Raw genomic sequence first — 288358 nt, forward strand, 5'->3', positions numbered from 1 at the left:
TCATTAGGGATGTCATCACTGCATCAGTGTACCAGGCTCTTAAAAAATTCATCCACCAGGCTAATACTTCAACAAGAATATGAAGATGAGTCCTCAATTATTCAGTGGTCATCTCTATTTGTTGTGTGGGCTCATTTCCAAAGCAGTGCTTTAATCCAAGAGAGGGGGAACTGGAGTCTTGAAACGAACTATGTCTGAAGACATGTAATGTGTCTGAATGTGATACACCTAGCCATTATTGTAATTTTACTCTTAAAATTATAAACTCTTTATTTTCGATTATCTATGATACAGTAGCATTTAGTCTTACAGTCCTAGACTGGAATTAGGGTGCCATTTGGGACACAGACCTAATATTTTCCATCTCGCTGGAAGTATAATTACTGCCCATGGAAAGGCAAGGAGCAGAGTGCCTCTTTACTTATTAATGGTAAGCCTCGTGCTCGAGCAGCACACATGAAAACAGGGTTAAGTGTCCCCGTGGCTTAGCGATAAGGGCCCTGAGTGAGGTGCATGAAGGGAGAGAGAGGCTGAAATGAATCATAGGGGTGTCACAAAATCCTTCCCTCCCTTCCGCCCCTCCTTGTCTCCTGTGTCCATAGGTCTGAGTGGCAGTCAGTCTGTGTAAAAGCGATTGGGTTTCTCTCCCACACAGACAGGCTCATGTATGATTCACAGACTGGCCTGGACTCTGCAGATTGCTCTGAGCCAGCAGAATCGAAGAACTGGGTTGAATCCAAGAACTGTGTTGAATCCCAAATGGCACCCTATTCTATAAGCCCTGGTCAAAAGTAGTGCACTATATAGAGAATAGGGTGCCATTTGGGATGCAACCGTGGCCGGTAAACTAACTAACGATCATATTCATGAAAATCATCATACTGCTATGTGTGACTGGTGTAGTAGTACTTTGTTTGACACAATGTTGTTTTGCACAATTTCAGTACTGCATGATTTTTGTGTTATATGGTATGCTACCATCGTTAAACCTAAATGTGTCTTGTAATGATCAATAGATCAATCAAATGAGCAGTTACCATGGTCATGATTTCTCACTGGTTGTTTGAGCTACTAACCACATGACCTGCATTACAATACCTGACCACACAACTTCTATCACTGCACGGGGAAACCGTGATTCAGAGACTATGCATATTAGTGTAATTACCTGTAATTTTCTCCTTTGTGTGTTTTGCAGTGTGCTTTTATTTGATGTTTATCACCAGGATTTGTTTTCTTGTTTTTATCAAAAGCCCAGTTTAATTTTGTATGTATTTTGGCGTACGCTGTCTGTAATCATTGGGCTGACCCCTGACCCCCTGTCTTTATATAGTTGGGACATGCATATTCAAAAGCCAGGACCATAGAACTGAACTATCAGTACAACATAATAGAACATCATAAGAACATAATAGCAACGCCCCCGGCCCATACATGGACCCTAATTACACCCACCTGACAGCACAGCCTCTGATTAGATGATTGGATGGATCTAGCTACTTACTTTCATTGCTGGGTTTTGTTTTGACCAAACATAGCCAATCAATTTAGGCCAATTGCTATAATTCCATTATCTTGATTGTACAAAAAAAGCTAACGTAAATAAGAGAAGAAAAGGGAGAGCTTGTGAACATCAGGGGCTGATTTGATAAAAATGTGATTTTTTGATCAGGTAGACCAGTTGAGAACAAGTTCTCATTTACAACTGCGACCTGGCCAAGATAAAGCGAAGCAGTGCGACACAAACAACAACAGAGTTACACATGGAATAAACAAATGTACAGTCAATAACACAATAGAAAAAGTCTATATACAGTGTGTGCAAATGGCGTGAGGAGGTAAGGCAATAAAAAGGCAATAGTAGTGAAGTAATTACAATTGAGCAAATTAACACTGGAGTGATAGATGTGCAGATAATGACGTGCAAGTAGAAATACTGGTGTGCAAAAGAGCAAGATAAGAGCTGAGATAAGGTGGAGCATTACCTAGCAAAGACTTATAGGTGACCTGGAGCCAGTTGGTCTGACGACGAATATGTAGCGAGGGCCAGCCGACGAGAGCATACAGGTCGCAGTGATGGGGACAAAACGGATGGTACTGTGATATAGACTGTGAGTGAAGTAGGCTTTGTTGTGAAATAGTAAGCCGATTCTAGATTTAATTTTAGATTGGAGATGTTTAATATAAGTCTGTAAGAAGAGTTGTCAGTCTCGCCATATACCTAGGTTTTTGTAGTTGACCACATATTCTAAGTCAGTTTGTGGGCAGCGATCGTTTGAAAAGTATGCATTTAGTTTTACTAGCGTTTAAGAGCAGTTAGAGGCCACGGAAGGAGTGTTGTAATGGCATTGAAGCTCGTTAGGTTTGTTAACAGTGTCCAAAAAAAGGCCGGATGTATACAAAATAGTGTCATCTTGCATAGAGGTGGAGTCGAAAGCCTTGGCCAGGTCAATGAAGACGGTTGCACAGTACTGTCTTTTATCGATGGCGGTTATGATATTGTTTAGTACCTTGAGCGTGGCTGAGGTGCACCCGTGACTAGCTCGGAAACTGGATTGCACAGCGGAGAAGGTACAGTGGGATTCGAAATGGTCAGCGGTCTGTTTGTTAACTTGGCTTTCAAAGACTTTAGAAAGGCAGGGCAGGATGGACATAGGTCTGTAACAGTTTGGGTCTAGAGTGTCTCCCCCTTTGAAGAGGGGAATGACCGTGGCAGCTTTCCAATCTTTAGGGATCTCGGACGATACGAAAGAGATTTTGAACAGACTGGTAATAGGGGTTGCAACAATGGAGGCGGATCATGTTAGAAAGAGAGGGACCAGATTTGTCTAGCACATCTGATTTGTACGGGTCCAGGTTTTGCAGCTCTTTCAGAACATCTGTTATCTGGATTTGGGTGAAAGAGAAGCTGGGGAGGCTTGGGCAAGTAGCTGCGGGGGGTGCAGAGCTGTTGGCCGGGGTTAGGGTAGCCAGGAGGAAAGCATGGCCAGCCATAGAGAAATGCTTATTGGAATTCTCGATTATCGTGGATTTATCGGTTGTGACCGTGTTTCCTAGCCTCAGTGTTTCCTAGCCTCCTAGCCTCAGTTCTACATTTGTTGAAAGGGGCATGCTTATTTAACGACCAGGCATCCTCTACTGACGGGCTGAGGTCAATATCCTTCCAGGATACCCGGGCCAGGTCGATTAGAAAGGCCTGCTCACAGAAGTGTTTTAGGGAGCGCTTGACAGTGATGAGGGGTGGTCGTTTGACCGAGGACCCATAGCGGACGCAGGCAATGAGGCAGTGATCGCTGAGATCCTGATTGAAAACAGCAGAGGTGTATTTGGAGGGCAAGTTGGTCAGGATAATATCTATGAGGGTGCCCATGTTTACAGATTTAGGGTTGTACCTGGTTGGTTCCTTGATAATTTGTGTGAGATTGAGGGCATCTATCTTAGATTGTAGGACTTCTGGGGTCTTAAGCATGGGGGAAAATCAATTCACATATGGTTTCCAGGGCACAGCTGGGAGCTGAAGGGGGTCTATAACAGGCAGCAACAGTGAGAGACTTATTTCTGGAGAGATACATTTTTTAAATTAGAAGCTCGAACTGTTTGGGCATAGGAAAGTTTGACAGAACTTTGCAGGCTATCTCTGCAGTAGATTGCAACTCCTCCCCCTTTGGCAGTTCTATCTTGACGGAAAATGTTGTAGTTGGGGATGGAAATTTCAGAATTTATGGTGGCCTTCCTAAGCCAGGATTCAGACACGGCAAGGACATCAACGTTGATGGAGTGTGCTAAAGCAGTGAGTAAAACAAACTTAGGGAGGAGGCTTCTGATAACATGCATGACACCAAGGCTTTTACAGAAGTCAACAAATGAGAGCGCCTGGGGACACGCAGGGCCTGAGTTAACCTCCACATCACCCGAGGAACAGAGGAGGAATAGGATAAGGGTACGGCTAAAGGCTATCAAAACTGGTTGTCTAGTCCGTTGGGGACAGAGTAGCAGATTTCTGGGGGTGGTAGGATAGATTCAGGGCATAATGTACAGACGGGTATGGTAGGGTGCGGGTACAGTGGTGGTAAACCTAGGCATTGAGTGACGATAACAGAGATTGCATCTCTGGAGGTACTAGTTATGCTGGGTGAGGTCACTGCATGTGTGGGATGTGGGACAAAAGAGGTATCTGAGGTATGTTGATTGGGACTAAGGGCTCCGCAGTGAACTAAAACAATGATAACTATCCTAAACAACAGTATACAAGGCATATTGACATTAGAGAGAGACAAAGCGAGGCATAAAGCAATCACAGGTGTTGATTGGGAGAGCTAGCTAAGACAACAACAGCTAATCAGCTAAGACAACAACAACAGGTAAAATGGTGTTGACTGGGCAGAGAGGGTCAGTTAACTACACAAAGGGCCTGAATTAGAGACTGGGGGCGAGAGATAAACAAAATGGAGTACTGTGGTAAATGAACAATCCAGCAGGCATTAGCTATGTAGCCAAGTGAACATAGGGTCCAGTGAACAGCAATAGATGAAACAAGGAAGCCGTTAGGTAGTCGTTACTACACTAGCAAGCGGGAGACACAGCGTTAAAAAAAAGTTTGCCTGCCGGGTCTAGTAGAAGTGTTTGCTCCGACGTCCGGCAAAGGCCGGTTGAGGGCACAACGGATGGAATTACATTGGCAGACCAGTCGTGATGGAACGGCGCAGCTCTGTGTCGACAAAGCGCCCAGGCCAGTGGCAAAAGAGGTATTGTAGCTGGAGTCATTTTGTTTGCTAGATGCGCCTGGCTTGCGGCTAACTGGTGCTAGCTTCGGGACAAGGGTGTTTGCTACTATAGCCACTCGGTAGCAGCTAGCTAGCAGTGATGATCCGATGCAAACGTCCAGAGCCTACGGCAGGAATCCGGTGGTGAGGTGGATTCTAGTCGTGTTAGTGAAGAATCCGGGAGGCATCAGCTGTGTAGCCGAGTGATTATAGGGTCCACTGAGCAGGCCGGGAGATGGGCCTGGCTCAAGGCTAGCTTCGAGGCTGGGCCACTCGGTGGCAGCTAGCTAGCTGCGAAGATCTGGAGTAATGGTCCAGGGCTTTACGGCAGGAATCCAGTGTTGTAGTGGAGAAAAACTGTCCGATATCCAGACTGGAAAGTATTATCCAGGCTAAAAGCGGCTGGTGTCTGTGCTAAAGGTAAAGGCTGCTAGCAGTGGCTAACAATGACTAAAAAGCTAGCAGCTAATTAGCTGGTTAGCTACTGATGGCTAGCTTCTGATGGAGGTTCCGTATCACATTGGGTGAGGTGGGTTACCGGAAGGTATATTTAATTTTAAAAATGGAAAAATAGATTAAAAATAGATTGAAATATTTACAAAAAAACTATGAAGAATACAAAATTTCAGGAGAAAGACAAACAACGTCTGCACTGCTACGCCATCTTGGAACAGGGCAGCGAGCTACCATTTATATTCACTCAATATCCAACCTTTGCAATTGCCACACAAGTGATGAACAACACTTTAGGTAGACTGGTCCCAGATCTGGCTGTGGTCTTGTCTACTTCATTGCTGTCATTGTCTAGCCAAACTTATAATGAACAAAAATATTAACACCACATGCAACAAAGATTTAACTGCGTTACATTTCATATATGTCACGTTCGTTCGTAGAAACGGACCAAGGCGCAGCGTACATGAGTTCCACATATTTATTAGACAGTGAAACTTAGAAAAAACAAAACAACAAACAATAAACGAAACATAAACAATTTCCCATAACCCACTGGTGGAAAAATGCAAAAATGTATGATCCCCAATTAGAGACAATGATTACCAGCTGCCTCTAATTGGGAATCATACACAAACACCAACATAGAAAAACAAACCTAGGACCCCACGTAAACTAGACTAAAACCCCTAGTCACGCCCTGACCTACTCTACCATAGAAAATACAGACTTTCTATGGTCAGGATATGACAATATAAGGAAATCAGTTCATTTAAATTGTCATGTCTACTCCCGCTCCTCCCCTCTGGGGTTCAACGTTGCCGGTATACTATCCATCATTATGCACACCTGGCATCAATCATTACATGCACCTGCACATCAGACACACCTGGTCTCCATTACCTCACGTATTACCTTCCCTATATCTGGCACTCCCTTAGGGTCTTTCCCCAGTCAGTATAGTTTATGTGTTTCATGTCTATATGCCACTCGGGTTTGTTGTATTGGTTGATGGTCCGGTTATTATTAAACTCACCACCTGCAATTGCTTTCTGACTCCCAGTGTATATGTTACAGAAATGAATTAATTAGGCCCTTATCTATGGATTTCACATGACTGGGAATACAGATATGTATCTGTTGGTCACAGCTACTGTACCTTTAAAATAAAGTTAGGGCCGTGGATCAGAAAACCATTCAGCATCTGGTGTGACCACCATTTAGCCTAATGCAGCATGACACATCTCCTTCGCATAGAGTCGATCAGGCATGTTATCCCACTCCTCTTTAATAGCTATGAGAAGTTGCTGGATATTGGTGGGAACTGGAACATGCTGTTGTAAACATCAATCCAGAGCATGCATTGCTTGCTGTTTGGGGTTTTAGTCTGGTTTTCTGTACAGCACTTTTGTCACGCCCTGGTCCAAGTATTTTGTGTTTTCTTTATTATTTTGGTCAGGCCAGGGTGTGACATGGGTTATTTATGTGGTGTGTTTTGTCTTGGGGTTTTTGTAGGTTATGGGATTGTGGTATAGTAGAGTTGTCTAGGTAAGTCTATGGTTGCGAGTCTAGAGTGGTTCTCAATCAGAGGCAGGTGTTTATCGTTGTCTCTGATTGGGAACCATATTTAGGCAGCCATATTCGTTGAGTGTTTCGTGGGTGATTGTTCCTCTCTCTGTGTTTATTTGCACCAGATAAAGCTGTTTAGGTTTTTACGTTTATTGTTTTGTATTGTTTCTCATCATCTTTATTAAAGATGTTTAATAATAACCACGCTGCAAGAAGAAAACCTTAACAACTTTGAGATATCAGTTGATGTAAGAAGGGCTTTATAAATAAATTTGATATGATTTGATCACCTGGCAACAGCTCTGGTGGACATTCCTGCAGTCAGCATGCCAATTGCATGCTCCCTTATCTTGAGATATCTGTGGCATTGTGTTGTGACAGTACTGCACATTTTAGTGGCCTTTTGTTGTTCCCAACTTAAGGTGCACCTGTGTAATGATCATGCTGTTTAATCAGCTTCTTGATATGCCACACCTGTCAGGTGGATGGATTATATTGGCAAAGGAGAAATGCTCACTAACAGGGACAAATTGTGCATAACATTTGAGAAAAATATGATTTTTGTACATATGGAACTTTTCTGGGATCTTTTATTTCAGCTCATGAAACATGGGACCAACACTACATGTTGCTTTTATATTTTCGCTCAGTGTAGTTTATCAAACATTGTCAAGCCAAAGGAGTTTGCATAGCATAAAAATACTGGCAGGTGGATTGTATTTATCATCATTAGTCATTTAGGTCAACATTGAATCATTCAGAGATCCTCACTGAACTTCTAGAGAGAGTTTGCTGCACTGAAAGTAAAGGGGCTGAATAATTTTGCACGTCCAATTTTTCCGTTTTTGATTTGTTAAAAAGTTTGAAATATCCAATAAATGTCGTTCCACTTCATGATTGTGTCCCACTTGTTGTTGATTCTTCACAAAAAAATACAGTATAAAAATATACAATACTTTATGTTTGAAGCCTCAAATGTGGCAAAAGGTCGCAAAGTTCAAGGGGGCCGAATACTTTCGCAAGGCACTGTATATAACCTTTATTTGACTAGGCAAGTCAGTTAAGAACAAATTCAAATTTACAATGACGGCCTACCAAAAGGCAAAGGCCTCCTGCAGGGATGGGGGCTGGGATTAAATATACAAATATAAGACAAAACATGCATCACGACACTACATAAAGGTAACAGCATTGCATGGCAGCAACACATGACAACACAGCATGGTAGCAACACCACATGACAACAACATGGTAGCAACACAACATGGTAGGCACACAACATGGTAGCAACACAAAACATGGTACAAATATTATTGGGCATAGACAACAGCACAAAGGCATGATGGTAGAGACAACAATACATCATGCGAAGCAGCCACAAATGTCAGTAAGAGTGTCAATGATTGAGTTTTTGAATGAAGAATGCCCCATTTTTTGCAGCTCGTTCCAGTTGCTAGCTGCAGCAAACTGAAAAGAGGAGCGACCCAGGGATTTGTGTGCTTTGGGGAATTTTAACAGGATGTGACTGGCAAAACCAATGTTGTATGTGGAGGATGAGGGCTGCAGTTGGTATCTCAGATAGGAGGCATCAACCAGTGTCTCTTGAAACGGGTATACAGAGATGACCAGTTTACAGAAGAGTATAGAGTGCAGTAATATGTCCTATAAGGAGCATCGGTGGCAAATCTGATGGCCGAATGGTAAAGAACATCTAGCCGCTCGAGAGCACCCTTAACCCTTAACTGCCGATCTTTCCGTTAGGTCTCCATCTCAGGCCGGTGCTGATGGTGGACGATTACACCCAGCAACGGTCAACAAAGAATGTTTAATGCTTAAAACCAGCAAATCAAATTGTTTGGAGACAGACTTGGTGGAGACAACCGAGCACTGAAGGTGTTCCTTGGTGGAGATTGCCACTCCACCAACTTTCGGAGATATGTCTTGCTGAAAAAGGTTATAACCAGAAAGGTTAAGATCAGTGTTCAAAACAGTCTTTCTTAACCACGTCTCAGTAATGACCAACACATCTGGATTGGAGTTGTGAACCCACACTTCCAAATGATCTATTTTAGGTACTAAACTTCTAGTGTTAACGTGCAGAAAACCCAGGCTTTTACGAGAGCAGAAATCAGTGAAACAGATATCAGAGCACAAGTCAGAATTGAGGCTAGCAACAGTAGATGGGCTAGGGTGTACATGCACATTTCCAGATATCATCAGCAGTAATACAATCAGGGCACGGGAGAGGACAGGGAGAAATCTGCAGTGTTGATTTTTTTATGACATTTGAATGTGCATCAGATGGCAACAAGATCATATTGTACAGCAATTTCATCAGGTAACATGAATACACAGCTGGCGAGAGGTGGTTAGAATAGGATGGGAGGCCAAGATTCCATTTAACCAATAAAGAGTCAGAGTCCCTAGTGTGGGGAAGAAAACATAGTCTGTCCCAAGGTTGGGTTAACAAGCAAGTTCATAATCAACAAAGCACGCAGGAGTCACGAGGCAAATAGCATAAAGCACAACAAAAAATATAACAACTTGGGGCTAGCCACGAACAACTAGGCCACGAACATTCAATGTCGTCTTGGTAAGCAACTCTAGTGTAGATTTGGCCTTGTGTTTAGGGTATTGTCCTGCTGAAAGGTGAATTCATCTTCCAGTGTCTGGTGGAAAGCAAACTGAACCAGGTTTTCCTCTAGGATTTTGCCTGTGTTTAGCTCTAATTCCATTCATTTTTATCCCATACCATAACATGATGCAGCCACCACCATGCTTGAAAATATGAAGAGTGGTACTCGTGATATGTTGTGTTGGAATTTCCCAAAACATAACGCTTTGAATTCAGGACTTATAGTTAATTTCTTTGCCTCATTTTTTTGCGGTTTTACTTCAGTGCCTAATTGCAAATAGGATGCATGTTTTGGAATATTTTTTATTCAGTACAGGCTTCCTTTTTTTCACTCTGTCGTTTAGGTTAGTATTGTGGAGTAACTACACTGTTGATCCATCCTCAGTTTAGTTTTTTCCTATCACAGCCATTCAACTGTTAATAAGAAGGACGCCTGTACCTTTGTAGTGGCTGGATGTATTGATACACCATCCAAAGTGTAATTAATAACTTCACTATGCTCAAAGGGATATTCAAAGTCCGATTTTTAAATGTTTTACTGTTCTTTGTGGTTGAATCTGTTTGAATCTGTTTTTGAAATTTACCTCTCGACTAAGGGACCTTGCAGATCATTGTACGTGTTTGGTACGGAGATGAAGTAGTCAATCAAAAATCATGTTAAACACTGTTATTTCACACAAGAAAGGGGTTGAATACTTATTAACTTATGACGTTTCAGCTTTTCATTTTTTAAATAATTTGTAAACATTTCTAAAAACATAATTCCACTTTGACATCATTGGGTATTGTGTATAGGCCAGTGACACAACATCTCAATTTAATAAATGTTCAATTCTGTCTGTAACACAACAAAATGTGGAAGAAGTCAAGGGGTCTGAATACTTTCTAAAGGCACCCTATCTTATAGGCATAAACCTACATGTAATAGCCTAGCTCATTACAGCATTGTAATTCAACTCAGCATTGTTTAGGCTATCCTACCTTTTCTTCCTTCCTCCAATACTTGAGCTGCATGGCTGAAAAACAAACGAAATGTATATTTTAAATTAAATGGTTATGCTGGAAGATGCCTGCAAATGTTATTAAATAGATGATGCGTTTACTGCGCTATCCTACCATTTTACTTTGGATTGCACAAAAATTGCTTTGGAGCGTTTGTGTGTCATCGTCCCACTGGGAATCGGTTTGATTATTTGATTTGTCATCAACTCAAATTAATTAAATATGATTTGTTGGTTGCAAGTCCAATAGCCTGAGTTAAAATAACGTGGAGGCAGCTTCAGCTTGTGTCCATGATGTTGCCAACATTCTAGAATATCTGATACCATAGTGGTAGTAAGATTAGAAACTACCCATTTTGACCTGTCGGTCTGTTTCAAGAAAAATTGTTGCCTACAACAAAAAACAATCCTTTACAAGTGGCGTGAATTCATGAATGCCAAGGGAAGCCAGGCTTCCCCCAAAAAAATGTGCCAAGAAAAAAAATAAGAATTTTCCTTCAATTGGCAAGAGGCTGAATGTATCTCACCAGAGAAAGCATTCCAGCGAGCGGAAACAACGCCCCTCTGTCTCTACATGTAGGCCGTCAATCTGATACTGTCTGGTCCAAACGAGTATGACATTGTTGCCGCCAGTAGAATTGAATGGAATGCAAGGGAGGCCAACGAGAATTTGGCCTCCCTTGAGCAAAAATTGTCAATCAGCATTGAGCTAAACTGAGCGAGCTCAAAAAGTGTCAAGGTCCTTGCAAACCTCCAAAAAATTGTCAAGGGAAGCCAGCGTCACTCCTATCAAAAAGCATTGAGAGCACTAGCATACATCATTGACAGAAACAACTTAAATTGTTGTGTCTCATTGTGTTCTTGTTGTCCTCCGGTGGCTAGCTAGCTACCTAAAGTTGGCTCTTTTCTAAATTACCCATGGATGAAGATAGATATTTGTTTTTTTAGCAGACGCTCTTATCCAGAGCGACTTAATGATTATAAAGGCGATTCTGATCCAGCCATTAATTCATACATTTTAGTGCCCCTGGCCTGAGAGGATGGAAGATCAATATGTAGCTAGTAGAATGCTAATGTATGTTACATGCCATATGCTTTGTGGACTGAACCGGACAGAGGCTGCTTTCCGGTTTCGTGAATTTATTCTGACGCTGTGACTACTTATCGTCTCGGCCTTTAGGCCCATATATCATGGTCGCAAGGCATATGAATTAACAGGTTATAGAGCAAACAACGCAATGATATACAACCAAATAGGTTGTAATATGGCTTTTTTTCGTGCTCCCCGGTGATTTTACCTACGCACACATCTACTGTCTCTCATCTGTTAATGGCTGGGACAATGCAATTAAAGATCCGTGCACCTTTCTCACGTTGGATGAGAAAATAGCCTATATACTGAACAAAAAAATATAAACGCAACATTCAACAATTTTACTGAGTTACAGTTAGTATAAAGAAATCAGTCAATTTAAATAAATCAATTAGACCAAAGGAGGCCGAAATGCAAAAATAATATAATTAACTTAATCAATGCTCATAAGAATAAAAAAAAACGGAAAGTGCAAGGTGCTGATAAAAAAAATTAACTGAGCATACTTTCGGCCTTATGCCTTCTTCAAGTCATGTAGCAGATAGTTAATTTGATCCTGGCGAATAGGGAGTCAACGCATAAGAATATATAAAATAATAGTTTAAAAAACGAAGATTCACGTCATATATAATTAGGGAAGAGACAATAGTCTGGGCTACATAGCAATATCAGAAGAAGTAGATATGAAATACTTGTGTATCCTAAAAAGGTCGGGAGGCGACTTTTTAAACTATTAATGAACGTGAGTGATCACCATGTCTTTTTTGTTCCATATTTATTATCCACAATGGGACCCAACCAATCTGTGACAACCAACCTGTTGTGAGCGATATCACATGAGCATGTGTCTACTTTGCTTGTGCACGTGCTGCAATGTGTAAACGTGTACTGTTTCGTTTGGTTCTGGTGGCTGCAGTCTCTCTGGTAACAGATAAATGAACCTGATGTCATCCGACCTAAACCCATCAAAACCTATAGTAGCCTAATAGAACCTTCTCGTCCATTTATGACACCTTTTTATTGAGGCGTTTCATTAAATAAAAGACAGCAACTATAACGCGTCTGCAGGTTGTTTTTCCACCCTATATTAATAGTTTATATTTGTTGACTATTAGTAATGAATATTATAGGTGTTGTGGGTGGTGGGAAGGAGATACACATCATATGCCCCAGGGTACAATTGTAATCTGCCTCATGATCATATTCACACAATGGTCTAGCCTTCCTTTTAATTCAAGACAACAGGTTATTATAGTTTACCTGCTTTGCTGAAATATTCGGACCAAGAATTTCACCTCCTTGTCCATTGTTCATTCCGCAGCATGCTTTCCTGAAACATGACACCCCGCGCCAATTAATAAAACATTGCTGATGGCTGATCACCCGAGCCCTTTCGGCTGTATAAGTGGTGAAAGGCGACATAATCGTCTTTGCACAAGATCTAGATTGAGATTGAGAGACTCAGACAGAGACTGGCAGAGAGCTAGTACAGGCAGCATGTTAAAACCGCAGCAAAGCGAGCTCCTCTTGCACGAGTCGCGGTTGTATGGGAAGCCGTGGTTCTGGCAGCGGAATTCCAGCACCATGGAGAGCAGCCGGAGCCTCGCACAGGTGATCATGGAGATGCGCAACGAAATCAAGAAGCTCGAGACCGAGAACAGTGTGCTTAGGGGGGAAATCAGTCAGCCGACGATTGGGACTGAGCAAGGGGAACCGAATCCCTATTCACCGGCAGGACAGCCCAGGACCGGGGCTGACGACAACCCATCCCACATGAACCTGAGACGAAATGCGTCCGCGCCCGCACTCGAGCGGCAATACAAGGGTAAAGTCGCACTATTAAGCTATTATGTTGTAACGGCATTTTTTCGTTTTTAGCAGCAAGGTAACGCAAACAATTGTAATATATCAACATTGTTTGAAATTGGGCTATTTAAAGATAGGCCTAGTTTGAACAAAATAATCTGATCAATTTGGTTTATTGATTTCACAGAGAACATTGTAATGACTGTCCGGAGATACTCAATCGCCTCCAACATGCCAAGTGTGATCAGGAAGAGTGAGAGCGAAGATAGAGTGTCGAAGAATAGAGATGTTGCGAAAGGAAGTAACTCAAGTTGGGGTCGACTTCACGAGGAAGTCCACGGAAGGGCCCCATCCGTCTTCGGGAATTCCACGCGAGACGAGTTCAGCACCACTGCAAATAAGTTAACCAACAGGTTATTTCTCCAAGAATATGTGCACAAAAACAGGTGAGTGGCCCAGTGGGCCTTCTTATCCAACCTAACCAGAACTTTTAGATAACCAAATTTAAAACTACATGTAGAATATCGCTTAGGTTGCTATTAATTCCCTCTTATTTTGCAGGACCAAAGTAAAGACGGTCACATTTCTTCTGCCCGTGGATAACATCTACACCAACCGACCAGTTCTGGCCAACCATCTGACAGATCTGGATGCGATTGCGGAGACGGATTCGTAAAGTGAAGATGGATGGCGACAGGTGGCGGGACAATATTTAATCTATAGCCCATAAATATGTGAAGAGCAGGGAGTTAGGCCTACATAAATGGGCCTGTCACACAAACAGTATCTAGGGCAGAGTGTCAGCTACATAGTTTTTTTAGGTCAGCCAGAAGATTGATTTTATCACACCTGACCTGAACTCCACACACGGAGTCTCCGGTTTCAGGTGTTGTTTCCATACGGCCGAGGTGATCAAACGCCCGGTCGTCAGTGATGAGCCGCCAGCCCTCCCTCTGTTGAAACACCATCACAACACTCCCTCCACGGATCAGATGTCCGGGCCTGCAGCCCATCGTGTCAATCGGAACCTTGAGAACGCTGCAGGTGACGATCGTAGTGACAGTATAGTCTCTTTTTTTTCCCAGAGCAATGGGCATGCAGCCTCTTGGTGAATTTCAGGGTCATCACTTGTCTTTCTTAACTATGTAATGTAGGGTGGCTATGAGAAAAAAAATCAATTGGAATATCAATATTTTGCATTGGGTCAAGACAGAGAGAACACTAATTCATTAGAACCAGGGTGTTCCTTATTACAGATTTTATTTTAGTCTCTCAAAATTAATATTGTCCCTTCTTTACCTTGGTATTCATGTACAGTAAATGAAGTAAATTAATTCCCAGCGCAAGTTATTTTATCTGCTTTGGTTCTGCTGAAAGGAAAAGTAGGCCTATATCATACAGTATATCATTTGTAAATAGTCAATAAGTACTTAATTATTTTGTCTTACTTTAAATATAATGTTGTCTTTATTAAATATTTCAGTCTTATTATAAATGTTAAGGTTTGTTCATTCTTTTTCTAGATATAATATTTACACACACGATTGACTTTTTCATAATATAAAATTATATCTTATTGCTTGGGTATTTTAATATTTTATGCTTAAAAATAGTCTTCAACCATTTAAAAAAAACAATAATAGGAGGCTACATTTATTTTTTAACTCATTAAAACTTCATAGACAATATAATATTGGCACAGGACTGTCAAATACCTTATCAGGAAATAAAAATTATATGTATGTAAATGGACAACCTTAGTATGTCTATTACTCATATATACAGTACGAGTCAAAAGTTTGGACACACCTACTCATTCAAAGGTTTTCTTTATTTTTACTATTTTCTACACGGTATAATAATAGTGAAGACATCAAACTATGAAATTACACATATGGAATCATGTAGTAACCCAAAAAGTGTTAAACAAATCAAAATAGATTTTAGATTCTTCAAAGTAGCCACCCTTTGCCACCCTTATAGTATTGCATTTTTTGGCCAAATCAGCTACTTCTAATTGAAGTATTTGAAAGTATTTTCAAATAACTTCCTAGAAATAGGGGCTCCCGAGTGGCGCAGCGGTCTAAGGGACTAAACAGTCCTGGGTTCAAATGCAATGATTTGAATATTTGTGTATTTGAATATTTTTCAAGTATTTCCATATGAATTCCAATATTCAACTACTTGTATTTAAAAGTAAAATAAATTAATAAAGCCTTACTTTGAAATGTCTTTGAAAGTAATTGAAATGCCTTAAATATTATTTGAACACAGGTCGTTCACCCTGCAGTCTGGTAGCTCTGGTCCCATCACACAATGACAACGAGTTACCTATGCACACTATTTTTTTTTATTAACATTTTTTATTTCACCTTTATTTAACCAGGTAGGCCAGTTGAGAACAAGTTCTCATTTACAACTGTGACCTGGCCAAGATAAAGCAAAGCAATGTGACACAAACAACAACACAGAGTTACACGTGGGATAAACAAGAGTACAGTCAAGAACACAATAGAAAAATCTGTATACAGTGTGTGCAAATGAAGTAAGGAGGTAAGGCAATAAATAGGCCAATAGTGGCAAAGTCATTACAATTTAGCAATTTACACTGGAGTGATATATGTGCAGATGAGGATGTGCAAGTAGAAATACTGGTGTGCAAAAGATCAGAAAAACATAAACAAATATGGGGATGAGGTAGGTAGTTGGTTGGATGGGCTATTTACAGATGGGCTGTGAGCAGCTGCAGCGATTGGTAAACTGCTTTGACAGCTGACGCTTAAAGTTAGCGAGGGTGATATGTCTACAACTTCAGTGATTTTTGCAATTCGTTCCAGTCATTGGCAGCAGAGAAATGGAAGGAAAGGCGGCCAAAGTAGGTGTTGGCTTTGGGGATGACCAGTGAAATATACCTGCTGGAGCACATGCTACGGGTGGTTGTTGCTATGGTGACCAGTGAGCTGAGATAAGGCAGCACTTTACATAGCAAAGACTTATAGATGACCTGGAGCCATTGGGTTTGGCCACGAATATGTAGCGAGGACCAGCCAACGAGAGCATACAGGTAGCAGTGGTGGGTAGTATATGGGGCTTTGGTGACAAAACGGATGGCACTGTGATAGACTGCTTCCAATTTGCTGAGTAGAGTGTTGGAGGCTATTTTGTAAATGACATTGCCGAAGTCAAGGATCGGGAGGATGGTCAGTTTTACGAGGGTATGTTTGGCAGCATGAGTGAAGAAGGCTTTGTTGCGAAATAGAAATCCAATTCTAGATTTAACTTTGGATTGGAGATGCTTAATGTGAGTCTGGAAGGAGAGTATGTGAATATGTGGACAACTATAAATGTGAATATGTGGACAATATAATATAATAATGATGATAAATACCTAGGTGTCTAGCCAGACAAGTCAGAACCGTCCAGAGACGCTAGTCGGGATGATGGAGGTTCCAGTTATAAGGTCTAAAAAGTAGCAGATCCGTACCACATTGGGTGAGGCGGGTTGCAAGAAGGTATATTTAATTTGAAAATGGAAAAAAGAGATTGAAATATAATGAAATGTATAAAACAAAAAAAAACAAAAAAAAACATGGGAAGGAAACAAACACGTCTTACTGCTCCGCCATCTTGGTTCATAGTGCCCTGGACCAGAGGTACAAGTCTGGTTACAGTTGACTTCTATATATCACATAGATAGCAGGGCTCTGGGGGAGAGATCACATAAAATGAAACATTATCAAGATGACCATAGACACTGTAATTTCAATATTCATAAAACACTGTAGTCTCAGAGTATAGGCTCATCAGCAGAGATAGTCCAATTTAATTGAATGTCCTATATTCCAGCAGTTGTGGGTGGGTCACTTAAGCTCAGTTTATACCTGGTGCTAACATGCGTCCTTTGCCTGATCTTGTTCACATTCAAATTGTGTCCACCTTTTTAGACAGGTGTAGACGATTAGAATATGTATTGTGATCTCATGTTCCTGACAACCTCTGGAGGTAGTTAGGGAAGCATTGTGTCTGAATATCTTAGGCGGATCTGGACAGTAAAACTTGTTAAATCATCATTATCCCTCCCTCTAAAATCATTGATAGTTGGCACCATTGACTTATCAATATGTGCCTAAAATTATTGTATTGCATACTTGGAGGTACCAGGAAATCTGGTCACAAGGATAAGAGACACATTTTAATATTTCATAGCAACGGCTAAAATGTGGCCACAATCAGAATGATGACAAGATCAGGATCAAGGACATATGTGTTAGCAACAGGGATAAACGGGGCTACAGTGACTAGTCTGGATAGTACTACAACAGCTCAGAGGACCACACAGAAACTGGTCCGGATGTGTTTGGTGGAATGAGGAGCCTCAGCCTCTATGGGAGTGGGACTCTGGGACAAGGTTGCTCTGGTCAGCTGGTGGTCTGGTTTGGGGAGACCTCCCTCCACTGACTTGTTGTCACTGTGGAGACTGCTGTAGCTCTCTGAGTCCCGAGGTTTTCCTGTGAAACACACACACCTCCCGTGTGTCACCACTGCAGGTAGAGTGGAAGGCAATGGAGGTAACGAATAGGAGAAATGTAAAAGAAATGTAGGAGCAGTCTTTTACCTGTGACTTAAAGATCATCTTAGAATAAGATAAAGAATACAAGATACTACGAATATAATACTTAAATAAAATGTACATATTAAAGAATATAATTCAATAAAAAGAAAGAGAACGAATTATCGAATAAAAGAAAGAGGAGGAGGCACCTTTGAGGCTCTTGGCTCTGACTTGTGGCTGGGGTTCAGTGAGCTGGACTGAGGGCGGCGGGTCGGCCAGGCTGTCTCCATACTCCATGGGCACTACAGGATTCCTGTCCTCACTCTGCACCCTCTGGATGGCTGTGGGATCATAGATTACAACAAAGAGGTCTAGCTTTAGAGTGAGGCATTAACAATATTCCACAGCCATGAAAGGGAAGCTAGAATGGGGTTAGTGTTTTTCTCTGTGGTGATTATGACTAAATGCGCCATAAATATCGGGGAACAGAAAACCTGTTGAGATAATGGCATACTGAGGCTGAGCTACCTCAAATTAGACACACAAATAAGGTGCAACATGGTTAGACACACATCTAAGACATTTTCTCAGGTGTACTATATATTTATAAAGGTGTGTATTTTTAGTAGTTGAGTAGTTGAGAGGCAGACAGACAGGAGAACCTTGTTTACCCGGTCTGTACAGGGCTGCCTCTGTGTTGCAGTCCCGTGCCGACTGTACAGACGCACGGCCCGAGTCGGCCTCCTTAACTGAACGGCCCATGATCTCGTGCTCCGTGGCGGTCAGGTTCCCTTCCAAGAAGTAGGTGGACATCCTGCCCTTCCCCTTCACATCGATCTCCCCTCGCTCCTGGATCATGAAGCCCTTGTCTTTCAGAACCCTGGAGGAGGAAGACACATAAAAACAAAGCCTGCTTCCCAAATGGAACCCTTTCCCTTATATAGTGCACTACTTTTGAACAGAGCCCTATGGGCTCAACCAACCAAGCACTCAATTAATAAATCAATAAATCAGTCCATCATCCAACCAATCATCAAGCACTTTTGACAACATTTGATGTAAAAAGGGCTTTCTAAATAAATTGCTGGCTTGCTTTCTTGATCGATTGCTTGATTGATTTAATTTCCTGCAGTTCAGTCATGTGACATGAGCTGAGGTCTTACAGGTAAACACTGGGGCTGAGGTGGATCTTGTTGGGGAGGCCGTGGCTCTCCATGCGAGACGCCGTGTTTACTGTGTCTCCGAACAGGCAGTACCGAGGCATCTTCTCCCCCACCACACCAGCTAGAACTGGCCCGCTGTGTACACCCACCCGGATCTACAGCAGAGAGGTATTGTTTGTTTTTTACATATATTTTGTGGGATATTTTTACTTTATTGAGACAGAAATAGGTGGAAATGAGCATTGACTAGTGGAAGGATTCTTATCCACAATGGGGGTTGACCTTTATGTGCTGCTGGCGGCTGCGTTGCCCACTAGACCAGCCTCAGACACAGAGAAAGGTATTGTATTGTGATAATAAACTAGCAGGAGAACTGAGAATGATCAGCTCAAAAAGAAAGACAAGGGCAGGGAAATTACAACCCTTTGGATTTGGATCAATAGAACAGAGATGTTACAAAAATATTGTGAAAAATCTATCCAGCATTCAAACACACCAGCCATCTGTGGGTCTCACCTGGATAGCCCCCCCTGTGATGGGGTTGATGACCTCCCTAGCTGCTATGACCATGCCCAGGGCGAAGTTGGCCACCCTCTCAGCATGGCTGGACACTGGGATGGGCACGCCACCTACCACCATGTAGGCATCACCTATGGTCTCCACCTGATGCAGACACAACCACAGGCAGATTGATATCGATGAGTTAAGTACTGGAATGGCTATTCCAGGCTGCCTGGTCTAAATGAATGAATAGATGGATATGTAGAATAATTCACAAGATGTTTCAATTATGAATGATAAATGTTTAGCCTACCTGACAAATATAATATTTTGTTACCTTGTAAACTGTGTGTACTGTGGTGAGCCGGTCGAACTTGAGGTACATGGAGTTAAGCATGTTGACGATCTGGATGGGCTCACACTCCGAGCAGATGTTGGTGAAGGTGACCACATCACTGAAGAGGATGGTGCACTCCTTGAACTCTCCTTTAGAGCAAACATAACCACAACCACCACCGACCATATGGCCATTTCCATTAATATACCACTGTTTCAGTCCTTTTACAATGTCGAGAACAATAGTGAAAACTAGTTATTCTGCTTAATACTTATCCACATGTAGCTGACCTGTTGCTTCATATCAATACATTTTGTGTGTGCCCATGTGTGTGTACTGTTCATGCATGAGTTTGTCTGTTTGCATCTCTGTCTGTTTTCATCTCTGTATGTCTGTCTGTCTGTCTTTCTAGCTGTCTGTGTCCGTCGGTCTGCGCCTATGTTTGTTTGTCTGTCTGTCTGTGTACTGTGCTTCAAAGACAGATGTGTCTGGGAGCCGCTGGCTGTGTCGTGGTGCTGTTTCAATCTGTAATTCATGCATTCATTAAATATGTGATACACTGCAGCAAGGCATGGAAATATCCTTCAAAAATCCCCCCAATTCCACTCTGTACATCTCTACTGATCTTAGCAATTTCTTCTTAGCTAGCTACATAGCCGTCCTTGTATCAGAGATAATTGCATAATTATCGTATTTCGTTGCCCTAACGTAGCCTTCACTGCTATTCGCCCAGCAGCTAGCATACGCTAGCAAACGCCCACAGTTTAGCATCACTGTAGTGCTATTCACTCAACTGAACGACTTGATTAGTTTAGTGTTAGCTAGCTACATAGCTGTCTTTGTTTCCAAGATAATTGTGTAGTTTAGAGTGTGTAGTCTTGGAGTGATTATCTTAATTTACCGAGGTTCGCTAGCCAGCTATTTGTCGTCCTTAACGTAGGAGACTCTGCTAGCTAGCCAACAGCTAACAGCTAACAGCTAGCCAACGTCTACTGAATCGAATTCAACAACCCGGTCGCAGTCACAGGTAGTACCACATTTTCATTTCATTTCATTACAGTACAACGGTTTGATTTGTTTGATCGTAGCTAGCTACATAGCTAGCTACATAGCCGTCTTTGTTTCAAAGATAATTGTGTAGTCTAGAGCGATTTTCTAGGTTAGCTAGCCAGCTATTGTCGTTCTTTTAACGCAACGTAACGTAAACAACACTGCTAGCTAGCCAGCTAGCCCCCGAATAGTAGCACTGTAGAAACTATTACACTCAACGGAACGACTTGATTAGTGTAGTGTCAACAACGCAGCTACTGCCAGCTAGCCTACTTCAGCAGTACTGTATCATTTTAATCATTTTAGTCAATAAGATTCTTGCTACGTAAGCTTAACTTTCTGAACATTCGAGACGTGTAGTCCACTTGTCATTCCAATCTCCTTGCATTAGCGTAGCCTCTTCTGTAGCCTGTCAACTATGTGTCTGTCTATCCCTGTTCTCTCCTCTCTGCACAGACCATACAAACGCTCCACACCGCGTGGCCGCGGCCACCCTAATCTGGTGGTCCCAGCGCGTACGACCCACGTGGAGTTCCAGGTCTCCGGTAGCCTCTGGAACTGCCGATCTGCGGCCAACAAGGCAGAGTTCATCTCAGCCTATGCCTCCCTCCAGTCCCTCGACTTCTTGGCACTGACGGAAACATGGATCACCACAGATAACACTGCTACTCCTACTGCTCTCTCCTCGTCCGCCCACGTGTTCTCGCACACCCCGAGAGCTTCTGGTCAGCGGGGTGGTGGCACCGGGATCCTCATCTCTCCCAAGTGGTCTTTCTCTCTTTCTCCCCTTACCCATCTGTCTATCGCCTCCTTTGAATTCCATGCTGTCACAGTTACCAGCCCTTTCAAGCTTAACATCCTTATCATTTATCGCCCTCCAGGTTCCCTTGGAGAGTTCATCAATGAGCTTGATGCCTTGATAAGCTCCTTTCCTGAGGACGGCTCACCTCTCACAGTTCTGGGCGACTTTAACCTCCCCACGTCTACCTTTGACTCATTCCTCTCTGCCTCCTTCTTTCCACTCCTCTCCTCTTTTGACCTCACCCTCTCACCTTCCCCCCCTACTCACAAGGCAGGCAATAATTTGCCACCTTCTCCTCCCTCCTGAATCACCCCCCCCCCTCCTCCCTCTCTGCAGATGACTTCGTCAACCATTTTGAAAAGAAGGTCGACGACATCCGATCCTCGTTTGCTAAGTCAAACGGCACCGCTGGTTCTGCTCACACTGCCCTACCCTGTGCTCTGACCTCTTTCTCCCCTCTCTCTCCAGATGAAATCTCGCGTCTTGTGACGGCCGGCCGCCCAACAACCTGCCCGCTTGACCCTATCCCCTCCTCTCTTCTCCAGACCATTTCCGGAGACCTTCTCCCTTACCTCCCTTGCCATCCGTTTTGTCACTAAAGCACCTTATACCACCCACCACTGCGACTTGTATGCTCTAGTCGGCTGGCCCTCACTACATATTCGTCGCCAGACCCACTGGCTCCAGGTCATTTACAAGTCCATGCTAGGTAAAGCTCCGCCTTATCTCAGTTCACTGGTCACGATGGCAACACCCATCCGTAGCACGCGCTCCAGCAGGTGTATCTCACTGATCATCCCTAAAGCCAACACCTCATTTGGCCGCCTTTCGTTCCAGTACTCTGCTGCCTGTGACTGGAACGAATTGCAAAAATCGCTGAAGTTGGAGACTTTTATCTCCCTCACCAACTTCAAACATCAGCTATCCGAGCAGCTAACCGATCGCTGCAGCTGTACATAGTCTATAGGTAAATAGCTCACCCTTTTTCACCTACCTCATTCCCATACTGTTTTTATACTGTTTTTATTTATTTACTTTTCTGCTCTTTTGCACACCAATATCTCTACCTGTACATGCCCATCTGATCATTTATCACTCCAGTGTTAATCTGCAAAATTGTATTATTCGCCTACCTCCTCATGCCTTTTGCACACATTGTAATATAGACTGCCCATTTTTTTCTACTGTGTTATTGACTTGCTAATTGTTTACTCCATGTGTAACTCTGTGTTGTCTGTTCACACTGCTATGCTTTATCTTGGCCAGGTCGCAGTTGCAAATGAGAACTTGTTCTCAACTAGCCTACCTGGTTAAATAAAGGTGAAATAAAAAATAAAATAAATAAACCTCACCTCGCTCATCAACTCATCCCTGACCGCTGGCTACGTCCCTTCCGTCTTCAAGAGAGCGAGAGTTGCACCCCTTCTGAAAAAACCTACACTCGATCCCTCCGATGTCAACAACTACAGACCAGTATCCCTTCTCTCTTTTCTCTCCAAAACTCTTGAGCGTGCCGTCCTTGGCCAGCTCTACCGCTATCTCTCTCAGAATGACCTTCTTGATCCAAATCAGTCAGGTTTCAAGACTAGTCATTCAACTGAGACTGCTCTTCTCTGTATCACGGAGGCGCTCCGCACTGCTAAAGCTAACTCTCTCTCCTCTGCTCTCATCCTTCTAGACCTATCGGCTGCCTTCGATACTGTGAACCATCAGATCCTCCTCTCCACCCTCTCCGAGTTGGGCATCTCCGGCGCGGCCCACGCTTGGATTGCGTCCTACCTGACAGGTCGCTCCTACCAGGTGGCGTGGCGAGAATCTGTCTCCTCACCACGCGCTCTCACCACTGGTGTCCCCCAGGGCTCTGTTCTAGGCCCTCTCTTATTCTCGCTATACACCAAGTCACTTGGCTCTGTCATAACCTCACATGGTCTCTCCTATCATTGCTATGCAGACGACACACAATTAATCTTCTCCTTTCCCCCTTCTGATGACCAGGTGGCGAATCGCATCTCTGCATGTCTGGCAGACATATCAGTGTGGATGACGGATCACCACCTCAAGCTGAACCTCGGCAAGACGGAGCTGCTCTTCCTCCCGGGGAAGGACTGCCCGTTCCATGATCTCGCCATCACGGTTGACAACTCCATTGTGTCCTCCTCCCAGAGCGCTAAAAACCTTGCCGTGATCCTGGACAACACCCTGTCGTTCTCAACTAACATCAAGGCGGTGTCCCGTTCCTGTAGGTTCATGCTCTACAACATCCGCAGAGTACGACCCTGCCTCACACAGGAAGCGGCGCAGGTCCTAATCCAGGCACTTGTCATCTCCCGTCTTGATTACTGCAACTCGCTGTTGGCTGGGCTCCCTGCCTGTGCCATTAAACCCCTACAACTCATCCAGAACGCCGCAGCCCGTCTGGTGTTCAACCTTCCCAAGTTCTCTCACGTCACCCCGCTCCTCCGCTCCCTCCACTGGCTTCCAGTTGAAGCTCGCATCCGCTACAAGACCATGGTGCTTGCCTACGGAGCTGTGAGGGGAACGGCACCTCAGTACCTCCAGGCTCTGATCAGGCCCTACACCCAAACAAGGGCACTGCGTTCATCCACCTCTGGCCTGCTCGCCTCCCTACCACTGAGGAAGTACAGTTCCCGCTCAGCCCAGTCAAAACTGTTCGCTGCTCTGGCCCCCAATGGTGGAACAAACTCCCTCACGACGCCAGGACAGCGGAGTCAATCACCACCTTCCGGAGACACCTGAAACCCCACCTCTTCAAGGAATACCTAGGATAGGGTAAGTAATCCTTCTCACCCCCCTAAAAAGATTTAGATGCACTATAGTAAAGTGGCTGTTCCACTGGATGTCATAAGGTGTATGCACCAATTTGTAAGTCGCTCTGGATAAGAGCGTCTGCTAAATGACTTAAATGTAAAATGTAATGTACTGTCTGTTGTGTGTCAGAGCAAGGGAGGCATAGGCTACTGTGTACAGGTTTTGGCAAAGGAGTGTTTGGCCCTACTAGGGCATTTCACACACCACCAATCCTCTCACCAATTATTTTCTCACCAATGATCTTTTTTACTCTCATCTTCTCTACTTTCTTCCCTTCTCTCCTTTCCTCACATGTTCTCCCCTACTCTCCTATCCTCTCCCCACATCTCCTCTCTACTTATTCCCTCTCCTTTCCTCTTCTCTCCTCAACTCGCTTCTCTGCATCTTTCCTCTCCTCTATTCTACTCTCCCCATCTCTCCTCTCCCTGTGTCATTCACCTGCTTCCACTCTCTTCCCCTCCTTCAGCTGGTTGGCCACATGTTTGGGCAGCATGGCGTACAGCAGGTTCTCCGTCTTGGTCCTCTCCTCCTCCAGATGCTGGGACAGGTGTCGGAGCTCCTCCTTCTTCCTCTCCAGCTGGTTGGAGAGCTCCATCTCGGCCAGCCGCTGCTGGTTGAGCAGGATGAGGTCCCGCGTGACGTCGTGAGGGGCGATGTCAGAGATGTGCATGCTCCGCTCCTCCAGCTCGTGGAGGCTCCGCAGCAAAGGGGAGGCCTGGTACAGCATGCACTGCAGAGACTCCATCCACAACATCTGACCTGGGAACAGGGGAGTGAGGGGTGGACATAAAGAGAGGTGAAATTAAATGGAGGGGGGATGTGTGTGTTTCTGTTAAATGGTTATGGTGGGATAGGTTGCATAAGTGGCATGACTCAATAACAAATAATCATTCATGTATTTCTTCCTTCTATTATCCATCCATGCATTCATCCATCCAGTTTTTCATTACTTCATCTGTTCATTCATCCATTCATTCATTCCACCTCTGAGCTCCAGCATGGGTCTATCCCTCCAGGCCTCGGGCATCATGTCCCGTCGCGTCTGCAGGACAAAGTGGCTGTTGATGAACTTCCTGATGCTGGAGATGGTGAAGGTGACCTCGGGGTGGACGATACTGAAGTACTGATCCAGGTGAATGCTCATGGTCTGCAGCCCGGGGACGATCTTCTGGACGTTCACCCCCGCCTGTCTCACCATCAGCTGCAGGGGTTGGACCAGAGAGCAGAGATTCAGACTGGGTCCCAAATGTCACCCTATTCCCTATACACTGACTGCAGTGCACTACTTTTAACGAGGGTCAATAGGGCTCTGGTCAAAAGCATTGCACTTCAGCAGCCTTACTCCAGGTATTAAGATTACAATTCATATCTACATAAAGGGCCCGTTTCTGGACACATTTTAAGCCCAGTCCTAAGGACTAAGGACTAAGAAGCACTTCTAATTGAGATTCCTCATTGAGAATGCTTTTTAGACTAGGCCTAATCTGTGTCCGGGAAACCATCCCAGTGATTACCTGGCATTACTAAACCACGCTGTAAAAAGTGGGACGGCACTGTTGTTCATCTGAAGTGCTTTTTCTGATTGACATGATCCAAAATTGAGCTTTGGTTCAATCAACCTATTCTATTCAATTTGGATGAATCAAATAAAGAATTTGAAAGATCATGTGATGTTTTTAATTGAATGAAAGCTTATAAATTGCTTTCAACACCACATAGCGGTAGGCTGCCACCGCTACATTGCACCCATCAGAAGATTTGTAAGCATGGCCTACAGGGGGCGTGGCTTTCATTTTGTTATTTTTGGCCACCTGTGAGAGTGAATGTCATTCTAAGTAATGTGTTGTTGTTTTTTTTAATGATTATATGTTCACTGCCAGCACTGAATCTTAAAGGGGGAAAAAAATGTACTTCATATTCATCATCTCCAGCAACACCCCAACATCAACTATGTGAAAATGGCACATTTCTATGTTTTGAAGTAAAAAAGATAGAAGAAGGTAAGTGTTTCCAATGACATCATCAACCAATTAGTAGACAATTAACAGGCAATAAGTAGGCAATGCCTCCTCATGATTGGTTCAAATCCCATGATGCACACCAATGACGTTATTGGAACACTTAAATTCCTATGTCTTTTTTTACTACAAAATATAAAAACGTGCCGTTTTCACATGTTGGGGTGGTGCTGGAGATGATGAATATGAAGTTGAACAATTTTGACATTTCTCTTTCTATGATATCTCTGTAAGTACTGTGACTCTAAAGAGCCTGGAAAGGATTCAATTGATGAGACGGTCACCATTTGGTTACAATATTGGTAACCAGTTCATGTGAAATTCTTATGGAAAGAAAGCATTTGGAGTCATTATTTCATGTAATGGAATTAATATCTTGATTAACAGGAAACTGATTTAATTGCTTGTAACCCAATTGAAGAAATTTGGATAGGTAACTCCAAAGTGAAAAATCAACTTGGTACAACATAAACAATGTGGTGTAGCTATTTAGTTTTGTATTTATGTCATCTATTCGGCTTAACCAATGGGGAAAAGTTTGTAACTGTTGGCACTGAATGATATATTTGGTTTCAACAAATGTCCATTTTTTTTCAATTGAGAAAACCAAACAAATTTACTAACACATTTTTTTTTCAGGTATATAAATGTACAGTGCCTGTACTCAATACCAAGAGGGAATCTGGGAGATAATGATACTTTTGTACCTCCTTGTCGAACACTATATGGAAGGGAAAGGCATTGCAAAATGTCTTCAGGTCGATGCAAAGGTTCTTCGGGTAGACTGGCTCAAATCCTCTCAAGAGTTTGCCTAAGATTGAAGTAAACATCTATTAATGATAGTAAGGATATCAAGATTAGAGATATATTGACAAGCAAGATGGAATAGACAGGCTTTATCGATATCTGAGGTGGACTGAGCCAATCCATTAGAAAAGGAATGATGAGATATTTGGTCTTTACCCTTCCCAAGCTGGACCAACCCCCTCACAGTCTCCCAGTGGTTCCGACACATGGAAAATCCCTGAGATTGGAGTTTCCTCTGCAATGATTTCTGTATGTCCTGATAGATGGGGGGGAGGGACACATTGGAGGAAATTTGTGTTATGGTTAAATTGCATAAAAAGGTTCACTTTTAAACCATATAGAAAATTGGCTGTGTTGGGTTGGGTTATTGAGATAGTTTTGGGACAATTCTTTGGAGATCCTCAGAGATGGCATCTGCTTGTTTCTGTAGCCTATGTATGCATCGCAAATATCACCCTATTACCTATGAGCCCTGGTCAAAAGTGGTGTACTATCAAGAGAATAGGGTGCCATTTAGGATGCAAGCCAATGATTTGTGGGTCATCTGTTGTCCTGACCCAGATTTTACCTCCTTGTTTGGGTTCCAGTGCATTGCGTTGCGCCTGGGGCCTCTTGGCAAACATGGCGGTGTCTGTGAGAGCTTGTTACTGCACATTACATTCGAAAATGTTGGTTTCTGAGTGACAAGGAATACTACATGCTCCTTCTTTCCTGTCCTCTCTAGTTCCTCTATTTGGTTGACGATTTCCATCGTTATCTCGCTGTTGAAGAAATCTTTTGCTACAGCTTCAATGATACCTGTGGAAATGGGAAACAGTCGTTTCACTTTTACGCACAAAGCCACTACTTTTACGCACGCTAAAATCTCACAATATTGAGTGTATTAAGTTGTTTAACACATTTGTTCTTAACGTCAATAATTTAATCTATCAGCATTCAGCATAATTACCGGGTACAATTTGGCATAGGCCTCGGCGGTCGGAGTAATAGTGAAGAAACATCGTGCCGTCACCGTTCCTCTCCGCTCGAAATGATGGCGCGTTCATCTCCTGCAAGCATATTTCCAAATCATTTGACACAGTTTTTTTCTGTCCAAAATATGACGTGTGTCCATTGTCCACTATTTATAGATCGATTATCACATATATACCTATATCAATAGAGTAGGCTATACACACACACACACACACACATTATACCTTGTAAGAAAGGGCGAGGTAGCTGTGCAGTGCATCCAGATTCTCGATAAACTCGAACAGGTTCCCTCCCAGAGTCCGTAACATGTGGTCGTATCCAGATCGTTTACAAAAGTCAAAAAAGTATTCCCCAAATTGTCTCAACACCACCTCTGGTTTAACATCTTCGAATAGAAAATGAAGTAGGCCTAATGAATATATAGGTTAATACCAACATGTACGCCTTTACTTAAACATCACATAAAACACATTTTGTTCTATCATGTAATATTTATAATATGTATTTGTATCATCATCTTGAGTCATGTATTTTGCCTGTCAGCAATAGAGTTTCGATTTCATTTAAAATCAAGCCATGCAGTGCAAGAAATTCACTATTATAAAATGATTCCTATTTTTTTTGTAGCTTTTTCTCAATCCATGATTTGAATTATAATTCATAATCTGGAAGTAACCGTGATTGGCATGGAAATGTACGCTTTTATAACACCTATATATATTATATTATATATATATATTAGCTCCAGATCGTTACTTGTCCAGAGCTACATTGATATGATGTGGCAGGTTATTCATCAAATAATGATAAATTAGCCTACCAAGTAGCTTGCAGGCCGCAGCCACCAGTTGCATGGTGATGTCGTCTTTGTACACTTCATATGTCAAGAATGTATCTTGAACCCCGGCCTCATCTCTGCATATAATTATGATGATGAGATCATTTCAGCAGGTTACACATCCCATTGATGACCAATAAACAGAAAGCAGTGAATGAATCCATCAATTAGCTAGCATATAGGTCCACGCTGAGGGGCCATGCTCAAAGCTAGCCTTTAACGCCACCTTCTGGAATTACGCAACATATTATTACAATTAATCAATTATCAAGAGATATTCACGTTGTCTAATATGATGTTAGTATTAATTAATAACATTGTTACCTGAGCTTCATCCATGTCTCCTCGCCAAACTTGTCAACAACCAGCGACTTCAAACAGGTATTGATAAATCCATACTGCAGAGAGAACATTGCAAATTTAGCAGCATTTTTTATTTTGATGCCATTCATAAAATATAGGCTATATTTATATAGGTAAAAGTGACATAGCCTATTGAATCGTCCATGTAGCCTAATAAGACTAAGGCCTACAGGCTGGAAACACATTGAGTCATGATTTTCGAACAGTTCAGTCCAGTAACCTATACAACATATGCTTGCCTATACTGTAACATATCAGTTTAGACTATCTATCACTATGAGTTAATTTATGGGTCGACACACATAACTTACCATCTCTTTTGGTTTGGATTCTGCCAATACTTTGTTTAAAAACCTTAATTCCCAATGTATCCTTGCACGAACACGACCTCAAGTTGACCACATACTCTAACGCACAACATTATCTACGTCGACAGCCTACCTGAATATATTTAATTAAAGTGATATGCCTAGGCCTATATCCTGTATATACACAAAAGCTTCAGCTCCTTATTCCGTCACTTCTGCCGCTGCGCATCGAACAGTGACTGAAGAAAGCCGTTCACCCATCTCCAGCTGTTGGCGAGAGCGTTGGTGCGCGATGCGGTCAAAGGCGATAGATGTGCTGATCTCAACTCCGTAAACGCAGTGGCATCTAGGTGCAGAAGTTCTAATTCGCATTAGGCTACCAACGTGACGTTCAACAAATGGTTTAGATGAAATATTTGAAATAAAACGACTCATTTATTTATTTAACAGGGACAATATTATTAATTAACATTTCTGTAAATGTGATGGATTTAGCCAGTTGGCTAGTTTTAATCTGTAGTCCCTAGGCAGATAGATGAAAACATTTAGCATCACAAGCTTTTCACACAAAAATGCAAGAATAATTATAATAACAAATAGTAATGGTTAAAAAAATCAATAAATACAAACAACCAAATACACTGAACAATAATATAAAACAAAACATGCAAAAATGTCAAAGATTTTACTGAGTTACAGTTCATAATAAGGAAATCAGTCAATTGAAATAAATTCATTAGGCCATAATCTATGGATTTCACATGACTGTGAATACACATATGCATTGTTCACAGATACCTTAAAAAAAGGTAGGGGCGTGGATCAGAAAACCATTCAGTATCTGGTAAGACCACCATTTGCTTCATGCAGCGTGACACATCTCCTTCACATAGAGTTGTTCAGGCTGTTGATTGTGTCCTCTGGAATGTTGTCCCAATCCTCTTAAATGGCTGTGCGAAGTTGCTGGATATTGACGGGAACTGGAACAGACTGTCGTACTCGTCGATCCAGAGCATCAGAAACATGCTCAATGGTTGACATGTCTGGTGAGTATGCAGGCCATGGAATCAAATCAAATCAAATTTATTTATATAGCCCTTCGTACATCAGCTGATATCTCAAAGTGCTGTACAGAAACCCAGCCTAAAACCCCAAACAGCAAACAATGCAGGTGTAAAAGCACGGTGGCTAGGAAAAACTCCCTAGAAAGGCCAAAACCTAGGAAGAAACCTAGAGAGGAACCGGGCTATGTGGGGTGGCCAGTCCTCTTCTGGCTGTGCCGGGTAGAGATTATAACAGAACATGACCAAGATGTTCAAATGTTCATAAATGACCAGCATGGTCGAATAAGAAGAACTGGGAAATGTTCAGCTTCCAGAAATTGAGTACAGATCCTTGCGACATGGGGTTGTGCATTGTCTTGCTGAAACATGAGGTGATGCCGGAAGATGAATGGCACGACAATGGGCCTCAGGATCTCGTCACGGTATCTCTGTGCATTCAAATTGCCATCGATAAAATGGAATTGTATTCATTGTCCATAGCTTATGCCTGCCCATTCCATAACCCCACCACCACCATGGGGCACTCTGTTCACAACGTTGACATCACCAAACTGCTCGCCCACACAACGCCATACAAGTTGTATGCCATCAGCCTGGTACAGTTGAAACAGGGATGCATCCTTGAAGAGCACACTTCTACAATGTGCCAGTGGTCATCGAAAGTGAGCATTTGCCCACTTTAGTTGGTTGCAACGCCGAACTGCAGTCAGGTCAAGACCCTGGTGAGGACGATAAGCACGCAAATAACTTTCTCTGAGACGGTTTCTGACAGTTTGTGCAGAAATTCTTTGGTTGTGCAAACCCACAGTTTTATCAGCTGGTTTCAGACGATCCTGCAGGTGTAGAAGCCGGATGTCCTGGGCTGGCGTGGTTACACGTGGTCTGCAGTTGTGATGCCGGTTGGATGCACTGCAAAATTCTTCAATATGATGTTGGAGGCAGCTTTTGGAAGATAAATTAACATTAAATTCTCTGGGAACAGCTCTGGTTAACGTTCTTGCAGTCAGCAAGCCAATTTTATGCTCCCTCAAAACTTGAGACATCTGTTGCATTTTGTTTTGTGACAAAACTGCACATTTTACTGTCCCCAGCACAAGGTGCACCTGTGTAATGCTGTTTAATAAGCTTATTCATATGCCTCACATGTCATGCTCACCAACAGCACACACACACACAGAGAATAACAAAATGACGTGTTTTATACTGTTTATATTACACTATGAGATTGGAATAAATCTGTGAAATTGTTCAATTATGATAATGACCTTTTATTGTAAGAGCTGTTTGAAAAGACCACCTGAAATTTCAGCCTGTTTTGGTGGGATGGAATTTTGGCCTGCCTGGTGACATTACCAGGCCTAAATTCGTTTTAATAGAGAGATTAAATAGATTTCCAAACCTCTCTATCGATAACAGCCAGTTTTCCTCTACCTACTCAGACCACTCCCAGACAGTCCTAGCTAGCAAAATTCTTGCTTGAGAAATTGCTCTTGCTAAGAAGCTATTTTATTTGTTTATAATGGATTAGTAAATATTTTATTTATCATTACTCCATTCATAAAATGTTTAATATAGGTCCCTATAAACTATTTACTTATCATTAGATAAGTCTTTTTGCGTGGACTCATCTAAGGTGTGGGCTATTTATACTTTAGAAATGTTTTGAGTGACCAGTGTGTTTTTTAACAAAAGGATGGACATGCCATTGGTAGACATTCCAGCAGTAGGCCTGATGCTCCTTAAGGTCTCAAAATATCTTACAAAAAATATTACAAACAAACAAAATTCCACTTTGACATGTGTAGATCAGTGACACAAAATCTCAATTGAATCCATTTTAAATTCAGACTGTAACAACAAAATGTCACACAAAGTCATACAGGTAGCCTAGTCAAATAATTAACATCCAATCACATTAACCGTTACTCTATTGCGGGAAACCTTCACTCTTGCGCAGACATTTAGAAACGAAACAGTCCAATTTTTTTTAAAGACGACTTTCAGCTAGTAAGACATGTATAAAAACAACAGATACCATTAATAAGAACGGGCTAGAAGCATCTTATATGGTGAGTTCCCGAGTGGCTAGGACAGGCAAGACCCATACTATTGTGGAGGACTAAATTCTTTCTGCTGCTTGCGGATATGGGTTGGACAATGCTGGGGGGAAAGGTCAAATGCCTTCATCACCACGCATCAGTGACATGGCAGGAGATGTTTTGAAACAATCACTGCTTCGCATACAAGCCAGTGAATTCTATGCGTTACAGCTGGATGAGTCAACAGACTTGGCGGGCCTGGCACAGCTTCTGGTTTATGTCCGTTGCATTTATTGGGGGGCTATTAAGGAGGACATCAACTTCTGCAAACCACTGGAAACCAGGACAACAGGCAGGATATTTTTAAAGTACTGTACAGCTTTGTGACATCAAATGGACTTTGGTGGTCAAGATGTGTTTGTATCTGTACTGATGGCGCAAACGCCATGACAGGGAGACATAGTGGAGTGGTAATGCGCGTGCAAGCAATTGCTCCCGACGCCACCTGGATACACGGCAGCATCCACCAAGAGGCTCTTGCTGCCAAGGGAATGTCTGACAGCTTGAAAGACGTTTTGGACACTACAGTGAAAATAGTTAACTTTGTTAAAGCAAATCCCCTGAACTCCTGTGTATTTTCCGCATTATGCAACGATATGGGCAGCGACCATGTAACTCTTTTACAACATACAGAAGTGCGCTGGTTATCAAGGGGCAAAGTATTGACACGTTTTTTTAAAATTGAGAGACAAGCTTAAAAGTTCTTTACTAACCATACTTTTCACTTGTCTGACAGCTTGCATGATGACGAGTTTCTCACACGACTGGCCTACCTGGGTGATGTTTTTTCTCACTTCAATTATCTGAATCTTCGATTACAGGGACTCTTAGCAACTATATTCAATGTGCGGGACAAAATTGAGGCCACGATTAAGAAGTTGGAGCTCTTCTCAGTCTGCATTAACAATGACAACACACAAGTCTTTCCGTCACTGTATGATTTTTAGTGGGCAAATGAACTCAAGCTTACGGACAATGTCAAATGTGATATAGTAAAGCACCTGAGTGGGCTGGGTGCACAATTTATGCAGGTACTTTCCTGAAACAGACGACACAAACAACTGGATTCGTTATCCCTTTCATGCCCTGCCAAGAGAGCCTCATCGAAATTGCAGCAAGCGGTTCTGTGAAACTGTAATTTAATCTGAAGCCTCTGCCAGATTTCTGGATTGGGCTGCGCTCAGAGTATCCTGCCTTGGCAAATCGTGCTGCTAAGACACTGATGGCCTTTGCAACCACGTACCTATGTGAGAGTGGATTCTCAGCCCTCACTAGCGTGAAAACTAAATACAGACACAGACTGTGTGTGGAAAATGATTTAAGACTGAGACTCTCTCCAATACAACCCAACATTGCAGAGTTATGTGCATCCTTTCAAGCACACACCCCTCTCATTAACCTGTGGTGAGTTATTCAAAAATTTTTGATGAACAAATAAGGTTTTATATGTAAGATGGCTAAATAAAAAGCCAAATTATTGATTATTATTATTTGTGCCCTGGTCCTATAAGAGTTCTTAGTCACTTCCCATGAGCCGGGTTGTGACAAAAACTCAAACTCATTCTTATGTTTAATAAATGTATCGTATAGTGTGTGTGTGGCAGGCTTACAATTATGGCAAAAAACAACATTTGAGAGTGCTAGAGGGGGTAAGCAGCTGGAGGTTGAATGTTTGAATGGGTACGGGACTATAAAATGTTTGGAACCACTGATCTACATGAATGCAGCTGTCACTTCATTAAAGACATTAGATGCAGTTTACCATAGTGCACTTTGTTCTATCAGGGGTGAGAGGTTTTGCACTCATCACTGCTTGCTCTATCAGAAAGTAGGATGGCCCTCTTTGACCTCATGTCGAAACACTGCATTTTATTCATTTTTAAAGCCCTTTTGCAAAAACTCCCACATTAGTTTTTTTGCAAAAATTCCCACACTACCTGACATCTTTACTTACCCATAGATGCACGAGTTACCATACCCATCACAGGGATGGATAACTGGAAATTCCTTGTTGCTACAGAAAAAGGAATAACGGCTTTTAGTTTCTTCAGTGTTCCCTACAAGTGGATGTATGGGTGCCTTTCAGGCAGTTCAGAGTGCTGATTGAGGACCTTTTCGCTGAGGAATCTGATTGTTTTTCATGCGTGTTACCTTTTCTTTTTTTTTGGAATCTCTTTTGTATTTCTTTATTTTCTATGTGTAATTTGTTGTTTAAATTGTAAGATGCAGGGCTACCCTGCAGAAGACAATTAAACAGCAGAAGAAAGTTCAACTTTATTTTTCTCTCCGATGTAAGCAGATAGGACATCACAAAAGTAGGCTACATTATATGTACCTCCTAATAATGGCTGACTGTAGTTAAAATCTCATGTCAGGTGATCAAAAGTTGACAAACTAAGCTTGCTATCTTTATATTTGGATAGAACTCTGGCGTGGTATAGTCTGCATTTGACTAATAATATATTGAGAGGGTGGTGGTACATGAAGGCCGAGTGATATCCAATGCAGACATTCAAGGGCAGAAACCGGTGGAGGCTTGACTTCAGTGCAGGACAGGATTTGACTGTGAGGACAAAAAAACAATAACACAACACACTACACAGTTAGACAAGAGAGCTAAGAATGAGTTAGTCCAAGCAAGGAGTAAAATCATTGATGTGTAATAATGTGATTGTGTATGTGATTGACTCTACATACAGTAATGAGAGAAAAATGATAGGGGTACTCAGAGTGCTTGGAGAGGAAACATTAAATGTAACAGTGGATGAGCGGGCACGTGAGACGTGGCTTCAGTTCATGTCAGGAGAGAGTTGACAATTGCAGTGGAGTGGAGTGGTCACTTCTTAAATCAGGGAACAGGAGGGGACAGCTGGAAATACAAATAGCAGATACATTCCATTAGAGCTGCGCTGATGTAGGTTTGAATAACAAGTTTGTCCATGAAGTTAAACAAAGTCTGCGCATCTTACCCACTTGACACATAAAAGTAGCCCAAGAAACGTTCCTGAATAAGCCCTGAACGGCAAGCAGGCTGGTGGCAACCAGTTGGGGACAATTTTTACCCCCTTGGGGCCTGGCGTTTTTCCTTATCTGTTAACCTAACCAGGAAAACTCTGACCCCTATACGGGCCCTATACGGGGGTCAGCAATCGTATTAATTATTAATTCGTAGTAATTATATTTATTTAGACTAGAGTAGGTGGAGGATTTCCTCTACCTAGACAGATACAACAACTGATAGAGACAATAGAACTCACAGGGCTGAGCTTGCTTTATGCATCATGCAGGCCTATGCAACTGCAGGCCTTTAAAAAATGTACTTACATCTGTCATCACTATTATGTTGATTGATTCATTCCAGTTAATCATTTTGGATTGAAATCGTATAGGCAGCCTAGCCAGCCCAATTGAAATATAAACCAAATTTGATCACATTCACATTTTCTCCTGACAAACAAATGGACAATAAATACATAACGCTACCAATTAATTACCCTGGCCAAATGGAGAGCGCCCATAGTAGGCTGTATGCATCTGCTCTTATTAGTAGCCTACAGTTGATCAGACTGTAGACTGACAAAAATGGTCTCGTTTTCATCCCATACAGCAAGTCAAATCACGAATGTTTAGGTGTAGCCTAGGCTACTGCAACATTTAGTTCATTCGTTTTTGCTTGTCTCTGTCCGGAGTGATTATGTGTTATCGTCTTTACTAAATAAATACCGGAGGAAAGGGGAAAGCCTACTTGAGCGCGCTGCGTCAACCTCTCTCTTTAATCTAACTTTTAATGGATGATGCGAGGGAAGCTATCAAACCATTCTGAATGATCCCAGAAAAGACTGAAAGTTCCATATGTTCAGCAAATAAAGCATCGTAACGTGCAATTACTGCCACAAGCTCCTTGTGGTTGCACTTGTTATTTCGCAGAACATTCCCTCTCGTTGTGCCCTCTAAATGCCCATTTTTGCATGCCCAAAAACGCAGTGGTGTTGATAAACCGCTTGAGAACATCCCTGTTTCTTCTTACTTTCTCGTTGTGTTGCGCATTTTGAATAGGCAGACCTTCGACACGGTCGATGCGGCTTTTTCCCAGAAGCTTGAATCTTATAACGTTATGCTCTCTGCTTTTGTTTTGCCGTTTAGCTGAACGATCAATGTTCTTCAGATCACTATACTCCTCTTCGGCCAAAGCGCTGACTTTCCAAAAAGCAGGCAATGCCAGCAATACAGGCGGATTGATGAAAGGCGGGAGCCTTAACCAGCTATACTTTTGATACCATTTGGTATGGAACGCCGTCACCTTTTCATCTTTCTTCATGAAACTGATCTCAGGTTGTCGACCTCGGCTTTTAATTCGCACCTTTTCTGTGTACCCCAGAGGATGAAAGGGGTTCAACAAAAAATAAACAACATGTGCGGTAGTGTTGGCGGCGAAATAAATTGCAGTATCTGGACACAAACATAAAGTTATAAAACCAAGAAACAATGTATAATCCAACCTCCTCCGTCTCCTGTAATTTGAATAATACAAGTGATAGTTGATGGATGTCCCTCCACTGAATCCTCAATGATCCCCTATAGTAGCTCTTGATAACCCTTCTCTCCATAGGGTTTCCAGCAGTTAGCTTCGCCCACTGCTGGCTCCATGTGAACTACAATTCCGAATCCGTGTTTTAAAGTTTAGAAACATAAATAATCAACAGTATTGCTTCCATCCCTCTCCTCTCCCCGAACCAGGGACCCTCTACACACATCAACAACTGACACCCAAGAAGCATCATTACCCATTATTCCACAAAAGCCTTCGGCCCTTTTTCTCCACAATTTCGTGGTATCCAATTGATAGTTGGTCTTGTCCATCGCTGCAACTCCCATACGGTCCAGTACATCCAGTACATCCCTGCCAGCCAAACCCTCCCCCCCAAAATATTTGTTATAAAACCAAGAAAACAATGTATAATCAACCTCCTCCATCTCCTGTAACTTGAATAAACTAATTTGAATTGAGTAATATCAAAAACATGCTAAACTATCACTTTTCAATCTCTATCCAATGGAGCTTCTCAACACATAGAACCCCTCATAATACTCTGCAGCACAACCCCAAAACAAAGCACTCGGTTCGTTCTCTGATCCTAATCATATGATTGGATGGGCAACATGTCAGTTCATACTGAAAAATGCTTTTATTGGTTGGAGGAAGTCCTCCGGAAGTGGTCATAATTACCTCCTAGGTTTTCTATTGAAGTCAATGGATCCAAAGCTGTCATCAGGCCACACCATGGTGCTGACCCATTGAGTGCTGTTGAAGTTACTATAGATGTTCATTGCAAAATAGTGTGTTTCAAACAATTATTTGGTGACGTGAATATATTTAGTATAGTTTTATCTAAAAATGAAAACGTTTTTAGTTGTTTTACTATTTATATTTTTATGAAATTTCACTGAGGATGGTCCTCCCCTTCCTCCTCTGAGGAGCCTCCACTGGCTGCGATGCAGTGCCTTTAGACCACTGTGCCACTCGGGAGGCCGTACTATTGTTTTTTCATTGAGATTCAAAGACATACAGTTTACTATATTACCATTTTAGTTCAAAACATTTAGCATATTTCATATGTTGATACATATCTTCTCCCCATTATATCAAGTCTCTAAGGATTATCACCTCTAATTGTGGTATTGGGTTCCTCATACAGAACAATGGGATGAAAACATGAGACACTATATATTAAGGTATGCGGTGGCCTGTGGCCAGAATACGTGTGTGCTGGCACTGTGTGATGATGGGAACCAGATGTCTGTCTGACCTGAATATCTTCACAGCACAACTATATTGTATCTGACCAACAACCTTCCTACATATTTCTACCCATTCTGGTCTGGGTGTACGGCCGAGGAAACTGCTTTAGAAACCTTGTTTTTTCTTAGGTTGCATCACAAATGGCACCCTATTCCCTATGGCAACACCCATCCGTAGCACGCGCTCCAGCAGGTGTATCTCACTGATCATCCCTAAAGCCAACACCTCATTTGGTCGCCTTTCGTTTCAGTTCTCTGCTGCATGTGACTGGAACGAATTGCAAAAATCGCTGAAGTTGGAGACTTTTATCTCCCTCTCCAACTTCAAACATCTGCTATCTGAGCAGCTAACCGATCGCTGCAGCTGTACATAGTCTATCGGTAAATAGCCCACCCATTTTTACCTACCTCATCCCCATACTGTTTTTATTTATTTACTTTTCTGCTCTTTTGCACACCAATATCTCTACCTGTACATGACCATCTGATCATTTATCACTCCAGTGTTAATCTGCAAAATTGTAATTATTCGCCTACCTCCTCATGCCTTTTGCACACAATGTATATAGACGCCCCTTTTTTTTTCCTACTGTGTTATTGACTTGTTAATTGTTTACTCCATGTGTAACTTAGTGTTGTCTGTTCACACTGCTATGCTTTATCTTGGCCAGGTCGCAGTTGCAAATGAGAACTTGTTCTCAACTAGCCTACCTGGTGAAAAAAAAAAAAAAATGTAGGTTGCATCACAAATGGCACCCTATTCCCTATGTAGATTGCATCACAAATGGCACCCTATTCCCTATGTAGTGCATTACTTTTGACCAGGACCCACATAGGGCACTGGTCAAAAGTAGTCCACTATTCAGGGAGCCATTTGAGACGGAACCTTCATCTTAGTGATAATGTCATGTCACAGTGTATGAGATTTTGCAGTAGACTTGGCTACATGAGTCTGTAATCTAGCAGTTGTTATATGTTTTAAATGATTTGTGTAGAGACTGACCCAGGTATACAGTATGTTTAGATTAGACACAGTAGTAGCATCGATCTCAGCAAAGAATCTCTGTTATATTCTTCCTGCCAGGTGTAATTTTTCGTCAGCTTTTCCTCTGATCTCAGCAAAGAATCTCTGTTATATTCTTCCTGCCAGGTGTCATTTTTCGTCAGCTTTTCCTCTGATCTCAGCAAAGAATCTCTGTTATATTCTTCCTGCCAGGTGTCATTTTTCATCAGCTTTTCCTCCTCTCCTTGGTGATGCTGATATCATCCACTGCAAAGACAAATGTTTGCTCAGCCTGTTTGCAAACAAAATGAGAGTGTGATGTCCAGAGCCTTATCATAGGATGCTGCTTTGTGTTTCGTTTTACATCCTTTTGCAGTAGCCACATGTCTTCCTTAATTCCTTTCAAAGAAAATTACATTCTCAACGTTTACCAGTAAAACAACCAGAATTTTGGTATCTTTCAAAGATTTTATGTAATCGATCATAAGACCACTAGTGGCCCTTTAGGTGTCTAATTATCTCGGGCCCTCTCTGGTCTTATCACATGTAAAATATATGTGAATTGAAACAATTCAATACGATTATTTAAAAATTAAAAATAGAATGCAAAGCTGTAAAACATTATCCTAAATATGAACCATCAACTTATTGAATACCATTAGTGTTTAATATGAGGGTTTCAGCATGAAATACTGTATCATTTGAAAAATGTTTTGCACACAATGTTTTGCACTTTTATTTTACTATGTTAATTTGTTGTCAAAGGTTTGGTGTCAAACTAGTGGCAGTTGTGAAAAAAGTCAATAATCGGACAAGTTGCAGAGGTAATTGAAAATAATACCATTGTTGATTAGATGCTTTTTACATTAATTAGGCTATTTTGTCTTGAACTATAAGGTCTATCTATTAGAAACTAATAAACAATATAGACACATAACAAATTAATACTATATATGAATACATTTTTGTTTTGTTATTCAAGTACACAGTGCCTTCAGAAAGTATTCAGACCCCTTGACTTTTTCTACATTTTGTTACGTTACAGCCTCACTCTACAATTTATGAAATTGTTTTTTTCCCCACATCAATCTACACACAATACCCCATAGTAACAAAGCAAAAGCAGGTTTAGAAATGTTTGCAAATTAATATTTTTAAAAACTGAAATATCACATTTACATAAATATTCAGACCCTTTACTCAGTACTTTGTTGAAGCCCCTTTGGCAGTGACTACAGCCTCGAGTCTTCTTGGGTATGACACTATAAGCTTGACACACCTGTATCTGGGGAGTTTCTCAGATTCTTCTCTGCAGATCTTATAAAACTCTGTCCGGTTGGATGGGGAGTGTTTCTGCACAGCTATTTTCAGGTCTCTCCAGAGATGATAGATCAGGTTCAAGTCCAGGCTCTGGCTAGGCCACTCAAGGATATTCAGAGACTTGTCCCGAAGCCACTCCTGCGCTGTCTTGGTTGTGTGCTTAGGGTCGTTGTCCTGTTGGAAGGTGAACCTTCGCCCCAGTCTGAGGTACTGAGCACTCTGGAGCAAGTTTTCATCAAGGATCAAGGAAGCCAGCCGCACTAATGTGTCGGAGGAAACACCTTACACCTGACGACCGTGTCAGCGTGCATTGTGCCTGGCCCTCCACAGGAATCGCTAGAGCACGATGGGACAAGAACATCCCTGCCGCCAAAACCCTCCCCTAATCCGGACGACACTGTTGCGGCCGGCTGCACAGCTAGCACTGCGATGCAGACAGGGCCTCCCGTGGGGTGCAGGGGTCTAAGGCACTGCATCGCAGTGCTAGCTGTGCCACTAGAGATCCTGGTTTGAGTCCAGGCTCTGTGGGTCTCCCAGCAACCGGGAGACCCATGAGGCAGTGCGCAATTTGCCCAGCGTTGTCCGGATTAGGGGGGGGGGGTTGGCCGGCAGGGATGTTCTTGTCCCATCGCACCCTAGCGATTCCTGTGGAGGCCGGGCGCAATGCACACTGACGTCGGGTGTAAGGTGTTTCCTCCGACACATTGGTGCGGCTGGCTTCCGAGTTAAATGGGCATTGTGTCAAGAAGCAGTGTAGCTTGGCAGTGTTGTGTTTCGGAGGATGCATGGCTCTCGTCCTTTGCCTCTCCCGAGTCCGTATGGAAGTTGCAGCAATGAGACAAGACTGTAACTACTAACTGGATACCACAAAAAGGGTTATAAAAAAGGATCTCTGTGCTTTGCTCTGTTCATGTTTGCCTCGATCCTGACTAGTCTCCCAGTCCCTGCCGCTGAAAAACATCCCCACAGCATGATACAGCCTCCATCATGCTTTACCGTAAGGATGGTGCCAGGTTTCCTCCAGACGTGACGCTTGGCATTCAGGCCAAATAGTTCAATCTTGGTTTCATCAGACCAGAGAATCTTGTTTCTCATGGTCTGAGAGTCTTTAGGTACCTTTTGGCAAACTCCAAGCGGGCTGTTATGTGGCTCTTACTGAGGAGTGGCTTCCGTCTGGCCACTCTACCATAAAGGTCTGATTGTGTGTAGATTGCTGATGAAATGTTTAATTTAGTCAATTTTAGAGTAAGGCTGTAAGGTAACAACATTTGTAAAAAGTCAAGGGGCCTTTACGAAGGCACGGTACATTACCAAAGTTATGATAGATTGATTTTCTGTTAATTACCTAAATTCCTGAAGATTCCAGTAACTTTGCAACCCTTTCTCCAGTACACAGCAACTGGTTTGGATTCCTCATATTTTTTAGGGGAAAACATTACATAGGAGAATTCATTTATCAAGTATCAACCAACATTTGTCCCATAGAAGTAAATGAATCTGTAAAACAATATTTGGCCTAACATTAATTTATATTCACAAGGTAGTTCATTATAATCAGTGGCCATTTACCTGATATGAACTCAGCAGAAAAAGAAACATCCTCACTGTCAACTGCTTTTATTTTCAGCAAACTTAACATATGTTCATTCAAATATTTACACAAGAGTCAATAACTGAGACATAACCGGAACAAGTTCCACAGACATGTGACTAACAGAAATTGAATAATGTGTCCCTGAACAAAGGGGGGGGGGGTCAAAATCAAAAGTAACAGTCAGTATCTGGTGTGGCCACCAGCAGCATTTAAGTACTGCAGTGCTTCTCCTCATGGACTGCACCAGATTTGCCAGTTCTTGCTGTGAGATGTTACCCCACTCCTCCACCAAGGCACCTGCAAGTTCCTGGACATTTCTGGGGGGAATGGCCCTAGCCCTCACCCTCCGATCCAACAGGTCCCAGATGTGCTCAATGGAATTGATATCCGGGCTCTTCGCTGGCCACTGACATTCCTGTCTTGCATGAAATCAGTTATTTGGATTTTTACAAATTATCTTTGATAATTATCTTTGATAGGGTCCTGAAAAAGGGACGTTTCTTTTTCTGCTGAGTTTAGATTGTGGAAGCAACACTTGTAAGAGTTTAGATGACCGACAAAACATTATCTTGGAGGATGCCATGGAACGCTCATACATCAACATCACAGTGCCTATCGCTTATCACCCCATTACTTAAAATCTTCTCTCCCATTCCATATGGTCTCATTCTCTTATCTGATCCCTGAGCAAACACTTTTTTTTTTGGTAGGGGGATAACAGGTACAATATTTAAAGTAATTTCATATCACATTTTCCATTCATTATGTCACACATATAGATTATTTTTGTACCCGTGGGCTGCCACTCAGAAGAATAAATTAAAACTTAAAAAAAAGGTACATAACTACAAATTATTGGTCATATTACAGAGTATATTGCAGAGTTTGGTAAATGGCCAATATACCACGGCTAAGGGCTGTATTCAGGCACTTCGCGTTACGTCGCACTTAAGAACAGCCCTTAGCCGTGGTATATTGGCCCTATACCACACCCCCCTTATCGCTTAAATGTAACATTGTCATGTATTCTTATCTAGTCTTTCTTTGTGTGTTCAGACCAGAACCACACAGTGTTGGTGTTCCGGGCCAGTGCGTACTGGACGGGGTGGGCTCAGGGGAACGTGAGCGTGGCTCTCCTTCTCCAGCAGCGCTGGCCCCACCTCCCACTGGCCATCGAGGCAGAGGCCTTAACCCCGCTGGAAAGCAAGTGATACTTCTTCAAAAGGTAAAGTAATCTCCTTAAATTCACTTTAGTCAGTGAAAGATCTGGGACCAGGCCTTTTCACATGATCAGTGTGCTTCAGCCAACTCTCCTGACTGTGGCTGCATGACAATGAATTCAACACAGCAGAGGACTTTGCTAAAGAACAAACAGGCTAAAGTACCTCAGTGAGTAATTAGTGTTGTTGATTGTGCGGAATTGTCTCGCTCCCTACCCCTCCCTCTCGAGGTAAGCGTACGGTGTTGCTTGGGCCGTGCCCTGGACCCTGGCTTCCCCGGGAGGAGCAGCCAGGCTGGCCTCCCCCACCACCCAGACTGTGCCTTCTACTATGTCCCCCTGCGACAAATGGTCCTCTTTAAGGGCTCCCTCTACTAAAATGCTCAACCTGCACATGCCGAGGTCTGACCCTTCCTTACTGGCTGACTGGACAGGGATGCCTCAGGTAACCAACAGTGCGCTGACACATCCCGACAGGCACCTCTATCTTCAGGGAGCAGCAGTACAAGAGGTTTGACCCGGTGAAGGTGCGCATGACCAGAGAGGGCCAGTGAGCTCCAGACCTGGAATGGATAGGCTGCAGGAACAGGACTCACCAGGGCAATGACATCCTGTGACAAACAATGGGGAGCTACAGCCCTCACATCAAAGTTGATGAGCCAAAAGGCTGAAACATTAGCTTGGGTACAAATCTGTTTCTGCTAATATTCCAGTCCCTGTACTCCATATCATATGCCAAACAGTTTTGAATGACAAGGAGTGGAATGATGGCGAAACAGACTGGTGGCCAGGCTACCAAAACATATAAAAGGCCATAATGTCTGTGCAATCTAAATATGGAAGACGTGGCTGGAGCCGGCCAGCGTCATTGACCTAAAACTCAGTCATCAGTGCCATTGAACCGGACTTTTTGGTAAGACTCATGACACAATAAAACTGGCACTTTAGTCATGAACATTGTTGAGCTCGTTACACCTGTGCCGGGCCAGGCATGTTGAAGAGCACTGTCAACAATTCGTATTTTAAAGCTAATGTTCCAACATTTGTGAAGATCGCATTCATGGTAAATGCTGCAGATATTGGCTCAATAGGAAATGATCTTCACAGACAAACGCTCTACAACGTGCCTCTGATTGAATCCCGGCCCTAGTGACAAATACTTGCAGTGGTAAATCAACAAATCCATGGAAAATGCTTTTGAATATCATATACAGTGCATTCAGAAAGTATTCAGATGCCTTGACTTTTTTTCACATTTTAGCCTCATCTTAAAATTAATTAAATAGTTTCCCCCCTCTTCAATCTACACACAATACCCCATAATGACAAAGCAAAAACAGGTAAAGAAATGCTTGCAAATGTATAAAATCTGAAATATTACATTTACATAAGTATTCAGACCTTTTACTCATTACTTTGCTGAAGCACCTTTGGCAGCCTCAAATCTTCTTGGTTATGAGGCTACAAGCTTGGCACACCTGTATTTGGGGAGTTCCTCCCATTCTTCTCTGCAGATCCTCTAAAGCGCAGTCAGGTTGGATGGATAGCGGCGCTGCATAGCTATTTTCAGGTCTCTCCAGAGATGTTAGATCAGGTTCAAGTTCTGGCTATGGCTGGGACACTCAAGGTCATTGTTCTGTTGGAAGGTGAACCCAATGTTTGAGGTTCTGAGCACTCTGGAGCAGATTTTCTTCATCAAGGATCTCTCTGTAACCTGCTCCGTTCATCTTAACCTTGATTCTGACCAGTCTCCCAGTCACTGCCGCTGAAAAACATCCCCATGCTTCACCGTAGGGATGGTGCCAGGTTTTCTCCAGACGTGGCGCTTGGCATTCAGGCCAGAACTCAATCTTGATTTCATCAGTCCTTTAGGTGCCTTCAAAACAATTGAATCCATTGTAGAAGAATAACGTAACAAAATGTGGAAAAAAAATGTGGAATGCACTGTACGTTTAAGCTTTGACTTCTTAAAGATTTCTTAAGAATGTTTATGCTTTGGTATTGCACTTGTACATTTAAGATATTCAACAAAACCAACAATGTGTAATTCACTTTGAGACAAAGTAAATAAAATCGCGTGTGATAACTTCTTTGGAACACTGCCGCCTTCCAGTGGTTAAATTATTTTATTACAGACTTATAAAATGTAGAGTACTGTATAAGACATTTTGTCTACTGAAACTGACCTAATCCAAATGTATACTTATCCAGCAGCGTTGCTGATACTAAACAAAGAATATTCCTAGTTTAAGTGTCCAATATATATAAATATACCTTTTTTGAGAAAGGGCATCGGCAAGATTAGAACCTGTGACCTTCTGTGCCAGTAAGGGGGAGAGCATCCTAACACCATTTTATTTTTTAAAGGTCAGTAAGTTAGTTATTTCCTATATCAGTAGATTATAAAGTTGCATTGGGATTTATCAATTACCCTAATCTGGTGGTCCCAGCGCGCACGACCCACGTGGAGTTCCAGGTCTCCGGTAGCCTCTGGAACTGCCGATCTGCAGCCAACAAGGCAGAGTTCATCTCAGCCTATGCCTCCCTCCAGTCCCTCGACTTCTTGGCACTGACGGAAACATGGATCACCACAGATAACACTGCTACTCCTACTGCGCTCTCTTCGTCCGCCCACGTGTTCTCGCACACCCCGAGAGCTTCTGGTCAGCGGGGTGGTGGCACCGGGATCCTCATCTCTCCCAAGTGGTCATTTCTCTTTCTCCCTTACCCATCTGTCTATCGCCTCCTTTGAATTTCATGCTGTCACAGTTACCAGCCCTTTCAAGCTTAACATCCTTATCATTTATCGCCCTCCAGGTCCCCTCGGAGAGTTCATCAATGAGCTTGATGCCTTGATAAGCTCCTTTCCTGAGGACGGCTCACCTCTCACAGTTCTGGGCGACTTTAACCTCCCCACGTCTACCTTTGACTCATTCCTCTCTGCCTCCTTCTTTCCACTCCTCTCCTCTTTTGACCTCACCCTCTCACAAGGCAGGCAATACGCTCGACCTCATCTTTACTAGATGCTGTTCTTCCACTAACCTCATTGCAACTCCCCTCCAAGTCTCCGACCACTACCTTGTATCCTTTTCCCTCTCGCTCTCATCCAACACTTCCCACACTGCCCCTACTCGGATGGTATCGCGCCGTCCCAACCTTCGCTCTCTCTCCCCCGCTACTCTCTCCTCTTCCATCCTATCATCTCTTCCCTCTGCTCAAACCTTCTCCAACCTCTCTCCTGATTCTGCCTCCTCAACCCTCCTCTCCTCCCTTTCTGCATCCTTTGACTCTCTATGTCCCCTATCCTCCAGGCCGGCTCGGTCCTCCCCTCCCGCTCCGTGGCTCGACGACTCATTGCGAGCTCACAGAACAGGGCTCCGGGCAGCCGAGCGGAAATGGAGGAAAACTCGCCTCCCTGCGGACCTGGCATCCTTTCACTCCCTCCTCTCTACATTTTCCTCCTCTGTTTCTGCTGCTAAAGCCACTTTCTACCAGTCTAAATTCCAAGCATCTGCCTCTAACCCTAGGAAGCTCTTTGCCACCTTCTCCTCCCTCCTGAATCCTCCTCCTCCCCCTCCCCCCCCTCTGCAGATGACTTAGTCAACCATTTTGAAAAGAAGGTCGACGACATCCGATCCTCGTTTGCTAAGTCAAACGACACCGCTGGTTCTGCTCACACTGCCCTACCCTGTGCTCTGACCTCTTTCTCCCCTCTCTCCAGATGAAATCTTGCGTCTTGTGACGGCCGGCCGCCCAACAACCTGCCCGCTTGACCCTATCCCCTCCTCTCTTCTCCAGACCATTTCCGGAGACCTTCTCCCTTACCTCACCTCGCTCATCAACTCATCCCTGACCGCTGGCTACGTCCCTTCCATCTTCAAGAGAGCGAGAGTTGCACCCCTTCTGAAAAAACCTACACTCGATCCCTCCGATGTCAACAACTACAGACCAGTATCCCTTCTTTCTTTTCTCTCCAAAACTCTTGAACGTGCCGTCCTTGGCCAGCTCTCCCGCTATCTCTCTCAGAATGACCTTCTTGATCCAAATCAGTCAGGTTTCAAGACAAGTCATTCAACTGAGACTGCTCTTCTCTGTATCACGGAGGCGCTCCGCACCGCTAAAGCTAACTCTCTCTCCTCTGCTCTCATCCTTCTAGACCTATCGGCTGCCTTCGATACTGTGAACCATCAGATCCTCCTCTCCACCCTCTCCGAGTTGGGCATCTCCGGCGCGGCCCACGCTTGGATTGCGTCCTACCTGACAGGTCGCTCCTACCAGGTGGCGTGGCGAGAATCTGTCTCCTCACCACGCGCTCTCACCACTGGTGTCCCCCAGGGCTCTGTTCTAGGCCCTCTCCTATTCTCGCTATACACCAAGTCACTTGGATCTGTCATAACCTCACATGGTCTCTCCTATCATTGCTATGCAGACGACACACAATTAATCTTCTCCTTTCCCCTTCTGATGACCAGGTGGCGAATCGCATCTCTGCATGTCTGGCAGACATATCAGTGTGGATGACGGATCACCACCTCAAGCTGAACCTCGGCAAGACGGAGCTGCTCTTCCTCCCGGGAAGGACTGCCCGTTCCATGATCTCGCCATCACGGTTGACAACTCCATTGTGTCCTCCTCCCAGAGCGCTAAGAACCTTGGCGTGATCCTGGACAACACCCTGTCGTTCTCAACTAACATCAAGGCGGTGGCCCGTTCCTGTAGGTTCATGCTCTACAACATCCGCAGAGTATGACCCTGCCTCACACAGGAAGCGGCGCAGGTCCTAATCCAGGCACTTGTCATCTCCCGTCTGGATTACTGCAACTCGCTGTTGACTGGGCTCCCTGCCTGTGCCATTAAACCCCTACAACTCATCCAGAACGCCGCAGCCCGTCTGATGTTCAACCTTCCCAAGTTCTCTCACGTCACCCCGCTCCTCCGCTCTCTCCACTGGCTTCCAGTTGAAGCTCGCATCCGCTACAAGACCATGGTGCTTGCCTACGGAGCTGTGAGGGGAACGGCACCTCAGTACCTCCAGGCTCCGATCAGGCCCTACACCCAAACAAGGGCACTGCGTTCATCCACCTCTGGCCTGCTCGCCTCCCTACCACTGAGGAAGTACAGTTCCCGCTCAGCCCAGTCAAAACTGTTCGCTGCTCTGGTGGAACAAACTCCCTCACGACGCCAGGACAGCGGAGTCAATCACCACCTTCCGGAGACACCTGAAACCCCACCTCTTTAAGGAATACCTAGGATAGGATAAAGTAATCCTTCTCACCCCCCCCCCTTAAAAGATTTAGATGCACTATTGTAAAGTGGCTGTTCCACTGGATGTCATAAGGTGAATGCACCAATTTGTAAGTCGCTCTGGATAAGAGCGTCTGCTAAATGACTTAAATGTAAATGTAATCAAGAGCGAACAACACTTTAACATGTAAAAACTCCTAAGGGGTGGATTAAATCTGTATCGCGGAAGATCAGCGTTAAAATGTAAAGGCAAGTTCTGATTGAGCCAAAAATATGCAGCATTTACCGTGAATGCAGTCGCCGTGAACGCAGGAATATCGCCTTTAAATTGAGCTATAACCTGGATATTCCGTAATACTTCTGCGATACAGATTGACTCCAGCCAGCCCTAAGTCATTTCTTCACGTGCTTGACATAGGCCTACATCACTTTGTTCTGAGCCAACTTCATCACGTCTTAAAAACAATCTGAAACAAATGACAGTATATTCCCAAATTAGTGGGAATAGTCAATAATAATTTAGTGATGCATAATGCTGGTTCATAATTGTTTTTAGGTACATGATTAAACAACAACCATCCTATTTCACAACTCACGTCTTTAAATTCATTAAATTATTAAGGGATGGTTTCCGGGACACAGATTACGCATAGTTCTGGACTAAAAGGCACGCTCAATGGAGATTCTCCATTGAAAAGCACTTTTTATTCCAAGTTTAGGCTAATTGGTCTAAGAAATCGGCCTCTAGACGATCAGTTTGGTAAACAGTTATAGACAGCCTTGCAAGGCCTCATGGTAATGTCAGCCAACACTTTGTTAATAATGTATAGAGTATCATCTCAGACAAGCAGTATCTCTTAGCTCTCTAGTCTTTCGTTATATTCTAGTCTTCAATCCATCTATGAAAACACAGATTACAAAAATACGTAGCCTAAACACAGTCCTTGAAACAAGCAGCTTTACGAATATATGAATTATCAGCATTTAATGTCTTATCAAAATATGTCCTTTCAACACAGTGGTTTGGCAAGGTCTACTCAATACAACCAATGGTTTAGTATTGTATTAGAAGATACAACATTCATTCATTGGTGAAATACAATGTGTTAATTCTAGAAAATAGGATAATGATACTGTACAATACTAACCTCTGACCCAGGAGTCAGACCTAATAGACAGTGCATTCTTGGGGTAAGGATTTAGTTCACTCAGATACGCTACCATTCCGATGCCACACAGATCAGCTTTCACAGTGCACAGACAACCACATGCATCTACCCACTCACGGCACATATTTGTATCCATTTCTACTTCCACTGGTAATAAAATGCATAGTAGCCTAGTTAGTTATACAATAATTGTGCATCTGAAATCCCTGGGCATAACATTGTTTCATTTACTATAGGCTTTACCCGTACTAGCCTAGCTAGTTTGCGTCCAAAAGGGCCCCCTATTCCCTACTGCGCACTACTTTTGACTAGAGCCCGCCAGCCCTACATAGGGGATAGGGTGACATTTTGGATGCAAACCTAGACTGGCATGAAGGTCTGAGCACCAGGAAGTTAGGTCCTTTGTGTCTCCATGGTTTCAATGAGCTTCCCAGTCTCCCTCTGGAGGCAACATCAAGTTACATTATGTTAGATAGTGACAAAATGTCCTACAACTGCCTGCCTGCTTACACTGCAGAAAGGAGTCAGATGAAGAACTCATCTATTGGGTCTATATTGTGTGTGGGTGACAGAGCCTTTGCTGCTGGCTTAGCAGGAGTCTGTGGCCCCACAGGCCCTCTGGAGTAGCTCTCACCCGGCGATGCCCAGCTGATAACTCCGCTATCCCAGGCTTGTGACCCTGCCTTGCACCCGGGACTGGCAGCTTTGGTAGAGCTGCTCACAACCCAAGTCCTGTGGTGGGGTGGAGGTGTGTGAGCTTCCGGTAGACAGGCATTCAGCTCCCTTGCCAGACTCTCCAGGGAAGAGGCTCCCACAGCGGCTGGTCTCTCGGAACGCGGCGTCACCGAGACGCCTGTGTCCCTCGAGCTGGTCGCCATGGTGAAGTCTGTGTCCGAGCGCGGGGTCGTTGTCACAGGGACACCCGTGTCCACGTTGGTCTCCGGCTCTTCCTCCTCCTCCAGCAGTAGATGGGAGATGGACAGGGAGGGCCGCACCGGGGAGGCGGAGCATGGGAGAGGGGAGGATTCGTGAGGGTGGTTAACAGATAGCGTGGCGGGGCTGCTACGCTGAGATGAGTAGCAGGAGCTGCCTGGAGGGGTGCTATAGCAGCTGTCTGAGCCCATGCTCTCCAGCCCTCCCCCACACCGTAGACCCCCGGGTAAAACAGGCCTATCCAGGCTTGGGTCGGTGCGCGGCCTGTTCCCTGGACGGGTCACTGGGGTCATCTGGCCGCAGGGCTGCAGGGCGTGGGCTGCTGGCGGGGTGGACACGACGCTCCTCAAATGCCCTCTGGGCGAGACGCTGGGGCAGGTCAGAGGGAAGGCACAGGTCAGGGGTCGCTGAGGCTGCTCTGGGGCTTTCACCTGGGGGACAGAGATTGACAGTCTTAACTTTCTCTGGAAGACTTGAGGTGAAAGGAATGGACAGTTCAACAATTATGGAGCCCACAGAGACAGGAAAAACAAACCTAAGTTCCAATTAAAGATGCACTATGCAGAAATCGCCCCGCCATTTCCTGGTTGCTAAAATTCTAATAGTTTGCCTAATTTCAGTTTCTGTGACAAAACAAGCAAGTACAGTGTACTACCTATACCGCTGTGAAATAGATTTTCCATAACCAAAAATATTGTATTTGCAGTGATCTACAGTGCAGTGATATACAGTGAGCTCCAAAAGTATTGAGACTGACACGTTTTTGTTGTTTAGGCTCTGTACTGCAGAACTTTGGATTTGAAATTATACAATACCTATGAGGTTAAAGTGCAGATTGTCAGCTTTAATTTGAGGGTATTTTCAGCCATATCGGGTGAACCTTTTTGAAAGTATAGCACTTTTTGTACATCATCCCCCCATTTTAGGGAACCAAATGTATTGGGGACAAATTCACTTTTATGTATTAAAGTAGTCAAAAATGTAGTATTTAGTCCCATATTCATAGCACGCAATGATTACATCAAGCTTGTGACTCCAAACTTGTTGGATGCATTTGCTGTTTGTTTTGATTATTAATATTGATTATTGCCTGAATCAGTTTGTGATTTCATGCCTGTATTTAAACCTGCTAATTGATGATTGGTTAATAATGGTACGGTCCATATTGAGGGTAGGGTATTTAAGCCTGGCCCCCTCCCTAGGCCAGGGAGGGGACAGGTGATATAGAGACCTGGGTTGTTTGAGCGCAACCTTTTATTTGGTTCAACCCCAGTTTATGTTCCTCTTGCAACTTCGTTTGTTACTTCCTTTTGTAAAGTGTTCTATTGGCCGCAAAATAATCTGAAACCCAACCAAAACCAAGAGCATCCAACAAATTTGTAGTCACAAGCTTGATGTAATCATTGCGCACTCTGAATATGGAACCAAATACTACACTTTTGACTAATTTAATAAACATAAGTCTCCTAAAATGGGGGAACCATGTTCAAAAAGTTCTGTAATTTCTAAACGGTTCATCCGAATATGGATGAAAATATCCTAGTCATTGTATCATTTCAAATCCAAAGTGCTGGAGTACAGAGCCAAAACAACAACAAATGTGTCACTGTCCCAATACTCTTGGAGCTTGCTGCATCTCTGTGCTGCACACACAGACTGCATTTACATTATTTAGCTCTTTATCCTGATGCTTTTACAAGACAATCAGCCTGAATGCAGAACAGTAGTCTCACAGTAACTAAAATATAATCATAGTGTAACTTCATCCAGCATTACATGTTTTCAAGAGGAGGCTAGTGGGAGGAAATATAGGAGGGGCTCATTGTAAAGGCTGGAATTTTATCAACGAAACGGAGTCAAACACATTGTTTCCATTGGTTTGATACCATTCCAGGCGGTCCTCATAGCTCCTCCCACCAGCCGCCTCTGGTGTTTTCACAGCCATAGAGAATTGCTTCAAATCGCTCCTCAGGGGGCAGAAACCACAGAGGTTTCACATAGCAGCTAAACATTTACCACAACTCTAAACCCAAACATATTTCCATCTCGAGAAGCAACTGGGCTTCACACGTCTCATAATTTAAACGTAGGGAAAGAAATGCAGCAAGACAACGCAGAGTGGCGAAGGTAAGACAAAAGGCATATCATAAAATACACGGTAGCTTATTTACATCTATATATTACTGGCACCATCTCTGACCACAGATCCGCACAGGAGTCGGAATAAAAGTATTGTAGTGCAATATAGGAAATAGTGTCATGTCAATTAAAATACCTGGAAGAGTATCTTGTTCCCGTCCAGGTCTTCGGTCTGCCAGCGTGTGGCGCTGATGGGCGTGCACGGATTGGGCAGCAGGGGCACGAGCTGACCCATCTCCTCTACCCTGAACTGCAGCACAGCTGAGTTGCAGGCCTCCACCCTGACCCCTGGGGAGAGCTGTTTGAGAGCCAGCTGCAGACACAGCCCCGGTTCCGTGTAGAGTGTAAACCAACAGAACCCAGTCTTCTGCTCCTCCACCTGCCTCTGCAGCACTGTCTCATAAAGCCGCACCGCGTCGTCAAAGTTATCGTAGCTGCTGTAGAGCGTCACCCGCAGCATCTCCCCGCCGCAGTGCACCGGGCGCACCCCCCACACAGGCATCCCCGTGCCCAGGCTGTAGAAGTCTCGGCTGGGCAGGAGGTAGGGCCGGAGCAGGGCATTGGCCGGGGAGGTGGAGGAGGTAATGTGGACGCCCCCGGTCCTCCCACCGCAGCTCTCCGTGTGGTGGTACTGCCAGGGTGGGCGCTGCAGGAAGTCCAGCACCCGGAGGATGCGCTCCTCGCCATAGGCCTCATGGAGGAAGACAGTCACAGCCAGGGAGGGGTACCCGGCCACGGGGCACAAGCGGGAGCGGGCATAGTCGCGGAGGGGGCAGGCCCGTTCAGAGACATGGAAGAGGCGCAGGCTGGGGCACACCCAGCGGAGGAGGCGGTCCAGGGTGTGCTGCAGCAGGAGAGAGTCCCCAGGGTTGGCCAGCAGGTGCATGCTCATCATCAGGGGCTCCTGGACCCGACTGGCCAGTAGCTCACCTGACAACACAGCCACAGAGGAACAAGGTTAGGGAGGTATGAACCAAGACATGAGGATCACAGTGAAACTGAGGGAAAACCCTTCCACTGACATTACAGAATAAGACCGTCAGTTTGAACAGAATATTGTCTGTATCAGAAGAGACACCAACAAAGTACATGTGCAAATGAAATATAAATACTTACTGCTTGATGTCATCTTACTGCAATCAGATCTAGAAAATAAGTGAGTGGCAGACAATTATAAAGACAATTCCAAAAACACACAATGGAAAAACAAAATCAATAAGCCATTGTTTTAGCACACGCTAAAAATACATCTTTGTACCATAATCTGTTCAGAAGTAAATTATCTAGGAGCCAACTACCCCTCATGCTTGAAATCAAATGTAGGCACCATGGCAGCTAGGAGCATGCAGAGAAGAGTCACAATAGTCAGGAAGTAAAGCCGCACTGGATTTTGTTGTTGCATTAAAACACGATTTTAAATGTATTTTCGGAAGGGCTCTTCTCACTACATACATCTCTTGGTAGTCAGGAGCCATTTTATATATATTTTTTCATTGGTCCATTATCTTCCCCATTTACATCTTATAGCAAACCTATATTCTTGGCAGCCCTAGTGTGATGGAGAGGAATGGCAGAGCAGACAATCATATAACCCTAAATAATTTGATGTGCAACTTGTAATTACAATTAATATAGCAGAAAAAAAATTCAGAACAATATGAAGTGAGAACAATCCATTCTTTCAAGTTTCGGAGTGTATGTTCAGAACGTTTGCATTAAAATAACATGTATAGGCCTCCCGGGTGGCGCAGTGGTCTAAGGCACAATTGGCCTAGCGTCGTCCGGGTTAGGCATGTAGGGATATCCTTGTCTCATCGTGAACTAGCGACTCCTGTGGCGGCCTGGGCGCAGTGCGCGCTAACCAGTTCGCCAGGTGCGCGGTGTTTCCTCCGACACATTGGTGCGGCTGGCTTCCGGGTTGGATGCGTGCTGTGTTGGTTGGGTTGTGTTTCGGAGGACGCGTGGCTTTCGACCTTTCGTCTCTCCCGAGCCCGTACGGGAGTTGTAGCGATGAGACAAGATAGTAACTACTAACAATTGGATACCATGAAATTGGGGAGAAAAGGGGGTACATTTTTTTTAATAATGTATAGTCTATTACATAACACTGGAGTAGCCTATAGGCCTTTTTTTCACAGAATCTAAACTGATTGGATCCCCTTCACGTACTGAAAAAATGCGCTATACAGCGCAAAGTTCGCCACGATTACAAGCCCAGACCACCACTGCTTTGATCTCCCATCAGGTCATTGAAATTAGACAATAAATGGCGCAGTGTTTTCTGTTTTGTTTAGGCCTATGTGATGTTTGAGAAATGCTAAGATTTCCTCTTGTACGACAAACATAAATCGGAAGTTTTCCCTTTTCCATTATATGATCATCAAAATCAAATTATTTCTTTTGTCAAGTCGGTTAGGACATCTACTTTGTGCATGACAAGTCATTTTTCCAACAATTGTTTACAGAGATTATTTCACTGTATCACAATTCCAGTAGGTCAGAAGTTTACATACTCTTTTACACACCAACCTGTAGATTACCATCTGATCATTTATCACTCCAGTGTTAATCTGCAAACTTGTAATTATTCGCCTACCTCCTCATGCCTTTTGCACACAATGTATATAGACTCCCCCTTTTTTTCCCCCCCTACTGTGTTATTAACTTGTTTATTGTGTACTCCATGTGTAACTCTGTGTTGTCTGTTCACACTGCTATGCTTTATCTTGGCCAGGTCGCAGTTGCAAATGAGAACTTGTTCTCAACTAGCCACCTGGTTAAATAAAAGGTTAAATAAAAAAATAAATGTAGGTTGCATCACAAATGGCACCCTATTCCCTATGTAGTGCATTACTTTTGACCAGGACCCACATAGGGTCTCACATAGGGCACTGGTCAAAAGTAGTGCACTATTCAGGGAGCCATTTGGGACGAAGCCTTCATCTTAGTGATAATGTCATGTCACAGTGTATGAGATTTTGCAGTAGACTTGGCTACATGAGTCTGTAATCTAGCAGTTGTTATACGTTTTAAATGATTTGTGTAGAGACTGACCCAAGTATACAGTATGTTTAGATTAGACACAGTAGTAGCAGCGATCTCAGCACTAAGTGGACTGTGCCTTTAAACAGCTTGGAAAATTCCAGAATATTATGTCATGGCTTTAGAAGCTTCTGATAGGCTAATTGACATCATTTGAGTCAATTGGGAGGTGTACCTGTGGATGTATTTCAAGGCCTACCTTCAAACACAGTGCCTCTTTGCTTGACATCATGGGAAAATCAAAAGAAAATCAGCAGACCTCAGAAAATAAATTGTAGACCCCCACAAGTCTGGTTCCTCCTTGGGAGTAATTTCCAAATGCCTGAAGGTACCACGTTCATCTGTACAAACAATAGTACGCAAGTATAAACACCATGGGACGACGCAGCCATCCTACCGCTCAGGAAAGAGACGTGTTCTGTCTACTAGCATATATTACTAGCGATGAATGTACTTTGTTGCAAAAAGTGCAAATCAATCTCAGAACAACAGCAAAGGAGCTTGTGAAGATGCTGGAGGAAGCAGGTACAAAATTATATATAGCCACAGTAAAACAAGTCCTATATCAACATAACCTGAAAGGCAACTCAGCAAGGAAGAAGACACTGCTCCAAAACAGCCATAAAAAAAGCCAGTTTGCAACTACACATGGGGACAAAGATCATACTTTTTGGAGAAATGTCTTCTGGTCCGATGAAACAAAAATAGAACTGTTTGGCCATAATGACCATCATTATGTTTGGAGGAAAAAGGGGGAGGCATGCAAGCCGAAGAACACCATCCCAACCGTGAAGCACGGGGGTGGCAGCATCATGTTGTGGGGGTGCTTTGCTGCAGGAGGGACTGGTGCACTTCTCAAAATAGATGGCATCATGAGGACGGAAAATTATGTTGATATATTGAAGCAACATCTCAAGATATCAGTCAGGAAGTTAAAGCTTGGTCGTAAATGGGTCTTCCAAATGGACAATGACCCCAAGCATACTTCCAAAATTGTAGCAAAATGGCTTAAGGACAACAAAGTCAGGGTATTGGAGCGGCCATCACAAAGCCCTGACCTCAATCCTATACAACATTTGTGGGAAGAACTGAAAAAGTGTGTGCGAGCAAGGAGGCCTTTACAAACCTGACTCGGTTACACCAGCTCTGTCAGGAGGAATGGGCCAAAATTCACCCAACTTAATGTGGGAAGCTACCCGAAATATTTGACCCAAGTTAAACAATTTAAAGGCAATGCTACTAAATACTAATTGAGTGTATACAAACTTCTGACCCACTGGGAATGTGATGAGAGAAATAAAAGCTGAAATAAATCACTAATATTATTCTGTCATTTCACATTCTTAAAATAAAGTGGTGATCCTAATTCACCTAAAACAGGGATTTTTTATTAGGATTAAATGCCACGAATTGTGAAAATCTGAGTTTAAATGTATTTAACTAAGGTGTATGTAAAACTTCCAACTTCAACTGTATATACAGGGGTCCGGATTCGAGTCAATGTGCGTTGGTACAGGCTAGTCAAGGTAATATGTCGGTAAGGCTAAAGTGACTGCGCATAGATAATAAACCGCGAGTAGCACGGGGGGGGGGGCATGCAAATAGTCTGTGAAGCCATTTGATTAGCTGTTTAGCAGTCTTATGGGCTTAGGGGTGGAAGATGTTAATAATCCTCTACAGGATGGGTGTCCCCATATCGGGACGGTTGAGCTAACATGCGCTAAGGTGATTAGCATGACAGTCTCAAAGTCAACAGTGAAGAGGCGATTCCGGGATGCTGGCCTTCTCGGCAGAGTTCCTCTGTCCAGTGTGTTCGGTTTCCCATCTTAAATGTATTTTTATTGGCCAGTCTAGCCATTTTGAGCCTGTAATCAAACCGACAAATGCTGATGCTCCAGATACTCATCTAGTCCAAAGAAGGCAAGTTTTATTGCTTCTTTTAAAATCAGCACAACAGCTTTCAGCTGTGCTAACAGCAAAAAGGTTTTCTAATGATCAATTAGCCTTTTCAAATGATAAACTTGGATTAGCTAACACAACGTTCCATTGGAACACAGGAGTGATGGTTGCTGATAATTCCATTTAAAAAATCTGCCGTTTCCAGTTACAACATTAACAATTTTTTCTTTCAAAAACAAGGACATTTCTTAGTGACCCCAAACTTTTGAACGGTAGTATATACTTACATCCTGAGGGTCCAGGAGATAAAATGTAGCATAGTTTTGTTTGATCAAATCCATTTTTATATTCAAAATGTAGGAGTTGGGTTCTACAGATTGAACCCCTGCTGTCTCTGGCTCCACACACACGCCTGGCCATCTAGATGTGTGAAAAGGTAGCTTATGCACTAATGATCCATCATGTTTGACATTCCTGGGAGTGTGTAAACCTAAATTGTGTATTACCATATAATTTTTACATACATACATACATACATACATACATACATACATACATACATTACATTACATATATACATTACATACATACATTACATACTTACATTACATTCATACTTTTTAAATTGACCAATTCGGCACATTTGGGTAGAATTTATATAAAATATTGTCCAGTATTGCCATGCTTCCCTGGATCAATCTGAAACTTTGCACACACTGTGTGGCCAAAATCAAAATAGCGGCTAAACTGCAATAATACATTATGGCCTTTCTGGACGACGCATTTCTTTTGTTTGAATAATCTTTTACCAGATCTAATATGTTATATTCTCCTACATTAATTTCACACACCATTTGAAAGGAAACAACACTTTGAAGTATCAAGAATGTGCATATACTTGCTTCAGGTCCTGAGATACAGGCAGTTAGATTTAGGTATGTCATTTTAGGCGAAAATTGAAAAAAAAAAAGGGTACGATCCTTAAGAGGTTGAAGCCTTTTGTAACTGTAACCCCTTGCCGTGCAGTAGCAGAGAGAACAGTCTATGACTGGGGTGGCTGGAGTCTTTTTAGGGCCTTCTGACACCGCCTGGTATAGAGGTCATGGATGGCAGGAAGCTTGGCCATTCCTGAGGGGAATAGGCCCTCTTCACAACTGTCTTGTTGTGTTTGGACCATGTTAGTTTGTTGGTGATGTGGACACCAAGGAACATGAAGCTCTCAAACTGCTCCACTTCAGCCCCATCAATGAGAATGGGGGCTTGCTCGGCCCTGCTTTTCCTGTAGTCCATGATAATCTCCTTTGTCTTAATCACGTTGAGGGAGAGGTTGTTGTCCTGGCACAACACTGCCAGGTCCCTGACCACCTCCCTACAAGCGGTCTCATCGTTGTAGGTGATCAGGCCTACCACTGTTGTGTCGTCGGCAAACTTGATGGTATTGGAGTCATGCTTGGCCATGTAGTCATGGCCCCCTGTGTTGAGGATCAGCGTGGAAGATGTCTTGTTGCCTACCCTTACCACCTGGGGAAGGCCCGTCAGGAAGGAGCCAAATGTAGAGGGACGTCTAGTCCCAGGGTCCTTAGCTTGTACACCTGGCGACTGTGTCAGCGTGCATTGCGCCTGGCCCGCCACAGGAGTCACTCGAGCGCGATGGGACAAAAACATCCCTGCCAAACCCTCTCACTAACCCGGGCGACGCTGGGCCAATTGTTCCCCATGGGTCTCCCGGTCGCGGCCGGCTGAGACAGAGCCTCGACTTGAACCAGAATCTCTGGTGGCACAGCGATGCAGTGCCTTAGATCACTATGCCACTCGGGAGGCCATCAATGAACAGCATTCTCACGTATGTGTTATTTTTGTCCAGGTGGGAAAAGGCAGTGTGGAGTGCAATAGAGATTGCGTCATCTGTGGATCTGTTGAGGCGATATGCAAACTGGAGTAGGTCTAAGGTTTCTGGGATGATGGTGTTGATGTGAGCCATGACCAGCCTTTCAAAGCACTTCATGGCTACACGTGCACTCCTTAAAATAGGCCTACCTCCTTTCTGCAGCGGGACTCGGGCCTCATGTCCAGGGTGAAAAATCTACTTTTGAAAAGTAGCATGCTCCGATTCTCAGACAATTCTTGGTAAACTGCGATTTTTGTTGCAAACAAGACACACTAGTTTGGCATTAGAGAAATAAAGTAAGATTGATATATTTTAATAGAGTAGGTAGGCCTATTAATTAGGGATGCACCAACATATCCACAGTCTCTATTGCACTCCACACTGCACTTTCCCACCTGGACAAAAATAACACCTACGTGAGAATGCTGTGGACTGTTCCCAAGAGAGCAAAGGTAACTGAACTAAATGACTATTGCCCTGTAGCAGTCACTTCTGTCATTATGAAGTGCTTTGAGAGACTAGTCAAGGATCATCTCCATCCTACCTTTTCCATCTGGACAAGAGGAATACCTATGTAAGAATGCTGTTCATTGACTACAGCTCAGCATTCAACACCATAGTTCCCTCCAAGCTCATCATTGAGCTTGAGGCACTGGGTCTCGAACCCCACCCTGTGCAACTGCGTACTGGACTTTGACGGGCTGCCCCCAGGTGGTGAAGGTAGGAAACAACATCTCCACTCCGCTGCTCCTCAACCCTGGGGCCCCAGAGGGGGGTGCTTTCTCAGCCCTCTCCTGTGCTCCCTGTTCACCCATGACTGCGTGGCCATGCACGCCTCCAACTCAATCATCAAGTTTGCAGACAACACTATAATGGTAGGCTTGATTACCAAAAACAACAAAAACAGCCTACATGGAGGAGGTGGGGGCCCTCGGAGTGTGATGTCAGGAAAAAAAACTCACTCAATATCAACAAAACAAAGGAGATGATTGTGGACTTCGGGAAACAGCAGAGGGAGCACCCCCCTATCCACATTGACGGGACAGTAGTGAAGGCTAGTGGTTAGAGCGTTGGACTAGTAACCGGAAGGTTGCGAGTTCAAACCCCCGAGCTGACAAGGTACAAATCTGTCGTTCTGCCCCTGAACAGGCAGTTAACCCACTGTTCCCAGGCCGTCATTGAAAATAAGAATATGTTCTTAACTGACTTGCCTGGTTAAATAAAGGTAAAATAAAAATAAAATAAAAAAGGTGGAAAGTTAAGTTCCTCTGTGTAAACATCACGGACAAACTGAAATGGTCCACCCACACATACAGCGTGGTAAAGGAGGCTGAAGAAGTTTGGCTTGTCACCTAAAACTTCTACAGATACACAATCGAGAGCATCCTGTCGAGCTGTATCACAGCCTGGTACGGCAACTGCACCACCTTCAACCGCAAGACTCTCCAGAAGGTAGTGCGGTCTGCACAATGCATCACCGGGGGTAAACTACCTGCCCTCCAGGACAACTACAGCACCCGATGCCACAGGAAGGCCAAGAAGATCATCAAGGACAACAACCACCCGAGCCACTGCCTGTTCACCCCGCTATCATCCAGAAGGACAGGTCAGTACAGGTGCATCAAAGATGGGACCGAGAGACTGAAAAACAGCTTCTATCTTACATCAATCACAAACAGAGGCTGCTTCAAACATACATACTCATATCACTGACCACTTTAATAAATGGTATCACTAGTCACTTTAAATAATGGTACTTTAATAATGTTTACATATCCTACATTACTCATCTCATATGTATAAACTGTATTTTATACCATCTATTGCATCTTGCCTGTGCCGCACGGCCATCACACATCCATATATGTACATATTCTTATTCAATCCCCTTACATTGTGTGTAAGGTAGTCATTGTGAATTTGTTAGATATTACTGCACTGCCGGAACTAGAAGCAGAAGCATTTCGTTACACTCGCATTAACATATGCTAACAATGTGTATGTGACAGATACAATATTTTATTTGAATTTGACTGTGCTCTGAAGCTATGCAGCACAAGATGCTAGCAGAGAAGGATCTAACATTCAGAAAGGCATGTGAGATTGCATTGTCAATGGTGTTAACTCCCTGGTGTTCTTGGAATATTCAGGGAAAGCAAGAGAGGTTCAAATCATGTAAATGCAGTGAATACAGTTTACACTACTTCCAATGGGAAGAATTTGGATGGGTTAGGGTTAACAATTTTGGACATGCAGTTAGACAGGGGCCGCTGTTTCTCTGGTCTCAGAAGTGTGTTACCATTGCTCTGTCTCACCTGTAGTTAAAGAAACCTGTAACTGCGTTGACTACCTAATCAGGTGAGAAAATTCATTCGCTAGGGTATGTTAAAGAGCCAGTGTAGTATGAAAAACAAAATGCGACTTTGCCATTAGTAATTGTCAAAAGGAGACAGACCTGCACTGATGGGCCGTAACTGGCTCGAGAAAAGCTGAATTGGCAGAACATGTTTTCAGTGGAGAAGGCTGTGACAGCCAGACCCGGCATTCAAAGCTGTACTACAGAGCCACCAGGTAGTTTTCAGAAGGGCCAAATTTCTAAGATATCAAAACAAAAAGGTTATGACGCATCCTGACACTCAGCCCATTTTCCAGAAGGCAAAATCGGTGCCATACTCATTGAAGGAAGTAGTGGACAAGGTGTTGGATAAGCTTGAGGAGACAAAGATCAAAGTCGAAAGGAGTTACTGGCCCGCACCAATTGTAATCATTCCAAAGAGTGACAAATCTACTCAGATATGTGGCAATTATAAGGTCACTAACCAGAGCGTGAGACTTACCCCTTACCAAACATTGAGGACTTATTCGCTGCACTAGCTGGAGGGACATCGTTCAGCAAATTAGATATCTGGCACGCCTACCAGCAGCTCTAGTTGGACACAGAGAAATATCTCAAAATCAACACTCACAGTGGGCTGTACAGGTATGTATACACCTCAGCTACGGTGTCTCAAGTGCTCCTTCAATGTTTCAGTCGGTCATGGACCAGATCTTACAAGCAATCGAACATGTCACCTGTTCCCTGGATGACATCCTCATCCCGGATGGTTCTAAAGAAGAACATCTGGATGAAGTGCTCAAATGTCTGTAAATGTACAGAGTACGAATGAAACTCTCAACGTGCAAGTTTTTACAAAGCAGCGTGGAATACTTGGGCCATAAAATTGATACGGACTGCATTCCACAGATAAAAAAAAAAGTTTTAGCCATCAAAGCACCCAAGCCAACCAACATATCAGAACTGAAGTCGTTCTTAGGCCTGCTAAAGTATTATGACTGATTACTATCGGACCAGTCAACCTTGCTCCAGCTGTTGCACAACCTGTTAAGAATAGAAGAACCATGGAGTTGGACTGCCGCATGCGATGCAGTGTTTGAGAAAAGCAAACAACTGCTTCTAAAGAGTAATGTCCTGGTGCACTACGACACCAAACGACACCTCAAGCTTGCCTGTGAGGCATCACCATATGGTGTGGGCGCCGGGATCTCCCACATCATGGACAATTGAGAAGAAAAACCCATTGTTTTTATTTTGCAGACCCTATTTTAAAAAAAAAATATTTTTTTAACCTTTATTTAACCATGCAAGTCAGTTAAGAACATATTCTTATTTTCAATGACTGCCTGGGAACAGTGGGTTCAGGGGCAGAACGACAGATTTGTACCTTGTCAGCTCGGGGGTTTGAACTCGCAACCTTCTGGTTACTAGTCCAACGCTCTAACCACTTAGGCTACGCTAACCACTAGGCTACGCTGCTATCAGACGCAGAAAATAAAAAGAAGGACCTGTCAATCATCTTCGGAGTCATGAAGTTTCATAAGTACCTATACGGATGAAAGTTTACATTAATCACTGGTTGCAAGCCTTTGCTGGCTTGCAACCAAGGTTATGGTTCCAATTTTAGCAGCATTGAGAATGCAAAGATGGGCACTCCTACTCCTGGCGTACAACTACGACATTGAATACCGAAAGTCAACTGATCACAGTAATGCAGACGGCGTTGTCAAGACTACCAAGAGAAGAGAAAGACAAAGTACAAGAAATGATCCGCTACTCAGCAAGGTTTGGAGTTACACTGTAAATGGGTGGCCAAGATAGGTGACGGATGAAGTACTGAAACCATACTTCATGTGAAGACACAAGTTGTCTGAAGATCAAGGCTGTGTACACTGGGGTTTGTGAGTGATCATACCCCCAGCATAGACAGAGACTGTTGGAGGACTATCACCACAAACATCCTGGCCTCTCTCAGATGGAGGCCTTAACCCGTAGCTACATCTGGTGGCCAGGGTTGGACCGTGACAGAGAAGAAAGTGTAGAGTTGACAAATCTGCCAAACAATACAGAAGATGCCAGCTGTCGCACCACTTCATGTTTGGAAATGGCCCGAGAGGGTGTGGCAGAGAACTCACATCACCTTTGCTGAAAAGGAAAAGCAGAACGTTTTAGTGCTCATCGACAGCCATTCAAAGTGGTCTTCAATGACATCAACGAACCTCATCGAAAAGGTACGAAGCCTGTTCACAGCCTAGATTGTGCGAAGAAATGGTCTCAGATAACGGACCCCAACTGGTCCGATTTCAAACAATTCCTAAAAAAAAAAGTGAGAATCAAGCAGACCCTTGTTCATGCCTACCATCCTGCCTCGAATGGTGCAGCAGAAAGGTCAGTCCAGATATTCAAGTGAGCTCTGATGAAAAACAGTCTGTTATCCTCCCAAGATATCTTCTGTCTTGCTCAAGCATCACTTCGCCAACTTTCAGCCCCTGTACCACAGTACCCCTCACACAGTCAAAGGTCGGACCCAGTCGAGCTCTTCCTGAATTGCCAGGTCTGAACACCCTTCAACCAACTCCGATCTGACTTCGCTAAAACAGTGGAAGAAAAACAAGGCAAACAAAAGAAACACCATGACCATGGTGGACTACACCTTCGAGTTTTCCAGGAGGAAGACAGTTCAGGCGACAATAATCCAGAGACTGGGACCTGTGACTTACCTCATTCAGGACAGACAAACACACTGTTCACATGTTGCTATGGAGAGGTGGCAAAAGGGACAACTTTTTTTATCCCTTATTCTCCCCAATTTTGTGGTATCCAAGTGGTAGTTACAGTCTTGTCTCATCGCTGCAACTCCTGTACGGACTCGGGAGAGGCGAAGATCGAGAGCTGTGCATCCCCCGAAACATAATCCAGCCAAGCTGCACTGCTTCTTGACAACGCCCGCTTAACCCGGAAGCCAGCCGCACCAATGTGTCGGAGGAAACACAGTACACCTGGCGACAGGGTCAGCGTGCATTGCGAATCACTAGAGCGCAATGGGACAAGAACATCCCTGCCGGCCAAACCCTCCCCTAACCTGGACGACACTGGTCCAATTGTGCACCGCCCCATAGGTCTCCCGGTCGCGGCCGGCTGCGACAGAGCCTGGACTCGAACCAGGATCTCTAGCGGCACAGCTAGCACTGCAATGCAGTGCCTTAGACAAACGGGACTACTTAACGGAGGACAGAGAGCTGTCAACCCTAGAGGACATGCCCCGATATCTCACAGACAGCTCCAGTTCTGACTGATATCTAATAGACAGCTAAAGTTCTGACCGCTCACCAACGTTCCTGGACAGCAACCTCAGCCCAAGTCAAGTTGCCTAGCCAACACTGGAAACTTACCAACTCCAGCAAGCTCAAGGAGTCCCACAAAAGAAATGAGGAACGTAGGTATCCTGAAAGGATCTGTAATGTTCCGAAAACACTTTAACAAAAACAAGACTGTTCAGCTCAAAGATTATTGAATTCAAAGACTGAAAAAACAAAATGGGGCTTAGTTTACAATTGTGGTAATGCTTAAAATGTATGTGAGATGTTACGGTGTAAACGAGTGTAATATATTGGTCTATTAACATGGTAATCTGCCTAGATAAGATTATCACTTACTTGATTGGTTAATACTGTGACCTCTTAATTTTGATACGTTAAGAAAACGTGCTGCCTCGAACATGCCCCTGTGTTGTACTACCATGGTTTGGATTAGTAAAGTTTCCCAACGAACCTCTTCTCTTCTGTCCAGTTATTCTATAGGTTTATCAAACCAAAAACACTACAAATAGAACAGGAGAGAAATGCTGGTTAATGAGGAAGGCTTTATAAAATAATTGCCTCTGTTTCTACGGATGCAAGGCTACTTTGAAGCAAGGTACGGCTTATTATTTGAAGTAAAATATTCAGGTTTCAAACCATTATACTGCCTCAAACTCACACTGCAATGTGGTGGGTGAAATGCTGATAGTACTTTAATTACGAGTTAAATTGAGAAATAAAAATAGCTCCTTTTAAATCGTGGCCACAAGTTAACAATTCTAAATGTAATCACGTGTTATTTGTTGCACAATGACTGGTCTTACAAAAGTAGGTTTCACTCCAGTAGCCTACAGACTTTTTGAGGAGCTACTCTCGGGCTGTCTGACAGGTGGTAGGCTATTCCGCTTCCCAAACTAGGCTCCGTTTGCTGTGATAAATAATATGCATGATGACTAGGGATGCATGATATATCGGTAAGCATATTGGAATCGGATGATATTAGCTAAAAATGCCAACTTCGGCCCGATGTCTAGTTTAATGCTGATGTGCAAAACCGATGTCAAAGCTGTCGTGCATACCTATATAACATAGGTAGATAACGTAATGACGGCATGAAAAATACAGCGCTATATGGAACAAAAGCAGAAAAATACCAAGAGCACACTTCCAAGAACTAAACAAGTTAAGTCGAGCAGTCATTTCAAAGAATAAGAACATTTCAGCGAGACAACTCAAAAGGTGAAATGGAATTCATTGACTATCAACCGATCTCGTCGTGGATGATGTTGGCTTTCGCCGACTGGTCGAGCACCGGTACACACTACTAAGTACACAACATTTTTCAGATGTTGCTCTACCGAAGTTACACAGTATTGTTGAAACGCACATCTATGAGCTACTTGCTATGGGTGTCACTACTATTAGCTTCACGACTGACATTTGGACCAGTGATGTCAGCTCCATGATCATGCGGAGTCTGGCAGCACAGTGGGTTGACGAGGATTTCGTACTGAGGAATGCTGTATTGCATGTTGAAGATGGTGGCTGGTTCTCATACCGCTGCTGCCATTTCAATGGCATTTGAGAACATGTTTGAAACATGAACACACTCCTAGCTCCATTTGAACAACTGACTCGAGAAATAAGTCTGCAGCAAAAGTGATACCCTCTGTCATGGCATTAAAACGCCTGCTTAGCAAAATTGCCGACACATACCATGGGGTTAAAACTTGCAAAAGTACTCAAGAGGCTGTGAACAAGCGATTTGGTGGTATTCTCTGAGCCTCTTTACTATGTCGCCACCATGCTCGATACAAGGACCGCTACTTCGATGCAGACAAGAAATAGGCTTTACGTGAAACGTTAGACACAGCTGGACAAGATGGAAACGGACACAGTGACAGTGCGCACCGAGGAAGAGGTCACGGACAGAGCTGAAACTTCACTGCTTGACATGCATGATGAAATCCTGGTTGAGACTGAACAACGAAACAGCACAGGAAGTAAGTGAGAGGAATGTTTTGATTATGTTTTACTGGTAATGTGGGGGAAAAAGTAAATGCCAACAAAATAACATTTTGGTCAGTATGTGTGTTACAACTATTTAACTGTACTAGAATGCTTCAAAGGCCGCAGAAAATTGTAATAGCACCAATTTAATTCCACAAAAGTATGCAAATGTCCTATAGACCGATAAGCATAAGCATGACCGACCGGTCAAATGTATTTTCAGCAGCTAACCGATTAACGGTTAACATATGTCCTATTTAATAGACATAGGTGATTTTACCACTAATCAGAAAGAAATTATTAGTAATCGAATTGATTTGCCCAATAACCAAGTTAAATGTGTAGTGTAGGGCTATGAATTGGGCAGCTAGTAACCTATTTGCTAATAGGCTAATTATATTCTGGCCACCGACAAGCTCAGGAACAAATTGGCTGGAGGTCAAACCTAGTTGCCAAACCCTGTTGTATATTTAAGCAATAACGAGGTGGTGTGAATTCACATTATAAACTGGGTGGTTCGACCCCTGAATGCTGATTGTCTGACAGCCGTGGTATATCAGGGGTATGACAAAATATGTATTTTTACATGGGTAACAAGTTTATAATAGCAATACGGCACCTCGTGGGTTTGTGGTAAATGGCCAATATACCATGGCTAAGGGCTGTTCTTATGCTCGATGCAATGCGGAGTGCTTGGATACAGACCTTAGCCATGATTTAACCTGTGTTTAACTAGGCAAGTCAGTTAAGAACAAATTCTAATTTACAATGATGGCCTTCCAAAAGACCTCCTGCGGGGACAGGGGCTGGGATTAAGAATACATTAAATAAAAATATAGGACAAAACAGACATAAGAGACAACAGGACATAGTGAGACACATGACAACAACATGGTGGCAAACATCGCAGCAGCATAAAACACGGTACAAACATTATTGGGCACAGACAGATGTATATATTTAATGCATTACATGAATGGTGACCACAACCCTCCCTAAAATACATTTACATAGTGTATTAATGCGACCTTTTACACCTTGCTTAATGTATTCAATTTCAAATGTGGCTCCCAGTGCGACTTTACTTCCAGACTATTATCTGGCAGCTCCTTCTCTGTACGTTCCTAGCCCAGTGTCATCTCGCCGTGGAAACATGCATCTTTCGTTACTATGACAACGGCTATGTGGTGAGTTAGAAGCCCAGCTGGTAACTAAACAGCAACAATCAAGCAAATAGTAAAACAAAAATGCTAGCTAGTTAAGGTTAGTAAACCACATTAAGTTATCTTACTTGTAAGTCGACACAATAAGATTATAAGTGTAACTGTAGCTACCTAGCTAATTTAGACCAGAAAGAGGTTGACCATTTACAATTGCCTGTTTGGGCTGATGTTGCATGCAAAAACGTTCGGCAAGCTATATTTAGCTATTGTAGCTAGCTAGTGATTCCCACCCACTAAGTTATATGTGACTCGTTTTAAATTACTAACGTTAGCTAATCACACCGCCTGTAACGTTGATAGAAAACACTGAAGTAGATTTAGCTGGGGAGCTTATAGTGCACAAACGGAAATGGTAATGATTCACATCTTGCCAGTACTTGGATACCGCAAACAAATGCTAGCTAGCTAACTAGCTTAAGGAACTTACTCGGCAGTCTCAGCTCCCGAATCCACGTTTTCATCAACGGTTCCGTTGAATAGAATCGATCTTCGTAGCATTGTCCGATAATGCCACCGGACTTCAATCGAGTCCTATGGAGAGAAGCACATTTTTTTGTAGTGGCCTTAACTTCTAGACTGATGACAAGAATTGGCACCGTTCAGTCAGCCCGTTAGCAAAGTCTTTTTTTTCACGAGCATCGTTCTAGCTGGGACACTGACGTCATCTGCTGTACTGGTACCTTTAGACATAGCTATTTTATACAGGGAGTAGAATGTCATTTAGGATGTCTGTAAAAAAAAAAAAGGATGAATAGAAAAGTCGTGTCTACTCACCAGCACATGAATAAATACGTGCAGAGTTGACCAGGATAAATGAAAAATGGGAGAAAGGGCTTAGTCTACTCTAAATGAGGAAAATAATATGCAGAATAGCGCCAGATGGCAGTCGTCTCACCGTCACGTATGAGCAGACAAAGGATAGTCCAGACGGGTTAACTAGACTTTGAGGGGCAAAGGAGGTAATACCACTTCCGTAATGTAAATGAGAATGGAATCCTGAGAAAATTAGGCCATCATCTGTCACATTTCTGTTAAAGAGCATTAACAACCCTGGCACCTATGCCCCATTTTAGACCTTGTTACATTGCCACATGCTTGATGTGTTCTAGCTTGTGATTTGTTTGTAGACATAGGAAATATAATGATTCTAGTTCTGTGGTAGCCATTCTGGAACATTGGAGACTATAATTGGCATCGTCTGTTGGCCACAAATGTCTCATTAATAAATAATTTTTCTAATAATCAACATTAACTTGTCATAGCAGCTGTCTGTATTATTTGTGAGATGCACATTTATCCCATGTCATGTGGCCTCAAACAAATTAATTGCACACTGAGAAATAACATCCACTTTAGGGGATTCAGTAAGAAACATTGCAGTTCTAAAGCACGTGCAGACTCAAAGTTGGCTGAAAGCAATACAAATGGTTATGTTGAATTCCTCTTCATGGCTGTGTAACAGTTTGACTGTGGTTCCCGTTATGCATTAGGCTTAAATTATGGTCAGAAGAGCAGATATTTCACAGTAAAGACAATTTTAGTGTGGCTTTCTCTGCTCTCAGAGAGGAGTACACAAGGCAGTTGTGAAACAGGTAGGAGGCAAAATTCCCTTCGTTGTACAATTTATTTTTCTACACTTAATATGATAAACTAGGCCCTGTACAGTCCACTTTAGCGAGTACAATTATTTACAATTTATACACATTAAAACATGGTGATAAATTGGTTCCAATTGAAATGCAATAAGAAAAAAATGAACTTCCCTTTGTGATCTGCATTGGGAAGAACCTACAATTCCAAGGAGAGAAATATTTCTGGGCTGACGATCCAATTTTACAATAGGCCCCATTGAAAAATAAAAAAACATACACCTTGTATAGAGCACTCCATAAGATAAAGCATGCTATCAAGCAACTGCTCCTGTTCTCTGCAAACCAGCAACAACATCCATGTCCTCTTCTCTTTGATTAAAGTCCTGGAGGGAAAAAAAGGCCAATAGTGTCTGACAACCTGTACAACCAGCATGGTGCCACAAAAAAACACAAACACATTTACATCAACATTTAAAACGGGAGAAATAACTAATATTTTCTTGGTCTGTGTAGCCAACCCACAGTCGCTTGGTATATGTTTTGTTTATGCTAGTTTTCTTTTCCTTTGTTTATTGGGCAGTACTTTTCCTTTGTTTATAAATGCAGTACATTTGATGCATTTCCCACTCTCCGCCCAAATTTTCCCCAAGGCCACATAAGGAACATGAAACTCTAACAAAACTATATCCAATCCCTCCATTTAGCTAAAATATATTTTAAAAACCTTGTCTTTTTTTTCCAATGAAAGAAAGGTAAGCTTCCCAGTATCAGACAAACTTCCAAGTTCATACACATAACACAAGACCCCCCAAAAAAAAAAAAGTATGGTTTATTTTTGTGTCAAGTTTGATTGAATTCACGCCCTTATGCTACATAAGTGTACACTTTGCGATCCTCCGGTGTCCGTGCCAAATATTCCCGCTCAATGAGTCCTTCAATGCGCTTCTTGATGACTACAGGACTGGGGAGGAATCGCGATCGCAATTGCTGGGTGACCTGGAGAGATGGTACAAACACAGACACAATCAGAACCGGATCTTACATCTAATTACTGAGAGGTACAGACAGAAGTACCCCGAAACGCCTCAATGTTCATACACTGTATTCCACTGACCTCTGCTACCAACACGTTATGCTGCATCTTCTTTCTAGACTTCATGATGCGGACGATGGCCGCCTCGATCTCGTGCTTCCTATCATCGTCCACTTTCTGCCGAGTCTCCTTCCTCTCCGGGTCAGTCTCTCCTTGCTTAGCGGCGACTAGCGACCAACACAAGGAAACCAGTTTCAGCCAGGCACCTCATATGACAGCTACACGCACAGGACTATATCATTGGGCTCCCAAGTGGCGCAGCGGTCTAAGGCACTGCATCTAAGTACAAGAGGCATCACTACAGTCCCTGATTCGTATCCAGGCTGTATCACATCCGGCCGTGATTGGGAGTCCCATAGGGCGGCACCCAATTGCCCAGCGTCATCCGGGTTAGGCCGACATTGTAAATAAGACTTTGTTCTTAACCAACTTGCTTAGTTAAATAAAAATAAATTCACGCTACACAGGTAAATCTTTGGCTGGGCTGTCCAGACGAGTGGAGATCAGTTGTGTTTTCACTAAATCTATCTGAGGTAGAATCAGAGAAATAGAATCTCATTATAATTCTGTGGTTAGAATGACCCTAGAAGGTTGGTATGCATATAGTTCAACGCCATGCTTCAGAAACCAATGTTGAAACAAAATAAATCCTGGTTGTTTTTGTGCCATTTTGGTTTTGCATGCCATAGATCTTTAAATCTGTGTTCTACAAGACCGGTCTGTATGGCTAACTGGGTTTGTCTACCTGTCTGGATCTTGACGCGGTGCAGCTTGGAGGTGAACTGGTCGTTGACGGTGAACACATGACCGTTCTCGATCTCCTTGGACTTGGGCTCCTTGGTGAGGACCCGCTGGGTGGGCTTCCCGCAGGCCAGCGACTGCAGCGCTCTCACTAGCTCCCTCTCTGGGATGTCTGTCTCCTGCTGGATCTCCTACACAGCAGAGAGTGAGAGATGGGGACAAAGAGGAGAGATGGAGATGAGGCAGAGGGATCCATGACTGCACTATGCTGAAACCAAATAATACATTATTTTTTAGAGAAACAAGAGTGTCTAACTTTTTCAGTTCAATATAACTTTATTCACTCCCTCAGGGAAAGACATTGCCAGACCACAAACTTGAACATCCTGCACATATAATAAAGATATCACTTTGCCCAAATACATCCCTCCTTACAAACTTTACTTTATTCTGTGATGTGCTACGCATTCAATTAGCAGCTGTACCTCAAACATGGACTTCTCCCGGTTGTTGAAGATCATGAGTATTGTCATCTGGAAGGTGGACACCTGCAGTATGTGCTTCCTGGTGTTGGAGCCTGTTACTTGGGCACCGCCCACCCCCACCTCCAAGCCGTCCTCCTGGGAGGAGAGGAGAGGTCACAACCGGCCGGCCGCCTTCAGGTAACTCAGTCACACAGGAGTAATCAATGTAGCCTCTGTTCAATCACTGACTATGTCATGCTTATATATACACATACAGTTGAAGTCGGAAGTTTACATACATACATACATACATACATACATACATACATACATACATACATACATACATACAAGTAAGATCTTTGTCCCCAGGTGCAGTTGCAAACCGTAGTCTGGCTTTTTTATGGAGGTTTTGGAGCAGTGGTTTCTTCATTGCTGAGCGGCCTTTCAGGTTATGTCGATATAGGACTCGTTTTACTGTGGATATAGATACTTTTGTACCCGTTTCCTCCAGCATCTCCACAAGGTCCTTTGTTGTTGTTCTGGGATTGATTTGCACTTTTCACACCAAAGTATATTAATCTCTAGGAGACAGAACGCATCTCCTTCCTGAGTGGTATGATGGCTCTGTGGGCCCATGGGGTTTATACTTGCGTACTATTGTTTGTACAGATGAACATGGTACCTTCAGGAGTTTGGAAATTGTTCCCAAGCATGAACCAGACTTGTCGAGGTCTACCATTTTTGTTCTGAGGTCTTGGCTGATTTCTTTTGATTTTCCCATGATGTCAAGCAAAGAGGCACTGAGTTTGAAGGTAGGCCTTGAAATACATCCACAGGTACATCTCCAATTGACTCAAATGATGTGAATTAGCCTATCAGAAGCTTCTAAAGCCATGACATCATTTTCTGGAATTTTCTTAGTGTATGTAAACCTTTGACCCACTGGAATTGTGATACAGTGAATTATAAGTGAAATAATCTGTCTGTAAACAATTGTTGGAAAAATTACTTGTGTCATGCACAAAGTAGATGTCCTCACCAACTTGCCAAAACTATAGTTTGTTAGCAAGAAATGTGTGGAGTGGTTGAATAACTAGTTTTAATGACTCCAACCTAAGTGTATGTAAACTTCTGACTTCAACTGTAGCCCCCCCACACATCAATGTTCATGCCATATTCAAAGGCAAGTACAGCCTTCATACACCTGCTGTTATCAAGGCCTGATGTTGACATTAGTGGTGTGTGTGTGTGCGTGCATCAGTCTGTATACCTGCCAGCCAGTCAAAGGCTGTCCCCTGCATACCTTTTTGATTGGCCCGTAGAAGGTGGCATTGAGGTCTGCAGAGCCCATGTGATGCTGCAATGTAAGCTGCCTGCCGCTGTGTTTTGCCAGATAAAATCTATGGCCACAAAATCAGAAGACAGTCACACACTACAGCATTAAAGACAAACACAGACAAAGGACAGCGCCCCGCTTCCACAACCTGCAGCAGAGAATTACATGGCCTCTGCTATGCAAAGTAAATGAGATACAGTGAAGGACAGAGGAGATAGACAAACCTTCTAAAGACTTCAAATGCATGTCGAGGAGAAGGGGGGATATTACATTTGGGCGTGGCGGACTGCGTTGGCCAGTAACCTGTCGTCAAAACCCTCACTGTGAGATCGACTCCACCCAACGACACCTGGGGATGGAAGTTAGATCTACGTCTTTCACGGAGGTTCCCAATTGTCAGAATGACCATCAAAAGCTCCATAAGATGTGCTCTTCGCTTTGAGAGAGCTAGGTTAAATAGAGAGCAATAGTAATGGCTTCTTTGGACAAAGCCTATGGGAAAATGAATGGAGTTTTTGATAAATGCCAAAATTATGGTCTGTAGTAAAGACAGGCTTAGGTGATCTTATATGTTTTGTCCCTAAACCCTATTCTTTCCCCATAGGAATGGCTGAACGAACCAGAGGTAACTAATTTATATTTTTTTAGGACTACAAGCTGGCAAGCTCTATGTTCCCCAGAACCAACACTGGACTGGTTCTGTGAGTGGGTGTCTCACCGCCGTTGATTGTAGATGTTGGCGGAACTCGTCCATGGTTGTGTTTGAGATGCTCATGTCTCGGAACATGCCTTCTAGTTTGGAGGTGAACTGGCAACCACACTCCGTCTGGCCAGGGGAACCAGAGAAAGAGGAAGAGAAAGAGATATACGGGATGATACAGATCTATTAAACAACACTTCACTCGCACTATCGTTTCTGTCACACTGACTCTTCACTCAGCTGAGCTGTAGTTCAACATACAGTTTGTACAGTTCAAAATGTGTAAAGTACTTAAGTAGTACTTGAAAGTATGTTTTACTTAAGTCTTTTTTGGGATATCTGTACTTCACTATTTCTATTTTTGACAACTTTTAATTTTACTTCACTACATTCCTAAAATAAATAATGTACTTTTCACTCCATACATTTTCCCTGAACCCCAAAAGTACTTTGTACATTTCAAATGCTTAGCAGCACAGAAAAATTGTGCAATTCACGCACTTATCAAGAGACCATCCCTGGTCATCCCTACTGCCTCTGACCTGGCGGACTCACGAAACACAAATGCTTTATTTCTGAATGATGTCCGAGTGTGCCCCTGGCTATCCGTAAATGGTTTGCTTAATCTAAGGAATTCTAAATTATTTGTACTTCTACTTTTGATACTTAAGTATATTTAAAGCCAAATACTTTTACTCAAGTAGTATTTTACTGAGTGACATACTTTTACTTTAGTTATTTTCTATTAAGGTATCTTTACTTTTACTCAAGTATAACAATTGGGTACTTTTTCCACCACTGGTGCAGTTCAAGTTAAAAATATATTGCATTGTGTAAAGTACTAGAACTGGGATCAAAATACAATTTAATAATAATTTAAAATATTTTAGCTTTGCAATTGAACCAAATCAAAATAACCAAAAGTGCAAACCCCGCCCACATGGCACCCCAAGCAGGCTAACGCAAATACTCAAAGTATTTGACCATAGGTCTGGCATATGCTTATATTGCAAATCTTAAGGTTGCACTTATTAGGTATTGAAGGTGCTACAATACAATGCAGTCGGAAAGTATTCAGACCCCTCGACTTTTTCCACATTTTGTTACGTTAAAGCCTTATTCTAAAATTGATTTTCTCATCAGCCTACACACAATACCTCATAATGATAAGGAGAAAACAGGTTTTTAGAAATTGTTGCAAATGGATTAATTCTAAGAAAACAGATACCTTATTTCCATAAGTATTCAGACCCTTTGCAATGAGACTCGAAATTGAGCTCAGGTGCATCCTGTTTCCATTGATCCTCCATGAGATGTTTCTACAACTTGATTGGAGACCACCTGTAGTAAATTCAATTGATTGGACATGATTTCGAAAGACACCCACCTGTCTATATAAGGTCTCATAGTTGACAGTGCACGTCAGAGCAAAAACCAAGCCACGAGGTCGAAGGAATTGTCCGTAGAGCTACGAAACAGGATTGTGTCGAGGCACAGATCTGGGGAAGTTTACCAAAAAAATGCATTTAAGGTTCCCAAGAACACAGTGGCCTCCATCATTCTTAAAATGGAATAAGTTTGGAACCACCAAGACTCTTCCTCAAGCTGGCCGCCGGGCAATCGGTGGAGAAGGGCCTTGGTCAGGGAGGTGACCAAGAACCCAATGGTCACTGACAACCATCTCTGTAGTACTCCAGCAATCAGGCCTTTGTGGTAGAGTAGCCAGACAGAAGCTACTCCTCATCAATTTTAACCATCTTCCCTGTCCCTGCTGAAGAAAAGCAGGCCCAAACCATGATGCTGCCACCACCATGTTTGACAGTGGGGATGGTGTGTTCAGGGTGATGAGCTGTGTTGCTTTTACGCCAAACATAACGTTTTGCATTGTTGCCAAAAAGTTCAATTTTGGTTTCATCTGACCAGAGCACCTTCTTCCACATGTTTGGTGTGTCTCCCAGGTGGCTTGTGGCAAACTTTAAAAAACACTTTTTTATGGATATCTTTAAGAAATGGCTTTCTTCTTGCCACTCTTCCATAAAGGCCAGATTTGTGCAATATACGACTGATTGTTGTCCTATGGACAGAGTCTCCCACCTCAGCTGTAGATCTCTGCAGTTCATCCAGAGTGATCATGGGCCTCTTGGCTGCATCTCTGATCAGTCTTCTCCTTGTATGAGCTGAAAGTTTAGAGGGACGGCCAGGTCTTGGTAGATTTTCAGTGGTCTGATACTCCTTCCATTTCAATATTATCGCTTGCACAGTGCTCCTTGGGATGTTTAAAGCTTGGGAAATCTTTTTGTATCCAAATCCGGCTTTAAACTTCTTCACAACAGTATCTTGGACCTGCCTGGTGTGTTCCTTGTTCTTCATGATGCTCTCTGCGCTTTTAACGGACCTCTGAGACTATCACAGTGCAGGTGCATTCATACGGAGACTTGATTACACACAGGTGGATTGTATTTATCATCATTAGTCATTTAGGTCAACATTGGATCATTCAGAGATCCTCACTGAACTTCTGGAGAGAGTTTGCTGCACTGAAAGTAAAGGGGCTGAATAATTTTGCACGCCCAATTTTTCAGTTTTTGATTTGTTAAAAGATTTGTTAAAAAAGTTTGAAATATCCAATAAATGTCGTTCCACTTCATGATTGTGTCCCACTTGTTGTTGATTCTTCACAAAAAAAATACAGTTTTATATCTTTATGTTTGAAGCCTGAAATGTGGCAAAAGGTCAAAGTTCAAGGGGGCCGAATACTTTCGCAAGGCACTGTATATGTGATATTTCTGTTTTTTATTTGTAATAAATTGTAAAAAATGACTTCCATTCCTTTTAGAATAAGACTAATGTCACAAGGTCACTGAAACAAACAGTTGATGAATCTGTTAATGGATGGAAGATCTTAAGATACTGCTCTTCCTCATCCTGTTTCCTCACCTTGAGTTTAGAGATCATGTTCTTCTCCGAGTCGTCCGAGACGCTCTTGTTGGTGAGCAGCCTCCTGGCCAGGTGCTGTTTGTAGTACCTCTCAAACACATCCTTCTCCTGCATGAACCTGAAGAGCACCATGGCCTTGTCCAGGATTGACTCCACCTCCTGCTCCGTCAACTACACACACACAGAACGAGAGGACAGCGAGTGTTACACGACCACACATACACACTTTAAATGATTACATTTGAAACACTGATTTAATCAAATATATTGAACTCCTTATATAGTGAGCTCCAAAAGTAAAGGGACAGTTACCCGTGTGTGGTTGTTTTTGCTCTGTAATCCAACACTTTGAATTTGAAATGATACAATGACTTAAAGTGGAGTCCATCAACTTCAATTTGAGGTCATTTTCATCCATATCAGGTGAACCGTTAAGAAATTACATCACTTTTTGTGCATTTTAGGCGACCAGAAGTATTGGGACAAATTCACTTATGTGTATTAAAGTAGTAAAAAGTGTAGTATTCGGTCCCATATTCATTGCATGCAATGACTACATCAAGCGTGTTACTCTACAAATGTGTTGGATGCATTTTCTGTTATATTTGGTTGTGTTTCAGGTTATTTTGTGCCCAATAGAAATTAATGGTAAATAATGTATTGTCATATTTGTGCGTATAACCTTCTCACTCATAATTATTCACAATTCATTCCAGATTAATGGTAATCATGGTAGCATCCAAATTAATGTAGAAGTGTTTAGAAATATATTATATTCTTATTTACCAATAAAAGTGACTCAAATGACACAATATATTATTTACCATTCATTTCTACTGGGCACAAAATAATCAGAAACACAACCAAATATGTCACAATCAACTGGCACCTATTCCTTATATTGGGCCCTGGTGAAAAGTAGGGCACTATGTAGTGAATATGGTGCCATCGGGCTCTGGTTAAAAGTAGAGCACTGTATAGAGAATATGGTGTCATTAGGGACGCAGCCTGTGTGCCCTGAGGAGAGGAACCTTCCTCCCCATTACATCAGAAAACGACTCACTCCTTTTACGCCTTTCTTCAGCTTGTCGTCGATGAACAAGGAGAGGTACTCGGGGGAGCGCGAGTTGAGGTTGAGGAAGTATTCAAAGTCCCCTGCGATGGTCTGCTTGAAGAGCCGGTCGTTGTTGAACGACTCTAGAAGGAAGCGGTCGAAACGAGACTTCAGATCCAACAGACCCTGCAGAGAACAAAAACCAGAGGAAGGAAGAACACATGACATTATTGGAAAGCAATGGCACTTACTACATGCTCGTGTATCTGCCATCTAGTGGCAATATGGAGTATAACAACATAAATTGCATCCCTACAGTGGATTTAAAAGCATTGAATCGGTATAAGCATTCACTGGAGTTTCCCCTATTGTTAAATCCATGACCAGGGAGTGTGGAAATGCACACTTTGGGAGAATGGGAAGGAATGGGAATGTAGCCAGAGATAATTTTTTTGTGGACCCCCTGCCAATGATGTCACTTCCGGTGTAAATTACCTGGATGTAATCCACAGGGTTTTTGCCCTCGCCCTCCTCTGACACCAGCGCCTTGCCCTGCTCGCGGAGGTAGGAGCTCATGCACTCACACATGGTCTTCAGTCCATTTGGCACTCTGCTAAAGAGCTTATACATACACGCCAGGTCTGTGTTCACGCATACACGCACGCACACGGGCACACACATCAGTACAAACACATTAGTATCCAAAGACCACCCACCAATATCTTTCACCATAAATATAGAATTGCTGACATTGATATCAAAACAATGGCACGGGTGGTGCCAAGTATGCACACGATAACAACACATTCACACAATTATTCTGCTCTGCAAAAGACCTCAAGATGTATGCAAATGTCTGACACTAACATCGGGGTAAAATATCCCTTTCATGAAAAAAGAAAAAGTCTGGTGTCCCAAATGGCACCCTATGCCCTATATAGTGCACTACTTTTGACCAGAGCCCTATCGGCCCTGTCAAAGGTATTTCACTGCATAGGAAATAAGGTGCCATTTGGGATGCAAAGTATAGCTGGGACTGGAGTAGTACTAGTGTGGCAAACTGACCCTCTGTCTTTCCGTTCTTGAGCATGTGGACGAGGCCCGAGTTCTCCATTTCCACGATGGTCTTCATGTGCTTGGAGATGAGCTCCCGCTCCACCACCTTCACAATGGGCTCTTCTGTCGTCTTGTCTAGGCAGTGCAGCACACGCTCGATCTCCTCGTTTATCCGCGCCTCCACTTTCTTTATGTACACGCTTGCGCTGTTCTCCGCCAAAAACTTTTGACTTTCCATCTGGGAGGGCAAACAAACGCAGGGTTAGGAGCGCCTTGGGTGACAGAGGGCATACACATGATGTACATAATATGATAATAGTAGGCAAACAACAAATATCAATGCAAGTCAGCGTACATGACATATAGCATTGATGCGAATGAAATGTATGAATAGATGTGGTGGGGAGAGGATTCTTACAAACCTGGAAGAACTCTGCAGACATTTCTAAAAACGGGGCCTCAAAGTCCTCTTCGTAAACCGACCTCCCTTCGAGGCCTAAGATCATTAACATCTGGCAGGCATTTCTGATCGCCCCCCTGAGGGAGAGCGAGAGAGACAGAGACAGACAGGGTCAGGTTAACTTGACAACTGTGGGAAGCATTGGGGTCAACATGAGCCAGCCATCTCTGTGGAACACTTTCAACACCTTGAAGAGTCCATGCCCCGATGAATTGAGGCTGTTCTGAGAGAAACGGGGGGTGCAACTCCTAATGTTTAGTACGCTCAGTGTATAAGATATCATTTAGGTCTGGGTCAGCTCAAAGACTATCAGATACTTTTTCAATTCAACAAAGAGCACAATGAAATAATCATGAATTACGGTTGTGGGTTTCTTCATCGGGAAAAACACTGCTTCCTTCAGCTCAGAAACTGTGGCTCTGTTTGAATTCCTTCAAAGTGCATCCTTCCCTCCTCCCTTCAAACAGTCGATGCTTAGACATGACTGGACAGATGAACACAAGCTTTCCGCCGCATGGCTTCCAGTCATTTCCAGTGATGACACTTGTCAAATCATTTCAGTGATCCCTTCAACGAAGCTAGGAGTTTGTACACTTTTAAAGAAGTCGAACGGGGCCTGTGTATAGACGGGTCATATTATTATACCTGTCCACCACTTCGCCCTTCCTCTCTCGTGCGATCATGTCCAGGAGGGTCTGTCGGAGGTGGTCTCGGATGCAGCCGTAGCGCACCACCTGGTCTCTGAAGATGATCAGGCCCAGGTTATAGACGTTCTCCACATTGTTCTGCTGCACGTACACCCGGTCCTGGGAAACAAGAGAAAGAGAGGGTGAAGCTTTGCCATTCAAGGCTGATCTTGGGCAAGTTTTGCATTTCCCCCACTAATGGTTATGTTTAGGATTAGTGGATGGGAAGCTGATCTCAGATCTGTACCTCACCCCGGAGCGCGTTTGAGACCTGCAGCCAGGAAGCAATGCATTACCAGTCCAAGGGAGGGTTACGAGATGACACTGTATTGAGAAATACAGTCAAATCCTAATAACTAAGAAGTGTGCACGTCTGATAAGCACAAATTGTGCATGTCAGCAGTTACGTTTTCTAAAAGTGTTATGATGCAAAACACAATGATGCAAAATGGAGCATCACTTTTAAATTTTGCTGTATCTTGAAAACGTATCTGCTGACTGGAACAACATGAATGAACAAAATACTAAAAACATGTTTGTTTTTTGTAAAACATCCCTGGTTTACGACTGCACCTTGTAGCTGTCAGAGCCATGTATTTAGAGAGTTTGGACATTGAGGTTTCTGCATAATGATGCATTTACATGACCCTATGGCAGCCATGTTAGCACCCCATTAATTTAAAATAGGGAATATTAAAATAATGCTATGTATGTCTAGAATTAAAACATAACTCTCTAAATACATGGCTCTGGTAGCTGGTGGTGCCACTCACCATGTACATGAGGATGTCTCTGATCATGACCATGGCTGTCTGGTGGTCGTTCCAGGCTTGGTTTAGTGTTTGGAGGAAGTTGTTGTTTAGTGAGTTGAGGACATCTTCCCGTACCTATGGGGAAGCAGTAGAACAGTCAGGCAGAGAGGCATTCGTTTGAAACTACAACACCACACTGATGACTTGGCACACTGAGCCCATCTCGCTTTCTCTGCATGACACACTCTCTGTCCGTGAGTCTCTCCCTCCACAAGCTCCTCTCTCTGAGTTTCCTCTCTCTGTATGGGACTCTAAAGAACACTGTGCTCATCAACTTCAGGCAGAGAAACAATCAAACAACAACAATTTAGTGAAACAGTTCCCAGCATACTATCTCAATGGAAAGTGAACCCCTCTCAGCTCACTATAATCACCTACTGATGAATCTGTTGTACTTACACAGTGCATTCGGAAAGTATTCAGACCCCTTGACATTTTCCACATTTTGTTATGTTACAGCCTTATTATAAAATTGATTAAATACAAAACAATCCTCAGCAATCTACACACAATAACCCATAGTGACAAAGCGATAACAGGTGTATAATTTTTTTGCAAATGTATTATAAATAAAAAACAATTTATTCACGTAGGTATTCAGACACTTTGCTAAGAGTCTCGAAATTAAGCTCAGGTGCATCCTGTTTCCATTGATTGTCCTTGACATGTTTCTACAACTTTATTGGAGTCCACATGTGCTAAATTCAATTGATTGGACATGATTTGGAAAGGCACACACGTCTATATAAAGTTACCACAGTTGACAGTGCATGTCAGAGCAAAAACCAAGCCACGAGGTCGAAGGAATTGTTCGTAGAGCTATGAGACAGGATTGTGTCGAGGCACATATCTGGGGAAGGCTATGAAAAAAATGGACGTGGCATTGAATGTCTCCAAGAACACAGTCGCCTCCATCATTCTTAAATGGAAGAAGTTTGGAATATCTGAAAACTTAAATGGCCATTTCATTCCTATTACATTTTAGTAGATGCTCTTATCCAGAGCAACTTACAGTAGTGAGTGCATACATTTTCATACTGGTCCCCCGTGGGAATCGAACCCACAGCCCTAGCATTGCAAGTGCCATGCTCTACCAACTGAGCCACATCATCACAAACCACTTGATGTCTCAATTAGAGGTCAGACGATTAATTAGGGCCGATTTCAAGTTTTCATAATTGGTAATAGGCCTTTTTGGACGCCGGTTACATAGCAATCCACGAGGAAACTGCGCGGCAGGCTGACCTCCTGTTACCCGAGTGCAGCATCAAAAGGACCTTGTGGCTGCAAGGAGCCACGGTAAGTTGCTTGCAAATATTAAACTTAGCTTATAAAAAACAATCAATCTTCACATAATTACTAGTTGACTACACATGGTTGATGATATTACTAGGTTAACTAGCTTGTCCTGCGTTGCATATAATCAATATAGTGGCTGTTAATTTATCATCGAATCACAGCCTACTTTGCCAAACGGCTGATGATTTAACAAAAGCGCATTTGCGAAAAAAATCACAATCGTTGCACGAATGTACCTAACCATAAACATCCATGCCTTTCTTAAAATCAATACACAGAAGTATATGTTTTTTAAACCTGCATATTTAGTTAAAAGAAATTCATGTTAGCGGGCAATATTAACTAGGGAAATTGTGTCACTTATCTTGCGTTCAGTGCAAGCAGAGTATTAAACTTATTCAACAGGTTGGGCAGCCTGGCTCGTTGCAAATTAATTTGCCATAATTTTACATAATTATGACATAACATTAAAGATTGTGCAATGTAACAGCAAAATTTAGACTTTGGGTTGTCACCCGTCCGAAAGAATATGGAACGGTTCCGTATTTCACTGAAAGAATAAACATTTTGTTTTCGAAATTATAGTTTCCGGATTTGACCATATTAATGACCAAAGGCTGGTAATTTCTGTGTTTATTAAATTATAATTAAGTCTATGATTTGATAGAGCAGTCTGACTGAGCGGTGATAGGCAGGAGCAGGCTCGTAAGCATTCATTCAAACAGCACTTTACTGCGTTTGCCAGCAGCTCTTAGCAATGCTTGACTCACAGCGCTGTTGATGACTTCAAGCCTATCAACTCCCGAGATTAAGCTGGCAATACTAAAGTGCCTATAAGAACATCGAATAGTCAAAGGTGTATGAAATACAAATGGTATAGAGAGAAATAGTCGACATGTCAGAATTCCTATAATAACTACAACCTAAAACTTCTTAACTGGGAATATTTAACCACCAGCTTTCATATGTTCTCATGTTCTGAGCAAGGACCTTAAATGTTAGCTTAGCTTTTTGGACCCGAATGCCAAAACATTCAAGGAGGGGACGGTATTGAAAATCATACCGTCTGTATTTCAAAATACCACCGGTAAATGGTATATCGCCCAAGACCAATGGTGTAAATTGCAGTGGTCTGAAATAATTAATAGAATGGACCTATCCTATTGCGATGATTGAAATGACACCCACCCTTTATTTAAGAGTATGATGTGTCTCAACTGATGGCAGGCACAACACAAAAACCTCAGATTATATGAAATAGGGTCTAAGCTACAACTTATGCAAATATGAGTTCATGGACTTTTTGATAATTGATAAGGCAATAAAGGTTCAAAAAAGGAACATTTAAATTAAAAAAAGGTCCTCAATAAACAATCACATAGTTTGACAACACTGTAAGCTTTTAAATGATATCAAATTCAACTGTTTATATTTTCCAGTGATAAAGACATGGATGTCTCATTGTATGGTAGGGTGTGCAAAATGGGTAAACTTTGAGCACCTTTATTTTTTATTTTTTATTCAACCTTCATTTAACTAGGCAAGCCAGTTAAGAACTAATTCTTATTTACAATGACAGCCTATGTAAAGGCCTCCTGCAGGGATGGGTGCTCAGATTAAAAAGAAAAATACAGGACAAAACACACATCACGACATTAGAGACAACACCACATAAAGAGAGATCTAAGACGACAACATACCATGACAGCAACACATGACCACATGGTAGCAACACAACATGGCAGCAGCACAACAAGGTAGTTGCACAAAACAGGGTACAAACATTGTTGGGCACAGACAACAGCACAAAGGACAAGAAGGTTTGACAACAATACATCAAACAAAGCAGCCACAACTGTCAGCAAGAGTGTCCGTGATTGAGACTTTGAATGAAGAGATTGAGATAAAACTGGTGTTGTATGTGGAGGATGAGGGCTGCAGTATATCATAGATAACCATCTTAGAAGGGAGTGAGGGCCCTTCTACATAAGGAACAACCAGTGGGTCTTGCGACGTGTATACAGAGATGACCAGTTTACAGAGGTGTATAGAGTGCAGTGATGTGTCCTATAAGGAGCTTTGGTGGCAAATCTGATGACCGAATGCTAAAGAACATCTAGCCGCTAGAGAGCACCCTTACCTGCCGAACACAAAATCCGGGGAGGGGCCAGTTGGGTATAAGACTATCATCTGAATATAAATGGAGAGAGAGAGCTTCCTACTGCCTGATCTATGTTGTTGATGATCCTAGGCGTGCAGCCTAGGATCGACCCTTGGGATACACCCTTGGTGACAGGCAGTAGCTGAGACAGAAGATGTTCTGACTTTATACACTGCACTCTGAGGTAGTTAGAAAACCAGGCCAAAGACCCTTCAGAGACACCAATACTCCTTAGCCGGCCCACAAGGATGGATGGTCTACTGTATCAAAAGCTTTGGCCAAGTCAATAGAAAATAGCAGCACAACATTGCTTAGAATCAAGGGCAATGGTGACATCATTGAGGACCTTTAAGGTTGCAGTGACACATCCATAACCAGAGCGGAAACCAGATTGCATACCAGAGAGTTTTTCCAATACAATAGAAATGGGCCTATAACAGATAAGATCAGCTTGATCACCCCCTTTAAATTAAGGACTAACCGTGGCTGCTTTACAAGCAATGGGATGCTCCCCAGAGAGGAGAGACAGGTTAACAAGGTCAGAGATTGGCCTAAAATTGTTTGAATTATGTCTGTAAGTATAACAGAACTCATATGGCAGGCGAAAACCTGAGAAAAATCCAACCAGGAAGTGGGACATCTGAGGTTGGTAGTTTTTCAAAGCTTTGCCTACCGAGTACACATTGAGATATGGATGAGGTTACACTTCCTAGGGCTTCCACTAGATGTCTTTTGAAACTTGAATGAGGATTCTACTATAAAGGAGGGGCTCATGAGACCTGTTTGAGTCAGTGGTCTGGCATTGTGCCTTGGTCTCATGGCGCGCGCTCCCGACAGAGTTCTCTCGTTCCAGTGCCTTTTCTGAAGACAAAGGAACTCTCCGGTTGGAACATTATTGATGTTTTATGTTAAAAACACCCTAAAGATTGATTCCATACATCGTTTGACATGTTTCTAAAGGACTGTAACAGACTGTAACTGGCTATTTGGACATGAATTATGGAACTTTATGGAACAAATCAGTCATTTATTGTCGAACTGGGATTCCTGGGAGTGCCTTCTGACGAAGATCATCAACGGCAAGTAAATATTTATGGTGTTGTTTATAACTTTGTTGATTCCAAATTGGCGACTATTCCTCTGGCTGTTTTGGGTTCTGAGAGCCGTTCTCAGATTATGGTCTTTCTGTAAATCTGACACAGAAGTTGCATTAAGGAGAAGTCTCTCTTTAATTCTGTGAATAACACTAGTATCTTTTTATCAATGTTTATTATGAGTATTTCTGCTAAAATCACCAGATGTTTTGGAATCAAAACATTAATGCACGTAAGGCACCAATGTAAACTGAGATTTTTGGATATAAATATGCACATTATCGAACAAAACATACATGTATTGTGTAACATGATGTCCTCTGAGTGTCATCTGATGAAGATCATCAAAGATTAGTAATTAATTTGATCTATATTTCTGCTTTTTGTGACTCCAATATTTGGCTGGAAAAAATGGCTGTGTGTTTTTTTGACTTGGCGGTGATCTAACATAATCATATGTTGTGCTTTAGCTGTAAAGCATTTTTTAAATCGGACACGATGGGTAGATTAACAAGATGTTTATCTTTCATTTGCTGTATTGGACTTAATGTGTGAAAGTCACATATTTCAAAAGAATATTTTTGAATTTCGCACGCTGCCTTTTCAGCGGAATGTTGTCGAGGTGTTCTGCTAGCGGAACACCTGCGCGAGAATGGTTAAACCATCTGACTCAAATTTAAGGAGCTCTCGGACCTCGGACTCAGTGACCGCCTGCAGGGAGAAACTTTGTAGTGGGGCAGGGGAAAAAGAGGGAGGAGCTTTAGGGCCAGTCACATGAGAAGGGGTGGGAAATTAGGAAATGTTGGACAGGCAAGGAGGCATGGCTAAGTCAAATAGGAATCCTGACTTAATGAAGTGGTGATTAAAGAGCTCAGCCATGTGCTCCTTGTTAGTAAAAACCACATCAACAACATTAAGTGGAGGAGGGTTTATTCTCCAGGTCTTTAACCATTTTCCAGAACTTTTTGTGTTTAAACCCTGAGAAAGAGCGAGAACTGCTCCTTATTAACTTCTTAGGGATATGAAGTATCTAACTTTGGCCTTCCGGATAGCCTGAGTGCACTTATTTCTCATATACCTGAATGAGAGCCAGTCAGCCTGAGTATGCGTGTGCCGAGCCTTTCGCCAAATGCAATTCTTGATGTGGAGTAACTATGCAAGATCACGGTCAAAGCAGGGTCTGAACCGGTTTTAATTCAAATGTTCTTTATGGGGGCGTGTTTGTTAACAATATCACTGAAGATATCAAAAAAGAAAGTCCAAGCTTCTTCGACAGACAGGATCAATTTGATTCTATACCAATTAGAGGTCGACCGATTGTGATTTTTCAATGCCGATACCGATTATTGGAGGACCAAAAATAGCCGATAGGGATTAATAGGCCGACTTTTTAAAAAAGTATTTGTAATAATGACAATTACAACAATACTGAATTAACACTTATTTTAACTTAATATAATACATCAATCAAATCAATTTAGCCTCAAATAAAATGAAACATGTTCAATTTGGTTTAAATAATGCAAAAACAAAGTGTTGGAGAAGAAAGTAAAAGTGCAATATGTGCCATGTAAAAAAGCTAACGTTTAAGTTCCTTGCTCAAAACATGAGAACAAATGAAAGCTGGTGGTTCCTTTTAACAGGAGTCTTCAATATTGCCAGGTAAGAAGTTTTAGGTTGTAGTAATTATAGGACAATTTCTCTCTATACGATTTGTATTTCATATACCTTTGACTATTGGATGTTCTTATAGGCACTTTAGTATTGCCAGTGTAACAGTATAGCTTCCGTCCCTCTCCTCGCCCCTACCTGGGCTCTAACCAGGAACACATCGACAACAGACACCCTCGAAGCAGCGTTACCCATCGCTCCACAAAAGCCGCAACCCTTGCAGGGCAAGGGGAACAACCACTCCAAGTCTCAGAGCGAGTGACGTTTGAAACGCTATTAGCACGCACCTCGCTAACTAGCTAGCCATTTCACATCAGTTACACCAGCCTAATCTCGGGAGTTAATAGGCTGGAAGTCATAAATAGCTCAATGCTTGAAGCACAGCAACAACCTGCTGGCAAAACGCACGAAAGTGCTGTTTGAATGAATGCTTACGAGCCTGCTGGTCCCTACCATCGCTCAGTCAGACTGCTCTATCAAGTCATAGACTTAGTTATAAAATAAAAACACACAGAAATACGAGCCTTAGGTCATTAACCTCTTGCTCCTACCTGACAAGCAGGCGTCCCATCTAGACATCTGGAAATGCAAATGCGCTACGCTAAATGCTAATAGCACTCGTTAAAACTCAAACGTTCATTAAAATACACATGCAGGGTATTGAATTAAAGCTACATCCGTTGTGAACCCAGGCAAAAGGTCAGATTTTTAAAATGCTTTTCGGCGAAAGCATGAGAAGCTATTATCTGATAGCATGTAACACCCCAAAAGACCCGCAGGGGACGTAAACAAAATAATTAGCATAGTCGGCGCTACACAAAACGCAAAATAAAATATAAAACATTAATTACCTTTGACCATCTTCTTTGTTGGCACTTCTAGATGTCCCATAAACACAATTGGGTCTTTTTTTCGATTAAATCGGTCTATATATAGCCTAGATATCGATCTATGAAGACTGTGTGATCAACGAAAAAAATAGTGTTTTATAACGTAACGTCATTTTTTTTTATTAAAAAGGTCGACGATAAACTTTCACAAAACACTTCGAAATACTTTTGTAATGCAACTTTAGGTATTAGTAAACTTTAATAAGCGATCAAATTGATCACGAGGCGATGTATATTCTATAGCTGTACGTCTGGAAATAATGTCCGGGTAAATCTCAACCAAAATATCCGGTTGGAGACCTGAAGAAATGGGCTGTCTCTTGTTCGTTTGACCAAGAAACAAAGCCTAGGCAAATGACAAGACTGTTGACATCGTGTGGAAGCTGTAGGTATTGCAACCTCGGCCCCATTTAATGTGGTTCACCTTTATCAATCGGTTGAAGTGGCGCATGGATATATTTTTCCATTTTCAGTGATCAGATTTTCCTGCACTTTTCGATGAAACGCACATTCTGTTATCGTCACAGCCGTGATTTAACCAGTTTTATAAACGTCTGAGTGTTTTCTATCCACACATACTAATCATATGCATATACTATATTCCTGGCATGAGTAGCAGGGTGCTGAAATGTTGCGCGATTTTTAACAGAATGTTCGAAAAAGTAGGGGGTAGGAGTAACAGGTTAATATGGTCGAATCCGGAAACTATCATCTCGAAGACGAGACGTTTATTCTTTCAGTGAAATACAGAACCATTCCGTATTTTATCTAACGGGTGGCATCCATAAATCTAAATATTAATGTTACATTGTACAACCTTCAATGTTATGTCATAATTACGTTGGATGGGCTATTTCAGATGGGCTATGTACAGGTGCAGTGATCTGTGAGCTGCTCTGACAGCTGGTGCTTAAAGCTAGTGAGGGAGATATGAGTCTCCAGCTTCAGTGATTTTTGCCACTTTATGACCAGTTCTTCCATAGCAAAACATGTTTGGAAAGTTTTGTTTAAATCAAACTGGATGCTGTCAAAAAAGGGATTGAATTCAAATGGATTTACCCTATTACTCTGATTGCAAATGTGGGGGACAAGAACAGAATGTCAATGGGAGAGTATTTGTTTTAATTCTGAGATGCCAATTGGGTGGTGTTTTTTTAAGGCCACTGCTGAAATATTGACATCTAGACTGATGATTGATAATCTGAAAAGGTAGGCATGCCAACCTACATAGGCCTATGGTGACCGTAATACAGCCACACTGGCAGTCAGGAGTCATGACCACAGTCATCTGATGCCTCTGATTGTCATTAGTAGCCTAGCAAACTTGCTAACGGCCGGTACTCAGCACTCTATTGTCCCTCTAATCACTCTGACATCAATACAAATGAAATCTAAAAGTAAATACTTCATGAGAGCCCTGGCATTCAGAGTTTGAGCAGAATAGGATCGATCACCTTCTGCGCAGGGAGAGACAGCTTCTCATAGCTGGTTGATGCATGGAATGAAAGTGTTCCTGTTGCATTTCTATAGGCTATGCTATGCAATCTGTTAAAAAGAGGAGAATCCCATCAGCTTTCTATAGGCTAGGCTATATGTACGTCTCAGCTTTCCAAATATTAAGCAAATTGCTTTACTTTTCAACCAAAGTTGCCTAACTGGCTTGCATGAAAATGAACCGCGGGAAAAGCGTATCCATTTGCGATTCTAGTGCATATAGAAGACTTATTTTTTTTACCCTGCCCCTGTTCCGACAGGTGCATGATAATCACCCATTCTCACATTATTTAGTATATGTAAAGACAAGATTAAATTGAGAATAGTCTGAATGATGAAAATATTATCAGTTGTGAATGATTCACAGTCCATGCATTTTTTTGCAAATTTTTCAAATCATAGCTGCATGCATTATGTAACCTAGTCGATAGGCCTATATGCTTTGCTAAGGTTTGTATCACAACTGAAGTGGCCAAATAAATCCAAAACATAGCCTATATGCTCAAGACCCCTAGAACATGGTTGGAGAGCCCATAGCCTACACAGCCTGGTGAAACGTGTTCTGACTGAGTTTTGACTGGCTACTATTTAATAAAAGTGTATCCCAGCTTTCTCGTGCTGCTATATTTAAATTAGGCACATTAATCTGCTTTACAAACAGTGTAGCCTACCTGGCATATTAAAAAAGTAAACTGCACATAACCTCCATTCGCTATTCGAGTGCAGGCTATGGATGATTTTCATTTTTTGAGGGCCCTTCTAAATAAAAAATAATTCCACACATATGTAAAGACCAGATTAAATGGAGAATACTGCGTGAGGATATTATCAAGTGCATGTCAAATTCTGAATGTGAGACTAATGAGGTGTGTGTGTGTAGCCTGCGCAAGAAAAAGAGCAGAGCACTTCCCTTTCATGCAACTTTTTTCAAAGCATCAAATCATCATTATTTGCTTCATGCAGCCTTAATGTATTAGAAATCAAAACATATAACCTAACGTTTCTATCACAACTAAAGTTGAATAAATAACTGCGCACTCCATCGAAAATCATTTGGGAGAAAAATACCAAATTTTATTCAGTTATGTTCAATTGTATTGCTCTTACTATAAAATAATGCCACCGGAATTATATGCAAATATTGCCTGGTAAATGAACTCGTGTACCCAACTGCCATATGGCACAGCCAGATCAGGGCCTACCAAAGGAATATGCTATTCTGTTCTTCTGGAATAGGCTACATTTTCTTCATGCCTAAAAAAAAAAAAGATTTATTGTGATGTGCTGGATATATATTAAATGTATTTATTAGATGTTTTAAAATGTAGATGTTCCAAAGGTCCGCATCAGTGGCTATAAGTGGAAACCGGAGATGCAAACCATCTTTATGTTAATTAAATGGTCAATTACCGTGAGACCGGCAGTTATTTAAATGACAATCAACCAGCTGAAAAAATGTAATGACCGCCAAAGCCCTAGCCCTGCATAGATATTTAATTGGCCCAGTAATGTCATTGTTTCCAAATTGTTTGCAGACCCCATAGAAACCTGTCACAGCTTTAAGATAATCTGATGCTGCTTCCTGCTGCTACTCATTCAGTGGAATATGTTGACCTACATGGAGTGTGTGGTTTAAACATGAACATTATAGGGATCATGTGATAGGATAGTTTGTGGAACTAAATCACACAAACGCTTTCCCAAGGTCAAAGGCTATCACAACCACTGATTCATAGATCAGGACTGTGTGCGTTTACTGAAAGAGAGCTTTCAAATCTCCAGTCGGATGCCTATGGGCCCTAGTGGAGCTGGGCCTTCTGATAGCCCCATTCCTCAAACTTAACTCATTTAAATTCCAACCACTAAATATAAGGCTTCTGAATGAATGGAAGCAACTCTTGTTTTCCGGATAGTTTGCTTTCTTTTGCAAGTTCGCCGCATCCAGCCATAGTCAGACAGATTCTCTGAGCTTTCCACAGTAATTGGTTTAATATGAGCACTCCACTTCATCACGCTGTCAGCACACCAAACAGGCCCAACACTGAACAGGGCAATTGGCCTGTAATTTAATATCGCCTGGATTCGATTGACAGACAAGGTTTGTTTCCTTGCTTTTCAACAATGAAACTGTTATTATGGTCAAGGTGAGTAACATCTTGTGGTCAAGCTCAGTGACTATTCTACCACTGTAGAGATCCTGTAAGACGGAAAATACTCTGCCAGTGATTTTACAACTGTGATTACTGCCATACACAAATCCAGCAAAGGGATGTTAATCCAGACCAGGGCAGTGTTCATGAAAAGTCAAACCAAAGAAAACTGGCTGAAACAAGGAAGGACTAGCTGGACTGGTCCAATAAGAAACACTTGTTTTCATTGTCTGTTGTAAAACGTTTTAACATTATTCCATCACATGCCCTAATGAACAGCACCCAGTACTGAATCAACTCCCCGACTTGCGCTGGGATGAGCACGAGTCTACCACCCTGCGTTCATTGGCCTTACTTTGTTGATGAGGTGCTCTGTGACCACCTCCCGGAGGCCTGTGTAGAGCTTCTCGCCGTGTTTGTGCAGCACCATGGTGTAGGCGTTCCTGTAGAGCTCCTCGAAGCTCAGCCCGCTGTTGTTCTTCCTCTGGATCTCCTGGATGGCGTTCTTCAGGAGGTCCCAGATGTTGTTGACATACTTCTCATCCATTGTCATCTGCAGTGGAGAAAGGGAATGAGAGGCGAGCAGACAAATAGACTGACAGGCCAAAGTTTCGGGGATCTTTGGCTCCCTCGTTTGAGGGAGAACTGGAGCAAAGCAAGCTTGATAGACACCATATGCATAGCCTCCATTTTTATCAGTCTCCTGCTAGGCTAGCCTACTTCTTTTAGGTCAGCAACCTGCGAGAGAGACGAAACAAGTCAACACTTGCTACACTTCTGCAACCCCAAAACCCCTACTTATTTAAAGAGTGCCTATATTATATTGCAATATCTAACAGTTTGAATGTAACATTGATAAAAGAATGCTCCTCCTGAAAATTAATGATTTAAAGTATATTAAAACAAATCACTGTAAAGGAAACAGAGGTGTGTCCCTATTTGTGTTCCTTGTGATGAACTAAGAGTGCAGGACTGCAATATCATGACAATATTCCCAATAAGGTTCCATCCAGTCCATAGCATGAATGAAAGCATTTTATATTTTCCATATCACATTGCTCACAGCCACCTCTAACTGTGCCTCGTAACATTTGCCTTTCCCCCAAATTCTCATTTTAACTGGACAAATAGTAACGGCACTGTAGCCAACCATCACACTCGGATAAACATGGCCATATTCACAGCTTGATATAAATCCCTTGTCACCTTTGGCTGTCACACTCAACCATAGCCTGTTAAACCTGGAGGCTCTCCAAAGTGAGGCTGGCCAAAAGCTGCATACAAGGTGTCTGGATATGGCACCATCCAAACACAAGCATATTTCACAGGAAGTATCGGTGTGATTGGACAGGGTTCACAAGGATCCGGGAGGTAACATAGCAGGACAATCCATGACCCCACTCGAGAACAATTATGCAATTTTGGTATTTGGATTTCTTATTGGAGTGAGGGACGGGGATCCCGGGGATCCCGTTGAAGTGAAACCCTCTGCAACTAATAGGCCTTTTATTCACAAGTCATTTTTATAAAACCTAGAAACTTACCACAATAAATTAACTGTCTTGTATCCCATTAATAATCCAGGTACAGGGCCTGAACCTTTTTCGGACCATGATTGCACAGTTTTGTTTCGCTCTGGTCAACGTTAGTAGAGGAAGTGCACTAACACCCTGGACCAGAACTACACAAAACAGTCCTATTTTCTGTGGTACTCAACATCATTTTAGTCTGTGGCCTGACTAATTTCTGATTCTGAGGACATCTCTGAATGTCTGAAATGGACCCTAGGAAGTCCCAGCCAAGACATAAAACAAGAATTTTAAAGATCTATTCTACACCATCTCTCTGCATATCAAAAGTGTGTTCCAAAGTGGCTTCAGCCACTTCACATGGGTTAGTGTGACACTCAGTAGATGGCAAACTGGATAGAATCTGAGGAGCACTCATATCCTTCCCATCCCTTTCATGATAAAATTTAAAGTTTTGTCATATGGAGATCTGAACAGCAAGGGGAGGTAACATGATCTGATGGCAGTGAACTTTCAACTAAACACTGGGCTAAGCACATGATCCTTTCATTTAAGGCCTAAGGTAATTTGACATTTATGATGAGTCACTGCCTTGGTGAAGATTAAACTAACAAAACTGGCAAAACTAGCTACCGGATGTCACAATAATTAATTTAGCCCATTCATAGACGCTAACTACCTTAAGCCCGATGCTTGCTCTAAACGTTAATGCGAAAGTGGTACGGTTTTGGAAACACAAGTAATGTATCTCTCTTATCAGGGAGAAATAATTTTATAAAAACAAAATGTTAAATTACTACACACATTAATAGGGTTAGTGTTCCCACATGGCCATATTTCCACATTACCGCACTTGTTTACAGAAGACAGACAAGAGAAGACCAACTGTGCCAATTAGCTGTCTAGCCTGTTCCGAACACCCCTGTAAGCATAACTGGGAGGAAGTGTAGTTCATCAACTGGAGGCACACATTTATACACTTATACAGTAAGTGAATAATTGTTTTTATTTCAAATGTATTTTTTTCGGGCCTCCTGCGTGTTGCAGAGGTCTAAGAAACTGCATCACAGTGCTCGTTGTGCCACTAGAGATCCTGGTTCAAGTCTAAGCTCTGTCGCTGCCGGCGGTGAACTGGAGACCCAGGAAGCGCACAATTGGCCCAGCGTCGTCCGGGTTTGGCCGGCAGGGAAGTTCTTGTCCCATCGCGCACTAGCGACTCCTGGGCCGGGCGCAATGCAAGCTGACACGGTTGCCAGGTGTACGGCGTTTCCTCCAACACGTTGGTGCGGCTGGCTTCCGGGTTAAGCGGGCACCGTATCAAGAAGCAGTGCGGCTTGGCTGGGTTGTGTTTCGGAGGACGCATAGCTCTCGACCTTCGCCTTTCCCGAGTCCGTACGGGATTTGCAGCGATGGGACAAGACCAACTACCAATTGGATACCACGAAATTGTGGAGAAGAGGGAACAAAATATATATATAAAACATTTTAAAAATAGATTATTTGACTGATATGAAAGGGCCATTTGTTTCGAAAACCTTTTCGCAAGCAATTATTATTTACGTTTCTAAACTTTAAAACACGGAGTCGGAATTGTAGTTCACATGGAGCCAGCAGTGGGCAAAGCTAACTGATGGAAACCCTATGGAGAGAAGGGTTATCGAGAGCTACTATAGGGGATCATTGAGGATTCAGTGGAGGGACATCCGTCATAACTGAATACTGATCTTCTGAAAACTGATGTCACAACCAATAGCTTACTCCCATTAGCTTTTGTCCATTAGTTTTAGCAAACTGTTTACAAATTAAACTTAGGCTAACGTTAGCTACTTCAATCTTGAAAGACAAAGTATCTAACGTTACATTAACTAGGTGTAACAGTCGATGCTAAAGTTTGCTATATATCTATCCAACAGTTAAAAGTTAGTCGGGGTATCGAAATGTTTTATTGGCATGTAACTAAAATAACGTGTTTTTTTTATTAACTAAAAGAACGTGATTCAGCAAACCATGTCATGCATAATAACAACAATTCTCTCCAGTCCAACCCACCAGTTTCTGATTTGACCTAACGTTAAATAAAACAGTCGTTCAGCCACAAACAAAGCTACGACCCCAAATATTTAGTTAACTAGCTAGAAACCATGTTTTTCTCCGGGTAAAATGACAGTTGGTCGTTCGCTAGCTAATAATTGTCTGACAACAGTAACGTTACTAGCTACTGTATCGAACAGTAGGTAGCTAGCAAGCAGCTATCCATAACCTCTTGTAGGGGGTAGCTAGCTATCTACTTGTTTTTACTGAAAGATCGGCCTTGCAAACTGCATTCCCAGCTAGCTAGTTACTCGAACCTCGGTGGTCCAGTCACCGCCTGCTGCTGGCAGGGACAGGTCCTATTAGCGGTGTGTACTTACAGGAAAAGCTCGTATCCTCATCTTGGTGTCCTTTTTTGTGCCGCCTTTGCTGAGATTGGACATGGTTACCTCGTCTGTGTGTTCTGTATTTTCATGAAAATATTATCTGGTTAGGTACAGGGAAGTATACTTGTGGAGCTTCCACTCGACCCTCACCAGTCCGTAGTTGGTTGTTGACAACCAAACGGCAATGTTTCTCTAACGTAGTGTTTCTCCCACACTCAGCAATGGCGGAAAACCTAGCTACAGTTCTCACTGCGCAGAGCTCACACGTGCAACTCACGCGAGACTAAGGGTACTGGGCTGGGAAGGGGGTAATTTTCTCATGAATAAAATTAAATGTTTTGATCAATAAATTCCATTGGGCTTTGCCAAACACTTAAATAATAATATAATAATATATAATATATGACATTTAGCAGACGCTTTTATCCAAAATGACACATGACAAATCCAAATGCTTAAATGTTTTTATAGCATTTACCACCCACTCCATTCCAGTTTATTAGGAATTATTTGGGCTCTGTCTCTGCCAGTGGAGGCTCCTCAGAGGAGGAAGGGGAGGACCATCCTCGGTGAAATTTCATACAAATAAAAATAGTGAAACACAAAAACATTTTTGCTTTTTAGATAAAACTATATACTAAATATATTCATATGTCACCAAATAATTGATTAAAACACACTATTTTGCAATGAAGGTCTATAGTAACTTCAAAAGCACTATCTTGGTCAGCACAAAGGTGTAGCGGGAGGACAGCTAGCTTCTGTCCTCCTCTGGATCCATTGACTTCAATGCAAAACCTAGGAGGCTCATAGACCTCACCCCCTTCCATATAGACCTACATGGTAATTATGACCAATTCTAGAAGACCTCCTCCAAAAAAATCTAAGCTTTTTCAGTATAAACTGACATGTTGTCCATCCAATCATACGATTGGGATCAGAGAAGGAACCTAGTGCGTTGTATTGCGGTTGTGCTGTGGAGCATTATTGGGTGGGATCTATGTGTTGAGAAGCTTGGTGAAATTATTGGATAGAGATTGAAAATATTTATGTGACCATTTTTTAAATTATTCAATTCAAATTAGATTATTCAAATTACAGGAGATGGAGGAGGTTAATTATACATTGTTTTCTTGGTTTTATAACTTTTTGTATCCAGTTAAGTGCAGTTTATTTCAATGTTCCATGATAACAAGCTAGCTACCAGTTCGAGTGTGCACCTTTCGCCGCCAACGCTATCTCAAATTGTTTTTACTTTTTGTTGAACCCTTTTCATTCTCTGGGGCACACGGAAAAGGTGCGAATTAAAACCGATGTCGACTGCCTGAGATCAGTTTCATGAAGAAAGATGAAAAGGTGATGGCGTTCAATACCAATTGCTATCAAAAGTATAGCTGGTTAACAGGGAGCCTTTCATCAAACCGTCTGTATTTTTGCTTTTTGGGAATTCTGAGCCTTGGGCGATAGCAGGGTACAGTGCCCTGAAGAACATTGATCATTCAGCTAAATGGCAAAACAAAAGCAGAGAGCATAACGTTATAAGATTCAAGCTTCTGGGAAAAAGCCGCATCGATCATGACGAAGATCTGCGTATTCAGAATGCGCAACACAACTAGAAAGTAAGAAGAAACAGGGATATTCTCAAGCGGTTTATCAACACCACTGCGTTTTTGTGCATGCAAAAATTGGGAGGGCACAACGAGAGGGAATGTTCCGCTAACTAACAAGTGTAACCACAAGGAGCTTTTTGCAGTAATTGCACGTTTCGATGCTTTACTTGCTGAACATATGGAACTTTCAGTCTTTTCTGGGATCATTCAGAGAGAGGTTGACGCAGGGCGCTCAAGTAGGTGTTCCACTTTCCTCCGGTATTTATTTAGCAAAGATGATAAAACATCACTCCGGGCAAAGACAAGCAAAAACGTATTAAACAAACGTTGTAGCAGCCTAGGCCACACCTAAACATTCGAGATTTGACTTGCTGTATGGGATGAAAACGAGACCATTTTCAGTCTGATCAGCTGTAGGCTACTAATAAGAGCAGATGCATACAGCCTACTATGTGCGCTCTCCATTTGGCCAGGGTAATTCATTGGTAGCGTTATGTATTTACAGTCCATTTATGTGTCAGGAGAAAATGTGAATGTGATCAAATTTGGTTTATATTTCAATTGGGCTGGCTAGGCTGCCTATACGATTTCAATCCAAAATGATTAACTGGAATGAATCAATCAACATAATAGTGATGACAGATGTAAGTACATTTTTAAAGGCCTGCAGTTGCATAGGCCTGCATGATGCATAAAGCAAGCTCAGCCCTGTGAGTTCTATTGTCTCTATCAGTTGTTGTCTCTGTCTAGGTAGAGGAAATCTCCCACCTACTCTCCTCTAAATATAATTCATATGAACAAGTATATGGTTGCTCGCCCCCCACATGTGACCTGATTTAGGGACCTTAAGGTCCAGAGTTTTCCTGGTTAGGTTAACAGATAAGGAAATACTGCAGGCCCCAGTGGGTAAAAATTGCCCCCCAACTCTGTTTGCCTCCAGTCTGCTTGCTGTTGTCAGTTATTGTCAGGTATGTAGATGATCAGGGCTTTATTCAGGAACGTTTCTTAGGCTACTTTGATGTGTCAAGTGGGCGAGATGCGCAGTCTTTGTTTAACTTCATGGACAAACGTGTTATTCAAACCTACGATGGCGCAGCTGTAATGGAATGTATCTGCTATTTGTAGACTCTTCCTGTTCCCTGATTTAAGAAGTGACCACTCCACTGCGATTGTCAACTCTCTCCTGACATGAACTGAAGCCACATCTCATCTCATAATACCTAGGATAGGGTAAGTAAGGGTAAGTAATCCTTCTCACCCCCCTTCCCCCAACAAGATTTAGATGCAAGTGGCTGTTCCACTGGTTGTCATAAGGTGTATGCACCAATTTGTAAGTCGCTCTGGATAAGAGCATCTGCTAAATGACTTAAATGTAAATGTTAAATGTAAATGTTCCCACTCATCCACTGTTACATTTAATGATTCTTCTCCAACCACTGTGAGTACCCCTATCAATTTTCTCTCATTACTGTATGTATACTCAATCGCATTACACATAAATGATTTTACTCCTTGCTTGGACTAACTCATTCTTAGCTCGTTTGTCTTAACTGTGTAGTGTGTTGTGTTATTGTTTTTTGTCTTCCCAGTCAAATCCTGTCCCGCACAGAAGTCAAGTCACTGAAAACCTCAATTCATGCCCTATACCCTCATTCAATCACTGCTGTGATCCCTTCCCAAAACTCATTCTCATTCCCCATAATATTGTACAATAAATGTCTTTACTAAATTCTTTAGGTTAAAACAATTACTCTGGCGATTCTTGAAACACGCTTTGACGTCTCCGTGTGTCTATGACGTGGGTTTCCTCTGTTTTTCAAGTCTCCAGCCTCCACTGATCACAGTGGTAGCTGTGCCACTAGATATCCTTGTTCGAGTCCAGGCTCAGTCGAAAAAGGACTAAGAAAATACAATAGTTTCCAGAGGGGTGGGGTTGATTCTCCTCCACAAATCAAACAGAGAAAGGTATCTAGAATTAGCATGCCAACAAGACTACATTTTGTTGGATCCAGGTAGGACTGTATCATAGCCACAGAGACATTCCTGCATAAATGCCTGCAGGAGGATGGATGGGACTCCTCATACAACAGCAACATCAACCTGTGGAAACCTATCTTACACATGCCAGGAGGGAGCAAAAACCTCCAGTGCAAACAGCTACTCAATTTGTTCTACATAAAAACATGCACTGTAGGCTATGCATGCAGAGTAGGGTTGATTATTTTTCCCGGTATTTTACAAATGTTCCATCCCGAGAATAAATCACTTTTTAACCAGGGAACCTGGTGTAATTCAAAAGCATATAATTAGGCCTATGTCTGGATTTGATTAGAGCTTTGATCTAACATTCAAGCCTGATGCTACCTGAGCCTGATGAGCCATACATTAAATACATTTTATGACCACAACATTAAAGACATTTAATGAGCCCAAGCCCAAAGAAGCCCAAATTATTGTGCCATTATTCAATACATACAGTGCATTTGGAAAGTATTCAGACTCTTTGACTTTTAACACATTTTGTTAAAGTACAGCCTTATTCTAAAATGGATTAAATCATTTTTTTCCCTCATCAAGCTACACACAAAACCCCATAATGACAAAGCAAAATCTGGTTTTTAGAAATGTTTGCTGATATGACAGTGTTGGTATTGCTGCTGTAAAATAATATATATTGTAATGTCAATCTACGTAACATAATAAAAAAGTCCCCATCAAAATCCATAAATTTAATCCAGTTTAATATTTTTGCATATTTGCTACGGGGAAGGATGGCCAGCCAAACAGGAGGGTGATTTTTTACTAAGGAGGAAAAGGAGGCCGTGCTGACCGAGATGCATGTTGGCCATTTCGGAGTGAAGAGCATGATTGCCAAAATCAACCTACGCTTCTTCTGACGGGGAATTGTCAAGGAGGTGGACAGCTGTGCAAGTGATAAACAAAAGGTTATTTCAATCACATTCTATTATATCTGAAATTATTATGATTTCAATGAATGTCATATCAGAGAGCACACAATGTTTAAATGAGTTACTTTTAGCTTTAAAAAGGTCGGTATCCTGTCTAGCCTGACAGAAGTTTGAGAGGGCAAAGACTGTGGCGCCGGAGTTGAAGCCCATCAAAGTAGTTTCACCATGGCACATGATCAGTAAGTGTCCCAATTCAAATTTTGCAGATTTCAGTCAAATCAAAGTTTATTTGTCACGCACGCCGAAAACAACAGGTTACAGGTTACAGTTCACCTTACAGTGAAATGCTTACTTACAGGCTCTAACCAATAGTGCAATTAAAATAAAAAAAGGTGTTAGGTAAGTAAAGAAATAAAAACGACTGAAAAATAACAGTAGCGATGCTATATACAGGCACCGGTTAGTCGAGCTGATTGAGGTAGTATGTACATGTAGATATGGTTAAAGTGACTATGCATATATGATAAACAGCGAGTAGCAGCAGCGTAAAAGAGGGGCACACAAATGCAAATAGTCTGGGCTATATTATTATAGTGTGTGTGTGTCAGTGTCCTAACAAATATGAAAATCTGCATACTTTCAGCCCTTTCCAGCTTCATGCAAGTCAACAATTCTTAATCTTAGGTCTTCTGAGATCTTTGGTCGAAGAATGGTTCAGATCAGGCAATGCTTCTTGTGAATAGCAAACTCAAATTTTGAGTGTTTTTTTTTATTTTATAGGGCAAGGCAGCTCTAACCAACATCTCTAATCTTGTCTCATTGATTGGACTCCACTCATTGATTGGACTCCAGGTTAGTCATTAGCCCGGGGGTTAATACTTTTTCCAACCTGCACTGAATGTTTCAATTATGTATTCAATGTAGAGAAGAAAAATACAATCATTTGTGTGTTATTAGTGTAAGCAGACTGTTTGAACCCCCCAGGCTAATGACTAACCTGTCTCTGTCTCCTACCCTGTTTCCTTTAACTCTGCTCCTGTTGTTGTGACTTAGATGAAGATCAGATAAAATTTGATGACCAATTTATGCAGAGATCCAGGTAATTTCAAAGGGTTCACTTACTTTTTCTTGCCACTATCTCCCATTTATAACAATGCACTAATCCATCAAATTTTCTCATAGTAAGTGTAACCTGTGTATGTGCTTGTTTATGTCTCTGTCTCCTCCCCTGTTCCCTTTAACTCTGCTCCTGTTCTCCAGGACCTAGAGGTTCTGCCCAACACCCAGACGTGGATCCACCTGATGTCCTCCATTACCAACCACCCTCCAACTTTTCATTACATCATCTACAGCTACTGTTGTTCTCATGTTGTCATTATCTGCTAAGAAAGTTTTCTTTCTCGATCATACCGAGCACATATTGTGAGATACACAGATTAACTTAACAAGAGCACTGCAAACATTCAGAACACCTTCTTTGCCCGCTTTGAGGAGACTACAGTGCCACCGACGCGGCCCACTACCAAGAACTGTGTTGCTCCCCCTCTCCTTCTCTGTGGCCGATGTGAGTAAGACATTTTAAATGTTTTTACGGGCATATTCAATCTCTCCCTATCCCAGTCTGCTGTCCCCACATGCTTCAAGATGGCCACCATTGTTCCTGTACCCAAGAAGGCAAAGATAACTGAACTAAATGACTATCGTCCCGTAGCACTCACTTCTGTCATCATCAAGTGCTTTGAGAGACTAGTCAAGGATCATATCACCTCCACCTTACCTGCCTCCCTAGACCCACTTCAATTTGCATACCGCCTCAATAGGTCCAAAGATGATGCAATCACACTGCCCTATCCCATCTGTACAAGTGGATGTACAGCGTGTAAGAATGCTGTTCATTGACTACAGCTCATTATTCAACACCATAGTTCCCTCCAAGCTCATCATTAAGTTTGAAGCCCTGGGTCTCAACCCCACCCTTTGCAATCGGGTCCTGGACTTTCTGATGGGCCGCCCCCAGGTGGTGAAGGTAGGAAACAACATCTCCACTTCGCTGGTCCTCAACACCGGGGCCCCACAAGGGTACGTGCTCAGCCCCCTCCTGTACTCCCTGTTCACCCATGACTGCGTGGCCATGCACGCCTCCATCTCAATCATCAAGTTTGCAGACAACACAACAGTAGTTGGCTTGATTACCAACAACGACAAGACATCCTACAGGGAGAAGGTAAGGGTACTCTAAGTGTGTGGTGTCAGGAAAAAAACTCACTCAACATCAACAAAACAAAGGAAATGATTGTGGACTTCAGGAAACATCAGAGGGAGCACCCCCCCCTATCCACATTGACGGGACAGCAGTGGAGAAGTTTCCTCTGCGTACACATCACGGACAAACTGAAATTATCCACACAGGCAGTGTGGTAAAAAAGGCACAACAGCTCTTCTTCAACCTTAGGAGGCTGACGAAATTTGGCTTTCGCCACCTAAAATCCTCAAACTTTTACAGATGCACAATTGAGAGGATCCTGTCGGGCTGTATCACCACCCGGTAAGTCAACTGCACCGCACACAACCGCAAGGCTCTCCAGAGGGTGGTGCGGTCTACACAACGCATCACCAGGGGCCAACCATCTGACCTACAGCAACCGATGTCACAGGCAGGCCAACAACAAAAAAAGCGAGGTCAGTACAGGTGCATCAAAGCTGGGACCGAGAAGCTGTTTTTCCAGTCTATCTCAAGGCCATCAGACTGTTAAACAGCCATCACTAACAGAGAGGCTGCTGCCTACTTACAGACTCGAAATCATTGGCCACTTTAATAAATTCATCAGTCACTTTAATAATGCCACTTTAATAATGTTTACGTATCTGACATTACTCATCTCATATGTGTATATACTGTATTTTATGACATCTATTGCATCTTGCCTATGCCGCTAAGTCATCGTTCATCCATATACAGTTGAAGTCGGAAGTTTACATACACCTTAGCCAAATACATTTAAACTCAGTTTTTCACAATTCCTGACATTTAATCCAAGTAAATAATTCCCTGTCTTATGTCAGTTAGGATCACCACTTTATTTTAAGAATGTGAAATGTCAGAATAGTAGTAGAGAGAATGATTTATTTCAGTTTAATTTTTTCCATCACATTCACAGTGGGTCAGGAGATTACATACACTCAATTAGTATTTGGTAGCATTGCCTTTAAATTGTTTAACTTGGGTCAAATGTTTTGGGTAGCCTTCCACAAGCTTCCCACAATAAGTTGGGTGAATCTTGCCCATTCCTCCTGACAGAGCTGCTGTAACTGAGTCAGGTTTGTATAGGCCTCCTTGTTTGCACACGCTTTTTCAGTTCTGCCCACACATTTTCTATAGGATTTGAGGTCGGTGCTTTGTGATGGCCACTCCAATACCTTGACTTTGTTGTCCTGAAGCCATTTTGCCAAAACTCTGGAAGTATGCTTGTGGTCCTTGTCCATTTGGATGACCCATTTGCGACCAAGCTTTAACTTACTGACGTCTTGATGTTGCTTCATTGTTCCCTTGGCTTGCAAGCCTCCCCCTTTTTCTTCGATCTTTGTCCCAATGTGCAGTTGCAAACTGTAGTCTTGCTTTTTTTAATGGTTGTTTTGGAGCAGTGGCTTCTTCCTTGCTGAGCGGCCTTTCAGGTTATGTCGATATAGGACTCGTTTTACTGTGGCTATATATACTTTTGTACCTGTTTCCTCAAGCATTTTCACAAGGTCCTTTGCTGTTCTGAGATTGATTTGCACTTTTTGCACCATAGTACGTTCATCGCTAGTAGACATAACCGCTCCTTCCTGAGCGGTAGGATGGCTGCGTGGTCCCATGGTGTTTATACTTGCGTACTATTGTTTGTAAAGGTGAACGTGGTACCTTCAGGCATTTGGAAATTGCTCCCAAGGAGGAACCAGACTTGTGGGGTCTACAATTTATTTTCTGAGGTCTTTGCTGATTTCTTTTGATTTTCCCATGATGTCAAGCAAAGAGACACTGAGTTTGAAGGTAGGCCTTGAAATACATCCACAGGTACACCTCCAATTGACTCAAATTATGTGAATTAGCCTATCAGAAGCTTCTAAAGCCATGACATAATTTTCTGGAATTTTTCAAGCTGTTTAAAGGCACAGTCAACTTAGTGTATGTAAACTTCTGACCCACTGGAATTGTGATACAGTTTGAAATAATCTGTCCGTAAACAATTGTTTGAAAAATGACTTGTTTCATGCACAAATTAGATGTCCGAACTGACTTGCCAAAACTATAGTTTGTTAACAAGACATTTGTGGAGTGGTTGAAAAACTAGTTTTAATGTCTCCAACCTAAGTGTATGTAAACTTCTGACTTCAACTGTATTTATATGTACATTTTCTTATTCCATCCCTTTAGATTTGTGTGTATTAGGTAGTAGTTGTGGAATTGTTCGATTACTTGTTATATATTACTGTACTGTTGGAACTAGAAGCACAAGAATTTCGCTACACTCACATTAACATCTGCTAACCATGTGTATGTGACCAATCAGCTGTGATTTTAACAAAGAGCAGCAGTGCCTGGACTTTGCAGTCTCCCTCTTCAAGTCCCCCTTCTGAGACTGGCTGTCTGTTGAGAACAGGCAGAACCTCGCAACCACCTCTATATTCCAAACACCAGAATGCAGTTTTTTAGTCTATGATGGCCATGTGAGTGGTCAAAAAATCGTAGAAAATAAATGAATCATACAATTGTACCAAAAACTATTAAAGTTTATGTATTAAAATCTTAATATTGCCAGGTTGGTTTTCACAGCTGTTTCACAAGGTATTAGTTGTAAATTACCCTTAGATCGTAGTTATTTACTCCACGTTATTGTTGTATTTATTCTAGGACCGACAATAGATACAACCACAAGGGTGTACTAATGAGCTATGCGAGTTAGAAAAAAATAATTGTGGGACTACTAAAATTATATTATTTCAGTGTAGATAAGGGAAGGGCAGGTAAAAATGAAAACATGATAGCTAGACAAGCCAGTCTATTAATCAAACGAATTTGCATATAAATGGAGTGTAAATTAGCTGACTTTGTAATCTGTCAAGCAGATTACACGTTCTTTGCCTTTTCCTGAAACGTAGCAATGTTGAAGTCATAGAACATGAAATCTAACGTTAACAAGGTACCCAATAGTAGTTCGAATTATTTTTTTCATTATATTAGCTTACAGCTTGTTAAAACAGCGAAATTGTCGCGGAAATCAGGCGACGTTGAAAATGGTCATTTAGGCCTTAATGATCATCACAGCGTTGATAAAACAACGGACGGTAATATTTGGCATGACAGAGCCTAAATGAGTGTAAATTGGGATGGAGCCTGTCAAAGATCAGCCACAGAGATGTGATTGGGAGGTCTCGCCAGAGCTGTAGTGAATGCAGTGCACACTTGATTCATCTCGATCATGGTCACAGATTTCTTGGTAATCTGGAAATGAAGATGAATTAAAAACTAAAACTGGTGAATTTGTAATTGTTTTCAAGAGTGCGATCTAGCAGGCGTATTCTTTAAATCTGTGTCCTTGAAATACGCGAGCATGGTTTTACGCGCAGCAAGCAATTATAACACACTGACCTGAGCTAAATTACATAAAGATGAACCACATTCGTGGCAGCCAGAATATAATGAGAGGAAATACAAGTATGTGGTTTTGTTCCTTGGGTTAGTACGAATCCGAATATTACGCAACATATTCTAGGACTATTATGGATTCCTAGTCATTATGACGCAGCTGTCACAAATCGTTGAAGAATCAGGAGGGATTCATTTCGTCAGTTGCTGTCAACTTCGAGCATTACCTGCGTCTTACCAGTGTATTTTACTTAATTGTTTCCTTATCCGTGTCTTCTCGTGATATTGAAAATTCATTAGCTAGGCTACTTGTTTCTTTTCAAGCAATTATTATTGAACAAGTGTCTTTCTTTTATTGGGTGATCAAAGATATCTGCATCCATAAATTCAGCTTGTCATGGATGGAAGCTCAAGTTGTGGATGGCCATGTGCAGGCGATAGTTCACCACAGCCCCCCTCCCCTCCTGAGGCCCTCCTGGTGAAGATGCAAAAGCTCCGCCAAGAGCTTGGCGAGTTGACTGCATTAATGCAGCCTCTCCTGGACCAAAGCAGCAACGCTATGGAGGCTTCACCACAGCGCCCCCCCACACCTGGATCTGTCCTGCGCCAACAAGGGGTTGCTGAACCTGTCCTGCTGGATCAAAGCCCAGTGCACACTTCAACACAGATATGGACACGGCCCCTCTCCCCTGAAGCCCTCCTAACACAGATGCAGCTGCTCCGCCAAGAGGTTGTGGAGCTGAGTGCTTCAATCAGCCAAGTTCTGGATGAACCCGAGACGACCTATTTGGACGCACCGACACCACCTCTCCCGAAAGCCGCCTGGGCCTCCAAGGGTGAGCCTCAGAGGGCCCTGAGCCGGTCCTCCATCTCCAAGAGTGGGGGCATGTCATGGCCGTACTCCATCTACCCTCACTGTGACCTCATCGGCAAACCAGTTCCTGAGGAGAAGCCTGTGGCAATGGTTGACAAGGCTTCCTCAAATCCCAATAAGATGTCTTTCTGGAGGAGGCTGGCATGTTGTTTTGGGAAGAGGAACAAGACTGGATCCACTAAGAACAACAAGGTCAAGAAGAAGACCAAGGCAAAGGGGGAGAAGACCAAGGTGGAGAAGGTGAGATGAACACTGGCTCATTAGTCATAAGTATTATTATTGTGCCAGTGTACCATGACATCTCCTCTAAAGTCTTGTTTCTGTTCTCTGCTTATAGGACACTGCCATGACCAGGGGATATTTCTCCACGTATTTAAACCTCATAAAACGACTCAAAGTAATACAACAAACGGGTGAAGAACTGAACTAGGATTTTTATCAAATTATTTTTCCTATAGATTCAGCTGTTAACCTGGTTGCCTGATCCAAAGACAAACACATCCTATCCATCAGGATATCCCGAATGGGAGAGATCATAACATACTTATCAAGGCTGGGATGGTTAATGTTGTTAATCATGTTTTCAATTAAGTTTTTTAAATGATCTACAGATTCTACGTGACTTTCATATGATGATAACTTTAGGGTTCTGACATGAGAAAAAAGACTCAACATCAAACACAATGTGGTGATCTGGTAATAAAAATTGTGGGTTACAAATCTGGAGAAGTTCAAGCTCCTTTTTAAAACACTATCATTCAGCACCCTAATGTTGATATGGGGTCTTATCAATCAAAGAGAAGGCTGTTGATAAAATAAGACTTCCCACCACCAGACTCATTTAAAAGCAGTTTAATTAAAACAATGGTAAAACAATACAAATGTAGGGTCAAGTTCCAGTAAGTATATTCAGGCAAATGATCTTGGAGGACAAATGATCTTGCAGTGGGCAGCAGCCTTGAGTCATTGCCTTGTGCAGCAATATCTAACAAGTGAACTAACAATTCCACAACAAATACCTAATACACACAAACCTTTACTTAGATTTGTGTTTATTAGGTAGTTGTTGTGGAATAGTTTTTATATATATATAAAAATTGTATTGAATATTTAAAACGTACAATATACTTGCTGTGAAGCCGCTCAAATTCATCACATTAGTCATCTAACAGACACCCATCCGGAGAAACACACAGAGGCAACCAACATCATGCTCAAGGGCACGTCGACAGATCTCCCACACGGTCAAAAACGGGGACCGAAACCAGCAATCCATCAGCCACCGGCCCAAGCTCCCAACCGCCAGGCCACCAGCCCTCCAAGACCCCCCCACAGTCCCCCAGGTTAGTCAGCTACCCTGGAGTCCAATCAATGAGACGAGATTGGAGATGTTGGTTAGAACTGCCTTGCCCTGTAAAAAAACCTCACAAAATGTTTGTTTGCTTTTCACAAGAAGTATTGCCTGATGTGAACCATGCCTCGAACAAAATAGTTCTCAGAAGACCTAAGATTAAGAATGGTTGACTTGCATAAAGCTGGAAAGGGTTACAAAAGTATCTCTAAATACCTTGATGTTAATCAGTCCATGTTAAGACAAATTGTCTCTAAATGGAGAAAGTTCAGCACTGTTGCTACTCTCCCTTGGATGGGCCGTCCTGCAAAGATGACTGCCAAGAGCACAGCGCAGAATGCTCAATGAGGTTAAGAAGAATCCTAGTGTCAGCTAAAGACTGACAGAACTCTCTGGAACATGCTAACATCTTTGTTGACGATATGTCTACGATATGTAAAAACACTAAACAAACAAAAAAACATTGGCATGTCTGAAGTTTGCAAAAGTGCAACTGGATGTTTTGCAGCGCTACTGGCAAAATATTCTGTAGGCAGATTAAACTACAGTTGAGTTGTTTGGAAGAAAAAAAAGGCACAGCACACAGCATCAAAACCTCATCCCAACTGTAAAGTATGGTGGAGGGAGCCTCATGGGCTATGGCTGCTTTGCTGCCTCAGGGCCTGGACAGCTTGCTATCATCAATGGAAAAAATGAATTCCCAAGTTTATCAATACATTTTGCAGGAGAATGTAAGGCTATCTGTACGCCAATTGAAGCGCAACAGAAGTTTGGTGATGCAAAAGGACAATGACCCAAAACACAGAAGTAAATCAACAATAGAAAGGCTTCAACAGAAGAAAATACACCTTCTGGAGTGGCCCAGTCAGTCCTGACCTCAACCAGATGGAAATGCTGTGGCATGACCTCAAGAGAGCAGTTCACACCGGACATCCCAAGAATATTGCTGAACTGAAACAGTTTTGTAAAGAGGAATGGTACAAATTTCCTCCTGACCGTTGTGTGGGTCTGATCCACAACTACAGAAAACGTTTGGTTGAGGTTATTGCTGCCAAAGGAGGGTCAACCAGTTATTAAATCTAAGGGTTCACATACTTTTCCCACCCTGCACTGTGAATGTTTACACTAGAGGTCGACCGATTAATCGGAATGGCCAATTTAATTTGGGCCGATTTTTAAAGTTGTAACAATCGGTAATCTGCATTTTTGGACACGATCATGGCCGATTACATTGCACTCCACGAGGAGACGGCATGGCAGGCTGGCTACCTGTTATGCGAGTGCAGCAAGGAGCCAAGGTAAGGTGCTAGCTAGCATTAAACGTATCTTATAAAAAAAACAATCAATCTTAACATAATCACTAGTTAACTACACATGGTTGATGATATTACTAGTTTATCTAGCTTGTCCTGCGTTGCATATAATCGATGCGGTGGCTGTTAATTTATCATTGAATCACAGCCTACTACGCCAAACAGGTGATTTAACAAGCGCAATCGCGAAAAAAGCACTGTCGTTGCACCAATGTGTACCTAACCATAAACATCAACGCCTTTCTTAAAATCAATTCACTAGTATATATTTTTAAATCTGCATATTTAGTTAATATTGCCTGCTGACATTCATTTATTTTAACTAGGGAAATTGTGTCGCTTCTCTTGCGTTCTGTGCAACAGAGTCAGGGTATATGCAGCAGTGTGGGCCGCCTGGCTCGTTCCGAACATTGTGAAGACCATTTCTTCCTAACAAAGACAGCCAACTTTGCCAAACGGGGGATGATTTAACAAGCGCATTTGCACTTAATCGTATAACATTTGGCACATAATCGTTGCACAAATGTGTACCTAACCATAAACATCTTACTTTTATTTGGGCTGCAACTTTTGTTAACTCGAATGAACCTTTGCGTCAGAGGTCTTCCTTTCCTGTGGCGGTCCTCATGAGAGCCAATTTTATCATAGAGCTTGATGGTTTTTGTGACTGCCCTTGAAGAAACGTTCAAACTTCTTACATTTCTGTATTGACTGACCTTCATGTCTTAAAGTAATAATGGACTGTCAGTTCTCTTTGCTTATTTGAGCTGTTCTTGCCATAATATGGACTTGGTCTTTTACCAAATAGGTCTATCTTCTGTATACCAACCCTACCTTGTCACAACACAACTAAATGGCTCAAACGCATTAAGAAGGAAAGAAATTCCACCAATTAACTTTTAACACGTGTTAATTGAAATGCATTCCACATGACTACCTCATGAAGCTGGTTGAGAGAATGCCAAGAGTGTACAAAGCTGTCAAAGGCAAAGGCTGGCTACTTGGAAGAATCTCAAAAAATATATATTTTGATTTGTTTAACACTTTTGGTTACTACATGATTCCATATGTGTTATTTAATCTTTTTGATGTCTTCACTATTATTCTACAATGTAGAAAATAATAAAAAGAAAAACCCTGCAATGAGTAGGTGTGTCCAAACCTTTGACTGGTACTGTATGTGTAAAAAAAAATTGATACCCATTCACACCTCAAACCAGAGAGAAAGCATGTGGTCAGTCAGGGGCATGTAGCCTCTGTAAATATCAGTGGGAACCTGCTTTAGATTTCCATAGCTAGTCTTCCTGGATAAGAGCTAGATGTGCTTGTTATTCCTGGGAGGCACAGTAGTAGCACCTCCTTTTCTCTGTGAAACAACAATGGAAAAATCTAAACAATTCGATCCAAGTAATTTATCAGTTTTATGTCATCAAAACCATGTACAAACTATGGTTTAAAACACGTACAGTGAGCTCCAAAAGTATTGGGACTGTGACACATGTTGTTTTGGATCTGTACTCCAGCACTTTGGATTTTAAATTATACAATGACTTGTTAAAGTGACTCGTTAAAGTGTAGACTGTCAGCTTTAATTTGAGGGTATTTTCATCCATATCAGGCAAACCGTTCAGATATTACAGCGCTTTTTGTACATAGTTCAATTTAGGAGATCGAAAGTATTGGAACAATTTCACTTGTGTGTATCAAAGTAGTAAAAAGTAAAGTATTTGGTCCCATATTCATAGCACACAATGACTACATCAAGCTTGTGACTCTACAAATTTGTTGGATGCAATTGCTGTTCGTTTTGGCTGTGTATCAAATTATTTTGTGCCCAATAGAAATAATGTAGTGTCATTTTGGAGTGACTTTTATTGTAAATAAGAATGTTTCTAAACACTTATACATTCATGTGGATGCTTCCACAATTACAGGTAATCCTGAAAGAACTGTGAATAATGAATGAGAAAGTTAGATACACCCCAAAAAATGCTAACCTCCCCTGTTATTGTAAGAGAGGTTAAGAGATGTCTTGGGGGTATGATATTTGTGCATCTAACCTTTTCACTAATCATTATTCACAACTCATTCAGGATTATCTGTAGTCATGGTAGCATCCACATTAACTTAGATGTGTTCATTACATTATATAAAAAGGTACAAGTTGAAACATCAGGGACGTGTTCATGTGGGCACATTCAAATGATTTGAAAAGGAAAAACCAAACATTTTTGTTTATTTTTGGAATCCAGGTAGTCCCTCTCCTTTTAAGTTTTTCTTCTGTTTGATGCCCAATGAACCTGACCCTAGGCTTACCTGAGGGACACCTGATGCCTGTTGTAGTCGTAACTTTCACGTTTCGCTTAATAACACTCCTGCTTGTCGTATGAGTCATTTTTCTGAGACTGTGATGACAAAGACAGTGGCTCAGGTCTCAAAACAACAGAGATCTGTTATTTACCCAGCTAGCGAACAGAGGACAGGCCTCGTCAGGTACTGACATGGAAGTGGGAGAGACTGTCCGATGCCATTACATTCCCAGAGTATTAGCCAATCCCCTCAGTGACAGGGAGGAATGTTCAAAGTTCAGACTAGGGGGAGGAACACGAGGGAGGCTGTTAAAGTTACTGTAAAGAGAGACCAGATACTGTAACAACCAGTAGACACAAGCAGAGGATCTGTGCAGGGTCAAAACATCTCAAGAGGCCAAGTATAAGAGTCAACCGCTACATGAATTGGGAGTTGCACTGGTGTTGGTGTCAAATTGTAGTATGATTTGAACTATCAACCATACCTTCCTAGGAGGGAAAAAAAGGAGACATTACTGCATTGACTGAAACGTTACCCTTACGGATAACCAAAATCCAGAATATGTGTTCTAATCCAGTAGGGTATGTATGGTACAATGAATGCGCAGTGAATATGCTAATAAGAGGCAGCAGCAGAGGGGTTGTTCTGGCCGAATCGTGGGACATCAGACGCTCTTCTATGTCTTAATTACAGCCCTCGGTGCTATTATAATAATAATAATAATAAATGCCATTTAGCAGACGCTTTTATCCAAAGCGACTTACAGTCATGTGTGCATACATTCTACGTATGGGTGGTCCCGGGGATCGAACCCACTACCATGGGCTTTATGATGGGAGACCCACCCAGACCAGTGTGCATGCTTTTTGAGCTCTGGAGCTACCACAGCCACAGACTACAAGCAAATCTAAACAAAATATAATTTTATGTCACCAAATACAGCAGGTGTAGACTTCACCGTGAAATGCTTACTTACTCTGCATTGTTGGGAAAGGGATTGTAAGAACATTTAAAAATACAAATAGAAAATAGTAACATAACAAGAACGAGTGCTCAGTCCCCTCCTGTAGACCTCCACCTGTGGTAGATTCAATTGACATGACATGATATAGAAAGGCACACACCTGTCTGTATAAGGTCCCACAGTTGACAGTGCATTTCAGAGCAAAAACCAAGCCATGAGGTCAAAGGAATTGTTCGTAGAGCTCCGAGACATAATTGTGTCGAGGCACAGATCTGGGGAAGGGTAGCAATCAATGTCTTCAGCATTGAAGGTCCCCAAGAACACAGTGGCCTCCATCATTATTTAATGGAAGAAGTTCGGAACCACCAAAACTCTTCCTAGAGCTGGCCACCTGGCCAAACTGAGCAATCGGGGAGAAGGGCCTTGGTCAGGAAGGTGACCAAGAACCCGATGGTGACTCTGACAGTGCTCCTCTGTGGAGATGGGCGAATCTTCCAAAAGGACAACCATCTCTGCAGCACCCAATCATGCCTTTATGGTAGAGTGGTCAAATGGAAGCTACTCCTCAGTAAAAAGGCATATGACAGCCCGCTTGGAGTTTGCCAATAAGCACCTAAAGGAGTATTAGACCATGAGTAACAAGATTCTCTGGTCTGATGAAACCAAGATTGAACTTGTTTGCCTGAATGCCAAGCGTCATGTCTGGAGGAAACCTGGCACCATCCCTACGGTGAAGCATGGTGGTTGCAGCATCATGCTGTGGGAATCTTTTTCAGCGACATGGACATTAGTCAGGATTGAGGTAAATATGAGCGGAGCAAGGTACAGAGAGATCCTTGATGAAAACCTGCTCCAGAGCGCTCAGGACCTCAGACTGGGGCAAAGGTTCACCTATCAACAGGAAAACAACCCTAAGCACACAGCCAAGACAACGCAGGAGTGGCTTCAGGACAAGTCTCTGAATTTCCTTGAGTGGCCCAGCCAGAGCCCGGACTTGAGCCCGATCGAACATCTCTGGAGAGACCTGTAAATAGCTGTGCAGCGACGCTCCACATCCAACCTGACAGAGCTGGAGAGGATCCGCAGAGAAGAATGGGATAAACTCCCCAAATACAGATGTGCCAAGCTTGTAGCATCATACCCAAGAGGACTCGAGGATGAAATCGCTGTCTAAAATGCTTCAACAAACTACTGAGTAAAGAGTCTGAATACTTATGTAAATGTGATGTTTTTTTTATATACATTTGCAAACAATTCTAAAAACCAGTTTTTGCTTTGTCATTATGGGGTATTGTGTGTAGATTGATGAGGAAGAAAGGGTGAAGGGTACATCTGTAATGTAACAAAATGTGGAAAAGGTCAAGGGGTCTGAATACTTTCTGAATGCACTGTATTATACACTCACCAGCCAGTTTAGTAGGTATAACCAACTAGTACCGGTTCGGTCCCCCCTTTGCCTCCAGAATAGCCTTATTTCTTCAGTACATTCTACAAGGTGTCGGAAATGTTTCACAGGGATGTTGGTCCATGCTGACCCGATGTCATCAAGCAGTTGTTGCAGACTGGACAGCAGTACGTTCATGCTGCGAACAGCCTGTTCCAGCTCATCCCAAAGATGCTCTATTGGGTTGAAGTCTGGGGACTGTGCAGGCCATTGAAGTGAACTGAACTCGCTGTCATGTTTCAGGCAATGTTTTTTCACTCCTCAATTGTCCAGCATTGCCCAATGGAGCCACTTCTTGTTTTTAGGTGATAGGAGTGGAACCCGGTGTGGTCGTCTGCTGCAATAGCCCAACCGTAATGAGGATCGCCGAGTTGTTCGTTCCGAGATGCCGTTCTGAACACCACTGTTGAATGCGCCATCATTTGTCTTTTGTGGCCCACCTGTTAGCTTGCACAATTCTTGCCATTGTCCTTGGTCAGTGTCCTGTTGTAATGTAAATCTTGGCCCTTTAGGTAGTTTGCACTCGGAAGCAGGTTCTCATCAAGGATGTGCCTGTATTTGGCTGGCTTCATTGTTCCCTCTATCCTTACCATCTCCCGGTCCCTTTCACTGAAATGCATCTCCATAGCATGATGCTGCCAGCACCATACTTCATAGTATGGATTGTGTTAGACAGGCGATGAGCTGTGCCTGGTTTACTCCAGCCAAAACACTTTGTATTCAGACCAAATGATCCCAATGATGGAGACTACTGTGCTCTTGATAGCGTTCAACACTCTATAAATTGTTTTATCCCCTTCATGCCTCATCACAATTCTATCTCAGCGATCTATGTCCAGTTCGTTGGACTTCATGGTATAGTTTCTGCTCTGACATGCACTGTCAACTGTGGGACCTTATATACAGTTGTGTTTCCTTCTAAATCATGTGCAAACAATTGAATTGGGCACAGGAGGACTCCAATCATGTTGAAGCGACGTCACAGATGATCAAATGAAATTGGATGCACCTGAGCTCAATTTGGAGTGTCATAAGGGTGTGTGAATACTTACAGTACCAGTCAAAAGTTTGGACACACCTACTCATTCAAGGGTTTTTCTTTATTTGTACTATTTTCTACATTGTAGAATAATAGTGAAGATATCAAACTATGAAATAACACTTATGCTACTATACAACTATGTAGTAACCAAAAGTGTTAAACAAATCAAAATATATTTTAGATTTTAGATTCTCCAAAGTAGCCACCCTTTGCCTAGATGACAGCTTGGCACAAGCTTGGCATTCTCTCAACCAGCTTCACCTGGAATGCTTTTCCAACAGTCTTGAGGGAGTTCCCACATATGCTGAGCACTTGTTGGCTGCTTTTCCTTCACCCTGCGGTCTAACTCATCCCAAACCATCTCAATTGGGTTGAGGTTGGGTGATTGTGGAGGCCAGGATATCTGATGAAACACTCCATCACTCTCCTTCTTGGTCAAATAGCCCTATCAAATCAAATGTCAAAATCAAATCAAATTTATAAAGCCCTTCTTACATCAGCTGATATCTCAAAGTGCTATACAGAAACCCGGCTTAAAACACCAAACAGCAAGCAATGCAGGTGTAGAAGCACAGTGGCTAGGAAAAACTCCCTAGAAAGGCCAGAACCTAGGAAGAAACCTAGAGAAGACCCAGGCTATAAGGGGTGGCCAGGCCTCTTCTGGCTGTGCCGGTTGGAGATTATAACAGAACATGGCCAAGATGTTCAAATGTTCATAGTTGACCAGCAGGGTCAAATAATAATTATCACAGTGGATGTCGAGGGTGCAACAGGTCAGCACCTCAGGAGTAAATGTCAGTTGGCTTTTCATATCCGATCATTCAGAGTATCTCTACCTCTCCGGCGGTCACTAGAGAATTGAAAACAGCAGGTCTGGGACAGGTAGCACGTCCGGTGAACATGTCAGGGTTCCATAGCTGCAGGCAGAACAGTTGAAACTGGACCAGCAGCACGGCCAGGTGGACTGGGGACAGCAAGGAGTCATCATGCCAGGTAGTCCTGAGGCATGGTCCTAGGGCTCAGGTCCTCCAAGAGAGAGAAAGAAAGAAAGAGAATTAGAGAAAGCATACTTAAATTCACACAGGACACCGGATAAGACAGGAGAAATACTCCAGCCCCCTGACACATAAACTAAACTTTTATCTGCAGCATAAATACTGGAGGCTGAGACAGGAGGGGTCGGGAGACACAGCCTATCACAGCCTGGAGGTGTGTTGGGTCATTGGGTAGTCATGCTGGTTGAGTGTGTGTCAAATTCTATATAAATCACTGACAGTGTCACCAGCAAAGCACCCCCACACCTCCTCATACATGCTTCACGGTGGGAACCACACATGTGGAGATCATGCGTCTCACAAAGACACGGTGGTTGGAACCAAAAATCTCACATTTGGACTCATCAGACCAAAAGATAGATTCCCACCGGTATAATGTTCATTGCTCGTGTTTCTTGGCCGAAGCAAGTCTCTTCTTATTGGTGTCCTTTAGTATTGGTTTCTTTGCAGCAATTCGACCATGAAGCCCTAATTCACGCAGTCTCCTCTGAACAGTTGATGTTGAGATGTGTCTGTTACTTGAACTATGTGAATCCTTTATCTGGGCTGCAATTTCTGATGCTGGTAACTCTAATGAACTTATCCTCTGCAGCAGAGGTAACTCTGGGTCTTCCTTTCCTGTGGCGGTCCTCATGAGATCCACATTCATCATAGCGCTCTATGGTTTTTGTGACTACACTTGAAAAAACTTTCAAAGTTCTTGAAATGTTCCACGTTGACTGACCTTCATGTCTTAAAGTAAGGATGGACTGTCGTTTCTATTTGCTAATATAAGCTGTTCTTGCCATAATATGGAGTTAGCCCTATTTGTTAAAAGACCATCTTATATATACCACACCTGCCACACTGATTGGCTGAAACTCATTAAGGCTCAAACAAGGCACACCTGTTAATTGAAACGCATTCCATGTGTACCTTGTGAAGCTGGTTGAGAGATTGCCAAGAGTGTACAAATCTGTCATCAAGGCAAAGGGTGGCAACTTTGAAGAATCTGAAATCTAAAATATATTTAGATTTGTTTAACACTTTTTTGGTTACTTACATGATTCCAAATGTGTGTTATTTTATCGTTTTGATGTCTTCACTAGTATTCTACAATGTAGAAAATAGTAAAAATAAAGAAAAACCCTTGAATAGGTGTGTCCAAACATTTGACTGGTACTGTATGTAAATGAGATATTTCTTTATTTCATTTTTAATAAATGTGCAACATTTTCCATGTTTTATTTGATTCATTACGATCCCCTGTAGCCAACACCAATGGTGACAGCTAGTCTTACTGGGATTCAACACAAAATGAAAAATGCCAAATACTTTACAATTTACATAGATGCACACACACTCTAATGTTTTTAAATCTATCAGTTACACATACAGTACATGTCAGTACATACAACAAGTAGGTCACATGGGGGAGAGGCATTGTGCCCCAAAACAAGGTTTACTGTTCACTTGCGCAATGCACTCATGGCTCTGTATAATACTGTACATTTCCTTGAATTTGATCTGGACCTGGGGACTGTGAAAAGACCCCTGGTGGCATGTCTGGTGGGGTAAGTATGCATGTCAGTGCCCTGTGTAATTCCCAACATATTGTTTCTTATACAAACAAAAAGGGACACAGTCTTTCCTCAACTCTTAGCCAAGAGAGACTGGCATGCATAGTTATAATATTAGCCATCTGACTACAATGAAGAGCAAGACGCTCTGCTCTGATCTGGGCCAGCGCCAGCTTAACTAGGTCTTTCTTTGCAGCACTTGACCATTTGACTGGACAATAATCAAGATAAGATACAACTAGAGCTGAAGGACTTACTTTGTGGAGTCAAAGAAGCAGAGCAACTCTTTATTACAGACAGACCTGTCCCCACCTTTACAACCATTGAATCTAAATGTTTTGACAATTGCAGTTTACAATCTAAGGTAACAGAGTCATTTAGTCTCCTCCACTTGTTCAACAGCCACACCATTCATTACCAGATTCAGCTGAGGTCTAGAACTTAGAGAATCATTTGTACCAAATACAATGCTTTTACTTTTAGAGATGTTCAGGACCAGTTTATTTCTGGCCACCCATTCCAAAACAGACTGCGACTCTTTGTTAAGAGTTACAGTGACTTCATTAGCTGTGGTTGCTGATGTGTATATGGTTGAATCATCAGCATACATGGACACACATACTTTGTTTATTGCCAGATCATTGTTAAAAAAAAATAGAAAAGAGTAGAGGGCCTAGAAAGCTGCCCTTGCGGCACACCGCACTTAACATGTTTGACACTAGAGAAGCTTCCATTACAGAAAACCATCTGAGTTCTATTAAATAGATAGCTCTGAATCCACGATATGGCAGAGGTTGAAAAGCTATAACACACACGTTTTCTCAACAGGTTATGGTCAATAACATCAAAGGCTCCACTGAAATCTAACAGTACAACTCCCACAATCTTCTTATTAATTTCAAAATTCTAACTTACAATGCTTTTCTTTCATTGTGTTTTTTTAAACACGAGTACATTGGCTCACTGTTCGTTATTGGCATTGTCTGACGATGTTTTTCCACTTTGCCAATGAAGTAATCATTGAAATAATTGGCAACATCAACTGGTTTTGTGATGAATAAGCCATCTGATTTGATGAAAGAAAAAAATTAACTTTCTGCCCAAAATTTCATCATACATTACATCATTGACCTTGGCTTCATAATACAGTTTCTTCTTCCTTTTGTTGAGTTTAGTCACATAATTTCTCAATTTGCAGAAAGCCAGACTTATTAGCCACTCCTTTTGCCCCATCTCTTCCAACCATACAATTGTTCAATTCCTCATCAATCCATGGAGCCGAACAGTTCTAACAGTCTATTTCTTAAAAGGTGCATGTTTATCAATAATTGGAATGAGCAATTTCAAATGTATCAAGTGCAGTGTCTGGATGCTCCTTATTAATCACATCAGACCAACAAATATTTTAAACATCATCCACATAAGTCACATCAAAATATTTTGTATGATCTCTTATACACCATTTTAAGCCCAGCTTGTGGAACTTTGGCTTTCCTGGATATAGCCAATATATTGTGATATATATTGTAATCACAGCATCCAATGGGTACGGAAACATGTTTGCACACTGTCGTTGTGGGGTATTATGTGTAGATGGCTGAGGAAAAAAAATCTATCCATTTTGAATTCAGGCTGTAACACCACACAACCTGACTCAGATACCAGGCTAATAGCCTAGAACTGACTCTTATCAGCCAACAGCGATCTTGATAAGTGTATATTCCAATGTAAGTAATTAGATTACGACTTGAGTCTTTGGGCCAACATAAATATTCTGCTCCACTGAGCAAACAGGCTCTCTGAGGAAAAAGACTACTCCATGCCCCCCTGGTCGAATTGAGATCAGAGGGTTAGGCTGTGAAGTACAGTGTGAGAGAGACAGAGTGGCAACGTCAGCCAGTAGAGAATGTAAGGGGACATAGAGAAAAAAACCATAAGATAGACGAACAGTACCTTGTGGGACACAGTACGGTATTGAGTGAAGAAGATGGAGACAATTCAAAAGAATGACAGTTATTTGAGTGACAGTAGTACCGTACCAGACTGCTGTTTTGACCTCTGCGGCATTGTGTATGTGATTGTCCTGGTGCAGGTAGCCATATTTCTCCAGGAAACCCTGCAATAAATGTCACATAATTTTTCATGAGACTCCCACACTTACTCAGTATTTAAACATTATGAAATCAGACACTAATTTAACTCAGCCTTGTAAACTTCAACTTTTTCCTTAGGGCCCCTCTTCATTGTCTTTAAAAAGCCATCTGGATATTATGATTTTTTTTTTTTGCATTTCATGTTATAGTCACTGTCAAGTAGCAGTATGGTAACTTCCCCCTCATCCTTCTGGGTGACTGAGGAGAGAGGTGCTTTTTTAATCAACAGATGACAACTCTGTTCAGAGGTGCTAAACACAGCTGCCGAACGGTAGGCAAACCTGTGTGTCCGACTTCTTACACACAGGGAATGTGGAGAGAAAAGTTCCATTGTCCTTAACATCTTGGCAGAATCAAACCACAATTTTATTATACTTGGATCCACTTTTAGCTTTTGCCTGTCTAATACAATATCAGTTGTCTTCTGAATCAATACTTTGTCTCGTTTAATTGCACAACACAGCAATTTAGCAGTTTATGAAACCAGTTACCACATATGGTTTCATACACCTATTTTGCCTCAGTACTACGCAATTAAATTACAATGAGCAAAACTATAAAACGCAACATGTAAAGTGTTGGTCCCATGTTTCATCAGGTGAAATAAAAGACCCCAGAAATGTTCCATACTCACAAAAAGCTTATTTCTCTCAAATGTTGTGTACAAATTCCTTTACATCCCCGTTAGTGAGCATTTCTCCTTTGCCAAGATAAATTATAAATGTGCAGTTTTGTCACACAGCACAATGCACCAGATATTTCAAGTTTAGGGAGAATGAAATTGGCATGTTGACTGCAGGAATGTCCACCAGAGCTGCTGCCAGAGATTGAATGTTCATTTCTCTACCATAAGCCACCTAATCTTTTCAGAGAATTTGGCGGTATGTCCAACTGTCTTCACAACCGCAGACCATGTGTAACCATACCAGCCCAGGACCCCCACATCCAGCTTCTTCACCTGCAGGAGTCTGAGACTTCACATAGTCATTGGAGAGTGGAACACTCCTCAACAATCTACTATATGCAGAGATGTGTTGCACTGCATGAGGCAAATGGTCACACCAGATACTGACTGCTTTTCTGACCCACACCAATGTCATTTTTTATGGTATCTGTGACCAACCAATACATGTCTGTATTCCCAGTCATGTGAAATCCACAGATTAGGGCCTAATTATTTTACTTCAATTGATTTGATTCCCTTTATGAACAAACTCAGTAAAATCTTTGAAATGGTTGCAATTATATTTTTTGTTCAGTGTGTATAGAAATACTCACAGTATAACAAATTGAGTTGGGCTATAATACTGAACAAGAACTGTAATGAAGGTGTTGTGGGACGTCAGTGTAACCACAGTAGAATAGGATGCTAATTTTCATTTGGGTAGCGTACTGATCCAGCAAAAAACAACCACTCTAAATGGAGTTGCTGTGCACATATATCTAACTCAATTTAAGTGAGTCAAATACTAAGTGAAGCATATACTAACTTTATCCTCACTAATTGGTCTTTTGACCAATCAGATCAACTCTGAAAAAGACCAGAATTGGTCTGCCTGTATAAATGCAGCCAGTGTTACAATATCTTATAACAAAAATAGGATAGTTCTAAAGTGGTAAACCTGAAAAGCTCAAAATACAAAAACGTACCTCTGCCTCAGAGGTCTCGACCCGCCAGTCCGTTGGCAGCGTTCAAACCGTTGACTTGGATTATAACTGTGCTGGTACTCGTGCCAATATTCCAAAAGTTATTCTAGTCCGAAGAGTCAAACTCATTGTATGACACTTGTAATATTCTTAGACTAACCCCACAGATATCACCATACATTTAAATCCAAATAAGTTATATCCAAGTACTGCTTGTCTAATGTGCAACAGCCAGGGCAATATTAATGTTAGTGATCTGAGTGTTATGAAGGCAACACCAGCACACGAGCCACTCATGTCCTAGTCATTTTGCTCACATAGGGGAGGGACAGTACCACCCATAGCTCAAGGGCTAGAATGTCAAAACTTCCCTTGGCTATATATATATATTTACCTCAATATTGTTCAAATTAATTGACCTAAACATATTTAGAAAGCTGACCACAAGTTTAATTAGTGCTGGAGTATTATGTTGCTTGTGTTTTGACTACTTAGCAATTACTACCGAAGCACTCAGTATTTTTATAATTTAACTAGAAATAAAACATACATGAAGACTCTAAGATCAGAACAGTTTAATATCATTTGGAAAAAAGAGAAACCCAAATAAAACTGTTCATTTAAATTGGACAAAACAATGACACGAAGTCTACCTCACGATGCCTGGACCTAGTAGAATCAGGGAAATGGAAAAAAAAAAAAAAAAAAATGACATTTGACCCTGCCCCCTTCTACACCTACAACCCTGCTTATCAGCACAAAAGTCCTTTCACAGTAGTTGCACATATTTCCCTGACCTCTCGATAAGACAGATCAGAAGCAATACATGTGATGCATTGGTAATGAAAGGTATGCAAATTAAAGTGTAGATCAATCCCCCCCACTCCCTTCCCGCTAACCCAACCCCTGGGCATTCTGGAATGGTGTCCATGTGAATCCTTAGTATGGCCGGTCTCTTCTGTCTTCTCTATGGTCACCTCTGAGGGAAAAGGGGAAATAGATCCATAGTAAATTATACTGTACCATGAAGCTAGCTTAATATAGAAATATCTTACCATTGGAAAAAAATCTGACAAAAAAAGTAACCCTAATTCAATATTCTAGTTCTTTCATGTCTCAGGTATGCCCTCTCCTGGTCAAACATCTAACTGCATGGGAGGGAATTTAAGTCGTGATCAATTTACCTTCCTCCCATCTTGTAGCCCCTGTCACCACCATATCCACCTCCGCCATAACCACCGCGGTCACCTCCACGGAATCCCCCACGGCCCCTGTACCCGCCGCCCCTGTCACCACCATACCCTCGGCCTCCACCACCACGATCTGCAAACACAAACCAGCCATTAGAGCAAGTTCTCCAACAGACCAGTAAGTTTATAGTATGTGGTTAAATTACTCAACTTCCCCAACAGTGTACCCGACACCAGTTCTCTACAACAAGCGCCGAGCCATTCTGACATACCTCCTCCGCTGTCTCCTGGTTTTGGTGTGCCACACTTGTTGCATTCGTACCTACGCGCAAAGTTCATGTTGCCACAAGAACTGGAAAAGGATAGGTGAACAATTGTCATTCAAAGATGTAGCCATTCCATATGAGAACAGAGTTCAGTGACACATACAATGTGCGATGGATGACCCATCAAATTGTTTTACCTGCATCTGTCATGCTTCAAATAAAATAATGCAAAAAAATACCTGTTAGGACATGGCCAGTCCCCTCCCTTGATGTCAAAGTTGGGTCCACCACCACCACCACCTCCTCCTCCTCCAAACCCACGTCCACGACCACGGCCGCCAAAACCTAGAGAGCGAGAAACACCACTTAACTAAGCGCAAGGGACAAAGGACCTCTGAAGGCCTAGCTACAATAAAGTGGTTCCAAAAATATAAATTAATTGTTTAAAAAGTATAAGATATCAAAGGTGTATACAAGCAACTCAAACCTGATCTGTCTACACGTTTTCAAGTTTGACCAGCGTATGTAGCTTAAACAGTGTTAGAGTTGCATGCTAAAGACTAACTTAAACTCAGCAAAAAAGAAACGTCCATTTCTCAGGACCCTGTCTTTCAAAGATAATTCATAAAAATCTAAATAACTACACGGATCTTCATTGCAAAAGGGTTTAAAACACTGTTTCCCATGCTTGTTCAATGAACCATAAACAATTAATGAACGTGCACCTGTGAAACAGTCATTAAGACACTAAGAGCTTAGACGGTAGGCAATTAAGGTCAGAGTTATGACAACTTAGGACACTAGAGGCCTTTCTACAGACTCTGAAAAACAAAAGAAAGATGCCCAGGGTCCCTGCTCAACTGCATGAGCGTGCCTTAGGCATGCTGCAAGGAGGCATGATGACTGCAGATGTGGCCAGGGCAATAAATTATAATGTCCGTACTGTGAGACACCTAAGACAGCGCTACAGGGAGACAGGACGGACAGCTGATCGTCCTCGCAGTGGCAGACCATGTGTAACACATGCACAGGATTGGTACATCCGAATATCACACCTGTGGGACAGGTACAGGATGGCTACTGCCCGAGTTGCACCAGAAATCCCGCCATCGGTGCTCAGATTGTCAGCAATAGACAGAGAGGCTGGACTGAGGGCTTGTAGGCATGTTGTAAGGCAGGTCCTTACCAGACACCACCAGCGTCGGCTATGGGCACAAACCCACCGTCGCTGGACCAGACAGGACTGGCAAAAAGTGCTCTTCACTGACGAGTTGCGGTTTAGTCTCAAATTCACATTTATCGTAGAAGGACTGAGGCCTGTACTCTGGAGCGGGATGGATTTTGAGGTAGAGGGGCCGTCTTGGTTTGGGGCGGTTGTGCATCATCGGACTGAGCTTGTCATTGCAGGCAATCTCAACACTGTGTGTTACAGGGAAGACATCCTCCTCCCTTATGTGGTACCCTTCTTGCAGGCTCATCCTGACATGACCCGCTAGCGCGACAAAGCCACCAGCCATACTGCTCGTTCTGTGCTTGATTTTCTGCAGGACAGGAATGTCAGTGTTCTGCCAGGGCCAGTGAAGAGCCCGGGCTCTCAATCCCACTGAGCACATCTGGGACCTGTTGGATTGGAGGGTGAGGGCTAGTGTCATTCCCCCCAGAAATGTCCGGGAACTTGCAGGTGTCTTGGTAGAAGAGTGGGGTAACATCTCACAGCAAGAACTGGCGAATCTGGTGCAGTCCATGAGGAGGAGATGCACTGCAGTACTTAAATGCAGCTGGTGGCCACACCAGATACAGACTTACTTTTGACCCCCCTTTGTTCAGGGACACATTATTCCATTTCAGTTAGTGACATGTCTGTAGAACCTGTTTGGTTTGTCTCAGTTGTTGAATCTCGTTATGTTCATACAAATAATTACGTTAAGTTTGATAAAAATAAATGCAGTTGACAGTGAGTTTATTTTTTTGCTGAGTTTATAATAAGAAATATGTTGAAGATTAAAAAGTGGGGACTCTTGCTTCGCAAGCTCAAATAATAACTAGAAGTCAGCTTTTGCAAGCCACAATTACTTGTTTCTGTGAAATTACTCCTAAAGAAAGATTTGTCCATCTTAATTGACTTTTGTGGGACTTTTTTCAGCATTCTCTGTTAACGCAATAATGCAACTTGGCACAAATCAGCTACTTTCACAAAATCTTCCTCTACTGCTCTCCTATTTAAATCGAAACAAGAATTTATACCAATCAAACAATACAGCTATTTTACAAACCACATCAACATTTCCTCAAACATTTTTTATAAACTGAAATTGACCACTTCCCCAAAAAGTTAAGAGCGTATGAAAATCTTCATCTACTTTGCTGTTATTCTAATCCGAACAAAAATACCTGCTATCAAAATAGTTTTAGTAACCGCATTACATTTGAAATCGACAAGTCAAAGGACTTTAGACTTAAACTTACAGGGTATGATATATTGGTCTACTGCACTATTCAAATCAAGAATAGAATTATCTACTACCAATCAAGTTACTGCTGTTTGCCGGTATTGAGTGACAAAAAGCAGCTAGCTAACATCAGCAAACAGCTCCCATGTCTCGTCATTGAGCAGGACAAACCGAGCCATTGATACTCATAGGCAGAGGAGCACATGGGGCAGCACAGGAAAAATTATGAGGGTGAAAAGGGCGCTTGAATTTAGAAGAGAGTAATGATCAAGGGGCCGGAACCCTATTATATATATATATATATACACATATATTTTTTTACATCTTTGGAGCCCTACAGATTTCAAACCTGGCAGGATGGTGTAAAATGATGCACAGATACATTAGCGCAACCATGAGTCCACCTTGGACTTCAAAAGGTTAGTCCCGCCTCATAGTTCAACCTAGTCTTGGAATTTGGCACATGGGTTCCTCTACCCGAAGAACAAATTTGCCATCTGGACCAATGTCACCATAATGGATCAGCCACCATTTTGAAAATGGTATATATATGTAACTTTAAAAAATAAACAAATAAATTTAATAATAAATATATATATATATATATATATTTTTAAGTTACATAATCTTATGACACCACTAAACAGATTTCTCTAAAACTGTGTACAATATTTATAGACCAATATCTTTATATGTATTCTAAAAACAGAGGTTGGAAACGGTTCGAGAAACAAAAATACATTTACGGAACCTGGAACAAAAGTGAACCATACTGATCCGGAAGAGAACCGTTATTTTCCGCTGCAGACATTTGTTTGTACTTATTCCCACAACAAAATGCAACAAAGCTACTATGGAAAGCCCTATGTCACTCAGAAACCTATTCATGTCTGCCTGCAAGTTGAAAACCTTAGCCAGTGCGTGTGGCCGGCATACTCTGACATATCACCCATTGAACATGTTTGGGATCTCTGGATCAATGTGTTCCAGTCCCTGCCAATAGAGTAACTTCGCAGGGCCATTGAAGAGTGGGACAACATTCCACAGGCCACAATCAAACAGCCTAATCAACTAGGTGAAGGAGATGCGTCGCACTGCATGAGGCAAATGGTCACACCAGATACTGACTAGTTCTGATCCATGCCCCTACCTTTCATCTGTGACTAACCAATGCATATCTGTATTCCCAGTCATGTGAAATCCATAGATTAGGGCCTAATGAATTTATTTAAATTGACAGATTTTTTTTTTTAGAATACATGCATTCAAATCTGTCGTCAATTGGATGAAAACCAAGCTAGTGACCCTTCTTGTTGTTTTGGTTCAGTACACCAGCACTTTAGATTTGTTAAGCAGCAGCACGGCTTGGGGGGAGGGATCATGTTTCAGAGGAAGCATGACTTGACCTTTGCCTCACCAGGGCCCGTTGGGGAGTTGCAGCGATGAGACAAGATCACAATTGAATATCTGAAAAGGGGGGAAATAATCCACACTTTTTTTTTTACTGATACATTGACCATGAGGTTAAAATGCAGACTCATCTTTAATTTGAGGGTATTTTCATCCCATCGGGTGAACAGTTTAAAAATGAGAGCACTTTTGTACATTAGTCCCTGCATTTTAGGGGACCAAAAGTATTGGACCAAATTCACATTTTAAAGTAGTAAAAAGTTCAGTAGTTGGTCCCTTATTCATAGCATGCAATAACTACACCCATCAAATTCATGGGATGCTCTTTATTTTAAGATGGTCATATCAAGGATAATTTACCTATTTGATTTCAATTGTGTGCCTTCCTTCTAGTAGCCCATATAAATTGCATTGAATGACATTCATACATGGAAAAATAAATAAAAAGAAGAGCACTGTCAACTGCATTTATTTTCAGCTAACTTAACATGTGTAAATATTTGTATGAACATAAGATTCAGATATAAACTAAACAGGTTCCACAGATGTGACTAACAGAAATGGAATAATGTGTCCCTGAACAGGGGGGGGGGGTCAAAATCAAAGTATCAGTCAGTATCTGGTGTGGCCACCAGCAGCATTTAACCTCTTCAACCTATGGGGGCGCTAATGTCATTATTGGATTAAAAAACGTGCCCGTTTTAAGCGCAATATTTCATCACGAAAAGATGCTCGACTATGCATATAATTGGCAGCTTTGGAAAGAAACCACTGACGTTTTCAAAACGGCAAAGATATTATCTGTGAGTGCCCCAGAACTGACCCTACAGGCGAAACCAAGATGAAACTTCAAACAGGAAATGAGCAGGATTTTTGAATCCGTTTTTCATTGTCTCCTTATATGGCTGTGAAAGCGCCACAAATTAGCCTGCCCTTTCTATTGTTTCTCCAAGTTGTCTGCAGCATTGTGACGTATTTGTAGGCATATCATTGGAAGATTGTGGCCATAAGAGACTACATTTACCAGGGGTCCGCCCGGTGTCCTTTGTTGAAATTTTTGCGTAATCTCCAAGCTGCTCGCATTCATCCATGTGATTGAGACAGAGAGGAGACTTCCAGAAATGATATATCATGAAGAGATATGTGAAAAACACCTTGAGGATAGATTCTAAACAACATTTACCATGTTTCAGTCGATATTATGGAGTTAATGTGGAAGAAAGTTTGCCGTTTGGATGAATGAATGTTCGTTTTTTTTTGGTAGCCAAACATGACGCAGAAAACGGACCGATTTCTCCTGCACAAATAATCTTTCAGGAAAAACTGAACATTTGCTATCTAACTGAGAGTCTCATTGAAAAAATCCGAAGTTCTTCAAAGGTAAATGATTTTATTTGAATGGTTTTCTGGTTTTTGTGAAAATGTTGCCTGCTGAATGCTAACTCTTAATGCTATGCTAACACTAAATGCTGTTACACAAATGCTTGTTTTGCTATTGTTGAGAAGCATATTTTTGAAAATCTGAGATGACAGTTAACAAAAGGCTAAGCTTGAGAGCTAGCATATTTATTTAATTTCATTTGCGATTTTCATGAATAGTTAACGTTGTGTTATGGTAATGGTCTTGAGGCTGTATTCACGATCCCGGGTGGCTCGACGCAAGAAGTTAAGTACTGCAGTGCATCTCCTCCTCATGGACTGCCCCAGATTTGACAGTTCTTGCTGTGAGATGTTACCCCACTTTTCCACCAAGGCACCTGCAAGTTCCTGGACATTTCTGGGGGGAATGGCCCTAGCCTTCACCCTCCAATTCAACCGGTCCCAGGCGTGCTCGGTGGGATTGAGATCCAGGCTCGTCGCTGGCCATGGTAGAACATGGATATTCCTGTCTTGCAGGAAATCACGCACAGAACGAGCAGTATGGCTGGTGACATTGTCATGCTGAAGGGTCACGTCAGGATGAGCTTTCAGGAAGTGTACCACATGAGGGAGGAGGATGTCTTCCCTGTAATGCACAGTGTTGAGATTGAATGGAATGACAACAAGCTCAGTCCGATGATGCTGTGACACACCGCTCCAGACGATGGACCCTTCACCTCCAAATCGATCCCACTCCAGACTACAGGCCTCGGTGTAACGCTAATTTCTTCGACGATAAACGCGAATCCGACCATCACCCCTGGGGAGACAAAACCCGTCAGTGGACTAGTCCTGCCTGGTCCAGCGACGGTGGGCGACGGTGGGTTTGTGCCCATAGGCGACGTTGTTGCCGGTGATGTCTGGTGAGGGCCTGCCTTTACAACAGGCCTACAAGCCCTCAGTCCAGCCTCTCTCACCCCATTGAGGACAGTCTGAGCACTATTGTGCGTTCCTGGTGTAACATAAGAGGTTGTTGTTGCCATCCTGTACCTGCCCCACAGGTGTGATGTTCGGATGTACCGATCCTGTGCAGGTGCTGCTACAGGTGGTCTGTCACTGCGAGGACGATCAGCTGTCCGTCCGGTCTCCCTGTAGCGCTGTCTTAGGCTTCTCACAGTACAGACATTGCAATTTATTGTCCTGGCCACATCTGCAGTCCTCATGCCTCCTTGCAGCATGCCAAAGGCACGTTCACGCAGATGAACAGGGGCCGTGGGCATTTCTTTTGGGGTTTTTCCAGTCAGTGGAAAGGCATCTTTAGTGTCCTAAATTTTATTAACTGACCTTAATTGCCTACCATTAGTGGCTTAACGACCGTTCCACAGGTGCATGTTCATTAAATGTTTATGGTTCATTGAACAAGCATGGGAAACCGTGATTAAACCCTTTATAGTGAATATTATTTGGATTTTTACGAATTCTCTTTGAAAGGGCCGTTTACATGCATACATACAGATATACACTGAGTATATCAAACATTAAGAACATATTCCTAATATTGAGTTGTGCGCACCCCCCAGGGGCATGGATTCTACAAGGTGGCGAAAGTGTTCCACAGGGATGCTGGCCCTTGTTGACTCCAACAGCCATGTCAAGAAGGCTGGATATCCTTTGGGAGGTGGACCATCCTTGATACACATGGGAAACTTGAGCACCAACTGGTGCGCCCGGCACCTACTACCATACCCTGTTCAAAGGCATTTCAAATATTTTGTCTTAACCAATCACCCTTGAATGGCACAAATAATGTCTCAAATCCTTATTTAACACCCCCCTCATATTCCGTCGACCTCTAGACTCCAGGTTAGCCGACTCCTGGATCCAATTAGCTTTTGGAAACGTCATTGGCCTAGGGGTTCACGTACTTTTCCCAACCTACACTGAATGTTTAAATGTATTTTTCTTGTCTATATTGAATACAATCATTTGTGTGTTATTAGTTTAAGCACACCGTTTGTCTATCGTTGTGAATAAGATTAAGATCAGATCAAATTTTATGACAAATATATGCAGAAATCCAGGTAATTCCAAAGGGTGCACATACTTTCTTCTTGCCACCGGAGCTGAGCCATAGTGGAGACTGGGCATCTACCACACCCCATAATGGGGTGGTGATAATGTATGCTTTATGACCCCCCCTTATGATCTGCACTCACAGTCATCCACTAATTATCTTGTCATTTTTGCAAATAAGTGTTTGAGTTAGTTATGTATCAATATCTACATTTAAAATTTAGCTTTTTTCGGGGAGGTTCTCTTCTCCTCCGGGCCGAGTAAACCATGTTGTGCGGCTCGTAAAAGTGACAGCATACAGGGACAGCATTTATCAACTTTACTATGTAAATCTAAAAATGATTATGGTGACACTTATCATTTAAAGCAAAACATTTTTTTTTTTTTTAAAACACCAAAATTATTGCTGATGGGAAACCTGAACAAATGTTTGAGCACAGCCCTGGTTGTCACTCAACTAATAAAGCGCAATCTATTTCTACAAGCATTTAAACTGCTGAAGATGTGCAAAAATCTGGAATAGACCCATCACCCCTTGGAGTTTTACTGCCCGATTCATGTTACATTTGGGGTCCCTACGGACTGATGCACTCATATCGTAAACCAGAATCTATTTTTTAAATTGGTGAATTGTTATACCCAATGGATTTTAAAGGGCATTTTTAGCACAAAGATAATCTTGTGTTTTTGGCAAACTCACCCACAGGCAGTTGCAGCAACATTTGAATGCTTGTCAACCAAAAGTGAATGAAACATACCGCCTCCTCCTCTACCTCCTCCTCCTGCTGCACCGCCACCCCTCTGCGTGAACTCGGCTCTTCGGGTGGCAAAAGACACTTTGAGGGGTTTCCCTTGAAATTCTTTGCCTAGAAGAAAATGGACAGATTAGAATGGAACAGAAGAACTGTAGACAGCATACGTGCACAGGAAGAGAGAGTACATCTTTACCGTCAAACCACTCAATGGCCGCTTTGGCAGAAGGTGGATCATCAAATGAGACAGTGGCCTCTCCCTTCAGTCTTCCAGTAGCCTTGTCAGAGTACAGGTTGATCATGGGCAAGCCAGTCTTCTTGTTCAACTACCAAACAGGACACAAAGATTAACACGGTGACACAAATCTGGGTAGACATTATGACTGGGAATTGCCAGGGACCTCACAATAAATTATCACGATACTTAGGCGCCAATACATTATGTATTGCAATTCTCACAATTCTATATGTACAGTGGGGCAAAAAAAAGTATTTAGTCAGCCACCAATTGTGCAAGCCTGTACTTTTCATAGGTACACTTCAACTATGACAGACGAAATGAGAAGGAAAAAAATCCAGAAAATCACATTGTAGGATTTTATGATTTTATTTGCAAATTATGGTGGAAAATAAGTATTTGGTCACCTACAAACAAGCAAGATTTCTGGCTCTCACATACCTGTAACTTTTTCTATAAGAGGCTCCTCTGTCCTCCACTCATTACCTGTATTAATGGCACCCCTCTGAACTTGTTATCAGTATAAAAGACACCTGTCCACAACTCAAACAGTCACACTCCAAACTCCACTATGGCCAAGACCAAAGAGCTGTCAAAGGACACCAGAAACAAAATTGTAGACCTGCACCAGGCTGGGAAGACAATCTGCAACAGGTAAGCAGCTTGGTTTGAAGAAATCAACTGTGGGAGCAATTATTAGGAAATGGAAGACATACAAGACCACTGATAATCTCCCTCGATCTGGGGTTCCACGCAAGACCTCACCCCGTGGGGTCAAAATAATCACATGAACGGTGAACAAAAATCCCAGAACCACACAGGGGGACCTAGTGAATGACCTGCAGACAGCTGGGACCAAAGTAACAAAGCCTACCATCAGTAACACACTACGCCGCCAGGGACTCAAAAATCCTGCAGTGCCAGACGTGTCCCCCTGCTTAAGCCAGTACATGTCCAGGCCCATCTGAAGTTTGCTAGAGAGCATTTGGATGATCCAGAAGAAGATTGGGAGAATGTCATATGGTCAGAAGAAACCAAAATATAACTTTTTGGTAGAAACTCAACTCGTCGTGTTTGGAGGACAAAGAATGCCGAGTTGCATCCAAAGAACACCATACCTACTGTGAAGCATGGCGGTGGAAACATCATGCTTTGGGGCTGTTTTTCTGCAAAGGGACCAGTACGACTGATCCGTGTAAAGGGAAGAATGAGTGGGGCCATGTATCGAGAGATTGAGTGAACACCCCCTTCCACCAGCAAGGGCATTGAAGATGAAACGCGGCTGGGTCTTTCAGCATGACAATGATCCCAAACACACAGCCCAGGCAACGAAGGAATGGCTTCGTAAGAAGCATTTCAAGGTCCTGGAGTAGCCTAGCCAGTCTCCAGATCTCAACACCATAGAAAATCTTTGGAGGGTGTTGAGAGTCCGTGTTGCCCAGCAACAGCCCCAAAACATCAAATCAAATCAAATCAAATTTATTTATATAGCCCTTCGTACATCAGCTGATATCTCAAAGTGCTGTACAGAAACCCAGCCTAAAACCCCAAACAGCAAACAATGCAGGTGTAAAAGCACGGTGGCTAGGAAAAACTCCCTAGAAAGGCCAAAACCTAGGAAGAAACCTAGAGAGGAACCGGGCTATGTGGGGTGGCCAGTCCTCTTCTGGCTGTGCCGGGTAGAGATTATAACAGAACATGACCAAGATGTTCAAATGTTCATAAATGACCAGCATGGTCGAATAATAATAAGGCAGAACAGTTGAAACTGGAGCAGCAGCAGTCAGGTGGAATGGGGACAGCAAGGAGCCATCATGGAGCCAACATCACTGCCCTAGAGGAGATCTGCATGGAGGAATGGGCCAAAATACCAGCAACAGTGTGTGAAAAACTTGTGAAGAATTACAGAAAACGTTTGACCTCTGTCATTGCCAACAAAGGGTATATAACAAAGTAAAGAACTTTTGTTATTGACCAAATACTTATTTTTCCACCATAATTTGCAAATAAATTCATTAAAAATCCTACAATGTGATATTCTGGATTTTTTCCCCCTCATTTTGTCTGTCATAGTTGAAGTGTACCTATGATGAAAATTACAGGCCTCATCTTTTTAAGTGTTTAACTTTTTTGCCCCACTGTATTGCGGTTTGATACTGTGATTTTATTGCGAGTAAGGAAATGTATTGTTAAAAACGGATTGTTACAAAAAAAAAAAAGAGCCGATTACTCCTATTGACGAGATGATTTAATTACTGTAAACCATTGGAGCAGTTTCAAATTTGGATCACAATATCCTTAAAATGCTAATATTATCTTTAGGTAATCTTAGGAAGCCATGGCAGGTGCAGATATCAGATGAGTTGGGGGAATGTATGGAAATGACTATATAAAGCCACAAGTAACCAAACAAGGGAGTTTCAATTCAAAGTACTACATAGTTTTTTTATGAGCCCTGATAAACTTAATAAAATGAAGGAATGTCCGCTACGTGTTGGAGGCAGTGTGGACAAATGGGTACTTCATCACATGTTTTGGCAATGTCAAAAAATCCAGCCCTTTTGGTTTGAAATTCCCCATGTTATACAGGACATCACAGGTATTATTCAACCAGACCCGTGTCATCTCCTAGGTATTGTTCCTGTGAACATACTCCAATCCTCTGCACTTAAATTGATAGATTATCTTTTAGTAGCAGCAAGGAAATGTGAAACAAAATGCTGGAAAAATTAACATGCACCCGAATCGATACGAGTCAAAATATCGATATAACACTACAGACCTGTCAACCTTGAATTTGTATGAATACCAGGTCAGCGATGTAGCGCACATACGACACCCACACCGCTCAAATTATAGGCAAACGCACTGCCTAATAATGATGTTGGCATTAGACTGATTCAGTAGGAATTGTAAGCTTATGACTTATGGGTACTTGGTAATTGGCTGCTATTCAGTAGCTCACTAGCTCCCCCTCAGGAAACTTGGGGCATTTTTAAAAAACCTATAACTGGCATTTCCTGAAACCTTGTCTTAAACCATGTAGCCAACACTGAAGTCTTGTTCTGCCCTAAATGAAAGTGTTCTCAATTACTAATTTTTCTAGATAAATGTAGATGTAATAACTGATTCATTAACATAGGCTTACTAATCTACAGTAACAACTTTATGTAAAGGACGGTATTAGCAGAACAGCTCTAAATCTTGCTCTGCCATGTCCATTTCCATTGATGCAGCGACGTGCACTACTGAACTACTGCACGTTTCCTTGCTCGTCAATGTGCTCACGTCTACTACCTTTGTTGACTAAAATCTGTCGCTAACTACCTTTGTCGTAATGACACCTTAACTAAGGAGCCAACTTCACACAGTGGAGTCAAAAACCACAATGTGCCAATAGTAGCCCATTTCAGGGGCGTTTTTATGTACCAGTGTACTTGTGTGCATGGTACTCAAAATGTCTGCAGGTTGGCAGGTCTGATACAGTCCAAAATAGTGCGATATTTAACTTAGTTAAATATTTAACCCCCCTAGTACCCATGCAAGTGAATAGGGAGAAGCAGTCCCATCCAGAAACAATCACTCAATCCATACCTTAATGATCCCAATCTGTTTGAAGTAGTTGCCCACTTCATCACTTGTGACATCTTCTCCCAGTCCCTGGACAAAGATGGTGTTGTTGTCAGAGTTGTCCTGTTCCCCACCGCTGCCGCTACCTTGGCTACCACCGCTACCTCCAGCTGGGGACAAACATCGAGGTACTACTCAGCAGATGCATCACTTGAACCAGCCTGTTCTGTGGAATTTGCTTGTGAGAGACTGGAGGTCTGTGTTAGTCTGGCATGATTGCAGGATGAGTCAAACCCTAGATTGAATTTCAGGGCAGCAAGAAGCAAACAAGCATGTGCAACTCACTTGGTTCATCCCTTGAGCCGTAGTCTCGAGGACCTGAAACACAAATGGGAAAGGTGGGGAAAGCCATGAGAATCTGCACTTCGTACACAACAAATGCATTCAACATCCATTCAAACAAGAATGTCAACTCTCTACCAATAGTGTATGCATGAGGCTACTTTAAAACATTTTGAATAAGGCAGTTTACAGCTTTCTGCTGCAGTGTTGAGACAGTTGCATCATATATATCTCAACACCTTCCAACACGGGCAGAACTGTTTTGAGTTTAGAAGAAATAAAAAAAATCTCTCCCGTTTCTAGCCAGTTTCCTTCTTCGCCACAGCACACATCTCATCTTCTGTCATTTACATTCAACATTGTCCTCATGCAACAATACCATTATGTATAAACTTCAGGTTCCATGTGCTAAAAGACCTAAAGAGCATATATGAGAAAACCCCATCCCTAAGAACAATAGGTGGAGGCCCTTGAGGTTTGGACAAGAAAATGGTGGCATTCAGTTTGTTTTGCTTTCTTTCTCACTCACTCCCGTTTTTATCTTTGCTAATCAACCTTTTTCCTCCCCAACCGAGACAGTTCTGATGCTCGTCACTTACCACCGTAATTTTTGTAGCCACCACGGTCACCACCTCTGCAGAGGAAAAATTGTAGATATGATGGGTTTCCTTTGTCCCAACAGAGCTCAAAGCTCCCCTACATCCCCATCAGTATGCACTCCTGCCATGGTGTGCGACTATCGTGGAAATGTCTTCCCACTCACATGGGAAAGTGTTATTCTTGGACGTTTTAAAATCAAATGGACAAAACTTAGCAGAACTCCCACTATGTACAAGTAGGTTCTGATGAGTGAAGAGGCTCTGATGGCTAATGTGTAAATTTAGATTGCTACAAGACCAGATTAGTTCCAGCATTCAGTTGGCTAACATTTTTTTAATAAAAGTTACTGATAGGTCGAAATGGTTTGAATAGTTGCGGCACTCGACAAGACGAGTGTTCTTCCATTGAGTGCTTATATGAGCTCCATTAGCTGAGGTCCAAGTTTTATTTCATTCACTGAAACCTGTAGTATAAAATGTAGATCCAAAGTTAACACAATACAAATGTCTCCATGTCAAATATACAACACTTCAATGAAACCTGTTTATGTACAGCAGCTTACAATGTTCCTTGGGTTTAACTTGTGAAAATCAGGTCACTTCAAGAACAGATCACTCTGGGGCATTGTTTAAACCGTTCATGGGGCGGTTCTCAAAGCAACATGGGGAGGGGGGCAAAAACAATCCTCATTCCTAGAGACCAGCTAGACTAGTCTTAACTGTGCACAAAAACAGCCAATGAATGGTTTTAATTAGGTAATAGCGCTCATAACAGCCAGCAGGCATCGTAGCAGATAGATCTTAGATTGACACCACATTTGATATACATGTATTGAAGCATTCCAACCTGCCTCTGATGTCTATTACTTGTCAGGGACCATGTAAAATGAAATCTAGATTGTCAGCAATTTTTAGAATGTGACAGTACTGTGGCAGACCTACTGTACATGTTACTCAATGCCATTACTAAAGCTACCAGTTTCAAATAATGTCTCAATTTCAAATGATAGCCACAGAAATTATAAGTCTTCTTGCCAAAATACTGGGTTAGGCTAAAAGGTCCTCTGCACTGAAAGCTACTTGGCCAAGATCTATACTTGCTTGTTTTTTCAGAACTGACCCCTGTAGAGATTGCAAGGTGAACCGATATCTGGCAGGCAAATGTCCTGACTATGTTCAACAGCCTTGTTAATGAATATGTAAAAAAGCTGGGGTCTACAGGATCCTTGGATGGTGAAGTGACTTAATCCTCAAAAACCCTATGTAGTTCATAAAGGGGGTCGGGTGAAGCGTCCACTTAACTCTTTGCACCACAGGTGTCAGTAGCAGACACCCCACCATGTCATCTGTCCCACAAGCCTTTTGAGCTTCTCATTTATTGCCATTTGCTAGCAAGGCCATAATCAGCTAGAATATTGCATGCATATTTATGATTGAGAATGAATACAAGTAATTGCCTCACAGGTCATTGAAACCATAGAAATATAATTCAAATTGTATGAGTGAACCCTCAAGGTGAAACATAGCACATCTAGGGCTGGGCGATATAGACTTAAGTTTTAATGCAACATTCCAAATGACTGTATAGCTAAATTCAAGGTTTACATTTTTTGTTAGTTTTTGAGCGTTCTGTGTCTTTTTTTGTCTCGCCTCCGGTCATAGACACCAGAAAACGTACATTAATTTTACTGTAATAGACAAGAAGTTATCTTTTTATGTCTCAACTCCCAAAATGTAGAACAGACCCTATTAAAATGAGAGTATGAATGAACATGTTGTGGAAAATAAATGCTCAGTTTGTCATGCATGGCATTGCAGTACCGCTAGCATTATTTTAGCCACAGTCATGTGTTGCTGTCTGGTCTGTTTCATAAATGTGCAATGAGCATAAAAATACATGTATAAAGGAATTGGCAACTTGTTTTCATTGAGCAATAAGTATCTTATTATTTCCACTTGACATCAATATCTAAACAAAGTGAACAGACAGGGTGTTCCAACAGTTGGAGATGGACAGTTAGATCTAAACTTGAAATATAAAATATCAGTTGGCTACTCACTAGCACTTGTGCTTGAGAGACTGTGCTTATTTTCTATAATACCTGTTACAAGAAGTTGGTCATTATTAGTAGATGTGCATGGTTATTGTTCAATTTGTAACAGAAGTTGCATTTTTCATAGACAGTCTTTAAAGCCAGATCTGTGTTCATTGCGCAAAAAGCAGGTTCAACTATTTTGATAAAATAATTAAATGATTAGTGGGTCTTGTGGTTATAGTGGGTCCAGGTCATCTATAAGTCTTCGCTAGGTAAAGCCCTGCCTCATCTCAGCTCACTGGTCACCATAGCAACACCCACCCGTAGCACACGCTCCAGCAGGCATATTTCACTGGTCATCCCCTAAGCCAACACCTCATTTGGTCGCCTTTACTTCTAGTTATCTGCTGCCAATGACCACCGAATTGCAAAAATCAGCGAAGCTGGAGACATATCTCCCTCACTAAATTTAAGCATCAGCTGTCAGAGCAGCTTTCTGATCACTGTACACAACCCATCTGTAAATAGCACACCCAACTACCTCGCCCCAATATTGTTACTTATTTTTGCACCCCAATATCTTTACTTGCACATATATCACTCCAGTGTTAATGCCACTATGGCCGTACCTCCCTAACCTTACATTTGCACATCAATTGTTCTACTGTGTTATTGACTGTACGTCTGTTTATCCCATGTTTAACTCTGTTTTAGTCACACTGCTTTGCTTTATCTTGGCCAGGTCGCAGTTGTAAATGAGAACTTGTTCTCAACTGGCCTATCTGGTTAAATAAAGGTGACAAATAAATAAAAATGGTTGTGGAAGGCTTATATTAAGCCTAGGTATAATTTTACAAGCCCCGAAATCATTAGATTGTTTGAAATGCAGTGTATTGCCCTTTAATTGCACAACAAAGCTTATTTAGACAACTTTTCAAAAATAAAGATGAAATATTGTGACTCAACCAGCTGGGAAAAAAATTTAAATATGATTTTTAGGCCATATCGCCCAGCCCTAAACACATCCCAGGTGAAAATAGCAGGGTGGGGTGGGAGGTGAGGTGGTATTAGTCCATGTGGATGAGGTATGGGGTGATGGACCAGAATGGTGAGGTGGTATCATGCATTGCGTTGGAAGGAACATCTACCTGGCATGGGTGTTGCAGAAGTACCTTGCGGGTGGTCACGCTCTGGAACTTACCCCATACCAGATGGAGGGCCGCCTCTTCCACCCCTGTCGTATCCCCCACGCTCGTACCCACCACGCCCTCGGCCTCTATACCCGTCAGAAGAGCCCCTGTCTGAGCCCCCATCATCTCCACCATACCTCCTGCCCTGACCGCCTTCACCTGGGGCAAAACACAGGCACACAAGCCCTTTGAGTTGTGGCGTTGACTTTCTTTGAACACGTTTTATTTCCTGTTTTATATGGCACTTTGTTTTATATGTACGAGATCCTTCTGCAACGAAAAGTTATTTATTATTTTTATTAGAGGCATTCAGCCATAGTTAAACAGGCCAGTCTTGCCCAAAGATGGCTATGGATCGCTGATCCTCCATCTCAAATAAACAGCAAAAAAGGTATGCAGAGATTTGCAGGCCAACTGGACAATTGATCAATAAAAATTAGTGCCATGTAATATATAAATGAATACAAATAACTAACCTTCACTTCGACCTCTGTAGCCGCCTTGAGCTTGTCCATAAGAGCCGCCACCAGCGGCGCCACCGTAGGAACTCGGCTGACTGTATGATGACTTGTCAGCGCCACCATACCTTGAGAAGTTCTCACAACAATTATTCTCTTGAGACACCAACAAAGAGTTGAATAATTAACAAAAATGTAACATTTGCAATGATATTACACCACTAGAAAGGCAAAGTATGTAACTGCAAGAAATACTCATTTAATGTAGTGCCAGTGGCCTTACCCAGCAGCAGAATCAGAGCCTTGTTGCCCAAAGCCATCATAAGGCTGGCCATAACTTGCCGCCTGTGTTGTTTGGCCATAACTTTCTGCTAGAAAAACAAAAAAACTAATGTTATGTATTACAATCAGCAACTTCTAGAACTCAAATAATTTCCCATGACTCTATATAAGTATAACATACCAGACTGTCCATAGCCAGCGTAACTCTGTCCACCATACGAGCCACTTCCATTTCCTTGACCGTAGGCCTGTAATAAGCATTGAACAGTTATATGAACAAAACTGTGATGAAATAACATAGAAAATAGTTTCAAACAATTCTCAGTGAGAAATTGAGGGGCCACACATACCTGCCCACTCTGCTGAGCAGGAGGATACGTTCCATAGCTGTGAGGGAGAGGTAAAGTTAGATATCTTAAAGACATTCTCCGGTACTTTTGTATACTTTTTAGCCAGTAGTTTTGAAAGTAGCACCCGAGTCAAAAGTGATAACCGAAAATGTACGTACTACGTCACATATGTGCCCCACGACATTGCTCCCCCCATTCTGCTGTCTCCAATGAGCCGCTGGGCCCGCCCGGCAACCTCATAGGAAACGCTGGGCAGGCCTCTTGCTAGCTGCCACTCAAATGACAAGGGCTGAAGCTTATTGGCTAGAACTAGAATTGCTAAGGGGCTGGCTCACTTGGGGGGGTAGGAAATGGAGCAGCGTAGCTTCAAGAAAAACACCTTTTCAAACTAGGGATTTTGTGGCTAATTGAGGTAAGACAATTATTCTGCTCATAGATCATGCAAGTATGAACTACACATTGACGCATCCATCCCAAAGCGGGAGATTTATATATAAAAAATAAAATATAAAAAATGTTTTTAGTCACCGGAATGTAACGTTAACACCCCCAACAACTGATTTGGAAGTTTATTTCTAAAGCACAACGTCAGAGATGCCAACTTGTGGTTAAATTGATTAAACGTCCTAGCAACAAACTCGACCATAACTTAACTTTGGGACACATCGTGAGTCTATTTGTTGGACTCCCGGAGTTGTGCATCATTCTGGTGGCTGGCCATGGAAAATAACCCTCCCACAATATAGCTAGGTTCACAAAAAAAAAAAACATACCCACTCAACCATGGCATATGTATAATCTCTAGGAACTCTACTTACCAGATGTCAAGTGAAATGTGTTCCTCGATATCAAATAAAAGTTCACCCAACTACTGTCCGAACAGCACCATATTCCTGTAGATTTAGACAGCGGGCTGCCATTTGACCACACACTTCACCCAAAACTTCCTACCACTATCTAGACAGCAGGAATATGGTGGGGTTCATCTGGTAAGTAGAGTTCCTAGATATTATACATATGCCTTTGTTGACAGGAAACCGTTTTTTGTGTAGCAAGCTATATTTTGGTAGTCCCCCCACCAACACGATTCACAGAAATCCGATGTGCGCTGAAGCCAGGATAACGGTGGATATGCCTACAATCTATTAGTTAACCCGTCAAAACCATAACAATACATTTGACGGGAATCAAGCATTGTGTGGCCAATTGGATAGTTTATAAATGTATAAATGTATAATCGCTAGAGAGTGGTAGCTAAATAGATACGTTTCATGGCAACTTGAAAGCAATATTGAGTAGCTAACGTATTCATTGTCACTTTACCTTGGAGCGCCAGGCTGACCGTAACCCGAATCTGTGAACGAGAAGGATATGGGTGATTGGGTGGCAAAATTGCTACAACTAACGTTAGCTATCTGTTAGTTAGCCATTGTACAAGTCACATAATACGAATGTTAGCAAAGATTTTCGTATCAACCCGGACGTAAACCTGTAGTTAATTTATCTGGCTAGATTACTTTAGATTATATCGATAGCAAGTAAACTTTAGCTAGCATGGTAAGATGTACCAACGTTGGATGGAAACATTACGTTATCATAAAGAACGCAGTGCAAGTCAATATGAAATGTATATAAATACGCCGTGCAAATAGGCCTTGGGTAGCTAGCTAACGTTGCCTAGCTAGCTAACTACCGTAGCCAATAATATACATGATTCTCGTTAACTAGCTAACAACGTTAGTACCGTGCTAACTAGCAAGCTAAAAAGGACCACGCTGCGCGACAAAAATGGCGGTCAATTCTCATCCACAAGACAAACGAAACAGTAAGAAATATGGTTGAGCGAGTCAAAATAATTAAGTACGTTTACAGAAAGCGGCATACGTTATAATAATACAAAAAGGAGGTAATAAACTAGCCAACAAACTATGGCTAGTGTTTATTCTGATGGTCGCCCCTGAAAGCTTGCTAAACTAACGTTAGCTCGCTGAGACCATCCGTCTCAGCGGTTTCATTTAACATTATATAACAAATGTGACACAAAAACATGATATTGAACAAGTCACGTACACTTAGTTCACACTAAACTTACCGGAGGCCATTCTCTTTTCTAAAAAAAATTCGATGAATCACTTTTCAACAAATTAAAATCCCAGTAACATCAGCGCACAGCCGCACACACTGCGGCAATTATGAACTCTGACCTGCCGCTGGGTTGAACCAACTTCTGTGTAATAAATAATTTGCGCATAATAATTTGAAACCAAGTAACTTTCAAAACATGTGAGTTGAATATAGCTATGTTCGTATTGAATACACGTGTCAAACATCTAGTGTCACGACACATTAACAGTAGTTAGATTTTTTTTTTTTTTAAATACCCCTATTGTTAGATAATGGTATGTTTCATGTTGCTCCGTTTTCTTCTTTCCCTTTGATTTCATCTTCATCAGCCGGGGCATGGAAACGATCGACTTGGAAGGAGCTAGCCCAGAGGGGTATTGCAATCAAGCAGGATCAAGGAGTTGGCTAGCTAACTTGTCAAAATATTCTGAAATAACTTTGTATTTAAAAAAGATGAACTTGAAATGGCCCCATTGTCTTTTTGACTCAACTACCAAAAAGACATGCGTTTTGCTTGCTTAAACGGGAAGTTCAGCCATTTTTACTCTTTATGTGCTTGTAGTTGATCCTCCAAACATGTCATATTTTGAGAGAAAATTTGTCACAAAACAATTCCAATTACATCAGAATCTCATTCTTGAGGTCTCTGCACTCAACCATTTATTTATTTTCCCACTGTGCCATACAACCATGTTTAAATTATTATTTTTACAACAAAATTATGGATTTATGGGACAGTGGAACATTCTTTTAAAAAATGTAGTACAGAGGCATTATCCAGAATGAGATTCTGATGTAATATGAGTTGGTTTGTAGTGTTTTATAACATGCTTAGACACATTTTCATAATGCATTGTAGTGTATGGCAAGGGATGCACAGAAAGAGTGTATATATGGCCACATTTAAAAACGTCCCCTTTAAAAAAACAAAATCTATAGATATTTTTGGTTATCAAAGTAAGCTGATGGATCCTGCTTTGTAGTATACCCCCTTGGTGGCCTGTTGTGTGTGATATACTTAAGTTGAGACTACTTAAGTTATTATGCCTGTTCATCTCTGGTAAAGGGTAGATGGCAGCAACGTAGGGCCTCCATTCATCACCCAACCAGTCACTCTGGGCTCCCGAGTGGCACAGCGGTGTAAGGCACTGCATTTCAGTGCTAGAGGCGTCACTACAGACCCTGGCTCGATTCCAGGCTGTATCACAACCGGCCGTGATTGGGAGTCCCATTGGGCAGCGCACAATTGGTCCAGCCGGCATTGTAAATAAGTAATTGTTAACTGAATTGCCTAGTTAAATAAAGGTTAGGGTTGCAAAGGGTCGGAAAACTTTCTGGTACATTTCTAGAATTTTTACTTAACTTCCAAGGAAAATGTAAGCCTGGGAATTTTGCTTTAAATTCATCAAAAAGTTCTTATAACAGGGAACCTTTTCTGTGGGATACACAAGGCAATTCTAGGTCTTGTGGCATATTTTGGTTAAACTATCCCCAATTCAATGGAATTGCAACCCTCTGCATGTGCAGTGCACTCTTCCATCACATGTACAGCTGATTCTCAAGAACTTGCACACTAATGAGATGCTATTGAGCCCACACTACTACACTATCTGAGCCAAGGACTACATGCTTTCTGGTAAGTTTTGATTAAAATACTTGATGGGGTGAATAGATTTTATGACGTACATTATTTTTTGTTAACTAGGAAATAGTAGCCTACAGCAAAGTGACGTTTAAATTATTTCTAATTTAACTATTTCTGCTAGTTAGTTTTTGCCACCATCTGGGTTTTAGCCTGCTTGAGCCTGCTAACTTAGGAGTGTTAATTCAAATGTTCCCATACATGTTTCATTTTAAAACACATCTTACAAAGGAGTTGTTTAATCTAACTGCTTATCTGTACATGGAATTATATATATTTAACTAATTGTCTTCCTAATCTTTACAGGAAAATGCCACGGGCACTATCTGACATGTAGAGACATTTCACTGTAGCTAATGTAGAAGGAAAAGCTGTGTACATTTTCAAATATGGTGCCAAACCATATGTGGAGAATGCAACAAAGATGCAGAATCATCTGGCCAAGCGCATAAAGTTCTCTCAGCCCTCACAACCTCTAACAAAAGTCCCTCTACTTCTATTAGAGGTGAAAATTATGAATCAGACATCTTATCGATAGCAACAGCTCATGGTCCTCCTAGAATCAGAAGTTTTCTTGACTCAATTGAGGAACGTAGTCAGAGAAATGACGATGAATGTCTTGCTCGAGCTGTATATGCAACTGGTTCACCTCTGTTGCTCACAGGCAATGTGTATTGGAAGAGATTTCTGAATGTTCTTCGCCGAGCATACACCCCTCCACCCAGCCATGCTTTATCTACTCATTTGCTAGATGCAGAGTTTTAGCAAATCATAGAGAAAGCAGACTGTATAGCAATCACCTCTGATGGGTGGGCAAGGAATAATTAACTACAGCGCCACCCCTCAACCAGTATTCTACAAGAGCACAGACACAGACATACTGGTCTCTACATTGCAGATGAGCTGAAGGCAGTCATCAATGACCTTGGACCACAGAAGGTATTTGCACTGGTGACAGACAATGCTGCAAACATGAAGGCGGTTTGGTCTAAAGTGGAGCAGTTCTATCCTCACATCACACCCATTGGCTGTGCTGCTCATGCATTGAATCTGCTCCTCAAGGACATCATGTCACTGAAAACAATGGATAAGAGAGCTATTGAAATGTAAGTAAAGGGTCAAGTTGTAGATTGCTGTGCTGCTATCTCACCAAGCAAAGTGAGAAGAATAAGAGCATCACATCCAAAGCTGCCAGCAACACCCGTTAGGGTGGTGTTGTCATCATGTTTGACAGTCTCCTGGAGGGGAAGGAGACCAAGAAATGGCTATATCACAGTATGCCGATATGGACAGCCCCATCAAGAGGATCCTCCTGGATGATGTATTTTGAGAGAGTGGTTAGCAGCCTGAAACCTATAGTAGTAGCCATTGCATGGATTGAGGGAGACAATGCCATCCTGTCTGATGTTCAGACTCTGCTTGCAGATGTAAGAGAAGAAATACGTACTGCCCTGCTACGCCAAGCAGAGGACACTGCAGTTCTGAAATACATCAAGTGTGAAGACTTCTGCCTGAAGCCCATACATGCCGCAGCGCACATGTTGGAACCAAAGTATGCTGGCAAGAGCATCCTGTCTCGTGCAGAGATCAACAAGGCCTATGGTGTCATCACTACTGTGTCTAACCACCTTGGCCTGGACGAGGGCAAGGTTCTTGGCAGTCTGGCGAAGTACACTTCCAAGCAAGGGTTTTGGGATGGAGATGCAATATGGCAGTCATGCCATCATATCTCATCAGCCACCTGGTGGAAGGGACTTTGTGGATCTGAGGCTTTTCCCCTGTTGCCTCCATCATCCTCCAAATTCCACCAACATCAGCCACCTCAGAGCTCAACTGGTCCTTGTTTGCGAACACACACACCAAAGCACACAACAGGCTGACCAATACAAGGGTTGAAAAATTGGTGGCCATCCGAGCCTGACAACGAGCCATCCTCAATAAGGTTGGAAAGTGAGAGTGAAGATGAGGCCTAAGAGTCTGATGTTCAAGAGGTGGACATTGAGGAGGTCCAGGGAGAAGACATGGAAGCCTGAGAGGAAGACAACCAAAGCTTTAGTTTCTAGACTATAATTTTAACAGATTTATGTTGAAAACGTTTTTGGGAGATGTGATGGATCATTCAATATTCCCTTTCTTTTGTTGTTCAGTGAAATCATCCCATGTGAAGAGTCAACTCATTTAAATTAAAGTTCAATTTGTAAATCTTTTTTTTTTTTATAATAGAAGGATTTAATAATTTGCAATTATGTCTACTTATAAGGTAAACTATTTATGTTTTTGTCTCCATATGATATGGTACATATATCCAATGCAACAAAAACAATTACATTTAAATGGGGTTAATATTCATTTGCATATATTCCTGTTAAATCCCACAGAAATTTTCCTGAATATTCCAAAATGTGCAACCCGAATAAAGGTTAAATAAAAAATAAACTACATCATCTTGCATCCATCAAACATTAATCCCTCCATCCTTACATCTAACAATAATCTAATTTTCAAAAATTTTATCAGACATTTACCTCAGACATGAATAACAAACTCTCAATCTGTTAACAATATTTAATATGTTTTTTATTAATTTTAAAAGGATATGCTTAGATCCATTCATTCAGTTGACACTTATTGTATTATAAAATGGAATGTGGACAAAAAAGTAACATGAATGTCTTCATATGGTTTTTCTCCAATATTTTAGAAAAATTGCCTTTAGTAATGCATCCAAAAAACCTTCTACATTTAAGTCAGGCACCACTTTCAATAAGGCACACACTGAATTTACAAATTGAAATGCTTTGCTTGGCTTACGGGCCAAAACGGGTTTACTATTTCCACAAGTTGACAACCTTGCCCCTCGTTTTCAGTGAAGTGAAGAAAGGATATGCCAAATTTCATAAATAAGTGTGATATCATCCAGTACTTACACTGATTAGTGTGCAATAGTACATATAAAATAAAATAAAGTTGACACTCAAAGCCAACAAGCTGTAGAACTCTACATTCTCAGGGTACAGTGAGAGGTTTGCATGATAATGAAACATGTACATTTGAATGCTTGCTACTATGTGGTGTACGTGTTCAGATTTTGTTTCATTGTAAACTGGATAATGCAGAGAATTTAAGTTGAAATATGCATATTATTTACCCATTCCCCTTTGATGCTTACTTGCATCATGTATACAAACACTACAGGGAACCTAATAATAATTTTCTTTGATATATTTAAAAGGCAGTCTTGTGGAAAATAAAAGCTAATAATTTCTCCTCAATAGAGGGCTTGACTACTGAATTGCAAAATGATACTTTTATCATGCCTTGCTAAGGGTTACTGTGATTGATTAGAAATGTACAGTAACATCATTGCACAAAATACTCGCTTATCCAAATGCAAAAGGTACTAGAAACAAACACTAAGCTTTTCAGTTACTGATTTCGTAGACAAAAAGTTCACTTTTTATTTCTCAAATCTAAAATATTTATCATGTATTCGGAATACACTTGAGTACCCAGATTAGGTCAACTTCCCTAAAGAAGAGACTTGCACTGTATGAGTTTTGTATTTAAACCCACCTCCTCACTTTGTACAATTATGTACAGCTACAGTATATCATTATCAAATGTTCTTTCTCCTGCAAAAGATAAACATCAACAAATGTGATACTACATTTGACGCTACCAAACTGATGGCCGACTGACATAGAATATCAATAAATCATCTGAATGAGGATGACCGACTGTTATTGTGGTGCATTGAGTGCTTGTGTTGCTCCATGGAATAAAAACAACCAGCGATATCCTTCCCCAGTGGTCACAAATCCTGGTCCCAATGTGTAGGCTTTTATTCTAGCCTGACACAAACACACCCATCTCAACTAATCAAGGTCACGATAAGGCAATTAATAGAATCCAATGTTTTAGTGCTTGGCGGGAACAAAAGCCGGCACAACCGGTAGCTCTCTAGTACTAGGGTTGGTGACCCATTATAACCGTTGCTGATATAAACTGACACAAATAACAATGCAAGTCTAAAACCAAACAAACATAGGATGTGGTTGGATCCTAGGTGTTTTAGCTCCAGACGTCCTGCGAGTAACGTCCCTTGGTCATCAGTTTCTTGATGTAGTCGGTGGCCTGAGTGCGTGTCATGCCGCCCAGCTCCTCTGCTATCTCATAGAAAGCTGTCTGCACATCCCTGGCCATGTTCCGCGCATCCCTAAAAACAGGAGCATTTCTCGATAAGACATTTGTCTTTTAACCCTAGTTTGAGGATTTTTGTGAATTCGGGGAGTGCTTTCAAGAAATATTTCAATTCAATTTCAATCCATTTTATTGCCACGGTGCAAATGTTACTGGCGAGGATCCTTCCTTACCCGCAGATGTATATGTGTGCATTGTCTGTGTGGATCTGCCTCCACAAGTCCTCCTTGTTGGTCCTCAGGAGATGCTGCACGTACACCTGGCGGGATGGCGAGAGGAAACAGATCTATTACAACATCCTCTTGAGCTTCAGGTCTTCACACAAACAAAAAACAACCTTGCAAGGAAACGTGTTCCTCTTCCTTCATGAGATGAGGCAGCATAAAATCAATCCCTCAGGTATCCTCTGAGGTCTAGCCTAGGACTCTGTGTGGAGTATGTGTTGACCATCCCCACTAATAGTACACCCCTAGTGGTACAGAATCTGACAGATTTAGATACCGGTCTATAGTACCAACAACCATGATTGGCAACACTCAAGAACGCTATGGAAATATGGTAAGGATTACAATCTTGTCTTGGTGTCCCAACTGCAGTGTGTGTAGGATCAGATAGCCATATATGACCATGTTATCTATTTAATAAATGTCATATTCTAGCTAACAGAAAAGCATTGGTCACCCTTTTTAATAATAGTTTATTAAGGTCCTAGTGCCGAATAACTATAACTAATAAAACAAGTATACCTTTTGCTCCTGGTCCCGAGAGAAAGCCACGTTGAGCTTCGTGATGACACCCGCCTTCTCAGCCTCCTCCAACTCCTCCTGGTACAGATAGTCCTCCTCCTTGTGCCTGCAGCCACAGTACAAGACCGTCTCCCCCACCTCCTTGCCTACAGGAAAAAGCAGACCAAATGGCTTACTTGTATCCATACAAGACAGTTAAGGTGCTTTATTTTAGTCAGTTTGACACAGAACATGACAACTCATAAAATAGTACTATGCAGCATAACAAAACAATCAGGAAACCAACACAAACATTTCCATGCGTCTATGGCAAGCTTCTATCATGGTGTCTACCATGTACCTTGCTCTTTGAGCCACCCACGCTCCTGGATGAAGCCCATGAAGGGAGCGATGCCAGTCCCAGGACCGACCATGATGACTGGGTTGCTGGCCTTGAAGGGCAGGCGGAACTGGGACTTGCGGATGTACATGGGGACCGTGGACTTGTGGACGTTGTCCGCAACCAGTTTGTTCTTCAGCCAGGTGGTGGCCACTCCCTTTGTGAGGCGCCCGGTTTTAGTTGTGTATTCCACCAGCACAGCACAGATGTGGATGCTATTGGGGTGGACCTACAAAGAGAAGGCATCATTAACCACTCTTTTTAGATCACACTATTGCAGGTTGCCCGACAATGGACGCTTAAAGGTCCATTGCAGCTGTAATCTCTGGGTATCAATTAAGTACCTGACTGTGATTTGTTTTTCATTCTAATTGAAAACAAAAGCTTCTCAGCAAAGAGGAATTTCTCAAGCAATAATTTTGCTAGGACTGTCTGGGAGTGGTGTGATTGGGAAGGGGAAACTGAAAATGTTCCGTTATTGGCAGAGAGGTTTGGAACTCTTTCTTATTGGCCTATTAACTCATTTACCGGATGGTGACGTCACCATGGAAAGCACAAACTCCAATCCAAACAGGCAGAAATGTTTGGCTGTCTTTTCAAACAGATTTTACACTGAAAGGGCATTATCATTATCTCAATTTCAAAGTATTACTCCAACCTCAGTGTGGAAATACACTACTGGTCAACAGTTTTAGAACACCTACTCATTCAAGGGTTCTTTATTTGTACTATTTTCAACATTGTAGAATAATAGTGAAGACATCAACTATGAATTAACACATATGGAATCATGTAGTAACCAAAAAGGTATATTTTATATTTCAGATTCTTCAAATAGCCATCCTTTGAATTGATGACAGCTTTGCATACCCTTGGCATTCTCTCAACCAGCTTCATGAGGTAGTGACCTGGAATGCATTTCAATTAACACGTGTGCCTTGTTAAAAGTGCATTTATGGAATTTCTTTCCTTCTTAATGCGTTGAAGCCAATCAGTTGTGTTGTGACAAGGTAGCGGTGGTATACAGAAGATAGCGCTTTTACCAAATAGGACTATGATGAAACTGGCTCTCATGAGGACCGCCACAGGAATGGAAAACCCAGAGTTACCTCTGCTGCAGAAGATAAGTTCAACAGAGTTACCAGCCTCAGAAATTGCAGCCCAAATAGATTCAAGTAACAGACACATCGGAACATCAACTGTTCAGGAGGCTGTGTGAATCAGGCCTTCATGGTTGAATTGCTGCAAAGAAACCACTACTAAAAGACACCAATAAGAAGAAGAGACTTGCAGGGGCCAAGAAACACGAGCAATGGCCATTAGACCGGTGGAAATTTGTCCTTTGGTCTGGAGTCCAAATTGGAGGTTCTTTGGTTCCATCCGCCGTGTCTTTCTGAGGCGCAGGTTTGGTGAACGGATGATCTCTGCATATGTATTTCCCACCATGAAGCATGAAGGAGGTGGTGTTGGACTAGTACCAAAAGGTTGCAAGATCGAATCCCAAGGTAAAAATGTAAAAATCAAGGTAAAAATCTGTCATTCTCTGACCCTGAACAAGGCAGAAAACCCACTGTTCCTAGGCTGTCATTGAAAATAAGAATGTGTTCTTAACAGACTTGCCTAGTTAAATAAAGGTAAAATAAAAAAAGTTAAAATTATGATGTGGGGTGTTTTGCTGGTGACACTGTCTGATTTATTTAGAATTCAAGGCACATTTAACCAACATGGTTATCACAGAATTTTGCAGCGATACACCATCCCATCTGGTTTGGGCTTAGTGGGACCATCATTTGTTTTTCAACAGGACAATGACCCAACACACTTTCAGGCTGTGCAAGGGCTATTTTACCAAGGAGGAGAGTGATGGAGTGCTGCATCAGATGACCTGGCCGCCACAATCCCCTGACCTCAACCAAAGTGAGATGGTTTGGGATGAGTTGGACTGTAGAGTGAAGGAAAAACAGCCAACAAGTGCTCAGCATGTGTCAACTCCTTCAAGACTGTTGGGAAAGTATTCCAAGTGAAGCTGGTTGAGAGAATGCCAAGAGTGTGCAAAGCTGTCAACAAGGCAAAGGGTGGCCATTTGAAGAATGTCAAATATAAATATATTTTGAATTGTTTAAACCTTTTTTAGTTACTACATGACTCCCTGTGTATTGTTTCATAGTTTTGATGTCTTCACTACATTATTCATCTCATATTCATACATATATACTGTACTCTATCATCTACTGCATCCTTATGTAATACATGTATCACTAGCCACTTTAACTATGCCACTTTGTTTGCATACTCATATGTATATACTGTAATCGATACCATCTACTGTATCTTGCCTATGCTGCTCTGTACCATCACTCATTCATATATCTTTATGTACATATTCTTTATCCCCTTACACTGTGTATAAGACAGTAGTTTTGGAATTGTTAGTTAGATTACTTGTTGGTTATTACTGCATTGTCGGAACTAGAAGCACAAGCATTTCGCTACACTCGCATTAGCATCTGCTAACCATGTGTATGTGACAAATAAAATTGGATTTGATTTTGATTTGATTTGATGTCTTCACTATTATTCTGCAATGTAGAAAATAGTAAAAATTAAATAAAACCCTTGAATGAGTAGGCATTCTAAACATTTTGTATATTTCCCTAAACACAGGGAAATCATGTTTTTGACTGCACTGGGCCTATAATAATACGTGGTTGTTTCACATTATCTCAATACAATTTATAGTGGATGACAGCGTCTGCTAAATAACTACTGTAAATGTAACAAGAAAAATACATGTATTGAGGAGGAGTTAGGTTGTGGGGTCATTAGGGGTGATGTACTGGGGTATATTCACTAGAAACCATAGTTTTGGTACAATGCATGGATACACCCCTGTATATATCCTCACCTTGGAGGAGGAGGCAATGGAGTAGTAGCGAGCCTGCAAACGGGGCATGAGCTCACACAGGTGGTCGATGGGAGGCCGCAAGGAAGGCAGATCCTCCAGGATGGCCAGGATGTTCCTGTTGTCTTCCAGCACAAAACTCTGGTACAGAGCCTAGTAGAGACCACAACAACACTTAGCTGGGACAACATGGAGTAGGTAGAAGTTGCCCCTAACCACTGATCTGTAGTCAGGCATCTGGGTCAGATATATTTACCAGAGGGTCAGATATATTTGACCATCCTCCTAAATTGGTTAAGGCTGGCGTTATATCTGTGCTTAAGGGCAACTTTTCACATGTGTTATAAGCTTATCAGGGTTGTGGTCAATTCCATTTCAGTTCAGCCAGAAAGTACATTTAAATTCAAATTCAAATTTTTCTCAATGCTTTTCAAGATTGCTTCCTGAATTGACATCGAATTGACCCCAATCCTGAGGTTTAAGCGTACTTTCCCATTACCAATAACCCATCTTGAGTATGTTGAGGAAATCTTGACTACTTTTAGAATAGGAGTAGAGAGGTGATAAGTTAACAGTGTCACAGCCACACACCTTGCCCTCGGGAGCAGACGAGGCCATCTTGCGCATGTTCTCCTGGTCCTTGGGGTCAGTGGCGTACTGGGCCAGCTCATACAGGACGTTGGTTCGAGGCGGATGGATGATGTCCAGGTAGTGGGTCAGAGCCGTACGGTAGGTGGTGGGGCAAGGGAATGGGTGCTTCTTATTGGACTCCTCTGATAAACGGCATCAGATAGCATCACATTAACATTGGTTATACATTAAGGGACAGTTTCCACAGATTAAGCCCAATCTTGGACTAAAAAAGTATTTTCAATAAAGCTTCTTTTTAGTCCAGGACTAAGCTTCACCTGGGTGAAGGATACCGACCCTAAGATTTAGAGTAATAAAGAGTAGTTGGTGATTTCACAAAACCTTCAAAAAATGTTAATACAGGAAGAGTAACATTTCAAGAGATGTCCAAACAGAATGTGTGTTTAAGGATCTTCAAAAGACATTGAGAGATTTTCGGAGGACTCCAAGTCAAGGTGTTGCATCAGGTCAGTGCCGCACCATCAAGGTTGTTGAGAGAGATAACGGAATCAAGGTCCACGCCAAGGATCTGTCCCAGCCTGTTCACGATCACTGTATCATTGGTAGGGTAGACAGCAACGTGGTCTCCCGACTCATATCTACAAAGACAGAATGACAAAGGGTTTTCAAGTCATCTTTCCACAATATAAAAAGGTACCATTTCATCCAAGTGTAGCCTATTCCTTTTAAGGAAATACTGTCTGTGAGGTAGATATAGGTTGATAACTATACAAAGAAAGTTACAGCTCTCTTGGCTCTCTCATTTACCTAATCTTGGAACCTGTAATGTCCACTTCAAGGTGCATGAGATGCCTTTCACCTGCTTTGTTGAGCTTGCGGTTAACAGTGACTGGAGCCAGGAAGGGGTTTTTTGCATCAAAAGGACTGGGGGGGAAAAGATCAATAGAATTTCATACCAGTGAACTGTACACATCAGTATGCAGAGACAACATGAGGTAAATCATAGAGGTGAACATCGACGGATAAAGCAGTGTCGCACTTCAGCGTTCCAACTAGGAAATCCCCTTTAGCTCCACTAGCGGGCAGTAATACTTGTTTGGAGAGAAATCTATAGAACACAAAACTCTGTAGTAAATATTGTAATGATAAGTGAAGAGAATGGGGTAGAATAACTCACGGTTTCTGAGTCTCAAAGCTCTTCAGACGGCCCAACTCTCCCGTGTACACCTTGTTCATGTTGATGTCATTATGCTCCTTGAGCTCATACTGACGAACGCTAATGGAGAGCGAGAAGGCCTACAGTTAATCTGCAAATCACTCCTTCCATACTCTGTGTGAATTGAGGGAAAATGAGAATGTGATAATTACAATAAATTGGCATAAATACCTGGAGTCCTCTCCTGAAGCCTCCACTCCAAAGTGCTCACACATAGCTGGCCAGAACTGCTCCCTCCATGTCACAAAGTCCTCCTCCAGGCTGACAAATGAAAAGAAGCAGAAACACCCTCTTATCAACCCCCATTTCCATCATTTGGACATCATTTTGATCTCAACATTGGTCACAATTTGATACGGGAGAGATCCAAGGTTATGTCCCAATTATCTCTCCTTCCTCCCAAAGTGTGCAATCATTCACTTCCATTCACTGATTTTAAAGGACATGACTGGTATAAGAAATATGGTGTAAACTCCCATTAGTGCATGCCTCCACCAGTCCAACCCAACACCTTTAGATTTGTGGGAAGTAGTAAACAAGTGCACTCTTCAGGAGAAAATAGATATTGGAACGCACCCCTCCAAAGCAGCCTCACTCACTTGCCGTCGTCGTCTCCCATGCCCAGGTCGAAGACCCTCTTGGCTCCCAGTTCCTCCAGTCTCTTGTCTACGTACGCCCCCATGGCATTGTAGTGTTCATATGTCTTGTTGCCCAATGCAAACACCTGCAGGAAGAGATGTCAACAGTCACTTCTAGTTGATAAAAAAACAAAATAAATTTTAAAAAAACTAACGTTCAACATATTCAATATGAGATTGTATACTATATAAAACACAGACATGCACATACCTTGAACGCAAGCTCCTACACTGTACACTGTGAACGTCTATCATCTTTCATTAAGTGTAATTAATGCTGTCTTTCAAGTCTAGGACAGAAAGACACTGGCAGGGAGTGGAAGGAGCCCAAGTGATCATTCAGAGTGCCCGGCCAGATTGCCTCCAGTCAGAAGTGAAATTCTTCATCCCATTTAGGGCAGGAACGTTGGACCAACTCCGACAATGACCAACCAGCCAGGATGGCACGCATGTCAGCTATGGCCGAAGCAAGAACTCAACCATACACATAAAGCCTATTTTTTGGATGTTAGCATAACTCATCTCGGTCTCACACTAAAGTTCATCCATGTGAAATACACATTTGAAAGTGAACTCTTGGCTAATGTACAGTTGAAGTCAGAAGTTTACATATTTAATGGAGTCATTAACGTCTTCAACCTATGGGGGGCGCTATGTCATTATTGGATAAAAACGTGCCCATTTTAAGCGCAATATTTTGTCACGAAAAGATGCTCGACTATGCATATAATTGGCAGCATTCCAAGATGTCTGCAGCATTGTGACGTATTTGTAGGCATATCATTGGAAGATTGGCCATAATAGACTACTTTTGCCAGGGGTCCGCCCGGTGTCCTTTGTCAAAGTTGGTGCGTAATTCTCAGTGGTAATCATTTTACCATGCGATTCAGAGGGAGAAGCACACTTCCAGGAACGATACATCATTGGAGAGATATGTAGAAAAACACCTTGAGGATTGATTCTAAACAACGTTTGCCATGTTTCAGTCGATATTATGGAGTAATTTTGGAAAAAGTTTGGCGTTTTTATAACTGATTTTTTTTTTTTTTTTTGGTGACGCAGAAAACGGACCGATTTCTCCTGCACAAATAATCTTTCATGAAAACTGAACATTTGCTATCTAACTGAGAGTCTCCTTATTGAAAACATCCGAAGTTCTTCAAAGGTAAATTATTTATTTGAATGTTTTTCTGGTTTGTGAAAATGTTGCCTGCTAATGCTACCGCTAAATGCTAATGCTAACGCTAAATGCTAAATGCTAGTTTGCTATGGTTGAGAAGCATATTTTTGAAAATCTGAGATGACAGTGTTGTTAACAAAAGGCTAAGCTTGAGAGCTAGCATATTGATTTAATTTCATTTGCGATTTTCATGAATAGTTAACGTTGCGTTATGGTAATGAGCTTGAGGCTGTATTCACGATCCCGGATCAGGGATGGCTCGCCGCAAGAAGTTAAAACTAGTTTTTCAACCACTCCACACATTTCTTGTTAACAAACTATAGTTTTAGCAAGTTGGTTAAGGACATCTACTTTGTGCATGACAAGTAATTTTCCAACAATTGTTTACAGACAGATTATTTCGCTTATAATTCACTGCATCACAATTCCAGTGGGTCAGAAGTTTACATACACTAAGTTGACTGTGCCTTTAAACAGCTTGGAAAATTCCAGAAAATTATGTCATGGCTTTAGAAGCTTCTGACATAATTTGAGTCAATTGGAGGTGTACCTTGTGGATGTATTTCAAGGACAACCTTCAAACTCAGTGCCTCTTTGTTTGACATGGTGAGAAAACCAAAAAATAAATCAGCCAAGATCTCAGAAAACAGATTGTAGACCTCCACATGTCTGGTTCACCCTTGGGAGCAATTTCCAAATGCCTGAAGGTACCATGTTCACCTGTACAAACAATACGTCACCCCGCTCCTCCGCTCTCTCCACTGGCTTCCAGTTGAAGCTCGCATCCGCTACAAGACCATGGTGCTTGCCTACGGAGCTGTGAGGGGAACGGCACCTCAGTACCTCCAGGCTCTGATCAGGCCCTACACCCAAACAAGGGCACTGCGTTCATCCACCTCTGGCCTGCTCGCCTCCCTACCACTGAGGAAGTACAGTTCCCGCTCAGCCCAGTCAAAACTGTTCGCTGCTCTGGCCCCCCAATGGTGGAACAAACTCCCTCACGACGCCAGGACAGCGGAGTCAATCACCACCTTCCGAAGAGATTTGAAACCCCACCTCTTTAAGGAATACCTAGGATAGGATAAGTAATCCTTCTCACCCCCCCACCCCTAAAAGATTTAGATGCACTAGTGTAAAGTGGCTGTTCCACTGGATGTGAATGCACCAATTTGTAAGTCGCTCTGGATAAGAGCGTCTGCTAAATGACTTAAATGTAATGTAAATGTAATAGTACGCAAGTATAAACACCATGGGGCCATGCAGCAGTCATACCGCTTCAGGAAGGAGACGCGTTCTGTCTCCTAGAGATGAACGTACTTTGGTGCAAAAAGTACAAATCAATCCCGGAACAACAGCAAAAGAGCTTGTGAAGATGCTGGAGGAAACGGGTACAAAAGCATCTATATTCACAGTAGAACGAGTCCAATATCGACATAAGCTGAAAGGCCACTCAGCAAGGAATAAGCCATTGCTCCAAAACTGCCATAAAAAGCCAGACTATGGTTTACAACTGCACATGGGGACAAAGATAATACTTTTTGGAGAAATATTTCCTCTGATGAAACAAAAATAGAACTGTTTGGCCATAATGACCATTGTTATGTTTGGAGGAAAAAGAGAGGCTTGCAAGCCGAAGAACACCATCCCAACCGTGGAGCACGGGGGTGGCAGCATCATGTAGTGGAAGTTCTTTGTTGCAGGAGGGACTGGTCCCCTTCACAAAATAGATGGCATCACGAGGATGGAAAAAATGTGTATATATTGAAGCAACATCTCAAGACATCAGTCAGGAAGATAAAGCTTGGTCGCAAATGGGTAATGACCCCAAGCATACTTCCAAAGTTGTGGCAAAATGGCTTAAGGACAACAAAGTCAAGGTATTGGAGTGGCCACCATGAGGCCCTGACCTCAATCCTATAGAAAATGTGTGGGCAGAACTGAGAAAGTGTGTGTGAGCAAGGAGGCCTACAAACCTGACTCAGTTACACCAGCTCTGTAAGAAGGAATGGGCCAAAACTTAACCAACTTATTGTGGGAAGCTTGTGGAAGGCTACCTGAAACATTTGACCCAAGTTAAGCAATTTAAAGGCAATGCTACCAAATACTAATTGAGTGTATGTAAACATCTGACCCACTAGGAATGTGATGAAAGAAATAAAAGCTGAAATAAATCACTACTATTATTCTGACATTTCACATTCTTAAAATAAAGTGGTGATCCTAACGGACCTAAAACAGGGAATATTTATTGGGATTAAATGTCAAGAACGGAGTTTAAATGTATTTGGCTAAGCTGTATGTAAACTTCCGACTTAAACTCTAAGTGGATGGGGCCAACAGGAGTTTTTCTTGGGCAAACTCCTGGTCCTGATTATGAAAACAGGGGGAGGAGAGAGCGAGAGAGAGAAAAAGATAGTCACAGTATAGTTGACTCCATCCAATTGCCCGTCGGTCTCCTGCAGCCAGTCATAGAAGTCCTGGGCGTTGTCTGTGGGGTCTCCCTCACCATAAGTGGCCATACAGAAGATGGCCAGGGAGTTGCCAATCTCAGCCAGACGGGACAGCTCAGACTGTGGATTAGAAGATGCCTGGACATTAGATATTTGCCATTACATGTGCTGTATGCCATTCAGGGCACTATTAGCTTTTCAACTTTATGGAACAGGACCTTGGCTCAAGAGACTAATATTGTTAGGAGGGGTACAGTTAAGCCACCTTTGAGCTATACAGGTATGAATCCTTGTTGGTGGCAGTATAGAAGCCTTATTAGACAGGGTTGTCATAAATGGGTTATTATAATCATTATTATACTAAGGTTGTTTTCACATTTTTATTTAACCTTTATTTAACTAGGCAAGTCAGTTTAGAACAAGTTCTTATTTACAATGACGGCCTACCGGGGAACAGTGGGTTAACTGCCTTGTTCAGGGGCAGAACGACAGATTGTTACTTTGTCAACTCTGGGTTTCGATCCAGGAACCTTTCGGCTAGTAGCCCAACGCTATAACCACTAGGCTACATATTCCCTGTATGATTAGGATCTTGGGAGCTTTTGGTACTCTGATCCATGCTATAAAGCCTGTATGAAACACTAACAAACCCCGACTGAAGCGAATTCTGGACCTGTGTAAGTAGCGGATCCAAGACCCAGGACCAGAGTACCAGGTATTGTGACGTGACAGCACGAATCGCATGGTGCTTTTTGCCCATTGTAAAACAAGCTAGCTTGCTAATGTCACGTAGAATTCAAATCACACCCAAAATGATTATTTCCAGGTCTTGTGAAAGCAAAACCTATTTAGTAAAATTCAAATGATCCAGAAAAACAGAACCAGGATACCGAATTTCATATGTAACCATATAAAACACTGATATAGGAATGTTGTTAATTAGTTACCATGACGTATTCCTCGGGGTCGGCGGCCATACCCTTCATGCCGTAGCGCTGCGCGTCTTTGGACAGCCGGTTGGCAAACTCCTCGCCCGTGCCTGTCTGAGAGCCGTAGAATACCACGATGTTCCTACCCTGGAGAGGGAAATAGCAGCAACACTTGGAATGAGGGCCAGGAGTTTTTCCTGACCACATGACCTGGCGGCCAGGAAAAACACCAGGCCCTAGTGTTGCCCACCATGTTGCCATTTAACTTTTTGTTGTCCAATAACGAGTCCATAACAATCCATGTCCCAATATAGTACCATAGTATGAGTCATTATACCCATAAAACCTAGCGGTCAAACAGGGAAATGGTTCCAATAGTTTTTCCAGCATAATCTTTTCCCACGGGGATTTTAGAAACACTTAAAATAAGGGTTGTGTTTTGTGTAGGATTACTTTGGTGTGACATTTTGATAACCATGTAAATCTCTAGGACAATGTGACTATATTTACCCCCCCAAAAAATGAATCGCTAATTAGCTGCTAATGTGGCTATCATAAAGAACTACAAATGCAATAATGATCTGGACGAGACTGCCAAATCAAGGCAAAGGTAAGCATCTCTGGATTAACTAATGTTTGCTAAATGAATGAATGAATCAATTGGCTACATTTCACAATACCGTTAGCAAAGGTGTCAGCTAGAGATTACGACATGCAGGAGCTTGCAGTGATTTGTCGTTTTGCATGATGTCTCCATTGACGCTATTTAGAATTTTATAAATGAGAGTAAATAGAGCTGAACATATTGCTAAAAGTCACCTTATCAAAACAAAACGCCAGGGTAAGCCCACACGAAGCATAGCCTTTATTTTAAGTGTTTCTAAAATCCCCTATGGGAAACATGAATGGTGAAAATATATTGCTTTTGTGGGTATTATGAAACCTCCACTGTTGGGCTCTATGGTCTCAAGGTTGAAAAATCATTTTTTTAACCTGACTCCTCCCCTTCATCTACTTATTGAAGTGGATTTAACAAGTAACATCAATAAAGGATCACCTGGTCAGTCTGTCATGTAGACAGTGAGCAACAGAGACTAAACTACATGTCGTAAAATACCATAATTGTATTCATTTCACCTTCTGATATCTGGGTACTTTGCAGCCAAATCAACTAAATACATTTCTCAAGGTCAGCTAGTACGGCGCAGACGAAATGTTCAAATACTATTTTCTTCCTGGATTGCCAGATGGGCAGGGTTTTCACCTTTTTGACTATTCTATTGGTTCTATTGTACCAGACAAGCTCAATCAAGCACAGAAAATATTTAAATTATTTTAAATAGTATTTGAACCCAAGTCTGGACTGAGGAGTCCGGAGGATCCACTGCAATCCGTCCTCTACCTAATAACCATTATGTAAAGTCAGTCTAGTAGCTAGACCATTATCCTTCCCACACCCAAAATACTGAAAAATAGAAAAACTCACTGTTTTCTTCATCTTTTCAATAAAACTAGTCTCTTGAGTAGAATGTGCTCTGAAAGAAAAAGGAGACAAATGTTACGCACTTCCAAAGGCTATAAAGAAAATCTTGCACTGGAACAATTATTCTTTCACCACTATCTGCTGGGACATAAAACACAGCAAACCAATGATGCTTTCCACAAGCAAGAAAAGCACACATGCCTAGTACAGGGACCAAAGGGTCACTTTTCACACTAATGGTTTATCACCAGGGGATGCAAAATAATGGGAATGTTACAAGCATGTCATTGGAGGACCCTCAAACCTTCCTATAGCCTCTTTGATCTTGTTTAAAACCTCTTAAGGATCTCTACAGATAGGTGTCCCACCCACTGAACAGTTGAGCTAATGTGCGCTAATGCGATTAGCATGAGGTTGTAAGTAAACAGGCTAACGTTACATTTTAGCTTTAGTAACTGTGCTTTTGTATTGAAGCTAAAAATGTAATGAGTGTACAGACGTGAAAATAAACCCCGTCTGCACATGCTTGTGAATTGTTGCATTATTCAAGAGTGCAATATGGTTAAGATGAAAAGTTGCTTGCATAGCTGAATAGTTTGTGAAGCATGCTTTACTGGCTAGTGACTATACTGGGATATTTACCGTAAATTTAAGCTGCAGAGCAAGACCGTTCATTGCCCCCGTACCCTCTCTTGGCACCTATAACCTTTTAAATTTACATTAGCAATGTAACGTTATGTACATATTATGAAAATGTAAATCTCGTCACGGTCCCTCTGCTACAACTCTTCAACGTGAATATGCCCCAAGCCTAGAGTTGACTGATGTCCCCTATCTCTTAAGTAAACACAGAGTATTGTAAAAGGTTAAGCGGGGTAAGGTGTTTGGCAAGGCCAATGATGAAACAGGGTCCAATACAGCATCCTCCCTGTCCTGGCATTCTTTTAAAAGGAAATTTTCCTCAAAAAAACATGAGTATTTCATTAATTAGTCCCCTTGATTACAGTGTCCATGTCAGAAGTTAAGTTTTCAAAACTGAGCACTTTCAATAAAAATGGGAAAGTGTTTTTTTCATCATATGATGCATTTTGCATCATCATCACACTTTCTGCTGCATAAATACTGTAACATGACTCACAAATTTGGTTTCTCTATTTCTTCATTTCCTTTCCAATTTACTCAAGTGTTACTGTCAGGCTAGTGTGAGTAACTTCAGTGAAGTATGACAGGCACGCAAGCTTGCAAAACAACCTTTTAGCTCAAAAGGGTCGCTTTCGGTCTTGAATCTTTCCCATATGTCAATTTATTTGATGACTCAAAAATGTAAATTGACATTTAATGTCAAGGATTAACCTTGAAAGTGTCCATACTGCAACATTTGACTATATGAGAATGTCCACCATGCATATTTCCTTTTGTATTCACATTTGAGTAAAGATGGTGTGAAGCTGACAACTTGCAAATATATAAAGATGTGAGAGCTATCCCATTTTGTACCATACGACAGTCTAAAAGGGGAACTGCACTTTAGACTGGCCTCATTTTAAATTTAGTTCATTAAGAAATGCTAGTGGCCATGACTGAACTCAAATGTGAGTTGGTTTCGGGTTTGATGTGGATGTCCTGTGTGTGTGTTCGCAGTTGGGAAGATTTAGCTAAATTATTAGCTTCAGCCATATGGAATTGTTTTAGGATGGTCAAACCAATGATCCTTTAGCTATTTGATTTGATTTTTGACCCCTTAAGGTATCAAACAATAATTTTGATACTGCTATTAACCCATAGAAACGCATTGAATAACAGCTTCAAACATGGATAAACAGATCGTCCTTCAAATCTGAAGTGCCTGTCCTATATCTGAGAGATAAGATTAGGAAACCATATATGTTTTTGTTGCATTTAAACCCCTTATTTTAGGCACAACACTAACTCTTAAAAAAACTTAACCAGCTACCTTCAGACTGGTCTTGTACGAGTTTGTGAAAGACTCATCTTTCCACAGAGGGGTCAAATTAGTGTGTAGCACAAACCGTTCAGACAGAAGTTGGCAGATCAGATGTACCGACTTCAGACGAGTCCTGTGATGTTTGTGGGAGCCGTAGAGCAAAACAGAGAATGCCATCGTGTTCCTCACATCTTTCCATTGAGGTGTTATAATAGCTTGGACGATACAGATGTTTGTAAGAAAATATTTTCGGGATGTTGCATGGTTTGACAAACACCGCTCTAACTCTGCCACCTTTCACTGCCCATGCAACAACAAAAAAGAGATATAGGTTAAACTGACGGATTTTGATGGGGATTTTTTTATGATGCTAATTTGATTAACGCAAGGCCGCGGACTCTAGGGGGTTAAAAGCAACTAACATATGTATCCTACTGTAAACCTCAGTATGATCAGTAATTTAGTTTCATCATTGCATTCTGTTAATCTATAAAGCCCTTCTGTGAAAACTCCTACCCAACATCGTTACTAACCTATAGAAGCACGAGATTCCATACCCGTTCACAGGAATGGCTAATTCTTGAAATTACTTCTGTCACTACAGATTTAGGTCTCTGTCGCTACAGATCGCACCTCACTAATAGAATAATCTTCAGAATACTATATCATCAGATTGTTGGTAGAGGACCTCTTCACTGAGGAATTATTATTTTACTATGACTTTTTTTGTGCATTTTTCTGTGTTTCCCATGCTCGTCTTGATTGTGTAATTGCTTGGTCTAGTCATGCAGAGCTCAGTCGAAAAAGAGACCTTGGCCTCAATGGGACTACCCCTGCCTAAATAAAAGGTTAAATAAATGCATCTGGGGTTTGAACAAATAATACTTTTTTTAAAAGACACCGTCGCAGGCTGGGGGGGGGATGTAGCAGAACATGTAATCTAGAGTGGTCACACACACACAGGGAATGCTGCACCTTTCCTCCAAACGTCATCAGACGTCAAATGAGTGGACAGCTGCAGTATTCTATGCGATGAAATGGGCACAAACAATCACCAACAGCAAACATGAATTACAAATTAGTAGGTATAGGCTAGTCTGAACGATTTTAGACAATTCAGTAGTGTGTAAACTGAAGCAGCTTAAAATCAGTTGAGTGACAGCAGAGTAAGGTTTTTGGTAAAGACTGGGAAATAAATGCTTGTTCTCAACTAAATGCTTTCTGGCCCTATCCCCCTCTTGTTCACGCTCTCTGCCAAAAATCAACTGTTACAAGTACCCATGATATTTAATAGGTTGAAAATGGTGGAATGTAAGAATTTATAGGCTAATGCCTCTCGAATCCTTTTTTTCTTTCCCTTCAAGCGTAACTTCTGTGGCGTCATCACACCAATGGAAATATACAGAGTAGTTCCATGTACAGATGTAGGATCTAAATTTGAGCCAGTTGAACCAGTTTGCTACAGCAGGAAAATAATCTTGTAGCAACCGGAAATGTAAATTATTATGTGGATTATAATTAATGGAACATTTTTGTAGGGGTTGATACATTTTTGATGAAACAAATAAAAAGTCTGACATTTTAAACTTTAGATGCTTTTTAAAAACCTTGAATACACTACAAGTTTACATTTCCTGATGTGCAGGAAAATTCTCAAACAAAGGTGATCAAATTAAGCTCCTACATCTTCAGCAAGCCATGACATCCACAATCTGTTTGTTCTGAAATTGTTTCTGTAGTTAGCTTTTTCTAAGATTAGCATTCCTGAAACATTAGTTGAAATGCAAATTTGATCTATGAGAAATTAAGAGTGCACCCAAATTGGCCATTTTAATTTATAGAATTCAGATATTAAATAACAGTACCCAACATCTAATTTGGACTAAACTTCTTCCTGTAGATGAGCGAGACATGAGGAATCCCAAAATAAATTGCCCAAAGTCACCCACGGGTCTCTCCAGAGATGTTACATTGGGTTTAAGGCCGGGCTCTGGCTGGGCCACTCACGGACAGACTACTCCCAAAGCCATTCCTGGGTTGTCTTGGCTGAGTGCTTAGGGTCATTGTCCTGTTGGAAGGTGAAAAGTCACCCCAGTCTAAGGTCCTGGGTGCTCTGGAGCAGGTTTTCATTAAGGATCTCTGTACTTTGCTCCGTTCATCTTTCACTCGATCCTGACTAGTCTCCCAGTCCCTGCCACTGAAAAACATCACCACAGCATGATGCTGCCACCACCATGTTTCACCATAGAGGTGGTGCCAGGTTTCCTTCAGATGTGACCCTTGGCATTCAAGCCAAAGAGTTCAATCTTGGTTTCATCAGACCAGATTCTTGTTTCTCATGGTCTGAGTCCTTTTGGGTGCTTTCTTTGCAAACTCCATCTGGGTCATCATGCCTTTTACAGAGGAGTGGCTTCCATCTGGCCATTCTACCATGGAGTGGAGTGCTACAGAGGTGGTTGTCCTTCTGGAAGGTTGTCCCATCTCCACAGAGGAACTGTCAGTGTGACCATTGGGTTCTTGTCACTACCCGGACCAAGGCCCTTCTCCCTCAATTGCTTAGTTTGGGCTGGGTGGCCAGCTCTAGCAAGAGTCTTGGTGGTTCCAAACTTCTTCCATTTAAGAATGATGGAGGCCACTGTGTTCTTGGGGACCTTCAATGCTGCAGACATTTTTTGGATCTGTGCCTCAACACAATCTTGTCTCGGAGCCCTAGGGACAATTCCCTCGACCTCATGGCTTGAACTGACAAACTGTTAACTGTGGGACCTTATATAGACAGGCGGGTGTCTTTCCAAATCATGTCCAATCAATTGAATTTACCACAGGTGGACACCAATGAAGTTGTAGAAACATCAAGGATGATCAATGGAAACAGGATGCACCTGAGCTCAATTTCAAGTCTCATAACAAAGGGTCTGAATACTTATGTAAATGTAATATTATAGTTATTTATAATTCATTTGTAAACATTTCTAAAAACATGTTTTTGCTTTGCCATTATGGGATATTGTGTGCAGATTGAGAAAAAACATTAATTTAATACATTTTAGAATAAGGCTGTAACGTAACAAAATGTGGAAAAAGTCAGGAGTCTGAATACTTTCCGAATGCACTGAAGATCACAACATTTACTTTGCAACTTTGGGTAGAAATCCAATAGATTTGGCTCATGATGAAAATAAACTGCGTGGTCATTCTCACAATTCAAACCATTCCACCATGAAAGCATTTCAGTTTGTCCTTCTTATACGCTTAATCGGTGTCCAGGAAACATACTTTGTATGTAGATTATTCCCTTTAAAAAAGGCATGGATTAGTTACTGTTAGACGATGGTTTCAATGGTCTTCAATGGTAAAATTCCCAAACACACACTGTACAGTGTTCTGCGAAGACATGTGCAGCTTCGCAGAGCAGCTCAAGCCCTTGGTTCACCTGGATAAGATTGACCCCAAGAGACACATGTAAGAAGGGGTGTGTTATGATAAACTTCCATTGGCTGTCATAGACAAAGTGGAGTTTTTATTCCTGGGTTGGTTTTCGGGCTGTCCCGGACTAAATGTATTTTTCCATAGAGAGACACACCCTATGTGTTTTAATAAAATCTATTACATCCACTGAGCTTGTCTGATGCTTTAAGCTTACGGTTTGATGAAATAACAAACATTCCTTAAGAGGGCGCAAGAGCTCTAGATAACCAGGATAAAAATAAACATTTCCTTACCCAACTATTCTACTCCAGCTCTTGCTGGCTTTCGCAGATTCTGCCATTACTCCCCTGAAGTTGCCGGTAATAGGCTACTACACGAGTCGGCTGCAACATTTCTCATGTGGAATGCCAATTTCTACCAATCGGCATGCCAGTTATCGTTTTCATATGCAAATTTTCGTGAAACAGCTTCATTTAATTTATAATAATTGTCATCTCAAAATCATTGTCATGTGGTTTATCAAAATTCTATCCAAATCTAAATTTAAAAACAATACCGGATAAAAATAAATATCATATAAATCACATTGACTACATATGGCCTGTCTGCAACGAACTTGCTCTAGCAAACTTGGTCAAAATATTCTGCCCCAGTGAACTCGGGACAGACACAGCTGTAGGCTATTTGCGCAAGGGATCAAAAGCAGTGCTCGACTTGGGCAGGAGCTCACCAGAGCGGAGTACCAGCACCTAAAATGTTCTACTGCTTAAGCTCCTGTTCCTCTTATAGAACATTAGCTCAAAAGTATTGTGGAGCTCCTGCACCTAAATATAAACAATATCAGCACCCAAAATGAGTACCAGAAATGATTTCAGTCCAAGTCGAGCGCTGATAAGAAGTAATCAGGTTGGCATATTTTATGTTTCCACTGGATCAGAGCATGACATTACTCCCTTTCACGCCAAGTGTGCAAAATATTTTTCAAATACACTGAGGAACTATTGTAATTGTCAAAGGATGTAAAAACATACTTTGTTCGCTTTGAGAAGCTCCACAGGTTATTAGTGGTGATGCGTTAAGCCAATTAGAAAAACTATCAGATCCCCAAATGGGCATGTTTATATGCCTTCATTTGCGCACAGGCCAGGTAGCCTATATACCTACTTCTATGCGTGCATGTCGTTACTCAACATTCACAAGTATAGCATAGGTTGTGTCCTCTGCAAACAATGTGTCCACTCCGACAATGAGAAAGGGAAGACTGGAATAACATTGAATGCATGAACAGAAACTACTGTAACAAACATTGTAGATTAGAAATGATAGGGAATTAACGTTAAATGTACTATTCGTGATATATTTCATGAGGAATTGATATACACTAACAATCAAACGCAACAAATTCACACAATGAAATTATGAAACAATGCATGTGCACAAATTGGCAGGAGAGAGCAGTACATTGTGCATCTTGGCGCATAGTCAATACGATGTCTGCATTGGCCATGGAGCGCATGTACGGTGATATGGCCTCAGCAGAAATTGGGGGATTCATACTTCTTGCGCTTCACGGAGCAGTGCAGAGCTGTTAAGGAAGTGAGTGTGTGTTTATATAGGATGCACCACCCCCACCTACAGTGAACCAATCATATAAACGCAGAGCTATACAGATTGGGCTGGCCATGACAGGGTCTTCCAGGACAACCTTGTACATGGCTTGATTCATGCGTTCTTCACAAAGTAAATCTGCCGATTCCAGCCTTGCTTAAGCACCCCCAGATCTTCACTGACCCTCCACCAAACTTCACAGTGGGTGTAAAACACTGTGGCTTATAGGCCTCCCCAGGTCTCGCACCCACTGTGAAATTTGGTGGAGGATTGGTGGAACATCTGCATTAACGTGCAAGGAGGCATGAGGACTGCAGATGTGGCCAGGGCATTAAATTGCAATGTCCATACTGTGAGACGCCTAAGACAGCGCTACAGGGAGACAGGACGGACAGCTGATCGTCCTCGCAGTGGCAGACCACGGTGTTACACCTGCACAGAATCCGAACATCACACTTGCGGGACAGGTACAGGATGGCAACAACAACTGCCCGAGTTTCACCAGGAATGCACAATTCCTCCATCAGTGCTCAGACTGTCCACAATAGGCTGAGAGAGGCTGGACTGAGGGCTTGTAGGCCTGTTGTAAGGCAGGTTCTCCCCAGACATCACCGGCAACAAAGTCGCCTATGGACGCAAACCCACCATCGCTGGACCAGACAGGACTGGCAAAAAGTGCTCTTCACTGACGAGTCGTGGTTTTGTCTCACAATGGGTTAAGGTCGGATTCGCGTTTTTCGTCGAAAGGAATGAGCGTTACGCCGAGGCCTGTACTCTGGAGCAACAAGTAGTGAAATACTTACAAGCCCTTAACCAACATATAGAAAACACCTAAAAAATATAAAAAAAATTAAAAAATAATTAAAGAGCAGCAGTAAATAACAAAAGCGGGGCTATATACAGGAGGTACCAGTAGAGAGTCAATGTGTAGGGGCACCAGTGTAGAGGTAATTATTTACAGGCAGGTAGGGTTATTAAAGTGGCTATGCATAGATAATAACAGAGTAGCAGTAGTGTGGGGGGTGCAAATAGTCTGGGAAGCCATAGTCTGGGTCAAGGTCCTGGATGGCAGGAAGCTTGACCCCAGTGATGTACTGGGCTGTACGCACTACCCTCTGTAGTGCCTTGCGGTTGGAGGCTGAGCAGTTGCCAACAGGCTGTTACTGCACTCCAAGTGGACAGTATGTTGGAGGAGGATGGAAGCTTTATTGTGTGGAAATGGATCTGAAGTGATTTTGTCATCCTTTTTTTGTGATCAGATATTGTATGTTAGTCTGTTTAATCACGTTCTTTTTGATCTGTTTAACAATTTTTTGGTGCAGCTGTAGAACCTTTTGAGGATCTAAGGACCCATGCCAAATTTTTTCAGTCTCCTGAGGGGGAATAGGTTTTGTCGTGCCCTCTTCACAACTGTCTTTGTGTGCTTGGACCATATTAGATTGTTGATGATGTGGACACCAAGGAACTTGAAGCTCTCAACCTGCTCCACTACAGCCCGGTCGACGAGAACGGGGGCGTGTTCGGTCCTCCTTCTCCTGTAGTCCACAATCAACTCCTTTGTCTTGATCACGTTGAGAGAGAGGTTGTTGTCTTTGCACCACATGGTCAGGTCTCTGACCTCCTCCCTATAGGCAGTCTCATCGTTGTCGGTGATCAGGCCTAGCACTGTGTCATCAGCACACTTAATGATATTGGAGTTGTGCCTGGCCATGCAGTCATGAGTGAACAGTGAGGTTTGGAGGGGACTGAGCACGCACCCGAGGGGCTCCCGTGTTGAGGATCAGCATGGCGGATGTGTTGTTACCTACCCTTACCAACTGGGGGTGGCCTGTCAGGAAGTCTAGAATCCAGTTGCAGAGGTAGGTGTTTAGTCCCAGGGTCATAAGCTTAGTGATGAGCTTTGAGGACACTATGTTGTTGAACGCTGAGCTGTAGTCAATGAATAGCACTCTCGCATAGGTGTTCCTTTTGTCCATGTGGGAAAGGGCCTTGTGGAATGCAAGATATCGCATCTGTGGATCTGTTGGGGTGGTATGCAAATTGGAGTGGGTCTAGGGTTTCTGGGATAATGGTGTTGATATGAGTCATGACCAGCCTTTCGAAGCACTTCATGACTACAGACGTGAGTGCTACGGGTCGGTAGTCATTTAGGCAGATTACCTTAGTCCATGTGCCCAAGAACACTATGGTGGTCTGCTTGAAACATGTTGGTATTACAGACTCAGATAGGGAGAGGTTGAAAATGTCAGTGAAGACACTCAACAAGTCTGAGGAGGAATGGCATCACGGGCTCGTCAGGCTGGTACTTGGTCAAAAAGGGACTGAAAGTCCTGGAGACCGCCATGAAGAACAGCTGTTTGGCCAAGATGAGCTGATCTTGCTGGGTTCTATGGTGTCAAACAACCCTATTCCAGGGGTTGGGAGCTTCTAGGGTCTCACCGCATCCACATACTGTACTTCACCAGTAATGGCCATACTTCTATAGCCCTCTCCACCACAGGCAAGTTCTCAATCCAATGAACTGCGACCCCAGGTACCTTGACTGAATGTGATTCCTTTCAATAGCATACGTGCAGGTCCAGTTTTTTACTTTGTCTTTTGGTTGAAGCTTTCGTCAAACCAAACGTGCCCTTGTTCACATTGGACATTGGTCCCTTAAATAAAATAAAAAACAAGCTAATCTCAAATTGTGTGATGATGTAGGCGGTTTTGTCCTTCCTGCATTTACATGTCTTGGCGATTTCTGAGCCAGAGAACATCGCCTGAAAGACCACTTCAAGTCCCTAATTGGCATAGGACTGGTGCTCACACCTCCACTTTTAGTGTGGGCATAGAGCCAAACTTTATTCGGAGATTGCTTGATGATGTGGTTCCCAGCAACAAAGTTGTTTTTCACACTGCATATGGGATTCTACAGCTTTAATTCCCTTTGTGCCAAATTTGAAGGACTTCTTTCAAAAGACACAGCGGGCTTCGTGTTGATTTCCTTCAACTGATTTTAACCACAAAACAAAGTGGCTGTTCTCCAACCAGTTCTTGTTGAATTTGCACTTTCCCTATGGTAGTTGCAGACTAACGTTAACTGTCTACCATAGTTTAAAGTCAACCTCCGTTACCACAGCCAATCTCTGGCCCAAGCTAAACTGTGTTCCTTCCATTGTAGTAAATCACTATCCTATCAACCATTCTTTACATCCCCTGTGCACAATGCAAACTGAAGATAATAAAAAGTAGTCCATCTCCCAGTCTACCTATGTTTAGTTAAGACCTTTGAAAAAAATGTATTTAAGACAAAATAATTTATCCAAGACTTAAGGACCTGTGGAAACAGTTTGTATGATGTTGTCGTTTGTATGTTTTGTATAGTTTCTAAAATAAAAAACCATACAAAATATTGTAATATGTTTCAGGAATGCTAATCATATCAGTTACGAATTACAGAAAATATTTCAGAACCATCTGACAATGGTGGGGGTCACATCCTCTTGTGCTTTTTGATGTGAAACGACCCTACACGGTTTATTTATTTTACCTTTATTTTACTAGGCAAGTCAGTTAAGAACAAATTCTTATTTTCAATGACGGCCTAGGAACAGCGGGTTAACTGCCTGTTCAGGGGCAGAACGACAGATTTGTACCTTGTCAGCTCGGGATTCGAACTTGCAACCTTTTGATTACTAGTCCAACGCTTTAACCACTAGGCTACCCTGCCGCCCCACGGTGCCGCATTGCATGTAGAAGGACTTTGTAAAATCCACGGCTCAAGTTCATTTGACCAAATGACCAACACTAGGGACCATTCAAGAGCCATATCCACACAGTGCATATGAATTGCATTAACTACTAAGAGAAGTGTGAGTTGCCTATAGAAATGGGATACACATTTTTGTCCTCAAGCCAGGGCATCCCATAGAAACTTAACACACCACACAGAGTTAAGCTGCTATCAGCAGATCTAACCGCAAAATTATTGAATGGAGAAAAATATGTTCACGTCATTGTGTGCCAGGGTCCGATCAGAGGTTCTCAGAAGACATGAAAAAAAGCACAAGCTGTAGACTTGGCTCACATGCGATGCCTGTGCGGTTTTTTGAAAGAAACTCACCGAAGTCCAGATTTCGTAGTACGAAGTTTCATACTGACCTTTCTGCGGCAGCGCTCCGATCCTCCAGCATGGAAAACACACAGCCCATAGCACTTGGCTCTGAGTCCACCAGCGAAGCCACACCACTGTCAAACTCCGAGCTAAGAGGTGCTGCCACACATTTCACAACAAGATGGAGCTGAGTAGTGTGTACACCAGCCTGAACCACAGCAGCACTCCGTCCACAATCCAAGCTACAGCCGCCCAAAGACACCTAGAACAACCAGCTGTGCCTGAACTCTGTTCTCCAGAGTACTCTACACCACACAGTTAATCCTTCTCTCACACACACACACCCCAACCACGTCTGGCAAGCACAGAAGAGGCAATGATGGGAAACAGACTTCCCATAAAACCCTGAAGCGTCTCACACACACACACACACACACACACACAGAGAGAACATTCAAACTCAACGCATGCCTCCCTCATCCCCACCTCTTTTCCTCTCCAATCTGAAAGGTGTTAGCTAGTTACAGCACGCAAGTTGTGGTCCATTTAAGGGTGAGAAGCTCCGCCTGACTAAGTGCCCCCCAACCAACCACTGGAGTAGGGGGAATGTGATTGCTATAGCAACCTCTATCATAAAAGGATTCCATTTGTGGCACAGACCCTACTTCATCAAGCGGAGAAGCCAGGCAAATAAGAGAAGGTTTGCCCCAAAAAGAAAGAAAGTGAAGGGAAACAAAAACTAGAGCAGAGGGGGGGAAAGTCTGCTTGTCTTTGCCTCAACTTTCCACCTTTGGGAGGGCTCAGAGGGCTTAACTCGCCTTTCTCACTAGCTCTCCAGGGAAGTTTGGCTAGGGCCCAAAAACACAGAGGTTGCTCAACTTGTACAGGAGAGATTGCAACGCCCCATTCATAACACAGTTAGGTACCCAGAATACCCATTCAAAAGAGATTATCCAGTACTTTTGTATACGTTTTAGCCACTGACTCATCCAGCCCAAAGCAGGAACTTTCTTAGACGCCAGAGTACCGGAACATGTCTTTAAATGAGAATAAAAGGGGGCTGGGTTATATTGTAGTTATCCTCTCCTTTCCTGTACCCCCACCCAGGGCTCTAAAATATTATTTCATAAGATTGGAAGCACATTTTCTTTTTACTAGCACCACATGAAATTTAGGAGGGCCAGGAAATATTTTTTTAATTGAGAGATAGAGAATAGCAGTAGAAAATCTTAACAGTATATTTGACCTCTCAGCTTCCCTATCAAATCTAAAAATCTCAAATAGAAAACCGAAGAAAATTAACAATAATGACAAATGGTTTGATGAAGAATGCAAAAATCTAAGAAAGAAATTGAGAAACCTGTCCAACCAAAAACATAGAGACCCGGAAAACCTGAGTCTACGCCTTCACTATGGTGAATCACTAAAACAATACAGAAATACACTACGGAAAAAGAAGGAACAGCATGTCAGAAATCAGCTCAATGTAATTGAAGAATCCATAGACTAACCACTTCTGGGAAAATTGGAAAACACTAAACAAACAACAAAGAATTATCTATCCAAAATGGAGATGTATGGGTAAACCACTTCTCCAATCTTTTTGGTTCTATAACAAAGAATAAAGAGCAAAAACATATACATGATCAAATACAGATCTTAGAATCAACTATTAAAGACTACCAGAACCCACTGGATTCTCCAATTACATTGAATGAGTTACAGGACAAAATAAAAACCCTCCAACCCAAAAAGGCCTGTGGTGTCAATGGTATCCTCAATGAAATGATCAAATATACAGACAACAAATTCCAATTGGCTATACTAAAACTCTTTAACATCATCCTTAGCTCTGGCATCTTCCCCAATATTTGGAACCAAGGACTGATCACCCCAATCCACAAAAGTGGAGACAAATTTGACCCCAATAACTACCGTGGAATATGTGTCAACAGTAACCTTGGGAAAATCCTCTGCATTATTATTAACAGCAGACTCGTACATTTCCTCAATGAAAACAATGTACTGAGCAAATGTCAAATTGGCTTTTTACCAAATTACCGTACAACAGACCATGTATTCACCCTGCACACCCTAATTGACAACCAAACAAACCAAAACAAAGGCAAAGTCTTCTCATGCTTTGTTGATTTCAAAAAAGCCTTCGACTCAATCTGGCATGAGGGTCTGCTATACAAACTGATGGAAAGTTGTGTTGGAGGTAAAACATATGACATTATAAAATCCATGTACACAAACAACAAGTGTGCGGTTAAAATTGGCAAAAAACACACATTTCTTCACACAGGGTCGTGGGGTTAGACAGGGATGCAGCTTAAGCCCCACCCTCTTCAACATATATATCAACGAATTGGCGCGGGCACTAGAAAAGTCTGCAGCACCCGGCCTCCCCCTGCTAGAATCCGAAGTCAAATGTCTGCTGTTTGCTGATGATCTGGTGCTTCTGTCACCAACCAAGGAGGGCCTACAGCAGCACCTAGATCTTATGCACAGATTCTGTCAGACCTGGGCCCTGACAGTAAATCTCAGTAAGACCAAAATAATGGTGTTCCAAAAAAGGTCCAGTCACCAGGACCACAAATTCAAATTCCATCTAGACACTGTTGCCCTAGAGCACATAAAAAACTATACATACCTTGGCCTAAACATCAGCGCCACAGGTAACTTCCACAAAGCTGTGAACGATCTGAGAGACAAGGCTAGAAGGGCATTCTATGCCATCAAAATAAACAAATTTCAACATACCAATTAGGATTTGGCTAAAAATACTTGAATCAGTCATAGAGCCCATTGCCCTTTATGGTTGTGAGGTCTGGGGTCCGCTCACCAACCAAGACTTCACAAAATGGGACAAACACCAAATTGAGACTCTGCACGCAGAATTCTGCAAAAATATCCTCCGTGTACAACGTAAAACACCAAATAATGCATGCAGAGCAGAATTAGGCCGATACCCACTAATTATCAAAATCCAGAAAAGAGCCATTAAATTCTACAACCACCTAAAAGGAAGCGATTCACAAACCTTCCATAACAGAGCCATCACCTACAGAGAGATGAACCTGGAGAAGAGTCCCCTAAGCAAGCTGGTCCTGGGGATCTGTTCACAAACACAAACACACCCTACAGAGCCCCAGGACAACAGCACAATTAGACCCAACCAAATCATGAGAAAACAAAAAGAATTACTTAACACATTGGAAAGAATTAACAAAAAAACAGAGCAAACTAGAATGCTATTTGGCCCTACACAGAGAGTACACAGCGGCAGAATACCTGACCACTGTGACTGACCCAAAATTAAGGAAAGCTTTGACTATGTACAGACTCAGTGAGCATAGCCTTGCTATTGAGAAAGGCCGCCGTAGGCAGACATGGCTCTCAAGAGAAGACAGGCTATGTGCTCACTTCCCACAAAATGAGGTGGAAACTGAGCTGCACTTCCTAACCTCCTGCCCAATGTATGACCATATTAGAGATACATATTTCCCCCAGATCACACAGATCCACAAAGAATTCGAAAACAAATCCAATTTTGAAAAACTCCCATATCTACTGGGTGAAATTCCACAGTGTGCCATCACAGCAGCAAGATTTATGACCTGTTGCCACGAGAAAAAAGGCAACCAGTGAAGAACAAACACCATTGTAAATACAACCCATATTTATGCTTATTTATTTTATCTTGTGTCCTTTAACTATTTGTACATTGTGTGTGTGTATATATATATATATATATATATATATGACATTTGTAATGTCTTTACTGTTTTGAAACTTCTGTATGTGTAATGTTTACTGTTCATTTTTGTTGTTTTTCACCTTATATATTCACTTTGTATGTTGTCTACCTCACTTGCTTTGGCAATGTTAACACATGTTTCCCATGCCAACAAAGCCCTTGAAGAGATAGAGATAGATATATATCCTATATGAATTCTAGCTACTTAGCACATGTGCCCTAGACAATAATATTTTGCACTGTAAAAATGTTGATACAAATACCAGTCATTGAAATTCCAAAATAATTTGTGGAATTGGGTTTCTACATTGTGTAAAAGCACTATTTTCCGATTGTTCAATATAATCCATGTACACTTAAAAAAATGCAGGCTGGTGGTGACGACATGCAAGAGATCTGTCATTCAAATGATCATTGGTCTTCTGAAGAAGCAATCACTTTCCCTTCTATACCCAAAATGTTTAGATACAGTGCCTTGCGAAAGTATTCGGCCCCCTTGAACTTTGCGACCTTTTGCCACATTTCAGGCTTCAAACATAGATATAAAACTGTATTTTTTGTGAAGAATCAACAACAAGTGGGACACAATCATGAAGTGGAACGACATTTATTGGCTATTTCAAACTTTTTGAACAAATCAAAAACTGAAAAATTGGGCGTGCAAAATTATTCAGCCCCCTTAAGTTAATACTTTGTAGCACCACCTTTTGCTGTGATTACAGCTGTAAGTCGCTTGGGGTATGTCTATCAGTTTTGCACATTGAGAGACTGACATTTTTTCCCATTCCTCCTTGCAAAACAGCTCGAGCTCAGTGAGGTTGGATGGAGAGCATTTGTGAACAGCAGTTTTCAGTTCTTTCCACAGATTCTCGATTGGATTCAGGTCTGGACTTTGACATTCTAACACCTGGATATGTTTATTTTTGAACCATTCCATTGTAGATTTTGCTTTATGTTTTGGATCATTGTCTTGTTGGAAGACAAATCTCCGTCCCAGTCTCAGGTCTTTTGGTGTGTTCAGGGTGATGAGCTGTGTTGCTTTTACGCCAAACATAACGTTTTGCATTGTTGCCAAAAAGTTCAATTTTGGTTTAATCTGACCAGAGCACCTTCTTCCACATGTTTGGTGTGTCTCCCAGGTGGCTTGTGGCAAACTTTAAACAACACTTTTTATGGATATCTTTAAGAAATGGCTTTCTTCTTGCCACTCTTCCATAAAGGCCAGATTTGTGCAATATACGACTGATTGTTGTCCTATGGACAGAGTCTCCCACCTCAGCTGTAGATCTCTGCAGTTCATCATAGTGATCAAGGGCCTCTTGGCTGCATCTCTGATCAGTCTTCTCCTTGTATGAGCTGAAAGTTTAGAGGGACGGCCAGGTCTTGGTAGATTTGCAGTGGTCTGATACTCCTTCCATTTCAATATTATCGCTTGCACAGTGCTCCTTGGGATGTTTAAAGCGTGGGAAATCTTTTTGTATCCAAATCCGGCTTTAAACTTCTTCATAACAGTATCTTGGACCTGCCTGGTGTGTTCCTTGTTCTTCATGATGCTCTCTGCGCTTTTAACGGACCTCTGAGACTATCACAGTGCAGGTGCATTTATACGGAGACTTGATTACACACAGGTGGATTGTATTTATCATCATTAGTCATTTAGGTCAACATTGGATCATTCAGAGATCCTCACTGAACTTCTGGAGAGAGTTTGCTGCACTGAAAGTAAAGGGGCTGAATAATTTTGCAAGCCCAATTTTTCAGTTTTTGATTTGTTAAAAAAAAATTTGAAACATCCAATAAATGTCGTTCCACTTCCTGATGTTGTCCCACTTGTTGTTGATTATTCACAAAAAAATAGTTTTATATCTTTATTTTTTAAGCCTGAAATGTCGCAAAAGGTTGCAAAGTTCACGGGGGCCGAATACTTTCGCAAGGCACTGTATCTAAACATTTTGGGTATAGAAGGGAAAGTGATTGCTTCCTTGTTCGGAGTCTGGTCAGACTCATCGCGCACCACTCCCCAGCATTCTTCTTGCCAATGTCCAGTCTCTTGACAACAAGGTTGACGAAATCCGAGCAAGTGTGGCATTCCAGAGGGACATAAGAGACTGCAACGTTCTCTGCTTCACGGAAACATGGCTCACTGGGAAGATGCTATCCGATGCGGTGCAGCCAACGGGTTTCTCCACGCATTGCGCCGACAGAAACAAAAATCTTTCTGGTAAGAAGAGAGTGGCGGGGGAGTATGCCTCATGACTAACGAGACATGGTGTGATGAAGGAAACATACAGGAACTCAAATCCTTCTGCTCAGCTGATTTAGAATTCCTCACAATCAAATGTAGACCGCATTATCTACCAAGACAATTATCTTTGATTATAATCACAGCCGTATATATTCCCCCCCCAAGCAGACACATCGATGGCTCTGAACGAACTTTATTTGACTCTTTGCAAACTGGAAACCATTTATCCGGAGGCTGCATTCATTGTAGCTGGGGATTTTAACAAAGCTAATCTGAAAACAAGACTCCCTAAATTTTATCAGCATATCGATTGCGCAACCAGGGGTGGTAAAACCTTGGATCATTGTTACTCTAACTTCCGCGACGCATATAAGGCCCTGCCCCGCCCCCCTTTCGGAAAAGCTGACCACGACTCCATTTTGCTGATCCCTGCCTACAGGCAGAAACTCAAACAAGAGGCTCCCACGCTGAGGTTTGTCCAACGCTGGTCAGACCAAGCTGACTCCACACTCCAAGACTGCTTCCATCATGTGGACTGGGACATGTTTCGTATTGCGTCAGATAAAAACATTGACGAATACGCTGATTCGGTGTGCGAGTTCATTAGAACGTGCGTCGAAGATGTCGTTCCCATAGCAACGATAAAAACATTCCCTAACCAGAAACCGTGGATTGATGGCAGCATTCGTGTGAAACTGAAAGAGCGAACCACTGCTTTTAATCAGGGCAAGGTGTCTGGCAACATGACCGAATACAAACAGTGCAGCTATTCCCTCCGCAAGGCTATTAAACTAGCTAAGCGTCAGTACAGAGACAAAGTGGAATCTCAATTCAATGGCTCAGACACAAGAGGCATGTGGCAGGGTCTACAGTCAATCACGGACTACAAGAAAAACCCAGCCCAGTCACGGACCAGGATGTCTTGCTCCCAGGCAGACTAAATAACTTTTTTGCCCGCTTTGAGGACAATACAGTGCCACTGACACGGCCTGCAACGAAAACATGCGGTCTCTCCTTCACTGCAGCCGAGGTGAGTAAGACATTTAAACGTGTTAACCCTCGCAAGGCTGCAGGCCCAGACGGCATCCCCAGCCACGCCCTCAGAGCATGCGCAGACCAGCTGGCCGGTGTGTTTACGGACATATTCAATCAATCCCTATACCAGTCTGCTGTTCCCACATGCTTCAAGAGGGCCACCATTGTTCCTGTTCCCAAGAAAGCTAAGGTAACTGAGCTAAACGACTACCGCCCCGTATCACTCACTTCCGTCATCATGAAGTGCTTTGAGAGACTAGTCAAGGACCATATCACCTCCACCCTACCTAACACTCTAGACCCACTCCAATTTGCTTACCGCCCAAATAGGTCCACAGACGATGCAATCTCAACCACACTGCCCTAACCCACCTGGACAAGAGGAATCCCTACGTGAGAATGCTGTTCATCGACTACAGCTCGGCATTCAACACCATAGTACCCTCCAAGCTCGTCATCAAGCTCGAGACCCTGGGTCTCGACCCCGCCCTGTGCAACTGGGTACTGGACTTCCTGACGGGCCGCCCCCAGGTGGTGAGGGTAGGCAACAACATCTCCTCCCCGCTGATCCTCAACACGGGGTCCCCACAAGGGTGCGTTCTGAGCCCTCTCCTGTACTCCCTGTTCACCCACGACTGTGTGGCCACGCACGCCTCCAACTCAATCATCAAGTTTGCGGACGACACAACAGTGGTAGGCTTGATTACCAACAACGACGAGACGGCCTACAGGGAGGAGCTGAGGGCCCTCGGAGTGTGGTGTCAGGAAAATAACCTCACACTCAACGTCAACAAAACTAAGGAGATGATTGTGGACTTCAGGAAACAGCAGAGGGAACACCCCCCTATCCACATCGATGGAACAGTAGTGGAGAGGGTAGCAAGTTTTAAGTTCCTCGGCATACACATCACAGACAAACTGAATTGGTCCACTCACACTGACAGCGTCGTGAAGAAGGCGCAGCAGCGCCTCTTCAACCTCAGGAGGCTGAAGAAATTCAGCTTGTCACCAAAAGCACTCACAAACTTCTACAGATGCACAATCGAGAGCATCCTGGCGGGCTGTATCACCGCCTGGTAAGGCAACTGCTCCGCCCTCAACCGTAAGGCTCTCCAGAGGGTAGTGAGGTCTGCATCTCCGGGGGCAAACTACCTGCCCTCCAGGACACCTACACCACCCGATGTTACAGGAAGGCCATAAAGATCATCAAGGACAACAACCACCCGAGCCACTGCCTGTTCACCCCGCTATCATCCAGAAGGTGAGGTCAGTACAGGTGCATCAAAGCTGGGACCGAGAGACTGAAAAACAGCTTCTATCTCAAGGCCATCAGACTGTTAAACAGCCACCACTAACATTGAGTGGCTGCTGCCAACACACTGTCATTGACACTGACCCAACTCCAGCCACTTTAATAATGGGAATTGATGGGAAATGTAAATATATCACTAGCCACTTTAAACAATGCTACTTTATATACTGTTACTTACCCTACATTATTCATCTCATATGCATACGTATATACTGTACTCTACATCATCGACTGCATCCTTATGTAATACATGTATCACTAGCCACTAACTATGCCACTTTGTTTACTTTGTCTACATACTCATCTCATATGTATATACTGTACTCGATACCATCTACTGTATGCTGCTCTGTACCATCACTCATTCATATATCCTTATGTACATATTCTTTATCCCCTTACACTGTGTATAAGACAGTAGTTTTGGAATTGTTAGTTAGATTACTTGTTGGTTATCACTGCATTGTCGGAACTAGAAGCACAAGCATTTCGCTACACTCGCATTAACATCTGCTAACCATGTGTATGTGACAAATACAATTTGATTTGATTTGATTTACTTTCGCAAGGCACTGTATACTGGTAAAGTTACCAGGTTGTTAGCTAGCCAATGAAGTAACATGAAAGTGTAAACAAATGGTTAATGACGCAGTTTTAGTACGGCTTATGAATGTAAAAATGGGGTCCAGGCGATCCTCTACAGGAAGATAAAAATGTTGCGCCGGTAATAATAGGTCAGATCTTTGACCTGGTTGGGCCAGAAGCAAGATGTTTTCACTGTCGTTATGGTGCAACCATAACGCAATCGAATCTACATTCACTTTTTTCTCTAGGGCACTCGGAAACAACAGTACAGCACAGTGCTACCAAAATAAAACTCCTGGTCACGCAAAATATTTTGTTGCATATGTGACCAAGTTAGTCAGACTTTACAGCCCTGCCCCAACCCAGACAAAAAACAACATCCAGCCCGTTTTCACACATGTTCATGATCTCCCATACACCGAGCAGCAGTGTCAGGAGCAGCCTAGCTGTGTTGTCTGCCTCCGCTCCTCACAACATTGTCTCCATTCACTGAGCACAGCCCTGGGCCAGTGAGAGAGCAGGCCAGGACTATTCATAGACAGCTTTTCCCCACTGATTAGAACAAATGGAAGGCAGCCTCTGCTGCTCTGGGGAATGGCTCAGGCTCCAGTCAGCTTGTGGTGGAAGAGCAGGGCACTGAGCAGGGAGCAAAGCACAGCCAAACCTCAAGTCACTGACTCCACACTGATAATATAAAGTGAATAGGGTGGGGCAAGCAGGACAGCACAGGGGAAGCTACTCACACAGGGGGGAGAGGAAGGGATTTATTTTTTTATTTTTTTAAAAATAAAAGTCACTACTGGGCCCAGCTGGAACACTTATAATATTTCCCACGCGCTTTAGGCAATAAATGTGACTGCACTAACCTATTAGCTGTAGGTAATGGGTGCACTGCCAATAACTTCCATTCATTTTACATTATGGACTACGCTCAATTTGAGGTATAGGAACACATTGACATTATTAAATGTCCTCTTTTGTGAACATCAGTAACTATACACTAAACTGCCATACAGCAGCTTAATCAATGAAAAGAAATAACTCCCATTACAGCACCGTGTATTTAAATCCACATTATGGTATGGTAAGCTACATTATAGCCCCTCCCTCAGAAAATACACACCAGCACTGTAAACTGTAGGTCTTTGACAATTGCAGTATTGTGATTTTTTTGGGGGGAGCAGGGCAAAAATGAAAACAAGCAGAACAAACCCATTCGTCAGTCCTTTAAAACCTGTTATGGCTAGACATTCCGCTTGACGTCTAGTACTTTCATAAATTCACAAGTGCAATACACCAAAATAAAGCTTAACTTCTTGTTAAATCAGCCACCGTGTCAGATTTCAAAAAGGCTTTTACGGCAAAAGCAAACCATGCGATTATCCGAGGACAGCACCCCATCATACAAACACATGAAAATCATTTCAACCAAGCAGGTGCGACACGAAAGTCAGAAATAACGATTTAATTCATGCCTTACCTTTGAAGATCTTCGGTTGGCACTCCAATATGTCCCAGAAACATAACAAATTGTCATTTTGTTCGATAAAGTCCTTCTTTATATCCCCCAAAATGTCAATTTATTTGGCGCGTTTGATTCAGAAATACACCGGTTCCAACTCGCCCAACATGACTCCAAACATCTCAAACAACTTTCCTAATCCAACTTTAAGTATCCTAAAACGTAAATAATCGATCAAATTTAAGATGGAATATACTGTGTTCAATAGCGGATAAAAATCAAAGTGGAGCGAGCTCCAGGTCATGCGCAACAAACAAAAGAGTCCACTTGGCTTGACACTCAAAGTACAGCCGTACTTCATTTCTCAAAAGGAAAAACATCAACCAATTTCTAGAGTATTGACATTAGTGGAAGCCATAGGAACTGCAACCAGGTGCCTCACATCTAGTTTCTCATAGAAAACCAATAGAAAACACAGTTAACTCAAATTTATTTTTTCCTGGATGGTTTGTCCTCGGGGTTTCGCCTGCCAAATAAATGTTGTTATACTCACAGACATTATTTTAACAGTTATAAGAAATGTTAGTGTTTTTTTTATCCAATTATCTACCAATTATATGGATATCCTAGCTTCTGGGCCTGAGTAGCAGGCAGTTTACTTTGGGCACGCTTTTCATCCGGACGTGAAAAATACTGCCCCCTATTCCAAAGAAGTTTTAAAATACCTGCCGTCAGTAAAATAGTGTGCTACAGCTTGGAAAATAAATAAAATATGACTCTGGATGACAACATAATATTTGTTTCCAACATTCGGGCTATTTTTCCTAGATAATTTAAATCCGCGTCTTGTTGTTTCCTTGCCACGATACATTTACATTACATTTAAGTCATTTAGCAGACGCTCTTATCCAGAGCGACTTACAAATTGGTGCATTCACCTTATGACATCCAGTGGAACAGCCACTTTACAATAGTGCATCTAAATGTGTTAGGGGGGGTGAGAAGGATTACTTATCCTATCCTAGGTATTCCTTAAAGAGGTGGGGTTTCAGGTGTCTCCGGAAGGTGGTGATTGACTCCGCTGTCCTGGCGTCGTGAGGGAGTTTGTTCCACCATTGGGGGGCCAGAGCTCATACTAATGAGTATCGCGATAACATCCTGGCCCTAGTAAACCGATCTCTAAACCATGATGCATTGTGTGCTTTCAACCCTAAACTCCTATGTAACAGTAGGCACAGTGTTCCCTGGAACAACAAGCAGATGACAACTAAGATCTAGTCAGGCCCATAGAGATAATAGTAACATAGTCCTAACACCATACAGATCCTATTATATTTTTTCAAAATCCATAAAATGGGACAAAAGTGGCAGCCATCTTGAGTAGGGAGAAATCCAAAACCAGTCTAATTAGAATTGTGGTACTGGCATAGGTGACGCATTTCCTGCTTTTACTAATGCAGGAAAAAAGGCATATGACGTATCAGAAATTGTGTAATGGAATCAACCTAAATTGTCATAAAGCTGTATACATTGTTTTTAGAATTAATACCAACTTTGTATAAATAGCCAAGCTTTCATTTGAAATCAGCTGTGTAGGGCAAAAACAAGATGTGCACCCCTTGGGATCCAGAGTACCGTGTTTGGGAAACGGCGCTCTAAAATATACAGTATGTAAACGGAACATAAATGTCCGATTTTGTTTTCTTGGAAAGTTGGATGCTATTATATGATACAATATCAGTACTTGTTACATTTACAACAGTGTATAGGGGATGTTGGGGGATGTTGTACCGACTGTGATGATTAAAACCTATTCAAACCAAAAACGATGGAAAGATGGCAGCAATCGTGCAAAAGTGAAAGAACGAACCAGCGCATTTAACCACGGCAAGGTGACTGGAATATGGTTCAAATAGTACAGTTATGCCTTCCGTAAGACAATCAAACAGGCAAAAGTCAGTACAGAGACAAAGTGGAGTGGCACTTCAAAGGCTCAGACATGAGAAGTATGTGGCAGGGACTCCAGAAAATCAAAGATTATAAAGGGAAAACGGACAGGGTGAAACACCTCTCGCTTCGCGGGAAACAGTGCCGCCAACGCGGGCCACCACCACTCCCGTGGAATGCGAGTTCTCGTTTTCATGGCTGATGCGAGAAACACATTTAACCATCGCAAGGTTACCAGCCCAGATGGCATCCCTAGCCGCATATTCAGAGCATGCGCAGACCAGCTGGCTGGAGTGTTTACAGGCATATTCAATCTCTCCCTATCCCAGCCTGTTGTCCCCACTTGCTTCAAGATGTACACCATTGTTCCTGTACCCGAGAAAGCGAAGGTAACTGAACTAAAGGTAACTAACCTAAATTGTCATATAATTATAAAAACAATTTATACAGATTTTATACCAACTTAGTCATCACTCCTGTCATCATTAAGTGCTTTGAGAGGTTAGTGAAGGATCATATTACCACCACCTTACCAAACACGCTAGACACACTTCAATTTGCATACCGCCCCAATAGATCCATGAATGATGCAATCGTACTCCACACTTCCCCATCTCATCTGGACAAGAGGAATACCTATGTAAGAATACTGTTCATTGACAATAGCTCAGCCTTCAACACCATAGTACCCTCCAAGCTCATCATTAAGCTCGGGGCCCTGCGTCTCAATCACGCCCTGTGCAACTTGGTTGGACCTGGACCTCCGGATGGGCCGCCCCAAGTGTTGAAGGTAGGCAACACCTCCACTTGGCTGATCCTTAACTCAGGGGCCCCCACAAGGGTGCGTGCTCAGCTGTGTACTCCCTGTTCACCCATGACTGCGTGGCCACGCATATCTCCAACTCAATCATCAAGTTTGCAGACCATACAACAGTGGTAGGCCTGAAAACGACGAGACAGCCTACAGGGAAGAGGTGAAGGCCGTGGCAGAGTGGTGCCAGGAAATTAACCTCTCAACAAAACGAAGGAGCTGATCGTGGACTTCAGGAGCATGCACCCATCCACCAACAGGGCCACAGTAGAAAAGGTGAATAGCTTCAAGTTCCTTGGCATACACGTCACTGACAATCTGAAATGGTCCACCCACACAATGTGGTGAAGGCGCAACAGCGCATCTCGGCCCCTAAGACCCTCACAAACTTTTACAGATGCATCATTGAGAGCATGCTGTTGGGTTGGATCGCCGCCTGATACAGCAACTGCACCGTACGCCACCACAGGGCTCTCCAAAAGGGTGGTGAGGTCTGCCCAACACGTCACAATGCCTGTTATCCAGGACATCTACAGCACCCGGTATAACAGGAAGGTCAAGATCATCAAGGAACTCAGCCACCGAGTCCGTATCGTCTATACATCCCATTACATACAGTACCAGTCAAAAGTTGACACACCTACTCATTCCAGGGTGTCTTAATTTGCACTATTATCTAAATGACAGACAGACACACCCCAGATTCCAACATTGCTTGTTCTAACATTTCTTAATTTCACATGCACCAAATACAACAGGTGATGGATGACCTTACAGTGAAATGCTTACTTGCTAGCCCCTGACCAACAGTGCAGTTTTTTTCAAGTACGGTTAAGAGATAAAAGTAATTAAATAATATACAGGTGACCGGTCAAGATGCTCTCGATGGTGCAGCTGTAAAACCTTTTGAGGATCTCAGGACCCATGCCAAATCTTTTCAATCTCCTGAGGGGGAATAGGTTTTGTTGTGCACGCTCCACAACTGTCTTTGTGTGCTTGGACGATGATAGTTTGTTGGTGATGTGGACACCAAGGAACTTGAAGCTCTCAACCTGCTCCACTGCAGCCCCATCGATGAGAATGGGGGCGTGCTCGGTCATCTTTTTCCTGTAGTCCACAATCATCTCCTTTCTCTTGATCACGTTGAGGGAGAGGTTGTTGTCCTGGCACCACACGGCCAGATCTCTGACCTCCTCCCTATAGGCCATCTTGTTGTTGTCGGTGATCAGGCCTCACACGGTTGTCATCTGCAAATGTATGTTGTTGGAGTTGTGCCTGGCCGTGGTAGTCATGAGTGAACAGGGAGAACAGGAAGGGGCTGTGCACACACCCCTGAGGGGTCTTTGTGTTGAGGATTAGTGTGGTGGATGTTTCGTTACCTACCCTTACCACCTGGGGGCGGCCCGTCAGGAAGTCCAGGATCCAGTTGCAGGGGGAGGTGTTTAGTCCCAGGGTCCATAGCTTAATGATGTGCATTGAGGGCACTATGGTGTTGGACGCTGAGCTGTAGTCAATGAATAGCATTCCCACATAGCAGTGTGGAGTGCAATAGAGACTGCATCATCTGTGGATCTGTTGGGATCTGTTGTGGATCTGTTGGGGCGGTATGCAAATTGGAGTGGGTCGAGGGATTCTAGGGTTTCTGGGATAATGGTGCTGATGTGAACTACGACCAGCCTTTCAAAGCATTTTATGGCTACAGATGTGAGTGCTACAAGTCAGTAGTCATTTAGGCAGGTTACCTTAGTGTTCTTGGGCACAGGGACTATGGGGGTCTGCTTGAAACATGTTGGTATTACAGACTCAAAGTTAAACAATGCAGATAAACGAAAATGTTAAAAAAAAAAAACGGTTGGTGGCACGTAAAACGTCTGCCTTATGCTTAGGCGCAATTTTACATGAGTTTGTCTGTTACTGCACTGTTGGAGATAGGTATGCTTGTTTACACAAGCATTTCGCTACACCCGCAATATCTGCTAAATATGTGTATGCGACCAATAAAATGTGATCTCATCGTCTTATCAAGTCTTATCATCAACTGATTTGAGTCAGTGTATGGCTGGGGTTTGACTGCATTGCTTGAACGGAATATTGGCATATACAATTTTAGAAGAATTGTTCTGGCTAGCTAGCTAACACAATGCAGATAAATACTGCACATTGTTTTACACAATAGCTTATCACAGCACTGGCAAACCATGGTTGACTAACTCCCTGACCAACATGGCTGATCTTTGGACCATCATATGGTTCATGTCAATTCTAGTACTCTGTGGTTAGGCTCTTGTGACTTATTTGTTGAGAGATGTATAGCAAGCGCCTGGTGTGCATTAAGCACACAACGAGCAGTACTCACGGTTGGTCGAGCTTCTTGAAATCAGGGATGGGCTCTTCCTTCTTGCGGGACATGAACCAGTAGATGATGAGGCCGGCGATGAGGGTGAAGAGGAAGAGGTCCAGGTTACTGAAGAGAGGATTCTCCTCCTCCATGGCCTCCGGCTGGGTGCTACTCTCTGCTTCCACGTCCGCCATTGTCACACACAGGGCTGCCAGGGCAACCAGACAGGGCAGAGGTTAAAAATCACAAGTAGGGCTGTCCCCGACAAAAAAAGATCTGTTGACCGAAAGTAGTCGATTGGTCTAAAGAATTTGTATTACGTGTTTTAATTAGGTCAACTACAACTTTAAGCGCACTGTTTTATGAAATAAGACACAAATGACTCAAGAGCAGAGATCAAGATACCCAGAAGAAAACATTTAATTTGACCCAACTACTCTCCTCCCGCTCCTACGGGCTTTCGCAAATTCTGCCATTACTCTGCCGAAGTTACCGGCTACACAAGGAATAAGAAGACTTGCGGAATGCCAATTTATCTTACCATTTCTACTGATCATGCCAGTTATGGTTTTCATGGAACAGTGTAATTTAACTTAGAATAAAACGTCTTCATATCGCAAAATCCTTATCATATGGTTAATTAAAATGATATCCAAATGAAAATGAGAAACCTGAAATTAACTTATATTGCCAACAATGTACAAATAGCCTATTAAATCCAACTAAGAAAAACATTGCAGCCTGCAGGTAGAAAATATCCTGATGAAAATAAATACCCTATAAATTACATTTGCAGGCAGGCCATGGCAGGCCACTATTGTCATTCTCAACAGACCTAAAAACAGACTTTGCTTGCTGTTTGAGTTAAAGAAAACATTACTTTGGGAAACTCCACAGCTCATTAGTGGTTAATCCAATCAGAAAAACTCAGATAACTTATTCCACATTTTGATACGTTAGTTACAGCCTTATTCTAAAATGTATTAAATTGTATTTTTCCCATCAATCTACACAGAATGCCCCATAATGACAAAGCAAAAACAGGGTTGCAGCATTTTTTTTGCAAACGTATTAAACTGAAACATAACATTTACATAAGTATTCAGACCCTTACTCAGTACTTTGTTCAAGCATTTTAGACAGTGATTACATCCTCGAGTACAACACTACAAGCTTGGCACACCTGTATTTGGAGAGTTTCTCCCATTCTTCTCTGCAGATCATCTCAAGCTGTCAGGTTTGATGGGAGCATCGCTGCACAGCATTTTTCAGGTCTCTCCAGAGATGTTCGATCAGACATTCAGAGACTTATCACGAAGCCACTCCTGCATTGTCTTGGCTGTGTAGAAGGTGAACCTTCGCCCCAGTCTGAGGTAGTGAGCACTCTGGAGTAGGTTTTCATCAATGAGCTCACTGTACTTTGCTCCATTCATCTTCCCCTTGATCCCAGTCCCTGACGCTATAAAAACACCCCCAGAGCATGATGCTGCCACTGCAATACTTCACCGTAGGGATGGTGGCAGGTTTCCTCCAGACGTGACACTTGACATTCAATCTTGGTTTCATCAGACCAGATAATCTTGTTTCTCATGGTCTGAGTCTCTTTAGGTGCCTTTTGACAAACTCCAAGCGGGCTGTCATGTGCCTTTTACTGAGGAGTGAATTGTGTCTGTCCACTCTACCATAAATGCCTGATTGGTGGAGTGCTGCAGAGGTAGTCTTTCTGGAAGGTTCTCCAATCTGGACAGTGGTACTCTGGAGCTCTGTCACCATTGGGTTCTTGTTCACCTCCCTGATCAAGGCCCTTCTCCCCCAATTGCTCAGTTTGGCCAGGTAGCCAGCCAGCCAGCGTCTTAGTGGTTCTAAACTTCTTCCATTTAAGAATCATGGAGGCTACTGTGTTCTGGGGAAGGGTACCAAAAATGTCAGCAGCATTGAAGGTCCCCAAGATATGTGCCGACACAATCCTGTCGTCTCGGGAGCGCTACGGACAATTCCTTCGACCTCATGGCTTGGTTTTGTGGGACCTTATATAGACAGGTGTGTGCCTTTCCAAATCATGTCCAATCAATTCAATTTACCACAGGTGGACTCCAATCAAGTTGGCAAACATTTGTTAAAACGTATTAAAAAAAAAAAAAAAATTACCTGTCATTATGGGGTATTGTGCATAGATTGAGGATTATATATTTTTTTTATTACCCCTTTTTCTCCCCAATTTCATGGTATCCAATTGTTTTTAGTAGTTACCATCTTGTCTCATTGCTACAACTCCCGTACGGGCTCGGGAGAGACGAAGGTTGAAAGTCATGCGTCCTCTGATACACAACCCAACCAAGCCGCACTGCTTCTTAACACAGCGCGGATCCAACCCGGAAGCCAGCCGCACCAATGTGTCGGAGGAAACACCAGGCACCTGGCAACCTTTGTTAGCACGCACTGCGCCCGGCCCGCCACAAGAGCCGCTGGTGCGCGATGAGACAAGGACTTCCCTACCGGCCAAACCCTCCCTAACCCGGACGACGCTAGGCCAATTGTGCGTCGCCCCACGGTCCTCCCGGTCGTGGCCAGTTACGACAGAGCCTGGGCGCGAACCCAGAGTCTCTGGTGGTACAGCTGGCGTTGCAGTACAGCGCCCTTAACCACTGCGCTACCCGGGAGGCCTTAGATTGAGTTTAAAAATAAAAAAAATGTTTAATGTATTATTATTTTAGATTAAGGTTGTAACGTCACAAAATGTGGAAAAAGTGAAGGGGTCTGAATACTTTCCGAATTGAAAACGACAGACTTGTCAATAGTTTGTGGCGCTGGGGGTTGCCTCGTCCCCCAGCAGGCAAATCAAACGTTCTGCACCTTGCACTTTTATTGATATAATTACCTATTGAAATAGGGATTCTAAATAATTATATGATTAGGCCCTTAAAAAAAATGTGCACGTTGTAGGCGGCCCAGTACTAGGAAGAAATTACATTTACATTCACCCAGATAATGTTTAAGTGCTTCGCTCATTCCAAGTCAAACAAATTAGCAGTGCAAGCTGACACACAGCAACCACCATCTCAACTTGTGCCATTTCATAAAGAGGAAGGCAATAATGATTTGTAATGACTAACCACCGGAGCATTGACAAAAGGGAAAATAAACTGCTGAACAAGCATTTAGAAAGTGTGCTTTATCAGCCATAGTGCACTGGCCAAGTGGCACGTTCTGGCTGTTAGGAGACATACAGTGGCAAGAAAACTACGTGAACCATTTGGAAAATTTGATCTGATCTTCATCTAGGTCACAATAGACAAACGCAGTCTGCTTAAACTAATAAACAATTACATGTTTTCATGTCTTTACTGACCACACCGTGTAAACATTCACAGTGCAGGATGGAAAAAGTATGTGAACCTTGGATTTAATAACTGGTTGATCATCCTTTGGAAGCAACAAACTCAAACATTTTCTGTCAGGAGGAATTTTGGACCATTCCTCTTTACAAAACTGTTCCAAGTTCAGCAATATTCTTGAGACGTCTGGTGTGAACTGCTCTCGAGGTCATGCCACAGCATCTCAAAACGGGTTGAGGTCAGGACTGACTGGGCCACTCCAGAAGGTGTATTTTCCTTCTATTGAAGCCATTCTGTTGTTGATTTACTTCTGTGTTTTGGGTCGTTGTCCTGTTGCGTCACCCAACTTCTGTAGAGCCTCAATTGGCGGACAGAGCCTTACATTCTCCTGCAAAATGTCTAAATAAATAAAAATTGGGAATTAATTTCCCGTCGATGATAAACAAGCTGTCCAGGCCCTGAGGCAGAAAATCAGTCCCAAACCATGATGCTCCCTCCACCATACTTTACAGTTGGGATGAGGTTGATGTTGGCATGCTGCGCCTTTTTTTCTCCACACATCATTGTTTGTTCCTTCCAAACAACTCAACTGTCCACAGAATATTTTGCCAGATGCACTGTGGAACATCCAGGTGCTCTTTTGCGAACTTCCGACATGCAGCAATGGATTTTTTTGGACAGTAGTGGCTTCTTTTGTAGTGTCCTCCCATGAACACTATTCTTGTTTAGTGTTTTACATATCATAGACTCGTCAGAGATGTTAGCACGTTCCAGAGATTTCTGTAAGTCGTTAGCTGACACTAGGATTCTTAACCTCATTGGGCATTCTGCTCTGTGCTCTTGCAGTCATCTTTGCAGGACGGCCACTCCTAGGAAGAATACCAACAGTGCTGAACTTTCTCCATTTATAGACAAATTGTCTTAACGTGGACTGATGAACATCAAGGCTCTTAAAAATATTTTTGTTGAACCCTTTCCAGCTTTATGCAAGTCCACTATTCTTAATCTGAGGTTCTGAGATCTTTTGTTTGAGGCATGGTTCACGTCAGGCAATGCATCTTGTGAATAGCAAGAAAACAATAGTTTTTTTATAGGGCAAGGCAGCTCTAACCAACATCTCCAATCTCATCTCATTGTTTGGACTCCAGGTTAGTCATTAGCCTAGGGCTTCACATAATTTAATCATTCAGTTTAGGTTGGAAAAGGTATGTATTTCTCTTGTCTATATTGAATACAATAATTTCTGCGTTATTAGTTTAAGCACACTATGTTTGTCTATTGTTTTGACCTAGATGAAGATCAGATCAAATTTGATGACCAATATAATCCAGGTAATTCCAAAGAGTTCACATATTTTCTCTTGCCACTGTACAACAATTCTGCTGATTCATACAGTTGAAGTCGTAAGTTTACATACACCTTAGCCATATACATTTACAATTTATACATTTACCGTTTTTCACAATTCCTGACATTTAATTCGAGTAAATATTCCCTGTTTTAGGTCAGTTAGGATCACCACTTTATTTTAAGAATGTGAAATGTCAGAACAATAGAAAGAATGGGATTCTATGGGATTGAGGTCAGGGCTTTGTGTTGGCCACTCCAATACCCTGACTTTGTTGTCCTTAAGTCATTTTGCCACAACTTTGGAAGAATACTTGGGGTCATTGTCCATTCGGAAGACCCATTTGAGACCAAACTTTAACTTCCTGACTGATGTCTTCAGATGTTGCTTCAATATATACATGTGACTTTCCGTTCTCATGATGCCATCTATTTTGTGAAGTGCACCAGTCCCTCCTGCAGCAAACCACCCCACAACATGATGCTGCAACCCCCATGCTTCACGTTTGGGATGGTGTTCTTCGGCTTGCAAGCCTCCCCCTTTTTCCTCCAAACATAACTATGGTCATTATGGCCAAACAGTTCTATTTTTGTTTCATCATACCAGAGGACATTTCTCCAAAAAGTACGATCTTTGTCCCCATGTGCAGATGCAAACCGTAGTGTGGATTTGTTAATGCCGATTTTGGAGCAGTGGCTTCTTCCTTGCAGAGAAGACTTTCAGCTTATGTCGATATTGGACTTGTTTTACTGTGGATATAGATACTTTTGTACCCGTTTCCGTCAGCATCTTCACAAGGTCCTTTGCTGTTCTGGGATTGATTTGTACTTTTCGCACCAAAGTATATTAATCTCTAGGACACAGAACGTGTCTCCTTCCTGAGCGGTATGACGGCTGCGTGGTCCCATGGTGTTTATACTTGCATACTATTGTTTGTACAGATGAACGTGGTGTGGTACCTTCAGGCATTTGGAAATTGCTCCCAAGGATGAACCAGACTTGTGGAGGTCTACAATTTGTTTTCTGAGGTCTTGGCTGATTTCTTTTGATTTTCCCATGATGTCAAGCAAAGAGGCACTGAGTTTGAAGGTAGACCTTGAAATACATCCACAGGTACACCTCCAATTGACTCAAATTATGTTAATTAGCCTATCAGACGCTTCTAAAGCCATAGCATAATTTTCTGGACTTTCTCAAGCTATTTAAAGGCACAGTCAACTTAGTGTATGTAAACTTCTGACCCACTGGAATTGTGATACAGTGAATTATCAGTGAAATAATCTGTCTGTAAACAAAAGTTAGAAAAATGACTTGTTTCATGGACAAAGTAGATATCCTAACCGACTTGCCAAAACTATAGTATTTAAAAAATAAATTTGTGGAGTGTTTGAAAAACAAGTTTTAATGACTCCAACCTAAGCGTATGTAAACCTCTGACTTCAACTGTTTCTGGTTTCTATAAAGTGTATTAAGTTTAAACATGGCTCTGGATAATGGCCTGTAGAGATTTCTAATTTATGAAACATGAAGACTAAATGCTAAGTTGTAAGAGCTAGGTTATTGTTGACAGCTTATGCTGATTCATGTTTAGCAATTCACATGTAATATCCACCAATGCCAGAGTGCAACAGGTCACAAGAGTTCATCTCATGCCTCTTTCCTTATCTCTCGCAGTTCATGACATCATATCGCTAATTTATTAACTTCTGACAAAATAGACTAATTAAAAACAGCCATCAAACAATATACCTAACATATAAACAATGTCCTATTACACTAATAATAAGAAACAGATATACAATTCTAAGACATGAACTAAATTCAGACTCTAGCCCATTTTGTACACAAGGAGCCTACCATTACTCCCTATGGTCCAAGGACCTTATATGCCATATTCAGAGGTAAACTGGCTCTGGCTGACAAAAAAGTCAAATACTCAACCTAAACACAAATCGATTCTCAAATTATAATCTCTGTTATAATCTCCACCCGGCACAGCCAGACGAGGACTGGCCACCCCTCATAGCCTGGTTCCTCTCTAGGTTTCTTCATAGGTGCTGGCCTTTCTAGGGAGTTGTTCCTAGCCACTGTGCTTCTACACCTGCATCGCTTGCTGTTTGGGGTTTTAGGCTGGGTTTCTGTACAGCACTTTGTGACATCAGCTGATGTAATGAGGGCTATATAAATACATTTGATTCATTGATTGAAATGGCAATACAGTTCTAGAAACATAAAGCCCTTCACTTTCATATGACATCAAAATGATTTCACAAATCAAAATATACACTGTTTTAACCGGCTTTAATCACAGTTACAGCCTTCAGTATTTTTCAATGACAACACGTTTCTGGCGGCCTTCTTCTGTTACACACAAGTTTTCGTTCCGAGCATGCTAGACAGCTAATTAGCACTGTATTCTGTGTGTCTTCCGTAAACACGCAGAGTAACATGGAGATATGGACATGTGGGAACACTAACCATATAAAAAGGTGTAACAATTGTACCTTTTTCCCCCCCCATTATTATTATTTCATGATGGAATGAAAGATAAGGTCCTTAATGCTTCCAAAACCATACCACAAGTAGTGTTAATGTTCAGAGAGCGTCGTGCCCTTAACAAAACTCCCACACAAAAGACGCCTTCACCCAATGAGTCATGATCAAGGGCTACATTTAGTCAAGCAATGCCCAGAGATCAAACAAAGCTTGAAAATGTTTAGCTAGCTATAGGTAGTCATCAACAATACGTCACAATATGGTGCAGAGCGTTCGATTTGGCTACTGGGGGCCAAGGAGCCTCCCAGCTCATCTAAAACCATTGATAACCAATTTAAACGCTGTTCTCAGGGGGATTATTAAATACATGTTTATAACTATTTGTTTTTAATACCATGACCTCAGGAAGAGCATAGTCGGAACTACACATTTCCGATTATTCCAAATGTAGCCATATCAGAGTTATACAGCAAGTAACGTTTACTGCCTGCTGTTCATGATGAGTAAACGCAAATGTATCATGTAACTTCAGATAAATTAGAGTAGCCTATCCATTTGCCATGTAGCTAACTAAGCAAACAACATGTGTCATTTATCTTGCTTCATCATAAGGCTTTTGGAAAGAGCTTGACATAAGCAAGTTCTTGTCCTAGTAAAGAGGTCAGTTAAACTTCTGTTATCACCACTAGAAATGGCAAGCAAATCAAACAATATTTGGATATAGCCATCTAGCTTAACCCCTGAAAGTTAGCCAACCAGGCATATTGACGTGATCGGTTATTAGCTAGCTAGCCGATTTGACGTGGTCCATCAAAGTAGCCTAGCTATCATGTCTGTCATCCGCAATCGTGATTAAACACTTAAACCATGTTGAAAAGGGGATAATGTTCGGTAACTTTGCTAGGTTGGAGAAAAATATACATAAAACGTCTACTTAACACTATGTTTAGGCGACTGTATAACGTTTCTACCGGTAGCTTTAAAATTAAACATGATCAGCTAATAGTACATCAGCAAATGGTCCCGTCCCTTCTGCTGCTTGGCATGCAGAGTGCACAAATAATAGGACATTTACCTAAACCACTCATCCTTGTCAGGTAAAGTTCACTTGTATTTTATATCACTCAAATATCCAGTTAATGGTGGCCAATAGAGAGCTACCGTCAGGCTACTCTCGTATCTGAAATTGCATTATCAATTGACGTTTACTTACCATGAAAAGCATCCAGTTACTTGCTGTATAACTGACGCTAGAGCTATGCGAAATGGTTTTGCATGGAATAATCGGACATTTGTAGTTCTTACTATGTTCTTCAATAATTGATGCTTACAACCAAATCGTTAACATTTAACAATCCTTTGAACGGCACGCAGTTGTCAATTGTTTTAGCCGTCTCCTTGCCCAGTTGCCCCTGGAGGCGGCAAATGTAACGCTCTGCACCTTATTGTGACCTTTAATTGATAACGACCTATATAAATTGAAATGTTGCTTGACCACGACATTAGCAATCAAATACCAAACTACTAACGTTAGCTGCTACTAGCTGACTCTACAAAGTGACAAGTGGCAAAGCTGTTAACTAAAACACTAGAAACAGTGTTTTGTAAACTTATAAACTAAATAGCAAAATATAACTATTTATCCATTAGCTAGATAGCTAAGGTTAGCTATACTTGCTGAAAACTATTAGTTCTAACGTTAACGTTATACAGTAGTAACGTTACTTGCTTGACAGTTGGTTAGTTAGCTGAACTGGCCTTGTCGAGCTACTTGGCTATCTAAATTTGAAATAAACTTAACATGAATGCTGTCAAGGAAACGGCACTTTACTATATAAAACATAACTAACTTTCAGCTAGCTACTTACTTCTCGTCTTCACCGTCAAGCAAAACCACAGTGTACAACACAATGGGGAAACTTTACCGTGCCGTCACTCAGTAGGACGAAACCAAAACAGTTTTCTCAAGGGGTTTAGTACTTACTACTCAAGAGTGAAAAAATTGATATACAAGTCACGACATGCTATCGGTTGAAAAGGTCAGATCACGTGTACAAAAAGACACCATAGAATCAACCATTATTTTTTGTCTAGCAATTAAATTAACTATACTTATTTGCTTATTCACGATATTTTCTGAGTATCTCACTTTGAAGAATACACATTTTAAGAAATGGACTAGTCCAGAAAGACATTACCTAATGACGTGCACATAACTGGAATAGTACAACACAGATCACAGTGCAGTGGGCCAGGAGTCAAGGTTATGTAATCCACCCAATAGTACAAACTGTCTGCACATCCCTGAAACAAATTACCTTCAGTCATATTGAAGGTATCCTCGCATAATGAAAGATTAAGGCGGGTAGCCTAGTGGTTAGAGCATTAGACTAGTAACCGAAAGATCAAATCCCTAAACTGGGTTATACTGCCCCTGAACAAAGAAGTTAACCCACTGTTCCACAGGTAGGCAGTCATTGTAAATATGAATTGGTTCTTAACTGTCTTGCCTAGTTAAATAAAGTGTATTTTGATTGTTGATAGTACCAAGAACAGATAGTAGTGTAGCACAGACCTGTACCTTATGGGATGATATCCATGGAATCAATAAATCTGTCAAGCCTTGTGGTATCTCTCTCTCTCACACACACACACACACACACACACACACACACACACACACACACACACACACACACACACACACACACACACACCTGAAGATGGGGGTATGAGATAGGTCCACAGTATATCATTTATTATTTTAGAAATAAGAGGCCATGTTATTGTACAATCACACTGCGACCATTCTGCTGTCCTTTTAATTTAGTAGAAATTATTCTGAAATGTCTAAGTCACACCATAAACTGCTGTGCCATTATTATATTGAGCAGAAACTATCTTTATATTTATCCAAATCACAAATCTATACAGTAGCAACCCCAAAGCAACCAAAGTTGGGGATCATTGAATACTGCCCATGATCCTCTGTCACTAGTAAATGAGCCATGATTATAGAAATGTTCCGGAGAAGCTCCTATAGGATGAACCAGCGGATGCAGTTTCTGTGTATCCTCTTCATCTCACTGACCCTTGGGTTTTGCCTGGTCCTTGCTCTTGAGCTTGGTGCGGACTACTGCAACAGTAGTGAGGAAGTTGCCCATGAACAGCATGAGGAAAGAGATTCCACACATTGAGACCTAGAATGACACCAGAAATTGTGAATACTGGCATAAGATGGGGAAGACAGCTTTTTTATAATTATATAATAGAAAACTGCATGGCTTGCTGTCTGCTTTAATGGATGGGAGACTATAATCTAAAGGGCGTAATACGTTTAATAAATAAATCAACATTTTATGTACAAGCCCCATGCCCTGTTCACACTTTAACATTGCTAAGACATGAGGCCCTCTTTATCATTATCAACTGAATCACTTTAGGGGGTGAATGGAGCAAAGAATATGTCTATCAGGAAAGCTGTCTGGGGGCACACTGACCTGCCACTCTTGACAGTCTGGGAGCCGAGCCATCCTGAACAGAGAGAGTCCGTTGTAGAGTTGCCAAAACTGCAACACAAAACATCACGTTACACACACACACACACACATTAAGTAATACACACGTATGCACGCAGACACACACACACACACACACAATACCAAGTGCTAGGTCAACAAAATGTTCAGGGCAGACCTGGGTTCAAATATTTGAAAAATACTTGATAAAAATAATTTGAACACATGCTTGAGCCTGCCTGGAGTTCCCAATGGGCAGGGTTAGCAGTTTTAGGACCTTTCTATTTGTTTATTAAGCCAGGCAAGTTAACAGGCACAGATAAAGTATTTGAAATAATTATTTCAAGTTTGAAACCCAGGTCTGGTTCAGGAGCCACTAAAACACGATAAAGCATAATTCTACAATATGACTGAAGATTTACAGTGCCTTCAGAAAGTATTCACACCCCTTGACTTTTTCCAAATGTTGTTGTGTTGCAGCCTGAATTTAAAATGGATTAAATTGAGACTTTGTGTCACTGGCCTACACACAATACCCCATAATGTCAAAGTGGAATTCTGTTTGAAGAAAATGTTAAAATCATGAGTAAATTCAACTGAAATGTCTTGAGTCAATAAGTATTGAACCCCTTTCTTATGGCAAGCCTAAATAAGTTCAGGCGTTAAACTGTGCTTAACACATCACAGAATAAGTTGCATGGACTTATTCTGCGTTAAAGAAAATCATGAAAACCACTATTAATGAATAACTACCCCATCTCTGTACCACACACATACAAATATCTAATTCGAGCAGTGAATTTCAAGCACAGATTCCGCCACAAAGACCAGGGAGGTTTTCAATGCCTTGCAAAGAAGGGCACCAATTGGTAGATGTGTAAAAAAAAAAGTTTTAAAAAATAAAAAAAGAAGCCCTTTGAGCATTGTGAAGTTATTAATTAGGCTTGGGATGGTGAATCAATACACCCAGTCACTATAAAGATACCTTCCTAACTCAGTTGCCGGAGAGGAAGGAAACTGCTCAAGGATTTCACCATGGCAATGGTTGTGATATGAGAAAACTGAGGATGGAAAAACAACATTGTAGTTACTCCACAATACTAACCTAAATGACAGAGTGAAAAGTCTGAACATAATAAACATTTTCAAAAACACGCATCCTGTTTGCAACAAGGAACTTAAGTAATGCTGCAAAAAAATTAGACGAAGAAATCAACTTTTTGTCCTGAATACAAAGCGTTATGTTTGGGCAAATCCAACACAAAACATCACTGAGTACCATTCTTCATATTTTCAAGCATGGTGGTGGCTGCTAAGCACAGGCAAAATCTTAGAAGAAAACCTGCTTCAGTCTTCTTTACAACAGACACTGGGAGACGAATAATCACCTTTCAGCAGGACAATAACCTAAAACACAAGGCCAAATCTACACTGGATGACGTTAAATGTAAAAATCATAAAAAATCTTACCAAGATGACTTTAAAGTTTCCTGAGTGGCCTAGTTACAGTTGTAACTAAAAATCATCTTGAAAATCTATGGCAAACCTTAAACATGTCTTTGTTTAGCAATGATCAACAAGCAACTTAACAGAGCTTGAATAATTTTTTAAAGAATAATGGCCAAATATTGTACAATCCTGGTGTGCAAAGCTCTTAGATGCTTACCTGTCACACCCTGATCTGTTTCACCTGTCTTTGTGCTTGTCTCCACCCCCTCCAGGTGTTGCCCATCTTCCCCATTATCCCAAGTGTATTTATACCCATGTTCCCTGTTCTGTTGCCAGTTCGTCTTGTCATGTCAAGCTTACCAGCGTGTTTTTCCAAGTCCTCCTAGTTCTGACCTCTTGCCTGCCCTGAGACTAAGCCCGCCTGCCCTGACCTCGAGCGTGCCTGCCGGCCTGTACCATTTGGAGCTCTGACCTGGTTTATTAACTTTTGCCTGTCCTCAACCGTTTGCCTGCCCCTTGTTGTTCAATTAATATCAGAGACTCGAACTGTCTGCCTCCTGTGTCTGCATCTGGGTCTGTGTCACTATACTTACCCAAAAAGAGCCACAGTTGTAATTACTGCCAAATATGTTTCTAATGCTTTGTCTTAAATACTTGCTGCCCTATGTACATAGTCATTGAACACTGGTAACTTTAATAATGTTTGCACACAGTTTTACCCTCTTATGTACAGTGGGGCAAAAAAGTATTTAGTCAGCCACCAATTGTGCAAGTTCTCCCACTTAAGATGAGAGAGGCCTGTAATTTTCATCATAGGTACACTTCAACTATGACAGACGAAATGGAAAAAAAATCCAGAAAATCACAATGTAGGATTTTTTATGAATTAATTTGCAAATTATGGTGGAAAATAAGTATTTGGTCACCTACAAACAAGCAAGATTTCTGGCTCTCACAGACCTGTAACTTCTTCTTTAAGAGGCTCCTCTGTCCTCCACTCGTTACCTGTATTAATGGCACCTGTTTGAATTTGTTATCAGTATAAAAGACACCTGTCCACAACCTCAAATAGTCACACTCCAAACTCCACTATGGCCAAGACCAAAGAGCTGTCAAAGAACACCAGAAACAAATTTGTAGACCTGCACCAGGCTGGGAAGACTGAATCTGCAATAGGTAAGCAGCTTGGTTTGAAGAAATCAACTGTGGGAGCAATTATTAGGAAATGGAAGACATACAAGACCACTGATAATCTCATTCGATCTGGGGCTCCACGCAAGATCTCACCCAAAAATCCCAGAACCACACGGGGGGACCTAGTGAATGACCTGCAGAGAGCTGGGACCAAAGTTACAAAGCCTACCATCAGTAACAGACTACGCCGCCAGGGACTCAAATACTGCAGTGCCAGACGTGTCCCCCTGCTTAAGCCAGTACATGTCCAGGCCCATCTGAAGTTTGCTAGAGAGCATTTGGATGATCCAGAATAAGATTGGGAAAATGTCATATGGTCAGCAGAAACCAAAATATAACTTTTTGGTAAAAACTCAACTCGTCGTGTTTGGAGGACAAAGAATGCTGAGTTGCATCCAAAGAACACCATACCGACTGTGAAGCATGGGGGTGGAAACATCATGCTTTGGAGCTGTTTTTCTGCAAAGGGACCAGGACGACTGATCCGTGTATAGGAAAGAATGAATGGGGCCATGTATTGTGAGATTTTGAGTGAAAACCTCCTTCCATCAGCAAGGGCATTGAAGATGAAACATGGCTGGGTCTTTCAGCATGACAATGATCCCAAACACACCGCCCGGGCAACAAAGGAGTGGCTTTGTAAGAGGCATTTCAAGGTCCTCGAGTGGCCTAGCCAGTCTCCAGATCGCAACTCCATAGAAAATCTTTGGAGGGAGTTGAAAGTTCGTGTTGCCCAGCAACAGCCCCACAACATCACTGCTCTACCAGCAACAGTGTGTGAAAACCTTGTGAAGACTTACAGAAAACGTTTGACCTCTGTCATTGCCAACAAAGGGTATATAACAAAGTATTGAGATAAACTTTTGTTATTGACCAAATACTTATTTTCCACCATAATTTGCAAATAAATTCATTAATAATCCTACAATGTGATTTTCTGGATTTTTTTCTTCTCATTTTGTCTGTCATAGTTGAAGTGTACCTATGATGAAAATTACAGGCCTCTCTCATCTTTTTAAGTGGGAGAACTTGCACAATTGGTGGCTGACTAAATACTTTTTTGCCCCACTGTATATACTGTAAAGGTTTTCCTCCTCTTCATCTGAAGAGGAGGTGTAGCAAGGATCGGACCAAGCTGCGGCGTGGTATGTGTCCATGGTTGTTTATTTAAAAACATGAACTGAACACTCAATGAATACAAAACAATAAACGTGAACAAAACCGAAACAGTACCGTGTGGCGAACAGACACGGAAACAATCACCCACAAAACAACAGTGAAACCCAGGCTCCCTAAGTATGATTCTCAATCAGAGACAACTAACGACACCTGCCTCTGATTGAGAACCATACTAGGCCGAAGACAGAAAACCAACCTCGAAACACAAAACATAGAATGCCCACCCAACTAACGTCCTGACCAACTAAAAAATCAAATAACACAAGAACTAGAGTCAGAACATGACATATACTATATTCTAGTCAAGGCTCATCCTATATAACTACTGCTGTACACCTTTTCTATTCATATATTGCCTATAATGTCTATACATACACATCATACGCATACAATTGAAGTCGGAAGTTTACATACACTTAGTCAATAAAACTCGTTTTTCAACCACTCCACAATTTTCTTGTCAACAAACTATAGTTTTGGCAAGTCGGTTAGGACATCTACTTTGTGCATGACACCAGTAAATTTTCCAACAATTGTTTACAGACAGATTATTTCACTTATAACTCACTGTATCACAATCTTTATCTTTCACAGTATCTTTATCCACAGTAGAACAAGTCCAATATCGACATAAGCTGAAAGGCCACTCAGCAAGGAAGAAGCCACTGCTCCAAAACCGCCATAAAAAGCCAGACTACGGTTTGCAACTGCACATGGGGACAAAGATTGAACTTTTTGGAGAAATGTCCTCTGGTCTTATGAAACAAAAATAGAACTGTTAATGACCATCGTTGTGATTGTAGGAAAAAGGGGGAGGCTTGCAAGCCGAAGAATACCATCCCAACCATGAAGCACGGGGGTGACAGCATCATGTTATGGGGGAGCTTTGCTGCAGGAGGGACTGGTGCACATCACAAAATAGATGGCATCATGAGGACGGAAAATTACGTGGATATATTGAAGCAACATCTCAAGACATCAGTCAGGAAGTTAAAGCTTGGTCACAAATGGGTCTTCCAAATGGACAATGACCCCAAGCATACTTCCATTGGAGTGCCATCACAAAGCCCCGACCTCAATCCTATAGACAATTTGTGGGCAGAACTGTAAAAGCGTGTGCGAGCAAGGAGGCCTACAAACCTGACTCAGTTACACCAGCTCTGTCAGGAGGAATTGGCCAAAATTCACCCAACTTATTGCGGGAAGCTTGTGGAAGGCTACCCGACACGTTTCACCCAAGTGAAACAATTTAAAGGCAATGCTACCAAACACTAATTGAATGTATGTAAACTTCTGATCCACTGGGAATGTGATGAAAGAAATAAAAGCTTAAATAAATCACTCTCAACTATTATTCTGACATTTCACATTCTTAAAATGAAGTGGTGATCTTTACTAGGATTAAATGTCAGGAATTGTGAAAAACAATGTATTTGGCTAAGGTGTATGTAAACTTCCGACTTCAACTGTATATATTTATATTCTGGACTCTAACATTGCTCATCCTCATCCTCATAATTATTCCTTTTTTATTTTGGGGATTTGTGCATGTTGTATTATTAGGTATTACTGCACTGTTGGAGCTAGAAACACAATTTTGCTGCACCTGCGATAACATCTGCAAAATATGTGTACGTGACCAATAACATTTGATTTATATAATCAAGATGTGTTTTATTTTACATTTTTATAAATGTTCACATTTTTGTGTGTAGATTTACCAAAATTGACAATGAAATCCATTTTAATCCCACTTTGTAAAACAACAAAATGTTGAGAAAAGTCAAGGGGTGTGATTACATTTTGTAGGCACTGTATGTGTGATTTATTATGCAATCCCTATGCAACAACAAAGTAGCCTCAGTGTGACTCAGCATTACATACGTGACAAAGCAAACTAACTCCAGATCAACTAATGCTGAGCTGAGAGGAATCACACAGCCAGATCGCATACTCACATGACCAAAAAAGAGGAAGGGCAGAAGAAATGTCAGCCCTTGCCACATCCAGGACTGAAATCCTTCTAAAAGATAGATGGACACAACGTAGACGTAAACAAATGTATCTCAAATGTATCTGTAACTATGTAGCTATAACATGGAGGGTCATTGTAATTATTACATTGTGTCTCACCCACAGTCAGGTCCATGTTGTGTCTTTCCCCCAGGGTTCTTAGTCTGTACAGACAGCCGCTCTGATAGTAGTACTGCATACAGTGAACGATGCCTGTGATGCACACACGCACACACACACACACACACACACACACACACACACACACACACACACACACACACACACACACACACACACACACACACACACACACACACACACATACACACACACACACACACACAAAGAAGTGGTTGACATTTTTTTTAAACTAGACAATTGTTGTAACACTAATGTATTCCTTGTTTTTTAAGTACGAAAGCTTACTTTGATACAAAGAGTAGGCGAGGAATTGGTTCCTGAAATTCTGGTACAGGTATCCATCAGGCCTAAGAGACATCAGACAATGACTTTTAAATACAGTGTACTATATTGTATACTGTATACTGTTGAACTTCACCTCCTAACAGTTTAATAAAGGATCATCTTTATATTGCTAATGCTCACCTACAAAGCACTCAATGGACTGGCACCCACATAGCTTACTGTCCTCCTGCATCCCTACACTCCCACCTGTTCACTGCACTCCTCGGACGCTGGCCTCCTCACCATCCTTCACACCACGCTCCTCTCCATGGGAGACCAGGCTTTTAGAACTGTAGTTCCCCAACTCTGGAACTCCCTCACCACGTCAGGACCCCACAATCCATACACCTATCCACACCTTCACACAGGCTTACTCAGATTCTCTGTTGTCTTAGCTTTTATCTTCTGTCTAGTTCACTTCCCTGGTCAGTCTGTCCTTGTGTTTAGTGCACTTTTATATACAGTACCAGTCAAAAGTTTGGACACAACTATTCATTCACAGGTTTTTCTTAATTTTTACTACTTTCTACATTGTAGAATAATAGTGAAGACATCAAAACTATGAAATAACACATATGCAATCATGTAGTAGCCAAAAAAGTGTTAAACAAATCAAAATATATTTTATAATTGAGATTCTTCAAAGTAGCCACCCTTTGCCTTGATGACAGCTTTGCACACTCTTGGCAGTCTATCAACCAGCTTCCTGAGGTAGTCACCTGGAATGCATTTAATTTAACAGGTGTGCCTTGTTAAAAGTTAATTTGTGGCAAGGTAGTGGTGGTATACAGAAGATAACCCTGGACCAAGTCCATATTATGGCAAGAACAGCTCAAATAAGCAAAGAGAAAAAACAGTCCATCATTACTTTAAGACATGAAGGTCAGTAAAAAAAATTCAAGTGCATGTAACGGCGTTCTTCGTTTGTGGAAAGAGAGTCGGACCGAAATGCAGCAAATCAAATCAAATCAAATTTTATTTGTCACATACACATGGTTAGCAGATGTTAAATGCGAGTGTAGCGAAATGCTTGTGCTTCTAGTTCCGACAATGCAGTGATAACCAACAAGTAATCTAACTAACAATTCCAAAACTACTATCTTATACACAGTGTAAGGGGATAAGGAACATGTACATAAGGATATATGAATGAGTGATGGTACAGAGCAGCATACAGTAGATGGTATCGAGTACAGTATATACATATGAGATGAGTGTGTAGACAAAGTAAACAAAGTGGCATAGTTAAAGTGGCTAGTGATACATGTGTTACATAAGGATGCAGTCGATGATGTAGAGTACAGTATATACATATGCATATGAGATGAATAATGTAGGGTAAGTAACATTATATAAGGTAGCATTGTTTAAAGTGGCTAGTGATATATTTACATAATTCCCATCAATTCCCATTATTAAAATGGCTGGAGTTGGGTCAGTGTCAATGACAGTGTGTTGGCTGCAGCCACTCACTGTTAGTGGTGGCTGTTTAACAGTCTGATGGCCTTGAGATAGAAGCTGTTTTTCAGTCTCTCGGTCCCAGCTTTGATGCACCTGTACTGACCTCGCCTTCTGGATGATAGCGGGGTGAACAGGCAGTGGTTCGGGTGGTTGATGTCCTTGATGATCTTTATGGCCTTCCTGTAACAACGGGTGGTGTAGGTGTCCTGGAGGGCAGGTAGTTTGCCCCCGGTGATGCGTTGTGCAGTCCTCACTACCCTCTGGAGAGCCTTACGGTTGAGGGCGGAGCAGTTGCCGTACCAGGCGGTGATACAGCCCGCCAGGATGCTCTCGATTGTGCATCTGTAGAAGTTTGTGAGTGCTTTTGGTGACAAGCCGAATTTCTTCAGCCTCCTGAGGTTGAATAGGCGCTGCTGCGCCTTCTTCACGACGCTGTCAGTGTGAGTGGACCAATTCAGTTTGTCTGTGATGTGTATGCCGAGGAACTTAAAACTAGCTACCCTCTCCACTACTGTTCCATCGATGTGGATAGGGGGTGTTCCCTCTGCTGTTTCCTGAAGTCCACAATCATCTCCTTAGTTTTGTTGACGTTGAGTGTGAGGTTATTTTCCTGACACCACACTCCGAGGGCCCTCACCTCCTCCCTGTAGGCCGTCTCGTCGTTGTTGGTAATCAAGCCTACCACTGTTGTGTCGTCCGCAAACTTGATGATTGAGTTGGAGGCGTGCGTGGCCACGCAGTCGTGGGTGAACAGGGAGTACAGGAGAGGGCTCAGAACGCACCCTTGTGGGGCCCCGTGTTGAGGATCAGCGGGGAGGAGATGTTGTTGCCTACCCTCACCACCTGGGGGCGGCCCGTCAGGAAGTCCAGTACCCAGTTGCACAGGGCGGGGTCGAGACCCAGGGTCTCGAGCTTGATGACGAGCTTGGAGGGTACTATGGTGTTGAATGCCGAGCTGTAGTCGATGAACAGCATTCTCACATAGGTATTCCTCTTGTCCAGGTGGGTTAGGGCAGTGTGCAGTGTGGTTGAGATTGCATCGTCTGTGGACCTATTTGGGCGGTAAGCAAATTGGAGTGGGTCTAGGGTGTCAGGTAGGGTGGAGGTGATATGGTCCTTGACTAGTCTCTCAAAGCACTTCATGATGACGGAAGTGAGTGCTACGGGGCGGTAGTCGTTTAGCTCAGTTACCTTAGCTTTCTTGGGAACAGGAACAATGGTGGCCCTCTTGAAGCATGTGGGAACAGCAGACTGGTATAGGGATTGATTGAATATGTCCGTAAACACACCGGCCAGCTGGTCTGCGCATGCTCTGAGGGCGCGGCTGGGGATGCCGTCTGGGCCTGCAGCCTTGCGAGGGTTAACACGTTTAAATGTCTTACTGACCTCGGCTGCAGTGAAGGAGAGACCGCATGTTTCCGTTGCAGGCCGTGTCAGTGGCACTGTATTGTCCTCAAAGCGGGCAAAAAAGTTATTTAGTCTGCCTGGGAGCAAGACATCCTGGTCCGTGACTGGGCTGGATTTCATCTTGTAGTCCGTGATTGACTGTAGACCCTGCCACATGCCTCTTGTGTCTGAGCCGTTGAATTGAGATTCCACTTTGTCTCTGTATTGACGCTTAGCTTGTTTAATAGCCTTGCGGAGGGAATAGCTGCACTGTTTGTATTCAGTCATGTTGCCAGACACCTTGCCCTGATTAAAAGCAGTGGTAGTTACTCATGACTTTAATGAATGAAGAGCGAAACATGAAATAACTTATACATATACAAAACAACAAACGGAACGTGAAACCTTAATACAGCCTATCTGGTGAACACGACACAGAGACAGGAACAATCACCCGCGAAATACAAAGCGAAACCAGGCTACCTAAATACGGTTCCCAATCAGAGACAACGAGAATCACCTGACTCTGATTGAGAACCGCCTCAGGCAGCCAAGCCCATACAACACCCCTACTCAGCCGCAATCCCAATAATACAAAAACCCCAATACGAAATACAACAACATAAACCCATGTCACACCCTGGCCTGACCAAATAATAAACGAAAACACAAAATACTAAGACCAAGGCGTGTGTAATGAACCTCGTCTGTCGTTTGAAGAGAGTCAGACCGAAATGCAGCGTGTAGGTTACTCATGACTTTTAATAAAGATAAAGCGGTACATGAAATAACGGAAAATACAAAAACAACAAACGAGTGAAACTAATACAGCCTATCTGGTGACTAACACAGAGACAGGTACAATCACCCACGAACTACAACGCGCACTCAGGCTGCCTAAATACGGTTCCCAATCCGAGACAACGAGAATCAGCTGACTCCAATTAGGAATCGCCTCAGGCAGCCAAGCCTAACAAGACACACCCCTAATAATACACACTCCCAATTAATACAAACCCCAATACGAAATACAACATATAAACCCATGTCACACCCTGGCCTACCCAAACATATAACAAAAACACAAGATACCATGACCAAGGCGTGACAGAACCCCCCTAAGGTGCGGACTCCGGGACGCACCTCAAGAGCATAGGGAGGGTCCGGGTGGGCGTCTGTCCATGGTGGCGGTTCTGGCTCGGGACGTGGACCCCACTCCATAAATGTCCTAGTTCCTCCCCTACGCGTCCTAGGATAATCCACCTTCTCCGCCGACCATGGCCTAATAGTCCTCACCCTGATCCCCACATAACTGAGGGGCAGCTCGGGACCGAGGGGCAGCTCGGGACCGAGGGGCAGCTCGGGACAGAGGGGCAGCTCGGGACAGAGGGGCAGCTCGGGACAGAGGGGCAGCTCGGGACAGAGGGGCAGCTCGGGACAGAGGGGCAGCTCGGGACAGAGGGGCAGCTCGGGACAGAGGGGCAGCTCGGGATAGAGGGGCAACTCAGGATAGAGGGGCAGCTCTGGACAGCAGGGCAGCTCAGGACAGAGGGGCAGCCCGGGACAGAGGGGCAGCTCGGGACAGAGGGGCAGCTCGGGACAGAGGGGCAGCTCGGGACAGAGGGGCAGCTCGGGACAGAGGGGCAGCCCGGGACCGAAGCAGCCCGGTACTGAGAGGGAGCCCAGTACAGAGAGGGAGCCCAGTACAGAGAGGGAGCCCAGTACAGAGAGGGAGCCCAGTACAGAGAGGAAGCCTAGTACTGAGAGGAAGCTCAGTACTGAGAGGAAGCTCAGGCAGGTAGTAGGCTCCGGTAAATCCTGGCTGGCGGAACTGGAAGATTCAGGTTGACGGGCAGATCTGGAAGATTCAGGTTGACGGGCAGATCTGGAAGAGACTGGTTGTCTGGCAGATCTGGAAGAGACTGGTTGTCTGGCAGATCTGGAAGAGACTGGTTGTCTGGCAGATCTGGAAGAGACTGGTTGTCTGGCAGATCTGGAAGAGACTGGTTGTCTGGCAGATCTGGAATAGACTGGTTGTCTGGCGGCGCTGGGCTGACTGGCGGCACTGGCGGCGCTGGGCAGACTGGCGGCACTGGCGGCGCTGGGCAGACTGGCGGCACTGGCGGCGCTGGGCAGACTGGCGGCGCTGGCGGCGCTGGGCAGACTGGCGGCGCTGGGCAGACTGGCGGCGCTGGGCAGACTGGCGGCGCTGGGCAGACTGGCGGTACTGGCGGCGCTGGGCAGACTGGCGGTACTGGCGGCGCTGGGCAGACTGGCGGTACTGGCGGCGCTGGGCAGACTGGCGGTACTGGCGGCGCTGGGCAGACTGGGAGCACTAGCGGCGCTGGGCAGACTGGCGGCGCTGGGCTGACTGGCGGCACTGGGCAGGCGGGAGACTCCGATAGCGCAGGAGAAGAGAACAGCTCTGGTTGCGCTAAACAAGCGAGGCGCACTGGAGGCCTGGTGCGTGGTGCTGGAACTGGTGGTACTGGCGAGAGGACACGGGGAGCTGCTACCGGAGGACTGGTGTGTAGAGGTGGCTCTGGATAGACCGGACCGTGCAGGCGCACTGGAGCTCTAGAGCACCGAGCCTGCCCAAGCTTACCTGGCTCGATGCCCACTCTAGCCCGGCCAATAGGAAGGGCTGGTATGTGTCGCAGCTGGCTCAGCACCCGCACTGGAAACACCGTGCGCTCCATAGCATAACACGGTGCCTGCCCGGTCTCTCTAGCCCAACGGTGAGCACAGGGAGTATGCGCAGGTTTACTACCTGGCATAACTATTCTCCCTTTTAGCCCCCCCCCCAATATTTTTTTGGGGGTGACTTTCCGGTTTCCAACCGCATCGCTGTGCTGCCTTCTCATACTCACGCCTCTCCGCTTTAGCTACTTCTATTTCCTCCTTGGGACGGCGATATTCTCCCGGCTGCGCCCAGGGTCCTTTTCCGTCTAATATCATCTCCCAAGACCAGAAGTCCTCATATTGCTGCTCCTCACAATTAACAGGGAGAGTAGGCTCAGGTCTGACTCCTGACTCTGCCACTCTCTCTCTGCGCTTTCCCGTTACCTACGGTTCTCGCTCTGTAACGCTGTGCTCTCCTTTTCGATTCCATCAGTGTATAGCCCTCTTCGCATTGCTGTAGGGAATCCCAGGCGGGCTCCTGCACTCGCTCTGGGTCGGCCGCCCACCTGTCGATTTCTTCCCACGTCGTATAATCCCTGCCTCTGCCGTCCATAACGTCCTCCTTTAGATCCTGCCAGTTCACACGCTGCTCGGTCTGTGAATGGTGGGTGATTCTGTAATGAACCTTGTCTGTCGTTTGAAGAGAGTCAGACCGAAATGCAGCGTGTAGGTTACTCATGACTTTTAATAAAGATAAAGCGGTACATGAAATAACGGAAAATACAAAAACAACAAACGAGTGAAACTAATACAGCCTATCTGGTGACTAACACAGAGACAGGTACAATCACCCACGAACTACAACGCGCACTCAGGCTGCCTAAATACGGTTCCCAATCCGAGACAACGAGAATCAGCTGACTCCAATTAGGAATCGCCTCAGGCAGCCAAGCCTAACAAGACACACCCCTAATAATACACACTCCCAATTAATACAAACCCCAATACGAAATACAACATATAAACCCATGTCACACCCTGGCCTACCCAAACATATAACAAAAACACAAGATACCATGACCAAGGCGTGACAGCGTGACAGTGCAGTCGCAAAAACCATCAAGCGCTATGATGAAACTGGCTCTTATGAGGCCCGCCACAGGAAAGGAAGACTTACCTCTGCTGAAGAGGACAAGTTCATTAGAGTTAACTGCACCTCAGATTGCAGCTCAGAGTTCAAGTAACAGAAACATCTCAACATCAACTATTCAGAGGAGGCTGCGTGAATCAGGCCTTCATGGTCGAATTACTGCAAATAAACCACTACTAAAGGACACCAATAAGAAGAAACTTGTTTGGGCCAAGAAACACGAGCAATGGACATTAGGCCGGTGGAAATCTGTCCTTTGGTCTGATGAGTCCAAATTTGATATTTTTGGTTCTAACCGCCATGTCTTTGTGAGATGCAGAGTAGGTGAATGGATGATCTCTGCATGTGTGGTTCCCACCCTGAAGCATGGAGGAGGAGGTGTGATGGTGTGGGGGTGCTTTTCTGGTGACACTGTCAGTGATTTATATAGAATTCAAGGCACACTTAACCAGCATGGCTACCACAGCATTCTGCAGCGATAAGCCGTCCCATCTGGTTTGCACTTAGTGGGACGATTATTTGTTTTTCCACAGGACAATGACCCAACACACCTCCAGGGTGTTTAAGGGCTATTTGACCAAGAAGGATAGTGATTGAGTGCTGTATCAGATGACCTGGCCTCCACAATCACCTGGCCTCAACCCAATAGAGATGGTTTGGAATGAGTTGGACCGCAGATTGAAGGAAAAGCAGCATATGTGGGAACTCCTTCAAGACTGTTGGAAAAACATTCCATGTGAAGCTGGTTGAGAGAATGCTACTTTTGAAGTATCTAAAATCTAAAATATATTTTGATTTGTTTAACACTTTTTTGTAATCTGTTACTCCCCAGCCCTGCACTTTTTTGGTTTCTACATGATTAGATATGTGTTATTTCATAGTTTTGATGCCTTCACTATTATTCTACAATGTAGAAAATAGTAAACATAAAGAAAAACTCTTGAATGAGTAGGTGTGTCCAAACTACTTACTTATGTAATATGTGATTTTATTGCTTTATTTCCTGCTAATTTTCTTGTGTATGTTAAGTGACTTTTGGGTGTTGTGAAAAGTGCATACCCCTTTCCTGCAGTCAAATGACTAGATCGTCCTCTAGTGGCCTCATGGGTGGAATGTTAGTAATATTTTTCATAATTTCGTAATTAATAAACATGATTTAAATCAATTCAGTGTTTCTATGTCAAACGGTTTTGTTATATTTCAATCTTCTGTGATGTATATAAAGTGTAATATTGGGATGCAAACTCAAAATTGAATACACTTCAAATCTATATCTGACATGGTACAGGTGTCTTCTTTTTTTAAACCCATAGCCATGTGTGTGAGGTGTATACTTTTGTTTCAAAGTCGATTTGTTTAAGACTACAAAGAAACACTAAGTGTGACACTGATTTAGCCTACTGCAGTAAATTAACTTAAAATATTGACAAGGAATAGAAAATGCAAACTGGATTCTATTGTTTGCCATCTATCATACCATTGCTTGAAATGGAAACTGCCTATGAAAAAACCTACAGTGTGGTTGGTGTGTGATCAACTATTTGCAACAAGCGCTTCCTGAGTTTGCTCACCATGTCAGCATGACTCCAGACAGAAAGGCTGAGACGTAATGGTGGAAAACCCACCAGCCTTTGATCCTGAAACATTAACCAAATACAACAAGAAAATAATCAGAATAGGCAAATATGAAGAGGGAGTACTTATATAAATGCATCATACTGTAGTAGTTACTATTTTATATATATATATATATTTAACTTGTCCCCAATTGGTAGTTACAGTCTTATCCCATCGCTGCAACTCCCGTACTGACTCAGGAGAGGTGAAGCCACACTGCTTCTTGAGACACTGCCCACTTAACCCGGAAGCCGGCCGCACCAATGTGTCAGAGGAAACACCGTACAACTGGCTTCCATGACAGCGTGCATGCTCCTGGCCCGCAACAGGAGTCCTTAGAGCGTTATGGCACAAGGACATCCTGGCCGGCCAAACCCTCCCCTAACCCAGACGACGCTGGGCCAATTGTGCGCTGCCTCATGGGTCTCGAACCCACCCGGGTCGGTCGGGAGGCAGTAGTTACTATTTTGCCAAAGTAATTTATTGTTGAGCAGTGTAAGAATGTATCATCTCTAGCCAGGGATTAGGTCTGAAGACTGACGGGCCTACCTGGACCCGTTGCTGATGAGGATGCTCTCCCGTACGGTGAGGGTGCAGTAGTACCACACCAGCAAGAAATTGAGGATTGCGTCAACAAATCTAGACAGGGTACAGACACACAAATAAACATGCGCGCAAACAAACACACGCACGCATGCATGCACGCTCACACAGAGAGAGAGATTCAGGCACTAGACAGAGTTGAATGACATATGATTGCTTATGGGTACCTTCATGTGTGTGCAAAGTATTACTGTTCTCAGATTTTTTAATGAATAGATGTTATATGTGTATTAAAATGGGTTTTGTTGCAAATCGCTATATAGCCATTGTTAAGGTGAAATGGAATGTTTGTATCTTGTATATTTGACTGTGATATGTGGTTGTCTCACCTAGCTATCTTAAGATAAATGCACTAATTGTAAGTCTCTCATTTTGGATAAGAGCATCTGCTAAATGACTAAAATGTAAAATGTAAGTATTGATCTTTTTTTTTACATTTAAAAAATGTATATTGATGTCACAAATGTATAATTTGTATTTGTTCTTTATAAAAAATTTTGTTCTTTGTCACATTTGACTGTGTAAAACCTAGCATCACTAGTTATTTCTCAGTGTGAGGCAGATACAGTATATAGCGTTTTGCAACAAAATCATCAAGTGTGTCACACCCTGGCCATAGAGAGGCTTTTTATTCTCTATTTTGGTTAGGCCAGGGTGTGACTAGGGTGGGTATTCTATGTTATTTTTTCTATGTTTTTGTATTTCTTTGTTTTTGGCCGGGTATGGTTCTCAATCAGGGATAGCTTTTTGTCGTTGTCTCTGATTGAGAACTATACTTAGGTAGCCTTTTACCACCTGTGTTTTGTGGGTAATATTTTTTTCTGTGTGTGTTTGTGTGCACCTCGGTTGCGTCACGGTCTTTGCTGTTTACCTGTTTGTGTTCATAGCTATTCAAGCTTACCTGTAGCTCACAAAGCAATAACACATGAAGGCGAATAGGAGCAGTATAACTGTGAGGTACAGCTTGAATTTCTCATATTCATCTTTGTAGGCAAATCTGAGGAGGAAGAAACATTTTTCTAATCACGCAAAGTCACACTGTTGCCATCTGTTGAAAGATGATTTATGATTTGTTAATTATCAGCTCCATCTGATGGGGACATTTGGAATAGAATGACAAATGGGTTTATGGTTCACTAGATAAGAAGTACAGTATGTTCAAATTTCTAAGAGTTAGCAAATCCATTGAAGTGGAAGCTACTTACTTTGACTGTTTGCTCAGAAGAGTCACGCTTACATTGCCCAGAACAAGATTGAGATACAACCTGTAGTTTGTGAGATGTGAATGAGAATTGTTTTATTTAACTGGCCATTGAAATGTATAAATCCTCAGAATAGGAAAACAGCCAACAACTCTTTCACACCCTCCCCTGAGACCTGTGAAATAATGTTTTTAATATAGTGACACTCGTACCCATTTTTCTTTGGAAGGAAAGCCTCCATTTCAAAGAAAGTGTTGGGTCTTGCTTTGATGTGCTCCTTGATTTCATCCAAGGTTTTTACATCCTCATCTGTCAGTCTCTCCTTATTACATCTGTTTATAAAGGATGGATAGAGGGCCTTGAAAAATAGTGTTAGGGTGCATGAAACTGTTTAGAGAAGGAGAGCGAATGTGTGTATGTGAGAGCGTGTATGCGTGTGCATTAACTTACTTCTTCATTAACTGAGACATGTCCTTAAGTCTACTCCGCTGGCGGGCGATAGACGAAGAGCAATTACTCTGCAGCTTGGAAACTTCCTCTAGTTTCTGCAAGTATAGCCGGTGGCTCTCCTAGTAGTAACGGAATTTTAAATATCATCATATCAGCATAGAAGATACTGACAATAATGTATAGCCTATTACATCTATTCTAATGATTCTTCCTTGATGAACCACTGTGATTACTGTATGTAACACTATGTAACTAAGTAAGCTTTTCAAGGTAGTCTACACCCGTTGTATTCGGCGCATGTGACAAATAACATTTGATTTGATTTGTATTAGAATAGGATCTGACATCTCACCTGAATCTGATGATACTCTTTCTCTAGACTTTCCCACTCTTGCAGTGCAGCTGTCAAACTTGGAGGCATATTTTCTAACTTTTGTGAGTTTCCCAATTGCTGAAATCTTTAGTGCCCTCCTGGAATTGTGTCCTCTGGCTGGTAGAGAGGCCTTCTGCTCAAAATCACAGGCAATGTCAATAGGGTCTTGATGTTAAATCTACCAGAGAGCAGCTCGAGTCTATATGAACAAACTATGTTCCTGACAATGTAATGTGAAACGTTTTCAGGGAGTGTGTATTACGTGTCCACGGGCTGTTTATGGCAGGCAGTGAACTTTGACTTTGTTACAAATATGCTTGATTGACATGGACATTGTTCTCTGTTTTGGACAACAGTCCTAGTGCAGTGTTGACTGTAGTATTATCTAAAATAAGGACGCACGACAACGAGGTTCTAGCTCCAGCATGTTTACTAACCTAACCCTCGCATGTCATACATAGGTAAGGATACCCCCAAGGAACATCCTACTACATCTTTCCCTCTCCCATGAACAAGAACTCAACATGCATAACCACTGAACCATAACTGAAATGCAATTTGGAAACCAGTGTTATTCTCTAACACGCTACTTCACATCCTGAAACAGTATGAACATTAACTTAGGTACAGTCTCTTTTTGCTGGGTATGGTCCCCAACAGTATGTTTTCTCTTCACGTAACATAGTCTTTCAGCCACTCTGGTGGCTTCACATCCCTTTTTTGGCGCGCTTGTGGCTCTGTGAGCATTATCTCTCCTTCACCCCCTCTAATGCATTTTCTGTGGCCTCAGTCTGTGTGGTTGGTAGATCTGGAGGAGCTCTGAGGTGTGTTCTGTTCCTTCCTACCTCTTCTGAGCCCGTGTCCACCACATAGGAGCGTGGGGCATCCTCTTTCCTCAGCACTATTACTGGTGTCTTTGAGTTTGTAATCCACACATGTTGACCTGCGGTCAGCTCTGGCCTCTCCGTGGCACGGTGTCTCCGAATAAAGTTTCCAGTTTGTGTTTTGTTTCAGCCGTTTGTCCCTCTCAGCGAAGGCCTTCCTGTTAAGCTGAGCCAGCGAGACAGGCAATGGGGAAGGCAGCCTCCTGCCCATCAGGAGCTCGGCAGGCGACGGCCTATGATACAGTGGTGTAACTCTGTAAGCTAACAGAGCCCTGTATGGATCCTTGTTCTTTTTCAGCAGTTCCTTGACTGTTTTCACAGCTCTCTCTGCCTCACCATTACTCTGTGCATGGTAGGGGCTACTGGTCACGTGTGAAGTCATATTCTGCGGCAAAAACAGAAAAGGAGCTTGCAGAGAACTGGGGAGCGTTATCTGTAACCAGGACCTCAGCGACCCCTTGCCTGGAAAAAAATGGACTTTAATCCATTAACACCAGCTGATGTGGTTATGGGTGTCTTTGCTATTCCAATGTATCTTGAATAGTAATCTACCACTAGCAGATAAGTGTAATTTTTTCCAATAGAACATATCTGCCCCTACCTTTTGCCATGGCCGTTATGGCAGCTCCGTTGCCATCAGTGGCTCCGGATGACAAGGTTGACATGTTGTACAGGCCTCACACTGGGCCACCAACTTGGCAATCTGAGTACTCAGACCAAGCCACCACACCGACTGTTGAGCCCTCAGTCTGCATTTGGTTATCCCCATGCTCATCCACTCTGTCTAGCATTTCTGGTTGAGTCTCTGGGATAACTATCCGTTGTCCTTTCATGAGAAGGTCTCCATTACAGTGGAAGTCACTTTGGTGCACCCAATAGGGCTTCAGCAGCTGAGGCAGTTCCTCCATCCCTTTTTGCACTGCTGCACTATCTGTCGGCAGATGGGGTCTCATTGTTGCTCCTCTGCAATCTGCTGCAGTTTGGTCTGAGATGCAGGTAGGCTGTCCCTTATTGCATTAATGGACACCTGTACCTCACCCTCTAGACATTGCTGCTCCTCTGATAATGGACATTTGATTGGGGCCCTGGAGAGTTCATCTGCTGTGATCAGTGCCTTCCCTGGCACATACACCATCTTGTAGGTGAACCTCAGTAATCTGAGGCAGAAGCGTAGAACTCTGGGAGGCAAGTCGTCCAGTGCTTTTGTCCCTAACAGAGCCAACAGTGGTTTGTGGTCAGTCTCTGCTGTAAACTGCAGGCCAATAAGGTATTGGCTGAGCCTTTCACATGCCCATGTGATAGCCAACGCCTCCTTCTCCACTTGAGCATACCATTGCTCTGTGTCGGATAAGCTTCGGGAGATGTATTCTATTGGACGCCACTCCATGTTGTCCTGCATCTGTGTGAGGACTGCCCCTAGCCCAAAGGATGATGCATCTGCTGATACTTTTGTCTTAGCGTGGGGACGATACTGGGACAGCACTCTCTGTGAGGCCAGGTCTCCTTTGATTTTGTCAAAAGCCACCTGTTGCATGTGACCCCATGACCAGTCATTCTCTTTGGCTAGTAAGTCTCTCAGGGGTTTGGTTGTATCTGAAAACTGTGGGAGGAACTTACCCACATATGTGGCCATGCCTAAGAAGGTCCTGACTTCAGCCACATTCTGGGCTCTGAGCATATCTGTGATGGCACTGATCTTTTCCGGGTCCGGCTCTATTCCAGCTGCACTGATTTTGTGTCCCAAGAACAAGACCTCTGACTGTGCAAAAGTGCGCTTTTCATTTAGTGTCAGGCCAGTCTCCTGGAGTTGGGTCAGAACTGCTGTGAGCCTTACATCCTGTTCTGCTCTGTCGATTCTGCACACGAGCACATTGTCCGCGTGGACTATGATGCCACTCAGCCCATCCAACAGCTGGGACATGCGTCTTTGGAAATGCTCAGGACCGGAAGCAATTCCAAATGGCAAAACATTAACACAGCAACAGCCAAACGGTGTTATAAACGTTGTGAGCTCCCTACTCTCTGCGGTATCTGCCAGAAACTTGAGCGGGCATCCAGCTTTGTGTAGACTTGTGAGCCATCCAACTGAGCCAGTGACTGCTCCACTGATGGTATGATGTGTCTCTCTCTGCAGAGTGCCTCATTCAAGTTAGTCATGTCCACACAGATCCTTATGTCCCCATTGGCTTTTGGGACCACTACCATCCCTGCACACCAATCTGTGGGACTCTCTATTTTAGACACCGACCCAATTTCTTCCATCCTCCCCAACTCTGGCCAATAAAGGGATAGGCACAAGGTGGGGGGGGGTGGTAAGGGCATAGGGGATAGCATCCTCTTTCAGGCAGATTTTTTAGTCACCTTCTATCGTTCCTAGACCAGAAAATACTTTTGGGAATTTATTTTTGAAAACCTCACCTGGGTCCTCCAGGTGGTGAAAATGGTGAAGTGAAGAATGGAAGAATGTGAAGTGAAGAATGGAACAAAACAAACAAAAGTTATAGTGGAAGACAAGGATCGGTCCAATAGTGCATTTCTTGTTGGAGCGCGTTTTTTGGACAAGGGGGTTCATTTGGGAGATCCATTTAGACTGTGAAGAGAGCAGTGGGAAAGGTTTAGTCAATCAAGGTGACTAGAAGAGATCTTGTTTTGGTTAATTGTGCAAATGAAGAACAGAAGAAGGGTGCACTGGATCTGGCAAAAACTGCCCACGTTGGAAGTTACCTGCATCTTCGGGGCAGGTTACCTGCCAAAGGAGTTATAGTGTATCTAGAGTCTTGTTAGATTTACAGTACCAGTCAAAATATATTTAACATTTGAGATTCTTCAAAGTAGTTTGGCATTCTCTCAACCAGCTTCACCTGGAATGCTTTTCCAACAGATTTGAAGATGTTCCCGTATATGCTGAGCAATTGTTGGCTGCTTTTCCTTCACTCTGCGGTCCAACTAATCCCCCTACAATTTCCCAGCGGTATCCCCTTTGTGTGGCCGTAATGCACCCCAAAAACATGCCATGTCTTTTGCGGCCAGTGGCCATTGTTCCCTTCTCCCTGAGTGCTGCACCTCTCACTCACATGGCTCTCCATCACATTTTTGGGTCTTTCTCACAGGCTACAAGTGAAGACAGACACTTTGGAGACTTGCGTGCATCCTTATCCAATTCTGAGGTGCATATTGAAGATATTGGAAAAACAGTCCACATTTACGTTTCGTCAGCCAACAAGATGAGTAGGCCTAACGAACAGCAAAAGCAATAGCATATGTCAATCTACTATTCCTGTGACGTAGAAGTCCGTCACTGGCCGCGGGCAGCGTTTGGTTCTTTAACGCACACACATATTCATCACTCCTCCCTGCACCATTATAAGATAAGTTAACAATGTGGGTCGACACACAAATTAACTTCTGTCTTGGTGCATGCATTTCACACTTGTCAATGTTCATATTTGAGAGATATAATAATTATTATACTTATCAATGTTGTGGATGAGCGCATTGTTTGTTTGTTCTGTTTCTCTCTCTCCATCTCTGTAGCTTCCGGGTATGCTGGAAAAGGACCCGAGCTCAGGGAATTGGGTTGGCTTTATAGTGCCTGTCCCAAATGGCTCATTAATGCACATGGGCATATTGAAAGATATTGTCAGTAGTGATGTAATGTTGTAAATGTTATGTTGTGATATTGTTTAAAACCGTGTTGCAATGTATATCCTTTAGTATGTTTAGTTCATGGAAAATGTAGGTTTGTATTGTTAATTGATTAATTAATTAGGGTTAATTGTTCTGAGGGGAGGGGCTAGCCCTACAAAAGGAGCCTCTCTTTCAGTCATGGGGAGGGCATTTTGGATTGAGCTGTGGATGGGGCAGCATTGTTTTTAAGCTGTCCCATAAGGTAGACGTTGATGGCAGTACTGTTGTTTTTTGTTCCGGAATTCACTTGTAAATAAACACCTTTGCACAGAAGAACTTTTGCGGTTCCGCCATCTTTTTATTTTGTTAGAGGTTAGGTTATCCAGTTTAGCCTTCTGGCCTACTCTACGTGACATATGGTGGCAGTGGTGGGATGGCGTACCGCAAATCAGTGAATTCCAACAAGAGAGGTAAAGGAATGCATACAGGATTGCGTTCTCAGCAACAGCATCAACTGTCAGAAAAGGTACCTGAAGTTGAACCGGGGTGGAATACCATGGAATCGTCTGGTGAAGAAGAGGTCAAGTATGAGAAACTAGGAGCCCGACCGCGGGGCCAAAGACAACCAGAACTGGGTGAGCTGCTGACTGAAGGAGCAGTTGGGGGACCAGAACCACACCCAACCATGGTAACCCTTTTTCAGCAACTTTTCACCTGCCTTGAGAAGAGGGACGAAGACCTCAAGCAGGAGTTACGTGGCCTACGCCAATCTATCCTCACAGCTCCCCACCAGGCGGAACTCGTCAGTGAGAGCCCAAGATTGGGTCTTCCAACACCAGGACGACAAAGGCTCGATGCAGCAGGGACTTCAACTCCACAGCAGGCACCCCAAGCAGTAATGAGGCCAGCACCAGGAGACCAGTCCAGCAGTGTTAACGTCCATCTTCCAGCATTCCTGAGGAAGGAGCCAAAGATGCCCTCATACCAGCAGGGGGAGGACATTGAAAACTACCTGCTGAGGTTTGAGCGCATGGCTAAGACGTGGCAGTGGCCTGAGGTAGAGTGGGCCTGCAGGCTTGTCCCATTGCTCACGGGCAAGGCCTTAGAGGCTTACACAGCAATGGATGAGGGGCTGTCCAATGTCTACAAGGGCTTGAAGGAAGCGCTGCTGGTGAAGTTTGACATCTCACCGGAAACCTACCGTCAACGCTTCAGAGCTGCATCAACGCCATCGGGTGAGTCGCCGACAGAGACGTACCACCGCCTCAAGGGTCTCTACCGACGATGGGTTCGACCGGGGAGAAGACACAGGACGAAATCGGGAGGTCATCATCCTCGAGCAACTTCTACAAGTTCTACCACACGACATTCGAACCTGGGTCCGAGAGCACGAGCCCAAGGACGGGCTTATGGCGGCCAAGCTTGCACTGCAGTATCTTAATGCACGTAAAGGGGGCCCACCACAACCTGCAGCACCCGCTCCAAGGAGTCTCAGAGACACAAGGGACATCAGAAACGCCAGAGATGGTGGAGGTAACTCTGGGGGTTATGTGTCTGGGAGGGAGATAAGGGATCATGCAGTTCGCTCTGATGGGAGGGGTCTGACCTGTTTTTACTGCCGGCAGCAGGGGCACAAAGCTTCAATGTGTCCGCTACGTAAATCCAAGCTCTCAGGTTACTGTTATGTACCCAGAGAGGGGATGGTGTTCAGAATAGACAGACTCGGGAAGGGTCATGCTTGGTACCTGTAAAAGTGAATGGTAAAAGTCTTACTGCAATGATTGACACCGGCAGTTCCCTGTCATTGATCAGAAAAGGTAATGTACCTGTTAATGACATTGATTATGGTCATCAGACACTGATCCAATGTGTTCATGGTGACCAGTCACAGCAGCCCACAGCTGAGCTCACAGTTGAGATTCAGGGTCAGAAATACCTCCTCAAAGTTGGGGTAATGGAGAAGCTACATTTTGAGATGATTTTGGGGAGGGATGTGCCTGTACTCTCTGATCTGTTGGGAAGTGTGGGGGGTCAGCTATATGAGCAGTCAGTTTGCCAGTCTGATGTTCAGATGGCATGTTCAGTTGTCACTCGTGCCCAGGCCAAAGCTGGTTTACAACCTCTGCCTGACTTGTGTGATAGTCTGTGCGAGGGGGAACCAAAGGGCCCAGAAAGTCACGCCGCCAGCGGCGTCTAGAGAAGTATGTGGGAACCCCTGTACCTGTTGCTGATGTGTCTGGGTTAGAGGTGCAATGGGATGTTCCACAAAATTTTGCTACACTGCAGAAGTCTGACGCAACCTTGAAATGTTTGTTTGACAAGGCCTTAGCTGGGGACAGTCAATCTTCATGTGGGGGATTTACACAGTAGACAACCACATACTCTACCTTGGGTCAGAGGCAGATAGCAGGAAGTTGGTGGTGCCATCTACCTGTAGACCACTTGTTCTCAACCTTGCACATACAGTTCCATGGGCAGGCCATCTAGGGCAACATAAGACCTATCTTAGGCTAGGCTCCCGTTTCTTTTGGCCCTCCATGTATACTGATGTACAAAAATACTGCAAATCATGCCCCACGTGCCAGAAAACCAGTGCTGTCCGTAGGTCTGAACGGGCTCCTCTATGTTCACTGCCTGTTATCTCTACCCCATTCAAGAGAATTGCAATGGACATTGTTGGACCCTTGGAGAAGAGTAGTGCAGGTTACAAGTATATATTGGTGATCTGTGACTATGCCACCCGGTTCCCAGAAGCCTTCCCACTCCGTTCCATAACCACTCCAAAAATAATCAGTGCTCTTGTTCAGCTCTTCTCTCGTGTAGGAATCCCAGATGAAATCCTGACGGACCAAGGGACAAACTTCACCTCGCGACTGATGGTTCAACTCCACCGACAGCTGGGCATTAAAGGTTTGAGGACTACTCCCTACCATCCCCAAACTGATGGGCTCGTGGAGAGATTCAATCAAACGCTCAAGAACATGTTGAGGAAGTTTGTGGCTGACACTGGTAAAGACTGGGATAAGTGGTTACCCTTTCTGCTTTTTGCTTACAGGGAGGTGCCTCAGGCATCGACAGGTTTCTCGCCATTCGAACTCCTCTATGGATGGCCAGTGCAAGGACCACTGGACCTGCTGAAGAAGTGCTGGGAAGGTTCCCAGTAGCTACCTCAGGACAGGGGATTGTCCAGTATGTCCTCCAGATGCGAGACAGGTTGGAACGGTACCGAGAGGAAGCTAGAGCAAACCTTCAGCAAGCCCAGAAGGCCCAGAAGAGAGGCTATGACCAGCACGCTCGCCACAGAGAGTTTGAGCCAGGACAGAAAGTCCTGCTCCTCCTTCCCTCGTCTACCAGCAAGCTCCTTGCACAATGGCAAGGACCGTACCTAATCGGGAGGAAGATGGGCCCAGTGACCTACGAGGTGCTGCACCCGGACAAGGGTAAGAAGAAGCAAACCTACCATGTGAACCTTCTCAAGGCCTGGGAGGAGAGAGAGGAACTCTCCAAAGGAAAGTCCTTTCTGGTCCGCAGAGTAGAAGAGGATGAGTCGGATGGGGTCACAGAGGCATGGAAAGAACGAACAGAAGTCATACTGGCTCACCTGGAAGAAGACAAGCAAGATGAGCTGAAGCAGCTGTTTGGCAAGTATCCGGCCCTCTTCAGTCAGAGACCAGGAAGAACCAAAGTCCTAGAACACGTCATTCGTTTGAAACCTGGCCAGAACCCTGTCCGCCAGCATCCTTACCGTGTGCCTGAGAGGCTGGTGGTAGCCCTCAAGGTAGAGGTCCACACCATGATAGAGATGGATGTTGTCGAGCCATCTTCAAGTGAATGGAGCAGCCCTATTGTCATTGTCCCAAAGAAGGATGGCTCTTTGCGCGTCTGCATGGACTTCCGTAAGGTGAATGCCATCTCCCAGTTTGATGCCTATCCCATGCCCCGCATTGACGACTTACTGGAGAGAATAGGTAGAGCTCATTACATCACCACATTGGATCTCTGCAAAGGGTACTGGCAGGTGCCCCTGGATGAACAATCCAAGGCCTACACTGCATTCCGGACGCCAATGGGCCTGTTCCAGTTCAAGGTCATGCCGTTTGGCCTTCATGGAGCCCCTGCGACTTTCCAGAGGCTGATGGACAAGGTCCTCCAGGACTGTGACGATTACTGTGCTGCTTACTTGGACGACGTGGTGATCTACAGCCACTCCTGGGAGGAGCACATACAGCATGTTAGCAGAGTCCTGGGGTAGATCCATGATGCAGGCCTCACGCTTAACCTCCTGAAGTGTGAGTGTGCAAAACAGGGGACAAAAGTACCTGGGTTACCAGCTGCGTAGGGGTGAAGTTCGGCCTCAGTGGAGAAAGTGGAGTCCATCAGGAATAGCCCTCAACCCAGAACCAAGACACAGGTGAAGTCCTTCCTAGGTCTGGCAGGGTGGTACCGGAGATTCATTCCACAGTTTTCGACCATCCTCTGACCAACCTCACTTCGAAGGGGGCCAGCAACCCTGTGAAGTGGACTGAGGAGTGTGAGGAAGCCTTCATGACACTGAAAAAAACGACTGTGCTCATTCCCTGTTCTCCAGACCCCTGATTTTCAGAAGAGATTTCTCGTGCAGGTGGACGCTTCGGCTGTAGGAATTGGAGCTGTACTGGCCCAAGGGGAGCCAAGAGAAGAGCTTCCTGTGCTGTACCTGAGTCGGAAGCTGTTGCCCAGGGAAACCAGGTATTCTACAATCGAAAATGAGTGCCTGGCTATAAATGAGTGCCTGTGTGAATCTAAGTGTGCGTTCTCTAATTCTCTCCTTCTCTCTTTCTTTCTCTCTCTCGGAGGACCTGAGCCCTAGGACCATGTCCCAGGACTACCTGACATGAGGACTCCTTGCTGTCCCCAGTCCACCTGGCCATGCTCCTGCTCCAGTTTCAACTGACCTGAGCCCTAGGACCGTGCCCCAGTCCACCTGACTGTGCTGCTGCTCCAGTTTCAACTGTTCTGCCTTATTATTATTCGACCATGCTGGTCATTTATGAACATTTGAACATCTTGGTCATGTTCTGTTATAATCTCTACCCGGCACAGCCAGAAGAGGACTGGCCACCCCACATAGCCCGGTTCCTCTCTAGGTTTCTTCCTAGGTTTTGGCCTTTCTAGGGAGTTTTTCCTAGCCACCGTGCTTTTACACCTGCATTGTTTGCTGTTTGGGGTTTTAGGCTGGGTTTCTGTACAGCACTTTGAGATATCAGCTGATGTACGAAGGGCTATATATAAAAAAAAAAAAAAATTTGATTTGATTTGATTTGATATAAAGTGGGCACTAGATAGCCTCCGTTACTACCTTCTTGGGAGGGAATTTGACCTGCACACGGACCACAGAGCACTGACCTGGATCCAGACCATGAAGGACCGGAATTCTCGTGTGACCAGGTGGTATCTGGAGCTCCAGCCCTTCAGGTTCTGTGTCCGTCACAAGGCAGGAAAAGAGAACGTTACTGCGGACTACCTATCAAGGCTCCCGTACATGGTCGCTTCAGGAGAGGAGGAAGGTAATGTGACGTAGAAGTCCGTCACTGGCCGCGGGCAGCGTTTGGTTCTTTAACGCACACACATATTCATCACTCCTCCCTGCACCATTATAAGATAAGTTAACAATGTGGGTCGACACACAAATTAACTTCTGTCTTGGTGCATGCATTTCACACTTGTCAATGTTCATATTTGAGAGATATAATAATTATTATACTTATCAATGTTGTGGATGAGCGCATTGTTTGTTTGTTCTGTTTCTCTCTCTCCATCTCTGTAGCTTCCGGGTATGCTGGAAAAGGACCCGAGCTCAGGGAATTGGGTTGGCTTTATAGTGCCTGTCCCAAATGGCTCATTAATGCACATGGGCATATTGAAAGATATTGTCAGTAGTGATGTAATGTTGTAAATGTTATGTTGTGATATTGTTTAAAACCGTGTTGCAATGTATATCCTTTAGTATGTTTAGTTCATGGAAAATGTAGGTTTGTATTGTTAATTGATTAATTAATTAGGGTTAATTGTTCTGAGGGGAGGGGCTAGCCCTACAAAAGGAGCCTCTCTTTCAGTCATGGGGAGGGCATTTTGGATTGAGCTGTGGATGGGGCAGCATTGTTTTTAAGCTGTCCCATAAGGTAGACGTTGATGGCAGTACTGTTGTTTTTTGTTCCGAATTCACTTGTAAATAAACACCTTTGCACAGAAGAACTTTTGCGGTTCCGCCATCTTTTTATTTTGTTAGAGGTTAGGTTATCCAGTTTAGCCTTCTGGCCTACTCTACGTGACATATGGTGGCAGTGGTGGGATGGCGTACCGCAAATCAGTGAATTCCAACAAGAGAGGTAAAGGAATGCATACAGGATTGCGTTCTCAGCAACAGCATCAACTGTCAGAAAAGGTACCTGAAGTTGAACCGGGGTGGAATACCATGGAATCGTCTGGTGAAGAAGAGGTCAAGTATGAGAAACTAGGAGCCCGACCGCGGGGCCAAAGACAACCAGAACTGGGTGAGCTGCTGACTGAAGGAGCAGTTGGGGGACCAGAACCACACCCAACCATGGTAACCCTTTTTCAGCAACTTTTCACCTGCCTTGAGAAGAGGGACGAAGACCTCAAGCAGGAGTTACGTGGCCTACGCCAATCTATCCTCACAGCTCCCCACCAGGCGGAACTCGTCAGTGAGAGCCCAAGATTGGGTCTTCCAACACCAGGACGACAAAGGCTCGATGCAGCAGGGACTTCAACTCCACAGCAGGCACCCCAAGCAGTAATGAGGCCAGCACCAGGAGACCAGTCCAGCAGTGTTAACGTCCATCTTCCAGCATTCCTGAGGAAGGAGCCAAAGATGCCCTCATACCAGCAGGGGAGGACATTGAAAACTACCTGCTGAGGTTTGAGCGCATGGCTAAGACGTGGCAGTGGCCTGAGGTAGAGTGGGCCTGCAGGCTTGTCCCATTGCTCACGGGCAAGGCCTTAGAGGCTTACACAGCAATGGATGAGGGGCTGTCCAATGTCTACAAGGGCTTGAAGGAAGCGCTGCTGGTGAAGTTTGACATCTCACCGGAAACCTACCGTCAACGCTTCAGAGCTGCATCAACGCCATCGGGTGAGTCGCCGACAGAGACGTACCACCGCCTCAAGGGTCTCTACCGACGATGGGTTCGACCGGGGAGAAGACACAGGACGAAATCGGGAGGTCATCATCCTCGAGCAACTTCTACAAGTTCTACCACACGACATTCGAACCTGGGTCCGAGAGCACGAGCCCAAGGACGGGCTTATGGCGGCCAAGCTTGCACTGCAGTATCTTAATGCACGTAAAGGGGGCCCACCACAACCTGCAGCACCCGCTCCAAGGAGTCTCAGAGACACAAGGGACATCAGAAACGCCAGAGATGGTGGAGGTAACTCTGGGGGTTATGTGTCTGGGAGGGAGATAAGGGATCATGCAGTTCGCTCTGATGGGAGGGGTCTGACCTGTTTTTACTGCCGGCAGCAGGGGCACAAAGCTTCAATGTGTCCGCTACGTAAATCCAAGCTCTCAGGTTACTGTTATGTACCCAGAGAGGGGGATGGTGTTCAGAATAGACAGACTCGGGAAGGGTCATGCTTGGTACCTGTAAAAGTGAATGGTAAAAGTCTTACTGCAATGATTGACACCGGCAGTTCCCTGTCATTGATCAGAAAAGGTAATGTACCTGTTAATGACATTGATTATGGTCATCAGACACTGATCCAATGTGTTCATGGTGACCAGTCACAGCAGCCCACAGCTGAGCTCACAGTTGAGATTCAGGGTCAGAAATACCTCCTCAAAGTTGGGGTAATGGAGAAGCTACATTTTGAGATGATTTTGGGGAGGGATGTGCCTGTACTCTCTGATCTGTTGGGAAGTGTGGGGGTCAGCTATATGAGCAGTCAGTTTGCCAGTCTGATGTTCAGATGGCATGTTCAGTTGTCACTCGTGCCCAGGCCAAAGCTGGTTTACAACCTCTGCCTGACTTGTGTGATAGTCTGTGCGAGGGGGAACCAAAGGGCCCAGAAAGTCACGCCGCCAGCGGCGTCTAGAGAAGTATGTGGGAACCCCTGTACCTGTTGCTGATGTGTCTGGGTTAGAGGTGCAATGGGATGTTCCACAAAATTTTGCTACACTGCAGAAGTCTGACGCAACCTTGAAATGTTTGTTTGACAAGGCCTTAGCTGGGGACAGTCAATCTTCATGTGGGGGGATTTACACAGTAGACAACCACATACTCTACCTTGGGTCAGAGGCAGATAGCAGGAAGTTGGTGGTGCCATCTACCTGTAGACCACTTGTTCTCAACCTTGCACATACAGTTCCATGGGCAGGCCATCTAGGGCAACATAAGACCTATCTTAGGCTAGGCTCCCGTTTCTTTTGGCCCTCCATGTATACTGATGTACAAAAATACTGCAAATCATGCCCCACGTGCCAGAAAACCAGTGCTGTCCGTAGGTCTGAACGGGCTCCTCTATGTTCACTGCCTGTTATCTCTACCCCATTCAAGAGAATTGCAATGGACATTGTTGGACCCTTGGAGAAGAGTAGTGCAGGTTACAAGTATATATTGGTGATCTGTGACTATGCCACCCGGTTCCCAGAAGCCTTCCCACTCCGTTCCATAACCACTCCAAAAATAATCAGTGCTCTTGTTCAGCTCTTCTCTCGTGTAGGAATCCCAGATGAAATCCTGACGGACCAAGGGACAAACTTCACCTCGCGACTGATGGTTCAACTCCACCGACAGCTGGGCATTAAAGGTTTGAGGACTACTCCCTACCATCCCCAAACTGATGGGCTCGTGGAGAGATTCAATCAAACGCTCAAGAACATGTTGAGGAAGTTTGTGGCTGACACTGGTAAAGACTGGGATAAGTGGTTACCCTTTCTGCTTTTTGCTTACAGGGAGGTGCCTCAGGCATCGACAGGTTTCTCGCCATTCGAACTCCTCTATGGATGGCCAGTGCAAGGACCACTGGACCTGCTGAAGAAGTGCTGGGAAGGTTCCCCAGTAGCTACCTCAGGACAGGGGATTGTCCAGTATGTCCTCCAGATGCGAGACAGGTTGGAACGGTACCGAGAGGAAGCTAGAGCAAACCTTCAGCAAGCCCAGAAGGCCCAGAAGAGAGGCTATGACCAGCACGCTCGCCACAGAGAGTTTGAGCCAGGACAGAAAGTCCTGCTCCTCCTTCCCTCGTCTACCAGCAAGCTCCTTGCACAATGGCAAGGACCGTACCTAATCGGGAGGAAGATGGGCCCAGTGACCTACGAGGTGCTGCACCCGGACAAGGGTAAGAAGAAGCAAACCTACCATGTGAACCTTCTCAAGGCCTGGGAGGAGAGAGAGGAACTCTCCAAAGGAAAGTCCTTTCTGGTCCGCAGAGTAGAAGAGGATGAGTCGGATGGGGTCACAGAGGCATGGAAAGAACGAACAGAAGTCATACTGGCTCACCTGGAAGAAGACAAGCAAGATGAGCTGAAGCAGCTGTTTGGCAAGTATCCGGCCCTCTTCAGTCAGAGACCAGGAAGAACCAAAGTCCTAGAACACGTCATTCGTTTGAAACCTGGCCAGAACCCTGTCCGCCAGCATCCTTACCGTGTGCCTGAGAGGCTGGTGGTAGCCCTCAAGGTAGAGGTCCACACCATGATAGAGATGGATGTTGTCGAGCCATCTTCAAGTGAATGGAGCAGCCCTATTGTCATTGTCCCAAAGAAGGATGGCTCTTTGCGCGTCTGCATGGACTTCCGTAAGGTGAATGCCATCTCCCAGTTTGATGCCTATCCCATGCCCCGCATTGACGACTTACTGGAGAGAATAGGTAGAGCTCATTACATCACCACATTGGATCTCTGCAAAGGGTACTGGCAGGTGCCCCTGGATGAACAATCCAAGGCCTACACTGCATTCCGGACGCCAATGGGCCTGTTCCAGTTCAAGGTCATGCCGTTTGGCCTTCATGGAGCCCCTGCGACTTTCCAGAGGCTGATGGACAAGGTCCTCCAGGACTGTGACGATTACTGTGCTGCTTACTTGGACGACGTGGTGATCTACAGCCACTCCTGGGAGGAGCACATACAGCATGTTAGCAGAGTCCTGGGGAAGATCCATGAAGCAGGCCTCACGCTTAACCTCCTGAAGTGTGAGTGGGCGAAACAGGAGACAAAGTACCTGGGTTACCAGCTGGGTAAGGGTGAAGTTCGGCCTCAGGTGGAGAAAGTGGAGTCCATCAGGAATAGCCCTCAACCCAGAACCAAGACACAGGTGAAGTCCTTCCTAGGTCTGGCAGGGTGGTACCGGAGATTCATTCCACAGTTTTCGACCATCGCTGTCCCTCTGACCAACCTCACTTCGAAGGGGGCCAGCAACCCTGTGAAGTGGACTGAGGAGTGTGAGGAAGCCTTCATGACACTGAAAAACGACTGTGCTCATTCCCTGTTCTCCAGACCCCTGATTTTCAGAAGAGATTTCTCGTGCAGGTGGACGCTTCGGCTGTAGGAATTGGAGCTGTACTGGCCCAAGGGGAGCCAAGAGAAGAGCTTCCTGTGCTGTACCTGAGTCGGAAGCTGTTGCCCAGGGAAACCAGGTATTCTACAATCGAAAATGAGTGCCTGGCTATAAATGAGTGCCTGTGTGAATCTAAGTGTGCGTTCTCTAATTCTCTCCTTCTCTCTTTCTTTCTCTCTCTCGGAGGACCTGAGCCCTAGGACCATGTCCCAGGACTACCTGACATGAGGACTCCTTGCTGTCCCCAGTCCACCTGGCCATGCTCCTGCTCCAGTTTCAACTGACCTGAGCCCTAGGACCGTGCCCCAGTCCACCTGACTGTGCTGCTGCTCCAGTTTCAACTGTTCTGCCTTATTATTATTCGACCATGCTGGTCATTTATGAACATTTGAACATCTTGGTCATGTTCTGTTATAATCTCTACCCGGCACAGCCAGAAGAGGACTGGCCACCCCACATAGCCCGGTTCCTCTCTAGGTTTCTTCCTAGGTTTTGGCCTTTCTAGGGAGTTTTTCCTAGCCACCGTGCTTTTACACCTGCATTGTTTGCTGTTTGGGGTTTTAGGCTGGGTTTCTGTACAGCACTTTGAGATATCAGCTGATGTACGAAGGGCTATATATAAAAAAAAAAAAATTTGATTTGATTTGATTTGATATAAAGTGGGCACTAGATAGCCTCCGTTACTACCTTCTTGGGAGGGAATTTGACCTGCACACGGACCACAGAGCACTGACCTGGATCCAGACCATGAAGGACCGGAATTCTCGTGTGACCAGGTGGTATCTGGAGCTCCAGCCCTTCAGGTTCTGTGTCCGTCACAAGGCAGGAAAAGAGAACGTTACTGCGGACTACCTATCAAGGCTCCCGTACATGGTCGCTTCAGGAGAGGAGGAAGGTAATGTGACGTAGAAGTCCGTCACTGGCCGCGGGCAGCGTTTGGTTCTTTAACGCACACACATATTCATCACTCCTCCCTGCACCATTATAAGATAAGTTAACAATGTGGGTCGACACACAAATTAACTTCTGTCTTGGTGCATGCATTTCACACTTGTCAATGTTCATATTTGAGAGATATAATAATTATTATACTTATCAATGTTGTGGATGAGCGCATTGTTTGTTTGTTCTGTTTCTCTCTCTCCATCTCTGTAGCTTCCGGGTATGCTGGAAAAGGACCCGAGCTCAGGGAATTGGGTTGGCTTTATAGTGCCTGTCCCAAATGGCTCATTAATGCACATGGGCATATTGAAAGATATTGTCAGTAGTGATGTAATGTTGTAAATGTTATGTTGTGATATTGTTTAAAACCGTGTTGCAATGTATATCCTTTAGTATGTTTAGTTCATGGAAAATGTAGGTTTGTATTGTTAATTGATTAATTAATTAGGGTTAATTGTTCTGAGGGGAGGGGCTAGCCCTACAAAAGGAGCCTCTCTTTCAGTCATGGGGAGGGCATTTTGGATTGAGCTGTGGATGGGGCAGCATTGTTTTTAAGCTGTCCCATAAGGTAGACGTTGATGGCAGTACTGTTGTTTTTTGTTCCGGAATTCACTTGTAAATAAACACCTTTGCACAGAAGAACTTTTGCGGTTCCGCCATCTTTTTATTTTGTTAGAGGTTAGGTTATCCAGTTTAGCCTTCTGGCCTACTCTACGTGACAATTCCCCATCGTACAAAAGTCAACCTATTCTAATCGAGAAATACATTTTCTAAAACATAGTCCGGGACAGTTGTGGGATGCAATAGATCCCAAATTAATACAACCACTAGCATTGAAAAAAAACAACATTTTTACTCAATGCAACAGATCAGAACGTTTAGCTTAAAATGTGAGAAACTATTAGTCTATTTCTTCACATTATAAGCACAGCAATGCGCACACGGCAGTAGGCTATAAGCGTGAATGTTCCATTAGTGGGAAAACACCATTATCAATAGTGACCACAAATGCGATTATACATGTGAAGCTTATTATAAAGGTGCATTTTTATGGTGAGAATTATCTTCCGCAAACTTGAAAATCGTACTGCTTATGTATGCCAGTTAGGCTCTACACCCCTGGATTAATGTGCTTAATTTTAAGAAGTTATTTGGCCACTTTGATTATGATTACAACCCATATCAAAACATATAGGCCCATGGGCTAGGCTTCATGAGGTGTGCGACTATGATTCGAAAAAGTAAACAAATATATTGTAAAAAAGCCATTGTTTCTTGCCTTACACTGGGTATAATTCATAAGTGATGGGCTAATATTGCCACCCATCACACTATTCTTGATTTAATCTCATCTTTACATATACAAAATACTATAAACTCAGTAAAAAAAGAAATGTTCTCTCACTGTCAACTGTGTTTATTTTGAGCAAACTTAACATGTGTAAATATTTGTATGAACATAAGTTTCAAGAACTGAGACATAAACTAAACAAGTTCCACAGACATGAGACTAACAGAAATGGAATAATGTGTCCCTGAACAAAGGGGGGGTCAAAATCAAAAGTAACAGTCAGCTGGTGGCCACACCAGATACTGCATTAAGCACTACAGTGCATCTCCTCCTCATTGACTGCACCAGATTGGCCAGTTCTTGCTGTGAGATGTTACCCCACTCTTCCACCAAGGCACCTGCAAGTTCCCGGACATTTCTGGGGGGAATGGCCCTAGCCCTCACCCTCTGATCCAGCAGGTCCCAGACGTGCTCACCTCCAGAGTACAGGCCTCGGTGTAAAGCTCATTCCTTCGATGATAAACGCGAATCCGACCATTACCCCTGGTGAGACAAAACCGCGACTCGTCAGTGAAGAGCACTTTTTACCAATCCTTGTTTGGTCCAGCGACGGTGGGTTTGTGCCCATAGGCAACATTGTTGCCTTTACAACAGGCCTACAAGCCCTCAGTCCAGCCTCTCTCAGCCTTGCGGACAGTCCGCAAGGCTGAGGGATTGTGCGCCCTGGTGTAACTCCGGCAGTTGTTGTTGCCATCCTGTACATGTCCTGCAGGTGTGATGTTCGGATGTACCAATCCTGTGCAGGTGTTGTTACACATGGTCTGCCACTGCAAGGACAATCAGCTGTTTGTCCTGTCTCCCTATAGCACTGTCTTAGGCGTCTCACAGTACGGACATTGCAATTTATTGCCCTGGCCACATCTGCAGTCCTCATTTCTCCTTGCAGCATGGACTAAGGCACGTTCACACAGATGAGCAGGGACCCTGAGCATCTTTCTTATGGTGTTTTTCAGAGTCAGTAGAAAGGCCTCTTTATAGTGTCCTAAGTTTTCATAACTGTGACCTGTCTGTAAGCTGTTAGTGTCTTAACGACAATTCCACAGGTGCATGTTCATTAATTCCTCATGGTTCATTAAACACGCATGGGAAACATTGTTTAAACCCTTTACAATGAAGATCTGTGAAGTTATTTGGATTTTTACAAATGATCTTTGAAAGACAGGGTCCTGAAAAAGGGATGTTTTTTCCCCCCTGAGTATATGTATGAAATCTGTTTTCATGTAGGACCATTATGCACCTGTCTTGAAACAGTATAATATTAGGAAAGTTGAGAAATCAATATAGTAGGCCTAGCCTATAGAAAGCTGATGGGATCCTCTTTTTAATAGCATCAATCACAACTAAGAAGGTCACAGAAGTAAAGTTTTTCATTTTGATAAGCCTGAATATAGGGTTGTGTTATACCTTTGTACAGACATTTACATTTTAGTCATTAAGCTCTTCTTATCCAGAGTGAATTACAATTACTGATTATATATATATATTTCTTTTGTAAATTAAAGCTTTAGAAGTACAATTCATTATGCATATGTCAATACATCTTATCGCTATAGTACTAGGGAAAGTGTTGTTTTAAGATTGTCACCTCTCAAACATCGCAGTAAATCATGCCCCTTTTTAGTGTTAGCAGGAAGGTTCTTTAGTGTTCCTCAGAATAAATGGATCACAACTACTTTTTAGGCAAACCAGAGTTTATTGGTGGAATAACAAGCATACGCATGTAACAAGGAGATGTGTCAATGTACACATTTGGATTGGAATCCTAGTATAATTTCAGAAACAAATACTTAACAGAAGTCTTGAACATTGAACTAACATTACATCTCACCAAAAATTTCAAGCATTTTTCTTATCCTCCTAGTTACAATTGAAAATATATGCTCTATATTCATATTCTGACAATTCAATAGAATGTCTTTACTTTGGGATTGCTATCCGATATCTTAAATATGTACAATATTAATTCGTACAGGTTATGGTATTGAATCATTGATATTACAGGCATTGGCTAAATGTGTTGCATAAAAATATATATAATGTAGTCAAATTAAATAATTTAAGTTTAGGTGGGTCTGGAGAACAGAGTAAAACAGTTACATAATAAAATTTAAAAAATGAATATTGGACAACAATTGTTTTACAAACATTTGCTGAAAGGAACATTTAAGCATTCGGTGCATGTGACAAATAAAATTTGATTTTATTTGAGTTTGTTTCATTAGTCCAATTTAATTGATGACATGCAACATATCAACAATGGACAAATTAAACAAATACAATTATAGTTTTGGGGTAGAGTTTTCCTTTAAGTAATACAACTTTCATCCTTTTTAGGTTGACAATACATACAAGCTAATATTTTGAAATTCAAGGTAGTCAACTACTCATCTGCACAACATTTTACAGACATAGTAAAACATTTCATATGATTTTTTTTTACCTGAAACAAAAAAATAACTAACATGGTCATTTTCAAAATGACAGTTGCAGTAAAGACTTTGGAATTCCACGGCACTACATTTTTTAAATTTAAGGGTTACAATTACAATTGTTGGTCTAATACATAAATTTGTTATATGTGAATTCCCCTTTCAAAAAAATAACACAGTAGTTAAAACATATTGCTGTGACTACAAAGTCTCCTAAATTAGGAAAAAAATAAATGTCAAAATTGAAATGACAAAATGTGCATAACAGGTGACTTGTTTAGCAAGAAAGAAACAAATAAACAGACTTTGGCATTCAGGTGAACATAGGGCTAATAATGCACTGGAACTAAGGGGCCTAACCCGAACCATGAAAAACAGCCCCCCAACCATTATTCCTCCACCACCAAACTTAGGCAGGGAGCTTTCTGCTGGTAGCCGCCAAACCCAGATTTGTTCGTCACACTGCCAGATGGTGAAGTGTGATTCATGACTCCAGTTTCCACTGCTCCAGAGTCCAATGGCGGCGAGCTTTACACCACTCTATCCGACACTCTTCAGTATGGGCCATTCTACTGCCAATATTTGTCTATGGAGATTGCATGGCTGTGTGCTCCATTTTATACACCTGTCAGCAACGGGTGTGGCAGAAATAGCCAAATCCACACATTTTAAGGGGTGTCCACATACTTTTGGCCACATAGTGTATTTCTTCCTTTCTGGATTACCATTTTGATATTGGTACTTACAGAGCACAGGTGTTAAGACTATGAAATGATTGAAGCTGTAACGCTCACTGATGCAATGTAACAGATGGGGAGGCAGGAGTGGCATTTGCATTACGTACATGTGCAATGTCATACCTTACAATACTTAGCCTTTGGGTACAGTTTATCAACTGTACATAGATTAGAAGCAGCATGCGACAAGTGAGAGGTACTGTTCATATACCACATACACATCTATTAGGTGTGCCTATTAGCACAGCCTACTAGGAACAAAAGGACTGGTATGGGTATGTGCATTACAATGGAGAAGAGGCATTTTCATGAGTAAACCTTGTCTGGGGCTGCATGTCATCTCACCTCATTGCGATTTTGTCTCATGGAACGGCACAGACTGTCCTGGTGTATACCTTAGGCTACTTATTTGAGATAAATGGAAAATCCTCATGTGACAAAAACAGATTCTGGTTTACAAATTCTACTCCTGCATATTAATCCACGTAACCCACCTTGCACACCAAATGAAAAAACCCAGACAAGCAATAGTCTGAAGAACATTTTGGTTTCACAGTTAGGAAAAACATTAATAGAACATAAGCAGGATAGTACAACAATACGACCGATGCATCTGTATAGAGATGAAAAGCCCAACTAGATTGATCGGCGAATCAAGTTGTTCTTATCAGGCTCCAGAAACTCCTCGACGAGAGTATCTGTTACTTTCTTAAGTTCCTCCTCAAGACTTGAGATGTCACTGAAAGCCAAAATAAAAACAATTTTAAAATGCAAAACATTTTTACAATGCTAGCTCGTCTATGGCTTGGCTTTACCTTAATTGCCCCAAATATGCAGCCATTCGTCTTACACTATAGCTTAAACCAGGTCCAACACACTTTTTCCTACCATCTCTGCCACTAAAATACTGAAACTATACTGGTGCTTTTGGAACTATTCCGTAACACTGTAGCTAGCCCTAGCTGGTCCTCCAGTGTGTCATTGCTAGTAGAAGGGGGCGCCGTTAGACTCAACACAAACCTTTTTCCGGGTGGTGCACAGAATTCTGTGTAGAACTTAATCTTTGGCTCTGTGCCACTGGTCCTTAGTGTGGCCACGATCCCATTCTGCAGAGTGAAGGTGATCATTTGGCTGCTCTTTGTCATAGGTAGCACCTGAGAGAGGATGGGAGTTTTTACCTATAACTCTCATTATGAACCATTCAATTTGAAGTACACTAATGTATGAAATAAAATTAAAATAAACCACAACATTACACTGTTACGAGAATTATTATGTTCAATGTTCAAAACCCAATTCAATTAAACTACTCATTCTGCAAGCACACTAATGTATGAAATAAATAAAAAATAAACCACAACATTACACTTACGCAAAATTTGTCAGGTCGACTACTATCATATCCTGTAGTCACATCTCTCACGTCCACAATGCTGTGTCCACCCGAGGATCTGGGGTAAGTGTTCTCGCCCTCAAAGTTCCGAAGACGTGTGAATATTCTCTTGACAGTAGTGGGGTCGTGGCAGATGACATATGACGTTGTGGAAATGTGATAACCGTAACTGAAGGACAACAACAGTAAAAGGATATTAGCATTTGACTGGAGAAGAGAGAGACAATGGATGTTTATGGTAAATCAATAAAGGGAAGCTGAAATAAAAACGGCCAACTTTATGGTGCAAAAACACAACAAACCTTAATTTATCAGAAACTACACTAAAAGTATGTGGACACCTGCTCGTCGAACATCTCATTCCAAAATCATGGGTATTCATATGGAGTTGGTCCTCCCTTTGTTGCTGTAACAGTCTCCATTCTTCTGGGAAGGCTTTCCACGAAATGTTGGAATATTGCTACGGGGGCATGCTTCCATTCAGCCACAAGATCCTTAGTGAGGTCGGGCACTGGTGTTGGGCGATTTGGCCTGGCTCGCAGTCAGCTTCCAATTCATCCCAAAGGTGTTTGATGGGGTTGAGGTCAGGGCTCTGTGCAGGCCAGTCAAGTTCCTACACAGCGATCTCGACAAACAATTTCTGTATGAACCTTGCTTTGTGCACGGGGGCATTGTCATGCTGAAACAGGAAAGGGTCTTGCCGAAACAGTTGCCACAAAGTTGGAAGCACAGAATCATCTGGAATGTCATTGTATGCTTAAGCGTTAAGATTTCCCTAGCCCGAACTATGAAAAACAGCCCCAGACCATTATTCCTCCACAAAACTTTACAGGCACTATGCATTTGAGCAGGCAGCATTCTCCTGGCATCCGCCAAACACAGATTAGTCCGTCGTACTGCCAGATGGTGAAGTGTGATTCATAACTCCAGAGAACAAGTTTCCACTGCTCTGGAGTCCAATGGCGGCGAGCTTTACACCACTCCAGCCGACGCTTGGCATTGCGCATGGTGATCTTGAGCTTATGTGCGGCTGCTCGGCAATAGAAACCCATTTAATGATGCTCCCGACAAACAGTTATTGTGTCTGATGTTGCTTTCAGAAGCAGTTTGGAACTCGGTAGTGAGTGTTGCAACAAAGGACTGACCATTTTTATGTCCTGCGCTATTCAGCACTCAGTGGTCCCGTTCTGTGAGCTTGTGTGGCCTACCAATTCGCGGCTTAACCGTTCTTGCTCCTATATGTTTCCACTTTACAATAACAGCACTTACAGTTGACCGGGGCAGCTTTAGCAGGGCAGAAAGTTGACAAGCTTATGACGGTGCCATGTTGAAAGTCACTGAGCTTTTCAGTAAGGCTATTCAACAGCTAATGTTTGTCTATGTAGATTGCATAGCTGTATGCTCGATTTTGTGTGGCTGAAATAGCCAATAGCCGAAATAGCCAAAACCACTTATTTGAAGGGCTGTCCACATACTTTTGTATATATAGTGTATATATTTCTATGGTAGTTAGTGTTGTTGCGATACCAGAATTTTACCAGATTAGGTATTATGATACTAGACAGCAAAATGATACCACTGCAAAAAATGAAAGCAGGGAGAACAACTGTGAGAAGGTCAGTCCTCATTTCCCCAGAAATAAACCCAATAACATATTGGATTATAGCCAATACATGATCCATATTAAAATCAGGTTGGTGTGCTATTAGCAATAAGCATTATCATCTGTAGCCCAACTGATAATAAATAGGCTGAAGCATGGGGTTTCCCATATCCATACCCCATTGGGCTAATCATTAGCTAGATCCCAAACTCTAAACATGATGTTACTAGTTAGCAACGTAATGAGGACTTTAATGTCTCCCAAAAAATTGCATAAACAGTGAATATAACGTAGTGCCTACCAGTTACAATTGACCCTTTGTTACATTTAGCCCTGGTCTTACCCTATGCAGTCAGTTTGAATTGCAGAGCACTAACTGCTGATATACTCTTTCAAAATAGTGCAGTTTGCACTGAAATTAGGTAGCGATGGAAGTGTTTTCCAGCAATTGCATTGAGAAATGTTGTGCATTGACTGCTTATAAGAATGCATGGTTCTCTGCCTTTTGCACTTGCAACTTGAATGCGCCGCGAGAGGAATTTCTCGCATTAGAACGCACAACAAGCCGACTAGGTAGATAGGTAAACTATTCTACTATGGGGTGCCTGATTTTAGTGTTTGTTACCCATTTTGTTGGCAGAAGCCCTAATGTATGTATGTATGTATGTATGTATGTATGTATGTATGTATGTATGTATGTATGTATGTATGTATGTATGTATGTATGTATGTATGTATGTATGTATGTATAATGCTGCTCCAAAACCACCATAAAAAAGACTACGGTTTGCAACTGCACATGGGAACAAAGATTACACTTTTTGGAGAAATGTCCTCTGGTCTGATGAAACAAAAATAGAACTGTTTGGCCATAATGACCATAGTTATGTTTGGAGGAAAAAGGGGGAGGCTTGCAAGGAGAAGAACACGATCCCAAATGTGAAGCACGGGGGTGGCAGCATCATGTTGTGGGGGTGCTTTGCTGCAGGAGGGAGTGGTGCACTTCACATAATAGATGACATCATGAGAAAGGAACATTATGTGGATTTATTAAAGAAACATCTCAAGACATCAGTCAGGAAGTTAAAGCTTGGTCGCAGATGGGTCTTCCAAATAGACCCCAAGCATACTTCCAAAGTTGTGGCAAAATGGCTTAAGGACAACAGAGTCAAGGTTGGAGTGGCCATCACAAAGCCCTGACCTCAATCCTATAGAACATTTTGTGGGCAGAACTGAAAAAGCGTGTGCGAGCAAGGAGCCCTACAAACCTGACTCAGTTACACCAGCTCTGTCAGGCGGAATGGGCCAGAAAATTCACCCAACTTATTGTGGGACGCTTGTGGAAGGCTACCCGAAACATTTGACCCAAGTTAAACAATAAAGTTAAAGGCAACGCTACCAAATACTAATTGTGTGTATGTAAACTTCTGACCCACTGTGAATGTGATGAAATAAATAAAAGCTGAAAGGAATCACTCTACACTATTATTCTGACATTTAACATTCTTAAAATAAAGTGGTGATCCTAGCTGCCCTAAAACAGATCATTTTTAATAGGATTAAATGTCAGGAATTGTGAAAAACTGAGTTTAAATGTATTTGGCTAAGGTGTATATAAACTCCCGACTTCAACTGCACACACACACACACACACACACACACACACACACACACACACACACACACACACACACACACTGTGACGGCCCTGAATTTTTCTGAACGTCTCAGTGCAGCTCCTTCCAATAGGGCGCTTTCCCTTTAATTCCCAATTAAATAGCCAGCATCAGCTGCGCGAAAGTGGGGTTGTGATGGAGACGTGCATGAGGATGTGTTCAACCCTCAGTTCCGAAGCTTCTCTATTCCGTTTGTTTTGTTGCCGTTAAACATGTGTTTTGTAGCCTAAGAGAGTTTACCCAGGATCGGATCCACTCTTTGCGTCCCTGGACTACACCTCTCCGTTCTTCGTGGCCTTTCTCCGCTGGAGATCTATTGGCGGATTGGATTGTCTGACTGACCGACTGACTACCACCTTTTTGTATACGGTATTTCATTTGTTTGGATGTGATGTATACTGTGATTTATGTAGTTAGTTGTAGTTGAGGACTTAATTAAGAGTTGATCCGCTTTAAAGTTCTGTGGTAAAGTAATTGTTATATTGATTGTATGTTTAGTACTGGGTTTACTCTACACTGAATGAACGGACAAACATCGCGTGACAAAAGTCACTTGAGTTCACTGAACCCCTTTACCGGGCTGGACTCTTTTTCTTTTTAGGCCCGAGGTACAGGACATTTCTGGAGGAACCAGAACTCATTGTGATATTATTATATATATGTGTGTGTGTAAACATTGTTGTTGCTAATACAACCCACGCAACAGAATATAGTTGTTTTTGAAGTTCTTTCCAATGTTTTAAGGGTTTATGAAAAGTTTATTTCCATCCTGACTTTTACATAAGTCCTTTGTATTGGTGTAGACTTGACGGACCAGATGGGACTCATTCCCACCCAAACTAAAAGGAGAAACCAATGTTTTCTCTGGTAGGCACAACCTACCTGGCACCCCTATAAATAATAACCTCAAGTCAAAACCGTTACCACACACACACACACACACACACACACACACACACACACACACACACACACGAAAAAGTATGTGAACCCTTTGGAATTACCTGGATTTCTGCATAAATTGGTCATAAAATTGGATCTGATCTTCCTCTAAGTCACAACAATAGACAAACACTGTCTGCTTAAACTAATAACACACAAACAATTATACGTTTTCATGTCTTTATTGAACACACTGTGTAAACATTCACAGTGTAGGGTGGGAAAAGTATGTGAACTCTTGGATTTAATAATGGTCCTTCCGTAGCTCAGTTGGTAGAGCATGGCGCTTGTAACGCCAGGGTAGTGGGTTCGATCCCCGGGACCACCCATACGTAGAATGTATGCACACATGAATGTAAGTCGCTTTGGATAAAAGCGTCTGCTAAATGGCATATATTATTATTATATATTAATAACTGGTTGACCATCCTTTGGCAGCAATAACCTCAACGAAACTTTTTCTGTAGTTGCGGATCAGACCTGCACAATGGTCCGGAGGAATTTTGGACCATTCATCTTTACAAAAAACTGTTTCAGTTCAGCAATAATCTTAGGATGTCTGGTGTGAACCGCTCTCGAGGTCATGCCACAGCATCTCAATCAGATTGAGGTCAGGACTGACTGGGCCACTCCAGGAGTGTTCTGTTGAAGCCATTCTGTTCTTGATTATGACATCACCCACCTTATGTTGAGCTTCAAATGGCAGACAAATTGCTTAACATTTTCCTGCAAAATGTCTTGATAAATTTGGGAATTCATTTTTTCTGTTGATGATAGCAAGCCATCTAGGCCCTGAGGCAGCCCCAAACCATGATGCTCCCTCCACCATACTTTACAGTTGGGATGAGGTTTTGATGTTGGTATGCTGTGCCTTTTTTATCCACACATAGTATTGTGTGTTCCTTCCAAACAACTCAACTTCTGTCCACAGAATATTTTGCCAGAAGTGCTGTGGAACATCCAGGTGCTCTTTTGCGAACTTCAGACGTGCAGCAATGTTTTCTTTGGGCAGCAGTGGCTTCTTCTGTAGTGTCCCCCATGTTGAATGTTTTATGTATTGTAGACTCGTCAACAGAGATGTTAGCATGTTCCAGAGATTTCTGTAAGTCTTTAGCTGACATTCTAGGATTCTTCTTAACCTCATTGAGCATTTTGTAGTCATCTTTGCAGGACGGCCCCTCCTAGGGAGAGTAGCAACAGTGCTGAACTTTCTCCATTTATAGACAACTTGTCTTACCTTGGACTGATGAACATCAAGGCTTTTAGAGATACTTTTGTAACCTTTACCAGCTTTTATGCAAGTCAACAATTTGTAATCGTAGGTCTTCTGAGATCTCTTTTGTTTGAGGCATGGGTCACATCAGGCAATGATTCTTGTGAATAGCAAACTCAAATTTTGTGAGTGTTTTTTACAGGGCAGGGCAGCTCTAACCAACATCTGCAATCGCATCTCATTGATTTGACTACAGGTTAGCGAACTTCTGACTCCAATTAGCTTTTGGAAAAGTCATTAGCCTAGGGGTTCACAAACTTCTTCCAACCTAAACTGTGAATGTTTAAATGATGTATTCAATATAGACAAGAAAAATACATTAATTTGTGTGTTATTAGTTGAAGGACACTGTGTTTCTCTTTTGTGACTAAGATGAAGATCAGATCAAATTTTATGACTAATTTATGTAGAAGTCCAGGTAATTCTTGCCACTGTGTGTGTTATATATATATATATATATATCCATCTTATCCTGCGCTCCTAACTTCTCAAAAGTGGCTTGCGCTTGGTTAGCTTACTCAGCGTTGCATGTGCAAGATCAAGTAGCTTATCCTACTACTGTCCCATTGAGAGAATTTGCACAAATTACTAGACAGACATGATCCGCTCAGTCAGTATACATTGCGAGACACATTTGATAGAAGTACTGAAAGTAACAAAAATTCTACTACCGAACCATTTTTCATGTTCTTGTATCAAAAGAGTACCCAAACTTTTGGTATTCCATTTAACACTAAGTTACATAGTCAGGTAGTCGGTTATAGTATCACAGTTGTGACAATGTTACCTAGTTATTCCAGTGAACTAATTACCATGTAGATACAGCGATTTTAGGGCACTTAATGTAAAGTGATACCAAATAAACTCAGTAAACCAGAACGTGGGGTATAGGAGGAAACTGGAATGACACCTACATTTCAAAGATGTTCTCTAGCTGCTGATGAAGGGTCAGGTTCTTGTTGTAAAGATAAGAGGCCATCTCAGCCACAACCACAGCTGCACTCACTCCATCCTTATCTGGGACCATGCTGCCGCACAGGAATCCTGAAACACACCAGACAAAACAAAAAGACATTTCAGGGCATATTTATAAAATACTAGTCCAATGGTCACTGCAGCTCTCCCTCCTTTAGCAGCCTGCCCGTACCTCGGGTAAACAGTATACTGATCAACCCATTTGGTACAACTGCAAATTGAAACATTTTCACATCATATTCTCAATTAAATTGAATTGTTTTCTATAATATACATTAAAGATACCTTGAAATGTAACAAATAGGCAAATTGGTTGATCAACTCAAAATCATTTGATAAAGCCTTATATTATGTTCAGGATTGATCATTAATTGTTTGCAAAAGTGGATACCACCACCATGACTTTATATTCAAAGTTTCAAACTGCTTTCACCATAAACGACAAAGCAAAATGTTGCAAGAACTGAAAGAGATTTGTTAACCTATAGACTCCTCAAAGGCGAAGATCACTTCATTCCCCGTTTTTGCCAACTCGTGTATTTTCTTTCCGATCCATTTGAAACCAGGCAATGTTTCCTGAAACAGAGTGAACAGGGGTGCATTCTTAGGGCACAATGTAGAAAAATGTAAACAAGTGTTTATTGGACAAATGCAGATAGGTCCCACTCCATTTCCACCTGTTTGCTTCTGTCACAGATTCTATATTATATTGACCAGACTAGAGGTCGACCGATTAATCAGAATGGCCGATTAATTAGTGCCGTTTCCATAACAATCGGAAATCGGTATTTTTGGGCGATTTCATAATCACAAGTTAACTACACATGGTTGATGTTATTACTAGATATTATCTAGCGTGTCCTGCGTTGCATATAATCTGACTGAGCATACAAGCATACAAGTATCTGACTGGTGGTAGGCAGAAGCAGGCGCGTAAACATTCATTCAAACAGCACTTTCGTGTGTTTTGCCAGAAGCTCTTCATTGTGCGTCAAGCGTTGCGCTGTTTATGACTTCAAGCCTATCAACTCCCGAGATGAGGCTGGTGTAACCGAAGTGAAATGGCTAGCTAGTTAGCGTGCGCTAATTGTCGTTGTGTTGCTGGTTCGAGCCCAGGGAGGAGCGAGGAGAGGGATGGAAGCTATACTGTTACACTGGCAATACTAAAGTGCCTATAAGAACATCCAATAGTCAAAGGTTAATGAAATGCAAATGGTATATAGGGAAATAGTCCTATAATAACTACAACCTAAAACTTCTTACCTGGGAATATTGAAGACTCATGTTAAAAGGAACCACCAGCTTTCATATGTTCTCATGTTCTGAGCAAGGAACTGAAATGTTAGCTTTCTTACATGGCACATATTGCACTTTTACTTTCTTCTCCAACACTTTGTTTTTGCATTATTTAAACCAAATTGAACATGTTTCATTATTTACTTGAGGCTAAATTGATGTATTATATTAAGTTAAAATAAGTGTTCATTCAGTATTGTTGTAATTGTCATTATTACACACACACACACACACAAAAAAAGGCAGATTAATCGGTATCGGATTTTTTGGTCCTCCAATAATCGGTATCAGTATCGCCGTTGAAAAAACATAATCGGTCGACCTTTAGACCAGACACTGAATTAAAATACATTTCTTAAAAAATGTAGTCAGCAAGATCAGGTGGGACCATTCAAGCCAACAAGAGGGCAGGTACACGTCTGAACAACAGGCACAACTTCGATAGAAGATGTTTTTTTTTAATCAAAGTTGACGGGATGTCACATGTCCTTAATTATATCAGTACACTCGTAACAACGTAAGCATTACGAAACTTCTATTCGATTAAATAAGCCTCACATAGCAAGTAAGCCGTTACAATGACCTCCATACAAAAACGCCTCGTTTGGTGAGCGAAAAAAAACCCACACAAAACGCCACCTGCTGAAGATAGATTTTGAGTCCAGTTATCCCTCTGCAACCGTTTGGTTTCAGAGGTGAGGTTTTTGAGCACCTGGCAGAGGGCTCTCATGCTACTATCGTGACTGCAGGCAACCCAACCAGATTAATTAAGTCTGAAAGCTAAGGGTGTATATTGCTCGACCTCCAACCATGCTTCATTCACCCGGAGGAGGAAAAATTACGTACTTCAAAATGGAAGCCCTCTATCCGTGCAAAGGCCTTGAGGATCTTGGAGGATACGGTGGTGGCCAGCATGTACATCCTCTCCCTATCAGCCGGGTCTGGGTGAGTCTCCTTCCAATTGAACAGCATCCACCAGCCCAGCAGAGCTGCAAGTTCATTACCTGTGAAAACTTTCCATCGGCACCTAGACAGAACATGACGACAAAGCTAAGGTCAAGAGTTGTCATCTCAGCAGGAAAAACATGTTGTAGCTAACAACCAGGGCCCAAGAGTTCTCACTAGCAGATCACATGGTCAGGAAAAGCTCTTGGCCTTTGAACAAAATGACATTAGATCTGTGCATATCAGTAATAGCTTGTGGTCCAGTAATTAGTATTATAATTATATTTTAAGAGAGTAGGCTACATTTGTATCAGGTATTTTACCTGTCAGATTGCTCTGCAACAGCCAACCGATCTGCATCTGGATCAGTTGCCATGACAATCGTGGCATTCTCTCTCTCAGCAAGGCGAAGGGAGAGCTCCTACAACACCAAAATATTTAAAAAACAATCATGGAGGACGCACAAGCCACTTTATATTCACGGGAGTGAGATGCACACCAATTTGTAGAAGAAAAAAAACAGTCAATTTATGCTACAGAGACACGAACGAGACTGCCGCATTAACACTTCCTTCACGTGCTGCTCGCATGACCCGAGTAGTAGGCTGCATTGACTACAATTCACACACAGCGAGAATTGTGCATCTAGTGTAGCAAATCTGTTACACAGATTGCACTGAAAAGTTAGGTGAAATGATTGAATATTTCCTCACCAAAACAGACTCTCCTTCCTCTGGATTTGGACAGCTGACAGTGGAGAAGTTTGGATCAGGATCTTTCTGTTCTGGCACAGGGATAGGAGGGGGGAACCCAAATGCCCGGAAAGCCTGCTGGACGTAGTCATGCCCTACTCCGTGAAAGGACGAGTGCACGAACTTCAACGGGGACTTGGTGTTGAGTTCTCTGAGAATCAAGCAAGTAAAAACATATATATGCGTGTTTTTTATTCAACAAATATGAATTGTGTTTGCTGCAAAATTCATTGTGGACACTGAGAAAGAAAAATTTAATTTTCTCAGAATTCAAACAATTCAACAAATTGAATATGGAAAGGTGATCGGGGGTAATTAAAATAAACATCTGTGATAACTACAACACAGCACTGTGAATTGGTACCTGTGGAAACAAACAGAGCTGAGGTCCTCCATATACTTTTTGGATATCTCCCTCAGTGGATCGCTCCTCAGTGGACTGTTGTCTGCCAAACTCTCGTTCCAGGACTCGCTCCATGGCTCTGAGCTCTCTTCAATGCACTTCAGGATCTCCTTGTCGTTAGGAGAAGAGATCTGAGCTCCATTGTGCCAGTAAACCTTCAAAAGAAAAGCAAGACACTGTACCAAATGCTCATGCACAGCTTAATATCTTAACATTGTATGGCATACCTAATTCAACCTCCCCTTAGGACAGGGTTTCCCAAACTCGGTCCTCGGGACCCCCCTGCCCTACCACTACACAGCTGATCCAAATAATCAACTCATCATCAAGCTTTTATTATTTGAATCAACTGTGTAGTGCTATGGAAACAAACTAAAAGTGCACCCGGGTGGGGCCCCAAAGACAGAGTTTGTTAACCCTGTCTTAGGATATCATTAGCTAGTAATAAAACACCAGGAATAAAAGGAATATTTCTTTTTTCTTGTATGATAAATAGCATACAGTCCCCTACAAAATGCAGTGTTAAAAGCTTTTAGTTCAACAAGGATTCTAGATGCTGTACGCTTCATGCCTTGACTCAAGTGACCCTGGTAAGATGAAAAGCAGAAGTCTGATACCTTGTATCCATTGTCCTCTTTAGGGTTGTGAGAGGCAGTGACCATCACACCAGCTGCAGCTCCCAGCCTTTTTACAGCATATGGCTAGGAGAGATCACAAAACAGTAAGGCCTTGGGAACTAAATTAATGTAATTCTTAGCCTATTCTGAAAGGGCTGAGACTTTGACTTTACCAGCTGTATAGCCATATAAGTACGTCCAGAGGTTTTTCCTGAAGACACAATCTGGCCATTAAAAACCATTATAACTAAGGCATAGACTTCTTCCTGGTCTGGTCAGGTCACATGGCCAGGTAAATCACCTGGCCCTTCGTATATGACATCACCAGTATATAGGAAACAAATTGGTAAGCAACCAAGAAACAAGTGATTGTCCAAGGAGGGATAAAGTGGCCAGGCTTTAATTTGAATGAAATAGTTCAATTCAATATATTTGATCTTACCACAAAGGGAGTTGGGACATATGTGGAGAAAAGAAACACAGGAATATCTTTACAAAGCATCACAGCTGCAGTCAACCGGGCAAGTCTGTGGAATAAAAAAAGAGAACATAATTTCTTTAGAAGAATAATACTAAATAGTCCATTGTCATTTTCATTTTTTTGTTGTTGCTTTACTGTGTGCTGTATGTCGCTTGAGGAGTTAGCGAGGTAACTTTGGTCAACTCTGAGATCAACTCGGGATAACCCGTACCACAAAAGTGGCTCACCTTTTAGATAGGTCAATTTCAATGACAATTAATCCTTCAGAACTAACCTGCTCCCCGGGCAGACTAACTCAGGGCTAACTCCATTCATCCCGAATGAAGTGTCTGAGCCGCGAGTTTGAGGACCAATGAAATCTGATTCCCTCCCTCTCCCAAAGATTGCGTCATCATCCCCTTATATATAATATTTTGATAATCAAATGTTTTTTTGTGTGTTCAAAAATAGTCATGTTAAAATACCTATCTCATTACACGTTTAGTAATGACAGAATGCATTTGAAACTTCACGCACAGTAAAACTTGTATGACTAAATAAAATTATTGTATCGATAATAGTGGGAAAAAGGTGCTTGTGCATTGAAAAGCACACCAAAGATGGCATTATGATAATAAGTAATAAAATAAATATGGCACTGCCTATTTCACACCATAGGCTGCTGAATTTGCAATATAACTTTGCTTTCGGCACAAATGAAAATGTGGTAATGACTCGCCCATGGATTGATGTTCAGCATTGTCCAAATGAAAAGTTTGGTGTTCCACTACCCACGTGCGACATGCATGCACAGTTACAAGCCTGCTAGAGTTAGCGGCAGATGGACGAGCCATGTCCACCGTCATAGTGCAGATGAAGCCTGATCTGTAATGTGAAGCTAACTGAAGCTGGTTATCTTAAGAAAACCCTGATTAGATCTAGCTTCAATCGTAGTAGTTGGACGGCAATAATATTTTTTCATGGAGAATTTACCAATTTTCGATCAAGATATTTATTTTTATAGTCATAGCAGTAAGCTATGGTTGAGTACTGCACTAGTGTTGTGGTCACTGATATAATGTGTGTGAACAAAGCCAAAGAGTTAAAGTTGCTTTAGGTCACTCATTCTAGAGTAGTCATATTTTAGTAAAGCAGCTGCACTATTGTTCCGTTTCATTCATAATGCTCTTGACATTGAAACATGTTAACCTATTATATAGTTACCACCTCTCTAACCTCTAGGCTACCTGCCGCGCCAAACTCTCTAATATTCTAAAACTCTAGTTTGTGGTTCCCCGCGTGTCAACTGGGAAATAGCCTACAACACAACATCTATTTACTAGTATTATTTAGTCTCTAGAAATTTGTGCAGTTAACAGTAGGCCAAGAATGCAATAAATGTTCTCCCTCAGCACATCTGTATTCACAACTATTTTGCCATCACACAACTTCAGGACGGAATGTGACCTCCTAATACACTTTATCACACACTGCACTGTTGACAGAGCAACCCAAAGCCACAATCATCATTACATTAGGAGTTATTAGATAACTAAAAGGCCCACTGATATTTACAGACAGTCTGATTTAATGTAAATGGATAAAAACGATCTAATATGTAGCCAGTTATACATGTTTGCAAGTGGTGGTATGATCTGCAGAGGAGAAAGGAGGAGGTATAGTATAGTACCGTTCACTGTTGCAACCACTGGCCTCCTGCGCTCGCGTGTCGTATCCAACCACTATGCCACGGCTACCGAAGTCGGGGAAAGACCTGGCCAGGTATTTGTACATACCCTGCAGTGAGGAGGAGTGGGAAAAGAATGGAACGATGAGGCCATGTCTATAGCTCTTTTAAATTCTTATTTTCTATTAACCTTCATGTTTTCATTTTGAAAAGAAGGTAAGGGAAACTCTGGTAGGTAGGTGGGTTGTTAGACTGTGTGCTGTGCTCCATGAGACACAGTCAGTTTGTTACGATACCAGAATTTTGACTTCGATACCAGGTTTGGTATCACTATACTCAATAACATCACAATACTCAAAAGATACCCCAGCAACAAAAACAAAAAAAATGTATATTAGCCAAAGTCACAGAATGGCACTTGATCTAGACAGATACTTCACTACTGCTCTGGTCAATCGTTGGGCATCTCTTGAGTTCAATATAATTTTATTCCCAAAATTTTACAGACATTTTTGAGAGACAGCCATTTATGCATTAATGAATCAATTATACAATGATAAAATCAATATAACTTTGTTTTTACCAATAATTTATTTGAATGGTAAATCTCTATTGATAAACCAATTTTTAGCCTAGGCTTATTAACAATACTGGTGAATGCGTATTCAATAGGATTGTGTGCATGCACTGAGTTATTGAGCATGTTCTGGCTGATTTCATGGGGCTAAAGAGAACAAAATCTATTTCCCTTCCATTTGGGGCTTATTTTGCTGTACTGATCAACAACATTTGCATAAAAGTACTTGCTGTCTCTAACAAGTAATGACATCATTCATGAGGCAAGATGGATGCAACCAGCCCTACTCACAACACACACACACAAACACAGTTTGCTCAGGCAAATAGATCATCTTTGACTGAATAAGTGAATGAAATGTTTTTAGTGGCAAACAGCTTGGAACACATATTTTGCATTATAGCACAATCACAAACAAAGTAGTAGGATTTTGAATTGATGTTAGCTTCAGCTGTAAGCTAACAAGGAAAGTTAGCCTACAAAGCTGGAAGCTACTGGTATCTTCTTGCACTGTAAAGTGTTCTAGCCTGTATGGGCATTGTATCGTGAACAATTCGTGAACAATTAACAGTTTTAACATTTCTACATGCCGTGTCACATTATTCAAGTGTGTTAACTTCTGTGTAGCATGAGTGGGAAGCTAAAATTATGCAGCCCAGACTCCCAGTTCAGGTTAGCAATGAGTAACGCTATAGAAGACCTTGGCTGCGCTGATCAGTGAGACAGATTTAACAGAACTACTGAAACTAACAAAAATTCTAGGACTGAACCGTTTTCATCTTCTAGTATTGAAAAAGTACCAACGTTTCGGTATACCTTGCAACATTACTGCTGCTGAAAAAAGTCAGAGGGGAAACACTGTACGGTACATACTGTTGAAGTCAGAAGTTTACATACACTTAGGTTGGAGTCATTAAAACTAGTTTTCAACCGCTCCACAAATGTCTTGTTAACAAACTATAGTTTTGGCAAGTCGGTTAACCTCTTGAACCTATGGGGGCGCTGTGTCATTATTGGATAAAAAGATGTGCCCGTTTTAAGCGCAATATTTTGTCACGAAAAGATGCTCGACTATGCATGGAATTGACAGCCTTGGAAAGACACAACTCTGACGTCTCCAAAACTGCAGATATTATCTGTGCGTGCCCCAGAACTAATGCAACAGGCGAAACCAAGATGAAGTTTCATACAGGAAATGCCCCGGATTCTGAAGGCACTGTGTTCCAATGTCTCCTTATATGGCTGTGAATGCGCCAGGAATGAGCCTGCGCTCTCTGTCTATTCCCCAAGGTGTCTGCAGCATTGTGACGTGTTTGTAGGCATATCATTGGAAGATTGACCATAAGAGAATGCATTTACCTGGTGTCCCGCCCGGTGTCCTGTGTGCGTAATCTGTATGTCCATGCGCGTTCCATTTCTTCAGAATTGAAAGTAAAACTGCCACGATGGATTTTATCGTCGATAGATATGTGAAAAACACCTTGAGGATTGATTCTAAACATCGTTTGCCATGTTTCTGTCGACATTATGGAGTTAATTTGGAAAAAAGTTGATGAACAAAACGGAGCGATTAGTCGACACCAATAATATTTTTTTGTAAAAACGGAACATTTGCTATCTAACAGAGTCTCCTCATTGAAAACATCTGAAGTTTTTCAAAGGTAAATTATTTTATTTGAATGCTTTTATGGTTTTTGTGGAAAATGTTGCATGCTGAATGCTAACGCTAAATGGTACGTTAGCCATCAATACTGTTACACAAATGCTTGTTTTGCAATGGTTGAGAAGCATATTTTGAAAATCTGAGATGAGTGTTGTTAACAAAAGGCTAAGCTTGAGAACAAATAGATTAATTTCATTTCATTTGCGATTTTCATGAATAGTTAACGTTGTGTTATGCTAATGAGCTTGCGGATAGATTTACACAATCCTGGATACAGGTTTTTTTTCGTAGCTAAACGTGATGCAGAAAACGGAGCGATTTGTCCTAAACAAATAATCTTTCAGGAAAAACTGAACATTTGCTATCTGAGAGTCTCCTCCTAAGCTTGAGAGCAAATAGATTAATTTCATTTCATTTCATTTGCGATTTTCATGAATAGTTAACGTTGCGTTATGGTAATGAGCTTGAGGCTGTAGTCACGATACCGGATCCGGGATGGCTCGACGCAAGAAGTTAATACATCTACTTTGTGCATGATTATTTCACTGTATCACAATTCCAGTGGGTCAGAAGTTTAAATACACTAAGTTTACTGTGCCTTTAAAAAGCTTGGGAAATTCCAGAAAATGATGTCATGGCTTTAGAAGCTTCTGATAGGCTAATTGACATCATTTGAGTCAATTGGAGGTGTACCTGTGTATATATTTCAAGGCCTACCTTCAAACTCAGTGCCTCTTTGCTTGACATCATGGGAAAATCAAAACAAATCAGCCAAGACCTCAGAAAACAAATTGTAGACCTCCAAAAGTCTGATTCAGCCTTGGGAGCAATTTCCAAACGCCTGAAGGTACCACGTTCATCTGTACAAACAATCGTACGCAAGTATAAACACCTTGGGACCACGTAGCCGTCATACCGCTCAGGAAGAAGACGGGTTTTGTCTCCTAGAGATGAACGCACTTTGGCGTGAAAAGTGCAAATCAATCCCAGAACAGCAAAGGACCCTGTGAAGATGCTGGAGGAAACAGGTACAAAAGTATCAATATCCACAGTAAAACAAGTCCAATATCAACAAAACCTGAAGGGCCACTCTGCAAGGAAGAAGTCACTGCTCCAAAACCGGCAGAAAAAAGCCAGACTATGGTTTGCAACTGCACATGGGGACAAAGATCCTACTTTTTGGAGAAATGTCCTCTGGTCTGATGAAACAAAAATAGGACTGTTTGGCCATAATGACCATCGTTATGTTTGGAGGAAAAAGGGGGAGGCTTGCAAGCTGAAGATCACCATCCCAACTGTGAAGCACGGGGGTGGCAGCATCATGTTGTGGGGGTGCTTTGCTGCAGGAGGGACTGGTGTACTTCACAAAATACATAGCATCTTGAGGCAGGAAAATTATGTGGATATACTGAAGCATCATCTCAAGACATCAAATCAAATGTTATTTGTCACATACACATGGTTAGCAGATGTTAATGCGAGTGTAGCGAAATGCTTGTGCTTCTAGTTCCGACAATGCAGTAATAACCAACAAGTAATCTAACTAACAATTCCAAAACTACTGTCTTATACACAGTGTAAGGGGATAAAGAATATGCACATAAAGATATATGAATGAGTGATGGTACAGAGCAGCATAGGCAAGATACAGTAGATGGTATCGAGTACAGTATATACATATGAGATGAGTATGTAAACAAAGTGGCATAGTTAAAGTGGCTAGTGATACATGTATTGCATAAGGATGCAGTAGATGATATAGAGTACAGTATATACGTATGCATATGAGATGGATAATGTAGGGTATGTAAACATTATATTAGGTAGCATTGTTTAAAGTGGCTAGTGATATTTTACATCATTTCCCATCAATTCCCATTATTAAAGTGGCTGGAGTTGAGTCAGTGTCAGTGTGTTGGCAGCAGCCACTCAATGTTAGTGGTGGCTGTTTAACAGTCTGATGGCCTTGAGATAGAAGCTGTTTTTCAGTCTCTCGGTCCCAGCTTTGATGCACCTGTACTGACCTCGCCTTCTGGATGATAGCGGGGTGAACAGGCAGTGGCTCGGGTGGTTGTTGTCCTTGATGATCTTTATGGCCTTCCTGTAACATCGGGTGGTGTAGGTGTCCTGGAGGGCAGGTAGTTTGCCCCCGGAGATGCAGACCTCACTACCCTCTGGAGAGCCTTACGGTTGAGGGCGGAGCAGTTGCCGTACCAGGCGGTGATACAGCCTGCCAGGATGCTCTCGATTGTGCATCTGTAGAAGTTTGTGAGTGCTTTTGGTGACAAGCCAAATTTCTTCAGCCTCCTGAGGTTGAAGAGGCGCTGCTGCGCCTTCTTCACGATGCTGTCTGTGTGAGTGGACCAATTCAGTTTGTCTGTGATGTGTATGCCAAGGAACTTAAAACTTACTACCCTCTCCATTGCTGTTCCATCGATGTGGATAGGGGGGGGTGTTCCCTCTGCTGTTTCCTGAAGTCCACAATCATCTCCTTAGTTTGGTTGACGTTGAGTGTGAGGTTATTTTCCTGACACCACACTCTGAGGGCCCTCACCTTCTCCCTGTAGGCCGTCTCGTCGTTGTTGGTAATCAAGCCTACCACTGTTGTGTCGTCCGCAAACTTGATGATTGAGTTGGAGGCGTGCGTGGCCACGCAGTCGTGGGTGAACAGGGAGTACAGGAGAGGGCTCAGAACGCACCTTTGTGGGGCCCCAGTGTTGAGGATCAGCGGGGTGGAGATGTTGTTGCCTACCCTCACCACCTGGGGGCGGCCCGTTAGGAAGTCCAGTACCCAGTTGCACAGGGTCGAGACCCAGGGTCTCGAGCTTGATGACGAGCTTGGAGGGTACTATGGTGTTGAATGCCAAGCTGTAGTCGATGAACAGCATTCTCACATAGGTATTCCTCTTGTCCAGCTGGGTTAGGGCAGTGTGCAGTGTGGTTGAGATTGCATCGTCTGTGGACCTATTTGGGCGGTAAGCAAATTGGAGTGGGTCTAGGGTGTCAGGTAGGGTGGAGGTGATATGGTCCTTGACTAGTCTCTCAAAGCACGTCATGATGACGGAAGTGAGTGCTAGTCGTTAAGCTCAGTTACCTTAGCTTTCTTGGGAACAGGAACAATGGTGGCCCTCTTGAAGCATGTGGGAACAGCAGACTGGTATAGGGATTGATTGAATATGTCCGTAAACACACCGGCCAGCTGGTCTGCGCATGCTCTGAGGGCGCGGCTGGGGATGCCGTCTGGGCCTGCAGCCTTGCGAGGGTTAACACGTTTAAATGTTTTACTCTCCTCGGCTGCAGCGAAGGAGAGTCCGCATGTTTTCGTTGCAGGCCGTGTCAGTGGCACTGTATTGTCCTCAAAGCGGGCAAAAAAGTTAATTAGTCTGCCTGGGAGCAAGACATCCTGGTCCGTGATTGGGCTGGTTTTCTTCTTGTAGTCCGTGATTGACTGTATGACTGTAGACCCTGCCACATACCTCTTGTGTCTGAGCCGTTGAATTGAGATTCTACTTTGTCTCTATACTGACGCTTAGCTTGTTTGATAGCCTTGCGGAGGGAATAGCTGCACTGTTTGTATTCGGTCATGTTAGCAGTCACCTTGCCCTGATTAAAAGCAGTGGTTCGCGCTTTCAGTTTCACACGGATGCTGCCATCAATCCACGGTTTCTGGTTAGGGAATGTTTTAATCGTTGCTATGGGAACGACATCTTCAACGCACGTTCTAATGAACTCGCACACCGAATCAGCGTATTCGTCAATGTTGTTATCTGGCCTTGTCTACGAAACATGTCCCAGTCCACGTGATGGAAGCAGTCTTGGAGTGTGGAATCAGCTTGGTCAGACCAGCGTTGGACAGACCTCAGCGTGGGAGCCTCCCATTTTAGTTTCTGTCTGTAGGCAGGGATCAACAAAATGGAGTCGTGGTCAGCTTTTCCGAAAGGAGGGCGGGGCAGGGCCTTATATGCGTCGCGAAAGTTAGAGTAACAATGATCCAAGGTTTTTCCGGCCCTGGTTGCGCAATCGATATGCTGATACAATTTAGGGAGTCTTGTTTTCAGATTAGCCTTGTTAAAATCCCCAGCTACAATGAATGCAGCCTCAGGATGTATGGATTCCAGTTTGCAAAGAGTCAAATAAAGTTTGTTCAGAGCCATCAATGTGTCTGCTTGGGGGGGGGGGGATATATACGGCTGTGATTATAATCGAAGAGAATTCTCTTGGTAGATAATGCGGTCGACATTTGATTGTGAGGAATTCTAAATCAGGTGAACAGAAGGATATGAGTTTCTGTATGTTTCTTTGATCACACCACATCTCGTTAGCCATAAGGAATACGCACCCGCCCCTCTTCTTACCAGAAAGATGTTTGTTTCTGTCGGCGCGATGCGTGGAGAAACCCGCTGGCTCAACCTTGTTGTCAAGAGACTGGACATTGGCGAGAAGAATGCTAGGGAGTGGTGCACGATGTGCCCGTCTCCGGAGTCTGACCAGAAGACCGCTTCGTTTCCCTCTTTTACGGAGTCGTTTTTTTGGGTCGCCGCATGGGATCCATTCCGTTGTCCTGGTTGAAAGGCAGAACACAGGATCCGTGTCGCGAAAATCATATTCTTGGTCGTACTGATTGGTGAGTTTATATTCAGTAGTTCTTCAACTGTATGTAATGACACCTAAGATGACCTGGGATACTAATGTAAGAAATAACACGTAAAAAAACAAAAAACTGCATAGTTTCCTAGGAACGCGAAGCAAGGCGGCCATCTCTGTCGGCGCCGGAAGTTCAAGCTTGGTCACAATTGGATCTTCCAAATGGACACTGACCCCAAGCATACTTCCAAAGTTATGGCAAAATTAAGGACAACAAAGTCAAGCTATTGGAGTGGCCATCACAAATCCCTGACCTCAATCCTATAGAACATTTTGTGGGCAGAACTGAAAAAGCATGTGTGAGCAAGGAGGCCTACAAACCTGCCTCAGTTACACCAGCTCTGTCAGGAGGAATGGGATAAAAGTCACCCAACTTATTGTGGGAAGCTTGTGGAAGGCTTCCCGAAACATTTGACCCAAGTTAAACAATTTAAAAGGCAATGCTACCAAATACTAATTGAGTGTATGTAAACTTCTGACCCACTGTGAATGTGACGAAAGAAATCAAATCTGAAATAAAACATTTGCTCTACTATTATTCTGACATTTCACATTCTTAAAAAATAAAGTGGTGCTCCTAACTGACCCAAGACAGGGAATTTTTACTAGGATTAAATGTCAGGGATTGTGAAAAACTGAGTTTAAATGTATTTGGCTAAGGTGTATGTAAACTTCTGACTTCAACTGTACACACCGAGCGTTAAAAAAAAAACATTAGGAACACCTGCTCTTTCCATGACAGACTGACCAGGTGAAAGCTATGATCCATTATTGATTTCACCTGTAAACTCCTCTTCAAAATCAGTGTAGATTTAGGGGAGGAGACAGGTTAAAGAAGGATTTTTAAGCCTTGAGACATGGATTGTGTCGGGTTTGCCATTCTCAGAGGGTGAATGGGCAAGACAAAATATTTAAGTGCCTTTGAAAGGGATATGGTAGTAGGTGTCAGGTGTACCCGTTTGTGTCCAAAACAGCAACGCTGCTGGGTTTTTCACGCTCAATAGCTTCCCATGTGTATCAATAATGATCCAACACCCAAAGGACATCCAGCCAACTTGACAACTGTGGGAAGCAACATGGGCCATTGAAAGCTTCAATGAATTGAGGCTGTTCTGAGGGCAAAAGGGGATGCAACTGAATATTAGGAAGGTGTCCTTAATGGGTTTTTTTTACACTTTATGTATATACGGTATATATACACTGATTATACCAAACATTAATATTGTTTTCGCCCCTTTCGCCCTCAGAACAGCCTCAATTTGTAATTGCCTATTCACCCTCTGAATGGCATACATACAAACTCCATACCTTAAAGCTTAAAAACCCTTCTTTAACCGGTCTCCTCCCCTTATCTACACTGACTGAAGTGGATTTAACAAGTGACATCAATAAATGATCATAACATTCACCTGGTCAGTCTGTCGCGGAAAGAGCAAGTGTTTTTAATGTTTGTATATGTCCGTGTATATACTACAACAGCCCAATGCCTTTGACACTGCTTAAATGTAATCTTGGATTCTACATTCATATTTTTAAAATTTAATTTAATTACATAGGCCTATGCATGTTACAATTCAGCGTTTTGCCCCAAATGTGTACAATTCAATATAAACCTTAACTATATATCTAAAAACTGTTGGGAGGTAGAGACTCCACCACCATATTTCAATGCTAAAGTCATTGATCTCATTAATGGTTAACCTTAAAATGGCTGATACCAATATATAGAAACCACTGTTACGCCTAACACGTTTATTTTAAAACATTGAAATAGTGGTTTTACAATAACCTGTGATTGATATATTATGCCGACTCACTGGACAGCATAGTGCTTAATTAAAAGGTCAAATCAGCAATATGACATCATACACAGCGGAATGCCTACCTGCTTACAGACAACTGCAACAACAACCTTCAAATCTGTCAGGGCTGCCACTATTGGCTGTTTCCATACAGATGGAAAAGAGAGAACACCTATTTTTGCAAGGGCCAGATTGGATTGTGCTGAGTCCATGGCCCGTGACGTGAACGGGCAAAAGCGGTGAGGGAGGAGCGCCCTTCTCAAATCAAACCATAATCTGCACCGCTTGGTCATGTTGTCAACAAGGCAGCATGGTGCATCGTCCAGAAACATACAACATATCTTTTCCATTAAATATATATTTGAATTTTCAAACTAGTTTTCTTTGGGAAGGCAGATAAAGCATTTTCATCAAAAGCAATCACTTTTGCATGTGAAAAACACAATGGTAGTTATTACTCCACGTGCTTAATTACGTCACTTTCGTTTTGAGCCAACTTTGCCGTGGGCTTTGAACGGGGCACCCTGCTCATGCCCAGTAGGCAGCCCGGTTCAAAATGGAATAGAATCAACTTTCACCCAGTGCAAAACACACCTACCCAAGGTTAATTGAATCTCCTCAATGATACAAAGCGCCATTGTGGGCTATCTCCATTTTAAAAGTACATTTCTACTTGGTAGTCTTCTACTTAAATGAGGTTATTGGCAGTTAATAAACAAATTGAAAAGGTGCATAGTATTGTGCTGGAGTGTATGTATAGTCTGACAAGGTATAAACCGAAGGTTGATGATTTACTGCCACCGAAGAACTGAGCCAATGTTGTTGTTGTTGAGATCTGTAAACAGGAAGTTGTTCCGCTGTACACAATGATGTCATAATAGCTGAGTGAGTCTATACCTTTAACATAACCTGTGCCAGAATAGTTTGCTCATAGAAGGAAACTATTATTAACCTGTGTGGACTGGATGATGGTCAGATCATTAATGAGGGCAAAGCCTGCACCCATGGCTGCCCTCAGCCCTGCCGTCCCAAACGCCATCCTGGAGCAGAGCCTACGCCTCAGCTCCTCAACTTGCCCATCCAGCAAAAGGGCCTCTATCTGAGCTCTGGTCTGTGGATTCTGAATGGGAAAGAACATCCCAAAAATATATTAGCTTCACATTCAGCACTCACTTACTGACATCATTACTCAACACAGTTGCACACCACTTAATTTAAAACTGCTTGCAGATTGAGTCAAATATACACAATACCAACTGCTTCAGCATTATGGTTGAGCTACACTGGAACTGACCAAAAAGATAATCTTGCTGTTGCTAAAAGTAGCCTAATCTTGTCTGTTCAATCTGCATTTAAATATCCTCAGAATATAAGAATATCCTCTTAAATCTAAACAGACATAGATCTGGGCCCTTACAGCTCCTTAATGGATCTGACAGTCCAAGTAAGGTTATGAAGTCTGACATTTAGAGAGTGGGGGTCAGCCATATCCATTGCTTTTACGGCCTTTCTAAACTAGGGCTCCAGTGCAAGTGTTGGGGTGGAGTAGAGGCTGCATGAGCCGGGCTCTGTACTTTGCGATTAGTACGGTAATAAGAAAAATTGGTAAAATTGTTGCCTGGATTATTTGTGCTAATATTCCACTCCTTGTCATATGCCAAACTGTTTGGCATAATGACAAGGAGTGGAATGTTAGCACAAACGTATCTGGCACCAGGATAGGTCTTGCCCCCCATAACATGTTTTACATTTTAGTCATTTATGCAGAGCGACTTAGGGTTAGGTGCCTTTCTCAAAGGCACAGACAGATTGTTCACCTAGTCGGCATGGGGATTTGAACCAGCAACCAAACAGATACTGGCCCAACGCTCTTAGCCGCTAGGCTACCTGCCACTATTAAAGACACACAAACACACATTTCAGAAGACCACCGATCTGAAGGACAAGGCATTTGCACCTGACATACCAGGCAAGTGACAACCCAAGTCAGTAAGTTACATCGTCAATAAAAAGTGTTCGTTAACTATGATGATGACACTGACAGTTGACTCACTGACCTTATCCCACGTTATCCATTGGTAAATAGCCTTATCAAGTCGCACGTCCCCAGTTGCATGGCAATTTAGGTCCAGGTCTCCGTTGTTCTCCATAGTAAGATATTGTGCAGCAAAACATCAAGCTAGCTAACTACAAAACTAGCAAACTCACAAGCTAGCAATAGGCCAGGCAGGACATAACGTCCCTAGCTATCGTATCGGTCTTGGCGTTGTCTGTGTGTGAGTGTTTGCTTTGGCTACCGAAACTCAGCAAACAGATATAGCTAGCTAACAGAAGATAAGAAAATACATGTATTGTCTAACAAACCGTTATGACGCAAGCTCGCTAACGTTAGCTGGACGTGCAGAGTGGTGTTGTTGAGCGACCGAGCTAGCTAGTTACTAGTAGTAGTACGATGTTATCATCCGCAGTGGACATCTGGATGGCGTGAACACACTTGAAAACAGCACGCTAGCTAGTTATAACTAGTTATCAAGCGTAGCAACATACTGACCCATCCTTACCAGCCTTGTCCTATCTTGGCACTCAAGTTGTCTTTATTATGGTAAACTAGTTAGTAGAGGTTGGGACTAGTTACCACAGCTACAACGTCAAAATTGGATATGTCGTAAAAAGTCATAAAAAAAAAAAATATATATATATATATATATTTTGGTCTTAATTTGTGGTTAGGGTTTGGCATAAGGTTAGCAGTGTGGTTATGGATATTTGTAAATCATTTTAGGAAGATATATATTTTTTTAAATAAGCGGGGTTTAGACATAATTTTGACTTTGTGGTGGTGGTAACTAGTGACAACCAATAGTAGCCTTCAGTCGCGGGGCTACATTTGGGACCACCAAAACAGCAGGCTCACACCCTCATAGCGCAATGTGGGAAACGTAGTTTCTTAGCTGACAGATATGCCCGGGAGATTGAGAGAAAACAACATCATGATTATCAAAATATACACGTTTTATTTACCGTGCATTGTTTAATTGTTGTTAGAATATTATCCATGAAGCAGTGTGCAGTCAAACTGATCACTGAAAGTTTCCAGCAGTCGTGGGATGGTTTCTTCAATATAGAGATCTCACCCCAGTTCTTGACTGAGGGAGGTGACACCTTTGCCAACAATGCCACAATGTTTTCAAACCAGCCCATATCTGTGTTGCAGTTGAGTGCCAATGTTATGTATCTCCCACAATGGATTCCTGAAAGAGGAAACATTTGACTGTGATATCAAGCATGACACATTGTAGCCCTGTTGGTGTAAACATAGCAAAAAAAAAAGGTTATTTAAATCAAGGGTTAACCTACCAATGGCACTTGTTGTTTCCAAGACCCCGGTGTCTGGGGAGGAGGATGCTTTTAACACATACTTCCTGAAAAGGTTGAAGACAGTCCTCTCCAGCTCAAATATATACCATTTCACACTTTTGTTGAAGCAGCCCAAGTTGATTATTGGGTAGCACACCAACTCCCCTGGGCCATGGATAGTTATGAACCCGCCACGGTTGCTACGAAAGAATTCAGCACCAAGGAGTTTGAGTCTTTGCTCCTCTTCGAATGGTGAATGTCTAGTTCTAATGGTGTAGACTGGCAGGTGTTCACACAGTAGCAGAGCATTGTGCAATTTGTCTTTAGAATCCAGATGTCTCCTAACATAGAGTTGCTGTACCTGTAATGCACGCGCATAGGAAATACGACCCAACTGGATCACTTCAGCTGCTGCTGTTGAAGGGTGCATTTTTTATGATAATTGAGTGTAAACTCCTTTTACAATGTTTTCGATAGACAGGCAACTCCAAGTTTCTATTCTGAAGGACATAAAGTACAGTAGACAATGCAGCTCGCATCTTTCACAACAAACTTTGCATCCTTTGCCTGTGTTTGATCATGCCTGGCTCCATGATTCAGGTTCTCCAGTGTCGAGATCTCGTAGATGGGGGGCTGATATGTTAAATCGCTAGTCTACTATTGTTAAATTGTCATCATCACTTGTAGTCTTTGTTGCATCATGACATCCACGCCACGGTCGCAACCATATTGGATTCGTTATTTTATCTTTAGTGGCAGTTCAACCAGCTGAGTGGTGCATTATTGCCTCCACCTGGATGGGTTGTAACCCGAAGCCTTTCTGTTATGAGGCAAAGAGGGTCACATTACTGCCCTCTAGCATTTCACTGTTCGAACAACATCAGAGAGAAAATGTCTATGGAGCCCCCTCTGAATACTTCCCCCTTTCCCCAAGGTAGTCTGTTAGGCCTATAGTAGATTTGTGAAAGTTAATGGAACCCCTTGCTTTCACCCATCTGTCCAGTTAGATCCAGGATATGGAGATAATTATACATTGATTTCATAAGTACTTGAACCAGGCCTGGGCATTGGGGGTAGAGGTGGTATCTACCTTCTTGTCAATTTCCCGCCATCTACACCGACCTGAAAAAACAGGACTGGTAAAAGCATATGCCAGGTAGGATAAGGGCCAACACCACATTGCTTTCACCTATCCAGTATTTTTACACAGATGAAAGGAATGGTATGAGGGAGTCAAATTAGATTATTGTCATGCAGCCCTGATAAGTTCCTTGAGTGTTTAAATTTAGTGGGGAGACATAGAGTGGAACCATTTTTTTCTTTCACTAGTAGCTCTGTAACATTATTCAGACAAGAGCAAGAAGGGCAGGTCTAGGAATAGGCTAATGTAAGTACACATGATACTATTCAATTCCAACATGTACTGTCCACTGATCCCTATGTTTCAGGTCAGTTTTATTAGGTATGAAGTGCACTGTAACTGCCAGATCTTTTTTTGTTGTTGTTCTCTTATTTGACTTTATTTGTACTTTGTGATCCTACAATAAAAACAAAGTAAAAAAAACAAAAAAAAACACAAGCTCTGACTCATGACTACTGGTCTTATTAAGTTAACTAGGACTGATTGCAAAGAATAGGCTAACCCTTAGAAACTGTCACATTGCAACTATTCTAAAGAACAGTCAATATGAGCAAATCCTCATGAAATATCTCTGCACAATGCTCTTGGTGCTCCTCACTTTCTTGGCCATTGCATGAAAGTCTTGAAAACTATCCACTTGTGAAGCAGACACGATCAGAATTACTGAACTGATGATTGATTCATCTAGCTGTAAAGTTTTTCAGTGATATTTTGCTGTTTAGTTTTACCACAGACCATAATTTGCATGTATTTGAACCGCTACAAACCTGTAAACTGTGACACTATTTATAGTTGCTCAGCAGATACATTTTCTCTAGGGATAAATATGTCATTTCTATAAACATCTAAGAACCTATTTATAATACCGTACCTACATTTCATGAAAGTGTGAAAGGTAATTTAATCAAATTAAGATACTTAAAATTATACAAAGGCAAACATAAAACAAGCTGTTTTTTAAATGACAGGTGAAGTAAATGATGTAGCTGCATGCTCAAACCACAGCGGGGTCTGCCTGAAACATGAAATAGTTGTGTGTGAGTACTATTTCAGCCAGTGTTATAATGCAGGTAGTTCATTAGGGTCACGTTGCAGAAGAAAATGTTCCATATTTTCAATTACCGTCCTCGTGTGGAACATTCGTGTTTAACGACTAAACATCAAAAGTAACTAACAAAGTATCAGCAGTCAGACAATATCTTCTTTAAGTAAATCAATCAAATCTTTATTAATGCAGTTCTTAACTGACTTGCCTGGTTAAATAAAGGTAAAAAAAAAAAAAATTGCAGACAGAAGTTAACAACGGAAGCACATCACGTATGTTTCAGAGTAAGTTCTGCAAAATAAAAAAGGTTAAAGTTGCTTTAATATAGTTGCCGTCGACCCCTAGTGATGTAACTGCCTACGTCAACACCTTCTACTCATGAGACCAAGCCCATACATATACAGTTCTAAAAACTTGCAGGAGAAAACAATAGTCCAGTGTTTTCTAAGAGCTCAGCAGTAATTTTCCATTCAAGTGTAGCTTACAGTGGTATGTCTGACTTGTCTCTTATCTATTTACTCCCCTGCAGGGGTCTGTGTCTATGTGTCTCTTTTAGCCTTGAGGCGCTTTCTCACAGACACCCTGTTTTGACTGCAATGGCTCACACATCTGCTCAGACCGTTTCTGATAAGAGGCAGAGACTAGAAAAGTACTGTGGAACAGTATTAAACCTTATAATGCATATATTGGTAATCTGTGGTCCAGGACCCTATAAATGTAGTGGGGGAGGGTCTTATAGCCCTTCTCCTTCTATTAATACAACATATTTTTTTGCAAATGAGAACTTGTTCTCGACTAGCCTACCTGGTTAAATAAAGGTTAAATTAAACAAATAAAAAAATTGCTCAGGGAAACCTGAGCTTGTCCAGGTTTGCCTAAACAGGAACAGTGGGCTCCAGTGTCTATTAGAAATGGTAGGTCATGTCCATTAACATTAAGAGTGACCATTGGCTCTTCTCTTTCATCATTCAATTCGTCCTGGGGACACTGGAGCAGGGGAGTCGGGCACCTTCATTATTGATTCTGAGGGAAATAAGAACTGTTGGTGTTCTGATTTCCCATTGGCCATGGCTGTCCTCTGTCATTAACTTGTCCTCATTGTCCATAGGGCATACGTTGCCCCGGGGGAGCATTTCCAGCTCCGGGCGAGTGGTATTGTGGTTGAGGAGCATACTATTGCCGTGGTGGGTAGTACACTCCATGATGTGCCTTAGCAAAGTTTCCTCTTCCTCTGCCAGGCCCAAAGTTTCTTCTGCACCTGTTGTAACCTCTTCCATTTCCCCCACACTGAAAACTCACATGCTCCAACTTCCCACAGGTCCAGCATTGAATGTTGTTCCAGTCACGAGGGGCTCTGGCGGGCCCACCTCTTCCAGTCCATGTTTGTAGGTCACCATAAGGCTGAATAGGGAAAGGCACATACCCCCTAGGCACCAGGCACGAAAATTAAGTCATTAAAACGCAAACTTTTTTCCAAATTAACTCCATAATATTGACAGAAACATGGCAAACCGATGTTTAGAATCTATCCTCAATGTGTTATTCACATATCTATCGACGATAGAGTCAGAGTTTTTGTCTTTCCAAGGCTGTCAATTCCATGCATAGTCGAGCATCTTTTCGTGACAAAATATTGCGCTTAAAACGGGCACGTCTTTTTATCCAATAATGACATAGCGCCCCCATAGGTTGAAGAGGTTAAGTTAATACTTTGTAGCGCCACCTTTTGCTGCGATTACAGCTGTAAGTCGCTTGGGGTATGTCTCTATCAGTTTTGCACATCGAGAGACTGAAATGTTTTCCCATTCCTCTTTGCAAAACAGCTCGAGCTCAGTGAGGTTGGATGGAGAGCATTTGTGAACAGCATTTTTCAGTTCTTTCCACAGATTCTCGATTGGATTCAGGTCTGGACTTTGACTTGGCCATTCTAACACCTGGATATGTTTATTTTTGAACCATTCCATTGTAGATTTTGCTATATGTTTTGGATCATTGTCTTGTTGGAAGACAAATCTCCGTCCCAGTCTCAGGTCTTTTGCAGACTCCATCAGGTTTTCTTCCAGAATGGTCCTGTATTTGGCTCCATCCATCTTCCCATCCATTTTAACCATCTTCCCTGTCCCTGCTGAAGAAAAGCAGGCCCAAACCATGATGCTGCCACCACCATGTTTGACAGTGGGGATGGTGTGTTCAGGGTGATGAGCTGTGTTGCTTTTACGCCAAACATAACGTTTTGCATTGTTGCCAGAAAGTTCAATTTTGGTTTAATCTGACCAGAGCACCTTCTTCCACATGTTTGGTGTGTCTCCCAGGTGGCTTGTGGCAAACTTTAAACAACACTTTTTATGGATATCTTTAAGAAATGTCTTTCTTCTTGCCACTCTTCCATAAAGGCCAGATTTGTGCAATATACGACTGATTGTTGTCCTATGGACAGAGTCTCCCACCTCAGCTGTAGATCTCTGCAGTTCATCCAGAGTGATCATGGGCCTCTTGGCTGCATCTCTGATCAGTCTTCTCCTTGTATGAGCTGAAAGTTTAGAGGGACGGCCAGGTCTTGGTAGATTTGCAGTGGTCTGATACTCCTTCCATTTCAATATTATCGCTTGCACAGTGCTCCTTGGGATGTTTAAAGCTTGGGAAATCTTTTTGTATCCAAATCCGGCTTTAAACTTCTTCACAACAGTATCTTGGACCTGCCTGGTGTGTTCCTTGTTCTTCATGATGCTCTCTGCGCTTTTAACGGACCTCTGAGACTATCACAGTGCAGGTGCATTCATACGGAGACTTGATTACACACAGGTGGATTGTATTTATCATCATTAGTCATTTAGGTCAACATTGGATCATTCAGAGATCCTCACTGAACTTCTGGAGAGAGTTTGCTGCACTGAAAGTAAAGGGGATGAATAATTTTGCACGCCCAATTTTTCAGTTTTTGATTTGTTAAAAAAGTTTGAAATATCCAATAAATGTCGTTCCACTTCATGATTGTGTCCCACTTGTTGTTGATTCTTCACGAGTTTTATATCTTTATGTTTGAAGCCTGAAATGTGGCAAAAGGTCGCAAAGTTCAAGGGGGCCGAATACTTTCGCAAGGCACTGTATGTACTCATGTTTGTTCTTAAGGAGATTACCAACATATTTTTCAACGTGTCTGCAATATGTCTCAATATTTGATTGTGATTGGCTGGAGGTACAAAATAACTCTTACTTCTAAAAGGAGTTGGAGTATGTGTAGGTGAGTAGCCTACATGTTTAGTTGAAATATCACAATTTGGGGAGCTACAATATTCCCTTATTAAACGGATGTTTCTAAAAAACTTTAACATGTCTACCTTAATATCGAAAACTTTCATTTAAAGACCCTTGCTTCCTTTGGTCTCAACTTTGGTCTCAAGCCATTTTTGTGATTATTGTGATTTTGCTATTCATTGTAAATGTTTTTAGACCTATATATCCAAATTGTGTCTATGTGTCTATCGTATGCTATCCATTTCTGTTTTTATATGTTCTATTTACAGTGGGACAAAAAAGTATTTAGTCAGCCACCAATTGTGCAAGTTCTCCCACTTAAAAAGATGAGAGAGGCCTGTAATTTTCATCATAGGTACACTTCAACTAGTACTTTTTTGCCCCACTGTATAAGGAGGTGCAAAATATTATTGATTGAGTTATGTAACTGATTGTTTTTCAAGCCACTTGCAAACTGGCAGTTTCCAATCAACAATGATCATAACATAAATTCATTTCCAGGGTGGGGTGTCTTGGGGAAAATATGGGAAACTCTTGAAAAATAAATATGTGAAAAAAGCTTATATTATAGCAGTGAATATAACTTTAGGCGTGCGTCAACTCTAAGTCCAGGACAGTAGGCATATGTACTATTGGCACCCACAGTAAATGCTTTGCCACAGTCAGATTGCCTGCCCATAGTGCCCCACATTGGAGGTGTCATAATACCTATAAAACCTAGTGGTCAAACAGCAAAATGGTTCCAATTTTACATTTTTCCTGTAGGGAATTTTAGTAGAGACACTTAAAATAAGAGTTGTGTTTTGTGTAGGCTTACCCAGGTGTATCTGAGAGTGAATACAGGCAAATAGAGGTGCCCTCTTTTCACGACTGACTTGGTGTGTTTGGACCATAATAGCTCGTTGGTGATGTGGACACCAAGGACTTGACAATTTCAACCCACTCCACCACAGCCGGGTCAATGTTAACGGGGGCCTATTCAGGCCACCTTTTCCTATAGTCCACGATCAGCTCCTTTGTCTTGCTCACATTGAGGGAGAGGTTGTTGTCCTGGCACCACACTGCCAGGTCTCTGACCTCCTCCCTGTAGGCTGTCTTATCAGGCCTACCAATGTTGTGTCGTCAACAAACTTAATGATCGCGTTGGAGTTGTGTTTGGCCACGCAGTTGTGGGTGAACAGGGAGGACAGGAGGGGACTAAGTATATACCCCTGAGGGAACCCAGTGTTGAGGATCAGCGTGGCAGAAATATTGTTGCCTACCCTTACCACCTGAGGGGTCACAATATAGCTTCCGTCCCTCTCCTTGCCCCAACCTGGACTCGAACCAGGGACCCTGCACACGTCAACCAGTCACTCACGAAGCATCGATACCCATCGCTCCACAAAAGCCGCGGCCCTTGCAGAGCAAGGGGAACAACTACTTCTAGGTCTCAGAGCGAGTGACGTCACCGACTGAAACACTATTAGCGCGCACCACCGCTAACTAGCTAGCCATTTCACATCGGCCGCACATAGTCACTTCACCCCTACCAAAATGTAGAAATGTCCTCGACAAACCTGCAACCCCGCAAATTGACTCGATACTGTAATGAATTTCCTCCTCTTCTTCCGAAGAAGAGAGGCGAAACGGATCAGAGGACCAATACGCGGCGTGGTAATTGTCCATGGTACTTTTTAATGCTTTAAGGTACACATGAACAAACTAACAAAAACAAGAAATGTGAAAACTCAAAAACAGTCCTATCTGGTGCACACACAGAGACAGGAACAATCACCCACAAACACACAGTGAAACCCAAGCCACCTAAGTATGATTCTCAATCAGAGACAACTAATGACACCTGCCTCTGATTGAGAACCATACTAGGCCGAAACATAGAAATAACCAAAACATAGAAAAACAAACAGACTGCCCACCCAACTCACGCCCTGACCATACTAACTAAATACAAAACACAGAAAATAAAGGTCAGAACGTGACAGTACCCCCCCAAAGGTGCGGACTCCGGCCGCAAAACCTTGACCTATAGGGGAGGGTCTGGGTGGGCGTCTGTCCGCGGTGGCGGTTCTGGCGCGGGACGCGGACCCCACTTCACCATTGTCTTAGTCCGCTTTATTGTCCGCCTCCGTGGCTTTCTCACCATGGCAACCCCTCTCAATGACCCCACTGGACAGAGGGGCAGCTCGGGACAGAGGGGCAGAAGCTCTGGACAGAGGGGCAGGGGCTCTGGGCTAGGGGCTCTGGCGCCTCTGGGCTTGGGGCTCTGGCGCCTCTGGGCTGAGGGGCTCTGGCGCCTCTGGGCTGAGGGGCTCTGGCGCCTCTGGGCTGAGGGGCTCTGGCGCCTCTGGGCTGAGGGGCTCTGGCGCCTCTGGGCTGAGGGGCTCCGGCAGCGGCGCCGGACAGGCGGGACGCTCCGGCAGCGGCGCCAGACAGGCGGGAGGCTCCGGCAGCGGCGCCGGACAGGCGGGAGGCTCCGGCAGCGGCGCCGGACAGGCGGGACGCTCCGGCAGCGGCGCCGGACAGGCGGGACGCTCCGGCAGCGGCGCCGGACAGGCGGGAGGCTCCGGCAGTGGTGCCGGACAGGCGGGACGCTCCGGCAACGGCGCAGGACAGGCGGGACGCTCCGGCAGCGGCGCCGGACAGGCGGGACGCTCCGGCAGCGGCGCCGGACAGGCGGGACGCTCCGGCAGCGGCGCCGGACAGGCGGGAGCACCTGCAGGAAGGAGACAGAGAGACAGCCTGGTGCATGGAGCTGCCACAGGAGGCAGCGGCGCCGGACAGGCGGGACGCTCCGGCAGCGGCGCCGGACAGGCGGGAGGCTCCGGCAGCGGCGCCGGACAGGCGGGAGGCTCCGGCAGCGGCGCCGGACAGGCGGGAGGCTCCGGCAGCGGCGCCGGACAGGCGGGAGGCTCCGGCAGCGGCGCCGGACAGGCGGGACGCTCCGGCAGCGGCGCCGGACAGGCGGGGACGCTCCGGCAGCGGCGCCGGACAGGCGGGACGCTCCGGCAGCGGCGCCGGACAGGCGGGAGGCTCCGGCAGCGGCGCCGGACAGGTGGGACGCTCCGGCAGCGGCGCCGGACAGGCGGGAGCACCTGCAGGGAGGAGACTGAGAGACAGCCTGGTGCGTGGGGCTGCCACAGGAACCACCAGGCTGGGGAGACCTTCAGGAGGCTTGGTGTTAGGAGGAGCCTGAAAGACCGGGCTGTGGGGAGCACTGGAGCTCTGGTGCGCAACCTTGGCACCACTTCCCCAGGCTGGACAACTACTCTAGCCCGGACCCTCCAGAGTGCAGGCACAGGTTGAACCGGGCTGTGGGTAAGCACGGGAGATCTAGTGCTTACTACACGCACCTCTCCCCTAGGCTCCACTCCCACAGTTGCCCGGTACGAGCGGAGCGCAGGCAGAGGACGCACTGCACCCTCCCAGCGCCCGGAGCCACAGCACGCAGAGCCGGCGCAGGATAACCTGGACCAAGACTGCGTACCGGCGACCAGACCCGCTGAGCAGGCACCATACGCCCTGGCTCAATGCCCACACTCGCATGGCACTCTCGGGGCTGCCCTATAGCGCACCGGGCTATGGACACGCACTGGCGACACCGTGCGCTTAACCGCATAACACGGTGCCTGACCAGTAATGCGCTGCTTATCATGAACACGAGGAGTGAGCTCAGGTCTGCTACCTGGCTTAGTACCACACCTCGTGTGCCCCCCCCCCAAAAAAATTTGGGGCTGCCTCTCGTACCTGTCGCACTGCCGTGCTGGCTCCTCATATTGCCGCCGCTCAGCTTTCGCTGCCTCCAGCTCTGCTTTCCTAGCTGCCTCCACCTGTTCCCATGGAAGGCGATCCTTTCCCGCCAGGATCTCCTCCCAGGTGTAGCAACCCTTGCCGTCCAATACATCCTCCCATGTCCATTCCTCCTGTGATGCTGGCCGCTGTTGTTGCTGCTGCTGCTGCTGTCGTCGCTGTCCTTTACCACGCCGCTTGGTCCGATTTTGGTGGGTGATTCTGTAATGAATTTCCTCCTCTTCTTCCGAAGAAGAGAGGCGAAACGGATCAGAGGACCAATACGCGGCGTGGTAATTGTCCATGGTACTTTTTAATGCTTTAAGGTACACATGAACAAACTAACAAAAACAAGAAATGTGAAAACTCAAAAACAGTCCTATCTGGTGCACACACAGAGACAGGAACAATCACCCACAAACACACAGTGAAACCCAGGCCACCTAAGTATGATTCTCAATCAGAGACAACTAATGACACCTGCCTCTGATTGAGAACCATACTAGGCCGAAACATAGAAATAACCAAAACATAGAAAAACAAACAGACTGCCCACCCAACTCACACCCTGACCATACTAACTAAATACAAAACACAGAAAATAAAGGTCAGAACGTGACAGATACCGGTACCCCCTGTATATAGCCTCATTATTGTTATTTTATTGTGTTACTTTTTATGTTTTACTTTTGTTTATTTGGCAAATATTTTCTTAACTCTTCTTGAACTGCATTGTTGGGCTTGTAAAAGTAAGCATTTCACGGTAAGGTCTACACTTGTTGTATTCGGGGGTTGTGACAAATAAAGTTTGATTAGATATATTGATAAAAGTCACCTTGTATAAGAGAATTTTACATGGTTATCAAAACATCACACTAGGGTAAACCTACACAAAACACAGTGCTTATTTTAAGTGTTACTAAAATCACCTATGGGAAAAATGAATGGTGGAAAAACGATATGAACCATTTCCTTGGATGACTGCTAGGTTTTATAGGTATTGTGATTCACACTGTGGTACTATGTAGGATTATTTAGTACATGTGGTGTGCTGGGTAAGTGGCGTTTGCATTTCCTAAACTCGGTCCTCAGGACCCTAAGGGTTGCACATTTATTTGTTTGCCCTAACACTACACAGCTGATTCAAATGATCAAAGATTGATAATTTGTTCATTATTTGAATCACTTGTGTAGCCCTAGGGCAAAAACCCAAATGTGCACCCATTGGGTTCCCGATGACCGAGTTTGGGAAACCCTGCCCTAGGGTCTTAGCGTGTGCAGGCTATTCGAAGGCGCGAACTCCGCTAATCCGGTAAAATAAATCAAGCACACACAATTTGTGTTCCTCTGCTGTCGTTGATGCATTGAGTGACTGGGGGGGGGGATTGTTTTCAAACATAGAGATAGGGACAGAGATGGAAGAGAGACACCCCACTCCCTCATTTTTGAGGGGTTAAATTACAGTCAACCAGGCACAGATAGGGCTCTACCTGTGTAGAGAAAACTCCCCTTTGTCTCCAAAGTGCCCTTTTCGGTGGTGGTATTCAAAACCATTTTCATCTATGCGTCAGAACCAAAAAGCGCATTTTGATTGTTGACAATGACCAGTCATCACCATTGGTGCACCTTGTTTAATTTCCTCTAGTTTTGCCTGGCAAAAACAAGTATGCCTACGTTAACATCCGAATTAAAATACAATTTAGAAATGTACTACTCATTCATAGCCAGAAAAATAGGCTACCTGACGATTTGATTGACAATTTTCATATTTCAGATTGGCCTAGTTTGGGTGGCTACTGGCTATGTGCCTAAAGATGAGCAGCTACCTTCAATTTTATGCGATGAAGATGTAACATATTCTGGTAAATTTATTACGTTATTTGTGAGAAAGAACAGGGCTTCCAGGCTGGCAGCTTGAACTAGCAGTCTGCAGGCAGGCACGGTGCAAGCATTAAGAAGATCCTCTCCATCCATTAAATCAAGGTAAATATCCATCCAATCCTGCAACCTCTGCAATAAGTAGTCTGTATGATTTTGCTTGCTCTGGACCTCAGAGAAGTGACATGATATATCCCTACTTGATATTGGCTGCTAACATGAATGAATTTAAGCTTCAAATTGCAGGTGTAAAATTCCATTTATTTTTGTAGCCTAGTTTGCGTTTTGAAACAGCATCACCGTTTATGGTGGTAATGACATACATTTGGGAAGCAATTCTGCGCGCATGTTCGCATCTGCAGACGCGCGTGCATGCGCGGGGGTCACATGTTTTTTTTGTTACTCCCTTTTGAGGGTCGCTGGTAAAAGTTTTAATACATGATAGTGGTAACATTTGGGTTGGCTATAGTAATGGTAGGCCACAGTATTTATTTATTTCAATCTTCAATTTTGACTGGAATTGTGTTGGTCATTGTTAGTAAGTGCATAATTTATTCCAGTTCAAAATAATTTAGCAAAATACTTTATACTCATCATATTGTGCTGCTTTCCCCTTTCATTGTAATAATTGCTGAACAAGTTCCTGATCGTGGCAGTGGGACATTTTTTTGAGGGGGTGCCTTTTTTTTGTTTTGAGCACAAAAGGTATGTGCATGGATCAATGAACTAAGTAGACCAGACCCAGTTGATATTACGCTGGTATCTATTGGCACCACCCCCTTACGAAGATCGGAACTGACAATGGTTTTCAATGGTAAACGGCCTGAGTAACTTATCTTCATTTATCCACCATCTTTGGTAGGAAGAGACCAATGAAAATGGCGGCGACAGGGTCTGCCATATTGTTAGTATAATTTAATTATGCCAATGTGCTTTCATCAATTGAAAGCCCTTCATCTATTTTATGAGAAATTGTAAGATTTCTTGTTGCATAAAATAGACGCAGACCAGTCTTTAAATAATAGGTAATAGAATTTATTATCGGAGCGCGCTACCACTCAAAGCAAAAGCATCAGTTTAAATACAGATCATGACGTCATTTCACTGTCTTAAACGAAACCCCCCTCTCGACAGGACAAAGTAAGGTGAAAAGTTCATTCTATCTTACTAACACACTCCCAGATAACTTTTGACTCCTCAACATTATCGATCACCACTGAACTGACAGGTTTAATTAACAGAAACCCTAGGAATGCACCCTCTGCCTAATCTAAAAACCCCAGAGCTAAGTTTCAGGTTGGGTCAACCATAGGTTAACAACCTTATGTGTTTACACAGTCTACAACACATTTGTTCCTACCCAGTTGGAATGGTGTTCATTAACATTCTATTCCTCCTTGTCCTGTCACACAATTTCTTCTTATGAACTCATATTGTTAATCAGATATAATATAACAGAGTATAAGTTTACTTACAGTTCCATTTAAAATGATTTGTTCAGTCATATTAATCATAATTTCCTAACACATATCCACTAGTGGATTAGGGCAACAATGCAAAGCCATGCCCGCCGATATATTTAATACTCGGACACATTCACAGTTTTAGTGTTCCAGCTGTCTTAAAAAATATGTGGGCTATGTCTATAATCCATCAGTTGGTCATTTGGCTGACCCCCTCCTTTGTATATCCCTCTGACCTTGGTATGTCCAGCTGTCCTGGCGCCTATGTGTCTCCTTCTCTTCATGTGGTTGTCTAAGATCAGCAGACTATGTGTCTGCATTTTTAGTGTTTCCAGCTGTCCTATACATCTATGGCCTCCTCTGGTCTCCTCTCCTATACAATAGACAATGTATTTTACCAGAATGGCAAATGCACTCTATAAGTGTATCTCTCTCTTGTGTTACAGTATTATGTTCCTTCATATATGTACATAATTTTCTCCCATATTTCCCAAAGTTCGATGTTCACTAGGCTTTTCTCCCGGGACTGTTTACCGGCCCAGCTGGATACTCGCAGCCGGCAGAGGGGACAGCACAAACTCGTAAATTCCACAGTCCCCTTGAAACAGTGCAAATACACAGAGTGGCTACATGGCATAGTTACGGGCTCCAATAAAATCTCAGAACAAACCGGTTGGGGTTACATTTTCTCTGGTCAAAATGTCATTGGAAACTGTGGTACTGAGGAAAGCAGTTAGAGATATTTCGGCCACTTTAAAAAAAAGTCTCAGTATCTGGACAAGGCTATAACTGGAGTTCCGGATAAGTGAGGCCAGCTCATGTGTATTCTTGGCCTATATGCGATAGTGGATTTCCTTTGGAAGGGTTTTTTCAGTTCAGTTTCAAATTGGGTATGCAGAAGGATGGAAATGTTTTTGAAAATGTATTTAAGTTGTTTCTGAAGAGAAGAGAGTGGAATCATTTTAATGGTGTCAAATGCCCTGAACCCTAAGAATTTCCCGTGAAGACTGATCAACTTCACTAGAAATTGTTGGAACAGATGGGATTTAATTATAAATTGATTGAGAAACACTAGTCTCTATTCAAAGTGTACCATCACTTTGAAATTCTATTATTTCTTGAATTGACTAGTTATTCAAATAGGTTTATTTTTATTTAACATGGGTTCATAGGAGAGATGATCAGTTCCCTGGGGTTATGGTCTTTGGGTAAATACAAAATGTGCTTTGTTCATTCTACATATAAAATCTAAAATGGAAATATATGTTAACAAGGGATAACAGTTACTCCAAATAGTTTATTGGAGTGGGGATTTCTGCAAGGGTTATGTTGATAACTAAATAATCTATAAATTCGTCTGAGAGATCGCCAGTAGAATAAGGGAGTTATCATGGAAATGTGATGTCAGAATGCATTAATGCTTGGGAGAGATTATCACCACAACAAGTGTGCGTGAAACTCAAACCCACCCTACTGGCTGAATAGTGAGGGGTAACTGTGTCTGATAACCTGTGAACTGTATCTGGAATGATATGTGTCTGGGAGAAGAAAGACTAAAGGGGATTGGGTTAATGACCTTTTATTACCAGGCCACTCATGACAGAAAAACAGAGGCAAATGGGCGCATGGTAAAATAGATATTACTGGTATTAAAAGTTTTTAGTATAATGTTAATTATTAAAGGGATGATGTATTGAATTGAGAAGGTCAAATTTGAGTTAAAGTAAGCACTAAGGACTGTTATCCTGAATATTGGGTTGGACAATTTATTAAAAAAAACATTTAGTTATGTTTTGGATATAGGACTGTTTAAATTTACGAGGCCTAGGGAAGCTCTGGAAACTAATCCTAAAACAGGTTGATTGACAGAACTTGCAGAATATTAGATTAAAGGTTTTTGTTTATTTTATTTTAAATATCATTGTAATTGGAGTGATATATTGGAATGACATAAGTAATTGAATAAAAAGTATAGTCTGTTGTGTGATAACACCCAAGGATGAAGAAGAAAGAGACCAATATGGGCGTAGAACGAAACGGATGGACGTTTTCCTCAGGTTTAATTACATTACAAATAGTGGTAATTTATTGCAAATATGCAGTTATTATCATTTAAAATAAGTGTGTATATTTTTCCTGAGGAGAGACTGATATAAATTGACTAAAATGATTTGAGAATGTTTAAGTATGTATCAAACTATGGAAGGAAATTAGGACTAGTGACTTATGTGTTATGGTTTAGAAAAACTAACTACATTGGGGGCTCATATATGAAGGTCATGGTAGCGGAGGGGTGTTATTTCTAGAAACAATGTATATTAAAAGACAAGATAATTCACAGAAAAGGAAGGACAGTTGGTCTTGTAAAAATATAGGGATATAAAATATAGGTACAATTCTAAAAGTTAAATAGAACATTAACACATACCTAGATTATGGTAAATGTAATAAGTAGTGGCATTTTGAACACTAGAGCAAAAGTTTAAGAAGCTTAGGACTTAGTTTTGTTAGGATTGGATATTCTTCCAACTGGAAGACACTTGACTGATTACATGTTATTCTTACAGCAGTTGTTGTAGGGACCATAATTTGGCTATCATTATGAATATTTTTGTGGCAAGAGGCCAGGTATTTGAGACAGAATGTTTACATAGGGCTGTTATTTAAAAATTAAGATTTAGTGATCCTGCTATAAGAAGAAAGTCTGTTATCAGGAAATAACCCATGTGTTATTGTGTATGTCCCCAGGAAAAAAAACAGCACATAAGAGGCCAGATGGAAGGGCATGGGCTGAATTCTGGAGACTGAGTGTACATCAAGATACACCAGGCTGGGGATATATTTCTTACAGCACCTGCAGTGGTAAAGATCGTCATGTCTCTTTTTGGTGGGTGCATAAGTTTCACAAGAAGTAAGGTCCAGCTGAATAATGGGTGAGCTTGAAAACACCATGACAGAGGACGTGAAACAAGAGAGAGAGAGAGAGAGAGAGAGAGAAAGACTAGATTCCACTGTAGACATACTGGGTTGACTTTGGGAGTTACTTGTTTTATTTGTTAATGTATAATGTAAAAAAGGATAGATGTTAGGGTAGTTGTACTCTAAACAACATGTCGAAGGCTCGATGTGAAAGCCCATTCAGTGTTGAATTACTTCAAGAAGAAATAATGTTGATTAAGGTTATGCACATGTTTATCATTTGAAATAGAGCAGAACTAAGTATAGAATGACATGATTTGGGAACACCTCTCAGAACCTGCGGCCAAAAGGGGAAGACTATATAAAAGCACGAGGAAGCTAATTAGGGCTTCCATTTTTGTGGAGTCCAGCAGAAAAGTATCCTGGAGGCATAGAGTCAGGTGAAGAGAGAGTGGGAATTGTCATGGTCTCAGATTTAAGTATCCATGATTACAGTCATGCATAACACATAACATTGTCAATACTGTTATGTTTTGTCCTTTGTTTTCCAAGTCTTATGTTTAGGAAACCAGATGGAGAAGGGTTCGCCAGCTTCAGCTGGAATGTCAGTTTGTGTGATGAGTGATGGAAGTAAGAGAATGTATGTTGTAATCATAGAACAGAGGCCATAAATCTCTAAGTCTGAATGCCCCACAGAAATAAGGCAGAAACCTGAACCAGGATGAGAGGTTCCACATCTGATGATCCAAGGGGACCAGAATGACCTCTCCCAGTGATACCAGGAGATCTAGTCTACGTTCGAGTGTTCCGAAGGAAGTGGGATCAGCCGAGGAGAGAAGGACCCCACGAGGTGGCAACAGCCACAAACACGGCCGTCCAAGTGAAAGGAAGCAAGACGTGGTATCATCTAAACCACTGCACCCGAGTCCCGACAGAGAGAAGGATACAACCATATAGAGATGAGGCCACAGAGGATGCTGATTCACCAGGCGGGAGCCCGGAAGGAGCAGGAGCAGCGGAAACGATCAAAGCGCCAGAGAGGAATCAAGAAAATGGCAGACCAGATACAAGCCAAGATACGACAAGTGCGCCAACTAACGCACTCAGAAGAAGAACCAGGGGAAAAGAGCCTGAAAAGAAAAGAGACAAACAACCAAAGTTTCCTCCAGCACGGCCAGAAAGCCCAGAAGTGGGGGGGACATGTCTGCTACTCCTGATGGGACCTGTTGGGGCAGACCTTGTTGACGGAAGCCCTCTACAGTGGGACCTCGAGGTATCGCCTAAAGAATGGGAACATCTCTTCCCTGAAATGGACGCCTTCCCAGATGGAAGCCCAGTTCGGCCTGAGGAGGGAACAACAGGCGAAGAAAGTGGAGGAGAAACCTTACCGAGAACAACAGGCGAAGAAAGTGGAGGAGAAGCCTTACCAAGAGCAGAAGGAGAAATCGTGCAAGGAAGAACAGAAATCCTGCAAGATGAAAGAAATGGGGATTTCCCCACAATTAACTTTTCAGCTCTTACCTGGTCTCCATAATGAACAATTGAAATTAGGAACACAAAAGAACAGTGACAATGATAGAGTAAAAACAACCGAGGACAATACGAAGATGATGCATGCACTCACGATCAAGATAAATGATAAAAACAGAAAGAGAAGAGAGGAACCTGTCGAACGAGGTGAAAAGAAAGGATTTTTTGACAGGTTTAAGTTTAATGTTCAGCCACAAATTCTAACAGAACCAGGGGAACAAAGGACAGTTTCTGTATGGAAGAAGAAACCTCTACCGGAGGTGCCACTCTGTGGATGGACGCATCATATAACAAAGGGAGAAGTTGTTTGGGACCCCAATGGATGTGACCTGACATTAATTAAATATGAGGAAGGCTGGGAGTTTATCATGAACGAGATAACACCAGCAGAAGGTGAAGAATTTGTCATTGAAATAGCAAGAACAGGACTGAGTGAAGGAAACAGTTACAAATATGTTAAATTGGGTCCTACGCCAGCACCTGAACAAAAACAGCTGGTGACAACCAAAGCAATGACAACAATGGTGGCGGCTGCTGTGATGACCACAGCAACTACCACTAAGATGACATCAACTGCTCTTACCAAGCAGACCACGGTAACCACAAAGACACCTGACACATCAGAACCAAAAGGATTCTTTAATGAGATTTGGATTTTATTTGACAAACTCTAATGACCTACATCAAGACAAGAACATTGCAAAGATGACAGACATAGACATATCAGACTCAGAACCACTCAAGGACACCACACAGGAAGAAGAGATCACAAATGAATGGTACAAACGGGCGAAGTATACAGCAAACAAACACAGAATGGACAATTGTATTTTTTGTAGTAAATCACCTTTGTCGGATCTCATAATAGTTCCTGAACCAGCATCATTTAAAAACTGTGTAAATTGGAAAAATGATCATTGTATCAACAGAAAGTATTCTATTCCCTTGTGTGACATAGAATGTAGGATTGCTCGAGGGAGCACTAGAGGCAGAACCATATTAAATGAGACTGGGTTGGGAGACAAGGATTGTGCTGCCTTTGACATTAGAACTGAATTAAATGGACCTCAATTAGACGGAAGTACTGTGGTTAAAGGAAAATATGAATGTTTTTATAGCCATAACACCGATGGAATTGATGTAGGAAACACCACTGTAGAATGTGATACTATTTGGGTACTAGAGACTGCAGGGGTTCGTAGAATTAAAGATAAAGGGTTGATAGCAAATAGAAAAGGGTTGTGTGGTACAATAACTCAGGTTGCGCCATCTCTTATTATACTAAAAAATCAGGACAGAGGTATTGCGGATAGTTTCTGGATGTGTGGAAAAAACAAACTGTTGAATGTACTGCCAGATGGATGGACTGGTCTTTGTGCCTTAGTTAGAGCAATTCAACAGGTTACCATTATTAAGTCACCCCATGGTGACTATGTTAACCCTAGAGTTAAGAGGGCGTATGAGAAAGACTCTGAGGTATACCTTGATGCAATTGGACAGCCTAGAGGGGTACCTCGGGAGTTCAAGGCAAGAGATTAAGTTAAATCTGGATTTTAATCTATATTTTTGTGGATAACACCAAATACGAACTTAGAGTGGATTAATTATATATTCTATAACCAAAAGAGATTCATTAACTATACTGACTCGGCTCTAACGGCGTTGGGGGAACAGTAAAATGTCTTGGCAAAATAGACAGGCTCTCAATTGGCTTTTGGCAGAGAATGGTGGAGTTTGTGTTATGTTCGGGGATGATTGTTGCACCTTTATTCCCAATAACACTGCGCCTAATGGATCCTTTGCAATCGCTATGGCTAAACTTAAAGGTTTACGAGCAGAGGTTAAGGCAAATGCTGGGTTTGACTCTCATGTTTGGGATTGGTTGGATTTAGCATTGGGAAAATGGGGAGCTATGTTTGCTAGGATGGCCATTATGCTGGGCGGGGGGTTATTGGCTCTGGGTATTGTATTTTATTGTGTTTTACCCTTGGTGAAATCACTTGTGATCCAGACAACGGTTAAACAGATGTCTTTAAGTAGAGCTGACCCTCCGATAGTTAATCCTGTGCCGGGTAGCCCAGGCCACTATACTGATGAAAATGGACGGTTATGCAATGCGGTTGGTGGACCCCTTGACTGCCCCTTTGGTAATCCGAACTGCCTATATGGAGTGGTCCCTGGAGATGGTTACGCTTGCCATGGTTTTCGTAAGGATGGTTTACCTGTATATGCTGTGATTCCAAATTCATAAGAAAGTCCACTGATACATATCCACAAAAAGGGTAATTTCCGTAGTAAGTGCAAGAGGTGCTATGTAAGGTTTTAATATATCTACTTTTGCTCACGGCCTTGTGTTTTTGTATGTTTTGTTGAATGTTTTTGATAGGTATATCAATGAATATATCTGGTTTCTTTTAATTAAAAGTGAGTTTTGCCTTCTAAATACTAGGTTAATTTAAAAAACATGTAGGTAACAGTGGGATATCCTGGTTACAAGTGTCTACGGACCACGTCCTTAATCTTACATTTAACATTTTACATTTAAGTCATTTAGCAGACGCTCTTATCCAGAGCGACTTACAAATTGGTGCATTCACCTTATGACATCCAGTGGAACAGCCACTTTACAATAGTGCATCTAAATCTTTTAAGGGGAGGGGGGGGGGGGGTGAGAAGGATTACTTTATCCTATCCTAGGTATTCCTTAAAGAGGTGGGGTTTCAGGTGTCTCCGGAAGGTGGTGATTGACTCGCTGTCCTGGCTTCGTGGGGGAGTTTGTTCCACCATTGGGGGGCCAGAGCAGCGAACAGTTTTGACTGGGCTGAGCGGGAACTGTACTTCCTCAGTGGTAGGGAGGCGAGCAGGCCAGAGGTGGATGAACGCAGTGCCCTTGTTTGGGTGTAGGGCCTGATCAGAGCCTGGAGGTACTGAGGTGCCGTTCCCCTCACAGCTCCGTAGGCAAGCACCATGGTCTTGTAGCGGATGCGAGCTTCAACTGGAAGCCAGTGGAGAGAGCGGAGAAGCGGGGTGACGTGAGAGAACTTGGGAAGGTTGAACACCAGACGGGCTGCGGCGTTCTGGATGAGTTGTAGGGGTTTAATGGCACAGGCAGGAGCCCAGCCAACAGCGAGTTGCAGTAATCCAGACGGGAGATGACAAGTGCCTGGATTAGGACCTGCGCCGCTTCCTGTGTGAGGTAGGGTCGTACTCTGCGGATGTTGTAGAGCATGAACCTACAGGAACGGGCCACCGCCTTGATGTTAGTTGAGAACGACAGGGTGTTGTCCAGGATCACGCCAAGGTTCTTAGCGCTCTGGGAGGAGGACACAATGGAGTTGTCAACCGTGATGGCGAGATCATGGAACGGGCAGTCCTTCCCCGGGAGGAAGAGCAGCTCCGTCTTGCCGAGTTTCAGCTTGAGGTGGTGATCCGTCATCCACACTGATATGTCTGCCAGACATGCAGAGATGCGATTCGCCACCTGGTCATCAGAGGGGGAAAGGAGAAGATTAATTGTGTGTCGTCTGCATAGCAATGATAGGAGAGACCATGTGAGGTTATGACAGAGCCAAGTGACTTGGTGTATAGCGAGAATAGGAGAGGGCCTAGAACAGAGCCCTGGGGGACACCAGTGGTGAGAGCGCGTGGTGAGGAGACAGATTCTCGCCACGCCACCTGGTAGGAGCGACCTGTCAGGTAGGACGCAATCCAAGCGTGGGCCGCGCCGGAGATGCCCAACTCGGAGAGGCTGGAGAGGAGGATCTGATGGTTCACAGTATCGAAGGCAGCCGATAGGTCTAGAAGGATGAGAGCAGAGGAGAGAGAGTTAGCTTTAGCAGTGCGGAGCGCCTCCGTGATACAGAGAAGAGCAGTCTCAGTTGAATGACTAGTCTTGAAACCTGACTGATTTGGATCAAGAAGGTCATTCTGAGAGAGATAGCGGGAGAGCTGGCCAAGGACGGCACGTTCAAGAGTTTTGGAGAGAAAAGAAAGAAGGGATACTGGTCTGTAGTTGATGACATCGGAGGGATCGAGTGTAGGTTTTTTCAGAAGGGGTGCAACTCTCGCTCTCTTGAAGACGGAAGGGACGTAGCCAGTGGTCAGGGATGAGTTGATGAGCGAGGTGAGGTAAGGGAGAAGGTCTCCGGAAATGGTCTGGAGAAGAGAGGAGGGGATAGGGTCAAGCGGGCAGGTTGTTGGGCGGCCGGCCGTCACAAGACGCGAGATTTCATCTGGAGAGAGAGGGGAGAACAAGGTCAGAGCACAGGGTAGGGCAGTGTGAGCAGAACCAGCGGTGTCGTTTGACTTAGCAAACGAGGATCAGATGTCGTCGACCTTCTTTTCAAAATGGTTGACAAAGTCATCTGCAGAGAGGGAGGAGGGGGGGGGGAGGGGGAGGAGGATTCAGGAGGGAGGAGAAGGTGGCAAAGAGCTTCCTAGGGTTAGAGGCAGATGCTTGGAATTTAGAGTGGTAGAATGTGGCTTTAGCAGCAGAGACAGAGGAGGAAAATGTAGAGAGGAGGGAGTGAAAGGATGCCAGGTCCGCAGGGAGGCGAGTTTTCCTCCATTTCCGCTCGGCTGCCCGGAACCCTGTTCTGTGAGCTCGCAATGAGTCGTCGAGCCACGGAGCGGGAGGGGAGGACCGAGCCGGCCTGGAGGATAGGGGACATAGAGAGTCAAAGGATGCAGAAAGGGAGGAGAGGAGGGTTGAGGAGGCAGAATCAGGAGATTTGGTTGGAGGTTGGAGAAGGTTTGAGCAGAGGGAAGAGATGATAGGATGGAAGAGGAGAGAGTAGCGGGGGAGAGAGAGCGAAGGTTGGGACGGCGCGATACCATCCGAGTAGGGGCAGTGTGGGAAGTGTTGGATGAGAGCGAGAGGGAAAAGGATACAAGGTAGTGGTCGGAGACTTGGAGGGGAGTTGCAATGGGGTTAGTGGAAGAACAGCATCTAGTAAAGATGAGGTCGAGCGTATTGCCTGCCTTGTGAGTAGGGGGGGAAGGTGAGAGGGTGAGGTCAAAAGAGGAGAGGAGTGGAAAGAAGGAGGCAGAGAGGAATGAGTCAAAGGTAGACGTGGGGAGGTTAAAGTCGCCCAGAACTGTGAGAGGTGAGCCGTCCTCAGGAAAGGAGCTTATCAAGGCATCAAGCTCATTGATGAACTCTCCGAGGGAACCTGGAGGGCGATAAATGATAAGGATGTTAAGCTTGAAAAGGCTGGTAACTGTGACAGCATGGAATTCAAAGTAGGCGATAGACAGATGGGTAAGGGGAGAAAGAGAGAATGACCACTTGGGAGAGATGAGGATCCCGGTGCCACCACCCCGCTGACCAGAAGCTCTCGGGGTGTGCGAGAACACGTGGGCGGACGAGGAGAGAGCAGTAGGAGTAGCAGTGTTATCTGTGGTGATCCATGTTTCCGTCAGTGCCAAGAAGTCGAGGGACTGGAGGGAGGCATAGGCTGAGATGAACTCTGCCTTGTTGGCCGCAGATCGGCAGTTCCAGAGGCTACCGGAGACCTGGAACTCCACGTGGGTCGTGCGCGCTGGGACCACCAGATTAGGGATTCTGTATCACGGAGGCGCTCCGCACCGCTAAAGCTAACTCTCTCTCCTCTGCTCTCATCCTTCTAGACCTATCGGCTGCCTTCGATACTGTGAACCATCAGATCCTCCTCTCCACCCTCTCCGAGTTGGGCATCTCCGGCGCGGCCCACGCTTGGATTGCGTCCTACCTGACAGGTCGCTCCTACCAGGTGGCGTGGCGAGAATCTTTCTCCTCACCACGCGCTCTCACCACTGGTGTCCCCCAGGGCTCTGTTCTAGGCCCTCTCCTATTCTCGCTATACACCAAGTCACTTGGCTCTGTCATAACCTCACATGGTCTCTCCTATCATTGCTATGCAGACGACACACAATTAATCTTCTCCTTTCCCCCTTCTGATGACCAGGTGGCGAATCGCATCTCTGCATGTCTGGCAGACATATCAGTGTGGATGACGGATCATCACCTCAAGCTGAACCTCGGCAAGATTCTTATTTTCAATGACGGCCTAGGAACAGTGGGTTAACGTTAACCCACTGTTCCTAGGCCGTCATTGAAAATAAGAATTTGTTCTTAACTGACGTGCCTAGTTAAATAAAGGTAAAATAAATAAATAAAAAGAAGGCCAGCATCCCGAAGTTGCCTGTTGACGTTGAGACTGGTGTTTTTTCGGGTACTACTTAATGAAGCTGCCAGTTAAGGACTCATGAGGCGTCTGTTTCTCAAACTAGACGTACTTGTCCTCTTGCTCAGTTGTGCACCGAGGCCATTTTGAGCCTGTAATCTAACCCATAAGTGCTGATGCTCCAGATACTCAACTAGTCTAAAGGAGGCCAGTTTTATTGCTTCTTTAAACAACCCAACAGTTTTCAGCTGTGCTAACATAATTTCAAAAGGTTTTCTAATGATTTATTAACCTTTTAAAATGATAAACTTGGATTAGCTAACAACGTGCCATTGGAACACAGGAGTCATGGTTGCTGATAATGGGCCTCTGTATGCCTATGTAGAGATTCTGTAACAAATCAGCCATTTCCAGCTACAATAGTCATTTACAACATTAACGAGGTCTACACTGTACTTCTGATCAATTTGATGTTATTCTAATGGACAAAAAAAATGGCTTTTCTTTCAAAACAAGGACATTTCTAAGTGACCCCATACTTTTGAATGTTAGTGTAGATCCTGGATGGCAGAAAACTTGGCCCTCTGTAGTGCCTTATGGTCAGATGCCGAGCAGTTGCCATACCAGGTGGTGATTCAACAAGTCAGGATACTCTCAATGGTGCAGAACTTTTTGAGGATCTGGAGACCCGAGCCACATTTTTTTCAGTCTCTGGAGGGGGAAAAGGTGTCATCGTGCCCTCTTCACAACTTTCTTGGTGTGTTTGGACCATGATAGTTTGTTGGTGATGTGGACATCAAGGAACTTAAAACTCTCGAACTGCTCCACTACAGCCCCGTCGATGTGAATTGTGGTGTGTTCAGCCTCCCTTTTCCTGTAGTCCATGATCATCTCCTTTGTCTTGCTCACGTTGAGGGAGGTTGTTGTCCTGGCACCCCACTGCCAGATCTTTGACCTCCTCCCTACAGGCTGTCTCATTGTTCTCTGTGATCAGGCCTACCACCTTTGTGTTGTCAGCAAACTTAACGATAGTGTTGGAGGCGAGCTGGCCACGCAGTCGTGGGTGAATAGGGAGTGCAGGAGGGGATTAACCACGCACCCCTGAGGGAACCCCATGTTGAGGATCAGTGTGGCAGATGTGTTATTGCATACCCTCACCACCTGGGGGCAGCCTTTCAGGAAGTCCAGGATCCAGTTGCAGAGGGAGGTGTTTAGTTCCAGGGTCCTTAGTTTAGCTTTTTTGGGCACTTTGGTTTGAACGCTGAGCTGTAGTCAATGAATAGCATTCTCACAAGTCACCTACGTTGCAATCAACTTGCAATAATAGTGTTTAACATGAGTTTTGAATGACTACCTCATGTCTGTACCCCACACACATACAATTTTCTGTAAGGTCTCTGTCATGCAGTGAATTTCAAACACAGATTCAAACACAAAGACCAGGGAGGATTTCCAATGCCTTGCAAAGAAGGGCACCTATTGGTAGAAAAGAAAGCAGTTGCCAGAGAGAAAGGAAACCGCTCAGAGATTTAACCATAAGGCCAATGGTGACCTTTAAAACAATTAATTTAATGGCTGTGATAGGAGAAAATATTAAGGATGGATGAACAACATTGTCGTTACTCCATAATACTAACCTAAATAAGTGTGAAAAGAAGTAAGCCTGTACAGAATAAAAATATTCCAAAACATGCATCCTGTTTGCAATAAGGCACTAAAGTAAAAGTGCTAAAAATGTGGCAAAGAAATGAACATTATGTCCTGAATACAAAGCATTCTGTTTTGGGGCAAATCCAAAACAACACAGTATGGGGGTGGCTGCATCATGTTACGGGTATGCCTATCATCGAAATGGAATAAAGCTAAGCACAGACAAAATCTAAGAGGATAACCTGGTTGTCTGCTTTCCAACAATTTACTACAATAAACTAAAACACAAGGCCAAATATACACTGGAGTTGCTTACCAAGACGTTCCTGAGTGGCTTTGTTACATTTTTACTTAAATAGGCTTGAAAACCTATGGCAAGACTTGAAAATGGCTGTCTAGCAATGATCAACAACCATTTTGAATAATTTAAAAAATAATGTGCACATATTGTACAATCCAGGTGTGCAAAGCTCTTAGACTTACCCAGAAAGACTCACAGCTGTAATTTGCAAAAATTTATAAAAATGTGTTCACTTTGTCATGGGGTATAGTGTGTAGATGGGTAAGACATTTTGAATTCAGGGTGTAGCACAACAAAATGTGGAGTAAGTCCATACTTTCTGAAGGTACTGCATACAAACCACGCCCCTCCGCAAACTTGCCTTCTCCGCTGTAGGTTACAAGGTGGTACTTATTTAAATTAGGTAAGAGAATATCATAGTTAGGGTGATGTCCAATGTTTCCTCTAAGCTGTGTGTGTGCACAGGACTGCATGGCAGAAGAAATGCCAGGCCGCGCAGAGGGGCAAGAGAT

General features: G+C 42.8%; 9 protein-coding genes, 1 long non-coding RNA gene, 1 other non-coding gene and 1 pseudogene across 28 annotated transcripts; 3 read left to right on the forward strand and 9 right to left on the reverse strand.

Annotated features, from left to right (window-relative positions):
* The first annotated feature begins 12992 nt into the window (after positions 1 to 12992).
* On the forward strand, positions 12993 to 14850 carry LOC127932049 (uncharacterized). Its single transcript, XM_052526302.1, has 3 exons — positions 12993 to 13339; positions 13508 to 13766; positions 13882 to 14850. The coding sequence occupies exons 1-3, from the start codon at positions 13012 to 13014 to the stop codon at positions 13994 to 13996; spliced, it is 702 nt and encodes a 233-aa protein (XP_052382262.1). The 5' UTR covers positions 12993 to 13011; the 3' UTR covers positions 13997 to 14850.
* An 875-nt stretch (positions 14851 to 15725) lies between these two features.
* Positions 15726 to 29266, reverse strand: LOC118395410 (guanylate cyclase soluble subunit beta-2-like). Its single transcript, XM_035789211.2, has 14 exons — positions 29175 to 29266; positions 28579 to 28739; positions 28329 to 28428; positions 27948 to 28177; positions 27536 to 27635; positions 27280 to 27383; positions 25539 to 25755; positions 24993 to 25313; positions 19874 to 20022; positions 19552 to 19698; positions 19036 to 19190; positions 18544 to 18752; positions 18082 to 18213; positions 15726 to 17861 (listed from the first exon to the last, which is right to left on the reverse strand). Exons 1-14 carry the CDS (start codon positions 29206 to 29208, stop codon positions 17644 to 17646), a joined length of 2277 nt encoding a protein of 758 aa, XP_035645104.2. The 5' UTR covers positions 29209 to 29266; the 3' UTR covers positions 15726 to 17643.
* Positions 29267 to 50175: 20909 nt separating this feature from the next.
* LOC118386649 (protein FAM124B) lies at positions 50176 to 70307 on the reverse strand. The gene is made up of 5 exons (XM_035774364.2): positions 69917 to 70307; positions 69570 to 69673; positions 54563 to 54591; positions 53583 to 54376; positions 50176 to 51738 (listed from the first exon to the last, which is right to left on the reverse strand). The coding sequence occupies exons 2-5, from the start codon at positions 69638 to 69640 to the stop codon at positions 50899 to 50901; spliced, it is 1734 nt and encodes a 577-aa protein (XP_035630257.1). The 5' UTR covers positions 69641 to 69673; positions 69917 to 70307; the 3' UTR covers positions 50176 to 50898.
* Positions 70308 to 70747: 440 nt separating this feature from the next.
* On the reverse strand, positions 70748 to 97030 carry LOC118386637 (cullin-3-like). 2 transcript variants are annotated; one of them, XM_035774343.2, is made up of 17 exons: positions 96776 to 97030; positions 93191 to 93388; positions 82038 to 82151; positions 81517 to 81588; positions 81224 to 81384; positions 80541 to 80655; positions 80128 to 80356; positions 79558 to 79703; positions 79072 to 79248; positions 78009 to 78179; positions 75090 to 75197; positions 74596 to 74720; positions 74339 to 74435; positions 73054 to 73188; positions 72573 to 72759; positions 71849 to 71994; positions 70748 to 71730 (listed from the first exon to the last, which is right to left on the reverse strand). In XM_035774343.2, exons 1-17 carry the CDS (start codon positions 96836 to 96838, stop codon positions 71599 to 71601), a joined length of 2376 nt encoding a protein of 791 aa, XP_035630236.1. In that variant the 5' UTR covers positions 96839 to 97030; the 3' UTR covers positions 70748 to 71598. The 2 variants fall into 2 exon arrangements, with proteins under 2 accessions (XP_035630236.1, XP_035630245.1); XM_035774352.2 differs by lacking the exon at positions 81517 to 81588 and having other exon boundaries at positions 96776 to 97029.
* trnaa-ugc (transfer RNA alanine (anticodon UGC)) lies at positions 83115 to 83185 on the reverse strand. Its single transcript has one exon. It is a non-coding gene; the product is annotated as a tRNA-Ala (tRNA).
* A 719-nt stretch (positions 97031 to 97749) lies between the features above and the next one.
* LOC118386656 (uncharacterized) lies at positions 97750 to 109116 on the forward strand. 11 transcript variants are annotated; one of them, XR_008143871.1, is made up of 8 exons: positions 97752 to 98627; positions 99517 to 99631; positions 101162 to 101336; positions 101459 to 101539; positions 102081 to 102152; positions 102354 to 102399; positions 102561 to 108040; positions 108138 to 109116. XR_008143871.1 is itself a non-coding variant. In XM_052526343.1 (7 exons), exons 6-7 carry the CDS (start codon positions 107324 to 107326, stop codon positions 108228 to 108230), a joined length of 810 nt encoding a protein of 269 aa, XP_052382303.1. In that variant the 5' UTR covers positions 97752 to 98627; positions 99517 to 99631; positions 101162 to 101539; positions 102081 to 102152; positions 102354 to 102399; positions 102561 to 107323; the 3' UTR covers positions 108231 to 109116. The 11 variants fall into 11 exon arrangements, 7 of the variants coding, with proteins under 7 accessions (XP_052382303.1, XP_052382330.1, XP_052382343.1 ...); XR_004826265.2 differs by having other exon boundaries at positions 99517 to 99621; positions 101432 to 101539; XR_008143881.1 differs by having other exon boundaries at positions 97752 to 98400; positions 101432 to 101539.
* Positions 109117 to 123198: 14082 nt separating this feature from the next.
* Positions 123199 to 143440, reverse strand: LOC118386672 (RNA-binding protein FUS-like). 3 transcript variants are annotated; one of them, XM_035774410.2, is made up of 16 exons: positions 143296 to 143440; positions 142527 to 142557; positions 141204 to 141240; positions 141035 to 141101; positions 140855 to 140939; positions 140590 to 140699; positions 140125 to 140272; positions 136888 to 136922; positions 136292 to 136324; positions 135971 to 136116; positions 132335 to 132464; positions 132145 to 132252; positions 124334 to 124439; positions 124101 to 124180; positions 123823 to 123961; positions 123199 to 123617 (listed from the first exon to the last, which is right to left on the reverse strand). In XM_035774410.2, exons 1-16 carry the CDS (start codon positions 143303 to 143305, stop codon positions 123578 to 123580), a joined length of 1305 nt encoding a protein of 434 aa, XP_035630303.1. In that variant the 5' UTR covers positions 143306 to 143440; the 3' UTR covers positions 123199 to 123577. The 3 variants fall into 3 exon arrangements, with proteins under 3 accessions (XP_035630303.1, XP_035630296.1, XP_035630311.1); XM_035774403.2 differs by having other exon boundaries at positions 140855 to 140942; positions 143296 to 143439; XM_035774418.2 differs by lacking the exons at positions 136888 to 136922; positions 140125 to 140272 and having other exon boundaries at positions 140855 to 140942.
* A 96-nt stretch (positions 143441 to 143536) lies between these two features.
* Positions 143537 to 148995, forward strand: LOC127932149 (uncharacterized). Its single transcript, XR_008144364.1, has 2 exons — positions 143537 to 144963; positions 145276 to 148995. It is a non-coding gene; the product is annotated as an uncharacterized LOC127932149 (long non-coding RNA).
* LOC118386695 (NADPH--cytochrome P450 reductase) lies at positions 147525 to 197453 on the reverse strand. Of its 3 annotated transcripts, none has more exons than XM_035774427.2 (16): positions 197307 to 197453; positions 188278 to 188467; positions 161687 to 161735; positions 160219 to 160347; positions 159242 to 159391; positions 155603 to 155727; positions 155175 to 155264; positions 154965 to 155063; positions 154595 to 154711; positions 154307 to 154425; positions 153788 to 153969; positions 153200 to 153349; positions 150256 to 150523; positions 149916 to 150061; positions 149343 to 149428; positions 147525 to 149185 (listed from the first exon to the last, which is right to left on the reverse strand). In XM_035774427.2, exons 2-16 carry the CDS (start codon positions 188451 to 188453, stop codon positions 149041 to 149043), a joined length of 2031 nt encoding a protein of 676 aa, XP_035630320.1. In that variant the 5' UTR covers positions 188454 to 188467; positions 197307 to 197453; the 3' UTR covers positions 147525 to 149040. The 3 variants fall into 3 exon arrangements, with proteins under 3 accessions (XP_035630320.1, XP_035630330.1, XP_035630339.1); XM_035774437.2 differs by lacking the exon at positions 197307 to 197453 and adding an exon at positions 196652 to 196825; XM_035774446.2 differs by lacking the exons at positions 188278 to 188467; positions 197307 to 197453 and adding an exon at positions 172809 to 173222.
* Positions 197454 to 198181: 728 nt separating this feature from the next.
* Positions 198182 to 216371, reverse strand: LOC118386708 (ion channel TACAN-like). Its single transcript, XM_035774459.2, has 12 exons — positions 216103 to 216371; positions 215751 to 215869; positions 215513 to 215632; positions 215304 to 215363; positions 215000 to 215095; positions 214045 to 214134; positions 213450 to 213515; positions 205221 to 205282; positions 204912 to 205004; positions 204737 to 204801; positions 198939 to 199007; positions 198182 to 198638 (listed from the first exon to the last, which is right to left on the reverse strand). The coding sequence occupies exons 1-12, from the start codon at positions 216169 to 216171 to the stop codon at positions 198522 to 198524; spliced, it is 1026 nt and encodes a 341-aa protein (XP_035630352.1). The 5' UTR covers positions 216172 to 216371; the 3' UTR covers positions 198182 to 198521.
* Positions 216372 to 235153: 18782 nt separating this feature from the next.
* Positions 235154 to 262019, reverse strand: pgm2l1 (phosphoglucomutase 2-like 1). 3 transcript variants are annotated; one of them, XM_035774477.2, is made up of 14 exons: positions 261906 to 262019; positions 260307 to 260474; positions 250672 to 250778; positions 248964 to 249048; positions 248522 to 248605; positions 247866 to 248059; positions 247463 to 247652; positions 247073 to 247170; positions 246651 to 246831; positions 244991 to 245084; positions 244448 to 244577; positions 238019 to 238208; positions 237667 to 237800; positions 235154 to 237385 (listed from the first exon to the last, which is right to left on the reverse strand). In XM_035774477.2, exons 2-14 carry the CDS (start codon positions 260391 to 260393, stop codon positions 237283 to 237285), a joined length of 1677 nt encoding a protein of 558 aa, XP_035630370.1. In that variant the 5' UTR covers positions 260394 to 260474; positions 261906 to 262019; the 3' UTR covers positions 235154 to 237282. The 3 variants fall into 3 exon arrangements, with proteins under 3 accessions (XP_035630370.1, XP_035630380.1, XP_035630362.1); XM_035774487.2 differs by having other exon boundaries at positions 261916 to 262013; XM_035774469.2 differs by having other exon boundaries at positions 261412 to 262013.
* A 366-nt stretch (positions 262020 to 262385) lies between these two features.
* Positions 262386 to 263197, reverse strand: LOC118395419 (putative lipoyltransferase 2, mitochondrial; annotated as a pseudogene).
* Between the last annotated feature and the right edge of the window lie 25161 nt (positions 263198 to 288358).

Source organism: Oncorhynchus keta, chromosome 1, assembly GCF_023373465.1.
Source record: "Oncorhynchus keta strain PuntledgeMale-10-30-2019 chromosome 1, Oket_V2, whole genome shotgun sequence".
NCBI classification, from domain to species: Eukaryota; Metazoa; Chordata; class Actinopteri; order Salmoniformes; family Salmonidae; genus Oncorhynchus; species Oncorhynchus keta.

What these genes read in the sequence shown, in the direction of transcription:
- LOC118386637 (XM_035774343.2), bottom strand. Translation starts at nt 96,838, where the DNA reads ATGTCCAATCTCAGCAAAGGCGGCACAAAAAAGGACACCAAGATGAGG. An exon ending in TGAGGATACGAGCTTTTCCT is followed by an intron (nt 93,389 to 96,775) that starts GTAAGTACACAC and finishes TCTCCACTGCAG; the next exon opens with ATGACAATGGATGAGAAGTA. An exon ending in TGTCTGCAGAGTTCTTCCAG is followed by an intron (nt 80,357 to 80,540) that starts GTTTGTAAGAAT and finishes TTGCCCTCCCAG; the next exon opens with ATGGAAAGTCAAAAGTTTTT.
- LOC118386695 (XM_035774427.2), bottom strand. Translation starts at nt 188,453, where the DNA reads ATGGCGGACGTGGAAGCAGAGAGTAGCACCCAGCCGGAGGCCATGGAG. An exon ending in GCTTCAGGAGAGGACTCCAG is followed by an intron (nt 155,064 to 155,174) that starts GTATTTATGCCA and finishes GCTCTCCATTAG; the next exon opens with CGTTCGTCAGTATGAGCTCA. An exon ending in CTCGGGACCAGGAGCAAAAG is followed by an intron (nt 149,429 to 149,915) that starts GTATACTTGTTT and finishes CCATCCCGCCAG; the next exon opens with GTGTACGTGCAGCATCTCCT.
- LOC118395410 (XM_035789211.2), bottom strand. Translation starts at nt 29,208, where the DNA reads ATGCAACTGGTGGCTGCGGCCTGCAAGCTACTTG. An exon ending in TGCGGCCTGCAAGCTACTTG is followed by an intron (nt 28,740 to 29,174) that starts GTAGGCTAATTT and finishes TTCTATTCGAAG; the next exon opens with ATGTTAAACCAGAGGTGGTG. An exon ending in CTCAGCCCCAGTGTTTACCT is followed by an intron (nt 18,753 to 19,035) that starts GTAAGACCTCAG and finishes TTCCTCCTCCAG; the next exon opens with GGTTCTGAAAGACAAGGGCT.
- LOC118386708 (XM_035774459.2), bottom strand. Translation starts at nt 216,171, where the DNA reads ATGCCTCCAAGTTTGACAGCTGCACTGCAAGAGTGGGAAAGTCTAGAG. An exon ending in AAGAGTATCATCAGATTCAG is followed by an intron (nt 215,870 to 216,102) that starts GTGAGATGTCAG and finishes CGTTACTACTAG; the next exon opens with GAGAGCCACCGGCTATACTT. An exon ending in CAGACTGTCAAGAGTGGCAG is followed by an intron (nt 198,639 to 198,938) that starts GTCAGTGTGCCC and finishes GTGTCATTCTAG; the next exon opens with GTCTCAATGTGTGGAATCTC.
- LOC118386656 (XM_052526343.1), top strand. Translation starts at nt 107,324, where the DNA reads ATGGATGGAAGCTCAAGTTGTGGATGGCCATGTGCAGGCGATAGTTCA. An exon ending in AGAAGACCAAGGTGGAGAAG is followed by an intron (nt 108,041 to 108,137) that starts GTGAGATGAACA and finishes CTCTGCTTATAG; the next exon opens with GACACTGCCATGACCAGGGG.
- LOC127932049 (XM_052526302.1), top strand. Translation starts at nt 13,012, where the DNA reads ATGTTAAAACCGCAGCAAAGCGAGCTCCTCTTGCACGAGTCGCGGTTG. An exon ending in ACTCGAGCGGCAATACAAGG is followed by an intron (nt 13,340 to 13,507) that starts GTAAAGTCGCAC and finishes TTGATTTCACAG; the next exon opens with AGAACATTGTAATGACTGTC. An exon ending in GAATATGTGCACAAAAACAG is followed by an intron (nt 13,767 to 13,881) that starts GTGAGTGGCCCA and finishes CTTATTTTGCAG; the next exon opens with GACCAAAGTAAAGACGGTCA.
- LOC118386649 (XM_035774364.2), bottom strand. Translation starts at nt 69,640, where the DNA reads ATGCTACGAAGATCGATTCTATTCAACGGAACCGTTGATGAAAACGTG. An exon ending in TCGGGAGCTGAGACTGCCGA is followed by an intron (nt 54,592 to 69,569) that starts GTAAGTTCCTTA and finishes CTTATTTTCTAG; the next exon opens with ATCTGATTGCAGTAAGATGA. An exon ending in GGAACAAGATACTCTTCCAG is followed by an intron (nt 51,739 to 53,582) that starts GTATTTTAATTG and finishes TCTGTCCCCCAG; the next exon opens with GTGAAAGCCCCAGAGCAGCC.
- pgm2l1 (XM_035774469.2), bottom strand. Translation starts at nt 261,504, where the DNA reads ATGGAGAACAACGGAGACCTGGACCTAAATTGCCATGCAACTGGGGAC. An exon ending in AGGAAGGAGAGTCTGTTTTG is followed by an intron (nt 247,171 to 247,462) that starts GTGAGGAAATAT and finishes TTGGTGTTGTAG; the next exon opens with GAGCTCTCCCTTCGCCTTGC. An exon ending in TGTGCACCACCCGGAAAAAG is followed by an intron (nt 237,386 to 237,666) that starts GTTTGTGTTGAG and finishes TTTGGCTTTCAG; the next exon opens with TGACATCTCAAGTCTTGAGG.
- LOC118386672 (XM_035774403.2), bottom strand. An exon ending in CTGCTCAGCAGAGTGGGCAG is followed by an intron (nt 141,102 to 141,203) that starts GTATGTGTGGCC and finishes TGCTTATTACAG; the next exon opens with GCCTACGGTCAAGGAAATGG. An exon ending in AGGAGGTAGAGGAGGAGGCG is followed by an intron (nt 124,440 to 132,144) that starts GTATGTTTCATT and finishes CTCGCTCTCTAG; the next exon opens with GTTTTGGCGGCCGTGGTCGT.